The sequence below is a fragment of the Drosophila obscura genome, unplaced genomic scaffold (assembly GCF_018151105.1).
Source record: "Drosophila obscura isolate BZ-5 IFL unplaced genomic scaffold, ASM1815110v1 contig_179, whole genome shotgun sequence".
In the NCBI taxonomy this organism is placed as follows: Eukaryota; Metazoa; Arthropoda; class Insecta; order Diptera; family Drosophilidae; genus Drosophila; species Drosophila obscura.
The window spans coordinates 4962618-5244667 of NW_024542766.1; the positions used below are offsets into that span (position 1 = coordinate 4962618).

General features: G+C 42.9%; 21 protein-coding genes, 2 long non-coding RNA genes and 3 other non-coding genes across 42 annotated transcripts; 9 read left to right on the plus strand and 17 right to left on the minus strand.

Annotated features, from left to right (window-relative positions):
- The first annotated feature begins 6776 nt into the window (after positions 1–6776).
- LOC111064663 (zinc finger protein Xfin) lies at positions 6777–51908 on the plus strand. Of its 2 annotated transcripts, none has more exons than XM_022352413.2 (4): positions 6777–6965; positions 30250–32832; positions 47487–47684; positions 51451–51908. In XM_022352413.2, exons 2-4 carry the CDS (start codon positions 30257–30259, stop codon positions 51767–51769), a joined length of 3093 nt encoding a protein of 1030 aa, XP_022208105.2. In that variant the 5' UTR covers positions 6777–6965; positions 30250–30256; the 3' UTR covers positions 51770–51908. The 2 variants fall into 2 exon arrangements, with proteins under 2 accessions (XP_022208105.2, XP_022208104.2); XM_022352412.2 differs by lacking the exon at positions 6777–6965 and adding an exon at positions 28002–28246.
- Positions 17917–19866, plus strand: LOC111064667. The gene has a single exon (XM_022352416.2). It carries the CDS (start codon positions 17958–17960, stop codon positions 19848–19850), a length of 1893 nt encoding a protein of 630 aa, XP_022208108.2. The 5' UTR covers positions 17917–17957; the 3' UTR covers positions 19851–19866.
- Positions 39994–40465, minus strand: LOC111064673 (cytochrome c oxidase copper chaperone-like). The gene has a single exon (XM_041592460.1). It carries the CDS (start codon positions 40339–40341, stop codon positions 40078–40080), a length of 264 nt encoding a protein of 87 aa, XP_041448394.1. The 5' UTR covers positions 40342–40465; the 3' UTR covers positions 39994–40077.
- Positions 51909–53320: 1412 nt separating the features above from the next.
- Trnag-gcc lies at positions 53321–53391 on the minus strand. The gene has a single exon. It is a non-coding gene; the product is annotated as a tRNA-Gly (tRNA).
- Positions 53392–53653: 262 nt separating this feature from the next.
- Positions 53654–53724, minus strand: Trnag-gcc. The gene has a single exon. It is a non-coding gene; the product is annotated as a tRNA-Gly (tRNA).
- Positions 53725–54187: 463 nt separating this feature from the next.
- Positions 54188–54258, minus strand: Trnag-gcc. Its single transcript has one exon. It is a non-coding gene; the product is annotated as a tRNA-Gly (tRNA).
- Positions 54259–54377: 119 nt separating this feature from the next.
- Positions 54378–56398, minus strand: LOC111064676 (activator of 90 kDa heat shock protein ATPase homolog 1). Its single transcript, XM_022352426.2, has 4 exons — positions 56053–56398; positions 55296–55947; positions 55084–55219; positions 54378–55004 (listed from the first exon to the last, which is right to left on the minus strand). The coding sequence occupies exons 1-4, from the start codon at positions 56198–56200 to the stop codon at positions 54861–54863; spliced, it is 1080 nt and encodes a 359-aa protein (XP_022208118.1). The 5' UTR covers positions 56201–56398; the 3' UTR covers positions 54378–54860.
- A 328-nt stretch (positions 56399–56726) lies between these two features.
- LOC111064674 (cytohesin-1) lies at positions 56727–96243 on the plus strand. 2 transcript variants are annotated; one of them, XM_022352424.2, is made up of 9 exons: positions 56727–56972; positions 57608–57681; positions 89528–89660; positions 93616–93714; positions 93877–93976; positions 94048–94222; positions 95181–95386; positions 95452–95665; positions 95742–96243. In XM_022352424.2, the coding sequence occupies exons 1-9, from the start codon at positions 56894–56896 to the stop codon at positions 95892–95894; spliced, it is 1233 nt and encodes a 410-aa protein (XP_022208116.1). In that variant the 5' UTR covers positions 56727–56893; the 3' UTR covers positions 95895–96243. The 2 variants fall into 2 exon arrangements, with proteins under 2 accessions (XP_022208116.1, XP_041448436.1); XM_041592502.1 differs by lacking the exons at positions 56727–56972; positions 57608–57681 and adding an exon at positions 85522–86787.
- Positions 96244–101047: 4804 nt separating this feature from the next.
- LOC111082928 (protein madd-4) lies at positions 101048–178596 on the minus strand. Of its 5 annotated transcripts, none has more exons than XM_022379176.2 (19): positions 178543–178596; positions 153955–154046; positions 138352–138465; positions 137937–138274; positions 136417–136594; positions 133315–133459; positions 128410–128539; positions 126121–126223; positions 125828–125923; positions 123080–123301; positions 122681–122967; positions 118673–119841; positions 118469–118571; positions 114151–114295; positions 112476–112598; positions 102453–102875; positions 101525–101911; positions 101295–101445; positions 101048–101225 (listed from the first exon to the last, which is right to left on the minus strand). In XM_022379176.2, exons 2-19 carry the CDS (start codon positions 154021–154023, stop codon positions 101080–101082), a joined length of 4329 nt encoding a protein of 1442 aa, XP_022234868.2. In that variant the 5' UTR covers positions 154024–154046; positions 178543–178596; the 3' UTR covers positions 101048–101079. The 5 variants fall into 5 exon arrangements, with proteins under 5 accessions (XP_022234868.2, XP_022234869.2, XP_022234867.2 ...); XM_022379177.2 differs by lacking the exon at positions 178543–178596 and adding an exon at positions 165101–165290 and having other exon boundaries at positions 102453–102857; XM_022379175.2 differs by lacking the exon at positions 178543–178596 and adding an exon at positions 165101–165290.
- LOC111082930 (putative uncharacterized protein DDB_G0271606) lies at positions 157448–159223 on the plus strand. The gene is made up of 2 exons (XM_022379181.2): positions 157448–158137; positions 158210–159223. Exons 1-2 carry the CDS (start codon positions 157799–157801, stop codon positions 159152–159154), a joined length of 1284 nt encoding a protein of 427 aa, XP_022234873.2. The 5' UTR covers positions 157448–157798; the 3' UTR covers positions 159155–159223.
- On the minus strand, positions 168240–169234 carry LOC111082933 (C-type lectin 37Da-like). Its single transcript, XM_022379186.2, has 3 exons — positions 169113–169234; positions 168751–169054; positions 168240–168691 (listed from the first exon to the last, which is right to left on the minus strand). Exons 2-3 carry the CDS (start codon positions 168890–168892, stop codon positions 168240–168242), a joined length of 594 nt encoding a protein of 197 aa, XP_022234878.2. The 5' UTR covers positions 168893–169054; positions 169113–169234.
- A 9985-nt stretch (positions 178597–188581) lies between the features above and the next one.
- On the minus strand, positions 188582–190408 carry LOC111082929 (putative uncharacterized protein DDB_G0271606). 2 transcript variants are annotated; one of them, XR_002608750.2, is made up of 4 exons: positions 190215–190408; positions 188965–190141; positions 188739–188905; positions 188582–188676 (listed from the first exon to the last, which is right to left on the minus strand). XR_002608750.2 is itself a non-coding variant. In XM_022379180.2 (3 exons), the coding sequence occupies exons 1-2, from the start codon at positions 190279–190281 to the stop codon at positions 188970–188972; spliced, it is 1239 nt and encodes a 412-aa protein (XP_022234872.2). In that variant the 5' UTR covers positions 190282–190408; the 3' UTR covers positions 188582–188905; positions 188965–188969. The 2 variants fall into 2 exon arrangements, 1 of the variants encoding a protein (XP_022234872.2); XM_022379180.2 differs by having other exon boundaries at positions 188582–188905.
- A 4057-nt stretch (positions 190409–194465) lies between these two features.
- LOC111082936 lies at positions 194466–195242 on the minus strand. The gene is made up of 2 exons (XR_002608752.2): positions 195139–195242; positions 194466–195059 (listed from the first exon to the last, which is right to left on the minus strand). It is a non-coding gene; the product is annotated as an uncharacterized LOC111082936 (long non-coding RNA).
- A 211-nt stretch (positions 195243–195453) lies between these two features.
- Positions 195454–196407, minus strand: LOC111082935. Its single transcript, XR_002608751.2, has 4 exons — positions 196228–196407; positions 195809–196170; positions 195654–195739; positions 195454–195578 (listed from the first exon to the last, which is right to left on the minus strand). It is a non-coding gene; the product is annotated as an uncharacterized LOC111082935 (long non-coding RNA).
- A 674-nt stretch (positions 196408–197081) lies between these two features.
- On the plus strand, positions 197082–197536 carry LOC111082934 (male-specific sperm protein Mst87F). The gene is made up of 2 exons (XM_022379188.1): positions 197082–197192; positions 197259–197536. Exon 2 carries the CDS (start codon positions 197279–197281, stop codon positions 197435–197437), a length of 159 nt encoding a protein of 52 aa, XP_022234880.1. The 5' UTR covers positions 197082–197192; positions 197259–197278; the 3' UTR covers positions 197438–197536.
- A 12569-nt stretch (positions 197537–210105) lies between these two features.
- LOC111082914 (choline/ethanolamine kinase) lies at positions 210106–218110 on the minus strand. 2 transcript variants are annotated; one of them, XM_022379160.2, is made up of 8 exons: positions 217526–218110; positions 213141–213247; positions 212704–213055; positions 212463–212615; positions 212011–212396; positions 211874–211945; positions 211162–211591; positions 210106–210999 (listed from the first exon to the last, which is right to left on the minus strand). In XM_022379160.2, the coding sequence occupies exons 1-8, from the start codon at positions 217544–217546 to the stop codon at positions 210934–210936; spliced, it is 1587 nt and encodes a 528-aa protein (XP_022234852.2). In that variant the 5' UTR covers positions 217547–218110; the 3' UTR covers positions 210106–210933. The 2 variants fall into 2 exon arrangements, with proteins under 2 accessions (XP_022234852.2, XP_022234850.2); XM_022379158.2 differs by lacking the exon at positions 217526–218110 and adding an exon at positions 213980–214126.
- A 541-nt stretch (positions 218111–218651) lies between these two features.
- On the minus strand, positions 218652–220122 carry LOC111082912 (BTB/POZ domain-containing protein 9-like). Of its 4 annotated transcripts, none has more exons than XM_022379156.2 (3): positions 220049–220112; positions 219096–219985; positions 218654–219038 (listed from the first exon to the last, which is right to left on the minus strand). In XM_022379156.2, exons 2-3 carry the CDS (start codon positions 219967–219969, stop codon positions 218821–218823), a joined length of 1092 nt encoding a protein of 363 aa, XP_022234848.2. In that variant the 5' UTR covers positions 219970–219985; positions 220049–220112; the 3' UTR covers positions 218654–218820. The 4 variants fall into 4 exon arrangements, with proteins under 4 accessions (XP_041448297.1, XP_041448296.1, XP_022234848.2 ...); XM_041592364.1 differs by having other exon boundaries at positions 219018–219038; positions 219250–219985; XM_041592363.1 differs by having other exon boundaries at positions 218652–219977; positions 220049–220122.
- A 1283-nt stretch (positions 220123–221405) lies between these two features.
- Positions 221406–224775, minus strand: LOC111064692 (cytochrome c1). The gene is made up of 3 exons (XM_022352448.2): positions 224512–224775; positions 222453–222817; positions 221406–222375 (listed from the first exon to the last, which is right to left on the minus strand). Exons 1-3 carry the CDS (start codon positions 224535–224537, stop codon positions 222218–222220), a joined length of 549 nt encoding a protein of 182 aa, XP_022208140.2. The 5' UTR covers positions 224538–224775; the 3' UTR covers positions 221406–222217.
- Positions 224776–226897: 2122 nt separating this feature from the next.
- Positions 226898–236537, plus strand: LOC111064690 (adenylate cyclase type 3). 3 transcript variants are annotated; one of them, XM_022352445.2, is made up of 18 exons: positions 226900–227089; positions 229234–229788; positions 229866–230055; positions 230124–230433; positions 230499–230617; positions 231129–231240; positions 232203–232330; positions 232748–232906; positions 233216–233342; positions 233425–233684; positions 233752–234115; positions 234201–234510; positions 234572–234644; positions 234933–235008; positions 235079–235304; positions 235372–235454; positions 235524–235979; positions 236049–236537. In XM_022352445.2, the coding sequence occupies exons 2-18, from the start codon at positions 229443–229445 to the stop codon at positions 236286–236288; spliced, it is 3579 nt and encodes a 1192-aa protein (XP_022208137.1). In that variant the 5' UTR covers positions 226900–227089; positions 229234–229442; the 3' UTR covers positions 236289–236537. The 3 variants fall into 3 exon arrangements, with proteins under 3 accessions (XP_022208138.1, XP_022208137.1, XP_022208136.1); XM_022352444.2 differs by having other exon boundaries at positions 226901–227089; positions 233216–233354; XM_022352446.2 differs by lacking the exons at positions 231129–231240; positions 233216–233342; positions 233425–233684; ... (6 more) ...; positions 235524–235979; positions 236049–236537 and having other exon boundaries at positions 226898–227089; positions 232748–232834.
- A 1762-nt stretch (positions 236538–238299) lies between these two features.
- On the plus strand, positions 238300–242806 carry LOC111064691 (cullin-2). Its single transcript, XM_022352447.2, has 9 exons — positions 238300–238583; positions 238937–239108; positions 239274–239507; positions 239586–240663; positions 240993–241110; positions 241182–241288; positions 241443–241811; positions 241901–242014; positions 242084–242806. The coding sequence occupies exons 2-9, from the start codon at positions 238990–238992 to the stop codon at positions 242213–242215; spliced, it is 2271 nt and encodes a 756-aa protein (XP_022208139.2). The 5' UTR covers positions 238300–238583; positions 238937–238989; the 3' UTR covers positions 242216–242806.
- A 2513-nt stretch (positions 242807–245319) lies between these two features.
- On the minus strand, positions 245320–252898 carry LOC111082924. The gene is made up of 11 exons (XM_022379170.2): positions 252815–252898; positions 249965–250599; positions 249592–249774; positions 249019–249181; positions 248229–248885; positions 247594–248167; positions 246528–247524; positions 246334–246461; positions 245917–246231; positions 245764–245853; positions 245320–245706 (listed from the first exon to the last, which is right to left on the minus strand). Exons 2-11 carry the CDS (start codon positions 250204–250206, stop codon positions 245552–245554), a joined length of 3504 nt encoding a protein of 1167 aa, XP_022234862.2. The 5' UTR covers positions 250207–250599; positions 252815–252898; the 3' UTR covers positions 245320–245551.
- Positions 252899–254090: 1192 nt separating this feature from the next.
- Positions 254091–258727, minus strand: LOC111082923 (DNA repair protein complementing XP-G cells homolog). Its single transcript, XM_022379169.2, has 4 exons — positions 258591–258727; positions 258349–258524; positions 256025–258277; positions 254091–255967 (listed from the first exon to the last, which is right to left on the minus strand). The coding sequence occupies exons 1-4, from the start codon at positions 258676–258678 to the stop codon at positions 254657–254659; spliced, it is 3828 nt and encodes a 1275-aa protein (XP_022234861.2). The 5' UTR covers positions 258679–258727; the 3' UTR covers positions 254091–254656.
- A 162-nt stretch (positions 258728–258889) lies between these two features.
- Positions 258890–259496, minus strand: LOC111082927 (DNA polymerase epsilon subunit 3). The gene has a single exon (XM_022379174.2). It carries the CDS (start codon positions 259397–259399, stop codon positions 259016–259018), a length of 384 nt encoding a protein of 127 aa, XP_022234866.1. The 5' UTR covers positions 259400–259496; the 3' UTR covers positions 258890–259015.
- A 67-nt stretch (positions 259497–259563) lies between these two features.
- On the plus strand, positions 259564–262877 carry LOC111082925. Its single transcript, XM_022379171.2, has 2 exons — positions 259564–260686; positions 260748–262877. The coding sequence occupies exons 1-2, from the start codon at positions 259763–259765 to the stop codon at positions 262722–262724; spliced, it is 2901 nt and encodes a 966-aa protein (XP_022234863.2). The 5' UTR covers positions 259564–259762; the 3' UTR covers positions 262725–262877.
- Positions 262878–263200: 323 nt separating this feature from the next.
- Positions 263201–265105, plus strand: LOC111082926 (protein gurken). The gene is made up of 4 exons (XM_022379172.2): positions 263201–263386; positions 263516–263809; positions 263958–264620; positions 264681–265105. The coding sequence occupies exons 2-4, from the start codon at positions 263740–263742 to the stop codon at positions 264884–264886; spliced, it is 939 nt and encodes a 312-aa protein (XP_022234864.2). The 5' UTR covers positions 263201–263386; positions 263516–263739; the 3' UTR covers positions 264887–265105.
- Positions 265106–266375: 1270 nt separating this feature from the next.
- On the minus strand, positions 266376–280855 carry LOC111082889 (A-kinase anchor protein 200). 4 transcript variants are annotated; one of them, XM_041592310.1, is made up of 6 exons: positions 276065–276340; positions 269935–270162; positions 269420–269860; positions 268088–269346; positions 267623–268043; positions 266376–266519 (listed from the first exon to the last, which is right to left on the minus strand). In XM_041592310.1, the coding sequence occupies exons 2-6, from the start codon at positions 270121–270123 to the stop codon at positions 266442–266444; spliced, it is 2388 nt and encodes a 795-aa protein (XP_041448244.1). In that variant the 5' UTR covers positions 270124–270162; positions 276065–276340; the 3' UTR covers positions 266376–266441. The 4 variants fall into 4 exon arrangements, with proteins under 4 accessions (XP_041448244.1, XP_022234818.2, XP_041448243.1 ...); XM_022379126.2 differs by lacking the exons at positions 267623–268043; positions 276065–276340 and adding an exon at positions 280727–280853 and having other exon boundaries at positions 268789–269346; XM_041592309.1 differs by lacking the exons at positions 266376–266519; positions 276065–276340 and adding an exon at positions 280727–280855 and having other exon boundaries at positions 267894–268515; positions 268789–269346.
- Positions 280856–282050: the final 1195 nt, after the last annotated feature.

A 282050-nucleotide genomic window follows, 5' to 3' on the forward strand; every position in this document is an offset into this window, starting at 1 on the left:
GGCCTTTTCTCAACCACTGTTGCTTGGGTTTTTGCTGTGTGTGCAACGCACTCGAACCATTTTTATTCCGGGGCCAACACACGCAACACGATTGACGATTGGAACAATCCTGTCGCCTCTGCCACAGCACACCGAGTACCACACCACGCACCACACCACGCACCACACACATGTGGGTTTTAGGCCAGGGACCAGGGACCAGAATGAGGACCAGGACTATTCTGTACTGCTGTTGCCGTTGCAGGACTCCTAAATATCGGCAATCAATGACAGTCACTTGTCCAGCGAAATTAGATTTACTCCACGGAACATTTTACGGCGTTTTATGTGGCACAGAGAGAGAGAGGGAGTGGGGAGAGCGATAGAGTGGGGCAGGCACAGGAGGCAATCCCCAAATGGAGCCAGCGAACAGCAGCTGGAACCACTGCAGAAGGCACTGACCATAATTTCATCCTCCGTGCTCGTGCTCGTTCTCGTCCTCATCCTCATCCTCAGTGTAGTTGCAATATTTGCGAATTGAATTCGATTGGTTTGCAGCAATGGGAAGGGGAACACGGCGGCTGCTTCGAAGGAGTACAGCATGTGGAGGATCCTTTCTGCATTGGGGGAATCGAAATTGAATTTGAATTGAAAAACAGCCACAGAGCCAGTCCTATTTAATTTCGTCTTTTGTTAGCGTACTCGCATGATTTACTTTACTTTGCCTGTTTTGACATTTCAATAATTGACTCGAGAAAATTGCATAAATAGTTGGGAGCAGAAATGCGCTTTTCCGCGGGCACCACTTTGAGGTTGAGCTATCAAAGGGAAAAGGAAGTTATTTGTGGGCTGAGCCTTGGCTCCGAATTCGCTTTGGAGACTGCTTTATGTAAAAAAAAATCTTTTGCAAGGGAATTTCTTTTCATTTTTCATATTGGGTTTCATTTGGTTCAATGTTCAATGCAGATCCAGAGGCGCTTCTCCATCGCCCACCAGCGTACGCAAGAACAGTCGAGGGATTCCTTAGCTAAAAAGTTCCATTGGGATTCCTCGGCTACCTAGCCCGCAATCGAGCACTGGCTAAGCCTATCCCTCCTTTGATACAGAATTAGATGCGGACGCAGCCAAAAAGTGTACTTTCTGAAAGTCTACTTTCCAGGACCAGTCTTCAAAATGGTGATGATGATTTTAAAGATCCAAGACAGTAGCAAAATTGTTCCATACTCATGGACTATTGATTGGGTGGGTGTCTTCCTTACTGCAGCGGGTCCTGCGCTGACTGGTGCATGTCCGTGATTGTAGTGTTTTAGGAACCTCTGAAAATACTGTCCAAAATATATTCATAACAATTAGATAACGATTTACAGGCGGGCAGCTAAGGGTCTCAGCGACTGCAGATGCACTACAGATTTCGTATCTTACGTTTGATATTAAATGCTTCTTTGGGTTTCTCTTCCTAGTCTCATATTCTCCATATTTATCCTTCATTTTCCCCATTTGCTTTACATCTGATAACTCTAGTTCTTGGTTATATAACATACTTTCTGTATCAACTTTCGTTCTCATATGTAGATCCCTAAAGTAAACCTAACAAAATATTTTCCATCATACTTTTCTCCCCCCAAATTTTAGGCTGTTTCAGCTTCTTTTTTGTGCACTTTTTTTGCTGCTCCTTTGCTGTTTGCACTTCTATTCAATTAAACGTAAACGTAAACCCCCCCGCCATACAACAAACAATTTACGTTGCATTTTTTTATGTTTTGCTTTTTAAGCGAAAATCTTTTTTAATGGTTCCGTTGGTCGCCAGAGTTCAGAGTTGCTGCCTCCGCCTTCCTGCTATAGGTCCTCACTTCATCAACACTCAGCACACAAATTTTGAAGGCAGGCAGTGAGCAGAGGCCTGGGCCCTGGGCCTGGCTGGTGTTTGTGTGTGTGTTTCGGCCATGGCCCCCCATTTAAAATCACTTTGCAGCTTCGCCCTCGCCTCGTGTTATGCATAAATAAACGATGTACGATGGTTGGATGATTGGCTGGTAAGGGGTTTCTGGTGGGGTACCTTTGGGGGCCGCCTGCATTCACGTCATTTGCTTATCCTCTTGGACGACTGCTGTTGGCCGTCTGCTTGATTGATGGCAACTTTTGGTGCTGTTTTGGATAACTTTATTCTGGTGCCGGTGCTAAGTTATGACGTGTTAATAATGGCGCATAAACACACCGAAAATTGTGGGCGTCAACCACGGACTGAATTTCAATGACGGATGGATGCCTCGTTAAGCGATGAAAAAAGAGTGTGAGGTCATTAAGGCCACAGCCCCAAAGGCTATGCTACTGTACGGAAGATTGTGTGTGTGTGTTTGTTTGGAGGGGCAGCAGATTATGTGAATGATTGGTTGTCTGAAGATTGATTAAATGAATGAGAGAAAGATGGCTTGAAAGGTGAAGCTTGGGGGCTAAAGGAAGAATATTATTTTTTGGATTACTTTGTTGTAGGAAAGGATAACAGAAATAAATAAATAAAAAATAAAATAAATAATAAAAATATGAAATAAATAAAAAAGTAATGTAATAAATAAATAATAAATAAAATAAATAAATAATAACAAAATAAAATAAATAAAAAAAATAATGAAATAAATAAATAAAAAATAAATTGTTGATGCGTGTCCCCGCCCCCCACCATAAACAGTAACCTAACCAACAACAAAAATAAATAATACAGAAAATAAAATAATAATGAAATAAATAAATACAAAATAAATAAAATACTACAGAAAATAATTTAGAATTAGAGCAATGCACATGCGACTTTTCCAGGGATTATCAACTAAAGTAAATCGCCCATTCAAGAATGAAGATGGAAAGCTATTCAAAGAAGTTCCAGGACTCTCTCAGTCGCTTTTTGTTTGGCTTAAGAACTCGTCTAAAAAGCCTGATTAATATTTTACCGATAAAATACCTAAAAAATGTTTCCAAAATCATTTTCTCCCAGGAAAAACCCAACCTTAAAAGTAAGAAAATTCTTAAGATCTAGCTGCCATGACTATCTATTTTTTGCGACTGGCGGCTGTCCACACCTACAATTTCTTCTCCTCATTTTTTGCGATCACTGAAGATCTTTCGATCTCGATCTTTCGTGCTGGGGGGTTTTTTTTTTTTGGTGGGGAGGGGTGCAGGCTATCAAAATATTTTAATCGCGCGGAGATTGTGCATTGGGGGCTGCCACACGAAGTTGTGAAGATTTATGAACATAATAATTACAAATTTGCTAATTGATTTATTGTCGAATGTATAAACACCTTTTGCTTAATTTATGCCGCTGCCGTCTGAGCTGTTTGCTGGGGATCTGCTAGGGGATCTGACTGCTTGGTTCTTAAATACCTGTTTGGAGTCAAAGAATTTATGCATTGGCTGGAGGAGGAGGAAGAGAAAGAGCACAGAGCAACCTGTGAGCCAAAGCAATCAGACAGAGAGCATCGAACATCGAGCATTGGGCGCGCTTTTTGGGATGGGATGATGTACGACGAATGTCCTGCCAGCAGACACACATACATACACACACACGTACATAGCACACACCCTGGCATCCATCCATTCGAAGTTCGAACCGTTCATTATAAAGGAGTCAGAGTCAGCGTCCAGGAGTCCAGGAGTCGTCAGGTGAGCCCCGGTAGACCGACAACCGCAGGCAATCACAGGCAACAGGCAAATTAATTATTAATCAACGGAATGAACCTCGAGACGATCCACCAGCAGAAGAAGAAGAAGCAGCAGCAGCAGCAGAAATAAAGAGGTGGAGACTCGCCTTGACTCGCCTCGATCTCCGAAGCCGAGAGAGTGATTTATGCCCGGAGAGCCCCCGCCAAAAGCTAACGAATCCCCATCCCCGCCCTGCCCTCACCGCCGCCACAATCCAACAACTGACAATGTTCTCTCTGCTGCCAAGATGGACGATGCCGATGCCGATGACGACGACGACCAAGAAGTCGACGAACGGGCAATGGAGATGAAGACGAAGACGAAGCCGCCGTCCAACGGCCTCATGCAATGCAATCAAGCCCAGCACCAGGCCCAACACTCTCCCCAGTCGATCCCATGGATCGTATATAAGCTTTAGACACACAAAGAGAAATGTTAGTGGCAATACTGGCAATACACTAAAGGAATTTCATATTCCTCTACTTATTTCTTTTCCCATTTTCCTTTTTCCTATATTAATAGAAGAAAAAGTTTCTTAATTTATTTATTTATTTTTTTTTATTTTATTTATTATTTCTTTCAGTATTTCTAAAGTAAAGTACGTGCGTGCGAGGAATGTGGTAGTAGTTCCGGGGTATGTCTATTACTGGTCTGCTAATGGATACGCATTTCGGAGCTCACTCAGTTTCCAATATATTTTTAATTGAGAATCGATTGACTTAGGTGTACTTATTTTTCCAATCAAATGTTGCACTGTTTTTGACATAAATAAATATGAAATGTATGTAGCTTGATCAGCAGATCGTTGTCTCTGTATATACTCCTTCCAGCATTGCCATAACTGGTGCAAATACCTTAAAAAAATCACAAAGGACTATATGCCGATCCCTTTACTACAATACTCGCAGTAGATATATCAGCAAGTCTATGAAGTATAGAATTTCATGAAGAAAATGCACCTAATGAAGGATATTTAATATTTAACATTTAATGTCAGCTTCACTTTATGTTTCCAGTCACCTGTCCCACTCCGTGGGAATTAAATCATTTAACAATGAGAAACCAATCTTAAAAATATTTTCCTTTGCTTTTATATTTTTTAATAATTATTTCTCTTATTGCAAATATTGTTAATTTAATTTAAATTAATTTTAAATTTGTATTTTTTATTTTTTAATAATTATTTATCTCTTTGCTAATATTGTTAATTTGTTTTAAATAATTTTTAAATTAAGTTTTTTTATTTTTTATTAATTATTTCTCTTATTGCAAATATTGTTAATTAATTAAATATTTAAATTAATTTTTATTCCATTATATTTGAAATTATCATACATATGTATGTCTGAAATATGTTCATTATATTGCCACCAATTCTTGGTGTAACAACATTTTCCGTTGGCTCTACCACATGCTGCAGGCTTCCTTCCTTGCAACAGGCAACATGCGGCAATCGGGCTGCCTCTTTGGAGCCTCGTTTTTGGGTTCCACCCATATCAGTCAGCCCCCAAGTACGTCAGTCAGTCAGCGAATGCGAATGTCCGTCCGTCCGTCCGTTGCACATGCAATGGTTCCCTCCTCCCACTGCTCCACCTCCTCCATGGATAGGGAATGTGGAGAGCAGCAGCAGCATGCGATGGTTCGGCAGATACCTGAGAGTCGTCGTCGTCGAGAACAGCAGAGCGGGGGGAGGGTAGCAGCGGAGAGACTCCATCGGACTCCAGACACCACACCAAGTGCTGGAGTCCAGGGCGAATCAGAAATGCCAGAATTGAAATCGCATTTTAAATCATCTCTCCAGCTCTGTCTCTTTCTCTCTCTCTCTCTCTCTCTCTCTCTCTGTCTCTCTCTTTCGCTCGTGTGATGCCTTGTGCAGCACATGATTCACAGTCACAATCGCCTCAAATCTCGAATAACAAATCGCATAATTACGGGGCAGGCGGCTGTCCATTGCCTGCTCCCTCTCGGACCACTTGGACCAGGTACCATTTGGGGGCCTTCGAGCCAAATGCTCAGAGACGACTACTCACAGCGGAGTGGAGAGAGATGGCCGATGCACTGCAGATATGAAATATTTTAGCTAAATGGCAGCCAAAGAAATAAAAATGTGGGATTGAAGCGTATAAATCAAGGTGCACTGGCTGCTAGGGATTCGAGTTGGAGTTCTCTGTCTCTGCTGCTCCTCCTGCTCTGCTCCACGCTTGAGAATGAGAGGAGAGTCCATCAGTGGGTATAGCCCATTGGAGGCTTCATTAATATACGGCGGATGGGGGGATATGTGTGTGTGTTTGTGTGTTTGTCTGAGGCATAAAATCAACCTGAGGCGATAAATTGAAACGATTTTTGCACTGAACACGCAATTAGTTCTCCTCTAGTCCCCCCTCCGCCCAACAGATGCCCCCCATCTTTTTTAAGAGCTCTTCCATATGTCCAAAAAAAAAAAAAGATTGAAAGAAGTTTCTGAAATACAAATGATTCCAATGACATTTGAGAAATCGTTTTGATTTTGAGTTCCAACAAAATGAGAGGTTCTGTGCTCTTGCTGTCTCTTTTCCCCTGCTCTTGCTATCTCCCCTCTCGCTCCCTCTGTTGTGCTGTCTCTCTCCCACTAACAGCTGCTAAATGACACAGGAAATGTGTAGCATTTTTTGTATCAAGATTATGCCCCTGGTATCGTGTTTAAAGATAGTTAGTTGCATATGTAGATTGAAATTATGTCAGATTAATTTCTAGATAATTATGGAGTTTTGTACAACCTGTTTTGGATGCCATCCGTAAGATAGAATGGGAAAAAGTCACATTAATTGTCGTGTAAAACTTAAATGATTAATTATCATAATATTTTAAAAATTGTGCAAATGATAAAAGTACAAATTATTCCACTCAAAGCCAGAAACACTCAACTTTTCGAATTTCACTTGCTTTGCACTCAACATTACTCACACTCCCCACTCACTCGCCTAATCTTTGCACCTCTCTCACAGCGCGCTCATTCACTCACACGTTCTCTCTCTCTCTCGCGTTTTCGATTTCAACCCAAGTTCGAATTTCGAACTGCCAGCCAGCTGAAGCAACGCGTTGCCGTATGGTTGCTAGTGAAAAGTGCGCTGTGGCTTAAATTGGTGTTGTTTATTTGTTTTTATTGCTTAAATTAATTGAAATATAATACGGTAAAGTATTAAACATAAAGTCTGGAGCTTTAGTGAACGATTCATTGAATAAACTGTGAGATTGCACGGCTAAAGCTGCTGCTGGCGGAAATTGCGTCTTTCGGCAAGTCATTTTGCAAGGTAATTGATAAAAGCAGCAAAATAAACTGTAGCGCAGGGTTCAATGTTTCTTTTGCTGATTATATCACATATTTGTTTACATTAGACACTCCCTCTTGTTGCACAATTCGTTTTTTATTGCCTTTATTTGTTTATTGAAACCAAAGAACGCCGGCTGCAAACGAGAAAACAGCTGATTTATTTGTTGTTGCGTGTTTTCGAAAAACGGGAGAGCGTGAGCGAGAGAGTAGTTTGCTCTTGAGTGGTTTCGGCTCTCGCGAAACGTTTTGCGCTCGAGTTCGAAATTCGAACAGCATTCAAAACCGAAAATGTGTCCGTTAGAGATTTGAATATTGTTGTTTGGGGTTTATTTTAATTTATTTAAAAATGGGAATATATTAAATGGAGTGCAAAATTAATATTCGTTTATAAAATCGAAAACGTATTGCACACACAATTATTATTTATTTATTATTTATATTATTTTTATGTTTATTTCTGCCGTTCACTTAAAACAGCGAAAAGTCTAACAAAATACATTTAAAAAAACGCTTTTATTTATAGAAAAATCAACTTCAAACCAATAAAAAATAAGCACCACCATATCCACGTAATTTGTACTCATTACGTGATCAGATACTAGTTATTTATCTTCAAAAATTTATCCAAAAACCTGTTTTAGCATCGATATGAATGTAAGAGTCCCACACACACATACACACACCTGCGAATATATATTTGTACATTCATGTGAATGGTTCTCTGGGTTCTGCCGCCGCATGGTGGTTCCTCCTTTTGTGTCGTGTCGGGGCGGAGCAGCCGTACCTCCAGAACCGAAAGAGTCAGAGAGCACAGAGACACAATACAAGCTGGCTGCCCTGTACCATCTCGCTTGCTCTTTGGGTGCTCCATCCGCCTGTCAATCAATCACCTGTCAACGTGGCCACGCTCACTGGCCATGAGCTTACCCCCAGACACAGGCGGACAGACAGACAGACAGACAGACAGACAGACACGAGGCACTTGGCCAATACACACACAGATACAGCATACAGCAAACAGCATTCTTGGCAGCATCGGGGGGATACATTTATTTGTGTACTCAAAAGATACAAAACATGGCTGTGCCGGGGGGTTTGTTGCTGTTTGTTAGAAATGGTGGACTTTGATTGGATTGCCACATGGGATTCGCATTTTCTTTTTCCTTTTTACTGCGAAAGTAACAGGGGAACCGTTTTTAAGTGGATATGTTTTTGAGTTAGAAAACTGAGAACCTCTTTTGTCATGCTTAAGCGTTTCCATCTATAAATCAGTAGGGTTTGTTCAGGTATATTCTTTCATCAGTGATTCCCATGGCTAATTCCAATGAATAATCAAGAAATATATTTATGCCATTCCCAAATGGCTCCCTTCTATAAGGGATACACTCCCAATTAGTATTCCTATTACTATTATACCATCCTTATCCGTATACCTTTAATCCCCCAGCACTGTCATCACTATTTTTGCTCGCATATCCACCAAAGTGTAGGCTTTCATAACTCTACGGATTGCTCCCTGGCTGCCATTCTGGAACTGCCTGTAATTTTTGTCTTCTACTCCCAAGTTTTGCTCCACTTCTCATTATCATTAGCTTTCGCTTTCGCGTTTTTCTCTGCTCCAATCCATGACATTTTTCTTTCCCTTCTGCTTGCTTTTGTCTTAGAATTTTCCTTTAGGCTGCTTTTTCTTTTTCCCAAAAAAAATTTATCGAATCCGCAGGACAATGGCAAACGCCAAAGCAGAATGAAAGCAATGAAACAGAAGCGAAACACAAATAAATAAGGATAATAGCTGGGGACGAACAAAGAAGGAACGCAGAAGGAGAAGGAAAATAAATGCCTTGAAAGGGGTGGTGGTGGCGGTGGCGTTGTTGGATGAGGGTTAGAGGGTGGCTTCCAGTGGCAGGGCAATTAAAAAATATTTAAACTGCCAAGTGGCGTGGGCGGGCAGGGTGATCCAAGATCCTTGGAGCTGTACGGACTGACGGACTGCTTGGCGTGCGGACCTCTGATGGCCTTCCCGTGGAGTGGATTCCCTCGGATGCCGCTTCTTAGCATTGTAGCCCCTCTGCTGGCCCTTCATTGGACTGGACTCTGACGCCTTCGAGCCAAAGTTGTTGCCCCCAAAAGGGGATGTGGGCGAGGGTCTAAGGGAAATTTATGCATACTTTCTTCTGCATTGACTTTACGGCACAGCTTTTCTTTTCTTTTGTTTCTTTCGCTCCCTGTAAATGGGCAGGGGGGTGGTGGGGGAGGCAGGAGCCTGGGCTGACGTGTACCCCACCCCACACCCCCGGTAAGAAAATCAGTTTGAGTTGTGTGATTGTGTACGTGAGCATAACGGTTAAAATGGCCATAGACGGGGGGTGGGGGGCCACAGGACTCTGTCCTCGTCCACCCCGAAATGGCAGGCGTCCAACCCTCAGAGCGAACCTTGCCTTGCCCTGCCCTGCCCTGCCCTGCCACTGGGTTCCGTTGCTGCTGTCAGAATTGATTGATTGAATTGCCACTTTATGAAATTTGTGAGTCTTCAGAGATGTGCGTGGAAATTTCGTGTTCGCTCTCTCGTCTTCGTCTGCCTCGTCTCCTTAAGGGGGGTGTGGGGTGGGTGTTTTGGGGTGGTATTTCCAGGGTTCTGTCCTGGCCGAGGGTTGCTTTTGCTGCTGATTTGTGTGCTGTTTGTGTGTGTGCGGCGCTTTGGCTAACAATTTGCAGCATAAAATACATAAAATTATGTGCAGCGCTGAGGCGAGGCCGAGGCGGCCATTAAATGTGATAGATTTATGACAGACAGCCATCCAGCTAAAGCGCCATCCAAAAAACAAAGACCCAGAGACTGGGTGAGTGGGCGAGTGGGTGGGTTTCGGATGGCAGGACTCTTGGGGGCTACCCAAACCCCCATAAAGATGCAGCTGATTAAAATTGCAAAATTGTTCAAATGAGATTTGCTTGGTGCAGAGATCTCTGGCAGAAGAAGGTCTCCGCTTAGCAGACGTAAATTCTAGCAAATGTCAACGATTTATCTTGATGGAACGTAGCAAAAGTTTTGGGGGTTTTAGGGAATGAAATTTGGGAATTAAGTATAGAAAAAAACAAAAGTAAATTATGCTTAGAATATTTTATAATTTGTGTAGAGAAAAATGTTTTAAGTTTTTAAATTATTACGATAATTTCTTATAAGAAATTCATAGAATTAATAGCAGAATATTTATTATACCCGGAAATCCAATAAAGAAATAAACTCAGAAAAAGAAGAAAATTTGTGCAAATTTTAATTAAAAAAAAAAATATTTTTATCGCTTTAAATATCGTAGAACGTATTATGCATTTGGTTAATGGTTTATCTATAAAGGAATCTTCAAGAAAAAAATATATTTTAACCATTAAGAAAACTTTCCCATTCACCCGCTTCATAAGCATGCTGCTACCATTCATGAGACTGCTTAAACTCTCAACCAAAAATGATTTCAATAGCAAAATCTATGCACACACAAATCCCCGCTACAATCCACCAGGTAACCTGCTCCTGCCTCACCACACCCACACCCTGAAGTAAAACCTTAATGAAAAAGGAACCAATTTGAATGCAAAATAGATTCGAAATAGAAGGCTTATTAGAATAGATTGCAGAAATTAAGAGAACGAAGAACCAACTAACAAATGAAATGAATCCAGCTGCCCCAAATCGCCCAGCGCTCCTAGAGGCAACCAAATTGAATGAGGTAGCAGCAAGGCAAGCGTGCCCCCCCCACGCTTGAGGCAATTACAAAATGATTGAATGGTAATTTCAGGCGGCGAAAAGTTGGCTTCTGGCTTTTGTTGTTCTTTTCGTATTCGTAGTCGGATTCTCGGATTCTCTCGCTCGTTGTTGTTCGTGGCATAAATTCCCATTATTTATGGCGGGGGGATGGTGGAGGGGGGGGGGGGCTGTAACTGTTTGTGATATTTTATTTCGCGCAAGGATAGCGAAGGATAATTTGCGCACCCAAATACAAAAACAAAAACGGGAAAAACCCAAAAAACTTAACAAAGAAAAAGCGTCCCGAATGTTTGGAATTAATTGCCCAAGCCGCTACGCTCCTCTGCTCCTCTGCTCCTCTCCGGCCTGCCTTTCTGCCTTTCCTCCAATCACAAACAGAAGGAAAAAAAAAAAATGTTTTAATTAATAAAATTGAATGTGTGCGAAAATTGAAAGGATTTTTCCTGGCTCTGAGTACCCATTTTGCGCCACTGCCTTCTGGGTGTTGTTCTCGCATTCATCTTCGACGCTCACTCGCAGGCATCTCTGCTCTCGCATTGGCCTCTCATTTCGTATGCAAATGATTTATGCCAGAAAGTGTCCTGCCACCAAAGGAGAAGGAGGAGCAGCAGCAGCAGCAGCAGCAGGAGGAGTCGTGGGCTAAAAACTGGATTAGAGTGAGTCCCCCCGTCCGCCACCCCCTAAACTTTGCCTATGGCCCTCGCAAATGAGCGGACATTCGCTCTGGAACGAAGCGAATTTTTCCAGAGGTCGCCTACAATTTCTCAATTGCTGAAAGGGGGCAGGAGAGTGGAGGGAGGCTTTTTAAAATATTTACTTAACATCCTATTATCCTCACGCGGACGTGGCTGTGGATGTGAATGGTGAATGTGGACAAGGACGAGGACGCGGACGCGGACGAGCCACGACCCCGGGGTTGTTGTATCAACATTAAAAACGATAAACTTGCCGCACAGCCACGACGACGACGAGACCCAGAGAAAATGCAAAAAAGGACGAAGGACACGTCTTGTCTGTCACACCAAAATGTCACCGCGGGGTGAATTACTGGCAAACCGAGAGAGTGAAAAAATGCTGCAACAACAAAAAAAAAAAAACAATGCGGCAGCGCCACAAGAGCCAACCGAAGGGCGACGTTGGTAATGCTCTAACATTTTGAACTGAGGGCAGAGATTTTTAAAAAAATGTTTGCGTACATTTGGGCCAGGAGGAATATTGTCTGCGACTATTATAATAATAACATCAAAAAAATACTTTGAAAATTCGTAGATATGTATTAATTTTTCTTGCTAGAACTTTACTGATAAATTATCCAATTTCCTTTCTTTACTGCGAATATTTCCCGTTAAAGATTCTAAGAGGCAACATAATAAGTTACTATTATCACATGAAATAGGAATTTTTGCCCTCATAATCTATTTGAAACTTGCTAAATGGTTCAGAGAATTTTTATAGCTATTCTTTACTGAAGCTCATAGCAGCTAAAACAACTTAAAAACTAAACTAAAAAAAGTATAAAAAATATAGGTATTTATGGGATAAATTTTATTATTTATTTTTTTATTCTTTATTATTCTTAAAAAAAGAATAATTCATAGATGATATCACCCTCTCCAATCTCTTCTATTTAATATGAATTCTCATTCTACTCCCGAAAATTCCTCTTTAAAATCCCTTTTTATTCTATTTTTGAAGGGTATTCGCATTTGTGGTCATAACAAATAAACCAAAAAAAATAGGAGAGTGTATTCTGTGTGCGTGTGTGTGTTTGTTATGTGTGTGCGTGTGTGAGCAGGACAACATCAGAGCAGAGCAGAGCAGAGCAGGACACGCGCCCCAAAGACAAACAAAGCGCAACGAAACACACACAACAAACGACAAACGAGATAGATAGAGCAGGAGCCCAACTCGGCACAGAAAGAGACAGACTTATGCCGAGTGCGGGATGGTAATGGGCGTGTGGGTGGTGGGGGGCGGTGGAAATATGCCAAGCGTGTGAGTGATTTATGGGCCAACGAGTGACGAGGACGAACCAGAATTCTTCAGGATAATGCCGACATAACGAGATTGTTTTATGTACACATTTTCTCCTTGTTTGCGCCGTCGTCGTCGTTGTCGTTGTTGTTGTTTCGTTCGCAGTCGCAGTCGCAGTCGTTCCATGTTCGTGGTGTCGGATCCCGGACATCGTTCTTGCCCCTCTGACGAGGGGATGGAGGGGTTCCTGGCTGTAGGTGGATGTAGTCGTAGTCGGATCCTGGGGTATATGTACACATAATGACACTTTTCGCTGACTATTCCCGATGTTGCGCAGCCCACACACACAGTGCTTGCCATTTGTATCTGTATATATACTCGTACTCGCACCTCGTACCTTTACGTCTGTGTGTGTGTGTGTGTTATCTGTTTATATAACTGCCTCTGTGTGGGTGTGGGTGTCCCTGTCTGTCCTGTGTGTCTGTCTGTGTGTGTACTTATGCCCAGAGGACCTTCAATCAAATCCGTAATCCTTATTCAGTGCGTTAATGAGCTTCACATTAATTTGTCACCCACAAGGGCTCACCTGATATTTTGTTTATGCCCCTCCCCATCTCCCCCTCCCTCCCCTCCACAGATACAGTGACAGTGCGACAGTCGAATGTTGGAATGGCAGAATGGTGAATGGTCCTTGAAATTGTTCTGACTGAATGTGGCTCCTGAATCCGCTAGGATCTCGGTATTTGCCTAATTAAAGAGGAGTTTCTTGCGAGTTTGGGATTGATAAATATTTCTGTATTTTATGGGATTTATAAGAAGATGTAAAAATATATTTAAGTGGACGAATCTATTTTTTTTTCTGATCAAATTTAATTTATTGGATATCAAAAGAAACTAAATATTTCTATATATGTATCCTTTTAATTTCCTCTTCCTTTATGTAACATTTTTGGATGAAAAAATATTTGTTACTGGAAAGAAACCTTCTGAAACACATCCTAACCTCTCCGAACTTCAAGGAATCTAACATATGATTCAAAAACGAGTATTCTTTGGTACAATAATTGTTTTAATTTATTCTTTAGCTCATTATATAGTTTAATTGATTCCAATTGATTCCATTTCCCCAAAATATGAATTTCTTTTTGTTCCTAAAATTCTCAAAGAAAACCGTCAAACTATTGTACAAGAATACGATCCTAACTTAAGTAATTATGAACACACACAAAAAAAAAAATAAATATTCAGAAAAACAAAACACAAATAAACAAATTTCATTTCATTTGTTAAGTGCACAATTTACGACATTTTGTGGCAATTATACAAAGGCAATGGAACCCCGCCAAAGATGCATGATTCATTCGCCGTACAGAGAGAGAGAGAGAACAGAGTGAGAGAACCGCTTCTCGAGGGTTCCTCTCGCTGCCTGTTTCTTGTGTCTCGGGATACTGTGTGATATATTCTTCATAATTTCTAATTTCCGGCTAAAAATAATTCTAAACATTAAGTAGAAATTATTTGAGAAACTTTTCGGGAGCTTGTTCTGGAAATTTACAACTAAAAACAAAAGCCAGAGGAGGGAAAAGGAAAGGAAGTGCATGCCTGCCTGCCTTATGCCTGCCACCCTCCGGAGTCCGGACTAACGTCGATACAAACAAATTCTCATTAATGGCCAAGAGAACGGCTGAAACGGAGCAGCAGAGCCCAGAGCTAAGCGGCATCCAGAGATAGGGCAAGGGCGGAGACGGTAGCCGGCAGGCGGAGAGAGTAACCCAGAAATGGTACCCAAAGCGAAGCCAAAGCGAAAATTTCGAGCATGTAAATGAGTCCGGGACTGGGGCTTTCGGGTTGGGGGAGTTTTTGGGTTAGAGAAGTTCCTATGCTGTCGTGGGGGGTGGGTGTGGGTTGGTGGAATACTAAATATGATTTTGACAGAAAACAACAAAACAAAATCCATAATTCAGGATAAAACATAATTCCACACAGCAACAGGAGCGTAGGAGGGGAGGGTACAGCGTCAGAAGAGAGAGAGAGCAGAGAGCAGAGAGAGAGGAGAGGTATATCCCACACAGATGCACAAGAAAACGGGCAAGGAAGCTAGACTTTGGAGAGCGAAGGTTTAGATACCCTAGATAAATGGATGGAAGCCAGTCTATGGCTTAAAAGTAGCAGAATATGATCAAGTTTGGGATTCAAAATTAAATTAAATTAAATATGTTTAATGGGATTTTATTTGGTATTTCTATTGTTTTTCTATATGATATAGTCATCAGATTTTGATTCTTGTTTATTGGGCTATGGATCTTCATATAAAACTGCATTATCCAGTGGAACTTTTGGATTCTCGAACGATTTACCATGTGATATAGTATTCGAATTTTACCAGACCATATTTATATATTTTTTGGATCTTTAATATTCCTATTTAAAAGATTTTATAGCAAGTTTCAGTTTAAAAGTTATCAAAACAACACAAAAATCTTTTTTGAGGCACATTTGAATATCAGTAATAATGATTATTAAATATTTATAATAAGTACTTTTTATGGATAGAAACTGACGAATAAACAGGGCTATATCGGTTCTAAATATATACGCAAATGTACATATTTAACAGACAAGATTTACTGCCTTACTTCCCAGTTTTCCAAACCGGTATAATGGTTTAGAAAATCACCGAAAAGAAAGGGTAATTAAAAAAAAAAAAAGGAAAAGTCTGGATTGAAAAAACAACAGCATTATGAATTACGGTACAATGGCGGGGCAAAGGCAAATGAGCAAAAGAGATGCTAAGAAGAGAGTCGGAGAGGGTGGTGTTGTATGGTGCTGTGTGTGGGTGTGAGTGAGAAGCAGTTACAGTTATTTATTAAATCCCTTTACGCATTTTCATAATAATTTCACAAAAATATTTTAAATGCGATGGCGCGACGATGGTGAAGGAGAGGGTGTGGTGGGAGTGCTGGTGGGGATTTCTGTGTGCCCGACTGGGCGACTGGCGAGGCGGCGATGTCTGCCTGCCATCGGGTGATTCATGTCATTGCCCGGCCCGGGTGTTTGTATCATTAAACTTTTATGCAAGAAGGAGGCAAAGAGTCGCAGTCGCACACACACAAACAGGGAACAGCACTCATCATAAACAGGACAAACGAGCGTGAATTTAATCCCTTTTGGCACACAAAAAATCATCTTTTTTTTTTCGCTTGCGACTAGCAAAAATAGCAACAACAACAACAATAGCAGAAAACAAAGAATAAGCAAAAACACTCGAAACAAAAAGAAATGGGAATTGGTGATAGCGGAGAAGGGGATGGGGGTGGGACAAACAATTGAAATGCCACTTTGGGGTATCGGTTTTGGTGACTGCTACGGTACAGTGCAACAACAACGACAAAAGATAGATCAGGAAATGAGAAATGAGGTATAGATCGTGCAAGGATATATATATGGATTTAGGGTATGGAAACTCAAGGTTTAATTTTTTTTAATAAGAGAGTAATTTGATCAGAGTTATGTAAAATCAGATGTATCTTCATGGCGCATTCCTAACAAGAAGGAGGGAATTTTTATTGTAAATACTAAAAAAATGTCCACATTGTTTTTCAATCATTTTTATCATAATTTTACAATCTACGAGTATTTATCAACTGTTCGATCGTATATCAAACTATCAATAACCGCTTTTGTGTGGTTTCAACGAAGCTAATTAATTGCATCACATCACTATCACATTTTTTTCGTATTCCGATATTAATTTTATCATCGAATGGTGGCACAATTATAGCTCTTTTAGTTGTAATTTTATTTTTAGCGCCTAAAGACCAATCCATTCAAGAAAATCTAATAGATTTAGTATTAGTTTTTCAACCTATTTAAACCCATAGAAGATTTCCCAACTTAGCTATGTCACATAATATTTAAATGTATTTTTTTGGACTCGAATATCATAAAACTCTGCGCATTCTTCGTAGAATTTCCAAGAAGATCAACTTTGAACAGAATTGTAGGGCACTCGGAGACGAACAGCGCAGCAGAAGCAAATGAAAAGCGCAAAAGAAGGAGACGAAAAGCGCAGTAGAAGGTGGAGTGAAAATGAAAATGACAGCACGAAAAATAATTCTAATCTGCTCATGAATATTCCTTTTACATTTTCATTTTGCAAAGAGCGAGAGCAGAGCGAGAGCAGAGCAGAGCGTAAACCATCAACAAAAAAGGACAACAAACAGAGAAAGCAAAGACAATGCCAGAGTGGGAGCAGGAGAAAGAGTGAGAAACAGTGTGACAGTGGGGTGTGGGGTGTGTGGAGGGCAGAAAGGAGTTGTGTGTTGGGGCCGCAGCGCCGCCTGATGCGTAAGCTAAAGAAATACGATGGCGTCGCGGGTACAATGGCAGGGAATACGGAGATTACGGGGAGCTGGGAATATACACAAGCTGGCAGCCGTTTGTTATTTTATTTTATTCGAGGGGGTCTGGGATACCCCTCCCTGTCCCCTGTACGTACATATACCCGTATCCGTATCCGTGTCCGGCATTTCGCTGATGGGCAGTCGTCCGTCCTTCAAGTGCCTGCAGTCGCCAAGCTTCGTCCGAGTCGTTGTCGTCGTCGTCATTCTTGGGTCCTGCCATGGCTGGGGCATCGAAATTATAAACTTGGCTGCTAAAGAAGGTTAAGTGATAAATTAACGCCACTGGCCCTGCCCCTGGCCTTGTCCCTGGGCCCCTGCCCCCTTTCCACTTTGGAACGCGAATGCTTTATGCACGAGTGGACCTTTTAGTTTATTGTTATTTTACAGAAAAAAAAAGGAGCCACCCGGCTAAAAAGGACCTCTGTTTCAATCGAATAATTACGAAAAGTGGCCCAGAAATGGCATCAACCAAAAAAGGGAGTTGGAGGCCAAGAAATCTGTTCTTTTGGAGTGACTGGGGAGTACTGACTTTAAGCGTTGATTATTTGGATAGCTGAAGAAATAAATCAGGGTTTTTTTTTGGATGATTTTATGGGAGTTTTCCATATGCCATTCGAGGTATAATAATAAAAGAATTGGTTCAAGCTGGTCCAAGAAATCAATTAAAATTCAATCAAATTCTAAAGAACTTATGAGGATTACCTGGTCCATTGCTTTAAACCAGATCTATCAGAATTTAAACCTTATTTCCGCATTATTTTTATTACATTTTAATCATCTTAGAATCCCCAGAATTTCCCTTAATAACAAAACTAAAGAAATTCCCAAAAATGAAATGTGTTTCGTGTGTTGTTGCTGTTGTTTGCCTTTTGGATTGTTTTGTGCTGCCACCATCTACTTGCTGAAGGATCCCTTTCTCGATCAATTTGTATACGAAGAGCAGCCGATTATACAAAATTATTTTGTAAACACAAATGGCTGTAGAATATTGGCAACGTCCCCTTACTGCTCTGATGTGCTTGGGCATTGGTGGCAATTGCGAAATTACTCCTGTCCGAGTGCGGGATTTGTGGAGAGCATTCACAATGAGAGTGGCAAATATCTGAAGGCGCATTTTGGCAATAGAACGGATTTGAATTGCTCCTATTATGTGGTGGAACGAGAGACGGACTTTGAGAATCGCCTGCTGTATAGCCAGAAAGTAGAAATGGTGGCTGGAAGATACTTTGAGCTAGAAATCCATGGGGATATTGTGCGGTTAGCGTGTGCCTTCAATGGTTCGTATTTCTATAATGGAGTGCACTTCTTTCTGAAGAAACCTTCAGCAAAGAGAAGACGCCGTCAGGGATTGCCCAAACTTCAATCGGCAGCCTCGCCGGACAGCCTCTCCGTGTTGATCCTGGGCCTGGATTCGGTCTCCCATTTGCATTTTCTTCGTGCCATGGTGCATACGTACGCGTTCCTGCAGAACCTGCCTCATGTGGAGTTCAGGGGCTACAATCGTGTGGGCAGCAGCTCCCTTGACAGTGTGATGCCCCTGCTAACGGGTTGGAACAGCCAAGAGATCGAAGACTACTGTTTGGATGCCACGAGGGGCCTCGATAGGTGTCCTTTCCTTTGGCAAATGTTCCAAAGCGCTGGCTACGAAACGGCCTTTGGGGAGGATAATATAGACATGGGTCTGTTTACGCTGGACAAACCGGGCTTTGAGCATCAGCCCACGGATTACTATCTGCGTCCCGCGCTGCTGGAGATGTGGCAGAAGACCAGAACGGACATACGCCATGGGGCACACTGCAACGAGGAGGATACCTATGCCATTGTCTTGAGGAATTTCCTCTATAAGCAGCTGCCTCTGCAACAGCGGAACCGCTTCTTCTCCTTTCTCTGGTGGACCCAAGGCATACACGACAGATTCCAATATGGAAGGGTATTGGATGAGCCCTTCCTGCAAATGTTTCAGCAATTAATGGACAGTGGAATCCTCAACCATACCCTGCTGTTGATTGTCTCAAACTATGGCCTGAAGGATGGCGACGCCACCACCTTCTCGGCGAGCAATCAGGGCAGACTGGAGGCCAACCAACCATTGGCCATCATTGCGTACCCCGAATGGCTAGAGGAGCGGTATCCTCTGGCTGTAAAGCATCTCAAAACGAATGCCAGGCGACTGGTAACCGCTTACGATCTGCATGCCACACTCCTCGATATGCCACACATGACGGCACTGGAGGACAAGGAGATACGTTCGCGCAGCCAGCAACTGGAGAATCCTTTGATGGCTGAGCATATGCCTCGTGGTATAAGTCTCTTCCTGCCAATACCCGAGCAGCGGGACTGTTCGATGGCCCACATACCCGCCGAGTACTGCCTGTGTCACCGTCCCACGAATATCCAGCTGCAGCATAGCCAAGTGCAACGTGCCGCTCGTTATATCATACTGCAGATCAACGACTTGCTGGCATCCAACCATCCGCCATGTCAGCTGTTGGCTTTGGATCGAGTGCTGGCAGCAGAGCTGTGGCAGCGGTCCGCGGATCAGCAGCAGTTCGAGATCAAGCTGCAAGTGCAAACGTTGCCAGGTTTGGGCCAATTCGAGGGTGTGGTGCGTTTTACGGACTATACTTTCGCATTGAATGGACCCATAAAACGATTGAATGTGGATACCAATGAGAGTTCCTATTGTATACAACATATTTTAATAGAAAAATATTGCTTTTGTGGGTGAATTTTTATGCTTATAAATGTAGGAACCCTGATTAGTGTCTTCTCTACGATTTTCAGAGGTTTCTTCCATATTTTTTTTGTTACTTTTCATAGCTTACAAATCATAAGCTCACATATTTATATACTGGCTGAGTGCGGGTATAAAAGTAGAGTCGCGTACCCTGAAGCGACTCACACGTTCCTTCTCGCTATCCTTCGAATCTGTATTTCTTTTTGTCTTGCACATCTTTCTTTTCAGTGCAAATCTTCAGCTATTACTTGCCTTGAGTTCTAAGCCAATTTCTTGATGGATTTTCCTCTAAATTAGCCATAATTCAAGCACACATATCCCTTTTGCTTAGTCATATATCTTTGATGTGGCTGCTTTGAGGAGCTTAATTATCCGTATATCCATTAGACATGCTCCAACTTGTACCCCTGCCCGCCTCTATGACATCATTAGCCATGGGACAGAGCTGCCAATAGATTTAAAGGACACTTCCACACACACACACACACAGATATACACATACACATGTGTGTTTTCGCATATCTAAGGATACACATCATATGTTCTGTTCTCCTTTGGAGGAACGACGTAGTCTAATCTGATGATTTATAGAAAATTTAGGTCGCCATATAGTCGTCGCATTAATTACGCCTCATAATGAGTGATTTATGCGAGAGAGAGAGAAAGAGACGGAGAGGAGACAGCCTTCTGCCAGGGTTGCCAGGCTACGAGCTAGAGCCTGCATTATGGGTATTCCACTGCCTGTGCCCTGCTGCTGCTTCCTCCACACATCACACATCCTACTACATCCTGCTGCCATGATAAGAAATGTTGCTGTATGCCAAAACGCCCAACGCCCAGCCGGCCTGGCCCTGCCCTGCGGCGGTCGGCCAAGGGGAATCACATTAGCACAAAATGCCCCGTAATTATGCTTTTTATGATGGCAGACAGAGCTCCCCCCTTGATAATGTGTGTGCTTATCAGCCCTTGATGGTGTGTGCTCTGTGTGTTTGTGTTTGTGCTGACTCCATAAATGTGTTAAAATTTGATGTCCTTTTAATTCCATTTTTATGAGTGCAGCGCCAGCGTCTCTGCGTCAATCACACACAAATATTTATAGTTTCTTTATAATGCTGACTCTTTTTGCTGACTGATTTATGGACTACGGCGACGTCCTGGCCATGTGGTCCTGCTGCATTTGACGTTTGATTTATGCCCCCTGATGGACAACTGCACAACAGAAAGCGAATGAGACTGAGCAGAATTTTGTTGCACAGAGCAGGGTATGGGAAGTTCTTTGTGAAATGTGGTTTGGGTACCACAGCTGGATGGCTGTTTTTATAGGGGTTTTCTTTGGATATTTAGAGGTATGTTTTGATTGTTTTGTGCTTGTGGCTAAACGCGTTTTGGATTAAGGTTTCTTATTAAAAGGAAATTGTGTGAGATTATTGGGAAAAATTAATTTTAATTTAATAATAAATAAATAAATATTAATTTAATTTTAATTGTGGATTCCACAAAAGATTTTTAGTTATTGTTTTGTATATGCACAAATAATCTGATTTGGAAAATCGCTTATACGTTTGAAGACAGACAGATATTACAGAGATAGAAAGTCTTCTGCGCTAAAGATCTTTAACTGGAAATGTCAAAAAGTTTGGCCAGAATAAAACAAAAATTAAACGAAAATATGCCCATGTGACCGAAATATTTTTAAAGCCTCAATTTAACTTCAATTATAGAATAAGAAGAAATAAAAATAAAGGAAGTATTAAATTAAATATGTGAGAATCATAATATGATTATAGGCTTAGACCGAGTGGCACTGTCGCATGATGCGCAACACAGTTAACCGAAACGGTCGCTTACATGTAGTTAAAAGTATATTTTGTTTATAAGGAACACCTCCAGAATTTCTAGAGGTATTTTGATCGCCCAAATCTAGTTCTAAAATAACCAGAATATATTCTAGAAAAAACTTCTACTTCAAGTATTTATGGCTCTGCGAAGAAATTTTAGAAATGCTAACAAAAATGATTTCAATACGTTGCATAATTGCTCTATCCTTCAAGTATTATTTAATAATTTAATACCCAAAATACGCCTAAAATTTTTTATTGATTATAAACTATTATATCCCCCAATTATGTGCACATAAAATGAGATAAACCTCTCTCTCTATTCCGCCCCCAATAATGCACATTCTATGAGTGCCGCGTAATGTCCCTAAATCATTTTAATAAGCTTCGTCCATTGGCTGTCAGCTCGTAAAAGCGGAAACGATTCCCTATCCATCGTTAGAGTCCCTCGTAAATTCGGTAAACGCGCTTAAGTGATTTTCACACTAAAAACCAGCGGGTGGGTCACTTTGACTATTTCAAATGGTGCTCGTACACTCCCTCTCTCTCTCTCTCACTCTAGTACTCTCTGTGGCTCTCTGTAGCTCTCCGGGCAACACATAAAATTAAATTTTATGTACATCTAACGCGTACGCGAATGTGAACGTCAGCGGAGAACACAGTTCAACAATTAAATAACAATAAAAGTCTGCTTTTGATGAGGTTTTGTGGTCTTTGGTCGTTGGTCTTGTGAGCTTAAGAGAGCGACGGGGCTTTAATGGCCATCATCTTCTCATCAACGTAGCATTTCTGCTGTTTTTTTTTTTTGACAACTGACAAGCGGCGGGTGGGTTCAAACGTCAAAAAGGCGACAAATCTGTCACGCCCCAGGGCTATAGCACCTGGAAATGGAAACCCAAAAGCAGAGACTTTGCTCTACGTCTTGTGTTTACTCTTGTTTACTGTCAAATAATGGCAGAAGTCGTAAAATCTTTAATTTTATGAGCAACATCGTAAAATCTAAGACAAGGCCAAAGGAGAGAGACAGAGAGAGAGAGCGGGGAGCGGGAGAGAGGACCTGAACGGACAACCCGACTGTCTTTCTGTCTCTTCTTTTCTGTTTATTTAATTATAAATTTTCTTTTTGTATTTTGCCGCAAAAACAAAAACTTGAAATGTGTGTTTGTTGCCCTTTGGGTGTGAAGGAACATCTGTCCCCTGCCTCGCCCACTTGATGATGTGCTGCTGGTTACAAAATACTAATCAAAATTTATGGCATTCAACCAATTGAAAAGAGCATCTTTTGGAAACCAAAGCCAGCCGACAAGGTGCAACCAACAAATTGGAAAATTTATGATCGGAGAGGAAGTGTCGATCCCCAAACCCAACACCCCGCCGCACACGCGTTCAAACGGAAGCGCGCCTCAAAAAACCATTTTCCCCCAGTGTCCACCAGAGTCGAAGAAACATTAATGGGATGCACTTAACAGGGATTTATCACTGCCGCCCACACACCACCAGCCCAGCCCATACCATCCCATCCCATCCCATTCCGTGGTTATGGGATACACATAAAGATCACAAGATCAGAGACCAGAGAGCTGCAGGATCCATACGTTTGTGGTCAGCATTTTGAGTGGGATTTATAGATGTGATGTGATGTGATGTTCTTAGGGTTGGGTTCCGAAACTAAGGCGATATATTGATGGGTTTTTATAACCGCTTTATGATGTGCGATTGGTTTCTGAGTGTTTATAGAGTGTGCCCTGATAATAATATAGAATTATAATGGAAATATAGCTGTAATATTTCCCATATTTCCTTTAATATATCCTCCCAAACAACCATGGAAAACCAACCCAAACCACAACCCACTTAAGATAAGATATTTAAGACATTTTTCTTTAGCATTTCCTGCCTGCCTGCCTGTCCACTAAATATCTAGCTGAGTTGAGAAGAGAAGAGAAGATCCTCTCAGAGATTTAGCCAGTCTGTGAGATTAACTAAAAGAATAACAACAAATTCCATATCATATTTACGAGCAGGGGGAAGACGCAGAGATGGGGGGCAGGCGATCATCTGGCAGCCCGGCAAAGGCAATCAGAATACTAAATCTGATGTACGCCGCTAATTGCGCATAGATTACCAGATGCATGAGCGATATTAAGCGGCAGAGAGAGAGGGACCGCCGCTCGATCCTCTGGTTAGAGATGCGTGTGCATCGCGTTTGGCCAGGAAACAGTCCGGGCGACAGCTCAATGAGAAATTGCGACAGAGACAACTCTATTTGGCCAATCGACGAGGCTGAGACTCAGACTCAGACTTAGACTGTGGACTGTGGACTGAGGACTGGCCGACGAAGACCGTTGCCTTATTTATTTCGAATTGACCCATTTGGTAATATTCATAATTTAAGGTGCGCACACGAAAGCCGCCGCAACATCAGCCTGCTATCCTGCCTCCTTCCTCCTCCCTCCTCCCTCCTGCCCCACTGTTCGTTGTTGCTGCAAAAAGCTGCATAAATTCTCGCATTCGTTTCTTCATTGCCATTTGAGTTTATTTGCGATGGCCGCGCTGTCATAAGTTGCCGCCAAATTGTTGCATTGTACCTGCTGCGCGATGCAACATCGAAGCTGCAAGATGCAACGATCCTCCACCACCGGCAAGGGGGAAAATCAGAGTTAAAGATCCCACTCTCTCGGCCTCTTGAGTTGTAACTCAGAAATCATTAAAAAAAAGTGCGAGATACTTTATGAATTCGTCGTGGGCCGCAGATACTCGTAGAGAGGGGGGGTTGGACTGGCGTGAAATATGCCCATTAAAATGTACGATCATCCTCGCCTTAAATGCAAAACTAGTCTGAATCTGAATCGGAATCGGAATCTCTGGGTCTCTCGAGAGTCGTCTTCTTTCCGCTGGGGAACGAACGCAGCAGAACTGTTGAACGTACGAACTGTCCGCTGAATTATTGTTAACGATTTGCAGTTAATTTCGAGTCATACGTTTTCGTTTCGATTTCCATGGTTTGTCTGGTATTGACTTTATTTTGAATGCTAATGGCTCGATCAGTCGATCAAGGATGGGGCCTTGGCTTAGGACTGATATTCGATATGAATGGAGGAAGCTGTTGAGGCTGGAAGAAGACTTTTAGAGCGGGCAAAACGTTGGCCATAAATCTTTTATATTATAATTGTAATTTATAATTATTTTTTTTTTATTTCATTTAATATTTTTTCTTTTTATTTTATTATTTTTTATTTTTTTTTATTATTTTTTTTTTTCTTTTTATTTTAGCAAAAAATTTCATTAGAATATCGCATAATTATCCCTTACCCTAAACATATATAATTCTTATACTTTATTGATCCTCGAGAGATATTTAAAAATAAATATAAAAGAAACATAAAAGGTGCCCCCCGAAAGCCCTTGGGTACGGAACGGTACGGAAACAAAGAACTAATTATCATCATTATCGAATTAATGCAATCGATTAGCATATTCGCTTTTACGATTCGATGCGAATCGATTCCCCTCCCACCGATAATTTACAACATTTAATTTATTATTATTGGCATTTCTTGATTTCTCCTCGTCAGCTGCCATCCATTGAATTCTTCTTTTACGGTCCGCAGGAGAGATGTATCCAGCAGATGCCACTCTGCCATTGCCACTCGGGTATCCAGGCGATTGGGGATCGTACCTGTTGAGTGCTCTTGTGGCTGCTGGTCTGCTGCTGGTCTGCTGCTTCTGCTGGCTGACTCTCCTCCGGTCATCAGGTTTATGTGGCATATAATTTTTGTCTTTTTTTTTTTGCTCATTCATTTCGTTCATAAAAAGACGCCATCGTAAAATTTTTTGATGACGTTTGTCACCGTCTGTCTGCCTTCTGGCTTTCATGGCAATGAAATTGTTGCAGTTTTTTTTTTTTGCTGGTACCATTAAATCGATATATTTATGACACTCCACTTAAGCTCCATCAAATTGAGTATTTTTAAGGGGAAGGCCTGACCTGACCTGTTTTTGTGTGTGTTTAAATTAAGAACTTTGAAAGAGGAAGAGAGGGGTTTTATTTAATTTTTTAAGGCAGTTTTCTTATGAAAAACATTTTGGAAAAATTAAAAGAAATAAGTTGAAAAGAAAATGTAATTATAATTATTTTTTAAACATTTTCTGATATTTTTGTAAGCTTGAATTCAACGTTAAGAAAGCAGCTGAAACAGCTAGAATCAACGTACAATCCAAAACCTATACCTAAACCTATTCCTATGTCTACATTCTCCTGCACATTCCGTACATTCCACACATGTAGTGGGGGGGGCTCCATATTAATATGTTCATACCCTGGCATTGCTCTATTGAGGAATTAAATAATAAAAGCAGTTAAAAAGCTGCACAACACAATTGTGCCATTATTTGCATTTGTGACCAACGTACGAGGAGGATTGGCCATACCGAAATCCCACCAGCCCCTGCCCCAGTCCCAGTCCCACAATCCTATCCGAATGCCAATCCCAGAATCAGAATCAGAGCAGAATCAGTGGCAGTGGCAGTGGCAGAGAGGTCCATGCCACACAGTCATCGTCAGCCTCTGCGTCAGCGTCATCAACAACAATAAAAGCAATGGTGGCAATAGCAACAACAAATAACATGACAATGCTGGGTATACCCTTGGCAGAAAAAAGGGTATGACGACTTTTCATAGACATTTGTAAGGCAAGGGGGCAGTAGAAATGGCAGCAAAGGGAAGCTCTGTAAATATCTTAAATGTTTGCTCCAAAATCATCTTTTTTATCTTCCGAAAATCGAATAGGATCAACATATCATATAGCTTTTATAGGAGCAATTTTTGTAAATATAAATATTAAATATAATATAAAAATCTTTTTTTCTTTTATTATTTCTGAATGTCTTTATTTATTTAGCATGAATCTATAAGGAAAGGAAACTTCAGATGATTCAGATAATTCTACTGAATATGCAGATACTTCATTGATTAAATGATTCAATAATTCAGTCATTTATTTTATTTAAAACCATTCGAAGTAATTGAATGAACTGTAATCTCTTCGATTTTGGACACATATAAATTTCAAGCCAACCTAAAGTTCAATATTCTTCAATACATATTACTCTGTCAAAGTGCGTCTCTGTCACACCATTTAAATATCTTCCATTGAGTGCTCTTCAGTCTGCAATTGATCTTCTAGGGTAGCCACATCTTCGAGCTTTTATTTATCCCTTCTTTCTTTTGCTTTTGTTGTAATTTTTGAGGGCATCATCAGCAAACACAATAACACAGGGAGAGGGAGATAGTGGGTCGGGAACAAGTGCTTGGGTGGGGGAGTATACGAGAAATTCTCCTCGTGGTTGTTTGATTCGAAAATTGAGTTTTAGCGAGACAAATAAAAATAAAACTTAGAACAACAAAACAACAAAACAACAGCAGCAGCAACAACAACCAAAGTGAGAGCCAGGCCAAAAGCGTTGCAGCCATTAAAAAGGAGTTATCACCCAATTTAGTACCACAAGCGCGAAATAACGTACACATCTGGTTGTAGCAGGGCAGCAGGAATGGAGGGGCGCAGGAGGTTTTGACGGGGGTTCTGTCGACGTCAGTTGGCACAGAGTCGGTGGCGGAAGGTACGGGAATAGCACAGCACAGAACAGAACAGCAAATAGACATACTGTACAACATGGCATTTAATGTCAAACCCAAGCGGCGCTCCTCCCATATGAATGGGGGGTAGGTACCCCATCTTTGGAGTTGCAGGATGATACTACTACGATGACGAGGAATGCCAATAGGGATTACAACAAGAAGCGTGTTTAATATACATAGTTTTAGAAGCAAAAGGAATGCCTATACTTATTATTATGTGAGTAAATCTTTGCTTTATCATTTATAGAACAAAATTTCTTATTTTGTGGATTTATTTGGAAGGAAAAATGGATCTTACGCAAAAGATTTCAGCTAGTTTTGATAGTAAAGGAATGTTTTTGGAAGAGGATAAACTGTAGACTCACGAGGAACATATTTTTTTAGTTTGTGGCTTTTTTTGGAAAGGAAAACATTTTTACATAGAAATATTTACCAAATTATGAATTTAATTTCTAAAACGAAACAAAAAATGTATGGCAAATTATGACACAATTCCTTTACCCTTTTTTATACAAATAATAAAATGGGAATTATAATTATTATTATATTCTTATTATTAAATCTATTCTCTTTATAGATCATCATACAGATTGTTCATATAAGCGAGAATTTTCCAATTTGTACATGCAATTGGAGCGCATTTTAGTCCGTAAAAGATTTTAAACTGAAATTTGGAGTGATTATTATGAAATGATTTTATTCCATGTAGTCCATATAAAATGTTACTCAAGCTGATTTAAATCTAAAACGCGAAATCCTTCATGGTATTCCTATGCATAAACTACCATTTAGAACCATCTTTCACTCCCCAATATCTCTCTGCAAATCCCCCTGAAGACACAATCTCTGTTGGCGCATAAGAAAACCCTCACTCCATCTACCAAAATGTTGAGCAAATGTGCAATTAGAAGGTAATTACTTGGCTAAAGAGCTACATATACAGATATATCTATATATATATATATATTTGTACATGAAATCCTACAAACAGACATGCAAATTATATACGAGAGAGAATGTGTTGCACGAGTAATAAGCAATTATCGTGAATCAGAGACACACGACGAGGCGTCCTATGTTCTGGATTGAAAGCACCGCCCCCACGATTCGACTAATTAGCGATATAAAAATTGTAACGGCTGTAGGGAAGAGGGGACAACAGTCTAAAAAGGGCGAAGACTATAAATAAATGGCTGTTTGGTGTTGCATGTGCGGCTGCTGCTGCTGCTGCCAGCCACGTTAATTGTTAAACAAATGTACGTTTATCACTCAAAGGGGAGCTAGTAGATGGGAGTACATGTGTATGAAGCAGAAGGAGGAGGAGTCAGCCAATATTGTCCGTGTTAGACGAATGGAAGGCAGGACAGGCCAGGCGCAAGCAGGCAGGCAGAAATCCGCGTGGATGCCCCATAACCCACATTCCCCACACATGTGTGAGTGTGTGTGTGTGGGTGTGTGTGTATCCACGCGTATCCACGGGAATTGTTATGTTTTTCGTATTTAACCTCAGACATGGGCCTCGTTTGTATAAATTCCACGCGGAAAACAGGCAGTCAGGCAGCCAGCAGCAACAGCAGCAGCAGCAGTTGCCACTGGCAGTTGCCAGTGCCCATGGATTGGTGTTTGCTGTTGCTGCAATTGTACTATGAAATTATGAGAGGCAACAGCAACACCCAACAGTGGCGGGGCGGCAGTGGTGGCAGCGTCAACGTCGACGCATCGTTCATCGCGTGCTCACATATGGCGGAAATGACACTTTTACATTTAGCATTGGCGCGAGAGAGAGAGAGAGAAACGCAGAGAGGGTGGGGAGAGAGAGAGCGACATGTACGCCACACACAGACGCAATAAACTTCATTTGTGACAGGCCGCAACAGCACAGACACGAGCAACAAGGACTCTACGGATGCGGAAAGCACGAACGGGCAGGGGATACGGATACAGACACGACCATGTCAACGCTGTGGTGAATGGTGAATGCAGAATGGAGCTGGAGTTGGAGCTGGACCTGGACCTGGAGCTGGGGCTTCATTCCCGTGGATCGCTCGCACTCGCACTCTGCTGTGTGTGGAGTGTCTGCTAATGAATAAACTGGGCTTGAAATATGACCCGAAAGGAGCAAGCGCGCGCTCCAGCGGCAGTTCATTTCGTATGGCTCTCGCTCACTCCTTGAAAAGGGAGACCAGACTATGACTACATAAATCACCGAATAAAGAGCACAACAAACATAGAAACATAGATTTTTGCTGTTTTCGTTATATTAAAAAAAACCAGGGATCACAAATATAAATATTAAATAATAAAAAAACAAGGTCGAAAAAAGTGTCCTAGGTGTATAAAAAAAAAACAGCTACGCTATTTTAAGAAGAGCAAACTCGTAAGAAGATAAACTTTTATAACTTATATTTATAATACAAATTAAAAATTAGAACTATTTTTTTTTTAATAAACAAAGACTTATTTTTTAATGAATTAAATAATAAAGAAGAGGGAATCTTGATAAACTTTAAAAAAAAGACTTATATTATTTTTTATTATTTTATTTTATTAATCTCAAAATAAGTCATCTACCTGATTTTTATGATAAAAATAAAAATCATGAATTAATTAATTAAGAAGAAAAATCTCGTCACACGATAAACTTTCATTGCTAATTTAAAAAAAAATTAAATAATAAAAAAAATATAAATAATAAAAAAATAATACAAATTAAAAATAAGACTTATGTTTTATTAGTAAAAATATTTATTTTTTATTTTTATTCATCAAAAATAAGTGATCAACTGATTGTTATAATAAAAAAAAATATAAAAAGATAAATTAATTCTTATTTCATAACTTTTATTATAAAAATTATAATTCTTACGGTCCCCGATTAAAACTCAAACTATGCACTTTAATCTTTAATCCCCAGCTGCAACATGAACAGCGACGATCTGGAAGACACACATCTGTGCATTAAGTGCAATGCCACCATAGTGGGACTCGCCAAGTACATAGAGCACCGCAAAAGCAACTGCCTGGCCGCAACGAAAGCCCAAAGATCTGTGACTCCACCGGCAACGGGAGCAGAGGCCACGCCAACGGCCACTCCAGATGTTTCACCCACCGCGATACTCAGCAGCACACACTTGGATCACTCGTACGACGGCTTTCATTTTGCAGAGCCGGAGGCGCCCAGCAGCTATCTGAGAAAGACGACAGCCAGTCATGGGGGAAAGAGCTCCAAGTCGCTGACGGAAGCCTACGATCTGCCCTACGAACTGGGCGCCGATTTGTTCTTCTCGTCGCTGCAGTTGCAGAGCGTGTCAACGGGCGGAAAGACGGTGTCGAGGCCCAAGGAGGAGGCCTGGGATGGCGCCCATAGAGCGGCCAAAGAGGAGGCCTGGCCAGCGGCTAGGGATCCGGTACTCAAAGCAGTGCGAGAGGAGTCTGTCTTCAAGCCGCTCAACTTTGTGCACGACTCGCCAGAGCCCAGCGACGATGAGGACGAAGAAGATGATGATCCGGATGACTCGTTTGATGTGGAGGAAGATGAGGCCGAAGAGGAGTACGATGTGGTGCAGCATTCGCCGCCCGCAGTGCCTGCCACCCACACGGGTGGCAAGTGGAAGCCCGAGCATCGGCCGCAGCTGCGACACACGCACATGGAGAGGATCTCCCCCAGCTGGGATGAGCCCGTGGATGTGGTCTACGCGCATCCGCCCGAGGAGCACACGCGTGGCAAGTGGGTGCCCGGCAGCAAGCAGCTGGAATACCGCGAGAACATCGACCTGACGAAGCTGCAACAGCCGGGTGTCAGCTACTGGTGCAACATCTGTTGCAGACGCTTGAAGAGTCGCTGCAACTACGATCAGCATCTGCGTTCGGGCTACCATTTGAAGCGTGCGGAGGCCGAGTCTCAGCTGGAGCAGGCCACCCTTGGGGGTAAGCTTACGCTGAGCAAGGACTTTAGTCTGCCAGAGCGGGAGGAGCAGCAACAGCAACAGCAAGAGCAGCAGCAGGCAACGGAGGAGGAGGAGGAGTCTGCTGCCCCCAAAAGGAAACGCCGTGCGCATCAGCTGCGCTGCGATCTGTGCCGCCACACGATGGCCCGCCATCTGATGGGCAAGCATCTGATCTCGCATTACCACTACCGCCGCCTGCAGCAGCAGACGCCGCTGCGCAGGCAATCCTTCCTGCAGGACATACTCGACCACATGGCCAGCATTGTGCGACAGTCGCCGTTCCAGTGCCTGCCCTGCCGCTTCTATGCCAACACGGAGCACTCCTTTCTGCAGCACTGGCGATCCGAGGCGCACTTGAAGCAGGTCGAGGGGCCAGCAGGTCCAGGGGCTTCGGGTGGCAGCTTCTGGTGCAGCTACTGCCAGTTTGAGTGCGACTCCAGTGACGTTATGTGGCAGCACATGCTGCATCCGTGCCACAAGGATGTGGTGCAGGCACTCAATCGATCCGTGCCCATTTGCATTGCCCAGCGGCGTCGCCTGCAGTGCTCCGCGTGTGGCGAGAGCTTCCTGTACAACATGCAGCTGCGTCGCCACTTTGCCACAGAGCATGCGGGCGTGCCGCCCACCGCCACGGCCGCCGACGACTACCAGAGTCGCTTTCGCTGTGGCATCTGCGGAGCGCCGCAAATGTCCCGCCTGGCGCTGCAGCGGCACGAGAAGTTCAAGCATCAGCTGGAGCGCTACTACTGCGGCATCTGTCACCTGGAATTTGCCACGGCGCTGGAGGCGCGTCGCCATCGCAGTCTGCTGCAGCACAAGCTGCGCTCCACGCCCAAAGACAGGGCGGCGCCGCAATCGGATAGGGTGCTGGAGCGCATGCTACGCGAGGTGCTGGAGGATCAGCGCCCAAATCCGCCGGCCAAAAAGAAGCGACTGATCGCGGCCTGCAAACAGTGCGCCAGCTGCCAGAAGATCTTTGACTCGCCGCCAGCGCTGGCCCAGCATCGGGCGGCGGCGCATCCCACGGAAAATCATTGCTGCCTGAGTTGCGGCGAGAGCTTTCACTCACCTCAGGCACTGGGCAGGCACAACCGCAGCTGTCAGCCCACAGCGAGCACGTCCGCCAATGCCACCGCCACCGCCACTGCCACTGCCACGACAGACGGCAGCAAGTCCTGGTGCTGCGATCAGTGTCCGTTCAGCTGCGAATACGAATCGGATCTGCTGTATCATCGCTTCTTTCACACTCGAACGGGTGCGATTGGACGCAACGAGTTGCTGCAGTGTCCGCGCTGTCCCAAACGCTTCAAGATGTACTCCCTCAGGCCGCATCTGCGGACGCACACGAACGAGAAGATCTTCGAGTGTGCCGTCTGCCAGATGAAGTTTGGCAGGCGACACAATCTCAAGAATCACATTGCCACCATGCACGGCCCGAAGGGAACGAAGAAGCAAACGGAAACGGAACCCAAACGGAAAGCAAAGCATGTAACGGATGAAGACAAACCCAAATATCCGTGTGCAATATGCGGAAAAATGCTGGCAAATAGGTGAGTAGTCGCCCCATCCATCCATTCGGGCAAATCCCCCAACCACAAAGTCCCCTAATTAGAATCTCAAAAAGCGCCTCAGGCGTCGCTCTCTCTCTTTCTCACTCTCTCTCTCTGTGTGCAACGGAAATGTTCTCCATGCTCTTGTGGAAATTTGTCGCCCCAAAATAGTTTGCGAAACAATAAAAACGTGGCAAAAGGAATTCGCCTGCAAATGAAATCCCTGCAAGAGACATGCATGTGTGTTGCATTAATTAAAAATTCCAAGCTGCAAGCCCACACACAAAAAAACCCAAAAAACAAAACACAAAATATAACTCATTAAGTTCGGGGCATTCCACGGCGGGTCCTGGCATCCCTTTACTCCACTTCCACAACTGGGCACTGCAGCCACAAAGTATGCAATGCACTCGCAAATCAAGATGCCTCCGGGCTTATATGTATTCCAACCCACAAAAAAACTGCACTTCTACCCCCGAAATATCCCGGAGAAATATCTGTTTATATATTAACAAAAGATGCAGCCAGCAAAAGGACAACACTTAGGGGTGCTCCTTCCCGAACGGCACCGAAAATGGCATTATTACAATGGGTTATTTTTTGGGCAAGGCATTCTCATAAATGTTGCTGGCGGTTTGCGCATTTTAGAAAATATCCAATCCCAATGGCCAGTGGCTATTTTTTTTTTTTTTTGGCTGGGATTCTGCTGTGGCGAAAAGTGGGGAATGCTGTGGAGATGGGAATGGAACTGCATTTGCTTAACCAAAAAGAAAAGGGATTAAGTTCCAAATTGTAATGGTTCTTAAATGCTACGATATACGAGTACTGAGTACTGACTGATCCTATTCCAAAATTCGATGGCGATTTTTCTATATTTCTTGCAGAAATACCTTCTATTTTTGGGGTCCTCTGGGGTTTTTCTAAAATTCCAACGCTGCTGCCGTCAGTACTCCCAAGGGCCCCTACCCCTTCCCTACTGATCGTGCCATGGCCATGGCGCTGTTGGGTTTTTACGTTTTATATTTTCTTGGATTTGTTTTTCGGTGATATTTTTGTTGTGGCAATTTTTTATCGCGTACTTTTTCTGTTTTTATGCACATAAAAGTAGACTGGAGTTGTATTCTCAGTGTATGATTTGCTGCAGGCCGTGGCTATTCTATTGAGAAGGGAGAGGGAGAGAAGAGAATGGCTGCAATATAAATGAGAATCATATGCAGTAAAATTCGTAAATATTTTATTTAATACAATTTTGTAGATAGGAATGATAAATGAACAGGCAAGCTGAGGATATTTTCAGGCATTGCGATTGCCTAGAGCTGAAAGCTCTATTGCCTCTGGATCAGGCTGTGGTCGCACATTAACATGGGGCATTGAATATATTAGTTTGTGCCAGAAATTGGGGTCATCTCGGTTGAGATACGTGTTCATCACCATGTAAGTGCGCAGTTCGCTGTCGAGGTCATCGAAGTTCTCCACCTCGGGATAGAGGACCACAATGAGGCGCTTGCATCGATCCTGGGAGGTGGCATGCAGCGCGAGGCGGAACTCCAGTCGCCCCCAAGTCGACTTTAGGAAGTTGTTCGTCATCAGGATGATGATGCGCTTCGAGTCCTTCACAGATTGGCTGATGCACTCGGGAATGGACTCGCCCACCAGCCAGTCGCGCAGATAGAAGCAGAGCCGGAACTTGTTCGAGCCACTCTCCAGTCTCTCCACGAACTCCTCAATCAGCTCCTCGTCCTTGTGGGTGAATGATAGAAATGCATCGAACTTCTTTTGTTTGTCGCATTCCCTTCGGGCGGCGATGCTCAAGCATACATTGTGCTCGTATAACCAGATCAGTAGGGGCTGTTTGAAGTGTATCATAATGTTTATAGTTAGTATGATTAGCATGAACGAAATGGTGAGAGTCACAAAGTGCACGGTGCCTGAAGGGCATAAATCACTCTCATTCGTCTCGATCAGCCGCGTTGCAGTGCCACCGCAGTAGAGATCTATTAGATCTTCGATATCCGGCGATCGACTCTTCACAAAGTGAAGGAAATCTTTGTGCTCGCAAGTGCAAGTCCAGGGATTTCCAGACAGGAATAACTTCAGCTGGGTGGAGGCGGCTATTCTCTTGTCTAAGAAGTCTCGCAACTGCCGGTTCAGCGCCGAAATGCTATTGTTTCGTATGTCCAGAGTTGTTATATTCTCAGGCAATTGGTCGATTGCCGTCAGTCGATTGTTGGCCAGGTAAAGATGTCCTACATTTGCATATCCGCGCAGGGAACTGGAGGGCAAAGCCTCGAGATAATTCCCTTCAAAATGAAGAGTGGATTGTCCAGATATCGGTGTGGGTAATGGTGATATTTCTGTGAGTTCTTTGAATCTGCAATCGATAATAAACGAAGGCAACGTAGAATTATCTAGACAGCAAATGCAGGCCTCCGGACACAATCCTGAAGACACCATATTACAACGATCCAGGGCGGCGGTATATTCCAGCGGTTCCCTTTGCCTCAGGAATGAAAGGAAGGTCTTTGCCCTGCAGTCGCATGTCCAGGGATTTCCAGATAGTTGGACCTCACGATCTCTCAATAAATCGACCACCTGATCATCAAGAGCCTCCAACATGTTTTTTCGTAGATCCAAATGTGTGATGTTCTCGGGAATCAAGTGGAATGGCAAGTCCTTTATTTTGTTATCAAATAAATAAAGTTCTCTCAGGGAAGCATGACCCAATGAGTCTTTAATGCTGGTAATTTGATTCCCATCCAGCTGCAGTATGGCATTGTAGGGTATTGAATACGGAAGATAAGGATAGAAATGCTTATCTGCATGCCTACAGTCGATCATAAAGTGATCCGTGCTGCGGTTAAAGCAACAATGGCATCCAATTTGGACACGATGCGTTTAAATGATGAAAAAAAACAGGTTCGATCGTGTTAAAGGAAACATTATGCAGAAAATCCAGCATAAGTTTTTCATCACAATTGACGTTCCATCGGTTTCCCGCCTGCTCGAAACTAATCCACTTTTGATAGGTAGTCCATCACATCTTTATCGAGTCTTTTGATGCGATTATTTTTGATGTTCAATCTGCGCAGATTTTTTGGTAGCCGATCAATTGCAAGACTAGTTAATCTATTATTGGATACAGATAAAGTTTTTATGTCATTATATCCACTTAATGTATTCTTTGGCAGTTCTTCTATATCATTTGAATCCAGATACAGAGCCGTGTCGCCAGTACTCGCAATTGGCAATGGTGGAATTGCTGAAATTTTTATATGGGAACCAAATATTACTAAAATCTTAGAATACACATTATAATAACAAATGAAATTATCAGGGCACTTGTTCCTGCTAAAGTATCTGCAATGAAGAGGATGAATGGTGCAAACAGTCGCTGCTAGATTCGAATAGGGCTTGTATTTATCATTCACATAAATGTACTCTAGTTTGGTGTAATCTTTGAAATATTTCATATCCACCATTAGATTGACTTCCAGAGTAACAGTCACTAAGCTCTTATGAAGAGTCTCAGATCTAAAGAGAAAAAAAAAAAAATACAAAATTACTTTTTGAATAGAAAAAAAACGAGAAGGAACGTGCGAGTCGCTTCTGGGGACGCGACTCTACTTACACCCGTGCTCAGGCAGTATATAAATTTTTGAGATTATGGTTTTTTGGATTTTTATAATTTAAAAAAATTTTACATTTTACATTTTTTTGTTACATCTGTTATCTACATCTGCAATGTATATTCTACATCTAACATGTAGATTATACATGTACCATTTAGATTCTACATCTCCTCCGCTAGATGGCGCTCGCGTACATAACGAGGCAGAGGGTGCGAGCGAGAAGGTGGCTGGGGAAGCAACTGAAAATTAATTTCTTCATTCTGGCTATAATTATGATCCGATCTGATTCAGATTCGGCCATCTGGTAGATATGGTCATTCTATACGATACTGCGATTTTATCATATCTTTAAAATTGTGCCTGCCACAGATTTTAGTCCTTTGTGTGGGCGGAAGGGGGCGGGGCGAAATTTTGAAATACACTTGAAGCAGTGTGATATCATCATCTTATAGTCTCTGAGATCCAGGCGCTCATCAAGACGGACAGACAGACATGGCTATATCGACTCAGCTATTGATGCTGATCATGAATATATATACTTTATGGGGTCGGAAACGTTTCCTTATCTGCTTGGGCACATCCACTTTTACCGCAAATAGAATATACCCCTTAACTCTTTTTGAGTACGGGTATAACAAAACTTTGAATTGAATAGATAGAATTTCCTTATGGATAAATAGCCTGAAATCAGAAAAAGTAGGTTTTAATTCTTGATAACTATCAGTAGTCCGATCATATTAATACACGTATTTGAATTAATTTCTGAAACAAGATTTCAAAAGCTATTATGTTCAATTTTTATATATACTCGTATGTACATATTTACTTATTACGTATTTTGAATAATTTTCACAACTATCCCAATACGAACCTTAAGAACTGGAGATCCTCTACAACCACACAGCTGAATTGTAATGCGTTTAGATTCCGCATGCTGTTAAAAACTTTCGCGGTAAGATATCTAATATCTATGCTCGAAAAGCGAAGCAATTTTAGATTTGGTGTACCCACAAAAGTATCGTCGTTTATCCAGATTAAGGGATATGTCCCGTCAGGAGAAACAATTCCAATCTCTTCCACATGATTCAGGCTGCTTAGCTGAATATAATCAATCGATTTATCATTTAACATATCGGTAGAAATTTCTAGAGATTTTGAGCCATTTAAACAATTGAGATGTTTCTCATATATTTCAATGTCTGCGCCACTTAAATGGTATGTCTTTACTTCTTGTACACCAAGATGTGTGAGATAATATACTGCAGGTCGATGTATGGAGTCATAAACAACAGTTAAGAGTTCCAGTTTGACATTAGTTTCATTGGAAATTGGGAAGATATTCCACTCTTTGATGTCGCTGTTGGTCCAATTGAGTGTCAAAGTTCCATTTTTTAAATGCAATGTATAATCGTTTGAGATGACAGCTGATCCATTTTGGTGGCACGTTTTATCACTAATATTGGTATTGCATAAATCTTTACAGTATGTTTCACAGTAGTCCTCTCTGATATTTTGCAAAAACTTTTGAGCACTAAACGAATTTATTGCCAAGAACACAAAATATATCCAACAAATATTCCACGACATTTTTTCGATGCGAACTGTATGCGAGTTTTATTCGTACTAAACGGACCGGCAAACGGCAATAGTTTTCGGATGAAATCCCAAAATTAGTTCTCCATAGGGAATCTACACAAAAACAAAAAAAAACAATTAAAAATGTATTATATTGCTCCCAAAAGAACTAAAAGCTGCAGAGAAGAGAGAAAAATATGAAAATTTCAGTAGAATATCTTGATAAACAACGAGAGGGAACGTTGTGAGTCGCTGCAGTGGCCGCGACTCTTACATTTACTCTGCACTCAGTCAGTCCAATTTTAGAATATTTTTTATCTGTTCCCAATTTCTTTCAACATCTGTCATCTACATCTCTCTCTCTTTATCTCTCTTCACTCACCAGAGAACGCACACTGCACGAGCCTGAGTGTGTGAGCGAGAGAGAGAATGAGTAGCGCTGCAACGCTGGAAGGGCGTGGGTGAGCAGCTGAAAATTAATTTCTTTAATCTGTCTAAAATAATTATCCAATCTGAATCAGATTCGGCCATCTAGTAGATACTATCATTTCTCGTATCTTCTCAATTGGGGATGCCACAGATTTTCGTCTTTTGTGGAGTCGCAAGGTGGCGGTGCGAAATTTGAAAACACATTTGTAACAGGGTCTGAGTCTGAGAAACAAAATTTGTGATTATCGGGTATAACAAAAACCAACAAAATATTAGAAAATTAATCATCAAAATATCAGAGACGAACTTTTTTTAAATATTGTAAAAATACAAGAAGAATATTATGAAATACTACGAATATACCAGAAAATGCTAGAAAACTAGTACAAAATACTATAAAAATAAAAGAAAAATACGGATAAATAGAAACATGCCGGAAAAATACTAGAAATATTCAGAGAACAAATGAGTTAATCCTACAATATTGTATTGTTTCTTCCCTTTTTTTATTGGTGGTGCACCTAAGACCCAAAGTCTTCAACTACACCCAGGCCTCATTCTTCACAGATTTGATCTATCCAATGTAAAATTCCCGTACCATGTAACCCATCAACCAATCTATAAAAAGGAGAGCTGATTTACCCTGCTTTCATTTTATTTTCGACTACATCTACAACGATTGCCTTCTGCAGTCGCACACTCTCTGTCTGTCTCTCGCTCGCTCTGTCTCTTGTAGAGAGAAACCCATTAGCACTGACAGATCTAAATCTCCGTCGTGCATAACTACTCATAACTTGTGGAGCTTTTTTCTTTGCCATCGTCTTGCCAACTAATTCCTTGAGCAAACATTAAGTTGAATTGCAATCGGGACTCTGAGCTGTGGAGATGGAAAACGGGATGGAAACTAGAGGAGTCGCTTGGGTAGAGAATTTTCCACTTTTCAAGTGATTATTTGAAAAATTTATTAAAATGCTCATTTGAAGTTATTGTTGTGCCTCGGCTTGATGTAGATACTTTGCTTTTACGACTAACGAGACCAAGTGGCCAACAGTGGAGTGGAGTGAAGTGAAGTGAAGTGAAGATGAGCCCCAGACAAACTTTCAGTGTGGCTCAGTTCCAGTCGCAGTCCCAGGACGACAACGACAACGAAGACGACGACCAAGAAGACGACATCGTCGTCAGTCATGTCAACAGTGGATGCGCTACACACGCTTCCGGAATTCCAGACTTGAACTAACTCAACTTTTACGGTTGCTTCTTCCACTGCTTGGAGATGGTGGCTTCTGTTTGTTGGCTGTGAGTGCTAGAGATGGCACACGACTTAAACTATATTTTCCAAGCAGAAATTATAATTTATTTGCAACATAATGTACATTGTACACTCTTTGGAATTTATGTATTTAAACCTCCGATGTCGAGTAGTTTTGGATTAGCTTCTGGTTGGTGTATTGCAGTGCTAAAGTTGTGAGAGAAGAGAAAGATGTGATGCGAATGGAAGTATAGATGATCACAATATACTTACTGCATTTTATTTTTGCTTCTTATCTTTAATAGGGAATTTATTTATTTATCGCAAGCATTTGGAGAGGGGCGCCAGTTTGTGGTTTCTACTTTAGATATTGAAACCTGCCTCGAGCATGCACTTCTTGTATGCATCGATCACGCCCAGGCAGTGCTCTTCGCCGTGCTCCAGAAAGCACTGGTCCCGTGCCTGCTTGGTCTCCGGACAGGCACAGCAGGCACTGCACTTGGTTTTCTTGTCACCAGCGGCCGTTGCAGCGTTGCTCACGGACTCTGCTGCCACGGGCGCTGCTGCAATGGGCTCTGATGCAGCGGCTGGTGCCGTTTGGAATTGTTTGGATACGCGGTTGCCCATCGTTAAGCAAATTAGTAGCAGAACTTGTCCTCGAGTGGCACGATAAAATATTTTTATAGGCACAATTTGGATTTATTTTTGATATTTGCAATTTGACGTGAAACGAGTGGAACTACTTTCTGGATTTATTTATTTGTTGGTGCCCTTGATGCCCATCACTCTCACGCTGTCATCTCCAAATGGTGTCCTTTGCGTATACTTTCTGCCAGCGTTGAGAGCTGCTGGCGGGTCTCCTCCTACTTGGGCCTGTAGAAGTTTGAGGCGTCCGCTGACGACGTCGTCGCCACGCCATCGCCATCGCCAGCGTCGGGCAATTCACTTTTATTGAAATGGCGTGCAATGTTCTGTTGGCTGACTCGCTCTCAGAGTTGGATTCGGATTCGGTTTCATCTCTCCTGGTTTTTTCTTTTTCTTTTTCTTTTCTTTCGCTATCTTGCTCTGGCCACTGCCTTTTCCAATTCGTCTGCATTTTCCACTGTCCCCTGCTACAGCCACTGCCACTGCGACCTGCCCCTGCCACTGCCACTGCCCTGCTTTTTCTCTGTCTGCACTGTTGTTTTTCTTTCAGTTCTCCTCCAGAGTTTTTCCGCTCCTTTTTGGTCTATTTTATTTTGTATTTTAAGTCATTCCTTTGGTGCATCATTCGTTCGTTTCGTTTCGCCGGCAGTTGATTCTGTTGATGGCACAAAGTGCAGTGCAATTCATTTTAATGGTCGCCGTCGTCCTCCAGTGATCTCTCCCCAAACCCAAACCCAAACCCACAACCAGACACCCAGCCACCCATGCACCCATGCACCCTCTTGATTTTGCTCTCCGTTGGCGGGCGGGTGGGTTGGCTCCCATCACTTGAGAGTCAATTTCACAAAACTTGATTTCCCATTTCCAATGACGCCGGTTTGGGTTCGGTTTGGGTTCGGTTCGGTTTGGGTTCGGTTGGGTTTGGCTTGGTCTATCGGAGCAGGATTTAGGTCCCGTCTCGTCTCGTCTCTCGATTGCCTGCCACATTGCATTCATTCATTTTTATGAATCTGCGAAATTGAGTCGGACATTGTTCGGTTTGTGGTCTGTGGACGGGCATTGGGCATTGGGCGACGTGTTCTCTGTAAATCCTCCAGTCTTATGCTCCATACCGGATTCCTGCCTCTCCCTCTTGTTGATGGCTATTGGCAAGTGTTTTGTGTGTTGTTCCAGGATTTGCTTGGAGCTCTCCCACTCCCTCTAGCTCTCATGAGCGTACTGCCAGAATGCATAAATGTATATCAAGTGGCGGCAGTCGCAGCGGCAGCAAAAAAAAGCCAAGTCTAGTTGGGTAATAAGCATATGAATACTCGTATGCTTTTTCCTCTTCCCCCTTGTGTTCCATTGGCTTACCAAAATGTTGGGGGTTTGTTGGCAAATTGATGGGGATGGCTTGAAGGAGCGCAAATGTATGAGGGAGAAGCTTTAAAGTAGAAGCGAGCATCGGTGGGAAGAACAGTTCTATATCGAGCAGGGATATGGGCAAGAAATTATCACTAAGATGCCCGTTTAGGTCTAATCAAGGGCATACCAAAGCCTAATTAAAGTAAAAATATACAAAGAACTACACGCTTAGGTCATGCAAAAACTAGAGAACTAATAGAGCACTTTTTGGTGCCGAAAAGTGTCCTTAATTAGTCCCTAAACCAGTGGGTACATTTCTATCGTTCACATTATGATACCCGATTTTATATGCAATATTTCTATGCTTTCTTCAGTTCAATTATCTACTAAAGGAATATAACGATCAATATTAGAATAAAATTTATTCATTTTTTATTTATTTTTTTTTTTTTTTTATTTTTTATTAGATTGTAAAAATAATGGCAATTTTTGTATCGTATATTATCGTCTCAGTAACGACATCCTTTAACCCCACATAAACCATCGCAACAGCATGGTAAAAATCCCATCCTTTGGCCTGCCCCGTAATTATCAACTTCATTACAGCAGACACTTCCCACACACAAAAATGTATTTGCCATCCAGGAAGTCGCATTCGAAAAGCCATTGCCCGTTCCATCCATCCTATTGTCAGGGTATAATTATACGGCTAATCTGAATAGACGAGAAGACGTTGGAACATTAAAAACTTCAAGTTAAGACCCGCCCAGGCATTAATAACAATGCAACAAACACACACGCAGCACAGCGAGGAGGGTTAAGCATGGGAAGGCGGGGGTTAAACGTAACAGAGAGAATGGGTTAAGCTAGGGGGAGGAACGGAATGCAGGGGGATGGACAAGTGCACGGGGTGACATTTAACGGTAATTTCCTGCAACGATTTTTGTTTAGCTCAAGTTGCTGCCACATTGCTGCTGCTGCTGTGGCAGATAAGCCTGAAGAAAAAGGTATACGCCCCACCCCCCCCCAACAGTTTGCCTTGGCACTTCCCTAATTACACATGGTATATAAATGTGTTGTCACACGCCCACCCACTGGCGATGGGCTGGGTGGGGCTGGGGCTGGGGCTGGGGGATGGATGCAACACAACTAATTTCACATGCAGCACAAGGCGAGGCATCAAAATCCTGCTAATGTGCCGCTAGCAAAGAACAACTCTCAAAGTGAGGAAAGGACAAGACTGGAGGTCGGGGAAAAACAGGATGAGGAATATATTTATAACGAACTGTTGGATACTCTGGCACATCGAAAAGCAGTGTGGAAACATTTTTGTTTGTCTAATTTTTAGCTTTGACTTACAAAATAAAATTCTTCTGAACGATTCTACACATGATTTTGATGTGCTTTAGTTCTCCGTTAATTCCATTAGCCAGCTGTGCTGCTCTGCAGTTCTGCCGCGCGCTCCAAAATCCGTGGCAAACTTCTGCTAAAAATCATAAATACCCTGTGAAAAGTGTATGCCCAAGACTTACGTACCAATTAAATGAGAATGCAGCCTGAGCTCTGGAGCTGTGTAGCTGTTTAGTTGTGGATCTACAGCCTTGTGGATCCTTGTGTGTTGAGCAGTTAAGGAGCTGGGCACATACACACACAGGCACATCCTTGTGACTGACACCGGAAGCTGTCTGTCTGTCTGTTGACTAACGCCCCGCGGCATACACCGAGAAGTTTTGCGCCCAAAAGACAAGACAAGACAAGACAAGACAAGACACGGCACACAAGAAAGACGCTGTCATAAATATTTATGCGAGTTTTGGGAACAACAACGGGGCGAAGCTGCTCCAAAAACTACACATGCGATTGTCTAAGACAGCCACAGACAGGCAGGAGTCCAACACCCCCCCAACTGCTGCATCCTGCTGCTGCTGCTGCTGCTGCTGCTCCTGCTCCTCCTGCTGCTCCTTATGCAGCTGACAATGAGCAGCAGGATACATTTTGCACCTGCCACACACCGCGCAGCACCCGCGACATGTTTGCTCAGCATCTTTGTGAAGGAGACAGACCATAGAACCTCCTTCCAGCATAGCAGAGCGGAGCAGGGAGCAGCCCTCTAATGGATGGCGTGCAAAAGTTGACACAACACCCGGACCCGGACACGGACACGGACAGAGCCAACAGCTTCGTCCGGGCTTTGCAGCTGCTGCTGCTGCTGCACGGTTGATGCCTCCGCCACTGCAGCTCCCTTGCCTTATGGGGGGGCGGCGGCGTATTTGATGACAGCTAAACCTTGGGGGCCCCCGCTCTCCCACTGGCGCTGTAAAGGGCAAAGTTTTCCTCGCAAGGCGTTTCCAAACGTTTCGTTTTCGTCAACTAATCGGCTACGAAGCTGCCATGATGCCATCCAGCCATCCTGCCATCCTGCCATCATCCTGGCTCATCCTTCTGCTCGGTCGAAGGCGGAGCTCAATGTAAATTCTGTGCGCGTTTTGTATTTAAAATACTTGGGGAAATGAAGCCAAGCCCCCTGCTATGTGACTGTCTCAAGTGTAGGAGGTTTCAGAGCGGTTAATATCCGCATTCGGGACTATATCTGGGATTAAATTGGTTTGTTTTTTGGTGCAGAAGGAGCTCAGAGTGTGCAGCGTCCTGAATGCAAAAGAGTGCAGCTTAACTATGTGATTTTGTGATTTAATGAAGGCATTTTTTTCTGTGCTTATAATTTGCATTAATTAATCTCCAAGAGCTGTAGAGTCAGAGCTATTTTTGGCTGTGTTTTGTTCTTCATCGCAGGAGCTTTGATTTGGGCAACGATTCCTCTGATTCTTAGCTGCCTTTGCAACGTGAATTTTATTTTATATTTCTGAGGAACTTGTGTGGCTTTTCATTTGTACTTTTTCCCAGATTGAAAGGCTTCTCATTTTGCCAGAGCAAAATCTTCTTTCGTTCTGCGATTGCTACGAAAGTTAGTTTGTTCTGTACTTTTTATCTGTGTGCCTTCTACTCAGTTCTCTGCACTATTCTACCCGTTATTCTGCCCTCTGTTATTGCTGGTTCTGTTGCCACACGTATATGAGTTATAATTGGTTTATTTAGCGCCTCTGCCACCTGCCTCAAATTAGCTACAGATCTCCTACTCCGCCTTCTCCTACGGCTCTCCTACTGCTGCCTGCTCTCATTGCAATCCGTTCAATTTACAGGTAATGTTGCCTGGTCGTAGCCCATGAACATATTTCTCGCTCGCCTCGCTCACTCGCTCTCTCGCTCTCTCTCTTTCTCCAGAGCAGAGAGAAAGTGGAAACGTATTAGCGAGACGGACGATTATGGGCCAGAGAAAACTGGAGAACTTACGGAAAGACCTGAGTCTGGGAAATGCATTTGAGCAAATAAAAGTTAATGTTTGGACGAGAAAATACAACTGGGGGGGAAAAGCGCTCGGGAAAAAGAGAGAGAGAGAGAGATAATTCTGTTGTTGTTCCGCTGCTGCTGCTGTTGTTGCATCTAATTCGCTTTGCTTTCTTTCAGCATTATGTTACGGGGGTTCCTGGTGCCATTATCCTGCGGATCCTTCGCCAATAGCAGCAGCAGCACCACCAACAACAAGAGCAATTTACGGCAAACTCCTGCAGGTGAAATGGCATCCTTTTGTCAAGTCTTGCAATATCTGGGCGCAAGAAGGGAGCACTTTCTCCGACTCCTACTCCCCCCACTCCCCTCCCCACTCCCCACTCTTCCTTCATGTCATCCTGTTGTGTGTCTCGCGCTGTCTCGCGTTGTCTCGTTGTCGTCGTTCCTATTCAAACTCCATACAAAGTGACATTTCACATATCAACGACGACGAAGACGACAACGACGACGCCCACTTCTCTCACACTTCGGCCCTTCGCGCCCACACCCCTCCCCCTTTTGGCGATGGCATCATTAGAAATGCATGACAATGTTGTCGTACCTCCAGAACAGCAGCCACGCCCCATAGCCCTTAACTTCACGCCCCACCCACCCAGCGACCACCCAGCACCCACCCAGCTTCCACCCAATCTGTTGTCTGGATGGCGGCTGGGTGGCTGGTGGCCGCGTCGTAACAGGAATTTAGATTAAAGATTGAAACTTTGTTAATGTCGCGCATTATTAAGAAGAATCTTTTTCTTCGCTGAATCCCAAATGAGGCTAAGGAAATTAGTGTCCTCCAAGGATGAGCGCCCCTATTCTGCTGCTTGAGGGAGAAGATATTGGAAATATTTTCGCATTCAGGAAATTGATAAGAAAATGGAACTTACTTATGTGTCAGTACACCCCGTTACAAAAATCAAAGAAATTATGCCTAAATAATCATAAGAAAATTGAGAGAAAAGTTAGCCAAGTAGCACTCAGAATTAGAAAGGAAAATTTATCTAGATATGCCTTGGAAAACTAAAAGAAAATAGACAAAAATGTGCCAAGAAACTCTTGGAGAAAACTATGACAGAATTTCGGGCAAAATGACTAAGAGATGTGTCTCTAAAATTAGAAATAAAACTAAAGCCTAAAGAATATAGTTTATAGATTATAGATTACAGATTATAAAACACATAGCCCTGTTATGGCAAGGTGAACAATTATAAAACACATAGCCCCGTTATGCAAAGGGGAATAATTACGATGGAAACGAAAGGCAGATTTTTGAGAGCTCTTCATCCTGCCACAGTTTCGTTTGTATGAGAATTAAATTCAATCACACGAGCTGCAGCTGCATTAGGACCTTAGTCACAGCAAACTTTGATAGAATTATGGCAACAGTCAGTAAATATTAGAGGCCTCTATATCCACATTTCTAAGGGCTATTTATAAACTACTCCCAAGTAGATCTTTCCTGAGAAATCTTTACAATATCAAAGCTCTTCACCCAATTACTCACACAAAATCCCATCCAATTGACTAATCAACAAACTTTGCTTAATTTAAAGCTATTTTGGCAGTAAAATAAAGCAGAAAGTGCTGCCCCACAACCAAAACAAATTGGAAAATCAATTTTAAATCAAGTCCCATCACCTACTTGCCGCAGATACGTATACACATCCCACTTCAATTGACAACTAATGCCTGTCTTGCCTCATTTAAAGTCCAACGTTGCGCCATTGCCTCTGCTCCACCTACCAAAAACCAACAAAAAAAGACCAACAACTTCTCCATCAGCAACGCCAACGCCAACGCCAAGCGGCTGACTCCAAGCGAGTTCTGTGCTCAGCTGTTTCGATTAATTAGCATCCGTAATTGATGTGCAGAAAAGTTTTTAGCCTACGAGAGAGTTTGCATTTGCATTTGCATTTTGCGGGTCCTTTTGACTGGAACTAGATGGACACAAACGTGAGCATGGCCCCCAAAAACCCTGAGACTGGCACTGAGACTGAGACTGGAGTACAGGCCTGGTCCATGGTCCATGTCATGCCTGTTTCTGGTCAAATGCCTGGGCCTGAGCCTGAGTCTGGGCATGGGTCTGTTCCATGCCCTGTTCTGGTCCGCTGTCCAAGGTTTTTGCTGGATTTGAACGTGCCTCGTGTCGGAGTGAAACGTGACTTTGGTGCGAATTACTTTTGCTTTGATTTAATGTAATTAAAAAATTTCCCAATTCCAAAAGGAGAGAAGAAAAAAACCCGTACAAGGACAGTAGAGATCTACACAAAACGTAGGCCGTACACAGATCTCTTCAACACACAGAAAAGTGATGCAAATCTATGACAGACGACAGACATTCAAGAGACTTAAATTTTCATTTCCATTTTTAATGATTCGCTTTTTGTTTTTTGCAGGAGTTCCCAAAAGCATCACGAGCAGAGCCATGCCTTGAATGTGGAGCGTAGCTATCGCTGTCATGTCGCGGACTGTACATTTGCTGGTGCTACGCAGGTGAGCCTTCGCATCCATTTGGTCTCGCATTCCCAGGGCACATACAAGTGCGAAAGGGACCAATGCAAGTATGTGGGAAAGAGCGAATTGCATTTGAAAAGGTAAGTCAAATTTTTACGAAAATTTAACTTTAAATATAAGTTTAATTTTGGATTAATGTTGCTGGGAAAATATCCTAAGAATTTATGAAAATAACGACCTAAGACCAGAGAAAAAATTACACTTAAAACATACTGTATTTGTATCCAGAAAAGAAAGCTTTTTCACTCACATATTTTGACATTAATATGAAATTATTTTAAAATACAATAAATGAAAATCTTCATATTAACTATGAAATATATTTACATATTTAAAATATGTAAATAATTAATTTTAATTAATTAATATGTAAATATATTTCATATTTTAAATATGTACATATGTAAATATATTTAATAATTAATATAAAGATTTTCATTTATTTTAAAATGTTTTATATTTGGATTTAATATAGTTCATCTAAAAATACTTTCTTATACATTTTTTTTTTTATCAAAAACAATTCTATTTAATTTAAATATGGGCTTGTCTTGTTTACTCGTATACTGTTTTTATCTGAGTGTGCTGCAACCTTTTTTTCCACAAGAGCAGGCATCTGTTTTTGAAAGCTTTGACAATATCGTTTTTGATTTTTGAATTATCTATCTTCTACCATCCACCTAATACTCGCCCTTAAGAACCATTTTATGAAGAAAATTATCGTTAAAAAAAATAAATATTATTTAATATATATAATAATAAATAAATAAAAAATAAATAAAAATAAATAAAATAAACAAATAAAAACATAATAATATATAATATAAATATTATTATTATTTATTAATTTTATTTATATAAATTAAATTTTTAATAATAATATTTATATATTATTATTATTTTTATTTGTTTATTTTATTTATTTTTATTTATTTTTTGTTTATTTATATATTATATATATAATATTTATTTTTATTTAAATAAATATTAGTTTTAGGACTGAAACTCAAAGATATGACCTCCCAAAATAAGGCTCCAAATGGGGACTTACCAAGTTACTTATTGTTTGTTGTATTTTCTAGGGATTAAACTTTCAGTCTGTCATTGTCAGTTTTAATTACCTTAATCCAATGGAAATATGACCCCAAAAATAGTCCAAGTCCATGGGGGCTTGTCCAATACCCCTTGTAAGAAGGTATTATGGCACATTTTGCACCAAATGTATTTCCATTCAATTACTTGGCAATTCATTACACTCTCTAACACACACACACACACAATTCCGCTGAATTTCGTTTTGGCTTATGGGGCGGGGTCCAGCAGCTCCACTGACAATGTTGCAGCCCTATTACTAATCTACAAAATGCTAATCAGGACTTACAAAGAAAGAAAACGCAGACCCAAGGCAGCCAAAAGACAATTGCAGCTAACAAAATAAACGAGCGACATTTTCTACACGAATTTGAATTTCTTAAATAAAACAACAAAAAAAAAACAAGCAAAAAGAGAGAAAAAAGAGCAGCCAACAAGAGCAAAAATGTCATCCATAATTGCAGACTTTGAACGGCAATTGCATAAATTGATGAAAACAACAAGCGGCAGGCAGGCAGCAAGCAGGCAGCAGGCAGCCAGTCCGAGTCCCAGTCCGAGTCCCCATGCCCAGTTGCAGTCAGAGTCGCAATCGAAGAGTCCATGGGGCGGGCAGTCCACCAGCGACAGAGCTTGCCCCAATGGACGTGGCATGTAGTGGTAGTGGTAGGGAGTGGGAGCAGTCGTTCGAAGAGTCGTCCCCAAACAGAATCGTGACTTATCGATCGCCTTTGATATGCGCATTGAATTCTTGTAATATTTCCAATGCTGCTCTCCGAATCCCGACGATCAGTTCAGGGCCAAATTGCCGGCAATATGGGTAGTGCCACTGTGTGTTGGCTGCAGCAGCAAGCAGCCAGCAGCAGCCACTGTGCTGCAGCTGTCCGCCCCAAGAGAACAACAACCACAACCACAAAAAAAAGAAGCAAGAAGCAAAGAGTTGAATACACAGTTGTAAGTGGCATTGGGTCTGGCAGACTGGACGTGGAGGATCGTCGTAGTCGTCGTCGTCGTCGTCTTCCTCGTCGTTTGGTCGTTTCGATCGGCTTTGATGGGGACGACATTTGGCTTCTTTTGTACTCTGCCGTGCAGCAGACAGCAGATTTGAATGTTGGCTGGATATAATGGTTAATACCCTTGATCACCTTAACCTTTGGCTTGACGATTCAATGGCTGGATTAAACGTCAACATTTCATAGTTGAATGCAGAAACGGAATTGTCATAGAAAGATATTTGCATTCTGATTGATCTGCTCCCAAAGATTTCCTTGAATTTTGATTACGCTGCTGCCCGCCTATCTGCCCCGAAAAGTTAATGAATTCATTCAAAGAATACCCACAAAATGTGGTGCCTCATTAAAAATACGCAACAGCTTTTGACCTCAACCCAAAAAGCCAAAAACACAAAAAACCAAAAAACAGGGCTTGCATAAATCTTCTACAGATTCAGAGAGACACACAGAGAGAGAGAGAGAGAGAGACAGAGACAGAGAGAGAGAGAGAGAGAGTGCCTCTGTGTGATGCGCTTAACTGCCTTTGGAGATCTTCAATTAGCTATCAAAAGGTTGGCCCCGCTGCTGATCCAGGAATTTCAAAGCGCAGCCAAAAAGGCATCTCTCGGCCTCGTTTCGTTTCGTTTCGTTTCGGCGGCATTCAACACACAGAGTGAGAGAGAGAGTGGAGCCTACAGGGAAAAACTCCTACAACTTCTGGCTGGAGGCTGCGGCTGCTCCTCCTGGAAGCTCCATTACTTGCCGCTAATTAAGCCTACCGCGAGTCGCGCATGAGTCGCCTTCCCTACGCTCTGTTTCTCTTCAAGTTTTTGTCTGTTTATTCGAAGCTTGAGATTTCACACAGATTCCAATACCGAAAGCAACAAAACAAAAACAAAAACAAAACATTGGCAATTAATTGTGAGTCCTCGGTTTGGACAGTAGCTGATAAGTCGAGTGGACACACAACACACACACACACACACAACACAGGAGGAGCAACTGGAGGAGCCTACAACAGTCCTACAGTTGGCTTGGTGCAGCATTGGGGCATAATTGAAGGCGCGTAACTGAAGTCGTGTGAGTGAGGCTGTGCCTCCTGGGACTCTAAAATGGGGCATATTGGTTAAGGCACATGGCAGGGAGGAAGGCAAATTCAACAAAGAGGCACAGAGAAAGAATTCTAAAGCTTCAGAGACCCCTTCCAGAAGCTCCATCAAAGACAACATTTGAAGAGAACTTTCAAAATAAACACTGGAAAAATCGTGTACCATAGAAAAGTACTATGCGGCCGTTACTCTTGCCTGCAGACGTTTCCCTGTTCTTTCAACGTCTTCTTAGAAGCGCTGCACACGTGCGAAGAGAAATGCTACCGCGTAGCTCATCAGCACAGTCGTGTACGACCCATTCGCCCATTTCCCAATATTTGTTTCCCGCTCTTTTAACCGAAAAAAACAAAACAAAAAAAAACTGATCGCCATCTAAGCCCAGTCCGGATTGGCGGCTGCTGCTGCTGCTGTTGCTGCTGTTGCTTTAGCGGCTCCTGCCTGGCCGAAAGGCAATTGCCAATTGCCAACTTACTCGTATTTTGATTTCGAGCGTGCGATTCGAATGCGAAATTAGCAATTAGTTCTGACTGCGGTGGCGGTACAAGCCGCCACTGGAATTTACTGCCTAATCAAGCGTTGAGATTTTAAATATGGCTTTGCTTTTACATTCTCTCCTTCTCTCTCTCTCTCTCTCTCCTTCTTTCTCTCCGTTTTAGGCACCTCAAGTCGGTCCATGGCAAGGAGCAGATCAAGTGGTATCCCTGCGATCAGTGCGAGTTCAGGGGCCGCAACAAGGAAAAACTTCGACGGCACTCCATCAGTCACTCGGGCGAGAAGCGCCACAAGTGTCCCCACTGCAGTTTCCGTTGCAAAAACATCGACAATCTACGCAAACACGTGATGAAAACGCGCAAGCATCCAGGCAAATTCATGTACGAATGCAAAAAGTGCTCGGAACAGAAATCGAAGGAGATTTACAAGACCAACAGCTACCAGGAATATCAGAGACATTTGGCCACACATGAAAAGAAATAAGGTGCGTTTTCAATTCATAAATTTCGTATGTCAAAAAACAATTTGTACAGGAGAAAGTTTTTTTTAACTATTCAGCTTAGAATGAAAAAATCGTGGTAGGAATTTAAAAAAAAAAAACTACGATCTCTAGAGATTTAATTTTTCGGCTACTTTTTTCGAAGTTCATACGATACTTTCGCGCGCTATGTTTTTATGGGCTTAGACGCAACAAATGTACATACGATAATCGATAATAATGATAATATAATATTATATAATATAATAATATATAATATAATATTTATTGTACAAAATAGTTCTTTCACAGCCTCATTTATCAGCAGCTAGATCAATGAATTAATAAATTAATTAATTCATTAATAAAAAACCAACGACCAAAATTGAAAAAATAAAAACACACACAAGGGAGCCACAATAAATCTCTATAGATTTTTTTCCTCGAGAGATTTTGTCAAGTCAATCGAAAAACCCGCATCGGGATCTCTAGAGATTTAATTTGTCGGCTACTTTTTTCGAAGTTCACACGCAACAATGAGAAAAGTAGCACAGTTGCACATAAGTTGTGAGCAATTTCAAAACAAAACTTGATTTTATTTGACGGCTCAATTATAATGTTTAATAACAGCCCTGAAAAACATTTTTTTGTGCGATTGTCTGTAACTAGCAAACGTCAATTGTTTGCATTATAAATTGAAGAAATACAAGAATAAAGAGTTTAGCGAAGAATGCTTCGAATGACATCAGAACCGTTGGCCACTTCTGACTTCACTTTGGTTTTAGCTTTTACATTTAAACAAATGCTTGTAATGTAATTATCGTGTGGATAAGGAGATTTGTATGATGATTTTTAATTTGATTAACGGAGACATCCCAGTATTATCCATTTCACCAATCCTCCTGCAGTTGGCCACTGTGCTACATGTTGCATCCTTTCAATTCATTGGGACAAGAATTTGGCCCTTTCTAGACAATCCATGGGCAAATTAAGTGAGTAAAGTTTGTCCATTTGTTGGGCCAGTCATCACATAGCATTTCTAACCCGAATGCCCACTTCTATGAAAAGTAATATTTTTCATTTAGACAATAACACACTTGGCGCTGCACCTAATTTAAATAATTAGAGCGGCAGTATCTTCATTAATTACACACTTATTTTTCAACGGCTGGCAATTTAAATGATGTAAACTTAGTCTTTTTTCTCTTTAATTTAAAACCATTAAATGCAAAATTTCATTCGAATTTAGCACTCCAACAAAATTAAAATGGTGAGAAAAACTAGGTGGACAGAATTTTCTTTGGACGCTGATACCGGATGGAAACTCTACTTGAGATTTGACTAGACTAAAATGTAAAAAAGGGACCAAAACAAGTGAGCAGAAAAATAAAATAAAATTTAAAATTAGTTTTTATCGGAATTAAAGCGTTTTCATTAAAACAATATTTTGCAGGATGGTGCGACATAAGTTTTCTAACTAGGTCCTAAAATCTCAATTTCGTTAAAAAATGACATACGATACTTTCGTAGAAATATCAAATAAAAAAATATAATTATGCATCGGCCGGGAATCGAACCCGGGCCGCCCGCGTGGCAGGCGAGCATTCTACCACTGAACCACCGATGCTTCATATTTTATGGCGTCAGAATGCTCCTTGATTAAGTTAAGGTTTCATTATACATAATGCCAAAAATTAACCTATCGAGACTATATAAATCTTTGACTTTCTGATAGGTTCTTGTGTTTGATAAGATTATAATAAAGCTGGAAATATATGGTATTATTGATCTTTTTGGAATAAATAAAAAAAGAAGGGTTGCATCGGCCGGGAATCGAGCAGATTCCCACTAGATATTCCTAAAATATAGCAATCCAAAAAATGTAATGCTGCATCGGCCGGGAATCGAACCCGGGCCGCCCGCGTGGCAGGCGAGCATTCTACCACTGAACCACCGATGCTTCGGTGTCTTCCGCTTCATAACTTTCGATCTTGAACTTAATATTGAACTTAATATTTTTCTTATAGGTACTCTAAAGGCTCTCGAAATTTGTCTAATATTAGCATAATCAACTCTTACAGATAGTATATTCAGTGGCTATTATTGTCATCTTAAAGGCCTTTAAATATTATTAGCTGCCGTTTTCCCAATACTTTCCACATTCCACTTATGAACCAGTAATTCTTGGGTGTCCTTTGCTTTCAAATTCTAGAATCTAGATATTGAAGTTCTTTTTCCTATTCTGCTAAAAGCTTAGTCGAAGAATGGATCTCAAAATAAATAGCTCACAAATTTTAAGTTAAACTTCTATTTAATCTTAAAAAATTTAATATATATATATATATATTCTATGAAACCCTCAAAATTATAGCAGATCCTTACTTGATCTTCGTAGAATATAAATTCCAAAAAAAAATTATTGCTGCATCGGCCGGGAATCGAACCCGGGCCGCCCGCGTGGCAGGCGAGCATTCTACCACTGAACCACCGATGCTTGTTGTCAACTCTGAACCCCAAACTTTACATCTGTTGAGGTGGGGTAAGGGGTTCCATGTACTCTTCCCAGCAAAGATTTATTCACTCAAATCAATAATAACCATGGGGACTATTGTTCATTCGGTAATGTATTCTCTTTGAAACAGAATTCTGTTATATTAAAATTAAGCCGACATTCAGATTTAAGTATCAGGATTATAATTACAGTTTTCTTTATAGAATATCTAAGATTCTATCTAAATGAAATTATCAAATTCTATTTTCAGATTTCTCGTTTTATTCAACTCTGAATTTCTTCAATGTGTGTGTGTGTGTGTGAAATGTCATCAATGTCATCGGAGCGAAGCGTGAATTTTGTGTGTCTTGTAAGTGTTTAGTTTTCGTATGTAGTGTGGTTTTACTGTAGCTGCTGCTGCTGCAAACGAGCGGACGATCGTTAGTTGTCGAATTAAAGAATTGTTTGTGAAAGATTAACAGAAATTATAGCTAAGGAAATGAATGAATTTCGCGCAGCACAGAAACAGTAAATTGAATACAAAAAGCAGCCCCAAAATCCAATCCAGTGTAGGATCTAGCTCTAGCTCCTCTAGGCCTCTTTGCTTATAAAGAATCGGCAATGTTGGTGCCAAAGCCAAAGGTCTGCTTGATGCTATGCCAGTAGTATCGATGCCAATTGGTTTTCATGGCATCGTACTCGGAGGCGGGAATGCCGGTCTGCTTGAGCGTCATCACGGTGCTGGAAGACTGCAAATGGAAACGGGTAGGGAATAAATGTAAATAGTACACCGATATGAATGCTATAGCTGTTGTGTCTCGAACTTACAGTCTCCTCTAGCTCTATGAGCACGTTCGAGTAGTGACCAGAGGACCAGTTTTTCAGACGCCAGCTCTGCTGTATCTTCTTCTCCGGAATGAGCTCCTCGAATTTACCCAACACATTGCCGCCATAGAGAACAAATCTGCACAGAAAGGGAGCAAGGAAACCCATCAGGTAAGTACAGCAACAAACGCTTGAGTAGCATGAGAAAGACTCACTCTCCACCGCGCACTGGATCCACTTTGGCGGGTGCCCGTGTAAAGGCCGTTACCATATCGGGCTTGGTGAGGGCATTGTACAGATCATTGGCCTGGCAGTGGAACTCCTCGGACATCGTGAGCGTGCGCACATCCAGCTTGCAGCCCGGGCCCTTCGAGTCCGGGCCCTTGGCTGTGGTGGTCACGGCAGCGGCCGCTGCCGCAGCTGCTGCCTTTTGGGCCGCATTCTTGGCGTTGTTGGCATCCTTGAGGCTGGCACTGTTGTTGCCGTTGCCACCCTCCTCGCCCTTCTTTGGTAGTATCAAGTTCTTGGAGTACTCCTCCTTCAGCTCCTTGATGTAGACGCCCAGCTGCTTGCGAATGCTGTCGCGGCCGACATTGTACATGAATTGCTTGAGGGTCTCCGACTCGTCGTTGGACTCATCGATGGTCACCGTGATCTCCACATCCTCCAGATCGTTCTCCTCCGACAGATTCGGTATGGTGAGCTTGCCCTTGTGCGACAGTTTGCTGTTCTTTAGCAGCTGGCCGGACCACTTCAGAACCAGCTCCCACTCGTAGAAGAATATCAGCTTGCCCTTGCGATTGTTGACGGTCGCCTCGCCCTGGCACTTGTCCACTGCCTCGACCACGCACTCGGTGTCGCTTTGGTCTACAATCGAAACACAAAACACAACACACACACACAAAGCAGCCACACGGGCCAGAGGGTTTTAGGTTAGGAATTGTTGCAATGCGTAAAGACGGGATGACTTGCCTATTTTAAAGTCCTTGAACAGCTGATGCAATCTCTCCTTGGACCAGGGCGTTGCATTCTTTTCCGTCCAGTGCCAGTTGTTCACATTGGTGGCGTCGGGACGCTCCTCAACAATCCAACGAGGATCTCCTTCTCCCCATTTGGCCATCGTTGATGCTTCGGCGATTTGCTGCTGCTGGCTGCTGCTGTATGAAAGTGCAATGGAATTGGCCCGTCCCTGGATCCGGCAATGGTTTCGGTGGCTTCGCTAACGTTGTTTATTGGCGCTCGTTTCGGCTCGGCTCTGTGGCAAGTCGAAATTTCCAGAAATATTCTGTTCAAAAAAAAAGTACAAAATTATCGATGCACATATGTTGGCAAAGTTGCCACCTGGTGAAAGTTTCGTCGTCGGCCCGATAAAATAGTTAAATCAAAAATATATTTATCAATTTACGATTTGCCTGTAGTAAATGCTTATCATTTGAGCTGCTTTTCTCACAGAATTGTTTATTTCAACATTCAATTTGACATTATTCGACGACGCAAACTAGCTTTTGTCAGTCAGCAAATGCATATCGATAGGACGTTATAAAAAACATGTGTTGTGGAGCGCGCTGCCACGCAGTTGCTTTCTCTTCAGCCCTGCGATACATCGATGGCCGAGTGAGATATCGGTAGTATTCCATCCCTGAAAGAAAATGGCGATAGAATTTTTTGGTGTTGACTTTTTGTTTATTATCAACTCAGTGTGATTAATCAATGAAAATTATAGGAAACTCGAATAACTTTAGTCAAATTATGTTTAAATAGTGCGCTGCCGTGCTTCTCAGTGTGCGTGATTATTGTGGACCGGACCGCCACAATGATTAGTGCCATGGACAATTTCGACAACAGATCGTATGGGGCCGTTTCAAAGGGGCGCAGTGAATTCTCGATGCCAGGTAAACGAAAGCAAAACGAAAGCAAAGCAAAAGCAAAGCCAAGTGCCCAGAATCCCAGTCCCGTCCCCCCAGTGCGCGGATTATCCTTAATCCTCAGTATTCGCGTGAAATTGTGTGAAATAAGTGGGAAAAATGCCTTCACAGAATGCAATGAAAATGGAATGGGGCGAGTCCCGTACTAAAAATTTAATGAAGCAACAAGCAATCTACGTGTGCGTGTTTCTGTGTGTTTGTGTCTCCCTCTCTCTGCATGTGTATGCGTGTGTTCTCATTTACGCTGGCCTTCAATTGAATTAATAAATAAATAATCCCCCCGAATGCTAAATTATAGCTAATAAGTCAATTTACACAGTTAGTCGCCCACTGTGCGTGAATGAAGAGGAGCAACAAAAAAAAAGTTTATTGATTGAACGGAGCAGAGTTCTACGTCACTGGCCGCCCCATTCGCCATCTCGCTTCTGCGCAGGCAGGCATCAGATGCGTGCGTTCGTTCGTTTTTGTGTGTGTGTGTGTGTGGGTGCGTGCTGCTGGAATTTGTTTGTTGTTGTTGTTGCTGTTGCTGCTGCTGCTGCTGCTACGCTTCTGCTGCGTTCCAATTAACCAAAAAAGTGTCCCGTCTCTTTCTTTTGTTGCAGAACTAACGCCAGAGCAGCATAAGCTACTGATAGAGCTGCGCCGCAAGAAGCAGGAACTTTTATTGGAAATACAGGTGAGTGGACAAACAGTGGTGCCCAAAAATATTAGCTCGAAAGAAGCTAAAATGTGTAGCTAAGAAAATGGAATGCCCATATCCCATTATTTATGTGTGCCAGATAGCTCTGTGTCTTCTCTTTATGGTTTTATTACTTACAGCGCTGCATTTTCTAGCTTGTTTTCGGCTAGATTGTTACAGCTGACCGATCAGCACTGTCGGCCGGCCTATTCGTTTTCCTCTTTAGCCCCCTCTATGCTGATTGCTGATTCATTTGTGCAAAGCCTTCACCTCTCCATGCAAATGTCAAGCCTCTCTCATCTTCTCCGGGCACCTGCCGCCTCTCCATATTCTTCCTCTTCCAGTTGTTCTCTCTTTGCCCGATCCCGTTCTTCCGCACAAAGCTAATTAGTTTGTTCACATTTAGCTTTGTGCAATTTGCTTTGAATACACATTTTTTATTGTTGTAAATTTATTTGATAGTCTTTAATGGCTTTTAGCTCGTCTTCGTTTTTATGCCCGTCTTGACATTTCCTCATTGGCATTCTTCTGGTCACACAAAGCAGTAAAGGCAAAACAATGCAGTAAAAATACATAGTGCCGTTATCGGTGGAGTGTGCCGGCCCGTCGATGTCCGCTGTCGTCGCTGTCGCTGTCGCGAAGCTCATCTTTGAACTTTTTGGGTTGACATTTGTTTTATGGCTATTTTTGCCATTTGCGCTTTGTCTTTGTATTTGATTTGGCGCTCGCCAATAACAACGTGGGAGCCGTCGCCGCTCTCTGATTTCGAAGCCTGAGAAAAAGTAACTGTAAATGCAGAGACACACCGATGCTCAGGGGCGTAGTCGAGGGGGAATAGTTGGGCTCCCAATTGATGTATAAAAAGAACAAAAGCAGCAGGCCACTACATAAAACGGAACCGCCAAGATCGGATCGGTTTTTTAGTACCTTTACCACATCTGCAAGGGATTCCAAGAGTGCTTATCGCTGTCGTGCTCAACATCTTTTATAGTTTTATCCCTCCCATATGCAGCCGGCCCTGTCTCTCTCTCTGTCTGTCTGTCTGTCTGTTTACCTGCTCTTGAGTAAACTGCGCTCCTGTGCGTGAAACGCATGCAAAATGCAGTCGCGTCCCGTCCCACTCTCATAACTCATATCTCGCGACCCATTTTCTGCGCTTAGTCATCAATGACGTTTCGCGGGACGCTCGTCGATCGTCTGTCCGTAACAATCTCCATACAATCCAACCCACGCTGAGCGTTCAAGTTGGTGCCCCGTAACGACTGTAAAATTGTTATTATTTTTGTTTGCTAAATAATTATTATTTCCCAACGTGTATGTGTGTGTGTGTGTATGTCGTGTCTGTGAAAGAACGTGAGCAAAGACCCAAAAAGTGTTATTTTTTGTTCCTCCTATCCACCCATACGTTTGCTGTTGTTGTTTTTTTTTCCGCCGCTGCTGCTGCTGTGCCATGTACAAGTTTCTATACCGTAGGATTATAAACAAAAGCAAAATCAAGGTGAGTGAATAAGTGCGCTGCCAGGTGACTCAGTTAATGATAAGACTGTTTTTATGTGGGTTATCGCTAAAGATAGAGCAGTGAAAATGCCATTTTATGAATGAAATATAGCAAATAATTGTTGAGAAGGTTAAGAAAGCAGCTTGATTGGAATCTTATCAAACTGATAACGAACATCCGCAAAGCCCGCATGTGTGTGTTCCAATGGCTGATAGTGTGGAGTGCCTTTAATTAGGTCTAGGACTGTGATGTAGCGTATAAATATGCAGTTATTTTTGGATGAGTTTCGCTGTTAAAGTTTTAAGCAAATACCGCTAATCCTCCTCTATTGCCATGCCCTGGCCCTTTGCATATTTTCCACAAAATTTTAGACGATTCCGCAAAAATGTTCGCCACGGTTTATTACGCACAATTTGGGTTTTATTGCCGGGGGTCGGGGCCCAGTACGAGAGTATATTATTTCTACCTGGCGGAGCAATTGACACCTCATCTGGGCCTAGGCAACCTCTATAATTCCCTCCCTACCCAAATCTCTCTCTCTCTCTCTCTGTGTGCGCCCTTTACCACAATGCATAAATTACTGCCTGGCCTGCGTGCGCGCTCTCCTCTATTTGTTTTGCTCTCCTGGTTTCTGGTGTGGTGGTTTTTGTTTCAATTTTTCGGCAATTAGCTGAGTTCAGCTTTCGGGTTAAGTTGGGTCAAGTTTTTTGGGTTGGCTTTTGTTTGCAGCGGCCATAAATTAGAGACTGACAAGAGGAGGATAAAATACTAACCCCCAGGCATCGCATCCCTTGCTTGTGTTGCCAGAGTACTTTTCTGTCGATTTTCCTTTGATATTTCTAGCGAAAATTAATCTCAATTGATCAGGAAGATTCTTTTGATTACAAAATGGGAATTGTATGCCTAAATTGACAGATATATTCGACTTAAAACACGTATCATTTATTTAATTTATATATATTTATTTATATTTATTATATTTATATTTATTTAACTACAGCCAATAAATGGCAATTTGCTGTACTGCCCAAAAGTATGCTACACTCTTTGGCTCAGTCATAATTCATGTAAAATACATGTGTATCCGGGCCCGGACATGGAATTTTTCCCAATTGAACAAATTCAACAAAAAATAATTTTAATTAAGATTTAAATAGAAACAGTGGCGGGTAAGGAATACATATTGGCCCACCCATTGCAGAAAGTAGTCGAGAATTTATGTGCCCTTTATGGGAAATTCTTGTGCTTATTTATCAGCTGTACATACATATTTTTTCTTTCTATTGCAATTACAAAGAAAAATGATTTCAAGGCTCCTGGGGCTGGCATAAATAGATAACATTAATTCCTTTGCCACTATCTCTCCTATATGAAATTCCTAGAAATACCTTCAGATATGTCCATGCTACCATTTTTGTAGCTCAAGAATTATGTACATACCATCCGGCCTGTGCCACAAACGCACAAAGCCAATATCAAATATTTGTATTAAATTGAATGATTCATTGCTGACGTACAGACTTCGCGGCTATCATCGGAACTGCTTATGCTATGTGGAGACTTTTTTTGGGGGACCGACCCTTGTGCGGCGATTAGTTGCGCCGGCATAGAGAATTCTCTTGTATTTAGGCATTTATTGCGATTTCATTTCAATTCATCCATCCATCCATCCATCGCACATTTCTCTAGCCAATTCATTCGCTTTGCCGCACCACTGATAAGGCATCCATTCAGCGCGTGGTTTGGGGGTTCTCTTACTGTACGCTCTCTCCTCTTATCTGCTCTTCTTCTTTGGGGCCCACGAGTCACGCTCTCCCATGATGATGGGGACAGCTGTGAGGGTTTTTTTTTTTTTTTATTTCTGTTTGCTAAAATATACAACTTTTGGATAACAAACAAACACACAATCAAAAAAATGTTCCGTTGAACTTTCGCCATTTTTTTTGTTCTTAGCAGTTTCCTCTTTAGCGTTCTGCTTCTCCTCCCTCATTCTTTTTGATCGTTATTTGCTGCTGCTGCTGCTGCTGATGGCTGCTGCTGTTTATTGTTGTTTGCTTTTGTAAGATTGTGTCGACGGGTTTAGTCATCTGATCCGTTAATGTCACCCTCCTCTCTCTAGATCTCTCTCTCTCTCTCTCTCTCTCTCTCTGTGAACCTGTCTTGGAATCTCTTTTGCTCTTTATTGGAAACACTTTTCTTTCAATTTGCAAGTTTGCAAATAGAAAAGTTTTGTTTTTCATTAAGTTTTGTTTAATATGTATATTCCCATATCTCTCTCACTCCTCAGCTCTAGTTAAACTTTAAATTATGATTTATGAGTGCAAAAGCAGCAGAACTTTGCACAACAACAGAAACAGTAGGAAACTTATTGAAAGGCGCACTTGAAGTGCAAATTTGTTCTTTGATTTATGATGTCTGCTTTGAGGTTAGGAACAGAACGGAACAGGACGCTCGGACCGGTGGGGGGGAACAGGACGACTAGCAACAATGGCCATTGCACTGGCCATTAGCCTCCACCACTCCACTCCACTCCACTCCATGGCCACATGGCCGCTCTTGTTTATGCCATCACTCTACCTCTACACAGGGGCTGCCGGGCTCCCAACAATGGAAACTAATCGAAGAGACCCAACAAAACCCAAATGCAAAATGGAAACATAGTATGGTAGAGTGCAGAGGATCCGGGTGGGTACTGGGTACAGGGTACAGGGCACACCGAGGCTACTGCCAAGTGGTGAAAGGGACAACAGCCAACAACAATTGCAGTTTATGGCGTCTGCATGCAAATGGCTTCCACTTGGATCACGTGTTTCAATTTCATGTGTACAATATTCGCTTCGTATTTATGCAAACAGAAGCAAAGTAAATTGTAATGACTTCCTCCCATGACAGTTTGCCATTTGCGAACTGGTCTGGAGGCAGTCTTAATTCAACTATGGAAACCATTAGTAGAGGAGCATAAAATACATTTGTAATATCTTGTAATTGGATAGCACCCCCTAATGCCTGTACAAAAATATTTAATTGTAAAGATTGTAGAAATTACTCACACGACTAACTACTGCAAAGAACTAACATTTTTGCAGCTATGTGTAATGAGTGCTTTCTCTTGGCCATATTAATAGCTACGATGACTTTTTCTATTTAAACCTTTTTCCCTGAGGAAAAGAACCCCTAAACGATTATTAAGTGCAGTTTAAAACCCCCAAAGCCCCTTTACACAAGCAAAAAAAATAATAATAATAGCATAACGAAAGAAAAAACCCACCCAAGAGCGGCTCTCTTAAAAACACTTGTTGGCAGTCAGCTGTTCTCGGCAGCCCCGAAGAAAGAGAGAGACAGAGAGAGGCCACTGGCCAATGCTCACAACTCTCTTAAAAACACCCAGCAACATATGATTTCTAGCCACATGTGCCCCAGCAACATAAACGAACCTCACCCAACCTCTACCATACATTCAAGGCATGTTAGGCATTGGGGTGAATTTTACCTTGCATTCGTTTTATTTTTTAGACCGCTTCGCCTGTTGTCCCATACCTTTACTTCTGTCCTAGCAACACTCGTTGGTGGCCGAGCAACATTTTAAGGCCCCAGCAACATTTGCATGCGGGCGTATAAGATAGAAACGACCTTGCCGCCCAGCAAAACTGTAAACTATTTTTGATAAAAACGATATTAAATAGTAATATTCAGAGACAGGCACCCAACGCAGCTTTCTGCGACACCGAGAATTGATATCGGTACCGGAATATAGATCATAAAACATGTCGATCTGAGAACAAATCGTGCCAGCTAATCTTACGCTCTTTTGGCCCGAGTACGGTTTATTTTTTGGCCCAGTCTAAAATCGGACGCTGAACGTGGAGGAACGCGAGTTCGCTCTGAAATCAAACTAAATAAAAATTGTATTAAATTTTACGTTTTCGTTCTCGCTCTTCCCGCTTTTCGAGTGCCAAAAAAAAAAAAACAAATAAGAGAGAAAAAAAAGGAATTATACAAATATTCTGGTGCACAGTTTTGTTATATTTTTAGTGATAGAAAAACCTCGTCGAAAGGAAAATTGATAATATTTATAAATAAATAGGTTTCGTTTCTGTCTGTCGGTTCGGTTTGTGTGTGTGTGTCTGTGTGAGGATTCGCTTTGTTTACTCGCACGCTTGCGAAAAATCATCGAAAGAGTTGGAAAACGGCCAAAGAATTCCATTGATAAGGTGTCCGGGCTTATCAGACGCCAGGCGATAGTGCAAAAAAAAAATAAAAAAAATTAAAAACCAGAGAAAAAAAAAGATTGGAAAGAAAACTTCTTATAGAAGCTGTCTAGTGTCCCGTGTGTAAAGTGGGGACAAAGTGCAATCAATTTAATAGGAAAAATCAGCAGCCGAGCAGCCTCCCCATTTGAATCATCGGAATATTCCATGTAAATATAATCTATATGCTGATTGTACAATTCCTCGGCTCTATATATCTTGTTTGCAGGCAATTTACAAGTACAAAATGCGAAATGAGCGTCATTTCCCCCCTTTAGATATTCATGATAATAAATTAAAAATAGATATGCTGCCACAAAGGTGGACGGACACACCTTTCCCCTTCCGACATTCTGAATTGTGTGAAATACTACATGTTGCAATCGTCGTTTTGTGACGTCAGTAGGCAGTTAGTTACCTTTATCAATTATTGTCAGAGTTTGCTTAAATTATCAATATACAATATTTATTTGTATTTGTTCTGCCGTCGATTTCTCATATTTCTCGTGACGCTAGCCGGTTTTTCTGCCCCCCCCCCTCTCTCTCTCTCATCCCCTCTGGCTATGTGAAATTTTTTATTTGCTTAAATTCTCATACATACGAGTAATAAACATTTATGGGCACACTTTTGTTGTAGATTTTTGTTGCCAATTGGTCAGAGAACATTTTTTATTGGTTTTTTTTTTTTGAGAAAATAATTAATTAAATTTTGTGTGTTTGTGTTTTGTGTGGGAGGACACACCGCGTGATTTAGACTCTGCTTTTGATTGATATACCCAATACGGTAATTGATGGGTAAATATTGAAGGAATTAATTTTGATTTAAATATCATAATTATATGCGAAGGTTCGCTGAGATTTATGGATATTTCATTGAGTATGTAAACCAGTAGATGCAACCATTTTCATTGCTTAGGTACTAAGTAGGTACTCTTAAATTAAATGTCAATTCCAGAGTTATTCTCTTGAATATTCTCCCTCTTTTTTGTTCAATTTCATTCAGCTTTTTCCCCGCACTCCTCTCTCTGTTCAACTAATAATCGTTTAGCTTTGGAGAAACAATCAACTTTTTTTCGTCGTATAAATAAACTCAAACAGTAGATACATTTTATGGTCACAGCATTTTATTTGCCAAAAGTGAAAAAGGATGAAAAAATACAAAACAAATCACATTCTATGGGCAAAAAAGGAGAAACATATAAAAAAAGGTCAGACACAGCCCAATGAGCATGTCCCCACCGCCAGCAGAAGAAGAGAAGAGCCTAACCTTCAGACCGCATGTGGCACAAACACAGACCCCAAACACAAACCCAAACACAAACCCGAACCCAAACGCAAGAAAGTCAGTCGCAGACACTAAACAGTTTGTTGGGGCGGCACAGCACCCAGAAGCGACATTTGCAGTAGTAGTTGTCCCCAAAAAACTTTGTTCTAAAATAAATTTGAAGCGACTTTACAGCGCTGCGTCGAAATGCGGTGGCATCGGGGGCGGTGGCGGCAGCTACGAGGGGTAAAGGATAGCAAAAAGGATACGGAACGGGAGTGACGTTGGCACGCCATTGCAGTGGTACTTTTGACAACTGTGCTCCTGTTTCTGCTTTCAGTTCAGTTTCGCTTCCTTTTCCGCTCCATTTTTCGGGGGAAAATATATCGAGGAAAACCAATTGCTGCTGCGGGTGCTACGATGGGCCAGGCAGGCAGCATTTTATCAGGCGAACAATAAACACAACGGCCACAATCCGCAATTGCTGTACAAAGCAATTGAAAAATGGGTGTGTAGTAACTCACTTAACTTGCCTCCAATCCCCAACCCCCATCCACCATTCATACCGCGCCACACGCACAGCACAGCATAACATTTCCACCAGTCCATTCTGTTCTGCTCCATATTATTCCGCTGTGACCCCTCTCTCAGTATTCCACCTGCTGCGCTCTTTGGACACGACTTAAATACCCTTTTTTGCAAGTACGGCTCTATGATTTTCAGCAGATGTTTGCAAGGATTACGAGTATATTCCTTATCCTAACCCATTAGGAAAAATACAGTTCCCTAATGTTTCATTGCCATTTCATGCCCAAATGCTCCCACTTATTTTTTGGAAGTGTTTGAGGGGAGGAGACCTATCAGCAATCTATATTTGGAGGGTTGTTCCATAAAAACCTTCCCAAATTTGATTATGCCGATGATCTGTTAGAGTATGCCAATCTTCGGCTTGAGAACTGCACTTTTCTTGCGTTTTTCTGCATATTTTAAGCGCGTCTGCCAATGAAACATGCCAAAAACACACCGAAACTACAAGTCAAAAGGGAGCGGCAGCGGTACGACACGGCACCCATGGCAGGAATGGGCCAGAGAGTGTTGCCAACACTTTTTTATGCGAAAGTACTTGGTGGTACCTTCCTCCTCCTGCTCTGCTCTGCTCTGCTCCTCTTCCTCCTCCTAGTTTGCGTTGGCCCAAGAATGCAAATGGCGCGCGCTCTGCTCTGCTCTGCCTTCGCATTCGGCATTTGGTGGACTATACCTATAGCCCACTGTAGTGCTCGTTGGCCCCAAATGTCTCGACTGAGAATGTGAATGTTTGTGCATTGTGCGGAGCGGAGTATTTTTGAATTTCCCCCAACTAGCAGCCGAATAAAAAAGCAAATGAAAGAAGAAAAAAAATCAATACTTTTGCTGCCACTTGGGTTGACACTGGAATTATGCGTTTGCTCTTTTTCGTTTTGTTTTCCTTTCCTTTCCATCCTTATTTGTGGGATGACAACTCTGGCGATACAGCTTTTGTGGCTTTGGAGGAGTACTCGAAATGTTATTTGATTAAAAGTACAGAGTGCTGGATGGAGTAGGTTCTGGTAGGTTTCTTCCCATCAATGGAGGAGCGAACTTTAAGATTGTTCTGTGTGTGTTCTCTCGCAAGAGCTGCTCTGTTCCACCCGCACTCAGTGAAAGTTTTCAAGTCAAAGATACATTTCTGAGCAAACAATCTTATCTTTTCTTTTATTATACGAACATGAGAATGCGGTAAATGCTTTAGACAATAGATAATCTCTTTTATCTGCGGGCATCTAACGTACGTGACTTGCTAAATCAAAGAATTTCGATAAAAATTGAAGGAGATTCGCACAGAATAAAATTGAGAGTGGAAAAAAATATTACTTTAATATTATTATTGAATATTATAAAACTTTATAGAAAAATGTGAGAATGAAACAAAGTTTTCCATAGAAAAAACCAGATAGAAAATCCACTAAAATTAATGGAAAATTTCACAGAAACAATTAAGAATGAAACACAAAAACACTTAATATACCGTTTCATTGCCATTGTTTCTAATGTCTAATGCAGATTAGTCGCCAAGGCAAATCCCCAAGGCAAAAACCAACAATGACTGACGATTAACTCGAGGGAAAGTCCAAAGCGACTGTTGTGGATGTCTATAAGCAAATGATACAAGATATTGCATTGGGTTTTAGTGCAGACCCGAGACAAGAGAGCATAAAAAGAAGAGGACCAGCCAGTCAGCAATTGTGGTTAATCAGGGGATAATAACCTCTACGGACAGCAGCAGAAGGGTGGGGCAACAGGGGTAGGGAGGGAGTGACAGCAGAAGGGAGAAGAGTGGAGAAGAAGAAGAAGCCACTAAAACAACATCAAAGTGCCACCCGGACCTCAACCGCGACGGACGACACCCATAATCAAGTTGAATGAATGAAGCGACAGGAATAGAGTGAGAGAGAGAGAGAATGATGAGATGATGATGAAAAAAGAAGCAACATGCAACGGCAGCAGCAACAGCAGAAGAGTTCAGTAGAGTGCAATGCATGATTGGAATTTGTGCAGTAAATACCCTTTAAAGAGGAGGTTCAAATGCAGTAACTTCGATTGTAGAATGTACACAAAAAGGGGAAGAAAATAAGTGAAATTGGGGGAAATATCTCCCAGTAAGAGTATTCCCAGCTTCGATCTCCGGGAATCCCCCGCTGCTTCCTTTCTGTTGTATTTTCTCGTTTGGTGTGTGTGTGTGTGTGTGTGTGGCTGCAGTTTTGTGTCAACGTTGCAGCCATGCCCCAGCGGATGCATTCATTTAAGTCATGGCTGGCTTTGTTGCGGGGGTCAGCCAATGACTGGGGCTACTGGCTGCCGTGCAAGAATTTCCACCGCTTTTGTGTTGGTCAGTTTTTCGTAGTTGATTATCTCTTTGGTAGCCGCCGATCGGCGATGGCTATTGCTTGCCTTTGCAACTGCATTCACTTTTCGTTTGTGTGTTGTGTCCGAGTTATGCGGAAATTAATGCGAAAATTGGGTTCATACTTGTTTATGGGGTGTGGTTTTTGGTGTGCCACTGCATAGGCCCAGGCCCAGGCCATTTTTAGACGCAGACACTGCCACAGCAGGAGCCACGCAGAGAGACTGCCGCCGCCTGACACAAAAGACAAAAAGAGCAAGAAAAACTCGCATTAATTGTCAACGAACATGCGCAACGCGTGTGCCGACAAGTGCTTTAGTACTGTGTGTGGTGTGTCCCCCCCCTTGGGTCGTTGCATGTGCGAAAATAATTGCATTTTGCCATTAACATTTAATGCAAATGCAACGCCACAACCAGACCCAGACCCAGACCTGGCCCCAGAACCTGGCCTGTCCCTCTTCTGTGACGTGTCAAAAATGCATTTTCCAAAAAGGTCCATTAGCCTACGAAAAACTGCAGCAGGCAGCACTTCGGACACGTGTTCTCCATTCAAGTTAGTAGGCGACCGACCGACCGACCGACCAACCACAACGAACAGCGGCAGGGTCGGCGGCCATAATCAGCGGCAGGCAGGCAGGTGCAAAACAGTTAACGGATATTGCCACCGGTAAACGCGCGGTTTTTGGCCAGACTGCCATTCGATTTTCGGACACAGAAATTACATGCATTCTTGTTAACAAAATGTTGGGAGACTTTTAAGTATTTTTTCGGGCTTTAAATTTGAATATGAATTTGCCTCAAAATATAGAGAAAATCTGTTTAGATTTCTAGAGCTTCAAAAAGGCACTAACATTAATTAACAGAAATTCTACTTACTGTCAAAAAAAAATTTAGCCTTATTTAGGGTTTGCTTCAAGTGCAAATTTAATTCTGTAAAAAAAAACCTTCAATATTTTCAGCCTCTCCCAGAAACATGAACCCCTCCATTTAACTGGCTGTAAAAAGTGCCAAGGGCCCCTACCAAATGAGTCTAATTTTCGGCTCAACAACACATGAAAATGAAACCTTCCTCAATCTGAAACTCAATTGTAATTTAAATATGCGACGGCTGGCCCGGGAGACGCCTCAAAATGCACACAAACGCAGCAAAAACCTTGAGCGGGGGCAGGGGTAACCGGGGCAAACAAGTGTTCCATAAAAACGTTTCATAGACGGTTGGTTTTTGCACGCGCCAGCAATATTTTTGTTTTGGGTGTTGTATTCATTCAATGGAAATCCAATATTACACAAAACTAATGTCTGGGAAAAAGTCACGAATGTATCTGTGTATCTGGTGGTGGGACTCGTGCAAGGCATCGTCTCGTCTCGTCTCGTTTGGTTTATAGTTTCATTTTGTGTGGATGGGATGGGATCGGATCGGATCGTGTGTGTAATTTGAATGCTCGTTTCTAAAACATTTTCGGTAATATTAAAATATTTTTTGGGGGCCAAAACAAACAAAAATTTCCTTGGGTCACTTTTCGAACTTGTGTGGGCACTTCCTGTTGAACACACGAAATGGAGGCCTGTTGCGAAAACTGGCATCAAAACAACAAGCAATTTACATCGAGATGATGAGCGAATGAAAGGCGTTAAAAATGTAATGGATAGAGTGGCGGCAGTGCCAATGGCCAGTGCCACACGCAGACAGACAGACTGCGCATTTCGAAATCAATTAAAGCGATGCCAATGAGAGATCTCAATCAATGCACACACACACACGGCATCGAACCGAACCTCTCTAGGGTCTAGACAGAGTATTATATTTTCATGGCGTTATATTCCAACCAACCAACCATCCAAACAGATGAATTAACAAAATGCGAAAAATATCAGCAATAATTAGATTGCACGGAAAAATAATCATCTCTGAGGGCTACGTCTGGCACACCTTTGTGTGTGTGTGTGTGTGTATGAGTGTGATTTATGAATCTCTCCTCAAGCGTAAGAATATTTATGCAATTATAAAGGAAAATACTCGGACATAGTACATATATTTCCAGAGATAATCTCCAAGGCTAGTTTTATGGTCACTTCATGCGAAAAACAATTACAGATACGAGTAAAAACTATGCTGAAAAGCTGCGAGGAGAAGTACTTTCTGCTCATTTCATAAATCTATTAAATAGGAAAAGCCATTAAAGTCTTGGGCATAATTAATTTAATAGTGCCTCAACATGGCACGTACCTAGCGTTGGCTTTTGTTTAAAGGGCTCTTTCTCCCTCACAAAGAGATGGAGAGAGAGATATGTAAATGGTTTATAGATGGATAAGGTATCTGTGCAGTGCAGTGTGTGTGTGTGTGCATTTATTACGCCAGAGTGCGCCTTGACTTTGGAAGACAATAAAAACTTCACGTACTTCATGTAACCATATTCATTCTCTCCCTATTTTGAAGGGCAATGCAAAGTGAGTGGCGGCGGCGGGCCCCCTGAAGCAACCTCATGCCACGTTTTGGTGCATGGCATGGCAAGGCATGGCGTCAGACTCGAGCTAATTGCCTCAGACTGCTGCAGTCCAGGGTGCATTGTGTGAGGGGGAAAAAACCCTCCTGACGCGTGGGTGGATTGCACTATTGAACATGAGAACCAACTGCCAAACGTTAAATTTTCGAAAAATATCATGTAATAAATTGGGGGGGAAACCCAATCGATGTATAATTACAGGAATAGACGGTTAGGGGAAGATGTGGCAGTGCATGAGTCATGAAATAAATGCAGGGTATGCACTTTCCAAGGGCTAGATGGAATTTTAGAGGATTTTAAAGCTTAAATGGAACAAGGGAATGGCAGAGAAAGTTACTGCATTGAAAATGAAACGACAGAATGGAACAGAAAGTAAGGAAAAGCAAAGGAAAATACTATTCAGATTAACAGATACAAAACTCTGTATAATTTTACCGCAATTCCATTTACAAATCAATTTCCTAGATCTACCAACTGCCTTCAGAAGTTAAAGTAACTTCCATCCACGGGTCTAGCCATAATAACAAACCATTACAATAGATACAAGATACCAAATGGCAATTGTTGTTGGCTGTAAACTGCACCACCATATGGGATATGGGACTGTGGCTGTGGCTAAGGGTTTGGGTCTGGGTTCCGTTTGAAACCCTCACTCCTCACTCCCCACTGCCTCCTTCCCGTGCATTCAAACAGCTGCTGGCAGGCGTTGGTGGCGGCAGGCGGCAAATGCTAATTATACCTCAAAACCGATAGTAAAGGAAATTTTATTGCATTTCAAAGCAACTTCCTTTCGCGTGCCACACACTGCCAGAAGAGGACGAGGACTGAGAGGAGGGTTGGGTTATAGAGCCCTATGTTTGCCTGTGGAATAAATATATTTTGCATGTACAAACAAACACATATGGCGTTAGAGAGGAGCTGCCCTGCCCTTGCCTTGCCCTGCCCCTTTGAGGGGTTCGAATTTCAAATGCGCATATGAAAAAAAAGAAGCTGAAACTGTAGAATAAAAATAAAAACTGAAACTAATAAAAATGTTTATAGAGGACCAACAAGACCCCCAATCTTTTTCGATGGGAGAGTTATTCTAACCTTTTCGGGATGTCTTCGTTGGCGCAGTTTAAGCTTTGCCTTTGCCTTTGCCATGTCTTCTTTGCTTACAGTCTTTCCTTTGCTTACAGTCTTCTCCTTCTTCTTTTTGTTGTACAGCGTTTGTTGCTTCTTTACCCTTTCCTTTGGCTACTGCCTGGTTGTGTATCTGGGGGCGTGGCATTGTCTTTTGTGCACCCAAAACGGAGATCAATGACTGACCTCCGGCGTCTTCCCTTTCGTTTCGTCTAGGCTTTGGACTCCTCTCTGTTGTTCTATTGACTGCGACTCTGCCAATACCCATTGCCAGCCATTAAGGCACATTTGAACAGTTGCTTCGCACTGCTGTGGCGAGTGTTGACAAGTGAAGATACCCTTTTAGGAGGGTACTCTAACTTTACGATAATGTTTGTAAGGTACAAAAAGGGACTTAGGAGTGGGAGCTGCTTCTAAGTATGCTTTGAAGATATTCCCATGAAGAGGAAGCCAGCCTCAAGCTGTAGAAAGGAACATCCGACATACCTCTTACAAAGTTTAGATTTTGTATAAATTATAGATCTCCCAGCACCTAGAGTATCAAATGCTCCATTAGCCCTTATGTCTAGTCTTCCCTTTATTTTTTTGCTCATTTTTTTTTTGCTTCTCTTTTGCTTTGTGCTTGTTTCCCTTCTCCTCCCGCTCTGCGTCTCTATTTTCGTTGCCATTAAATTAATTTATTGCAATTTCTGTTTCTACTGTTTTTGCCCTCTCCACCCCTCTAGCTTGTATTTTTTGTTTGTCCAGCCACACAAACACACACAATCGGTGGATGAGGGGGTGAGGGTGTTGTGTGTTGTGGAGCTTAATTTTGTTTACTTGTTTATTCGTAGAGTGGCGGAACGGAAAGTGTTGTTGTTGTTGTTGTTGTTTTGTATTCGCATACAGAGATTGACAAAATTGAATAAAGCAATTAAGATTTTCGCCAATTGCAAAAACTAGCAACAGAGTTCAATGTGGGTTCAAGGGAGAGCCAATCCTCAGGGGAGTAGTTGGAATATCAAATTGGGGAATAGGTCTACCGATCAAGAGAGATCTCTATGGGAGTTGGTCTGTGAGCAGAGCAGACATCACTGTGTGAATAGATCTATTGATGATTGATCACTGTGTTCATGTTTGGATGTTTACCTAATGATTACTCAATTGAACAGCTGAATTTTACCTACATATGTATCCATAGGAATATTCAATGGAAGTTCTCTAAGTTTTAGCTCCTTCACTTCACTTTATATACATACATTCCTTCTCAGTGGAGATCCTTTCAGTGACAGACACTCTGATGGTAACCTTCCCTACATTTTGTTTGGGTAAACATGCCACATGAAAGCCCCCTGCAATATCGACAGCAATTTGATCGCAAGAAACGACACTCACTGTTCGTTCAAGCCCCCAGCTCTCTCTCTCTCTCTCCCTCTCTTGCTCTGTGGGGCACAGTGTCAACATCCGTTTTGTGTCGTAATCCACTTACGCGCTGTCCTGCCCTGCTCCCCCCCTGTCCAATCCAAATCCGGTGCCAGTGGCACTTTAAGAACTGCTAATATCTCTATCTTGGCAGTTGCACTTATCTCTGGTCGCTGCTCTCTGCTTTTGGGTGCTTGGAAGGGAGTGTGTGTCTACCACAAATATATTTGCAATTTTCTTTATCTACTTTCTGATTTATGCAATCCACAAGTCAAAAGGCGAGGCACAGGCACTGCCCTGCACTGCTCCTGTGCGTTCCAGTGACTGCTGCTGCTGGCTGCTGGCTGCTGCTGCTGCGTGTGTCATAAATATGGGGGCAAACAATTGTTGTAGTGGCATGGCATACATAGTTGTTGCATGAGTCACAGAGTAGCGATGTATCTTTTGGGGGACCCTGTCTCTCTACTAGGCCTGCAATCTAGGCAATTTCATCTAAACTGCAATGCGCCAGCAGGAGGAGGAGGAGGAGGAGGTGGATCAGGAACCGAATGCAGATGCAAATGCGGCCACACTCGAAGACTCCAGCTCCAGAGATGGGAAGAGGGAGAGGGAGACAATGACGAGGCACTCAAGACCAATGCGAGAATTGGGGAGTGACAGATGGAGACGGGGATAGCACACGCACACACAGCGGACAGAACACACACACACACTCGAATGAAAGAGAAGGAAAGATGAGAAATGTGTTTTATTCCCTGACATTCGCATGCAACAAGTTGCAACTGCAACTGCAACTGTGCTGTGGCAACTGTACTTTTGTGTTTATTTTTCATTTCATTTCATTTCATTTGATTTACTCATTTGCAGCTTTTGCCTGCGTCTTTGTTCTGCCTTCTTTCGCTTTCTTCCCCGCACCACTCCCTGCAGCATTCCCCAGCATTCGTTTAGCTTTTTCCTGGTCATTTGCATGCGGGAAATTATGCAAAAATTTGTATATTACAGATACTTGACACAACAATTTTTTCGACTCTCTCAGGCTGTAATTAGCTTTTGAAATAAAACTTGTTTCCCTGTTGGTCGCCCCGTTGCCCCCACGACGACGTATACTGTCAGTCGGCATTCTTCTCGATTCCATTGACCTCGTCTCTTGATTATGCAGCAGCAGTAACACCTCCAGCACTCTACCTCCCTCCCTCCCGCTCTCTCTCTCTCTCCCTCTGGATTGTTGTCCAATTATATAGATACTTTTTATGGACTGACTCTATGGCACACCTCGAACATTTAGTTACATTTTAATTCGATTTTTGAACTCTGGTACAGTGCGCACATAAATGTTGCGTCTCATTACGAGTCGAGTCCATGTGCATGAATCATTGAGTCCATTCATTGTTGATTCATGCGAAGCCTAATGTTTTTCGACGTTCGATACAAAATGCAAAGTACACACGAGAAAGCATTCGCTATAGAGCGAGAGAGAGAGAGAGAGTCGAGTAGGCCCCCCTTTTCGACTATTGTTGGTGGGCATTGATGACGAGGTGGAAAAACTGAAAAACTAGAGCAGTCGCAGGAGGCTTTTAGCCACCACCCCCAACGACCGACCGACCGACCGACGAGTGGATATGTGTGTCAAGGGTCTTTTCGAGTAGGATTTTCCTTTAGTTTCGCGCGCGCTAAACGTGCTGCGATGCTTTTCATTCCACAAAAGTGCTCGATTTTTAAGTATCGCCTGTGTAAATGGTTTTTGCTTGCCATTAAGGCAAAAGATGCTTTTGGGAAATGCATTGCTTTAGGGGGAGACAGGGAAAGGCGTGTAGGCCTGAGAGCAGAGTAAATTGTGTTGCCGAGTGCAGGAGGTAAAAGGATACTTTGGATCAAAAGAGAAAGGCAGCTAATCTTCGGTTCGGAATCTTTGTGTATGGTTTATTCTGAGAATTTATGGAATCCCTGGTAGAAGTGTATCTAAAGTTTACTTTTACTTAGAAATTATATCGTAGTCTTCAGAGAATTATAGTTGAACATTTTGTTTGGCCTGAAGGAAAATAGTTATCTGTAAGATAAATCATTTATATCTAGAAATAAATAAAGGTAATCATTGATAGACAGGAAATATGAAAAATAATTGAAGGAACGATAGTATGGAATTAAGGAACAAAATGATTTCCAGAGAGAAAAATTTAGAGACATCAAAAGGAATTAAATGCACAGTTTCTAAAATTGTTTTCCTTGGAATAAAATAGTTTTTTAAGTAAGAATCCTTCATAGAAAGTAATGAACCAAATAAACCAAACATAAACGAAAGGGGATAAAGCGGGGAACAAACTAAATTAAAGCCAAAAATTGCACCCCAAAAAAAACCTTTTAAATTCCCATTTTCTTTTAAATTAAGTCACCACAAAATACACCAATAAAATGTGTAAATTCAAGTTCCTTTTGTGGTTGAAAAAATTGCCCATTAAATAGTTTCCATGTTACTTATTTTTCCACATTTTCCACACCACATTCTGTGGCCAAGATTAGGATCTCTCTGTGGCCAAAAACGGGAAACCTAAACCCCAAACCCCATACCCAATTCCCATTTCGTTATGCAAATAATAACAAGAGAGTCGACTGTGAAGTGCAAAGTGCTTTTCTACCTGCTAAAATGCCAGAGAGCATACACTGGCACTGCTGCATGCAGCATGCCCCCTGCCACATAGATTCCAACTCAATTTCCAAACACAAATATGCATTAGAGAGGAAACGGAAAGGGAATCAAAACCAAATGAAGAGAAATAGTCGTAGGACACAGGGCCGGGCCCTTCCCAGACCCTCTTAGAACCCGGGCAAAAATCTCTTTTTAGATGCGAGTATTTACTCTTTCTTTTTGTTGTTATAACTGTATCTTAAAAATAGCGTAGAGTTGAGTCCAACCTCTGGGAAGGCGAATAAAATCTAATTTAAAATAATGGCTGAAGAGTTGGTGGGGTGGGGGGTTTTCTGCTGCTCTGATGCTGTGGCTGTGTCTCCTCTGGTTATTTATGTTGTGAATGGATCTAAAGTGGCACTAATCCAGTGGCTGCTTAAACAAACCGCAGCTAGCCATACATACGCACACACACACATAGATATAGATACAAATACATTCAGTTGTAAATGTACATAAATTAGCTGCCCCTCCAAAAAAGAAAAACGTGAGACATCCAAAACATTTTACGGCCTGTCCGTGAGTGAGAGAATCAAAAGGGGGGTTTGGGTTGGGGTGCCTGGCGGACCAACCCCCTTTTTGAAACCCCTTTTTAAAAGGGGGCAAGATCTGTCAGTGCGATCTCCGATCTGTGGGTGGAAAAATCATTTGAATGCACGTGGGAAAAAAAAACATATACAGAGTACGCAAATGACTTTGTGTGCCACTTTGTGGCGATATACCATAATATATTGTACGAGGTATACTCTGCCTTGTGGTTGACTCGCGCAATTCCCACACATTCATGCGGTTTCCAGTGGCTAGATACAGTATCTATAAACAGTAGCTGTCAGGCATATAAAAGAGGAGAAAGAAAAAGGAAGGTAAAAGCAAAATAGGAGGGGAAACCAAATGCTTTAATGCTGTATGAAAGATCTACGACTCGAAGCCTCCAAGAAAGCGAATGAGTATGCCATCTATTTAACACGCCTTGCCTTTATGAAACGCACTGTACAACCCCCTTTATATGTACTTCGTCACCATTGGAATGTTGATTCATTTGTGGGCGTACAAATTGAACAAATTAAAAACATATTTTAAGCCGCCAAAACAACATTCGAAATTTGAATGTTTTTGCAATTTATTTATGCGCGGGAGGCACATGGATTTGGTGGGGATGTTCGAACAAGCACCGCACGAGTCTTTTAGCCATAAAATAAATAAACATTAAAGAAAGGAAAACGAAACGAAACGAGCCAAATGGTTAGACAAAATGTTTGCCAAAAAAAAACACAAAAAAAAAAAAATCTCGTGTCAAAGAAACACACACAAAAATTAACAATATTTATGTTCATTAATGAACGTCCAAAATTGAAATTCATTTTTGCCCCCCAACTTGTGTCCTCGAAAATCAAACGAAATTAATAAAAGAAAAAAAACGAAACGAAACGAAAGAGTGCGCTTGGAAGGCTTAAAGAATATGCCAGAGGAGCTTTTGGGTCTAGCTGTATGTCTGTCTGTCTGTGTCTAAAGAATATTAATGTTAATTAACCGAAGCAGACAGAATGTTGAACAATGAAAGTCTGCGAGACATTGGAATTTCATTTCAAGAGTACAACAAAAAATGCCAAAAGTTGTGTTGTATTTTTCACTAAAAATATTCCACTAGAGAAATGGGAGAAAGTGTGCAGAAAGGTCTGCAGGGATAGTATATATCCCATATATTGGGAATATAATCGATAATGCTTGCCCAGAGATAAGATATGCACTCGAAAAGTGTTGCTATCTAATGCCAGAATTCCCACAGGAAAAACCATCAACGAGTGAGTAGCAGACTCACTCACACGACAGACAATTATATTCATTGACACACTAAATGAGTTTTTCCTCTCAATCCGTAACATATGTCAGCGTGGAAAATCTGTATAAAAATAGTCAAAATTCTGTAAAGGGAAAAACCTGAAAAGAAAATGAAATGCTTGCGGGTAACAAGCTGTCAGAAATGTGTGGCCCGTGTGCGATGCATGGGATGCATAAACAAAGATACAAATGCATTTCAGTTATTAACACCACAGCAAAGATACAAAGATACAGCTACAAAAAGAGAGAGAAGAGACAGAAAGAGAGAGAGGCGTTCGTGTCGACAGCTAAACCTATTCTCAAGGACCTCACGAATGCAAGCATGAATATATTGACTTTATTTGGGAAACGGAAAAGGCAAAGGGAAAAGCCAATGGACTTTCGGTTTTTGTTTTTATTTTTTTCCTTATGTTTTCTTTCTATCCATAAAATCTCCAATTTATAAACAAAAGTCGAGAAACGAGAATAAAAGTAAGCAAAAGATGCGCGTGCGAGCAGCAGCCGAAAAAGAAACATATTTAGGAAGCAGCCGAAAAGCAGACAAAAGAACCCCCCCAAAAAATATAAAAGAAAAGAAAAAGAAAAAGTGCCAACAGACAGACAAAGATATAGATATAGAGATAGAGAGAGAGAGAGAGAGAGAGAGAGATAGCGGTAGAGAGTGAAATGTATAGATATTTAGAGAGCGAGATAGAGAGAGAGCAACAGTGCGGATATATCTTTTGCGCGTTCAAATCACGTCGTTGTCCGCTCCGGCAGCAGCAGCAGCCACAGCCCACAGCCACAGCAGCATTCGCAGACAAGGCACGTCTTCCCCCTCCCTCCCTACTCCCCTCGCCAGAGCGGAAGAGTGTGGGGAAACGGATAGGAGTTCCCTTTCGTTGAGTAGAGGAGCGAGGAAGTGCAGTGCAGACTACGATTATGCGGTCCTTGCCGTGTGCCGTGTCTCTTTCTTTGTTTGCCTCAGTGTCTCTCTCTCTCTCTCTCTCTCTCTTTTTGGCATCTCACTTTCAAATGTAGAAAAATGGAAAGTGTTTTTTTTTGGCTAACAAAAAGTAAAAAAGAAGGAAAACCAACGCATGTCTCTCTGTTTGGGTAGCCAACATATTTGGGGGTAGAAATGGCTAAAGTAGGGAGGCACTTATATGGCTTTAAGGGTAGAATGATTGTGGAAGAAAGAGAAACATGAATGGAATCATAAATACTCCACAAAAATATGTTTCTTGAGCTCTAGATCTCTGTTTTTTAATGGGTTTACACATTAAATTAAGAGTGTAATTCTTATTGTATGATAATGTAGATATAGATACATACATCAAGATTCATACCCATTTTAAATGCCTTTTAAAGCCTGAAAAAATCATGTTAAATTCAGAAACAAGTTCAACTTAATGCTCAACAAAATAAATCTTTTGTAGCGTCATGTTTTATTATTCAGAGTAGCTTAAATAAAGTTCTCTGACTTGTTTTAATCGCATTTTATTTCCCCAAATCCCCATTTGGCGGTCGACTCCAGCGGGCATCCAGACGTTGATATCCGCGGCTGCGATAAAACCCAGAAGCAAACGGGTATACGGGTTGGGTGTACTGTACATCCGCTAGAATGCTGCAATGACTGGGGGTTTTATCAGGGTTTTTTAGTTGTACTTGGAGTAAAGAAAAGAAAAAACATTCAACATTTAATCGTACATGGACTTTGGTTTTCTGGCAATCAAATGCCTATTCCTCTCTCAAACTCATGTTTCTCCGAAAACAAATCTTTAATTTTCTCATTCTTTTTTTAAGCAGAAATATTAATAAGAAATGCTGTATCTTTCGGATACAGTAACCAGTTTGGCTGTGTGGGCTTAAAGTTCAGTTTTAGTATTCAAATAAATGAAATCTGAATGTATGTTTATATACAACATTCAACACCCTTTTTTTAACCAGTCAAAATGGACTGGAACCGGTTGATTGAATTATTCATAAATATCTATCACATCGTTTAGGCCTAATGAACTTCGTGTTTTGCTCTAGATATGGATGTATCTTTTTGTGTATGGGATTCTAATTTTTGTTTCTTTTTAGTTGAAATTCATTTGCTAATTAATTTGAAATCTAACGAAGAAGTTCTCCATGAAGTTTTCCTTGAATTCCGAAAAGTTTTTGCTCTCCCAAAAATGGAAGAAAATGCATAAAAAAATTTCAAAGTCCAATTTGATTTTTGAGTTGAAGTTTTCTCATAATTTCCACATGGCCTTTAAGGAATTTTCGCTTTGATGTTTTTGACTGGCTTGCTGTCAAACCATTGATATCAGTCGATCAATCAATCAATCAATCAACCATAGATTCAGGCAACAAAACAAATGGAAATTTCCAATGAGAACTCTTTTGCCTTGACCCGAAAACCGCGTGCCAAGTGCGAAAATGCTAGCCATAGAGAGGAAAAGCCAGACAATAGTTAGAACGTGTATCCACAAGATACACAACAATTAGCCCGCGGGGCACGCCGGCCCGCCGAAATTGGGGCCACAATTAGCAAATCGACAACAAAACACAGACAGACAGCGAGGCAGAGGCAGTGAGGCAGAGAGGCAGAGCCGCCCCTGCGAATCAATAAACATCGATAAACATTGGCTATGTGCACCTGTTGCTACATAACCTCACAGATACGCGTATCTTTGTATCTTTTTAGTATGCAAAATGCGTACAGCAAACATTTAAAGCGAATGACAAACGAAAGACATTCCAATCCATTCCATTCCTTTCCGAATATGTGACCAAAGTATTAATATCTTTATACGAAAAAAAACAAAAAAAACAATGCCACCCTCTAATTACATTGGAAAAAAAAACAAACTCCACGCTCGCATTCTAAGATACATTTCCCGCCCACCAGACGGCATTCTAATGAGTTGAGTTGAGGTCTCTGTGGGAAATGTGTCTGCCAAAAAAAAAAAAACGTTACACCAAAAAAGGGCCATCAGGCAGGTAGGAGTGAGACTGCGAGAGTATCTGTTAGATACATGTCATACCCGCACCTTCATTTCTATTTTGTATTCGACGACTTACCTTTTGTCTAGCGCCACGAACACGGCCAGACGGACGGGACGGACGGACGGACGTTCTTCTTCTGGATAGAAGAAACAAAAGGCATTTAATTAAAAACACATTTATTCTCGACATTCATTCTCTGCTGGCGGACGGACGGACGGACACTCTGCTGATGGCGGACACGGACACAGACACGAAGTGGGCCAACGAACTTGCGTTCTTAATGGTTCACTAAATAGAGAAATACTTATACATATTTATATTTGGCGGATGGAATCAGATTTATTGTATATAAATATATATAGAAGAGGAGGCTATATTTATTAAGCATCTTTTGTGGTCTTGAGATCAGGGATTTAGGTACTTAAATGAAGAATTTTTGTGTAAGGAGAACCTTTGAACCTTCATCTAGCATATGCCATTGATTCCAGATGTTGTCTCTTGGGTTGCAATAGATTTTAAGTGTCAAAAACTATCTTTCATGGTGTTTTGCACCACTTAAGGCTTTGGGTATATCAAGTTCTGTACTCTATGGCTAATTGATTTGGGTTGCTCATCTTCAAATACAATTTTATTAGGGTAGAAGACCCTTAGACCTTTATCTATAAATTCTTATACCCCACAGATGATGCTTCCTGATTTTCCATAGATGTTTCAGAGATGGAAAACTATCTTTTATAGTGGTTTTGGGCTATAAAAATATTCGCTTTAGAGTATAGATCTTATAATTGATTCAGAGATTGCTTTGTTTAATCTCCATTGCAATTATTTGCCATACAAATTCCAAAATTTCGCAGAACAAACCCCTAGGACCTACCTACAAGCACTTTCCTCCAACCCTCCTCTTCCATATGTTTTCTCTTACATTTCCATAGATTTTTCCTTTAAATATCCGTACATTTTTAAAAAGAAAACCAGATGAAAATCCAACATTGAAAGGAAATAAATCATGTCATCATTTTCGAAGCAAAAAGGGCAGACGAAATCTTTCATCATTTTGCGTTTGAAAAATAAAAAATGACCAAATGCCAAATAAAATAAATAAAATATTGAAATGAACAACAGATAAAAGGGGAGAGAAGCGTCCAGTTTAGACAGGCGCTGCTTGCCCCAAAAGGGAGGTCATACATTAATATTGTATATGTATCTGTAGTATCTGTGTATCTGTATCTGTTTGGATATTTTCTCATTACATTTATGGTATGCTACTGTGCCCCCCACCCACAAGGCAGACAACCGTTTGTTTGCTATAATATCTATTTGTTTTGCTTTTTATTTGTTGTTTTTTATTGTTGTTTTGTTTTTGTTTCGCTGCCTGCCATTTAGGCGTAAAAAACCTAAAAAAAAAAAACAGCAGCTCCAGCAGCCACATGCCACGGGCACAAATTTGCATCTTTCTCGATTTAGCCAAATGACGCAAGTAGCTCAAAAAAAATAAAACAAAAAACTATAAAAAAACCTACGAAAAAGTGGAATATATCCTACATATGGCGAGGTTATGCACAGAGCCACCAGACACTAGCCACCAGCATCGGACGATTATAAAATGCTTTATGTTTTTATATGGCAATTTTTTAGATTTCTTTTCCGTTTGGATCATTAGACAAATTAGGTTTTTTTTTTTGTTAGCTCTCGCAGCTAAATACTTGAGGGGTTTCTCCCCACTCGAAGGGGAAAGTGAAGTCAGTTTTTGCCTTGTTAAATATTATTCTAATTTCACTTTTTTCCCAATGAATGAGCAAAACAAAAGCTAAGAGTCTTAGTTTGTGGCGGAAAATCCGCTTAAATGCAGCAAATGTTCACACCCAAAGCGAGCATTGACCCAAAACTCAGACTCGCAGATACATACATTTTATGCTGAACGATACAAACAAAAGAAAGGAAAAGGGAAGCGATGCGAATGGGAATGGTAATCGGAAAAACTGTCGCAAAAGCACACAGAGAGCACAGCTTGCGTTTAATTGCATTTTGTTGAAGGAAAGTAAAAGTCACTTATGGGACAAACTCAAATCCCTCCACTCCGCCGCCTCACAGACAAATGTCTGGATGTGTGTCTGGGATTTTCACTGTATTATCTTTCCCTTTTGGAGGATGTGAGGGAGAACTGCGTAGGGGTCTTTGTTTATGTGTCTGATTTTCTAATTGGTTTTCCCACTGTGTGTTGTCTCCGCCGCCAATCCCTGGATGTGTTGCCAGACAAAAGGGTTAAAAAGAGCAGAAGTTTGTTTCAATTGTTTCCGTCTGTAAAAAGTGTGTGTAAAGTGTAGATTAAATTGTCAAGATAAATGTCGAAAGACACGCCTCTCTTTTTGTGGCGGCGGCTACTGTGTGGAGTAGTTTTCCTGTTTGGTGGGGAAAAACTTTACGAGTTTTCGGCTTAAATTTCACATTAGTTTCAAAGCGCATTTCCTGCCCACACCAACGCAGACACAGATACAGATACAGACACAGATACACTGTCTACAGGTAGCAATCACAGCTTTGATGGGGTCTTGGGTCTGGCCACCACTTGAGGTAGCTATCTTGGTATCTGTGGGATCTGTTTTTGTATCTTTATAGCCAGCCGCCTCTTGTGTGCCTCTGTCTGTGTGTGTGTGTGTCGGCTTCATTCAGTTTGATTGATAGATTGTTTACAAATTTAATTTCATTTTACTTGTTTTTCCTTCCTTCTTTAAGTTCTCTTTTTCTCCATCTTCTCCTCTCTTCTCTTCTCTTCTTTGTGGCATTCACCTGTGTGTTCTTCTTGCCACTCTGCCAGTGTCACTACCTATCCCTAGACATCGTCTTCTGTTTGTCTTTTTGCCTCTCAATGTTTTCCAACTTGGTCAACGACGCCCGGCAGGGCCTGTGCCTGTGCCTGGGACTGGGACTGGCCGCGCCTTTTATGTGGTCGCCGCCTCATTACACAGATACCCTGTGGGCAGAGGATATAATGAGAGGGTATTGTGATTTCAAGAGATTTGAAATTTGAGAGCAGATAGAAATATCTGTGAAGCCATGAAGAATATTTCAATTCCGTTTCTGTTGCAAAAAGAGGCGTATAATAAGCGATCTATTTCCATCGTTCCTATTTTGGGTTGTGCCTTTGGTTGTTCCACCTTTTCCATCGTTCCTTTCTTGCTTCTTCCAGGGTATCAAATGCTTTCTTCCTCCGTTGGCTAACCTTCCTCTCAGTAGCTTTTGTTTGCCTTCTTTTCTGGCCCTCTATTTGGCTATTTGATATATAAGGAATGTGTTTTCTATATGCACAAACCAAACAGTGAGAGAGAGAGAGAGAGAGGAACAAGAGAAAGAACCAAAGAAGGAAAGGGAAGAGACAGAGAGGAGACCCAAAGTTGGATGATGGCGAGCGAGAATCACATTAAATGCAATGCCATTTGAATGCCTCTCTGGCACTCTCGCACTTGTTAAATCCAATCACGTACTGCCGCACCGTGCTCCCTTCCTCCCTACCTACCTACCTACCTCCCTCCCTCCATCCCTCCGCTGTACGACGCCAAAAAGGATGCCCAAAACTCTTTCAAAAGACTTCATTTCGAACTTGACTAATGCGTGGGCGTGGCCACACAGCCCCAAAGGAAGAGCTGGCTAAGCTGGACGTGAGGGGGGACCTTGTCATTTGACTAGTGGGTGGGACTTATGCCACGTTTACAGGTTGGCAAAAAATACCCAAAGGAATTTCACATTTGATTAAAGTAAATATTTTTGTAGGAATTCAAGATAATATTTGTATTTAAAATCAAAAGGGAATTCCTGATTCATTTTGGAAAGCGGATGGAATCCTAATTAATATTGAAACGCACCATTTGGGCGGTCTGGAAATTGCCTTTTTCTTTTGAGGGTTTCCATTTATTTTATTTTATTTTGGGTCTTGTATTTTCTTTATTTTTCCAAAGGGAAACATCTTTTTAAATTGCCAGCAGCAACTTCTGACCTTATTTGCTGACAAATTGCATTACGTTTGATGTAAATTGACACAAATTTCCTTGGGCATTTCCTAAAAACAATCGATGGTCGCATTTTAGAGTATTTTTTATTTTTTGTGTACAGTTGGAGCCATTTTTGTTCCGTTTCTTGCTTGGTTCCTGTTGCTCTCACTGCTTATTCATTGTTACCTTTTTTTTTGTCCTTTCTGTTTCTGTCTTTCCATTTCCATAGTTCCTTTCTGCTGCTGTCTCTTCCTTTTCATTGTTCCTTTCTTTATATTTTGTTGTTGTTTATTTTTTCACTCCATTTCCACAGTTCCTATTTTGACTGCTGCTGCTGGTCCTGTTGCTCCTCTTCAATTGTGCCTTTCCCATCGTTTCTTTGGCAATCCTTTTGCCGAATTTTCTTGGGGAATCTTTTCTCTGCCGATTGACTTTCATATTTCCACCCCCCAAACAGATTAGTCAACAAATTCCCTGTGAAAAAAAAATGTCATAAATCGTCCCCCGAGGATTCTTTCGTCGTTTCGCTTAACTTTTGCATATTCGCTTGAGTGATTCTCTGCTCTGCTCTGCTCTGGTGTTTGCAGTCCCAATTAGAGAGTTTTTGTCGCCTGTTCGGGGGGGCGGCTCTACGAAGAAACAATTCCACAAGCTTTATCGTTCCGACTTCCTCTTCCTGTGTGCAAATGCACAAAGCAAACATTAGACGAGCGACGAGCGACGACGACACAGGGCAAAAGAAGCAACGAACTGAAATCTCAATAAATCACAAGACAAAGGAATGAACGCAGGACACCAGCTGGAGCAGCATGAGCAGCAGGAGGCAGGAGGTGGGTGAGGGTTTGTGGTGTGTGTGCTGATTCAATGCCCTAAGCCGCAGAGTCGACAAATCACACAAACACACACACGAAGGCACACGAAGGCACACGAAGACACACGGAAGTGGTGTCCTTGCCACAGCAGCAGCAGCGACAGCAACAGCAAAGTGTCCCGTCTGCCTGTGCTGGGATTAGTCTAAGGAACGAACGCCATCACCTTGTTAACCTGCCAGCCATTAGCGTAATTCGTTTTGTGTCGCCGTCTCGGCTGGAAACCCCCAAAAAAAATATTCCCCCCAGACGAAATTTAATTTTTGAGGTTCTAGAGCACTTTCCTGTATAGGGCTTCTTTCACACCGCAGCAGACACTTGATAATTAGTTAATTAATTTATGGGTCGCGTGGAGGGAGGGGAGGGGAGGGATACATTTCTCCAAAAAAAAAAAAGGAGAAGACTCCGCCTGCCGTGTCGCCGCTTTGTACTTGTAAATTGCCTGCAGCGAGGTGCCACAGAGGTTGCCCCCGAATCCTCAGAGACTAAGAAATATACAATTTTCAGTGCACCATCATCAGCCATCAGCCATCAGCCATGATGAAGGGTTCCACCTGATAGTGTGATCCAATCCAGAAGGAACCCGTTCTGCCACACGGAAGCCACGCGATGGCCTCCCTGCAGCAGAAGCGCCCCAGCATCAGCAACTGGTTCTCCTCGCTGCGGCGCCAACCAAAGGCCAAGAAGGGCACCACCAACCTGGGCAGCAGTGGCAGCTTTGGCAGCAAACAGCAGCTGCAGCTGCAGCGGAGCTGCTTCGATCTCTCCGCGACAGTCGTTGGGGGAGGGGGAGGCGGCGGCGGCGGCGGCATACCAGGATTCAATGTCGAAGGAGTGGGATTCAGTGTCGATCGGAATAGCCGCAGCAGCAGCACCTTCTACATCAATCCGCTGAAGGCCTCCAAGGAGGATCGACGACGTCTGGTGGAGACTGGCAGCAGCAGTGGCGGCAGCAGCAGTCGCAGCAGCAGCGTCTGTGTGCGCTGCTTCTGCAATCTGCTCTCCAAGAGCGAGGAGAAGACGCCCACGCCCACACCACTGCCACCCACGCCGCCACCGAAGCCACCGAAGCCACCAGCCAAGCCGCGCTCCCCCTCGCTGGCGCCCTTCACCAGTGTGGCGACGTACAACATCACGACCTTGACGCCCGACAGCCCCCCACCGGCCAGTCCGACGCTGAGCAGCGAGACGGTCAGCTGCAACGATGTCAGCCGCAAGGTGGAGCTGAAGCGGCTGCCCTGCGACGAGCCGCACACGGAGCTGTACAGCAAGCGATCGGAGTACACGAACACCACCACCACGACGACCACCAGGACGCTGATAGTGTCCCGACCCGTGGAACTGCTGCTCAACGACAAGGGGGAGATCATCTCGCGCAGATCGCCGCGCAAGACGCGCTCCAATTCGCTGGGATGCATGCTGGACGTGGAGGATCTGTCGGAGACGAACAATGGCGGCGGGGGAGGCATGGATAATCCCTGCCTGGAGCTCGATACGGAACTGCCGAGCTCCGTTCTGAGCTCTCCGCTGACACCCGATGCGGGCGATATGCGCTTCATCGATGACAGCTCCAATTCGCAGAGCGAATCCGAAAGGAATTCCGTCAGCCATCCCCACCACAACAACAACAACAACAACTCCAAGGAGCAGCAGAATAATAACAATAATTGCAGCACCAGAAGCAGCCAGGAGACGAATCTCTGCGAGAGTTGTCGCCATTTGATCGAGAGAAACCTCAGCAATGCGGAGAAGCAGATCAACAGCGATGTGGTGATACTCAGGCAACATCCGAAGGTAGGACAAGAGGGAGGAGAAAAGAGCAGAGTAGAGGAGGGGAAAAAGGATTCCATTCTGAGAGAATGGCATGAATAATCACGGCAGAGTTTCCTTCCACCTTGGATATTTCCCAGATCCCCTTTGATGAAAAGTTCCCCACCAAAAATGACTTCTGCTTAAAAAATATTGAATGGGGTTTTGTTCGCTTGTTTTTGTTTTGTGATTTTATTTATAACAAAAACGAATCTCAAATTGGATTCCCCCCTTTGGCTTTCTGTTGAAAGAATTTGCATTGTGGTGTCGCGTAAGAACAGGTTCTGCGGCCGCTGCCGCTGTGGGACTTCCTCGTGGCATGTTCTCACACTTCCACTCTCCATTCTCAGGCCCGTCGACAGAACTCTCCTGCCTGTTACCTGTCTTAAAGAGACTCGCATTAAGCGCCCGGCCCGCCCGATTCGAGTTTATTTTTAAGTTTGACGCTCATTAGCTTTGTCTCTCCGCCACCACCGACTGCCGTGCTTGCTCCTCTGGCTGCGTGTTGGTTTTGATATCACTAGACACTGGACGCTGGACACTGCCCTGACCACTGGTTGGTCTTTAATCAATGCTGGCGTTTAAGCAACGCGCCGCTGAATGTGGCCGCTCTCTGACATGCCGCAAAACTTGTTGCTACGATTGTCTGCGCACTCATAGACCCCTTTGTCAGAGGGAGCTCCCTCCACTCCCTCCATTCCCAGTCTCACAACCTGTGCTTCCCCCTCTATATTTTCCTTTGTTTTATGTTGATTTTTCTTCTCTTTTTGTGTTCATTTCCATTGATTTTTATGGGGCGTATCGTGGTAGCCCTTGCAGCAGGGTATGGGTTGATAGAGTTGTAAAGCTCCTCTGATCATTTTATTGATTGGAAAATTAAAAAAAAAAAAAATTAACATAATTCTGTTTTGGGGGAAATCTATTCCAAAAAAAGATAGTGAGGGAAACGATTAATGATAGGAACCCATAGTTTAATGGGCATTTAAGGGGCAAACGGATGTGGTGTGTGGCATGTAAATAATCAACATAAAAATATAAAAAAAAAGAGTTGCAAGCCTGGGAAAATGTTTGCGGGCAGTCATAAAATATTATGAAAATATTGAGACATAAAATCGTCGAGCCATAAATCATATAAAAGATAGATACACTCGTATATTTAGCTATAAAAAAGATACATGATATTTTTTGGTCAGATGTTTGTTCTATGACAGCAGCCGTAGCAGCAGCAGCAGCCACTCCGATGATCATCATTCGTTATAAATAAACATCTTACGGTGGTGGAGCTTTATTTAAACTTCTCCTCACTTCTATTTGCTTATGCGACACGCTCTGGGAATTAAAATTCCTCGAAATCATTGACGGAGAGTCAATGAATTCTAAATCTAAAACCTTGCAGCACACCGTTTGTATCTAGATACGTTTGACAAGTCACTGCTACCCTCGGGTAGGGGGGAGCAGTTACATTTTCTTGAGCACACAAATCCGCATTCAATGTGGAGAACTTCAATCGAATGGAATGCCCCAAACGAACAAACGAACGAACGAATCGAATGATCTCATCTTTTGAATCTCAACTGCAATTGTTCATTTGTTCATCTATCTGTTGTAGCTGTACGTTTAGCTATCTATCTGTATCTACATATCGTATGTGTATCTTTTATTACAGCCCATGGACAGCAATTTGTCAATTGTATATTTTATAGTGTTTAATTGACATTCCACTGTGCGCCTCCGTTCCGAGTCTCGACCGTCTCCCTTTTTGCATACGAACGACTCATCCGATGAGTCAGAAGGTCATTCACGGGGTGGCGTAGAGGCGGGAGGCGGGAGGCGGGCGGCCTATGTGTCTCTGGGGGCAATTGATATGTTCCGGTCTCGTGGCTCTCCCCATCATTCATGCGTCAAACTCACAGATACAAGATACATATTCGTACTTTCCGCTTCTTTGGACATTGCGCGACATTTCGATATTTTCTTTCGCTTTGGAATGGATTGGGAATTGGAACTGGAATTGGAACTGGAATTGGAATGGCATGGAATGACCCTTGCGATGGCACTGCCATGCCGCGATATCTCCTATTGGGTTCGCAGTGTCAGTCAGTTAGTTTTTATTCTTCTCGTTTTTTTTTTTTTTTCTAATTCAATTAAATCAAAATTTGCATTAAATTGGGTTTGTTTTTTTTCGTTCTTTCAATGTGCGCTCCATTTAGAACAAATTTGAAAACAGTTTTCAAGTGAGTTTTTTGTCGTCCGTCCGTGGGTTGTTTATTTGGCGCCAGTCGACAGGCGACACGGGCAGCAGGCAGCAGGCAACGGGCAAATGGCAAATGGCACTGAGGAAATGCAAATTACTCGACTTTCAACTGTCTCTCTATGTGCGCTACGAAGTGTCTCTTCCTCTGTATCTGTATCTGTATCTGCTGTATCTGCGAGTGTGTGTGGAATTTATGGGCTTTTTTTTTGAAGGCAGTCTGCTGTACGCAATTTAAATTTAAACAGCAGCCTAGTCGCTCGCTCGCTTGCTTGCTTGCCCGTTCTGTTCTGTTAACTGTGGATTCTAGAGTGTATCCAGATACATGTGCATCTACATATGTGTGTGTGTGTGTGTGTGCGCTTGTGGCTTGCTGTTTCCTCAATCTATATTTATTTATATGTTGATGATATCATAAATACCATTTTTGCACCTTATTAATTATATTCTCTCCCCCCTCTCTCTCGTTTACAGCAAATCAAAGATGAATTGTGCGAAGTTGTCTCGGAAATGGAGGCGCTCGATGTGCCCGAAGACTGCAAGCATTCCAACAAGGACAAACAAATGTCCATTGGTCGCAAAAAGTTCAATATGGATCCGAAGAAAGGTGAGTCTGGAAGCTGGCATGGTAAAAGATCTATACCCAGAGTATTTTGCACCAAGAAAAATATGGAGATATATTCGAAGCACTCCTGAGAACTGTTTAAGCAGAATGTTACCATTCAATTCATCATTTATTTCCAAGAGATAAATGATTATGCTGTGTGGATGCTCTGCAAATCCCAGTAATTTGCCTGAAACTTTGAGTGCATTTTCCTCGCTGGTTCCAGCCCCCCCAATGATTCACTCCGAATCGAATATGCAAATGCAATATTTGTTCAATTCAAGAGGGTTTCCCACCCTCCTCTACAATCATGGGGATCCCTGACAATTACTATGCATGGAGAGGGAAAGGGAGTGTCCCTCAAAAGTCGAGAAATGTAAACTTTGCTGATGATTTAAATGAAATCTCAATGACGACGACATGACACCAGACGACGACGACAACGACAACACGACAATGATGAAGTCAGATGAAATGCTTTATAATTGAGCTGATGAGTGAAGAGTAAAGAGAAGAGACATCGCTCTGCCATTGCAGATGTGGTGGAGATTGTGGTGCGGGTGCGGGTGCGGGTGCGCTGGTGACTCCATGAGAGAGCGTGTCTCGGCGCCAAAAGGCAAAATTACCATGCAAATTTCCACGCAAATGAAGAGAGGAGTGAGACGAGGAGCGGTGTGGGGTGGGGGTGGGGGAGTGTCACGTACGTCCAATAATAATTTCGACGTTAATTTAATAACGTAATGAGCCCGAAACGAAATGAAAATGCAGCACCAGCAACAGCACCAGTAACAGCAACAGAATGCAGCAGGCAGGCAGAGGCAGTCGGGTAGGAGCAAGGGAGATGCGGGTGTCAGTGGCTGGGGCTGGGTGGTGAGGGTGCAGAGCAGGGCGTTCCACTATCTTAAAAGTCTGACAAATTTGACAGTTCGTTGACATCTGAAGTACGTGTACGCGTACGCTTATGGCTTATGGCTTGTGTCGCTGTCCCTCCTCCAGTGTTTAATTTAATGGAAATGAAAATGAAAATGGAAATGTCAATGCCGCAATATCCAATAGCAAGAACTTGTCTCAGGGGAGGACCCCGACCCGACCCTCACACAAAGAAGAAGCAAAAGGGAAAGAAAGGGAAAGGCAGGGAGTACATTAGGGTGGAATGGAGAACACATCGTGATGTACGATGTATGATGTACGGTGTATGATGTATGGGTTAGTTGAAAGATGAAGGCTAAACACATTTATGGCAGGGTGAAGGGAGGTGTTAGCTGCTCATTAGAACAAGAAAGGGGGCTGGAAGATCTAATGCCAGCTAAATGGGAAATGTAATTATGTGTGACGTGTGACTGGGGTTTTGGTTTTCGGAGCAAGTGAAGACTGGAGATGGCACTTCGGCACTCCAGAAAGGTGTACGATCTCATGTCGAATGGGGGAGAGATGTATCCCATTTGGGTATACAAATATTGTAGATTGAACTTTGATCTCTGGAAAGGCAGAGTATTTATTTTAATTATATTTTTTATTTATTTTTTATATATTTATATAATTTATATATTAATATTTATTATATTTCCATTTATTTATATTAAATGAAGATTTTCCCACTTCGAAATTTAGGGACTCAAAAGTGGAACTTTTTCCTTTCCGAAGGGTAATGAAAAATGTATCGGAATTTTGAGATAAAAGAACTCTTCAGGGAAGGTCCCTCCGACCACTTTTTAGGGAATTTCCCAACTCCAGAGCACATGCCACGTCCCACCTTCAATTTTGATAACACTTTTCAATGTTTTTTATGTTTCTGAGGGTGAGGGGTGGTGACCCACATGTCAGCACATGTTTGCTTATGGAACACGTCTCCAAACAGCTCAATTTCTTTGCCCTTCCCGTACGCCACATCCTCCCCCCATAGCTCCCTGTGGCATACACATTTTTAAAAGCCAATCAAATATTTACGTCAACCTCTCTTGGCCATAAATTAACGTCGACAAGTCAAAATTAGGCCATGCAACATCTTCCCGCAGCACAAACACACAGACACACACGCAGCAGCAGCAGTGGAAAGGGGAGGAGCAGAGAGTAGGCATATCCTGTCCGGAATGCCAGATATCTAGATGCGAGTATATGTGTGTAAATATATGTGGCAGAGGGAGCACAATAAAAATGCTAATCCAAAGAGGGACAACTGATGGGTGGCGGAGGAGGAGGAGTCTATGGAGGAGTCAGCGACCCAATAACAAAAGCAGAAGCAGAAGCAAAAGCTAAATCGAATCCCAACCAGAGACGAGACATTTTGTCGTCGCTTATTAAAAAACTTCCACACGAGAATGTGGCTGGCGGCTGGCTACCACTGCCAACCAGGAGGCAGAACGCAGAACGCAGGGTGGCAGCTCTGAGTGGGTGGGTATTGGGTTGGATCGGTAGGTAGTTGGGTGACAGGAGTGGTGTCATCGTCATTTGTCGCTTTATCGGCCGATTATCAGCAATATACGGAAATACACGCACATATAGATACGCCATATAGATAGGCGCACACACAAAGGAAAGAGGGGGGCATACACACACACGGAGACAAACACACAGACACTTAAATTAATAGCACACAAATGTGCCATCCATAACGCACAAACGATGTCAGGGAATGGTGAATGGGGGGGGGCGAGAGAGAAGTTCATGGGGAGTACGAACCCAGAGCAGGGACTTCAACCAGGAATATGCCATAGAAAGGTGGAGAGACCATGCATGAGAGCTCGGGCATTATTTTCCATGCAAGAGCGAATCTAAGCATGGATTGGATGCCACAAAGAGAGCGAGCAGACAGCGAAAGAGAGTGGCAAAGTATCCCCCCGTTCCTGGTTCTACTACCCACATCTACCTTGCTTCCTGGTGGTGGGGGGGTGGGGGCGCCGTTAATCGCGCGTGATGCCTCCTCAAGTCACGCAAAACTTTTTGTTTACCAAAAAAGTCGAATCCTTGTGGTGGCCACAGGAGCAGCGGTTCCACTCTGCCCGCAGGGCCCCAAGCAGCCATTACGCCCCACCCCCTTTTGCCATTTGCAGATTTCTCATTATCGATGGCATTTGTGTGTGTGTTTGTGTGTGTGTGTGATTATTGTTGTCCTTGGCAGTTGTCATCGTCAATGTCATCATCGCAGAGCAGATTTCAATCTGCAAATCCAATTTCTACAATGCACGGCCCCCATGGCTGGCGCCACCTGGCGTCTGGAAGCCACAAAGCCAAAGCCATTGTTATTATTATTTATACCATAAGAATGTGGGTTTGGATAATCAAGGGGTATATTGTATTTATTTGTATTTATGTGACAGACAGAAAACAGCCTCAAGGAATGTTTATAGATTGATCCGAACCAGCAGCTGATTATTCCCATTAAAGGAGGGTATCTTCTAGTCGTAATACATATAATCTCAGATGGAATATCTTTTGTTTTGTTTACATTTAATAATTCCATTGAGACTCCATGGAAGAGACTCGCGTTCTCCGATAGCGTTGCTTCCGCCTCCGCTGCGCCGCGCTCTCTTTGATTGGCAAATAATGACATCGTTACCAGCCAGCCAGCCAACCGACCCACCGATCGAACGAGCGAGTACTATGGGGCGCTCCTTCTCTGCTCTCTTTTCTCCCCGTTCAATGTTTATGGGGATTGCGCTGTGGTTTATGTTGCGGTTCGCTGGCTCTCCAATGGGCCACAAATAGTCGTATATGGGGGTACATTATATGATTTGATTTGATTCTTGCTGCGTTCTTCGGCTTCCGGGTTGCTGGCGTGGGGCGGCGTTCTTATCGCTTAGCAGGAATACAGTGGAAACTTCTGTGGGGGGAAACCCTATTTGAGTTCCATACACTTTCTTGTCGCACTAGGAAAAATAAATAAGTAAATAAATAAATAAAAATAAAAAATAAATATATCTCATATGCTATTTTTTTGTTTCCTTCCTTCCATTTGCAGGCATTGAGTATCTCGTGGAGAACCGACTGCTGCGTCACGATCCCCAGGATGTGGCGCATTTCCTCTACAAGGGCGAGGGCCTCAATAAAACGGCCATAGGTGAGCGTGCGGGCGGAAAACCCCCAAACCAAAAGTCATAAATTCCAACTCCACCCCAGTGGGAGTTTTCTTTTAATGGCGAACACACACACAAAATTCAATTAAACGCATAACCAAACATTTATTTTAACTGCCTTTTCTTTGGTGCGTTTTCCTTTCCAGGCGATTACCTCGGCGAAAAGAACGATTTCAACGAGGATGTCCTCAAGGCCTTCGTGGCGCTACACGACTTTACCAATCTCATTCTAGTGCAAGCCCTAAGGTAGGTCCACCCTCTTATAATTACCAGCACTATCGCTAATGGCAAATTATTCTCTTCTCTCTTTTGAACAGACAATTTCTCTGGTCGTTTCGATTGCCCGGCGAGGCGCAGAAGATCGATCGAATGATGGAGTGCTTTGCACAGCGCTACTGCCAGCTAAATCTGGACATATTCACCAACACGGACACATGCTATGTGCTCAGTTTTGCCATTATAATGCTCAATACATCGCTGCACAATCCATCGGTGGGTACTACACAGTGGGTCGCAAGAAAAGTCGCCCAAAAAGTGGGACTAGGAAGTGGATTGGATAGATGCTAGCCTTAATGAACAGAACACACAAGAATTCCGTTTAAATTCCTCTCAAACAAGTCACTCATTAATGGCTATTATGTGTTATAATCACCCAAAAATAACCCTAGATCTGTTCTGTTCTGTTCCGTTCAATTTGTTTTTGGCCCTCTCCCCACTGTTCGTTCGTTCGGTTTGGTTGGGTTGGGTTGGGTTGCCTGCTCCCAACCGGATGTTCGTACTGTTGGCAGCAGTCAGGAAGTTGTTGCTTCTGCCAAAAAACCGAAAAGAAATCCGAGAAAAAGAAAAGCGAAAGAGAAATTCCTCAACAGAATCAAACTCGACGCGTGGCGGGGGCCATGGGCTGGCTGCCCTTCAACTGCGAAATTGAATTCCTATTTGCCGGCTGTCAGGCCACAATTATCGACGACGATGCGACGACGCAGCGATTCACTTCCGCATGCTGCGTGAGTGACAGGTCGTGCGTCCGACCCGTCCCGTTCTGTGTCGTGCGATCGTTAAAGCAATTACATACACCACTCGCATGGTCTGCCGCACTGCCGCATGGGCCGCCACTAATAGGTCAAGTGTAGAGGAGGAATCCACACACACACACACACAGACACAGTTCGTGTGGCATATTCTAAGGGCACTTCTGCGAACAGTATCCAGGGCAAAGGCAGATTGCTGGCTAATTAAGAGCCACTTGACACACACACCAATTAAAAGCCATGCCTAACCCTTGATTCTGTAACACATTTATTTTATATTCCTTGCTGCCAAGTGCCAAGTGAATACCCTCTTCATTTATCGATCCTCTCCTACATTACTATCGATACAAAGCTACGAGCGGATGCCCCACACTGCTATCGAAATGATTAATAATGGATGATTTTATTGCATCTTGCTTCAGGTCAAAGACAAGCCCACCGTTGAGCAATTCATCTCGATGAATCGTGGCATCAACAACGGCGGCGATTTGCCCCGCGGCCTGCTGGAGTCCCTTTACGAGTCCATACGCACGGAGCCATTTAAAATACCCCAAGACGACGGCAACGATCTGATGCACACCTTCTTCAATCCCGACAAGGAGGGCTGGCTGTGGAAGCAGGGCGGCAGGTGAGTGATTTGAATGCAATTCTCATTGGATATCCGTATGCTTATGCTTCGATTCCATTTGGCAGATACAAATCGTGGAAGCGACGCTGGTTCATATTGAACGACAATTGCCTCTACTACTTTGAGTACACCACGGACAAGGAGCCGCGTGGCATTATACCGCTGGAGAATATATCGGTGCGCGAGATACACGATCGCAGCAAACCGCATTGCTTCGAGCTGTTTGCCACTGGCGGTGCCGATATAATCAAGGCCTGCAAGACTGACTCCGAGGGCAAGGTGGGTATTTTTTGCTCGTACTATGTAGAATGTGCCAAAGGAATACTAATTATATTCTCTTTCTGTTTCGCATTAGGTGGTGGAGGGCAAGCATACCGTGTACCGCATGTCCGCCGCTACGGAGGAGGACCAGCAGGAGTGGATCAAGCGGCTGACGCAGTCCATCAGCCACAATCCGTTCTACGATATCCTAGTACAAAGAAAGAAAAAGGCGCTCAGCAAGAGTTAGTATTAAGACAGAGCTGCTTGGCCTAACAATTTGTCTTGGATCTCAGTGAAAACCTGCAACGCGTGTGCGGCAGTGGCGGTGGCAACGGCAACGGCGATGGCGATGGCGTTGGCGACTCTCCCCATAATTATACATCATCTACATATACTTACCTTTTATATATATATATATGTACCATTTATTGTTCATTATTGTGTGTGTCAATGTGTGCATGCGTGTAAGAAATTGCAATGATTAACCAATGCGAGAGTATCTGTCGTTTGTTCAGCCCTGTGGTTTGCCCCAATTTGTCATCTGTTTGATTCACACTCTGACGCCAACCCGCAATCGCCACCGCCCATGCCGCCGCCCCGCCCTGTCACACGCCAACGCACTCCGAACCGCAAAACTTTGTCTCTATTGTTGTGATATAATTTATTTAAGCATTAAGCAATACAATACGGAAGAAACAGAAACGGAGAACAGAGAACAGAGAACATGAAATTGCATTGTTAAGAAATACACAAAACATCTAAAACATCTTCAAATTAGTGCAAATTACCTTTAGTTTCATTGTACGCCTAAGCCCACGAATATATGTCTTTCAGATTAGAGCACTTACCACTTAAGTTGTCCCCACCCAGAGCCCCACTCCTAACACACCCCCTCTATGATAGATGGTTGGATGGATGGATGGATGGTAATTAGAGCTATGAAACATATCCCAGGCCCAGCAGCCGCCAAAATCCTATTTGATTACTTGTATGTTTGTTTGTTTGTTTGATGCAAATGAAAAAAAAAAAACGGCTCAATAACTTTTGCTTGGCAATTATTATATGTATTGTATTGTGTAGACAAAGACAAAGGCCTTTCCTTTTCTGAGAATTGTATTTGTATTGTTAATGTAACGGTGACCCTAAAAACAACGAATGAAAACTGAAAATTGTAAAAATGTGCACTCTAAAATTAACAGATCCAATACAGAAATGCATTTATATACATACATACATAGGGGAACAATTGTTGTATAGGCAATGCTAATCGTAATTGTAATCAACCAAAGATCTGATTTAATGTCTGCTTCCAAATCGAATGATTGTCGTATTTTGTAGATTTAATTGAATGTGAATGAATTTTTCATTTGTTGTGAATGTTTTGTAAATGCATTTTGTATTGCCTTTTGTTAGTTTTGCATAGTTAAGAGACGAACCAACCGCAAAGTGTTCCTGCCAAGGAGAACGTTTGGCACCACGGATCCACAAAAGAACTGCGATGCCAGCATAACTCTTATGATAGCTAGAATCGTAGATGCCAGATCCTGCGTGGTTTGTTCTGTTCTGCTTCGCGACTGAAGGATACCACACTTCGTCGCTTCGTCACATCACACTGCAATGAATGTCATTTACCCGACTTGCCTTCGTTTCTCATTGTTAATCGATAGCTAGCAAGCATATTGTTTGAATTTCACACTTGGGACTTTCTTGTCATATGAATTATTTGGAAACAACAGTCCCAAACATTTCTGCAATATTATACATAATTAATTTAGCTATCTTAACCTTGTACTACCCATCTTTATTAGCACATATGTATTCACTATATCATAGATTAATGTAATCATATGTACATAAAGACATATTGGATAGATATATGCTTAGAAAACTCTTCGATGGGGCTTCAGTGCTCCACGAAAGTTTAATACCCGCAAGGGCAGTAAATCGAATTGTATAGGTTGGGCGTACGACTATATAAACGTGCGTTTTAGCATTATTAATAAACGGAAATCAACATTTGTACATAATACGATGTTACTTGTATAAGTATGCCAGTTAGTAATACCATAGCATAGTGTTTTTGTATTGCTTTAGCAGTAACATGGACGGAATATTATATAAAGCTACATATATACATCAAATATATATTGTATAGTTTATTAAAAAAATCAAAAAATACAATTTATATGTGTGCTTTATTTGGAGTGGGCGGGAGGCCAAGAATATTCATGAAGCATCTAGGTTCTACAAGCCATGGAACGCACAGATCGGGCTGCACAATGAATAGACTTGAAAAGTCATTGAAAAGGAATCTAAGAAATAAGGGATATTTTCCCGATCACGGGTAGGCGTCGCACGCCCTGATCGGACGAGAAACAGCGAAGATATAGCGATTTAAAGGTAATATCCTTATTGTCCTTAAAGCGAAACGATAGGGGAAATCCTGCCGATTATGATGATATTTATCACATCTAGATCGGCTGAAAAATGACAGAAAAGTAAGTATTTAAGACTGGGGGAAATATCCTTGATCCTTGGTCCTTTAGAAGGACTCCACAAAATCGAGGATTTTCTTCCGATCACGAGGACACATACCAAGTCCTGATCGGTCGAGAAATAACAGAGTTAATGCGATTTAAATAACGCTGAAATTATTTACACAAAAACAGCATATTTGAATTTCGCGCCCTTAGTTCGTATCGGCCAGCTTCTGACATGATGTAAAAAAGAAAAACCAGCTACCTCTGCTGACTCTGTTCGCCTGGTACTCGGTCTGAAAATTTTCTGGTTTTCGGCCATTTGAGCCTAACAATTTCAAAAAGTTAGTTCCAGAATTGGGCGTCGTTGTAGTGGGGGCGCCAGTGTGCAAAACGTCGTTTGCACAGTAGCGCCCCCAATTGTGAACGTCGATTTCTGGAACTACCATACTTTAGTTCCAGCATTGGCCGTTGGTGATCATGGGGGCGCCACTGTGCAAATGAAAATTTTTTTATTTGCACAGTGGCGCCCCCATTATTTAACGGCTGTTTCTGGAACTACCATACTTTAGTTCCAGCATTGGCCGTCGCTGATAATGGGGCGCTACTGTGCAAACGACGTTTTTGCACACTGGCGCCCCCACTACAACGACGCCCAATTCTGGAACTAACTTTTTGAAATTGTTAGGCTCAAATGGCCGAAAACCAGAAAATTTTCAGACCGAGTACCAGGCGAACAGAAGTCAGCAGAAGGTAGCTGGTTTTTCTTTTTTACATCATGTCAGAAGCTGGCCGATACGAAACTAAGGGCGCGAAATTCAAATATGCTGTTTTTGTGTAAATAATTTCAGCGTTATTTAAATCGCATTAACTCTGTTATTTCTCGACCGATCAGGACTTGGTATGTGTCCTCGTGATCGGAAGAAAATCCTCGATTTTGTGGAGTCCTTATAAAGGACCAAGGATCAAGGACATTTCCCACAGTCTTAAATACTTACTTTTCTGTCATTTTTCAGCCGATCTAGATGTGATAAGTATCATCATAATCGGCAGGATTTCCCCTATCGTTTCGCTTTAGGGACAATAAGGACATTGCCTTTAAATCGCTATACCTCCGCTGTTTCTCGTCCGATCAGGGCGTGCGACGCCTATCAGTGATCGGGAGAAAGTCCCCCATCGCTGACGTCAAGGACAATAAGAAGGACTTCACTGCTCCAAGGATACGCCTTTTACACGCTATTTTGTAATATATTGCCCGAATAGACCAGCCTGAAGCCCTGAAGTGATAATAATGCAGCCATTGTGTTTTTCAATATTTAATATTTATTTCAGTTTTGTTTTAATTTTCTTACAATAATTAGCAGTTGCTTTCGCTGTATTTGCTTACATCGATCATAATACATATTATCCATATCCTTGCTGTATGATAGTATTGGTGTCTGTGTGTAAGTGTGCGGGTGTTGGGGTCTGTTTGGGTCTGTCTGTGTTCAACATTGGTTAGGGTTCGCATTGACTTTAATGTTTGTTTGTTTGTTTGTTCGTTTGTTAATTATCGTATCTATAACTTTTACTTAACAGCTTAAATATGCATGTACGCGTTCAACATTTACTGGATCTGATCTGCCGTCATGTTTTTTTGGGTTGTTAATTATGTATGTTAGTTATTAACTATAGTTAGCAGCTAACATGCTGCTTGCTTTATGTTATTATGTAAATTTATATTAGGGGGTTTATAAAACAATTTGCTCATAAAAAACTAATTACAAATACGCATACATATTTAGTTCTTTCGGTTCGTTTTGTTTCGTTTAAATTACATACATGCTAAGCCTTCAAATGAGTTGTCGAAATCGATTATTTACAATATTCATAGGTAAAAGGAAATTGATAAATGCAGAAACAGAAAGTAAGGGAAAAATTCAGTGACAAAAATTGACAATTGCATAGTCAAGGTGCAGCTCGATAAAGAAGCCTCTAAATATCTCTCGTTTGCTATAATATTTACATACATACTCGTACTATTCGTATTATTAGTTAATATTCGATTTTGGTTCACATTAGGTAACAGTGCGGATTTCGTTTTGTTTTCTTTGTCATGCTTCATTTAGTGATTTAGTGAATTTTGCTGATTAGTGTAGAGATATTTGCTAAACATTTGGACTACTTTTGAATCAGCAATTAGTCGAGTCATACGTACATCAACCTTTACATTCATTATTTGCTAAGTTGATTTATCCTAGACATTCCTTAACTGGGATGCATCCTTTAGACATGCACATTATTCCATATTCCATATATACTCGAATGCTCGAATGTATTTTGTAGCATAGTGAAAATGCATCCTAATTCTCATAGTTTGTCGCTTGCTGCTGATGCTGCTGCTGCTGCTGCATTTTATAGTATTTTTCCATGTCATTAATTTATAATGGTTTTAATTGCTTAAAGCAAAGCTGCTGCTGCTGCTGCCATCGACTGCGACTGTGCCACCGTGGCAAATATTGGCCCAAAACAAAAGGCTTTCTCCTCTCTTGTTTGCCAAAATTATTTGCCCGAGTGAATGAGTCCTGGGGCAGATCTAACAATATTTATCCTTACTTTACTCGTAATTGCAAATATTTGCTCATGTTACATGTTACATTTTTGTTTATGTGTTTGGGGGGAATTTCAATTAATTATTCCCCCCACTGTGTAACGAATTTCGAATCGAAAGAATAGGTACATATATCCAATGGCCTAATTTCAATACAATTTTAAACTGGATTTGGTGTCAGTGTCAGAGTGTTCGGGAGTGTCAGGAGTGTTGCTGGTAGTACATACATATGGATAAGTTTAACTTGAATTTCTTGCTATAGTTCTTTAGATTTACGGGGGGTACTTAGAGTAATTGCTTGCAGAATTGCAGAATTCGTAGAGTTGTCGTTGCCGCTGCCGTTGCCGTTGCCGTCCCGCCAGAAGCTAATGGAATATATATTGGTTGGGCTGCTGCTGGCATGAGCTGCAGCACTTCTCCTTGTAGCGATGCAGCCGACACAGACCCATCGACCGGGCGTTGCGGCAATAGCGCGACGAGTCCCGACAATGCTGGGCCGCCGATGGGGACACTGCGAAAGAAAATCAAGACGGTTAAAGGCATTTTCATGGTATATTGTTTGTGCACGATCAATACTTACACTTCGACTGGCAGGCAGGACTCTTGCAGACCTTCATGACCGCCGGACGAGGCTGGTGCTTGCACACGTTGCCCGCCGGCCTTCGACTCCCGTACCAGACGCATTGCAGTATGCGATATTTGATGCCCTGACGACCGCACGGCGCATTGCACTAAGAGGATGTAGCGGATTAATAATGGATACCTTTAATAAGCCGGCCGGGACTCAGGGACTCTCGGCTCGGGACTCACCTCGGACCAGGGCTCCACGCGCCACACCCCCTTGCAGCGCTCGTTGTAGCACTCCTGTCGTAGCAGCGGCTTCTCGTACTCATCGCAGGCACTGCCCACGGTGCCGTTCTCGTAGCGACAGGCCACCTCGCGGCGCTGCACGGCCGTATTCCGACCGTGGCACCTCGACTGCTGGCAAAGTGTCCACTCGCCCTTGGTCCAGTGCGGACAGGCCTCGTTGCCGCAGCTCTGGAACGTGTCGGGCATCTCCAGGCCGTGGGCGGTGCACTCTGAATTATCCACGACATCGTTTCCGTTGTCGTCGTTGCTGGTGGTGCGGCTGCTGCTGCTGCTGCTGCTGTTGCTGGCCTTTGCCTTTGCCTCTCTCTGGCAGCTCAACGTGCGTCGCTATGGGAATGTAATGGGAGAGGGTAAAAAGAATAAATTTCCACATAAAATAAGGAGCAGCATTACGTGGTACGAGGAGAGGGAACCGGCAACCGGGAACCTTTGACTGTTAAAATATTTAATCTTGTGCTTGATTTTATGAGGCTACTGGAGCTCAAGCTGAAGCTGAAACGGGTGCCTGCAGCCAGCAGGGAGTCCTGTGCACTTGCCTAATTATTGCATAAATGTCGTCGGTTGGCGGCTCTTTGCCTTCTTTTACGACATTCTGTTTGCACAGAGCCATTGAGAAATGAAGGCAGCTAGCTACTAAAAGTGCACATTCATTAATGATTGGGCTTTAAGGGGAGTTCATTGGAGGAGCTCAGCGCTCTTTGGCTCAGACTTAGGGGAAATCCAAGCCAAGCCATTTCCATTTCCATTTCCTAAAATTCTTCTCTGTCTCATACGAGTATACGAGTGCCATTTCCCTCATTGGAACTTCAATCTTACGCCCATTAATCAGGCAACAGGAACAGGAACTCGCTCTTCACTCTTCACTCACCTGCAAACCGCTGCCAGCTGCTCCACATTCCTGGGAACACTTGGACCAGTCACCCACTTGCCATTTGTAGACGTAGCCATCGCTCTCGAGACTCGGCACTGCCGTTGTGGTGCCGCCGCCTGTCGCACCAACAGCAGCACCAGCACCAGCAGCAGCAGCAGTTTCCCATCGACCATGTGGCATGTGAGGCGGTACATCCTCTGCATTCGACTCTGCCTCAGCCTCAGCCTCCACCTCAGCCTCTGCATCCTTTGTGTTCCTCTGCCCCTCTGACTTGGTGTGCAGCAGCTCTTTGGTCATCACACGCACTGGTTCGTCCTGCTCGAAGTGCAGGGGCTCCAAATCGACGCCATACTTGAGCGCCTCGCCATGCAGCAAATGCTGGCCACGTGAGTCCTTGAAGCGCTGCAGCGGCCACAAAAGCTGTTCGTTTATAAAGGGGTTCAGAGTGAGAAAGAGAGAGAGAGAGAGAGCGGGAGAAAGGTATGGGTGAGAAATGTTGGCTTAAATTCCATCTAAATCTCAGAGCCGGAGCCAGATGCCAGATGCCAGGAGCCAGAGACCAGTCGCTGTGGCAGTCGTTGTTTTTTTTTTCTCTGTTCGATATGCCAAGGCACCTTGCTTGCTTGGCAGCAGTGCTTCAACGGCCAGCGCATTTCCGTTTCCGCTTTCATAACGACCATCGATCTCTTGTCGTGAATGTGTTGGGCAGGATTATGTGTGGGGGCTGGGGGATGGGCAAGGGGACAGTAGTAGTAGTTGGTTGCCCATAGGCATTCGTATTTGCAGGTGGGAGATGTTTCATGCATGCAGCACACTTGAATTACCCTCATCAATTGCTTCACGTTGACTGACTACGAACTGCGAAATCCGATTAGCCGTTGACCCACCACCGACCCCATGAAAGGGATTGCCTTTCACAACCATCCGCAGTCGCAGTCGCAGCCACAACCCACCCATATCCCCAGGTCTCGCTCTCTCTCTCTCCCTCTTGCGCCTGCTAATTTCCCCCTTTCTGAAAACTGCCTCGCTAAAATTTGAATACCAAATGCTGCATTCGGTTTTTCGTTCCAAAAATTCTCCTTCTCTGTTTGTCAGGCGGCAGCCAAGTCGATTTGGTAGATTAGTGTGGGAATGGCAAAAAAACAGCATAGAGATGGCAACGTGTTTTGGGTGGGTAAAATATGTACGTGCAAGGAGTGCTTAGGATTGGGAGTACCATATCTTCCATTCAACATTTATCAAGGCTTAGAGTTAGCTCTCTTTAGTTTCCTAATTAAAACTCCGATATTCCACCTCTCTTTACCCGATAATCCTAAATCCCTACATTAAACTGGCGATATGTATCGTAGTACCACATAATGCCGTGCATCTGCAAGCTCTAGCCGCAAAAATTGTCCTCTGATCGAGCCCCTTGTGAACTTATTGTCAAACAGCATAGTCTACCCAGCGTCAGCGTCATTTCTCTGGTCTCGTTTTCATTTACAGCTGCCCCCCAGAGGTGGGGGTGGGGGTGTTTGTGGATGGACCGACCGGAATGGAGGCGTGTTCGGGGCGGTGGGTGTCTGGGCTCTGGGCTCTGGGCCAGGCTCTCTGGTTGGGCCGTGTTGCATCGAGCATCGGAGGGAGGCGGCACACACAAAGATGATTTCCCAAGTGGCACTTGAAACCGACAAATGCGCTTGCATAGTTCTCGTTTGCCTGACGCTCTGCTGCTGCTGCTGTTGCTGATGTTGCTGTTGTTGCTGCCAGCAACTGCTGCGCTTTTATGTGCAGTACAGGGACTGTGGCAGGCTCTATCTGCCACATCCTCTCCCCCTTTTGCCTCATTTGTTGGCCAACAACAGCGAAGAGCGACAATGACAATGACGCCTCCACAGACGACCCTTCCACCCCTCCCTTGCCACGCTCCCATCCCATTGCCTTTTATTGTTGTCACCGCAATCGGAATCGTTCTTTGTTGCCTGCTGCCTCTGCCTGCTGCTGCTGCTGCTCCTCTCTGCTGTTGGGCTTCTTGTCAATATTGCAGCAGCACTCTGACCCCCTTTCCCAGGGGGGGGGGGTGTGGGGGCACCACTAACTGGAATTTTCGGGGGCCCTGTTCGTCGTTGCTCTTACGACAACTGCCATGCGTTCCGTTCCGCCTGTGCAACTCTAATTAGTTCAAAGTTCCTGCCCTGCTTTTGGCCAATTTCTGAATGGCATGGAGACGGGAGCAGAGAGCAGTCAGCAGAGAGCAGGGAGCAGGCAGCAGGGAGCAGAGAGCAGGGACTGTGACTGGTACTGGGACTGTGGCTGGAGCTGGAGCTGCCTGCAAAACAGTTGCCAGATTATTGTTTCAAAATTTAATGGCTATTTTCCAGGGGTAGACCGGAAGTTTTTGCCTTACCCTCTCAAAAGGGCAGAAATGGAGTTCTCAGCCGTACTTTTGGAATCAGACAGACAGTGGTTTATGTGTGGCACAAGAGGCACAACCCAATGTAGGCCTTTCGTGGCAATTTCCCAGCTCGAAATGGATCGATAACGCAAGCTATGAGAATTATAAAATCTTTAATCTTTTTTTTTCTTGTTTTCCCCCGCTATGGAAATGATGAGCTTTTAGTGTCAGCAAAGCCTAAAAACTTTATTTCTAATATTTAATCCTCAGTAAAGCCTCAAACTTTATTTCTAATATTTAAGCTGATAAAAGAATCATTAATAATTAATTTGTATTATTTTTCTGCTCCTAATAAATCAAACAATGAAAACTACTTTCAATATGCCTCGACTAACAGTTTATTTCCAGCAAATATTCCCTGCATTTAATCGCATATCAACATATTACGATTATGCCTCACACTTTGTGCAATGTCTGACTGCCTGCCCCTGCCACCTGCACCCTGCACCATGCCATAAATTCCCATATTAATCTCTCGTTTCCTGCTCCCCCCCCCACAGCGTAACCAAATGCCAGGATCTACCACTTTGACTGTTAATTATGTGCTAAAGTTTCTACGACTATTTCTACTCCCCCCCGCCGCTCTGATGAAATATGATGATGCATTCAATACGACTGCGAATACGACTGCGAATACGAGTGTATTCACAGCACAGGACTCATTAGCAGCTGCAGCCCTTGCATGGGCATGGTGGAGGAGGCGACTCGTCTCGACTCGACTTGACACAAAGCTAACATTGGGTCCACGCACATCGTTAAATTCTCACGCCTGACAGAGACACAAACCCGAAGGCCCCAACCGAAACGAAACCCCAACGAAAAGCTGAACAGAAACAGAAACTCAGAACTGAACTGAACTCAACTCAACCAAAAGCCACAAACTCGAACAGCAAGCTGAAAATACAGAGAAATATGCAGAGAAATGTGTGTCATTTCATTTAATTTAAGTTTAAATGTAACGCGAAAATAAATAAAAATAATGCAAAATCAGGAGACAGAGAGCAGACAGAGAGAGAGAGAGAGAGAAATGAAAGAGGCAAAAGGGAAACAAATGCAGCACAAAATTGCAGCACAAATTGCATGGAGTTTAAGTGGAGCGCGGCTAAAAATATATGGCTCGGAGGCAGTGGCACCAGTGGCACCAGTGGCAGCCAGTGCCAGCCGGGATCCCTGCATCCGTGCATCCTACATCCTGCCATCCTTCCATCCTGCCAGCAGTAGGCAGCAGGCAGCCCATCCATCCTGCCTGCCTGCCTGCCTGCCTGCCATTAATAAATAGTTGCAATCAAAATTAAAAGCCAGCAAAATGCGCAAACATTTTGCTTGTTTTAAATCATTTTGCCTTTGCCCCGCACTCGCGCTCTCTCTCGTGACATGACGAATATGTGTGGCTTCCACATCCAGCATCCTTTTGCATCCTCCCATCCTGCCATCCCCCGTCGCCCGTCACCATCCTGTTTATGGAAATTTATTAACGCGCTTTGGCGCTTTGGCTAACCAAAGACCCAATTTGATGTTTGAGGCACAAAATAAAGGGCAGTAAAAGCGCGTAATATAATTAATAGGCCAAAATGCTGGCACATAAATTATGGACGGGCCGCGGCTCCTGGCCTCCTCCTGCAGTTACTTAGCTAATTAGGAATGGCCCCAGTCCGAGTCCAAGTCCGAGTCCGGGGCCATAAACTAAACAGAACTAAGGCCAAGACCAAGCCAGAGAGCCAGAGAGCCAGAAACTAAGCCCAGGAACGTTGAACGTTGTTCAATAATGATGATGACGATGATGAGAATGCATTAGCCTGTCGTGGCTATAATTTGTATTCCGAAAGCTAATCAATGGCATGATTCAGATATTCAGGTGGCCATGGCAAGCCATGAGGAGGTTGGGCAGCTCCTCTCATTAGCAGCATCTCAAAAGCCCAGAGGCAACAATGCAATTAAAAACGGAATTGCCAGGATTTGCATTTATACTCAGTGCTCAGTAGCTGGCGGAGGATGGAGCAGAGATGATGGATGGAGGATTGCTGCTGCTGCTGCGAATAAAACGGAAGTCCGCCTCATAAAAGACAGCAAAATTATTGAATGCGATTGAAGTTTATGGCCCAGATAAAGAGCCAAATGGTTGGAAATTGAAATGAATGACAGCAGCAGTTGGTTACCAGAAAGAGAGCGAGTGAGATGATGTCAATTGAGAGAGCGGTTTAATTAGGAGAAGTCTCTCCGCTTCTCCACTTCTCCGCTTCTCAGTTCTCCACTCTGCACACAAAGTGTTGCCTGCCTTCGGGGCGTGTTTAAAGCAAAGAGTAGCTCAAGAGAAGCAACTCAAACAGCAGCGGCAGCGGCAGCTCGCTCTCTGCTCTCCTCTCCTGCTTTGCATATCAAATCTCAATCCCAAGTATGAGTTCAGTTTCATTCATTTATGCATAAAGTTTTCATGCAGCAGCGTACCGTGGAGGCTCGTCTTTAAAAAGTTTCCATTGAAAAACTTACGGGGGTAGTGGAATGTGATTATGCGAGTTTAACACTTTAACAATACGACAAAAAATAAATAGTACTAAAATTCAACTAATAGAGAGAGAGAGAGAGAGAGAGAGAGAGAGTTCATTAGCTACTTGCGCTGCCATCAAGTGATTAGCTTATAAATATTTTAATTAGTTAGACAACAACTAAATATAATCGTATGGTATGTCTCTTTTTTGTGTTTATCCTTTCATAAAAACTCTCATTAAGTGGGAAAAAGCGGGCACCAAATGAAATGCAAATACCGAGTATATATTTTATTTTCCAGCAATTATGAAAAATTATTATTACGAGCGGTGGGGCAGGGAGGGTGTGATGGCCATGCCGCAAAGAGTTAATCAATGTGCCGCAAACTTTCCAGCCAAATGTTTTTACTGTCACCCACTCGCACACGCAGATACGCAGCACAGATACTGTGACAGCTAGCATATGTTTCAGGGGTGTGTGTGTGTGTGTGTGTATCTGTGTGGCATGACGACCGCTTAATACTTTTAGTGGTTCGCATTCGCATTCACATGTTTTTTCGGCTCTCCACGTTGAAATTTGCACAAAATTAGTTATAATCGCTCTCCTCTCTATTTGGTTGATTTTATCTGCAGTTTGCAGGACCCTAAATATATATACAGCTATAGCTGTGTCTGTGTGTGTGTGTGTGGGGCTTACAATTTTCCGGTAACTAGCTTTGATAAATGCCACTTGAAAGTGTCGCCCTGCTGTCCCATCCTTTTCGTTCGCTGCTGCCACAGCTTTACTGCACTCTGAATTTGGTTTTTTTTTTTTTTTGGGAGGTTCTGGGGATAGTCTGCTGGATGCTGCTGCTATTCGCCTGGCTGAGCATCATAAATTATTTTTGCCTAATCTGCATACAGCGTTGCGATGGGCGGCACGTCGCACTCCATCCAGTCGTCTCCCAGCCAGCAGTTTGGTCTCCCAGGTTCGGTTGTGGGTCGGTTTGTGTGGTCATATTTTTCCGGGAAGTACTCCACAGAGCCACGCCACGCCTTCGAGTGGAAGGACAAAATGTCTCTGTATGAAGAGTGTAGTACAGTGTAGTGCCAGTACTCGGACCAGTAATCGTATTCGTACAGCTTGTGGGATAAGTTGATTTACACTACGATTTAACAATTAAAAAGCTAAAAAATAACTTCCATAGTCATGGGTTTGAAAACTGTCCCTATATTCATGTCATATTCTACAGAAGAAATCTCTCAAAAATTGTAGAAATAAATATCTTTGATCTTAACAAACTACTGATAAAAACAGCTTATTCTATTTTTTATGTTCTCTTGGAAATTGTGAAATAATTCTGAATATTCCATAGATTTATTTAGGTTTTTTTTTTTAACATTAAACTTGAATTTTTCTACAATTTTCTATAAATATTTCGACAAATTCTACTCCCTTTTCTACTTTTCTTATATGTATTTCAGTAATAATTCTTGATATTCTACAGATTTCTTTATCTATCTTTAGAACGAGAAAGGGGCTCGCACACTCTTCTGTAACACTGTAGCCACAAATCAGCTGCTTGATGCCTGTCACTGTGTGTCGTTTCCCTGTTATGGATGAACTTGCGCCCGATATTTCATTGCCTTTCGGGCCTCTCTCGCCCACCAGAGGCTGAACTGCAGGCTGCAGGGTCTGTAAGGTGCAGTGTTTCTTTGGTTTAATTTATTTTCTGTTGCATTTTAAATTTTAGTGGTTGAGCAAAACCGCGATTTCATCTCCCACATACTCGAATACTCCCACAAAAACTGTCTACCAGGTAAAAAGGCAAGCACAACGTTGACTGAAAGCTAATTTTCTATGCCACAAAAAATGTTTTGTTGTTGTTCTGTAATACACATAACTTTTATGCGGCACAAAGTTGGGAGGAGCGCGAGCGAGAGGGCTGAGAGAACGCTCTCTCTCTCTGATAAGCCACGCGGCGGTAAAGAATAAACTTTTCAATTAATAAATTAAGCTTATAGTAAAAGTTGTTCGTAATTGTTTGTTGGTGGGTGCAAAAAATAGAAAAAAAAGGCAGAAAAAGAACACAGATGAGAACCATCATACGAGTAGTACGAGTATGTGTATGTGGATGCCATAAAAGTTGTTCCGGAATGCAGCGATGGGCGTTGTGGCACTTACCCGGCCAGGGCATATCGAACCATAATAAAAACCAACGACCAGCCAGGACCTTCCAGGCATGAATTGTATTAATAATTAGTTTCAAGTATAATTATTATATAGATATATAAGTATAGGATATAGGTCATTGATAATACAATTTAATTTACATATGAATGAATACGATTGTGTGCTTTAATTATCTCAGGTTTATGTTTCATGCAGAGTATAGAAAATAAAACAAAAGGAACACACACATATAGGTATTTATATTTATGTATTTATGAGCAGAGATTTCCCCTGAAATGTATTCGTATTGAAAATTTAAAAAGACAACAAATTATGGCTAAATTAGAATGCTCCAATTGTCAGACCACAAAAACCAAAGCCATGGGATTAGTTCTAGTATATATGTACATATTAATCATGATTCAAAATTAAATGATTGCATGGTACATCAAAGTCTGTGGTTAGATTTCCGCTTTCTCATTGGTTTATCATTTAAAGTGCAACCTGAGAGACGATTAAAGCGTTAAGTCTTTACTGAATTTAATTTCAACAAATTATTCCAACCAAAAACAGTTTTTAAAACAAATTAAGAAGATAAATACAGTTTTTACATGACCGAATTGATTGCCATGCATATTTTCACAAATCCACAAAATTGTTTTTTGTTTCCTATTTTCTATATTTATTTTAGTTTGATAAAAATATAATTCAATAAAATCGAAATGGAAATCGAGAAAGTGCAAATTTGATTCACAGTAATGTGAATTTAATTAAATGATTTATTTACATTTTTTTTTTCGGTTGGGTTTGTTGAAATGCTTTTTTTGTGGTATTATTTCCAGAGCATTTTTGCATATGTTTATTAATTGTTTTTTAAGTAGACAAATAATGGTAATTGGTGGATAGTTTTTAGATTTTAAATCTAATAAAAATGCAATAAATTTAGCAATAAATATTAAAGAGAAATGTGCTACGAAATAGCAGGCAAATTTAAATGCATAATTTTATTGCATATTGTACTATAATTCGAGGAGAGTATATTCGAGTGAAAATATCTCTTTGTGCGTACTCTGCCAATTTTCCAGCTCTTCACTGTGGCAGCATGCAACTTTTTTTTTGGGGGCGGGTGGGGTAATGGGTAATGGGTGGGTGTGGGCATATCTTTTTGCCCATTATGCCAATTGTTTGCTCATTTCACAATGCACGAAAATGCATACTATAAAAAAAAGTCAGCAGAAAATGTCTTTGATGGCGGCGATGGGGCGGCTCGGGCGCCCAGAAAGTTTTTCACCGAGCGAGCAAGCAGCAAAAGGAGGCCAATTTTAATGAAAATTCTGTTTAATTAAATATTATGCGCTATAATATTTTGATGGAAAAATGTATAAATGGAATCAGGCATAAATATTCTTTAGAAGGGTTTTACCTACGTTGCATTTACGTTTTGTTTTGTATTTGTATTTGTTTGGGCATAGATTTTTTGTTGTTTTTTTTTCAAAATTGGTTCCCATTTTGGTGGTATGTTTGTTGTTTGTGTTGTATTTTGTGGAGAGAGAAGATTGGTGGAGCCCCCGAATTCAAACCGAAGAGGAAAGAACAAAATATTTATATTCGGTAAGAATGTAAAAAGAATTGAAATCAACGTTAAAAGTGAGAGATACAGACATAGGCAGACATAGGTGCACTTTCTGAGACCTAAAATCGTGCAAATGATAGAAAATGCATGCAAGAATCTTTCAAAATGAGAAGAGAAACCATTAAAAAATCAGAAAAAACATAGGAAACACATGAAATTGTGGAGTTTAATTTATACTAAACAATTCATATCCCATAAGTAAGAGTTGATATAAAACCAAACTATCAGAATTGCATCTCAAGAATCTTGGTTGTCTGAATAGATTTGGGTATGATTTTCTTTGGGAAGGAACTTCTTTGAGAGGGAGCTTATTTTAGAAGAAACTTCCTTGGAAAGAATTTTTCACATCAAAATTAAAAGGCTTTAAATTAAAAGGCCAGCTTACAGTTTGTACAACTTTTGACCACGGAAATTTATCTTTAAATGTTTAAACTTCCGAAACTGTGAAGCAGAAATCAATCCGTGTAAGAGAGCAATCGATCTAAACTGAAGAACTCACACAGGCATGTCAAGTGCCAGACTAATTTAAATGCATTTATCCACAAAAAGAACAATGATAAAAAACAACAATGAAACACATGCAAAATAAACTAAATGGATAATATCATTTGGCAAAGAAGGAATTTGTTGTGTGGCAAGAGGGCAGGCAGATACCTGCTCAAATTTCAATTTCGTTTGCATTGTCATTTGACAAATTGCAACAATTTCTAGGCGGCAGAAAGAGAGAATCAGAGAGAGAGAGAGAGAAGGGTCCAATCAGAGACCGAAGACAAATATGCACACGTTGCAAAATTTATATGCCACACTTTGGGCAATTTGCATGGGCCTCCGCCTCCTCCTACGCCGCCCACTCTTTTTGGGGGCACTAATTACACGCATGCAACACCTCGCAGAGAGTCTACGAGATATACGTAGACGTAGTCGTGGGCAAGGATCTGCCTGCTGAATGGGGAAAATGCATGAAAATGTAAAACCAAAAACGAGAATGAAAATGTAAATGTAAAACCAGTAAAAACTCTTGGCAAGGCCACAGCGAACGAAAAGCAAATGAATTTAAATCATAACCAACAGAAAAAAAAAACCGATAGTATAGCAAACGAATGAATCTTTATAGACGATGGAACAACAACAACAACAAATGCAGCTGCAACTGCAACTGCAAAAGCAACAACAATGGCAACAAATAGCAAACGAATGAAACGCATAACGAATGAGAGCGAAAGAGAGCGTACAAAACAAACGAGAATGAGAACGTGAACGAAACGAAACGAAACGTTGAACCAAAGGATGCAATGGATGCATAAAGGATGCTTCTCACCTGGAGATTGCTGAGCAGCGCCTGAAAATATGGCATGGCGAGCAGTGTCTTGGTGCGACTGCTGCCGCTGCTGGCGCTCGCTGGCTGCGGTATACGGTCCTCCGATTGCACTAATTGCGAATGCTATATATAGTAGGAGTCACCCCCAAACAGTAGGACGGGCAGGCGTACAAGTGGGATATATAGCAGTGGCATGGGGCAGTGGGGGGTTGGGTTTACAGGTTTAAGGGAAGAAAGAATTGTGACAGAAAATAGTTATTAAGTGTGACGTTATTTATTAGCAATATTTTTATGGTTATTGACTCGTCAGTTATGGTTAGAAATGGTGATATATTATAGGTTTTGGGGCTGTGTAAGGGTTATGATTTGTGTATGTGTTAGTGGGCTTATATGGTAGGGAAAGCATTAAGAGTAGGAGAAACCCCATCTACCTATAGGTAATAAACCTAAATTCCATCTTTAAGTTACTTAAATAACTGCCAAGAAAATAATTAACTTTTTAGCCATTTTATTCTATATTTTTTTGGTAAGTATACACTCCTAAGTAGGTTTGATTTCTTAACACTCTCTTTGATTTTTTTATAGTTATTTTCTTTTACAAAAACTCTATTTTAGAACCTATCCTAATCCCTACCCTTTATCATGCATTTCCTTTTAATTCCCATCATTCTTTTCCAATAAATCTCCTTTGTTCGCATTGTCCTTTACTCCCTTGAAGCCCCACATCTTAACCGCAATTTCAATTTTCCATTTGCCACACAAAACTTGTTTTGCTCTTTCATCAAATTTCCAATTACACGAAAACCAAATCCACAACTACTACGACGATTCAATCAAGGAATTTACGCTAATTTCGGGTTTCTGGTCTGCTTATAGCCCGAGAAGCCTTCATCGGGGCAAACAGCAATTTAGGCAGGTTTCCACCTGGCCAAAACGAAGACCCAACGGCATCCATACATATCGTAGCCAATGCCTCCTCGGCCTCTGTTCGTTTCCATTGTAGTGGCTGAAATTTTCTATTGGTTTTTACTTTTCTGCTCTGCTCTGTTTTCAGGCTTAGACCAAGATCTGCTCTCCTTTCACCTACCCCCTCTGCCCACTCTGGCCACTCTGGCTAACGTTACGTATACGTAATTTCATTCTAAAGCACATTATATGTTTGGGCAGTCGAAAAAGATACGAGATACTCGCAGATAGAGACAGGAGAGAGTGCGGTGGGTGGGTGGGTGGGCGATACAAATCTAAACTGCCAACAGTTGGCACAGATATTTATTCTGTTGATATGTGAGGGAAACAAGCCCGAAAAAGGGAAAATAAGAAAAAGCCAAGTGGAAAAACTATCAAATTACGTTGAATGTTGACAGAGGGGGACGGACGAGAGTCTGGGCTGTGTGTGTGTCTGTGTGTGTGTGTAAAAAAGGAGCAACAGCAACCACAAATCCAATACACAACGAAAATTGTGTAAAATCTAAAGGGACAGAACGGAACGTTCTACCATTGATACGGGGCACGGGGCAGAGGAGACTGAGTAGTGTGTTCCCTCCCCCCCTTCCTTTGGTAGTCGTATTTAAAATTTAAGCCCCCCGACAATGATGTGGATAGAGTGGGGGAACAATCATAACCGAATTCCGTGTCGGATAGTGTCGTGTCGGAGGTGCTATATACTCGTACTCACATCATCCTCCATAATGCTGCTGTCCGCATGCTGTATTCCATCAGATTTTGGTCGCCGGTTGCGCTCCCTTCCGTTCTGCAAACGTTCCGATTGTTGTTGCCTGCGTCGGCCGTTGCCATTCTGTTGCTGGTTCTGCTGCGTGGACCTGTGAAAATACGAAAACAGGGAAAACATTAAAACCATACTCTTTTCTAAGAGGAGGGAGGAGCCTATCGACCTATGGACCTATGGACCTGAACCTGCACCTGACTGAACCTCTGGACCTGCGTCCGGATTCCGGAATTCTTGTTTTCAGTTTTCACTTCGGTGGAAAATGTCAAATGCAGATTCCTGATTCCCACACACACAAAGCTCTTTTGTCGAGTGGCATTTTGTGGCGGCACCCCCAACCCCTCCTTCCCTCCTGCCCACCGACACAAAGATTGGGGGTGGGGTTTTCTTGTGAGTGTTGCATTTCCTAGGGTCTGGGGCAGGGCTGGGGTTGTGGGTGTGAAGTGGTTGTAGGGCTTAGGGCTTTGAATTGACTGAAATATGAAATTGTGTTTGGAGCATGCTCATGCATATTGGAAGCCTCATTGCAGCAGCGACAAATGCCATTGGAAAAGCCAAAGAAAATGTATAGAAAATCCATTGAACAAGTCAGCGAACAAAGAAAGATCTTCAAAAGTTTAAAGAAATTTTCCCTTCTATTTAAAAGGCTGGAAATTCAAGGCAGAAATTTCTGTTGCTGTCGCAAATCTTTAACCAATCAAAAATTCTCAATTAAAATCTTTTGAATTAATTTTGAATAAATACATTTAAAAATCTCTTCATTCTTCCAACAGCTGTTGTTATTTATGTGACTTGACTTATAAATCAGTCAATGAACCTGCACTCCACTTATTAGAATTTGTATATGTATGTGTGGGGTCAAAGTTCATTGCAAACAATTTGCATTCCTCATATTTTCACATATTTTGAGGCTCCTATTTGCACTGCAATTCAGTTTCCGCTGCTCTCTTAAGGCAACATAAATAATAATTTAAGAGCCAAAAATATACACAGAAGCCATATATCACACACACACACACACACAATAACAAATAAAAAGTAAAAAAAAAGAACAGAAAACATCATTTAATGCCGGTCAAAAGACTAAGCTGCTCCCCGCACTGCTCTTTACTCCTCCTTCGCTTCTGGCGGATATTTGCATATTTTGCCAAGCGCCACACAGAAAATTGACAAAAATTGTTTCACTCCCGTGTCCCGTGTCCCGTGTCCCGTATGCCGTGTCCCGTGTGTGCGTCATGCATCCCGTGCATCCGTATTTTTGACCAACAACAAAAAGATACAGGATAACATTTTGGCAGCCGCAGAGATATATATTTTGAAATATTTAAATTGCGATCAAATATGAAAACCCCACCGCCCCCCTCTGGCTGGAAACCCCTTTGCACTTTGCATCCCCTCTTGATTGAGTCACAATTTTGTTTATTTTGGTATTATTTTTTTTTTTCTGGTGTGGAACAAACGCTGTTGCAGGTCCGTTGATGATGCATTTGAAAAGCCATAACTACACCGCCGCATCTATCTGTGTGTGCGCGAATGTGTGTGTGTGTGTGTACCCTCAATGCGTCTGTGTGTGTGTGTGTGTGTACCCTCAATGTGTGTGTGTGTGTTTGCCAGTGTTATGGGGCTTATCGTGAGCAGCGGGTGGAGTAGGGAGAGGGGAAAAACGCTTGTGGCTTGCCCAAAATGCATTTTGCTGTTGGCTGTTTGCTGTTTGCATTTAACCATTTACCTGAACGTTAAGCAGGTGCAAGCGTATGTTGGTGAGGGGCAGGGGATTGGGGCTTACGCGAATGCAAACATATGGAATTGTTCTCCTGCCAAACACTTTTCCATACACGTACAGATATATTTGGGTATATGTATGTATGCAGTCAGAAATATCTGTAATTTTTGGCATGTTTAAACTACGATCCTCCGCCCCCCAGCCACCTAACCCCACCAAACACGTAACCCAAAATAGCAAAATAAGCCGCACACACACGTATGCATGTATGCGTATGCGAGGGGAAATGTGGCAGAGGGTATGAGGGGCTAAATAGTGTGGCAGGTTCTGAAAGAGTGTGGCATTGCTCTGTGGCAAGCTGGTTTTGCATGTGAGTGGGTGGGGGGAGCTACTCAATAGACTTAAACGTTCAAGAGCTTTACAGTTTAGAGCTGCATCCATGGCCAGGAGAGCACAGCACAGCACAGCACAGCCCCCCCAAAAGCTAACCAAGCAGGCAACCTTCAAGGACTCTCAATACTCAAAACAAATACAGCAGGAACCCCCCACACATATGTTCCGACTGCCAGAGAGAGGCAAGGACTTGGGTATACCCTTAAATGGTGCAGAATTTGAATGTGAAATCATGACAGCATAAGGAATAGGCAGTGACTGCAGTAAAGGGTAGTTTAATGGGCAAATAACACTACCCGACAAAATTGAACTTTTGATTTAGGCTGTGAACCAAAATGACTTTTTCTGATAGATTTCGGGATTTAAAAATTTTTGTAGTACTTTATATTTTTTTTATGGTGTAATTTTTTTTTTTAAGAATTTTTAAAATCTGGTATTTTTTTCATGGTTTTTTTCAGAAGTTGTGCTTCTATTTTTCACATAACTTAAGAATCTATAATAATCTATATTTCGGGCCACAGCCTAATTCTAGTGTTGACTAGTGTAATTAAAGAAATGAAGCTAAAACTTATGAGTATGGGGATTGGATTTCTACATTACTTTTCCACCAACAACAATTAAGAAAAGACTTCAGAAAACCCCATATACCCTTTCCTTTAAGTACCAAACACTGTTCGCTGGCAGTGAGCATAAAATGTCATTGCAAACTTTTCTTAGTGGTTTCGCCCACAGCGAAATGGGGGGCTCTAAAAGTGGGCGTGAATGTGGCAAGGGGTAGGGACAGGGAATGCAAAAGCAAAAGGTGAAGCAACTAAGTAACCATGAAATTTACTTAGAGTTTGTTTTTGTTATGCTTTTGTTATGCTTTTGTTTCTTTCTTTTTTTTTTTTGTATTCCGCAGGCGCATAAAACTTTAATGCAAGACAAATACAAATACAGGCACAGGTACGGGTACAGCTAGGAGATACAAGTACAGGTAGAAGCGGTGCAAAAGGTGTGTCGGATATAACACTTAGATAGCGACACAAACGATGATAGCACGCATACGCAGTGTGGGCTAAAGCAAAGCAAAGAGGACTGACAGGAAGCAACTGTGGACCCGAACTGCAATGAGCAGTAAAGAAACAAGAAACGAAGGCTATAGCTTCCATAATCGAAGATTATGATACCCTTGATACGTCAGAACCATAGAAAACTCTCAAAAGTTTCCCCAGCATCGAATCTTCTATTGATTCCCAGCGAAAATGTACAATAAATAAATATGGGGCAGAGCTGTTCCTTCTCTGCCATTCCCCGCATTTACTTTGAATCGACATGCCCTCTCTTCTATGGGGTACCAACAGCACCCCCCTGACTCCCTGACTTGTAGATAAAAACACGAAGACAGGAAGAGGCAAAGGGACAGTGCACGGACACGAGTGCATAGCTGACCAGCAACACTAAGCGGCTGCCACTTAACGGCTGCACCCGCAAAGGAAAGGCGCGAATATTGTATACGACGTGGTGTACGCAAAAGCGGAAATGGCAACAGTCAGTGCTGGAGTTGCCACAGAAATACAAAAACAGACAAACAGATAGAGAAAGAGGGAGAGGGAGAGAGAGAGAGAGTACGAGAGAAGGTGGCAGAGATAAGGAGGTAATAACTGGACAGCAAAGGCGTTTTGCACACTAAACTGACGACGCCTTGCCCCCAGAACGTCAAGCAGAGTCGGACTCTGGAGTCGGAGATTACCGCGCTAAAGAGAAAAGATCCTCTTGAGCTGCTCTGCAGGGCAAAGCAACGAAGGCAAAAGTGGCCAAGAAAAACTGTCAAGTTGCTTTTATGATAACGGAATGCCAGGAATATGAAAATTTACTTTAAAAAGTGGCCAACTTAATCGAAAGACAGCAGAGCACTTAATCTAAAGTTAACTTTAAAGAGGTAAAGAGGTTTGCCAGGGCAACTTGTGATTAATTTCCCCTAAAATAATGCTCAATATTTAAGCAGTTAGCAGAGACGTGGGCTTATAAAGTTACTCAATCTCGCACATTATTATTTTGGCCCACAAAATATTCGTTCAACCCGTTACGAGTGGCTGCCGCACGCAACTCTTGGTCCAAAGTAAGAAGTTGAGCGGCGAAAACTTTTGCACAGAAGGTCACAGGACTTACCCATTAGCGGGGCCATCAGTTCCAGCGCCTGCCAGTCCACCCGCAGACGTCATGTCGGCGGATGTTAAAGCCTCCGTGCCGCTACGCTCACGCACCAAGCGATCTGTGGAGAGAGGGAGAGGGAAAAGGATACGGGTTAGGGACGCTCATTAGGGACGCACCACCAAAAAAAGAGTGAATGTCGTTTGTCGTTACACCACCCACCTGCCTCCTGGCGCTCGAGCTCCTCCGCCTGCTGGCCGGGCTTGGCCTTCACCTCAATGTGTATCTCCGCGGAGCTGAGGCCCGCATGGCACGAGTACACTCCGGCATCGCGGAATGTGATGTCCAGGATGCGCAGCGCCCCCTTTTTGGACACCTTGAACTTGCGCGAACGCTGCAGCGGCTTGTGGTCCTTGCTCCACTTGATCTTCGTGCGATTGTACCGCTTCACGGGGCACTTGATCTTCACCTGCGTCCCAAAGAACACAACGCCAGCGCCTCCCACTTTGAGGGTGATTTTGGTCTTCTTCGGATCGTGCTGGATGTGCGTCGAGTTGCTGATCTGAATGACGGGCTTCGGGTCCTCGGGCGGACACGGCTTCACGTTGCAGGGCTTCTTGTCCGGCGGCTTGACGCTGGGGCACATCGATTCGGGTCGTTCGATCTTGTGCTCCTGGGCCATGATCTGTTTGCACTCGACCTTTCGGTCCTTGAAGCCGTAGCCGCAGGTGTGCGAGCACTTGGCCCACTCGCCCACCTCCCAGCGCACGGGACAGTCCAACACGTTGCAGTATTGCCGATCCGCGGGCGGTGGCTGGGGGCACATGCTGTTCGGCACCACCATGGTGTTCTCCCCGCCGCGCGTCACCTCGTGGATGCACTGCACCTCGCGCGTTTTGATCCCGATGCCGCAGCTCTTCGAGCAGGGCGTGTAGTCCGAGTAGTTCCATCGCGGCGGACACGGACGATCGTTGCAGGTCCTCACCCTGGCCTCTGGCTTGGTCTCCGGCGAGCAGAGGAACGGGGAAACGACTCGGCCATTGTCCTCGCGCACACAGTTGATGATCAGCTCCTCCACGCCGCCCAAGCACGAGGCACTGCACGAGGTGTAGCCCTGCTCGCGCCACACATACGTCTTGCCCGGCTCCGACACGCCCACCTTGATCGAGTCCCTGGGAAACTGATCGTCAAAGCCGTGCGACGGCAGCATGCAGGGCTCCTCCACACAGCGCTCCACCTCGTCATGGGGTCGGGTGCCCTCGCACAGCGTATCGTTCACGGTGACCAAGGTGCGCGAGTACTCGAGGAATATTTTGCACTTGTGCACGCGACGTCGTATGCCCTCGCCACAGGTAACGCTGCAGGGCGACCAATCCGTGTCCTTGATGTAACTAGAGTATCAGCAAAGAGATAGCAGAGATAGCAGAGATAGAACGTGAGTTATGATTGGAATTAATGCTTAAAAGATTGCACATCCATAGCTAAAGAACCCATCAACGGAGGAGCTTCATCTGCTCTTCGGAGAATTTCCATTTCCATTTAGTTGGAAAAACATTTATCAAATTTTACGCCTGACAGCAGGACAGCAGCGTTCACTTGTCCCAGGCACGGCACTCTTCAAAGGACCAATAGACAGGCACCCGCCCGCCCGCCCGCACACAGCGACCGAACGAATCAACTAAACCTTCTGTCAACCTGTCGCCCCTTCTCCATGCTCTCCCTTTGCTGACCAAAGCCCAAAGCCAAACAAATTCCCCTGCAACAATGGAAGCGCGCGCGCGTGGCATGCTGCATTCGGCTCACATATTTATTGAGCCCACAACCGACCCGCAAAAAATGCTTCTCTTTGTGTTTGTTTTGGAGTGGAGCACAGTGGGGAGGGCCAGTGGCTGTGGCAGGAATGGTTGGTGGTTGCAATAGTCGCTCTATAGCGGTAGTTCGACTAGTATTAGTGGTGCTGTTGGGCGCATTGTTTTGTGGCCTGAAGTGGGTTTTATGACCGCGTTGACAGCACACATAGAAAAGGACCCAGACCCAGCCGTGGAGCTTGACAAAAGCTGATGGACAGCACATAGAAGCGCTCAACAGCCCCCCACCATGGCAGTGCCACCCCTATTGATTTGTAGTCAAATTGTAGAGCGGCGCCAAATGGCAACAAACAAACATCTTTGAATGTCCTCGGCGTGTGGAACATATCCCCTAAGTAGGTCGAATGACAGGGTGTTCTGTTCGGTTCGCCTGTCTGCTGATTTCATAACCAGCTCAGCCGCCCCATAGGCCAGGCTGGGCTGGGTTGGGTAACTCAGCCTCTACGTAGGCCAGACATTTCCCCGCATTCTTTGCGTAGCTTCTCCCTCCTCCTTGTTGGCCAGGAACAGGACGCGTGTTCCCATCTTTGTTTGACTTCTTTTTCCCCCCACTCCCTAAACTTTGTATCTTTTACTTCTGTGTGTGTGTGCTTTGTTCACTCTCTGTGTTTGTTTGTCTGGCGTTTTGCCATGGCCCATCCTCCAGCTCTCTCTCTCTCTCTCTGTCTCTCAATTGAGCTGCCTTCATGGCCTCTTATATTGTTGCGGCATCGGAGGCCAAGGTTTTTTTCGCCGGCGGCATCAAGACGCGACTTTATGGCGACGCCACACAGCCACACAGCCACCGAATAGTTTCAGTTTAGTGGCAAGCGAAGGAAGGCAAAATATTGAAGTTGAATGCCTTTTTTTGGCGAAATATAAAAAGCGGCAGTTTGTTGTTATTTGGTCAACGCTCCATTAAATCCATGAGATATCCATGAGAATTTTACAGATTGTTTTGGCTGGGCTTTTGGTTTAGAGCCTGTCTAGGGTCAGGAAATAGAAAGGGAGAATGTCAGCCAGGAAAATCTATAAAAAAAAATATCTTTAACTTAATTAAATTTTCTGCCATTTTGCTACTTTCTTTTCGATTATTTTTTCCAAGTAATTATTCCAGCAACTGAACAAACAACTTCCTGGCCTAAAGTACATCCCATACATATAATATAGGTCCCTCTTTCCACTCTTTCCGCTGAAAGTTTCATAGATCTTCCATTGGAAATGGTGCCCGAAAATTGGTCACCAAATGATTGCCATACATTAGACCTCCCAGCCCCACCGGCAACCAGTAATTTCCCTGCAGCCCCCCCCTCCCCACAAGTGACACAGGAGCTGGCGCTGCAGCTGGCGTTTGAGCCTGTGGGGAGCACCCAATCAGTGGCCTGTAATTTATTATCCTTGGCCAAAGTATTCCCCATGCACCAATTAACCGATAAAAGCACTTGGCCAACACTCCACGCGCTCCTTCCTGGCTCCCGGCTCCTGGCTCCTGGCTAACGATTTCATTTCAGATTCATTTCGTTTGTTGGCTAATTAAAGGCCACAATTGTGATATGTTTGACTTCGCTTATCCGTGGGCTATCCGTGGTGGGGGTGGGGTTGAGGGGCTGTACGTTCTTTATCGTTTTCCAATAGCCAATGTAGCTGGCGGAGGACATGTCAAAGCGCCACTTTAATTGTCATTAGGCGCACTTTACTGTACTTACAGTCTGCCCCCTTCCACCCACTTACAGTCGATACTTTGGGGCGTCCTCTAAAAACAGTACGACTAAGTAAGTAAGTGAGTGAATAGATGTGCATGTTTGTATCCTTAATTTTAGGTGTCGACACTGCTCAAGGACATTATGATGACTCATGCAGAGAAAGAGAGAGAGACAGAGAGAGAGAGAGAGAGGAGGGAAATGATGTGGAGTGTGTAAGCCAAGTGCTCGAGAGTCGAGAGTGCCACAGTGGAGGAGTGGAGGGGAGTGTGGAGTGTGGAGGCCCCCGAAGGAGCAGCTAAAGTTGAAATATGTCAAGTGTTTGGCTGCGAGGCGTCACACAAGGACACCCACCTACACCTAAACCTACTCCACTCCTTCTTGGAGATAGTTGGCTCAGAAGTTAGCCCAAGAGAGGCTAGAGGCTCCTGGCAAGCAGTGTGTCATGTCCCTTGGGCACAACGGCTATAGCCACGAAAGGCGTGACATCAATTAGCCAGCCAGCCACCGACTGAATAGTTATTGAAATCTACCAACACAAGATTCAACTTCGATTAGGCAGGCTTGGGGCCAGGGTAATGGTAATGGTAATGCCACCTCACCCCATTGATTGATTACCTGATTCAAGGGGTTCAAGCTACACGCTTTTAGGCCTTAAGCTACGGGTATACATATGTACGTACGTGGGATCCAATGAGGGTACATCTGTGCCCACATTGCCGCGATTGTAATTGTTGTTGGAATTTCCGCTCATCAAGCGCATGGCGCGCGGCTCATCGGCTGTGTCATGATGCAGGCGGCTCTGCGTGTGATGCGCATATCTGGGCGGTTGATCGGCATAGGACAGGCCCTCGCCATCATCGGTATCCTGACCCGATTCCATGTCATCGACATCCTCTGCCTCGTCCATCTCCTCATCGTCATCGTCCTCGTCCATTTCCGAATTGCTGTCCATGTGTCGCTCCGAGCGCTGTGGAATGGAACAGTGTAAAAGTTAGTCAAAAGGCCTCGCAGCAAGTGTCAGCCAGTCAGCCAGTTAGGGAGTCAGGGAGTCAGGCAGTCAGGGAGTCAGGCAGTCATACCTCATTCATCGAACGACTGCTGCCCACGATGATGGTTCCACCGCCTTTGTTCTGGCCTCCGCCGCCGCCGTTGCCGCCACCTCCATCGCAATGGATGCCCGTGGAGCATTGCTGCATGCTGGCGGGCTTTGTGAGTGGATCACATTTGGCACTCAGGCTGCCATCTGTCGATTTGCATTCAACGCCACGCATTTGTATTCCCTGTCCGCAGGACACCGAGCACTAGATGGGGTAGAAAGACAAGCAGACAGGGTATTATAAATTATTTCAATATGTTTCCTTTCTTCCAGCAGAAAAAGGCATTTGTTTGCACAAAAGATGAGCCCGAAACATGACAAAGTGGCGCTGCTGCTCTCCCTCTTCCGCACTTCCTGACTGCCAAAGTGTATTCCAAGCGAGGTAAGGCAGAAGCCAGAAGAGAGAGAGAGAGAGAGCTGGAGCTGGAGTCCCAAACCCTTGTGCCAAAACATTCTCTTAAATAATTTTAGCCTTTTATGGCCCCTAAACAGCCGCTAAGCCAGCGAGGGTTGAGCACATGCACGCGCTTACGCATACAAATGCAAATTATCATATTGTTGGCATTTTCAACGGCCACAAGGCGTATGCGTAATGTTCCGCCACCATTGTATTATTTGTATAAATCCCCAACACCTCTTGAGTGGCGCTTAATTTTGTTGCATATACACATACACACAAACACACATATATATACGTATATTTATATATGTATATAAATTATTAATGGACATAAACGTTAACGTGTTTTTTAATAGGCTTGCCTCTCACTTTTTCTCTGCTTCCTTCCACCCACCTTCCGGCCGTACATTATTCTGCATTTCATCTCATAAGCATTATGGGAATTCATTTAAAACAAAACAAAAAAACAACAAGTGCGTGGACGGAGGCCTCTGAAAGGTTCTCTGCGGTTCACACACACACAACAAAAAAAAGGAAAAAAGAAAAGAGAAAATAATGAAATGCAGAGGAGAGGAAGAACATTTGCAAAGTTTTATTATATTTGCAAAAGTTCATTAAGTTGTTAATAGGCTGACGTTAAGTAGTTTCCTCACTCATCCTCTCTCATCCTGCATCCCCTTTGCTCGCTTTTGTTTTTTGTGCGGAAACACACCAAAAAAAAAAGAAAAGTTAAAAGTGAAAAGTGAAAAGGCTTTGAGGCTGTTTTTGACGGTACTTTTTACTGTGCGCAAATTGCATCACACGGGGGATGTGCATTCCCGGTGCCCCGTGCTCCATCCCCGTGTGATGCTGATGAAATCAAGTAAATCGTCTAACAAAAAGTTTTTTATTAAAGGTGGAAAATAAAAAAAAGGAAGAAAAAAATTAAAAATATCCGTACGGGTAAATGGTTCATAATTTGATTTAAAAAAGAGTTAAAGAGAAATGGAAAAGTACTTAAAAGTTGCGGCAAGGCAGGGAAAATTCTTGCCAGTTTGGAATGATGGAATGACAATTCTTGCCCGTATAGGGGAAAATACCTTTCTTGCTGATTACAAAGTTATTTCAATGTGGAAACCCTTGACAGATATCTTGGGTTATGTTTCTCACGCTTTAGCCTCTCACTTTCCTTCAACTGAATTCTACACAGTACTCCTGCCTTACCCTCCTCCACGTTCTACTCCAACTTTAACCTTAATCTAACCCATTTAAAAAAAAAAAACACCAGCCAAAAAAAGAAGCAAAAGCAAAAAGACTATTTAAGCCAACCCCAAAAAACCTCGTAAGTAAGTTCCAGACAGACACAAAAATACTTAAGACAATTCAATTAAGCAACACATAAACTTGACACCCCTCGTGGCAGCAGGCGTCTTAAGTCCCCTCAGAGGGGGGAGGCGTGCATGCCTCATATAGTAGCAACTGAAGGAGACCATTAATAAAGTTGCAGTTTAAATGAACAGCCAACCAAAGTGGTAATATCAGTGTGAGGCAGAGTCGAGGGTCGAGGGGAAGAGTGCAGAGTGCAGAGTGGGTTAGAGGGTGGCAGGGTGGCAGTGGCATGAGAACTTGCGGCCAGACAAACTTAAGCAGCAACGCCGACACCGCTGCTGCTGCTGCTGCTGCTACTGCCACCAAGTTGATTAAGTTGTATGGCTATGACCAGGCACTGGCACTGGGACTGAGACTGGAACGGGGACTGGGACTGGAGAGTCAGAGAGTCTCCTCCGTCTAGCGGCTAGGCAGCAGCTTATTACGAGCCACCAAGCAAAGTAACTCTCTAAATGGAGTGGGAATAAAAACCAAGCAGACGAGTCGGAAACAACACTGGCAGACAAATACGAATGGTTAATGCTCTCACAAGAGAGACTCAAAGATTGGCGAGTGCCCAGAAATGTATTACGACTTTGACTCCTTTAATCTGAGTATAATTTTCCTGCAAGGAAGCGTCCCAACATCATGTGATAATAGCTATACCCTTGACCAGTGCCCCGAGGCATACAAACAGCGCGTGAGTGAGTGGTGGCAGAGTGGCAGCAGCAACCAGCAACCCAGACATTTAGTTAAGTATACACAATGGGCCCCAGACACAGACACAGACAGGCCCTCGTCAACGTGCAACGTGCAACGTGCAATGGGCCATGGGCCATGGGCCATGTCTGCGGCGTCTGAGCCTCTCTTCTGTGCTGCAGCACAGAAAGTGCATGATTATTACACGACTTGTTGGGCTGAAATGGTTGGAGGGTGGGGAGGGGTGTGGGGGAGGGGAAATGGTTAGTTAGTTAGTTTACTTACACCGGTCCAGTCCTCCACCTCCCAATGCGGACACTCCTCGATAATGCAGGTCTCTTGTGTTGGCGGTTTCGGTGTGCGGCACATGATATCTGCAACCTGTTCGAGGGGGGTTTTGGGGGGAACAGCGGCAAGTAGAAGTGTGAGAAAACATGGCAATAATGTGTTAGGTTCGCCCCCCTTTGCATTTCTTATGCAAAATTAGAAGCGTTTAAAGTGGAGGCGGGGCCACACGGCGCCCCTAACCGGTAAAATAGCCAGCCACTCGTTTTTTGTTTTCGGACTCGTGTACTTACCCTCGTTTTAATCCCGTTGGACTCCTCCGCACAGACAACCATCCGCTCCCGATAGCCGTGGCCGCAGAGGCGGCTGCAAGTGCTCCAATCGTCGGTTATCCAACTGTGAATTTTCAGAATTTTCGGAACGGTTTTTCGGTTTCGGTTAAACGCAATTGGCCAAGAAAGGAGAATAAATAAATACGAGCTCCGCTGCCCCCGAAAAAGCCAACGTTCGTTGAATGTGGGGTTTGCTTTCACTGGACCTGACCTGACCCCAAAGAAATTCACAGGGTTGGGTGGAGGGTCACGGGGAAAGCAAAGGCAAATTCACACGCTCTGAAATATGTTCAGCATTAAAGTGCATGCGGTATGCCACACAAAGAGAGTGAGAGAGGGTAGGAGAGTGAGCGCGGTGGAGTTGGCTCTATAGAGCGTTGGGTGCGTTGGGTCAGACAATGCCTCAAAGACTACTTACTACAAATGAATGTTACTGTTATTGGCTGTTAAACACTGGAGCAACGCAACCCGTAAATTGCTCTTCAGGTGCGAGCTGTGGGCGTGGGAGCTGCGCTGAAAGAAAGTGCTACGCTCTAAATTAATTGCAGGCAACGAAATGGGCGCTATCTTTAATCTATTTGTTCTGTGTGTATTTCTATCAATGAGAGCGGCACAAATTGCGTATTTATTTAAAGAAATTTATCCACAGAATATTCTAGGAATTTTTTGATACTTTTGTACGCGTAAATAGTTATTAACTTTAAATATTCCAAGTCATAATAAAGTGTGCTTATATTTTTAGTGTATAAAAACATTCACTTATGAACTGAATGAACTGAATGACGTGATAAAATGTATCTGTATTAAATATATTAAATTAAATATCTGTATTATGTATTAAATTTATCTAATTTCATACTAATTCAGTTTAAGTCATAAAATATAATTGGAGAAACTTGCAAACTACTAAAGTAGTTAATTAATTTCGAAAACGAATTCCTTGTTATCTCTGTGTTCTTTAAAACTTTCAAAAATCAAGAGAATTTTTTAAATTTTAATTATTAAAATTTCTTATTCTCGTAGAAACAATTTTAACTGGCGATCTTTGATGAATTCATTTTGACACGACATTCCCAAAATACTTCTGATGATATCTTTATTTTTAAATGCTTTTCTGGGCCAATTTTAGCTTTAAATAGATCCCCTTTCCTCTGTCAATCGAATTCTCAGGCAACAATCGATGACCCCATCTCTGGCCAATGTCATAACACTTCATCATTCCAATGCACAGTCCAATTCTCCGATTGTCAGTAGTTCAGGCCCCAGAGCTACTATTAGCAATGCTTCCCCCTCATTCCCAGAAAACACACACAAATTGCCAAAAACAAGGGACGGAAGGAAGTACAGCCGAGGGAGTGGGAGGCAGAGAGTGGGGGCTAGAGTGGGCGCTAGAGTGGGGTGGAGGCAATAGACAAACCTCAAGTCAGACGGAATCAAAAACATAATTGATGTCTACGCCCGAAGGCAAAGTCGCAAAGCCGCGAACAGCAATAAACAGTGCGAAAATGGTAGAAGGAGCAAGGGAGAGAAATGTAGGGCTGGCAGCAGGGCGAAACGGAAAACGGAGAACAGGAACAAACCCGCAGCAAACGGAGATTAGAATTCGAAGTCAGCGAAGGAGGAGCACCATGGAGGAGCAAGCACAATATGGGAGGCGGAGTGGAATGCCATGGAGACATTGGCCAAATTGGCGTAAAGTTTTCGGTTGCGGTTTTCGCTCTGGTTTGGTTCTCAAAATGTCACAAAACGATAAATAAGTGTGAGGGCGGGGAGCCCCCGCAGGAAGGAAGAACAGCAGGAGATGGGAGAACATGGAGGAGGTGGACATGTCAGAACAAGGCCCCCCCCGGCGACCAGAGACAGCGAGACAGCGTCCGCGTTTGGTTCAGTTTTTGGGGCGATAATAGTGTGCCTGGGATGGCAATCAAAACGTGCGCCCGATAACCGACGCCATTTAAATTGATAGCCGGGCAGGTGAGGCACGGCAACATAAGCTACACTGAGCGGAAAGTGAGTGCAGGAAGAAAACAGAGAGAAAATAAGAGCAAAAATTCGCACAATTACATTTCTCTCAGTGTATGTATCTGCGGTTGCTTAGGGGCCATTGGGGACTGCTTGTCAGGGACAGAGAGAGAGAGAAAGAGTGAGCGTAGGGCGCAGGCAGTCGGTGGCTTAGGCAACTCTGGTGGCTGTCAGCCAGGCCAGCGGAGCGCGGTGGGAGGTGGGGGGCGAGGAGCTTTCTGTACTTACCGCGGCGGACAGCTGTGTGTATTACATGGCACCACTGCCGGCTCCGGGCGATTAGCAACGCTGCAGAGCGTCTCATCGACATCGGCGTTGGTTAGACGATTCCTGCATATGGGACGCGACATTTTGTAACCTAAAGCGTGTAGAGAACAAATCAGTGAGCATGGAAAGAGAAGAAAAGAAACAGAGAAGAGAGGGGAAGAGAAGAGAAGAGGAAAAGAATGTTAGTAAAGGGCAGAATAGGAAATGGCATTCGACAGCCAGACGCTATAGGAAAATTGTCTTCGGTTTTTCGCTTCTGTCTTTGCTGCTGCTGCTGCCGCTACTGCACTTTAAAATCAATAAAAGTCAGGAGCTGCTGCTGCTGCTGCTGCAATGGAGTGGTGTGGTGTGGCAGAGGCATAAGTTTGGGGCAAGGAGGGCGTTTCTTGTGCAACTTTAATGTCACTTAAGGCACTTAAGACACTCCACTGGCAGCACAGAACGTTGAAAAAAAAAAAAGGAGAAAAACTTTTGCTCCAAGCTTAACCCATTGAGACTGCATATTGGCAGGCAAATGCTTGGCTTCGATGTGCACAAATAAACTCACAAACACTGACTGCCGAAAGACTTTTTACTGATCTGCATGGCGATAAGATTATATTTACATGCCCTTTGGCATGAGTGAGAGTAAAATTGAGCGAGAGACTGCAGCTGCTCTCAGCGCACAAATGTAGGGCAAGGCAATACTAACCGACTAAGGCAACGGTAACTGTTGAGGCGGGGTGTGCCATTGCCAGAGATCGCTCTCATGATTGCTGCTAATTTCGTTTTCGTTGGCAAGCAAAGAGAGCAAGCGGCTGAGAGAGTGCTCGGGAGAGCCTCACCTTAGCTGGGGAGAACTTGCTAAGGGAATGAAGTGCAGACCGATTAAAGCAACGGTAAATACCGGAAGCGTACGTGAGCAAGCAGTGGCCCAGGCTAGGGAGACTTTTGTATGCTCTAGGGTAGGGTATAAGTGTAGGGCACATGAATACTTAAATTAATCTCAATATAATTCTCCCCCCTTATGCACCGAGCACACCGAGCTATTAGTATAAAAGTATTTTCCATCTATACTCTCCTCCTTATTGCCTCTCTTCTTTATGCAGCCATTCCAGCTATTTATCAGATTCCTTAGCGTAATAAAATACCAGCACTCACTCTCTACACGCTAAGTGCTCCCCGTTGAAATCCTCGGAACACGCTCAATTCAATTTCTCAGATTTAAAGGGTTAAATGTCAGCTGCCAGCTGGGAATATCCGTAGCAGGAGGCAGGAGTAGGAGTAGGGCCAAATCTGCGAGTGGATAGAAATGGGCTAAAGGAGGAGGAGGGATGAGCTCCCCAAAAAGCACAGCCGGAAATTGGCAGATGGCAGAATGCAGCCAGCAGACGTCGCTGAGGGTTGCGTAGCAGCAGGAGCGGGACCAGGAGCAGGGCGGAGCAGGGGGGAGCACGTGGGTAAGGGAGTCACACAATGCATAACGTCATAACGATCTGTCAGTTTGAGAAATAGTTGGAAGAGGAGGGTTAGGAACCAGTTGGATCCGTGGGACACGGGTTACGGGTTACGGATACGTTTGCCTCCAACTCCCCGCTATAAATACTCCCCCTTCGGTGAGCAGCTGTGACGCTGATTTCGCAGCTATTGAATTTCGTTTATAAGCTCCATTCTGTCTGCCTGTGTGCGGTGTGTGTGTGTGTGTGTATTTGAGTCCCGTGGATTTTGCCGTTGTCATCCTCATCATCCTCGTCTTGGTATTCGTCCTTACAGTCGTTGTCATCTTGCTGCTGCTGCTGCTGCCTCGCTTCATTATCATCTCCCGCTGACTGCGTATTCATGACACAATTGGCTTAAGGCAATTGGTAATATCCTCTCATGGCATTTATGTCAATTGTTATAACGCCAAAGAGAAGTCAGTCTCCACAGACAGACCGCCCGCCCACCCACACCCCACCCTTCTCTCACTCCCTCTCTCTCTCTCTCGCTCGTGTGTTGCATTCTTGTGGGAGGATGGAGCTGCCGCCATGGGGTGGACCATGACCCAGTGGATTTATGTGGCTCAAAAGGAGCCCAGCAGGTTGCCACAGTATTAAGCTTCTGTAAACGGAGTATCTGCTCCAATCTCTCTCTCTCTCTCTGTCTCTCTCTGTCTCTTGCCCTTTCATCGTTTATATTGTTGGTAAATTATGGGGAAACCGGAGATGTTAATGGGCCTTGTACCAGCGGGTAATTTCTTTAATGCTTCATGTCCGTTCCTTGGATGAGTGACTTTTGATGGCAACACCTTTTAAGCATAACTAACGCAGGATTAACGTTATTTAATATAAGCTGAACCAGGCGGCGTCATGCAGCAGCACCCCTCGGTGGGTTTGTGTTTCATTCGGGTATCTGCGCGTAATAAGCTTCAGCTTGGTGTCCCTTTAAATAGCTTTGATTAGTCTGCTTCCTTCAAGATTTCTATTATAAAAGTTATTTGCTTAACTCGAACCTAAACCTGCCTTAACCCTACCTCTAATCTCTACTTGGCTGCTACTTGCTTTTCTCTTAAGCAACAATTCTTTTTCCATTTTCTTAGTTGTCACTTGCTCGTCGTTATCTTAAGCACTCTTCCGCGTAGACTAACTTTTGCTGCGCCACTTCGAATCTCTGGCAAATATCCCACTTACCCAGTTGCCACACAAGTATTCGAGTACTCGAGGATGTGGATGTGGATAAAAAAGTACGAAATAAATGACGATTAAGTGTTTTCAATTTGGGACAAGGTCCATTAGGAAGCACTGCCGCACAGCAGGCGGGCCAGCAAGGGGGCCAGCAAGGGGGCAGCAGTCTGACAGGACGGAGACCAAAGTGAAGCCATCAAACAAGTTGGAACTCCTGTCACGTGCATGAGTGCTGCTGCTGCTGCTGCAGTTGGAACTGCGAAAACTACTCAACTAAATATATATAATTGAACATAATTGATTTCGTGAAATGTGTGCAATTATATGCCGTGAAAGCATTCGTTTTGTGTGAAAGGGGTAGGTAAAATCAATTCCATGTCGAAGCCAACCAACCCCCACAGGTGTAGCATTAATGGAGGGGCTGGAGGAGACCCTGAACTGTGTGCACTGAGCAGAGCACTGCACTTGACATTTAAGTGACATCTAAAAACTAAAGACAGACAAACACCCATTGAAAATGTAATTACAAACAGGGGGGTTGGGTGGGGAGCAGTGAGCTAACATCGACAGCTAACAGGGGATGCCCCGCCCCTAAACGATATTGCAATTAAAACCCCAAGTAGAAGCCAGAAATTGATTTTGCCATTTGTCGCTGGAGCTAAGCAAACGTCTGCTCCTTCATGGCATTCCTATTCCTCTGCCTTCCATCCAACTGGCATTTAGCCAAGTGCCACCTGACAGGACAGGACAGGACAGGACAGGCTAATGGCCGAGAACCGAGAAAAGAAACGCCAAACACCGAACCAAATAATGATTAAAAATTTATAAGGCGAGGCGCCCTCCAAAAAGGCTGTCAGTATGGGAGTTTGTTTTGCTGGGCGGGCCAGGGGCCAGGCCAGGCAGGCACCGATAATATTTTTGTGCTCAGACATTTGCGTGTCTTGAATATTTCTCCACTTAAAATTTGTTTGGCATCGATTTTCACTGGCCCACCGAAGATTGATGGCTCGCTCATATTTCGCTGTGGCATTTGCTGCTGCTGCTGCTGCTTTGAGGTCAAATTCGGTTGAGAAGTCAAGTCGTTGGCAGTGTCTTCGATTCAATTAGGTTGCGGCAGAAAGAAAGCACAGGACAGGACAGGACTCATGTTTCAGTGGGCAAATGGGCAAATGGGCGCGGATATCCGATTATTTATGATGAATAAGTGGAACAAATGGCCCAGAATTTTGGCTTTACATATCAGTTAATTAAGACAATTTTTGGGTTTAATTTTAGGGGAGTGTTCCCCGCCCAAACCAAAAGAGGTTCCCCTTTAAGTTGGGGCATTCGCCTGTCACTTAAATTTTAATTAAATAACATTCAAGCTCGGCCCGAAAAATTCAATTCAAACTTTTGCCACCTACGTACGCACCTCTCTGATGAACTGCCATCGAAGTTTTTTCGGGGTACCCCTTCAAACTATGCCCACAGCTCCCCCCCTCCCTCGCACTCTGCATATGAGCACTTCAACGCCAAGTTTCATTAGCTCATGCTGCACAGGCAGGCGGCAGTGCAAAAACTTTCAACATCTTTAACCCACTAAACAGGGGGGAAAAAAGGTAGCAAAACTGGCAGCCCAATTTATGTCCCGAGCCCCCCTCCACAACGCACACGAAAGACCCCAAAACTAAGGCCCACCCCGACTGACTTTAGTCTAATCGACAAACTTTAGTTTTCAAATATATTATATCCTCGAGACTATTAATCATATACAGGTAAGGGGCTGCTACCCCAACAAATGGTAGAACACACAGTTTTCAGCACCCATTTTTCGGGGATTAGCGGGAGTGAGGGAATGGAAAGTAGTGGGGGGAAAGTGGGGGGAAAGTTTGGGGGAAATTGTAACCTGCTGCCACTCGATTACCATGCAAACATTCAATCGAAACAAATTCCAATTCAATGAAAATAAATGAGCACGACAAATAGCTGAATGCTACATACACTCAGGACTCCCAGGACACAGGTTGGGTTGCGGGGTAGAACAAAAAACAGATTACAAACGGCAGTCAGGCACGCCAAGAGCTCCTCAGGCTCGCCTTCCAGGGTTCCAGCAATGTTCTTGACATATTCCACTTGTTTATTTACACTAAGGATAGCAGTACAGCACAGCACAGCACAGACAGCAGGCACAGAAATGATACCACACGGAGGTTGCACACACACACACACACACACACAAACTTACCGCCGCCGCAGGTGACAGAGCATTGCGACATCGGTGCCATCTCCCAGTAATATAGCGGCTGGGAGCAGGAGTTGCCATCACCGCCGCACACACCGCAGCCGTCGATTTTCTTTGTTGAACCGATTTTCAGATCGCAGCCAACGCGCTGAAAAGAGATAGCAAGCATACAGTTAGAGCGAGACAGTTAGACTTGGGCTAAAGACTAAGACTAAGGGTAAATAAAAATTCCTACATAAATAAGTGTAAATCAACTGTTAGCGGTATCAATATCGTAACAGAACACACACACACAAAAAAAAAGAAAATAAACATAAAAAACATATAGACCCATAGACCATCGGTTTTGCCTCGTAATAAATAAAATATGGAAATCAATGAAAGAAAATCCATTGCATAAACTTAGACATACTACACGTAGGAGGGTAGGTGGGAGGGAACAGCGCCTCTTGGCATAAATATTTCACATTGTTCAGGGTTCCACCCATAAATATGTTTTGTATATTTAAGGAATTAGGCAGCAGATTGTTTTATTTGTTTGTTTGGCATCTGAAGGTTGCACAATTGTGAATTGTTGTGTTGCATGTAGTCCAAAAAAAAAGGTTGCCATGTGGTGGGTTGAGTGGCAGTGGCGCACAGTTTTGTGGCAAGTTCAGCTATGTTTCAAGTGTAATTAGCTGGTAAATATAGTTTTCTTCGGTACGCGTTATGCAGCAGTGCCACTCGGTCGTTTAGGCTGATTTTCTGCCTGGGATCTGTGCTAGAAAATCTTTGGTTTATTCCTGCTTTATCCCCCAGGGTTTTACCCCTTCTATATAATTTCCTATTATATTTTCCAAAGCGAGTCAAAACCCAGAGTGACTTTAAAATCAATCTCTTACCCCGTCTCAAACTATGCTTCATTTGGTTTAGGCCATTCAACAAAATTATAAGCTCAAAATGCTACCCATAATCCTTGCCTAACCAAACAAAATTCCTACGAAAAGCTATTTATAATTCATTCGTCGGAAAATCCGGTAAACAAGACTCCACCAATAATGCCAAACCGAAAGCGGCAAAACGAAACCTTATCCCATTGTAAGAAGGCGGGGGGGGCAAACCTATGTCAAGATCTTATGCAAGCCGCAACTTTTTTTGGAATGCGTTGCGGGGTTTACTTTTCTGTTTAAGGAAAGGGGGAGCTTGACAGGGGGGTTTGCTGTAAACCGCAAGACAAACAGGCAGCGGCGGCGAAAGTCAGCCCGGGGCTTGCATTAAAAGCCACCGTCGAACAGGCAGCCATGCTATTTGATTTATTTCTAACAGATATACATAATACCTATACATACATATATGCGAATGTATATATAGAATGCCTCTGGCAGCTGCTGCTGCTACTGCTGCTGCTACTGCTGCTGCTCCTACTGCTACTCCTCCTTTCCGACGGCTTCGTTCCCTGCTGTTTGGCGACAAATAAAACACAACGTAAACCGCATGACATATTGGCGTTTATTACAACAAATTGGGGTGACGATTTGGCGGTATTACAGCGCAGCCAGAAACTAGGCGAAACTTGGATAAGATGCCGCCACACACACACACACACACACACACACAGACACACATATCCATGCAACACCCATACGTACTCTACCCCTCCACACCACGTGAAAGCCAACTGAACAGGCAACTCAAACAACGCTTCGAGTGGGGGAAGCCCTGGGGGCACGACGGCCCTCCGCCTCCCCATGCCACCTCGTTCGTTGTTGCTTCTGTCGCCAACTTCGTTTGACATTATTGTAGTTGTAAGCCTGCCAACAAACCATGCCCAGGCAATGCCAGCACTCGAGGCTAACGAGGGTCGATTGGCAAGTTGGGGAGAAAGTTGATCATAAAATAATTAAAATCGGAGAAAAGGAGAGGAAGGCATTTTCTCATGAAAAGTTATGCAGGTTCGATGCATTTTCCGAAACAAGCTCATTTAATGAGTTTCAGTGTTGGAAAACATGATAAAACTAATTAGTAGTGCTGGCTAACCTTTCAAAGACTAGCCATATATTGAAAGCCCTATTCAATATGTATGGTTTTTAAAACTAGTTATTTCTTAGAATTTCAGTGTTGGAAAACAACATTACAACACTAATTAGTAGTATTGGTTAATCCTGTCTTAGAATGCCTACTTCTATAATTTTCAGTGTTGGACAACAATCTGACAACCCTAATTAGTAGTGTTGTGTCAAAAATTAATTCCATTTAAATCAAACCAAAATCCAATAAATAATTCACTTATCAAACATTGCAGTACTCACAAAATTCCCATAAAACACTATAAAAACTTTGCTTAACTGCTACGAAACTCCACAATCGGCCCTTGGCACCCATGTCAACATATCGTAGCATACTTTGCAGCGCATTGCATGGTGAGTTCTTCTTTGGCTGCTACTTCGCCATCGTTGCCCTGGAGCACGCTTTATTGGCATTTCAATAGTTGACTTTTGACGGCTGTGGCAGTGCCAGTGGAAGCAGAAGCAGCAGCAGCAGCCGCAGTGGCAGCGGCAACAACTGAGGTAGAAATAACAACAAACCTGCACATGCCCCACCCACCCACACTCTGGCTCTGACTCTGGCTCTGCCTCTGCCCTTTATGATTTATTTATGCGCCCGAGCATAATGATACAAAGGCGGCTTGTGTTATGCAATCTACATACATATACATATGCTTAACGCTCGCTGGAGCTCAGTCCACACAGCCACACCACCCACAAAGGCACACCGGCTGAAAAGAGGCTTTTTGTTTTTGCCAATTTGCGGAGGGGGCTTTTCGGCCAGGGCCTCACCACCCACCCACCCACAGGAACGAAGCTCCAGTTCCCCCTGCATCGCATCGCTGACAACATTGTCGACGTAATTTATCATTTTTCGCCTCGCGTCGATTGGGGAGCAGTTGAAGTGGAAGGAACAGTCCCCCAACGCACACAGACAGACGAGACAGCACAGGAAGGAAATGGGGGGAAGGAAGTAAGCCCACCTCTGCCCTGGGTTCCCGTTTCCCCCACTCAAAGTTTGACTAAATATTACGATTAAATAGTAGGGGTAGGGAGGAGGGAGGAGGAGGAATCCACTCACCTGGCATTTGCCTTGAATGCACATATCCAGACTGCCGGAACGACAACGGGTGCCATCCTTCACCCGCGCCGACAATTGCACAATGACGCTCTGCTCGTCATAGTGCTCCGCATCTTCGACAGTTCCCTGGGCCGTCTCACGGGACATCATGTCCTCGGCAAGATGTGCCGGATGGCCTCTGTAGATGGAGAGAGACAGAGGGGGAGAAATGGGTTGATATTTCACTAGAGTAATTCATAAATTTAATGGATAAGGAGAGGCTGCATTTGCCTACGGGCATACGCTTGATTTAATCGTTGATTAAGGTGAAGGCTGCCAAGCAGATGCCAAGCCTTTCAAAATGCTCTCTGCGGGCAAAATCCATTTATGGCTTCATTGTTATGGGCGAGTAATGGGAAAGCTTCAAGGGGAAAGAGTTGGGGGCAGTGTGGAGCGAGCTAGTGCCATAATTGGGGCGATATCTTTAGGCTAAGGGAAGCGTGGGGAATACTAGACTTTGATTTGGGATTTCATTTAATTTTAAATATATTTTTTATCATCATCTTATGGGTGAGAACTATTGCTTCTATTTCTATTTAACGTCTTTGGAATTGGCTTTCTTTCCATTAATTATTTTAATATGATGGGAAAATTCCCTCCTTCCCAGACACTCTCCCAATTCCATTAGGGTTCTGATATTCCAATATTTAATGGATCTAGTGTCCCTAGACAATTATCATTTAATATTTTGTTTTATTATTGATTTAAACAGAAATGCCCCAACCTCAAGCATGTGCCAAATGTAAGCTACTTTTTTTCATAAAACTATCCCCAATGAATCTTCACTCCTTAAGCCAATCCTCCTCTATCACTGCTCTGCCACACAAATTGCTTTCTTCTTTCTTCTATGCCAACGATTTCATTTGCAACTAAATTGCAGAAATTTAAAGCTTAGCAAATGATTTATTTTACCCGCATGCTACACCCATTTCCACTCCCATTTCCACTCCCATTCCCTGCACTCATGTCGTATGTGTTTTGCAAAGACAACAAATGGAATTACGTTGGAAGAAACAAACACAAAAAAAAAAAGAGCGCTAAAACCCATACCGGGGGGGGATTAACCGCAGAAGCTTCAAACCGCAGTATCCCAAAACCCAAACACGACTCTGCCACTAATTTGAACCGCAAAAGAGGGGGGAGAAAACGACTGTTAGATGAAAAAGAAAAAAAAAAGACAAAAGCGCAAACAGCTTTTTTATTGTCACAAATGAATGCAGGAGGAATGCAGAGGAGGAAGAGGGGCTGGCGGAACTGCTGCAGACCGCCGGATATAAAAGGGAACCACCACTTGAGGCAACAACGGAAACCCTGATGAATAATGAGTGCATATCCTGCCACACTGGACTCGGGGACTCGGGGACTCGGGAAGTCGGCGACTCTGTACGCTGGACTGCCTGTGTGGCGTAGCAGTGTAGCAGCTGTGCGCATTCCGATTAGGTGTGTGTGCAACAAGCCACCAGCAGCAGCATTTATGTTACCTGCAGGTGAGGGCGCAGGGCTCTACGTAATCGTAGTGAGGTGTCCATTTGTATAGGGTGCCGTCGTAGGGCACATCATTGTAGGCCGCACACTGATTCGAGCGGAAGTCCTGCTGGTCCGGACACGGCTGCATGTTGCAGATGCGATACCGGGCACTCTCCCCCCGACAACTGCCCGGATTGCTGCATCTACGCATTTGTTGCATAATGCCGCCATCGCAGGTGCGCGAGCAAGTGGACCAATCCGACCAGCCAGACCATTGCCCAGGTCCGCCACCAGCGGACGACGCCGCGGATGATCCACTCTGGCTGCTGCCAGATTTGGCCCGTTTCTGTTGCTGCAAACAGAACGGGAAGGGTGAGTTACAGTTCGATGTGAATATATGTACATATGTACTTGTTGTTGTCCACTTACTTCCAGTTCATTTTCCAGATCGGAGGCTGTGTTCCATGTGTCATCGAATGCCTGGCTGGCATTCAGTTTCTTGCCCCAAACGGCATGTGTTTCCAACAGGCAAAGTGTGCTGGTCTACGGGTAGAGAAAATACAAATTTAAAATTAGTTATTTGTTTTTCAACCCTCCCTCACAATAAACACAGCAAAACGCGGCCATGGATGAGCCATCGATGCAGCCCAAATACATGAAGACGATTCAATCTGCTTGCAAAGCTTCAGCGGTGGATCTGGATATGCTGCAGGACGAGCGTAAGGCGGCCATCGATGCGACTCGTCAGCAGCGCAAAGACTTTATGCCCCGGGCCAAGAAGGTTTCAGACTTCTTCAGGCTTCGCTAACGCAGCTGTTGTCGCGCTTGCAGCAGATTGCAAAAATTTCTAATCTAAAATGTTGAGTACTAAACACATGAAATTTCCGGCACAGATTCGGAGTCCCAAAAATATTCCACAAATATTCCAAGACATAATAAAATAAAACAATAAATGGCCTGCTCCCTGGCCTGCTGCGATTATTTAACCATTCAGCACTAAACCTACTTACTATAGATAGTTTCTCTAACTAGTTCATGCTGTAACGCGATGGCTTGGAAAAACTGTGTCACATATTTGACCTTTTTGGGGGGGGGGTTCGCTTTTGTGGTTCAAGTACGTTACGTTACGGTTCGTTGGTGTTGGTGTTGGGGCTACGACTCGTTCTACTCTACTGCCATATTCGAAATAAATTGTTTTCTCTCGCACGCGCCGTCAACGTTAGTCACGTTAACAATTTGCATTCGGGCTTCCTGGATTTCTCTCGCTTTTCATATCGAAGCCACATTAACCTTTAGGACACGCATCACGTATACGTATACGTATACGTACAGTCTGTAGTCTGTAGTCTGTGGGGGAGCGTAGAGCCCTGGAATTGAAAACAATCTCCACGTCACAGTGTCGTGTCAAGGGTTCAGGCGGGAGTGGAGTATCGCTCATACGACGCGTTGTCTGCCTGCTGCTGCTGCTTTATGGCGTGTCGCGGCATGTCCATGTCCGTGCTTCAATTTTCCAAATGTGAAAATATACTTGTATATTCGCTCGCTAACAACACACGTAATCATGGCTTGAACGGGGACTCTGGCTTAACGAGGCTACCTACAAGTGTTTCCAGCACAGAAACTGCTCGTAGTTATGGCTTGTGTCAGGGCTATCAGCGGATTGATGTATCAATCTGTGGCTATATATATATACTACCTCTGCTTCTTTCAGTTATTAAGGTAGAAAGATGTTACACATTGAGCACTCAGTTTCCTCTTAGCCATATTATTCTTTTATTTATTATTCTATTATTTTATTCTATTTATTATCCCCGTACTTATTTAATTCAGAATATCCTTTAGAAAAACACACACACTTAAACGTTGCTTTCTTAAACGTTTTCAGGGTCCTACAGCTCCCACAGCCTCCCACCCCACAGACCGCAGGTCAAGGAGAGTCCATTGTGTAAGCCAAAGTTATTATCGTTGTTCCACCCAATCGTTGGCCACACATCTGGCCATATATATATACATATTTACATATGTACATATCCTGTAGTCGACAGCAAATTACCAACTAGAATCGGCTTAACAGCTTTCTGTGTAAGCCAAGGTCTCAGGCGAATCACCGCCGAAACACCCGCAGAGCACCCCCTCATGAAACACTCTCAGAGCACACCCCCCTCCCCGCACCGCACGTAACACCTCTGAATAGAAAATCCGTTAAGAACAATAAACCGTAAACATTGAAATGGGCCCGTAGTTGGCAATCTTAAAGGCAAATCAGCGCCAAATGGACCAGAGAGCCATAGAGAATGGAGAATGAACCAATGCTAAAAACAAATCAACAGCCGCAAACAAATCCAAAGAAACACACACACCCACACACACACAACAAACATGGCTTAAAGGAGGAGCAGGAGGGAGAGGAGGGACTGGGGGCAGCGCAAACCATTCCGGAACGGATACTCATTCCATATACAGATTGTCTCCTGCATGAAACATGACCTAACCCAAAGAAAAACCTACTACAGCACTTCCCTCCCCCCCATACAAGCCATTTGATTGCAGTTTAGATGTTATCAAAAGGGGGGAAGGAGGAGGATGTAGGCTGGAGGATTGAGCTGGGCGGGCCATAGATGGTCTGAGAATTGGTGTGGGCTATGGGCTCAGAGGGAAGTCTGTGTAAAGATGAAATGTCCGATAAACCAAGTGTAGAGAGGCAATAAAAGTACGTAGACAACAACAAAAACACAAGGGAAAGAGGGAGAGAAAAACTCTTAACAAAATCGGCGTAAAATCTCATATGTCCATCCATGCGGTTAGTGAAAGCTACTAAATTACTGTTTAAGTATCTATTACAACGGGTTTCAAGTGTTTCCGCTCTCCCTCTCTTCCCCCTTCTCTCTCTCTGCCTGTTTTTGCGTGTGTTTTGTGCTCCCTTAATGGAAATGTTCGGAAGCCGAGGCGACCCTTGCAGGCGACCCTCTAGACCCTAGACTCGTAAGCATTAGAAAAACAAATAACGACTGAGCGAGCAGAGCCCCGGCCATGATGACGACAGGTGTACCATGCACAGCCCCCTACCCCCTCCTTACTACCCAGGACAGGAAGTTGAGCATTTTGTGCGGTTTGGGGTTACAGAGCAGACGGTTGCCGGGTTGCCGGGTTTAGTCCAGGGACTTTGGTTCAATGGGGAACAAACATTAGCAGGACACACACACACACACACAAATATACATTTTGTGCAGAAGCATTTTGCGATTCCCGGTAATTATTTATTTATGAGTTGAAACAGTTTCAATAACTCACTTTTCCATCCATCCATTCATCCATCCATCCTGCCACATGCCTCTCACTTGATTTCTATGCGCTCTCTTTCTCTCTCTCTCTCTGTTATACGTCAAATGTCCATCCCCTCTACCCCCATTCACCACTCTATACATATATATAAATTATATGTGAGTTCTGTCTCTCTCTCGCTCTTTCTTTGACTGCTTGTCGTCGTCATGGCAGGAAGTCATTGTAAAGGTAGTTAGTTAATGTGCACAGTGGTGCGAAAATGATGAATTTACGGGCTACATGTAATTATGTAATGGCTAAAGGAGAAAAGGCAGAATGGGCAGGCAGAATGGGCAGGGTAGGGCTTTTCTGCTAGCTTTTCCACGATTATAACTAGTTCAAGGGGTGTGTGGTTAGGGTGTTGATGGATTACCGGTATTTATAAGAAGTAATTGCAATCATTGCTGCTCGAATGTTGTGCAACTAATTCCCCCCAGTTGTTGAATATTTAAAGAATATTTACAGCACTTTTTACGAGCTATAAGATGATTTAAAAACGTGCTTCAGTGTGGTTATAAATCATCCATCATTGCTCTCATTTTTCTCTCACTTTTCAGCATTTAACCTGGATTTTTTTTTTTTTTTTGATTATTTTGTTTTTTTTTATCAAATATGGAATTCCAATTCAAATTCCATTACAAGTTTTAGGAAATAAATCTTTGACTCTTCTTCGGCTACATTCTTTGTACTTCTAAGCAACCTACTGCTATATTCAGTAAAGGAGCTTCTTGGGGAACTAATCATAAGTAAAACTCTATTCAAAGAGCCAGGAACCTACCCCACTTTTTTGACTTAACCTTTCTGAGTTCTTCCCTCTATCTACCCTTCTAAATTCGAATAACATTTACAGCCCATTTCCATGCCACTGTAACACACAACCCGAACGAACCGTTGTCAGGGAAATCTAACAGACAGTCGAGTCTATTTTCAAAGACAGAGTCAGGAGACAGAGTCAGGAGACAGTGTCAGACAGAGTACATCAGACAGCCTTCGAGGCAGTAGCATGCAAGGGAAGAAAGACATAAGACGGGGCGGGAAACAAAAGTGCTGCTGCTGCCAGGCTAGTGACAAAAGGGAGGGGCGAAGGGAGGCCGACAGCCAGAAGGCAAGCTTCAAGAGGCGGAGCGAGGGAAGCGGAGTGGAGCCTCAAGGCAGTGGCAGCAGCAGCAGCAGCAGCAGTACCAGCAGCAGACAATTTTTGCATAAATACTGGGGCATGGTTGGTTAGGTCAGGTACCCTCTGTAGCGCTCTGTATCTGCCGCCCGCCCCCCTACAGGATGCTGCCACTGAGTCCAACAGACGATTAGACTGTCAAAGATGAGCACTGCTACAGGGGGTGGGTGGGGGGTAATGGGAAATGGGAAATGGAAGGAGTCAGTGTCCAGGGGGTAGGGGTTTTGTTCAGGTAAACGGATGATACTCTGCTGCCAGTTGATTGTTGGATTGTTAGAGAAAAGATACACTCTACAGATACATATACATATCTACATATACACAGTTACAGATACATCTATATATATATTTGGATATATATATATATACGTAATATTCTGTTCTGGTTAATGTGTCTGTTGCGTCACGTCAGTTATTTATTCAAAGCGACAGCCGACAGGCGGCACACAAAACGTCAATGAGCTAACATTTCCGTATGCCGAGCATAGCGAGAAGGTTGCACAGGTTGCTGCCACAGCAGGAGGAGGGTTTTTTTTTGGCAGCCAGGATGCCAGGATGATGCCAGCTGGATGAGCTGGGAAACTGGAGTGTCGCTATAGAAACAGTCTACGAGGCTACGATGACATGACAAGGGATGGATGGATGGATGGATGGATGGACGGTTAGATGGTTGCCTGTCTAGTACTGGCTTTTTGGGTTTTTGATTCTTCGCTCTGATGGTAGATGGTAGAGCGGGAGGCTATGTGGCTATGATTCTAGCTCTGTTTCTGGTTTCTGGTTATGGCCCCTGGTCCATACGTTTCCGGGCATTGGGGACCTCTGTTCTGTTCTGTTCTGTTGTGTTGTGTTGTGTCTAACCTGTCGGATTGTCTGCTGCTGTCTATCCATTTGACTGACATTACTTTGTCATTAATTTTCGATGGCAAACACTTAACGCACACACTCGCATTCGCACTCATACACATGAGTGTGGGGCTCGGGGTGTGGGGGTAAAGGTAAAGGCAAAGGCAAAGGTCAAATGTCAGCATCACTCCAAAAATATAACCTGAAAAAGCCCAATGACGCAATTGGAAAAGAGACAAAGACAGAGAGAGTGAGAGAGAGAGAGAGAGAGAGAGCGAAAGAGGTGTGTGTGTACAGGGTAGCACTTTCTAGTGTCTGCTTCCAATGCTATTTAACTGCCTGTAAGTGGCCAAAGGGGCTTAGCCGTTTGTTAACTGTTTCCGGTTTTATATGCAACTCGAGAGTCGCGACACACGGCACACGGCACACGGCACACTCTCTGCTCTCCATATGGCTTCGTTGTGACCTCCAGAGCAGGCGAGTGGGTCGGCTATGGCAGGGCGGTTGGGTGTCTCTTATGGTTGGAGGGTCTTTGTGGGGTGGTTCAGGGCTTTTATGTGGCAAATCTGCCATAAAAAAGGCGTTTATTTGAAGTGAAACAAACCCTTTGTAGAGAAAAACTATTTGTAGGCCATAAAAAGCAGCGGCCGGGGAGCATTCAATGAGATTTGGCATGGGGAAAAAGGCGTTCAGGCTTAATAGATTTGACATTTAATTGGAGATATATGCTATAGATCTATGGCTCTACAAACTATATAGAAACTATCACAGAGTTAGGGGTTAAGGTAATCATTTATTGCGGGATTTTTCATAACGAAAGTTAAGTATTTTGTGCGCCTCTCGCCAGAGCCTGTTGTATTTGTGTTGCCCCAGCGTATTTTATAGCCTGTGATATAACCCATAAAAGTAGTATTTCCCAGGAATTATTGCATCCATTCCATCAATCAGTTTGCACACAACCCACATACGAAATGTCCTGCGATAATGGGCCAAACCAAAACTTAAACCATAAAGAATACAAAAAAAGGAAGAAAAAAGAATCAAAAAAACTCTTGGTAAAAAAAAAAAACATTTCAAATAAAAAAATAAAATAAATATCTAAACGTATAAAAAAAAGCGTAACAAAAATATTGATATGTGACAAAAACTTTGTCAATAAATAGCATCGATGGTTGGGTTATATGTGAGAAGGATATGGCAGCAATCACAGAGAGCAGCCTTAGCCATGCAATGCCAGAAGAAACTTTTGGTTTTTCGCTTGTGTTTCAGCAGGGGGTGGGGCTGGTGCTGGGGGGCTGCCGTTGGATACTTTGCATGTCCCGGAGTCATTAACTCAAAAATGGAATCGAAATGAAATTGAAATAAAATGCACGACATGCCGAATGTTCAGAGAGAGAGAGTTAAGAGGGGGATGGGATGGGGATGGCAGTGTCGGATTCGAATGGTAAGGGGGGGGGGATAAGAGTCAAAAGCAAACAGCCAGAGCGTCGAGTGTTTGTCGCCAGATAGCCAGAAAGCAGTTACAGTAACACAAACCAAAAGCGAGACACCAGAGAGCCACAGGCAGCGCCAGAGGGAGAACCAGAGGGATGCAGACGCAGACAGAGAGTGCAGGCTCGCAAACGTATTACAATGAGAGTGTTACAAATTTGTAAGCCTGTTCTACACGTACAAAACAGCGCGATAAAGCGGAGAACCCAGAGCTAGAACCCAACCCAACCAGGGAGAACCCAGAGCAGCCAAAGAGAGTTCTACCAAGGGGACAACAACGGCCAGGCAGTGCCATAAAGAAGTAAATAACGAGTGGAGCCCAAGAGAGAGAGAGAGAGTGCCCAGTGGAGTAATGGCTAGGGTAGAGAAAGAGTATCCCAGAATGGGAGTGCCATGGCAGTCCATCGTATAACTGTTGTTGTTAGCTGCTGGTTGGTACGTGATATTTGCACAAAAGACAGGCATTTCAAGTGGCAAATGGCAGGGACACTTCCCAGCTCCCCAACCCCGCGCCACCCATTAACCCATCCAAAAATGGAGTACTATAAGCGCAAGGGAGAGGGAGAGACCCAAAGAGGGAGAGCGGAGAAGCGAACATTAAATTGAGTTTTCATGCAGACCATTTCCCATTTATTAATTGCTCGCCAAAATGCCAACAGAAATGTGAAGTGGTGGTGGCGGTGGGGGTGGGGCGGTGTCTCGAAATGTCTCTTAATAAAGGAAATTATTTGGTGGCGAAAAAACTGTGTTACAATTGCTGAAGGGGGGCTGTCAGCTTTTAATGCGCTTTTTCCGATTGTTTTAAAGAAAAAATAATTAAGCTTTTGGGGTTCGTAAAATGCGTTTGTATTCCATTTAATTCTACTCCATTAAATATGATGATCTGCGACACAAAAACTAGCCAATGGAGGAAGGTATTATATGTACTATAAGGAATTATAAAAGTGATCATATTAGAAAAAATTAGGATATAATTAAATCGATTTATGCATAGATCTATGCATCAATCTCTGCTCTAATCTACTCCCTTTCCACAGCACTATTTACACTTTCCTATACCGTCTGCTTCTACTACCAAATCTTTAGATTTCTGCCACCATACTCCCTGCCCACCACTTTGATATTTTTTGGCCCGACTTATAAGAATTTCAATTTCCCAAATACCTGACTGACCGCAATTTCAACATCAGTCTAACTCCCCCCTACCCTAGCACTCACTGTTACCATTAATCATCTTCACAAATGGTACAGCAGAAAGGAGGAGAAGGAGGAGCTCTTGAGTGGAACTTCTTGAAGCACACTACGAAAACACTCACCGCAAAAACTTGTCAACTACGCCTGGGCCATTAACACGCCCTAACACAACAGTGAACAAACACAGAACACACAGATACACACGCAGACAGACAGACAGAGAGACAAAAACAAATATCGGGTCCGCCCCAACAGCCAGATACTCCTTCAGACAGACAGACAGAAAGACAGACAGAAAGACAGAAATAGTGTGGCAGAAGCAAGAGCTTGGTTGCACGCAAAATATCCCACAACAAAAAAAAAAAAACCTTGTGGGTCCCAAAGTCAAATTGCAAACGGGCAAAGAAAGAAAAAAAAAAAAATGAAAATGAACAGAAAAGCAGCTCCAAATAAAAGGAAAAACTAGATTGAGGCAGGCAAAAATATTTACTACACGTAACAATAAATCCACTCGAAAAGTGGGTGCCGGGCAAAGAACAAGCAAAGCCTGCACAAAGGCCTGCCTCAAGGACCTGTCCTAGGCATGTGGGAGGAGGTTTGCTTAGGGGGGGGGGCTACCGCTGTTCCCATTTACAACAAAGAACCCTTTTTTTTTTTTTTGTGTGTTTGCTGGTAGCCAAAGGAGCAGCACGCAAGGCGACTTGGCCGACAAATTGATACAAAGATTAAATCTTGACGGGAATGAATCGACACAAAGGCCGTGACGTGAACCAAAGTCACACTTTTCCTTCTTACACCTTTTGCACTTTCTTTTTCGGCTGGTAATTAAATTATGCATAAATTATTGATGGATTCACGGGCTTAAAGAGAAGAGAACGAGGGGGGGGTCACCAGGTGTTTCGGGTCACAGGCTCAGACCCAGGCCTGGCGACTAATTACAGGCGCAACATTTTGCGGCACAGGCGGCCATATCAAAATAATCCAGGACAATGTCCAAAAAGAGTTTTCCTGCTGGCTGTGGGCAATTTTCTAATTTCAATTGGTGGCTGTGGCTGTGGCTGCTGCGGCTGCTGTGACTGCGGCTTTCTCCATTTGTTGGTTTTTTTTTTTGTTTTCGCCCCATTTGTTGGGACCCGCTGCTGTTGGCTCCGCCATTGACGTTCTGCCACAAATGTGACGCCGAATGTCCATTGACATCGTTTTCTCCTCTCGAAATTGGCAACGTCGCCTCTGCTCCAGCATTAAAATTAATTACCACAAATGGACAACTCTCATTACTGGCATTTCTTTCTCCTCGCTGCTGCTTTCTCTGCTTTCTTTCTTTATACTCCATTTACTCTATATAATATATATATGTATGTATGTGTGTATATAGAAGTATATAGCAGCCATGACTATTGTTATTATGGCAACTAAAGGAACGCCGAAATGGAGCCTGGGATTTGCTGGATCAAATTGGTATGTGGGAGTGGGAAGGGGCAAACTATACAAGTCACAAAAATAAATCATTAACAACATCAACACATACCATGGGGTATATTCCCTTGGGCATAAGGTATGATTGGACCAGTGCAAATTTATAGAGACAGCAAAAGGTTAATATTGGAAGTGAGTGGCACATAATTTTGGTTTATTTTTCAATACCTCACAGCCGTAAAATAAAAGTTAACTGATTATGTAGAATATTATTTGGAATGTAGGAATATTCCTTGTGTACAATTTTAGGTAGAAAACATTCATCCAAGTTTTTATGTAGAATTTCATGCCGAGATCTTTGTAGGCTCAATCATATTAATAAAAAAAAAATGTTAAAAAGTTTTATTAAAATTCAGGAAATATTTAAAATTAAAATATAAATAAAATAAAATAAAGTTCTAAACTATAAGAAAAAAAATATATATTTATAAATGTTTTTAACAACTTAAATTTTGCCTGTATAATCTTCAATTGCATCTTAATTGCCTCAACAGCGCCTAATGGTCAATTGTAGTGTATTTTCTTACTAATTGTATCTGTATAAAAATACACTATATATAATATACAACAGTACATAGCCAGTACATAAGACTCCCTCTAATTCCTTCCCCTGGCAGACCCCTGCCTGAAACTTCCACCAAACTGAAAGTTCAACTTTTGGGTAGCACATTGAGCAAACCAATTCAATGCAATGCCCCTCTCCTCCACCAGCACAGCAGCACCCGCACACACCCCTCGCCTATTCCGTAGTGGCGCCCGTCAAACACATAACAATGCCGCAGAAGCAAAATCGCGCCACTTTGGCTTTTGTATGAGTGCATAGATGAGTGAGTGTATGAGTGAGTGTATGAGTGTTTGTATGAGTGTTTGTATGAGTATGTGTGTGTGTGTGTGTGTGTGTGTGAGAGTATAGAGAGAGAGAGCAACAAACAAAACTGAATTCAGCTGAAAACGAATGGACGACAGGCCAAACAGAAGGCGAGAAGGAGTGGCAGTGGGAGTGGCAGTGGGAGTTAGAGAACTAGTCTGAATGGCATGAAATGAATAAAAGAATGCAAGATTTCAGCTAAACCAAGAGGAAAAGTAAAGAAAACTAAGAAAAGAAACATGGAAAGGAAGGATAGCTATCCTATATGGGGTATTCGAAACTTAAGATACCCTAGGAGATACCATGAACTACGAACTACGATTTTGAGCGAACTTTCACTTGTTGCTGGAAACGTGGAATAAAGTAACAATTTTTAAGCTAAAAATAATACTCTCCAAGGACTTGTTCTACTAGCAATCATTCCTATGCCATAAATATGATAAAATATATATTTTCACTGTTATTTGGTTAAAAATTCAGGTGAAGGCTCGCCATTATTAAAGTTAATTAATGTAGAACCTTACTTGAAAACGAAACGCACAGATATAGGTATATGAATGCCGTTCGATATACCATATAGGATTGATCCTCTTTTCTGTGTTACAAACATATTTAAAAAAATCTGTATACCCTTTAGAAAGTGAATCAAAAAGAGAAGCGAAGCCAAGTCAGCGGAGGAGGGTGATGCTGCTGAAAAAAAAAAGTAGCTGCAAAATCATGAAATATTTCGTACATTAGCCATTTCTTTGCTCCAGGGAATGTACTACTATGTGGAGCTACCAAGGCTTCCACTGCCACATCCTCTCCCTCTCTTTCTCTCTCTCTCTCTTTCCGCTCCTCAAACTCTTTATCTTTTTGTCCACCCTTTCCCCCCTTAGCTTCCCTCTCTTAGCATGCCAATAATACTTGCATTTGACTTTGTTACAGTCCCAAGTCGAAAACTGAACGACTGGAGAGCGGAGCACGGCACATCCCGCGAGAAAGCAGCAGACTACAGGGGGGGGAAGGGGCAAGGGAAGTCAGCATCTTAGATATTCCATTATGACCGCTTCCCCATGTCCGTTTCTTGTGCTTGCGCTTGCTTTCCTCCAGATCCAGATCCCGTGGTACATTTTTTTGTCTTCCTTTTCTTTGCGTTTTTTTTTCTATTTTCTTTTGCTGCTTTCGAGCTCAATTACTCAAAGTTTTTTGTGTGCTCTGCTCTAACCAAATGAGTAGACAAAAAGAATTCAGTTATGCATTTCAATATCTTGGCTACAATTGCCATTGCCCCGCAAATTAATTTATAATTTTTCAAGTTGTTTTTTTTTTTGTTTTTGGTTCATGGCTGAGATTTTCTTTGGGGAATAATTGGAGTGGAAGTTACCAAAGTTCTGCCTCGAATGATTAAAGTATTATCTATTTATACTGCTCTCCTCCTCAAATAGATCATCATCAGTATTTGATTATGCAAACTTGAACGTTTTCTTTAAAACTTTCCCTTTATAGCCGCACGGCACTGACCTTCGTTTCAGGGACTTTCTCCTGCGGCCAAGAGGGGGAGAACTTCATCAATTTGCAACGTTGTGGCTTAAACGCCTGTGTGCAAACTGAAACGGTCACACAAAGTTGTGATTATAAAGTTTTTAACAGTTATTCACGCGTGCCCACTTAAATATGCAACAATTTCCGCATAATTTCAAACACACCTGAACGAGCGGCCATCCGCCACTCGCCATTCGCCGGGACAGGTGAGGTTGCGGGGGGGGGGGCTAATCACGTGACAGACTAACACGAAACTCCATGTGTGCGACTTTGTGTGAGTGCGTTTGTGTGGGTGTGTGTGTGTGTGTGGATATGCCGCTGAGGCCAAACAATTATTACGCCACAGCAGGCATACGCATGGACCCCACGCCTGCCCCCACACACACACACACACACACACACACATGGCTCTCTAACATACACGCTTCAACAAACAGACAGGACACACATTTGGCGGCGGCCTCTGTGTGTGGCTGACACGATTTGCGGCTTGTGCGGGCAGTCCAACGATGATTAATACCAAACAATTTTCTCCTCTCTCTCTCTCTCATACATACACACACATACGATGCATGTGTCAGTTGGTGTGTGTGTGTGTGTGTGTGCATCATGCGTGAAAATGTCATGCGATTTTGCACGCTATGCGACTTCCAACTGTTGAGCCGTAAAAAGATTAGTGTGTGTGGCCCACAAATTGCGGAGACTATCCCATAGGCGGTTGGATACCTGCAGCCAACAACAAAATAAATAAAAACGTTTTGGATAAGCCATCGACAAGCGTTTTTAAGTTGCAATTAGAGACATGTGTGGCATGGTAAAAGCTTGGTGACATAATAAAAGAGTTTAAGCATTTGCCATGGCAAAACATTTATTGCAAGAAGTTTTTATATTTAAAAGCATTTTTTATCCTTTAAAACTGCCCTCGATAATTATCGATATATTTATGGTGATGCAAACAACAATAAAACGCATTAAATCTGCACTAATTACGTCTAATAGCGAAATAATGAGTGCACAATTGTTCTGTCAAGTAATACCACCTAAATCGATCACTTATCTATCAATAAACAATTGATTCAATTAGCTTTCGATCAAATATCACTTTGACCCTCATACAATATTCACCCACAAACAGACTCCCACCCACATACATGGGACTCCCACACACACTCGTGCCGCAAAAAATGCTTTTGACTTTTTACAGCCGAATACCAAAATATTTGTTAAACCTTTGGCACTAAAGGCACAGCGGGAGCATAAATTATGTAGGACGTGTGCCAATAAAACAAATGAAGAAAGAAAAAAATAAAGCCAGAAATGAATTTCTCATCGATACCATGGGCACACGCAGGCATTTTAAAACAATTAAATAGAGTTGATGGTTGATGTCTCTGTGTCTCTGTGTTTCTGTGTCTCTGTGTGTGTGTGTGTGCACGAATAAAAAGCGCAATATTTATTTAAATGCCGGACAAACTGCATGTGTCCACAAAAAGTACGGGGTATTTTTCAAACAAACCCTAAATACATACGAGCATGTCCAATACATGAATAACAGCCACAATGAGCCTGCAAATACGTGTATGTACATACGAGTGCAAAGCGTTTAAATATTTAATAAACAGCCTACAAAAACAATTGAAAACGCTAACAGCCAGAGATCGATTCGATGCGTATTCATTGATATGCAATTTTCTATTAAAGAGAATTAGTCGATGAAAATGTTGGGGGAGGGATATGTGTGTGGGTATGGAATATATAGCTATGGATGAGGATTAGTATCTAAATTGTTAGCCATTTTCGCAGCTTAACTTCAAATTCAACATTTTTCATTCGTACACACACAAACACACACACACACACACAACACTCTCTGATAAAATAATTTATGTATGGGAAAATGGGCGCTCCCTAAATGGATAATAAAATTATGATTGGTTTATTGAATATACGCTTCAATGCAACAATCGATGGATTAAAAGGCTAGCCTCTCAGATTTTGCGTACATATTTATCGACAATTGTTGAAGTTGCATTAAGCTATGGGTTTATGGTTGTAAAAGGCAAAAAGGATAAGGATAACATAGCCTATGTATTTTTTGTTTTATCAATTTATTTGGATTTCATGTCGGTAATCTCATCAAAAGTAAGTTAAATGGGTGTAAGATAAATTGCCTAATGTAGGATTTAATATTTTTTAGCACCGATTAATTATTGCATATTTATCTAAAACTATCGATTATTTTTTCGGAGCCGCATCGATCAATTTAATGAATTAATTATTTTAATTTAATTTTTATATATTTTATGAGCATTTAACGACTATTAACTGATTGACTTCTATCTGATATGCAAAGAGCGTACATTTAATATTTATTACATTCAATTCTATATTTGCATTTATCTACTTATCGATAGCTGATCGAATAAATACCGAAGTTTTTTAATTTTCTATCGATTTGTTATAAAATCCACCCAACAAAAAAAAACTATCTGGATTTGCAATAAACTCAATAGCTGTCAGCATTTAATTGATTCCGACAGACACTGCACTGTCAGGTACTACTATTTCGCAAAAGGTTGTCCGCCCCTTATCAAACGACTATCCATATTAAGTGGCCATTAACCTCATCAAACACATCGGTCCAACAGTACATACAAATACATATGTAAATGCATACAAACCCTATCGTACCTGTCGTGTGTGTGTGTAAACCCATGTACCTGGTTGCTGTGCATTATTTACATATCAGAACCAACTCGAACTGTGGAAAGCGCCCGCATGGCAACAAATACAAATATACAGTGTGGGACTGGGACCGCCAAAAGGGAGGCACATGCCCAAACAATCGTAATTTACATAAGAGAATAAGAGACAGAGAACAAGAGAAGCGAAAGGAGGAAAGTATGCGAACAAAAGCTTAGCATAAAATATTTATAAATATTACGTATACGTAATCGAATTGATTGATTTTGCAATTTCACGCAACGCAAGAAACCAAATGCCAGGACGACCCAGGCAGAAGGAGCAGTACCAGGGACAAACAACTAAAGGTCGCACACACACACACACACACACAAGGGGAAGACAAAGGGGGTGGGTGGAAAGGGGATACTTTCCGGGATTATTGGGGCGGTTAAAGTACGAAGCTTCTTAAGTGATTTCTAACTGTTGCAACGGGAAGAGTAGATCCAGAGCAGATAAAACACATTATGGTAATGTGCACACAGTAACAAGTTAAGGACACGCCTCCACAACCCACATTAAGACTTAAGTTTTACCCACACACACACACACACCACACACACACACAGCGAAAGAGTAATCCTTTATGGCCAGAAAGGCAATGACTCTGCTTTTGACCATCGAATCGGTTGAATTACAAATCGGGTTTCTTTCGGTTTTCGCTCCATTGGATCCCCGATCCCCATTCTACCCTCTTCACTCCAACAAGCGGTTCGAAAAGTATCCGCAATCACACAGCGGCACGTGTTGCTGTCAAGGACAAGGAAACGTATCCATCCGCCCAATCTACCCACCCGCTCTTTATCGGACTTTCTCTCTCTCTCTGTCTGTCTGTGGGAGAAAAGGGTTTAATGTTTAGCAACGAGCAAGGAACAAAAAATGATTGGTAATTTGATTCTTTATTACATTTTCCGACAAGCCAAAAGCGTGGGAGCGTGGGGGACTTTCTGCTGCTTTAAAATTTATGAAATTTTGCCCCTCATTTGATGGGGTGTGAAATGATGCGGCAGGGGGTGGGGGGGTCAGGCTTTCGGCCACAGCCTGAGGTTTATAATTGTCACAAATTTTGTGGCCTAGTGGATTTTATGATTATGTCATGCATTAAAGAGTTCTTTTTTTTCTGATTTCCAAGACAACATTTTGCGAAATTCTGCGGCATTTTAACAGATTAAATATGTACTGTATATTTGGGATATTACTAAGCAATTTAAAGCCTATTTCTAAGAAGTATGAGGCCATCGAAAGTTGTAGAATTTATAGAAAGTTTTCAATTATTTGTATATTTAAGTTTCGAAATTTCAGAAATTTTAAATTTTATTCCCACAAGTGGTTTTTGATGAGAGCTACTCGAATTTGTCCTAAAGCCCGCCTAATACTTAGTTTTCTTTGATTTACTTACCACAAACAAAGCTGCCCAGAGACTTTGCGGAGACTTCCAATTGGTGTTCGTCGACATTTTTATCTGCATTTTCTCGTAATCATGATTTTATGCTGCAAGAGAGAAAGTAGACGCAAAATATATTAATTAACAATAAACAAATTAATCAGATTCATTGGAGAAACAGTCATGCAAATAAATTGAAATTAATGTACCATAATTATCAAGTAGCAAAAGCAAATAACTCACACCTCAGAGAGTGGGGAAAGGAAAGGAGGTGCTGCTGCCACAGCAACGGCACCCCTTTCTTTCACATAATTAAGCAAAAATACAACAGAGCGTTGAACGATTAATGAAGCAAAAAGCCAGCTGATGGCAGCAGCCCCAAGGATAAGGAGGGGGCGTGGTGGCACCAGAGAGATATATGAGCGGACAGGCTTTGGAGACAGGAGACCAGTAAAGAGATGCACCCTCGGAAGATACATATTTCCTCCTGCTGCTGAACGAAACGTAATAAATACGTTTATGGCATTGGAACATTTGTCATTCAAATTAAGTACAAACGACATTATTCATTTTCCAAAAAGCGACGCGAACGGGCGAACAGGCGAGCAGAAGCGAAGCTTTTCCTCCGAATACCCAGAAAAGGCAAAATTTACAAATTGTATTTACTTTTGGCAAAAGGAAAACACATTTATTCATTTTACTTGGTTTTTGTTGAAGGAAAAGCCATTTCTTTCTTCCTGGTTTTGCTTTGGAAAAAATATTGTTCTCTTTTCTTGGGTTTTCGTATGAAAAAAGTCTTCCCTTTTCATGGGTTTTTTTATGGTAAAAGTATTCGCTTTTTCCTGTTTTTTTTTTTTTGGCTACAAATTTAATTTAAATTTATGGACACTGATTTGCTGTATTTTTTTTTTTGCGGCATTTCTTAACATTAAAACGCATTAAAAAGTCTAAAAAGTCAAGAAATAAATGTTTAACAAGGTCTATTAGGGAAATGAATATTAATTTGTGGAAATAAAACTCCCTCAAGTCCCGGCACTGGTGTAAATTTGTCGCTTTTTTTTCAAATACTTCCCAAAATATGTTTTGTGTTTCCGCTCTAAAAATAAAACCCAAAAACCGATTTAATAATTGGTTTAAAGTTTTCCAGGTTCTATTCTCATTTAAAATCAATTTAAATACACGCTGGGGAGCACTCAGAACTTTGCCCTAGACAAACGTGGCACACAAAGGCCGCACCACAAATTGGGGAGCATATTATTCCAAGAAGAAAAAAGACTCCCTGTGCAAACTTGGGATATTATTCGAATATGAAGTGGGGTAGAGGCACATTCCCCTGGTAATTATAGATGGAATTTATCACTCGCCCTGTGAACCGATCGAACATGCAGCGCACCGCACCCCTTTCCCCACGCTCTCTCACTCTCTCTCTCTCTCTCTGTAGAGAGTTGTCAACAGCTTTCGGACCCTATGGACGATGATGTGATTTTCCCCAGAAATATTCCATCAAAAATCACAAGCACAGGTCATAAATTAAAATCGTGTCGTGCCCCCTTGTGGCACATACCCTTTCCCTTTCATTGTGCCCCCCCTCACATGTGGCACGTGGGCGTTCACGCAGGTGATTTTATGTGGTTTTTATGTGCGGTTTCAGTGCTCTGAGGTGGCTCTCCATTTCAGGACAGAGGGACACATTTTTCGGTTTGGTGCGTAATGTAATTAGATTTTCCAGTGAGAGGTGCCGGGGTTGTGGCATGTGTGTGTGTGTGCGTATTCATGGGGTGTGGTGTGGGTGAGTGTTTGCGGTTAATTTGAGATTTATTTGCTTGAAATATATATGAACAAGTGGGTGAAAGGAGATTTCTCTTGAATAAATATTAAATCAAGAAATGTAAAGAACATCTGCTGTTATTTTTGGGGTGTTTAAGAGCAAAAAAGGCATGCCAATGTGATAGTGATAGTTCTGAGGGGAATAAAAGGAATAGGAAGGGATTAATAATACCAGAAATTTAGTTACAATGGAAATCTGACATTTTCATATGCAGAACAAAATAAATATAAAAGATGGTCGTGGAAAATATACATACTACATTTTTATTAGTTTTCGTAGAAAATTAAGATAGAGATAGAAAATCAATCCAAAATTTCTTCTACTGAAGAGTCGCCAGATTCTTTTTGTGAGCCTATTTAACATGCAAAAGATCTATCATAAATCTTTAAGCCTTTAAACCAGAGTTCTTTCTTTCTACATTCAAAAATCTTTCCATTTGCCTATTTAGTGCCATTTTATTCCAACTTAAGCCATTTTTCCACTCTTTCTCGTGGTTGGTTTCCTTGGTTTCTTCTTTCAAACCGAATCCCATAATGGTTTTCTACCCAATTTCCGGTTGCCCAATGCCCAATTTGCATATTTCGTTGTGCAATTAATTAAAAAATTAAAAACTCGATTTGGTACACAATGAAATCCGAAGAGACACAGACACAGCGTCCACCCCACGACAACAACAGCAAAAATGGAAAGGGAAAGAAAAGGGAATACTTAAAAAAATAAATTAGCCATGCTCTTTTTTGTTGTACCCCCCACGAAACCCTTCCTCTACCCCCTCCAGCCACTTTACCTTTTTTTTTCTCCCTCCATTCATTCTCTAACGTTGTCATTGTCAATGCCCCTTGTAGTCGCTGTTGTTGTTCTTTGTTGGGAAAATGTTGCGCATTGAACTTTTAATTAGCAGACAGAGAGCAGGAAAAGAGGGGCACAGGCACAGGCACATATAGGCACAATGGGTGGCAGGTGTACCCCAATGTTTCCACCCCAAAAACGTGGCGACTGCACCACAAAGTGAAATTCATTTCAATGCACAGATTGTTTGCCTCCAGAGAAAAGAATGGGCGCGGTGGAATGGGATCATACACATGTGTTTGTTATGCCCTTGGGAAAGGGTATTACGATATTGAGCAGATGTTTGCATGGCAGTAAGGGAAAACAAAAAATGGACTGAAATTTTAATATTTACACTTAGGTTACACAATTAATACCAATGGATATTCTGCGAGCGTGGATATTGTAATATTGAGTTGTTTTCAGTTACATAAATATGAAAATATTTTATTTTAATATATTTAATACATAAAATAAATACATTTCATATTTAAAAACAATTTATATATTTTTTATTTAAAATTAAAATTTTCATACTTAGATTAAATATATTTCCTACAAATTGAATATATTTAATTTATTTTGAAGTAGTTTTATATTTAGATTTAATACGGGCAATCGATTTTTAAGTGTATTTAAATCTTCGTCTAGCAATGCATTTTTTTAAGCATAATTTCATCTTTCTACTGTTGATTGTTGCTATTCATCAAATAAAAACAATTAAAATCTTTCTCTGCCAATTCCATGAACAAAAATGTTTGCATATGTAGTACATAACATGTACTACATACGTATCTTGGGGGAGGGTCTGAAGGGTGTTCTCTCAAGGAAAAAAAAACACAACCTAGGCTGGCCTTTGGAAAACTGTACACTACTCGTATTTAACTGTAAAAAATCAAAAACAAAACCCTTTTCGGCAAACACTTTCAGTACACACACACTTTTCCCTTCCCACCTTCCCACCAAAATCAAAATCAACACCAAAATCCTATGTCTTTCCGTTGGCCCAAATATGCCGTTCAGGCGGTAAACAACGAAATAGCAAATGGAAATTCACCCACAGATCCAACGCAGGAAAATCATTTGCTCACTTTTATAATTTAACAGCAAAAAAAAAATACCATCAAAAATAAACCCAACAACAAGGTAAGAATAAGTCAAGAATAAGTTGAAGTTTTTCCTTGTTTCCAAACACCAATCAACATGGCTATCCGATTAAACGGCGATCGAGAGGCAATGGCTTCATGTCCTTTACCCACAAAGCCACTGCAGCAGCAGCAGCAGCAACAGCAGCAGCGAGCATCGCCCATGTCCTTTCCCGTCACGTATCCCTATATGGACGCACAGCAGTTGCAGCAATACTACATCGCCCAGATGCAACAGCCAGCGCCTCCAATGGGGCCCAATATGTACGTACATCCGTGGTACATCTGTCAGCCGCCACAGGGCCAGAGCTACGGCTACTGCTACGGGATGCAGATGCCACCAAATAGCATTCCGCCGCAGAACTTCAATCCCCCACCAAACACAGCGTCCATGCAGGTGCGTAGAGCATCCTTTTGCGATCGTTCAGTAAAGGATTAACCCTCCCTCCCTCCCATCGCCAATCTTTAGTCCACGGGAACGTTGCCGCACAGCACTCAACAGACACGAGCCAGACCCAAATTTCAAGTCCAAAAAATAGATAATGAAAGCCGAACCTCAGCCGGTGGCAGGACATACAAGCAGTGCAGTGTGCCGCTTCCGGAGACCGCCTGCGGCTGGTGTGGCAGCATCAACAGCTTCGAGGAGGACGGCAACGCACAGTTGGAGTATCAACGCTGTGGGGCACGCAGCACTCACCCCGCTTCTAGTCCCAAAATGAATGAAGAAAAAACAAGACAACAACAGCAGCAGCAGCCGCAGCAGCAGCAGCAGCAGCAGCAGCAGAAGCCGCAGCAACCACATTTGATCAAAGATTTGCTCAAGGATCCCCCTAGGGATCCCCGAAAGGATCCTCATAAAGAAGAACCACCGAACCAAACCAGGGAAGAGCAAAAGATCGGTACGGAAAATCGTTCGAGAAACGATTTAAAGGAGCAAAATAAAGATCTAGACAAGGACAAGGCTCAAAACCACTCTGCCAAGAAGCACCACAAAAAGGACATCGAACCGGAGAAGCTCAAAGAGGAAATCGACAGTGTTTTGGGCAGTGGCGCCAGCAGTTTTATCAAGCGCCTGGCCGATCTCATGCGCCACCGTTCCACAAAGCGAAAGCAGCCCAAGGCCAAGCCACAGGTGGAGGAGTCCACACCAGCAACCAGCACGCCAGGCTCCTCGATCGTCAGTTCGGAATCCTTGCTTCAGCCACCGCGCAAGCCGAGCTTCTTCAGGCGTCTCTTCGGTGAGGTGCGCGACAATGATGTGGCCTTCTACACGCAATCCAAGCAAAAGTCTAGCTATCCCACACTTCAGCAGTCGGACAGCGTGGAGCAGGCAGAGGCCTTCAACAAGCTGAGAAGAAAGCAGCTGATGGCAGCCAAGGGTCCTTATAAAAAATTATATCAGGAGCATCGATAGATTCCATAGATTTTTCACGTCTATAACAATTTTCAGGCAATAAAATTAACCAAGCGAAAAAGCCGAAGCTATGGAATTTGTGTCTTTAATTGGCGATCTGCCATATAATTTCTTGGAATTTCTGTAATTTTTTGAGTTTTGAAACCTTAACGAAGCAGTCTTCCGTCCGTTCGCTGTCTAGTCAGATTTTCTCACAGCTCATCAAATCTCACAGCTGAACCAGAGGGGCCACCTACCCAGCAAAAACAGACAGAAAACAGACTGATGGACAGACAGACAGACCGACAAATAGACAACTCGTTTACACATGAGAAGCGCAGCGGTTTTTCACATTGATGACGCAAAACCAATCGAACACACCACACACACACACACACACACAGGCGAAACGATGACGACGGCGGCTCATTAAACGACCATCAAGGCTTATTAATTTTGACATTTCAATAGCCATATATCATTATCAGTCAACAGGGGGGGCCATCAACAGCCATCAGAGAGCCATCATCAATCCGTCAGTCATTCGGTGGGTCGGTTACAGTTGGTTACAGCATCCACAGCACGGACGGTTGGACAGACAATAATAACCGCCAGATAAAACTGCCAACACGAGAAGAATGGATGGAAAATAGCGCACTTAACAGGCTAACAGGCTAACAGGCTAATCAGCCTCGTTACCAACATGGTAACACACGTGGAAAAAAAAACCCTCTCCCTTAAAAGCCCCATTGTACTTACGGGTAAAGCCTCCTAACGATTTGACTGTTTTCAGTAGCTGAACATTTTTTGGGGACCTATGAAATGTTTTGCGAGTGAGGTTTAAACAGTTTGACATTGGGATAGATGCAATATAAAAAATATTTGAATAGATTTCCACGAAAATAAAGCACAAAAGACAGAAAGGAACGGCTTTAGGGGGCAATATTTAACGGAAATAATTAAAAGAACCTGAGAACCCTATTAATTGGAGCTACATTAAAAATGATTTTACAATGAATCATTTTTGAAGCTTTTTCTGCATTTGCATTTCATTTTCCTTTTATTTCTTTTCAGATATTTCTCTAGTTCTTTTGCACCTTTTAACCCCAATTGCTGTTCATAATTTTTCACAAGTGCCAACTCCCCGAATTACTCACTCAACCCTCTCTATGGCTTGCTGTCTGTCTGTCTGCCCTGTCTGTTTCCTCATTAACATTTCAATACCTCGCGTACGCGCACTGTCATGAGGCAGAGGCCAAACGCCCTTTGTTTGGCTTTCTTGTCTGTCTTTTTTTTTTTTTTTTTGGTAGGCAATGCAATCGCAGTAGGGCGTGGCAATTATGTTTGCCCCATCATTAGTGACGGCTCACAGCAGAAGGTGCGACGACAACTTCAACTCCCATTCCGTTTCCGACTCTTACACCGATCTCCCTCTCTCTCGCTCTCTCTAGCTCTGTGTTTGTGGCCATCCATTGGGAGAGTGCAACGCTTGATTGAAGCCCACGCACAGGTAGCCCGTGCCACCACCATGCCCCATTCCCCATTCCGCTCCACCATTGAAATACATCTATTTATTATCAGAATTTCGAAATATTCAAATGGGCGAAGGGGAACAACAAATTGGTTTTGGGTGAAACTTGTTGCCCCCTGCAGCAGTCGCAATCGAATTTGCAGTCATCTAAACAGAAAAATACCCCCCATCCCAGGGGGGATCCCTACCCAACCATCTATCCCCGGTTCCTTTTTGGGCTCCTCCGTTCACCTTCTCGACTTGACGATGTTGCCGTTGACAGGCGAGCGAGCAATAAGTTTCAAATAGTGCCGACAGTTCCGTCGAACGTCTCGTCGCTCATGTCAAACGGAATCAAGATGAGAGCGGGGCAGAGAGTCAGCGCGAGGCACGGAATAAACATGAGAGGAGGGGCAACAAGAGAGGAGGGAGCAAGTGGCAGCATGATTGGGAAAGGGATTACGGGAGAGGTGAGAAAGGAAGCAGTAATCGAAGCATTGCCTGCCGGCTGACTGCCTGCTGCCTGCCTCCATCCTCCCCTTGAACTCTGATGCCGTTTCGATTTCAATGAATTTCATTCAAGTATTTTGGCATACTACACTGAGAGAAAATCTGTGCTTAAAGGTACGAAAAAAGATGAAAAAATATTTAAAAAACAAGCAAGAAATATTCAAAGAAAATAAGGAAAATCAAAGATATAAAAAAAAGGGAAAAAAATGTTAGAACAATTTAAGAACAAATTAAAAGAAAAAGTTTCAGAAATTGTAACCAAAATTTACTTAATTATTTTCCAAAAAAAAAAGTACTGAATTTTTCATAAATTTCTTCTATACCCAAATAGCCAGACAAAACAATTCCTTTTCGCGCCTAAACTTCCCGACAAATCAATTTGCCTCTAAAATAAAGAATTTATGCCCCCTAAAAATATTTAATCAGCGGCACATTCCGTCGCATCCCCACCAACATCTAGCAGCAGCAAAAAAAAAAATCCATTAAGAAATCTATGGGGCACTTAAAATTCGTTCTAGCCGCAGTGTCCGCACACACACAGAGAGAGTGAAAACCATTTCCTTGCATTTTGAGGAAAAGCAGAAAGAATTTCCTGCGCTCCGACCAATAAATTATTTACCATGTATAAATCAACGCAGAACAGGAGGAGACGAGCGAACGCGCACACGAAACTGAAACTTGAAAACATGTTAAAGCCATTCAAAGATTTATTTGTAGTCGGGCAAAGGAAGGGAAAGGGGTTCCAAGGAAAAAAGGGAGCTAGATGCAGAGGCACAAGTCCATTCAGGCCTCGTCCTGCAGGTGTGTGTGTGTGTGGAGGCCAAAAGTGAAATAAAATCTAAAAATGGTCAGAGACACAGACAGAGAGAGAGAGAGAGAGAGAGAGAGAGAGAGGGAGACAGAGTGCTAAAAAGTAAAGTTCCATTTGCAGGTGGAAGATGTTACCCACGACGTTCTTTATTTTATTTTTAATTTTCACCAAAGAATATGTGTGTCAGGGAATATGGAGGGAGGAATACGGGTATGGGTAACCGTATCCAGGTGCACCTCCCTTGCCCCCACTGCCACTTGGTGGTGCTACTCCAAACAACTTGCACAAAACTTCATCGTCGTCGTCGTTGTCGTCGTCATCGTTCCTCTGGGGCCGTGGGGCACTCGAAAGACGGTTCGCATGTCTGGCGGTCTACGAGAGTCTGCTCTTTGATTTCGTGGCAGATTTCAAGTGTTTAACTTCACGGATGAGGCAGAGGGGCAGGGCCAAGAGACTCCCTCCATGCAGTTTCATAATTTACTGCCTTGGCGGGAGTTGGAGTTTTCGGGATGGAAGTTTTTGCCATTAAGCAGTTGCATTAACCGCATCCGTCTTTTCATAGAGAGAAGAGAAGAGAAGGGAAACATCCTCCCTACCACCCTCTCCCTCTGGCTTTAAATTGGAATCCCCTAAAAAAAACCAACCCCAAACCAAACCAAACCATAAGACCCGACCCCGAAATTCTCAGCTAAAGCGCATTTAAAGCTTCGATAAATGCTGCTCTGCTTTTCAGATTGAAGAGACTTTTGCGGATATACTTTATAAGACGATAATTGGCTTATGATGGGGGGATGGCTTACGGGGAAGCGATTCACAGAGATTGTATTTCAAAAGATATATAATATGTATACAAAGAAGTTTTATTTTTAATACGATTTGGAAAGGGAATTATTGAGATTATATGTGGATGGGATTACGTAGAATAAATGGAGGAGTGTGTGCGCCAAAGGAGGAGCAGAATTTCTGTAGATAAATGATTTTAATGTACGTGGAGTAGATACCTACAGGCAGAAGAGTTCACTATATACGCCAAGAGATCTAAGATATCGCTTTAGAAGCAGGAGATCCCTGTGAGTCAAGTAATATATATGCACCTTTCCATAGGGTCTGGTTTTCCACCGGTAGCGCTCTCTAAATATTTTTCTTTTGTAGAGAACGTAGCCATTAGCTTTCTTTTAAGCAAAATCTCTAGATAAAACCTCTCATACTTTTAATATCACATTAAAACGGCTCTCTTAGACTCTGATTATGATACCAGTTTGAAGAGAAAATTTTACCTTTAGCAGAATTTATTTGAATATATTTTTTACCATCCAGTTCTTAGCAAATAATCCCCCATAAAACGCACACACTTTTGCTCAAAATCACCCACTAAAATCACTTATCTAAACGGAACACAAAAGCTACGAACATAAGTGCCTCCTAGAACTATTAAAATATAACTTTTCTCTACCCACAAATGGAACAATAAATCACGAAACCAATCCAAAGGAAACCTCTAAGAAGAACCCTCTAAATATGACACGCTCTAAAGATTGCTTTATGGTTTTACCTGTAACCATTTGGATGGTAAAGCGTAAAGCTGCAAAGGAGAATGCCCCCCAATCTGCTTCGCCCCAATAAAGTTGCCATAAAAATACTCGTACATATGGGGCAGATCAGATGTTTGAGTCCCAATTCAAATCCAAATCCAAATGCAGACTGCCGTCGGAAGGGAGAACCTAATAAGTGAAGCTAATCTAAAACGCACACAGACGCACGCAAATAGACACACACACACACACACACACACACACACTTAGATGCTGAGAAATGTCGAGAGCTCTTTTCATAAAGGCCTAAAAATGTTCCAGACACACAATGGGAATTATGCCAGGGGAGAGACAGGGTGAGAGAAGGAAGGGAGGGGCAAGACGGGTGTATTCCGCAGTCGGGTACTCTTTTAAGTAAATTATAAAGCATTGAAAAATGTGTGTTTTTGTTGAATGAATGAGAATGAGACTCAGAATCAGAATCAGAATAAAATGAAATAAAATAAAATAAAATAAAGCAAATAAAAGGCTAGAAAGTATGCAAAAAGTCAACGACAGTTGAAAAGAGTCCACCGAGACAGCCAGACAGACAGACACAGAGAGGGGTGGTGCGACACGAAAGGAAATGCAGACAATGTGGAGAATGTCGGGAATTGTCGCCTTCGCCTGTGTGGGTGCTGTGCTGTGCGGTGTGTGACGGTGTGTCTGTATATCTGTATGTCTCTTCTGCCTTCTTCAAGTCCTGATGATCCTTTTGCTACGTTTGGGCTCTGCATTTTCATTGTCCTTTCTGCTGTTCGCCCCCGCACCCCACGCAAAGAATGTGTGTAATGTAACATTTACCAGGCTTAAAGTTCAGAAAACTATTTACAGTTTCGTTTCAGTTCTGGCCCAAAAAAAGGGGTTCGTTCCAGACGTTCATAAAAGCTTGTCAGAGGCAGTGGGGTGTCGGCTAAAAGGTGTTTTTTGGTTGGGGTTTAAGGTGGTTTTTATGAGTCTTGGGGCTTAAAAGGTATTCCAGACAGAGAGCAGAATGAATATGAGTAGATAGATGAGGGAATATACGGACTATGGACCATCTGCTTCTTAGTTTGGTTTCATTTATGGCAGCAGCAATAGCAAATGTCGGGTTTTGATATCATTATTCTTGCTGTAAATAGTCCTGAATGTCATCCATTGGTAGAGGCTCGGTAGAAGTTCGCTAGAAGTTATAAATAGCCGCTCAAACCGAATTAAATATGGATAGAAAACGAAGATATCGGCTCAAAAATGTCCCTTTAAAATGATTGCTTTTTAACTGATTTTTAGCAATATTATATTTTTAATTTGTTTTCTTTTTTCCTCTCCTTTTATTTATTATTATTATTTTATTTTTGTATTATTATTGTTAATTAAATAAATAAATATTAATTGCCCTTTGCACCCTTTTCTTAATAAACTTTTTCGCGACGCGAAACTTGCAGAAAAAAGTTGTCTGTGTTCGAAAAGTTTTACTGGTGCCGGAGACACCTCCTTTAACATAAAATGAATTACAACTATGGATAGGGTACCCCTAACGAGTACCCCTAATGTCAAATGTAATGTAAGTGCATTAAGTGACATACCCCAGTCGGTAGATGAAAGATTTGATACCACGCTCTCGCACATGGGCATCCAAAGAGCTGTGGCGCGGGAGAGGAAGAAAGAACAGTTGCTGCTGCTGCTGCTGCTAATCCACTTTACCAGTTCTCGTGCACACACACACACACACACACACAGAGACTCTGTGGCACGAATGAACACGCGCGTGGCACGCACACACAGACACACACACAGGCAGGTGAGTCGGGCTTTCGTTGTTTTATTTCTTGCACTGATTGTTACACTAAAATCGAATTAAAGTTGCCCGCTGCTTCTGCTGCTGTTGCTGTTGCTGCTGCTGCACTTGCCGCACTTGCCACACGTTGCACAACAACTTTCGCCTGCAACTTTTACTTTGTTTGCCGCTCCGCGCACAGGATACGGGAGGACACGGAACACAAAAAACTTTCAAGACGTGCAGCAGAATTCCCTTCACTTCGTTTTTTTTCTTTCCTTTTTCTTTGTTGGATTTTTCTTGGTTTTTCTTCGCTTTTGTTTTGTTTTTCTTTTCTTTTTGTTGTTGTTGGATGCTGGAGCGCGTAAAAGGGATTTTCTAATAGGAAAAACGCGAAAACGCGACAAAAGTTATCCCGGCTGCTCCTTTGGATCCGGGGATCCTTTGAATGGTGGTGGGCGCCTTCTTTTTATGATGTATTTATTATAATTATATGTTTTTATTGTATCTCGTTTTCGTGCGAAGATCAAAGGGGAACGGAAGTTTGCGGCTTTCTTTTCCGGTACTTCAATTAATTTTTTTTTATGGTTCTAAATGTTTTACATCTTTTTGTGTTTAAATGTTTTAATTGGTGTTTAGCTAAAGTTAGGAATTGGGTTTGGGAATTAAATTATTAATATGTTGTATGTGATTTATGTTCGTTTTAGAAAATATTTGTACTAGAAAATCCACTCAAGTTTAATCGCAATTACTATCTATTTTATTTTGTTCTATGAAAATCGAATAATTCCAGAATTTTCGCAGCTTCTACAATCTAAAAATCCATTTCCATTGGAATTATTTATGATATACTCGATCCAGCAATCAATTCCCAGAAAATCCAGAGCCAAGGAATCCAAATTTCTGTTGCATTTCAAGGGATATCAAGAGTATTAAAAATAGCAAAAGGTTCTGAAGAATGCTTAAGTTTTTCTATCCATATCAAAAATATTGAAAATTTTGTTGGAAATGCAGAATATCATAGCGGAAAATCATAGCAGAATATCAACGAATGTTGAGATTTCTGTTTCAGTTTGGAACGCAAAGAAATTTATTTAAATTATATTTATATAATATTTGATTTTATATATCCTTTGAAATTCTCTAAATGATATTTTTGTATCCTAATGATCGAGCTTTGTTTTTTTATCATCAAATATTATCCCTTTTTTTGTATCAAGCTTTTTTGATCATTATATAATGTTCTTATATATTGTATTATTAAGTTTTTCCACTTTATCACGATTTTGGTTTTTGTAATTCTATTTATTTGATCTCCAACTTTTTGTTTCTTCTCTCTTTTTTTTTTTTAATAATTTCTATATATTTTTAGTATTGTTGGATTTTTTAAATATTTATTTTTCGTGTTTAATATTTTGTTGTTGCACTTTCACTGCAGTAACAATCATTGCAACACGCCGAAACTACACTCACACGCGAAATGTTACGAATGCGGCATGGAACAGCTTGCGGCATGCGGCATGAAGTTCTAAGCAAGGGCTCAGCGCAGTGTAGTTGGGGCCTCTGTTGGGTCTTGGGGCTTTCACTCTTACCGGTGGCACGAACCGTTCGCGTCGAAAGTCAAAACTTGAAAAGCGGAAATCCATCGGCTGAAAACAACGGCCTTCGTGTCTCACATGCGCGATTCAATGTTGCCAGCAACAAACTGTAAATGCTGCCAGCAGCCTTGCTGCTGAGTTTGAGTGAAATTTGATTTCCCCTCCAAGAGCTGAAATTGGAGTAAAATTATTAAATTTCTCCACAATGAGCTATGTTGCCAGCATTTGTTGCTTGGTGAGTCTCAACATTGAGGGGTAATGTTCCCAACAACGTTGAGTGTTTCTCAGCATGAATCCTACGAAGGGGTAAAGTTTCCTTGCATGTTGCCATCAACATCAAACCCATGTTGCTCTACATTTGTTGCTCAGCACAGGAAATTCAAAAGATGATTACCAAACAGATTTTTGGCTTTGTTTAGATGGCTTGTACCGTGAAGAATCCATCTTTCATACATTTTTCTTTATCTCTGATGTGAGTAATTAGGGTCTGGGCTGGCGGATTAGGCTGAAGAATGGCTATTCTGTTCTTTGTTTGAGGTCTTTTCTGAAAGCGTTTAGAATACTTCCAACAAATCAAGCAATTAGTGTGGGAATTGGTCTGAGTGCAGACAATATTTGTTGCTTGTCACTTAAGTTGCAACTCAATTTTCGTGTAATAAATTCAAAGGAACTTTTAGTTATTTCAGAATTTAAGCGGAGTTAATAACTTAGTTTTTTTTATATGGCTTAAGCCGTTTACCAAAATTTTTCTTTTTCTATGAATATAAGAGGAAATAATTTTCTAAAGAAGAACCAATTTATTCCAATAAATAAATTTAAAATAAAAAATATAAAAAATTAAATAGTGAATTTTGTACTATATATTCTGCTACATGGCAACTACACAGAGGTAAAAATCGCAAAGGCAACACCTGACGAGAAAATCGACTAATCTGTGGTGAATAGGCGCGCGACCACCTACAAAAAGCATCCGACAGAGGCCGTTTTAATATTATTTAATATTTAATGCATTTGAGTTTAACTTTTTCGATCTAATCTCGACTTTCAGTAATATTTATTAAAAAAAAAAAAAAAAAACCATGAACCAAGACTACGATAGGGCCAGCCTAGAAATATAAATAATATAATATAAATATAAAATCGTAATTGAAGCGCCTCTTGTATGGGTTCGATCTGCCATTCAATACATTGCGATTCTTGCTGATATGTTCTCATGATAAGTGCAAGTGAAATTGTTAGAGATGTGTACTCTGCTTTGTCCATATACCACCCACCCTCCTACCCGATATAAATACGTACATAGTACTGGATACTCGTTTGAATTAAGACACTCGTTTATGCAATTTATTTTTACCAAATAACGAAGGAGGCTGTCTTCGGGCGAGGAGCTTCACAAATATACCCATGACGCCTTCCGCACTCCGCATCGTCGATGCGGGGCAAAACAGCACCAGTTCTATTTAAAACATCGCATCTCTCGTTACCACCCTGATCATCTGGCTGAGCGTAACCCCAAACAGTGCTTGGCAAAGGTTCGCCACTCGTGAACCAGACATGCTCGCCCTTAACTGCCGCATCAGTTCCAGAAGTCCATAAGAAAGAAAAACCGTCAGCGGGTCCCATATACGCATCAATTGCGTCCAGCTCCTCACGGGTCTCGAAGCTGACTAGCTCGGCGCCCATTTCATGGCAAGCTAAATAAGCCTGAAACCAATTCGATGACTCTTTCTCAACAATGTAATAGTATCCATCGCCGATCTGCACAAATGGGGCTGTAGCTATGTTTAGGTCCTCAGGCACTCCTAATTCAACGATAATAAGTTAATAATAATAAAATTAGTAATAAGATAATAATTCTTACCATCAACCACATGTGATGTAATATTATATGCTCCAGCTAGGGAGAGCAGCCCCAAGGCGGCCAGACATAAAGTGAACCTTGCAAACATTTTGCCAATACTGCGTCGCTTAGCCCAGTAGCTAGTTCTTTTATGCCATGCCATTATCTTATCTTATGATTGCAAATTTATGGTTCTCTGGAACACCTAATCGTTCATGCCAGTTTAAACGAATTCATAATTAATCAGTGGGCAGAGCATTTATCAGATCATTTAACCAATACTTTTTGGAAGCACTTTGACTCAATTCATACTTATCGGGCATTCCTGTAGAATATTGCTCTCATTGCGTAGCAGTCTATTGTACATATGTACATATACATACATATAAATAAGTCTGTAAAGTTTACCATATAAAAGACACTTCCTTCGCAATGGAACTTCACAGATATATAGCTCAACCCTCTCGCACACCGCAGCGTTTATGGCAGTGCCGTTCTTTCCTTTATATACAAATATGTCGCATCTCTCGTTGCCACCGCTATCATTTGGCTCTCCGGGATACCAAACGTCGTCAGCAAGGGGCTCAGCATTTCAGAACCAGACATGCATGCCCTGTATTCCAGTATTGCTTCAACCTGTACCCAATAGGTATATACGCATCCATTGCGTCCAGCTCCTCACGGGTCTCGAAGCTGACTAGCTCGGCGCCCATTTTCCGACAAGCTAAATACGCCTGATACCAGTTCGCTCTATTATTATTCTCAATGTAATAGTACCCATTGCCGATCTTCACGAACGGGTAAAAATCTAATAAGAGTATGTTTAGGCAGTCAGAGAATCACTTGCAAATACTAATATTGTACATATGTACATATGTATATTACCATCTCCAATAATTGGTGTTACGTTATACGCCCCACATAGGGAAAGAAAGCCCAAGCAGGCAAAGACTCTGATAATTCTCCTCTAAGGTTTACCCTTTTATAGCCCAATAGACAAACGCATCTTATCAAATCTATTGGAAATTACGATCAAATACAGCACAGCTACAGTTCCAATATTGCAACACAAACATTGCAATCTGTTGCCAATATTTGATTGTTTTGATTAAAAATCAAAATATTTTTATTGAGGGAATTCCTGGTAATTGTACATTTACTCTGATATCAGTTGCCGCAAACAAAACATAATAAAGAAGCTTTCACTGAGCGATTGAAAAATATAGCGAATCTTTTATGTACATACGAGTATATGTTTAAGGAAGAATAATTAATTCTAAATATTAATGCTCGATTTATACATAAGTAATGCATCTCTTTAGAATTAATACCGGCATGAAGTTCTATGTCTCACATGCGCGATTCAATGTTGCCAGCAACATGTTCTAAGTGCTGCCAGCATCAGTGCTGCAGAGTTTGAGTGCCATTTGAGTTAGTTTTCCGATTTCCCCTCTAAAGGGGAAAGTGTGCATCAAGTTGTGGTGACTGTTGCTCAACATCTGTTGATAAGAAAGTATTTCTCAGCATGAATCTTACGAAGGGGTAATTTTTTTGCTACCTTACATGTTGCTAACAGCATCAGATAATTTTCTTTTCTTTTGAAAAAATGGTGAGAAATAAATTAAAAACTAGAAAAATTTTAAATGAATTCTTAAAGATTAAAAATTAAAAACCTAGTTTTGCTGCTTGAAGTTCTGCTACATGGCAAACACACAGATGTAAAATTGTAACGACGACATCTGGCGAGAATTTTGAGTAACGAAACATGCCAAATCATGTTGCAGACTCAAACTTACGATTTCCCCTCCATGAGAAAGTGTTGTTGCAGCTTGTTGCTGAAGATTTGTTGCAAAGCAAATGTTTCTCAGCACTGTATCAACATGCAGGGGTAATGTTGCAACATAATGTACGATAAGGGGAAATAATAGCGTCTCAATATGTTGCCAACAGAAGACATAGATGTTGCTCTACAATGCTGCTCAACTTTTGTTGAGCACAAAACCAAACAAAACCTTCGAAGAAACGTTTGAAGAGTTTTTCCGTTTTTCCGCTTTTCACATTGAGAATTGAAAATTCATTTTGGCTTTACTATATTCTCTAATATTCTCTAAGGTTGAGTTTCTTTCGGCTAGACTGCATTTTGGAGACTATGGCAGCTAGATATTTGAAATGCTGCCCCGCAGATCAGCTTTTCAGCAGAACCAAAACCTGAGTGGCGTGCTGGGGGCAGGGGAATATCTTACTGTTCGGACCCACTTTTCAATTTATTTCTAATGCGCTTAAGATTTGGTTGGTTGAAGAAATGCAAGCGATGCTGGGGGTCCGTTCCCAAGGTGCGAGAGAGTGAGGGATAAAAAGGGCGATAAAAAGTGGACTTTTGTCAACGCTTTCTATTCCAATCACAGCATCAAAATCAATCTCTTAACATATTTTTCGCATCCATTCGATTTATTTTATAAAAAGTAAGCCTATTAACGCCAACACGAACACAACCACACGAATGCGGGGGGGGCTATGGGAATTCTTTGGGCTTTTCTTTGTGCTGGTTTATGAGTTTATGAGTGCCACTACAATCGTAAAAAAATCTCAGACTTATTTAGCTGCAGCTTCAGTAGAGTGGGAAAATTTTAGACATGATGTGGAAATTGTGACATTATTTACAAATGAAATTTTGTAATTTAATTCAAATTTACAAATAAATAAACAAATAAAATATTTTCCCGTAGACTGCATGTGGCATCTACTGTTTATTCCCCTTCATTAACCTTCCCCTTAGTTGTTCAAATTCACACTTCCATTAACACTCGAAATCTGATTTTAGTCCTTGACACAGGCATATGAATAAAATATATATTGCACACAAATTATGCCAAAAATCAGTGGATATTGAAAATCAATTTCCAATGTGGCAAAAATTATGGAAATCGTTTGGCCCAGTTTGTGGTCATTATTGAACTGTCATTTAGACCTGCCCAACACAGTCACAGAAATATATATATATAGAGAGAGCCATACACAGATTGGGCATTCAGCAAATGGAAAACTGATTGTAACTCTCTTTTTCGACACGCTTAAATAATTATTATAATTATCCTTCAAATGTGAACAGTATCAGCAGCAGCAGCAGAATCGACTGTGTAAAAAACATTGCCTTCGAAGCCTTGTTTCTGTTTCTGTATTTTTTTTTTTTTAATCGGCTTACAAATGACACGCCTAATAGCTGGCTGGCTTTATGCCCCCTACAATGAATGAATGAACGGATGAATGGTTGCTTTTTTCATTTATTTATTTATACCGGTGGGGATACCCTACAAATAGCAAAAGGGGATTGAGGGGGGCTTAGGCTGGTAGATGGGTGCGGAAAGTTCAATCGGAAATTTTTGTACAAAAGGACAACAACAATTTATGGTGTTTTTTCTGCAGTGTAGCATTATGAAAAGTAACTTTAGATTTATAAATAATCGCTTTGCTCTAAGGCAGGGCATCCCTTCTTCTATTTAAAAATGTTTCTTTCCCTATTTGTGGCACAATTTTTCAGCATTTTTCAGGCTCATCATTTTTCTTTCGGTGGACTATGGACGATGGCAATTCAATTTCATGGCTCTGTGCGTAGGACAATTTACCCCACTGTGCAAGTGCTAAATAGTTGACTGAATGGCAGACACGCAGACACGCAGACACACACGCCGACACACTCCCACGCGCAATGCAGCAGGGGCATGCCACACCGATACACGCTCGTCGTACATTGGTGGTACGTACATTCTGCAAATAAATGAACTGAAGCGTTGATAGCCTCTCTCACTCACTCTCTCTCTCTCTCCGCTTCCATGGACATTGGGTACGTTCCCAGGCTTGCAAGGGATCCATCGCAGCAGCAGCAGCAGCAGTAGTAGCAGCAACGTGGCTACGTGGCATGGAGCATAATGAAAACTTTTCGATCGAATGCACTTTAGCCCCCGACTCCGACTACAGGCGGCTGCTGGACGTTGGCTGGACGTTCGAATGGCTGTTCTGTTGGCTGTTCTGTTGGCTGCTGCCAATGCAAACACATAATTGTTCATATGGTTGCAGGATGTGCAACAGCAACAACAACAACAACAACAACAACAACAACAACAACAACAACAACTACAAACAGCTACAAATGTGTGGCAATTGCCATTTTAAAGCTGTCGATAGAGTGAGGCTAGCATTTAGCTTGATTTCTCCATCAAAATTCGCTTGAATGCTCGCTACATGATTATATTTATTATAATTTAATATTGTGCATTTTCTGTAGTGAAATATTACATGAAAAAAATCAATCTAATCCCTCAAAACACAGCCACAATAAAAGCATATGGGAGAACTAATCAACATTTCCATTATTACATTATTTCCAAATCATTTAAAATCCTCTTAAAAATATCTTAATGGCACTCAGAAATCGTTGATCCCTCCCTAAATAAAGAAGTAATCCAGCTAACAATAAAACCCTGCACAGATCCCACCAGCAGAACAGAACAGAACCCTTTTCGTAATAATTATACCCACAAAAATAAACAAAACAAAGAAAGTAAAATAAAATAGAATAAAAAGAAGAAAGCACACCTCACCCCCCACCCCAAAAATGTTATGATGATGAGTAGCCAGAAATTATCACATAACTTTTCATTATGCTCATAGGAAACCAAATCGAATTTGAATTTGAATTCGAATGCTGACCCATGACCAAATAAAACCTTTTTCCTGACCTCAGCGATGCCTTTTGTGCTGCGTTACGGATATGCCACGCCAAGGGGCACAAACACTTCAGCAAAATCAACACACACAAAGAGGGGACCCCACAGACGCGCCGAACAGAACAGATGGAAACATATTGCTTTCATCACCTGTAGACACACTCTATTCGAAATGTTCTCTCAACAATTTGTAAGCAGTTATCCTTATCCCCCCGGACCCCCTAAAAAAGGGCTTCAAACAATTAAGATTTCGATACAGAACGCACGAGTTAGCCCCCAAAGGAGGGGCAATGCAGGAAAAGGTCAGGTCAGGGGCCGCGCTAAACCGGTCTTCGAGTTTGCCCCTGCCCCTTGCGCTTCCACTTCCACTGAATATTAAATAAAATCAACAAATAAAATAAAAACAAAAGGCCGGCCGCAACCAAGTCAACCCAATGAAATTTGACTAATTGCCTGAAGGTAGTGCCGCCTGCCGCCTGCTGCCTGCCGCCTGCCACACATTGCATGCATCTCTTGCGGCAAACCTCCCAGACAGTCGTCGGGGCAGGCATTCAAATGCAGGCAGGGCAGGCAGATAACAAGGAAACTGCATTAAGAATCATGCCACACAATACCACATCCACAGACAGAGCAGCAAAAATCCATGTAAAATGGAAATGCTGAAAGTTTTCAATGCGATGAAAAAAAAGTGGTGGTGAAGGGAAAAATGAATAACTTTTTAGTTGGGAAGGTGGGAAAAGGGTCAACTCAACCGAAAATCTCAGTGTATTTAAATTTATTATTATTGATTCCATAATTAATTGCAGTCTTGATGGAGAATCGTGTCTGTCTCTTAAGTATTTTTAATGTGACTAACTAGATGCTTAGGCTTGAGAAAGTTTTGGATTAAGAAGGCGATAATTTCAGTTGGAATTTAAGGGAAAATATTCTTAAGAATATCAACTAATTATACCCATGTTAAATCTGTTGAAATAATATTCCCTGGAAATGCCAAAAAACCCCAAAACTGGAAGACCCCAAAAATCACGAACCGCATAAAAACTGCGACAAAAGTTGTAGCTGCTGCCAAACTGGCGTCTTGAATGATTCATCAGATGGAGGGGCCTGGCCAAGTGTTGACTTTTGTATCTTTGGGAAACGGAGAACCCACAGCCATTGGGGGCATACACCCATTAATATCTGGCATTCTGCACCGCAGAGAGACTGCACTCCTCCACCGCCCCCACATTAGGCCAGAGCTAATCTTTTTCTACGACTTACAATAGCAAAAAGAGGCTGAGGAAGGGCGGTAAAGTCCTCCCCCAAGAAAAGAAAAACAGAGGGGGAGATAGAGAGAGAGGGAGAGAGAGTACTGGCAGGAGTATTGGCAAAGCCGATGCTCACATATTTATGATCACTCAATTATTGTGCGGGTGGGGGTGGGCGTTGGGGCGGAGCTTGAGCTTGAGTATGAGCATGAGGCACTTCCATTTCGCTTATGGGTTCGTATTATTTATTCCAGTGTGTGTGTGTGTGCCCACTGCCTGGTGGCATCGTAGTGGTGTCGAGTGGCAGAGGCTCCCCCTCCACTGTGTGTGTGTGTGTGTGTGTGTGTGTGTGTGTGACCCGTGCGGGGCATTAATGTTAATAATTTATATGGGAAATGTATGCCAATGTACTCGTAAATAGTTAAAAATTATATTTGATTACGTCCAGAGTTTCGCTAGGAAAATTGGAATTGATTTTCCTTTTGTTTTTGTTGTGTTTGTCAAGCATTGAGATAAATTGTTTAGTAGGCAATTTGTATAAGTGTTGAGAGCGGCAGGGAGCAGAGTCCATCCGGCTCTTGTCCTGCGTGGCAGTTAAAAGTGTTTCTTATGGTGTGCGTAAGCAAATCCACAGAGACAGGGAGAGAGGAGAAGAGACAAAGACAGGGAGTGAGGACGGAGAGACGGAGATTCGTGTTGTGTGTGTTTTTTTGATGGCACGTGAAATGTTACGAGCATTTTATATGGCACTTACTTTACTTGACCATCCCTCCCCCCACCCACACGGCCAGAGCCTAATGCTGCGGCGGCCTGTTAATGCATTTGTTGGACCACATTTGTGATGATTAGATATACTCCAATAGCTGAAGGAATGGCAGGAGCTCCCGCCCTGTGTGTCTGCTAGAGAATTCATATTCATTGCAATCATCCCCATTTTGATTGAAAGAAAAACTCAAAAGCTTATGCGTACGATCTGCTAATTATTCATTTGCCTGAATGGAATATCCCACTACTAGTGTCTCGAAAGCCACAAAAGCCAACTTTTCATCGTCAAGGAGGAGGGCGAGCCTGGGCCTGCAATCGCGGCTCAAACTCATTTCCTAATCAATTAAATATTCCGATTTCAATGGCCCAAAGCCAACGAACAGGCGAATGAATGCCTGTGGTGGGTAGGGGAGGGGAGGGGAGACGTGGCATTGAACAAAGGGAATGCGCCTGGACCAGGTCTGGACCCTGGACCCTGGACTCTGTGGAACTGTGTGGATTCTCTCCCTGGATCCTTTTGTGATTACGTAATTACGTTTAATGAATTCAGGAAAATGAAAAATGAAATTGAAAGACCATTCCGTTTGCGAAACGCATTCGATGAAAAAAACTCTTCTTTTTGCCGGCAGAGAGGTGAGAGGTAAGAGTCTTTCGTCTATCCTTTTTTTGTTATCCTTTTCCTTATCCTTATTTTCACTGTGAACTGCAATTTAGGCTTTTGTCCTTGTCGTTTTTCATTTTCAAGTCCTCACAAAAATGGGATGAAAGTGCGGGAGGTGCGGGGGGTGGTGAAGGGTATGCAAATTTAAGTTTTGGAAAATTTTACTGGACGGTAAATCCAAGTATTTTTATGTGTGGGTCACACAAAGCCAATTAAACACTTTTGGGGGGCGGGGGCGCCCATCGATTTTGCCATTGTTTCCCATCCTTTAGCTGCTGTCATGAGCTGCTGCTCTGGATGGGCACTCCTTGAGTGCCATTTTACCTACCTTATGGGGGCCCTGGTCCCAGACCCGGAGGTGTGCGTGGCAAGTGTTTTAAGCACATTTTGGGTAATTGACATTTTGACATCAATTACCGCACTTTCAGGGCGAACGACACAAAAACTTGTACTTGTACTCAAGGACCCCACTCCAGGATGTTGTTTGTTGAAACAACAGGAGCCACAAAGTCCTTCAACAACAACTTCTTGGTTGGGTGTTCAACAAAACACTTCTAGAAACTAAAAACTTAAGGCTTGGGTTGGGTCGTGTCTTCAAATTTTGTTTGGAATTCAATGGGGTTTACGAGTGAAATGATTGCAGTTCGTGGTCTGCGCGAAATATTAAGTACATTTTATTCTAAATGGAGTTCCTCAGCAATATTATTTTGCATGGAAAAATTATAGAAATTACTAGAAAATACCAGAATATATTAAATCAAAATACTAAGTGGCGCAGTGGCATTCTCAGGAGATAAGTTCAGAGAGAAAGTTCCTTGGAAATTACACATAAATTTTTGTTTAGTCTTTTCACACATCGAAATCTGAAGCCGATCCCCTCCAGGCGTAGAAGTTGAAACTGTTTAAAATAATTATTTACCTTCTCCTATGGATAAATAATATATTCCAATAGGGAAATTTATTTTTTACTTCCCCTATATCAAGGTATTACATATAAAACGAACTGAATGGTGTTTTGGTATATTTTGGGATTAGCTTCTTCTTTGCAATCTCGAATCTTTCCCTGGCTCTCTTTCAGAATTCCCCACTTCACGCCGCGCTCCAGGGCAATATTCACTGCTTGGAGCAGATGTGCCACATTGCTGCAGCAGGGATTCTTCAATTTGGACATCTCCAGGATGATTTCGTCCTTGGTGGCCTTGCCCACCCTTTCAATATATGCGACAACATCTTCGGGCATATTATTGCAAATACGAATAATACTTGTAGCGTTTGCCAGACTCATTTTGAACAAATTTACAATAATTTGGTTTGTACAGAAAGTCCCCGAAAACTAGATAAATAAAATGAGCATATAACAGCACTGAAATCGAGTGTCAAAATCTACCACAGTTGCCATTCGAAAAGGTCCTTAAACTACTCCCAAAGAAGAGGGCCAAATTCATCTCATCAGGCTTTCAGATAAAACATCTTCTTGGCCTCCATTTGGCGTCCAACTGGCGCCTCTTTTGAGGCTGCTGCTGCTGCTGCTGCAGCTCCCTTGGAGCCATCCGAACTGTCAGTGCAGACTCAATGCCCCAGACTGTCAGGCTGCCAAAAAATATTCTGTATGTACGAGTACTACTATTCTGTAGTAGTATAAAAACGACGGGGCCAAGCAGCTAAACATATATTGAAATCGCAGCAGAGTCAGCAGCGTCTCCTCTGCTCTCCAACAAATTCGCTACAAAGGAAATGTCATTGAATTTTTACACCAAATGCAGAGGCCAGAAGGCAGACGGCACAGACAGCATACAGCATACAGCAGTAGCAACGAGAAAATAATAAAATAAAGACAAGAATTCAATGCTCTTTCCCTTGTGTTTCACTTCGCTGCTGCTGCAGCAGCAAAAACATTTTCAAGTCATTTTAGTAATGGAATGACTTTTGAATATTTGAAGAGCTCTTTCCGCTTGCGCATGGATGGTAACTTTCCCAGAAACTATTCGTACTCGTGCTTCCCCGTCCCTTAGCAACCAACTCTCTCCATCAGCATTCTATGCACATGCTACAGATTCCGCTGCTATATGGACAGAATCTTCAAGGGAGTTTTTGCTGGGAGGAGAACTCTCGCTCTCAGCGCTGTCTATCGTCGCTTTGAAATTTTCATGAACATTGGTGCTGTCGACATTTGCTTGTTTCCTTTCCTTTTTTCCGTTTAATTTATTAAACATTTCGTTTTTTCCAGCTGCCTGATTTTTCAGAGTTTTACATCTGGCCAATCAGACTTTTTTTTTTGTAGTCTGAATAAAGTGCCTGGACAGCAAAAGTCAACTGTTGGGAGCTTCTATTGCCATCGGTTAGTGGGTTAGTTACATGGGGGAATCTTCTATCGTTTTACGAGCAAGTTCTTAAATATTTTAATAGTTACACTTACCATTTTGATAAAACCAAGTTACATTTTACATGCGAGTGTTCTTGCGGCACTGACCTAAAAATAACCAAGGAAATAGATTAATTAAAACACTAGATTATTTAAAATAAGCATAATCTTGAACAATGGGTGTGGCAGTATTTTAACGATACTAGAAGATATACCAGAAATTAAATTTTAAAATGAAAAATAATAAATAAAATATTCAGAAAAATTCTGGAAAAAGTCCCGAAAAAGTCCGGAAAACTACAAGAAACAATGCAAAAAAAACTACTATAACATAATCCGAAATAATACAAAACATGATAGAATCATAGATAACAGGCAAAAAATATTTTCAAGGATTTTAGAAAAAATTAAGAAAAAATCCTTTAAAAAAAATATAAACTTTGCCATTTCGCAAGAAAGATGTACGCTCGAAATACTTGTTTGTTTCTCCACAAATTAAGGAGCATCCCATTAAGTTTTCTCTAATTTTCGGCTCAATATTAAATTGCAGCAAACATTTTGTCACCCGCACTCGAGACTCTGCAATAAAATCCCCTCGCACAATCAACAAAGCAGAAACCAAAATGCTAGAAAAAAGAGAGCAAACGAAACATTGTAATATTATATAAATAAAATTCTCATCATATTTTTATAACCACGTAGACATAAAGATTCCTATCACCAGGGAGGAGGCGGAGTACGGGACAAGGTCCGAAACGAATTTTTGGCTTCCGCTTTCCTCTCTACTCCTCCCCCAGTCCCCTGTGTGGCTCTCTTTTCCACTCATCTGTGTGTGTGTGTTTCTCTGTTGGTTGTAATCTTTTGTTATGTGACCAATAAAGTAGGCGGCGGGCTGGCTGTTGGCCCTCAAGCGATGGCTGGACCAGATAGGGGGGCGTGGCTTGGGCCACAAGGCGTACGAAATTGGTACGTAAACCCCCGGCATAAGCCAAATGTGCAATAAAAGGATTTGTGTGAGAAATTGCATGAGCACGCATTTTAAATCCACATTAAGTATGGATGGACCTTAACAGGGGAGGGTCAGTTCAGTACTCTATGGGAGTAGTGCCGGACGGGTGGGGGCAAAAAGCCAACGGAAAATAAATAAACATGAAAATAAATATGTAATGAAAGGCAGCCCAAAGGCAGCGGGGAGGGGCGAATGCGTGTCCGCGCGTTGCAAATTGTTGGAGGAGAGAGCTCACTGACAACGTGATTGAGAAATGATTTGTGTGTGTGGCTCAGAGCGGCGGAAGGGCAGGGGGGGGGGCTTCTCCTTGGCGTGAAGGTTCGCCCCTATCATAGTGAGATATTATAAATAAACACAGGTTTTTTTCTAGGGTAAGAAAGCCATTGACCGCAGGGAGAACTTCTGTCAAAGAATTAATTTCAAAGATTGGAATACATTTGTTAAAAACTCAGATTTATGCTCTGACTAGTACTCGGCTATAGATGATTTATGATTTAGAAGATATCTCTACCTCTCTACACACACCTGTCTGTCTGTCCGTCTGTCTGTCTGCTGTCTGTCACACAACTCATTTCTGCAACTCGGTTCGTGCCCCCAAGCCATTCATTAGAGGCCATTTCAATAAGCAAAACGCAGTCCAGTCCGTCCCAGCTGCAAACAAAGGCCTAGACCCGTCTGCAAGTCAAAGTTCGAGCAGAGCCTCAGCAATTATGGAGCTCTCTTTGGCCAGCGGCTATCATTACAAAAGGTTGGCCCAAACTCCCAGCTCCAGTGGCTGGCTTCGTGTGTGTCTCGGCCTGGCCGATAAATCACGTCTTGTTTCGACTTTAACTTCGATCTGCAGTGTCTCCCGCTGTTGTCTGCGTGGGCTGAGGGCGTGGCCTTGTTGTTTTCTTGTTGTTGTTGAGAGATCGTTTTAATGCAAACAAATTGATTGGGGGTCAATGGGTCAGGGGTTGGCCCAATATTTAAAGGTTTGTCTTGTGAGAAGCAAAATTAAATGTAATAAAGATCAGCACAAAATTTCAATTGAAATGGAATGGAATGGAAAATGAAATAAACTAAGACAACAATTATTACAAATGTCAGCAGCAATTGAAAGAAAAATAGCTCTTGGAATAGAACAGCCATTGAAAAGCAGTAAAAGATGAACTGAACAAAGTGTGGAATACCCTCTGAAAAAAATCAACGAAAAATGAGCTGCAACTGGAACAGACAAGCAGGAATACTCCTTGGCATACAGGGTATCGTTGCAAACTTTTCTCACAACTAGAAAACTTTTTTTTTGCAAGGCAAAACAGCAACAGAAAATAAAATAAAACAACATTCACACATGGCTGGGCTGGGTTGCACTGCAGCAGCTGAGGGAGTCCCCATGGAGAGCGAGTCCCGTCCCCAGTCTCCAAGGCAGGGGACTACCCCACTTACAGCACAAACAATAGAATGGGAATTCCAATGGGGGATTGGGGAATAGCAGGCACTGTAAACAGCAAAGTTTCAAGTGGTTCTTGTTGCGGGAATTGAGAAATCCACTCAAGAACTCAAGAAAATGTACCTCGACATTCTTTTATAAATTTTATAATAATTATTTCTCAAGAAGAATCCCATCAAAAGTTACTTACTTATTGCAAGTAATTTTTAAGATATATTTTACTTTATTTACCTTTTCTATTAATTTAATATTTTTTATTATTTTTATGTACCACTAGACCCTTCACTTTTTCTGATAGATTCTGACATAAAATGAAGTGCCCGCCGCACAATTCAATTGCAGTTAATTCTCCCAACCAAAGGCAACGACGAATCTTCCCAATCGAAGGCTCGATTTATGGGCTAAAAGTGTCAGGTGCATAAATTCAAAGCAAGAACTTCTTGGCAAAAGGCCCAGCCAAGCGGCCAACTTCCCAGCAGCATTTCGGGCAATCATTCATTGCGTCAATCAAGGTGCCAGGCAGAAGGCAGCCTCAAACGTTTCGCTTCAACTGCAACTGCAACTCGCATTTCAATTTAAATTAAAAACTTTAAGCAAACTTTAAATACAGCTTACAGATGCCCCACCCCACCCCACACTCGCTCTCTGCCACTCTGCCACTCTGCCACCGTGTGTGTGTGCACTCCAGAACTCGGCTAAAAATCCAACGCCTCGTTGGACACCGAAGAAGGCGTAAGTAAGTAAGTACCAAAGTGAGCAATGAGCAATGAGCACGGAGCTACAGGGCTACAGGGCTACAAGTAAGTTGTAACTCGACAAAAAAAACAAAAAAAAACTTGTGCGGAAATACGGGTACGGTACGAGTTGAGGATTGGAAACTGCAGTTAATGCCCGATAAACTTTATGCACTTTTCCTCCATACAAATCACACCACACACACACATCCTCTCCTCTCCTCTGCTCTCATTCCCTTATCCAGGCTCCAGTTCCGGCTTCAAACTCGATTGCCGCATTCATCCGTTCATTCACTCGCTTTGATTTCATTAACAACACACACAAAATAGAGTTAAATTCCAAACACGTACCAGTGTCGACCACAACACAAACCACACACACACACACACACACACACACACAGCACAGCACAGAAAAATTCTAAATTGCCAAATTGAGACTGGGTTTTGGCCATTCAGCTGTGTTCATTATTCTAGCTTTTCACCATTTCGGAGGGTCATTCTTCTACCTTTTACAGGGGGTGATTCTTCTACCTTTTACTCATTCTGGGTGTCATTCTTCTATTATTTTGTCCTCTTTTCAGCGGATTTGTTCATGTTAAAGAGGCAAACAAAGAAGAAAACAATAAAAGCCTTTGGCTTTTATATGCGCTTAAACCGAGGACCTAAAGCTATAAAAATACATTTAAATTAGAGCCCAGTCGCATACAATCAGAGATTAATCATGGATAGAAAAACGGCTATATTTTAATTAAATAATGGGTTTTTAAATGCAAACGTATTGAAGATAAATACAATACGCTTTGCATTAAAAATATATAATATATAAGTAAATAATATTAATACTGCCCATATTCGATTTAAATATAAAACACTTTAAAATAATGTGGAAAATATATTTAATTTAAATATGAATTTAATCAAAATATGAAACTATTTAATTTAAATATGAAATATATTTATTTTATGCGTGAAATGTATTTATTTTGCATTCTGGCATGGGCTAAGCTGTGATTTCAACATTAAGTACTCAAATGCAGTAAGCTAATTATGACTGCTCGTAAAATGGTGCTGCTAAAAATATAATCTGTTTTATTTATTCAATGAAATCTATATTAAACAAAAAAAGATGCACTCAAACCGTTCGAAAGAGTAAAATGAATCCGCAATCTGTTGATTCGCTTATGTGATAATTCGTCACACATATTCGATTTCCGTTAAAAGCGGGCGTTGTTGCAACTGCAGCATTTGTGTTACGCGTACGAGTGTATGCCCGCACTCCTCCTGCCACCTGCCACCTACCACCTGCCTGCCTCCTACTCCTTTGAACGTAACGAACTTTTGCTGGAATGTCACGTGTTTCATGCGTTCATTCATGCCACTGCTGGGATGCGATGCTGCTGCCACCGTTACACAAACACACACGCACACAAGAGAGGGATTTTCCCTTGCTGTCGTGCCTCAGTTTTGCACACAGAGTTGCTCCATTCCCATTGCGTTGGTCATTTTTGTCATTTTTCGCACACTCCACTCAAAAAGCAGAATTAATTACGCTAATTGAAGAGCCAAGAGCGACACAGAGATACAGAGTGTGTATGATAGAGATACGAGTCCAAAAAAGAAAAAAAAAAAACAGAAGTGCAGAGATAGATACTGCAAGTGAATGCATTGACTCGTAGTCGTAGTTTGCTTTCCGGCGCATTCCCATTCCCCCCCCATGCATTCATTCTGTCCAAAGTTTTTTATTAAATTAAACCATTTATCTCACACACGCTTTCTCTCCGTGTCTGTCTGGACACCGTTTTCATGTAAATGGAATGGAATTTCCTCCATGTGATATAATATGTCGCGAATTGGATTGGATGACTTCTGATTTTGATTGTTTTTGATAGAAATTCCACTAATGGAAAAGGTTGGAAAGCACAAAAATTTCCTTTTAAGCATTTCCTTTAGTCAAAATCTCAATTAATGCACAAACTTTTTTTTGGGTCTTCATACCCGCCCCGGCCCCGGTCCCCCCCCCGCGAACCGGGCAACCAGCGTTAACTTCAAAGCAAGAGTGAAAAAACAACGCTGAAAAACTTTTCACCCCCCCGAGTTTGTTCCTTAGGAAATGTGTGCATGTTATCATTCGCAGGATAAATTCAAATTCAAATACATGTCCCCCTTTAATTTAAATTCTAATTTAATTATGCAAACTAATGAACAGCACACAGCTCCATTGACTGCAACTGACACTCCAAAAAAGGGGCAGGGGAAGTGCAACAAAATTTTCGAACTTTGGCAAACTGTCGGCGGAAAACTTTTGTTGACTGTAAAACTCAGCCGGAAAGCCAGGAAAACCATCGACCATTGAGTGCAAAATGTAAATTGTGCATAAAATGTAAGCGTGGTGGCATAGGAAAATGCATTCTCCATTGGAAAAATTTAACAAAAGTATTTGGGATACGTACGTATACGGGAATATTTATGTGGCTAATTCCCAACGAACGCTAAAAGAAACAGTAGCTAAAGTTGGGGCGGGGGGCGGTTGGGAGATTGTTTTAAAATGCAAAAATCTTTTTAAAAGTACGGAAGTTGACACTTAAGTTTATAAACCCAATAAAAATCACATTAGCCCCGCAGCTGTGCGGCGACGGAAGCCAAACAGCGGACTCTGATAGTACTCCAGGAAAAGTGGAACTTAAAGCGGGCGAAGAAAAGTCCAAGGAGTCAACTTGCCACTGCCCCTGAGCCACTGTGCTCCCCGCGGCATAAGCAATGCTAATGATCGCCCACACAAAAGTGTTTAAACGGAAGCTGGCACAAAAGAATACGACAAAAGGCTTTTAAATATATTTCGAATAAAAGCGGGAGGTACGTGACACTAATGGCACGTGAAAGCCAGCGAATATTTGAATAGATTTTTATTTAGTTTTATTGATTGAATATTTATCGGGAAGAAAGATACCTAAAATGTTAGAATTCTTCTTAGATTTCCCCAAAAAAATAAAGAATATATATAATATCATTTTTATAATAAAAGTTATCAAATAAGAATTTTGTTATGATTTTAATAATAATAATAAAATAATAATAAAATTATAAAAATAAAAAATAAGTAAAAAATATTAATAAGAATAAAAAATAATATAATAATAAAAATAAAAAATAATATAATAATAAAAATAAAAAATAATATAATAATATAAATAAAAAATAAGTTTTATTTTTATTTTGTAGATATTCTAAAAATTGGTAATAAAAGTTTATCTTGTTACGAGATTCCTCTTCTTCAAAAATAGCTTAGCTGTATTTTTTTTCATACACCTAGGACACTTTTTTCGACTGATTTTTTAAAACTCATAAGTCTTATTTGTGTTCCCTGATATATATATGTTTGTATATATATACATATATATTCCCCAATATTTCTAGTAAAGTTCAGGGAGATGGGGGGTATGGGGCATTTTCTTCCATATTTTCTGCTTGTGTGATTATTTGTGCATTTAAATTTATACATAAGCAATTACGAGAAGTAAAAGTACAAGAGAGCACTGCCACAAAATGGGGCACTTGTCTAGGCGTGAAAGGCGCCACCGATGGATGCCTGATGTCTGCCACTTGAGCGCAAAAGCATCTGTGTGTGTGTGTGTGTGTGTGTGCTGGTGCGACGCCAAAGACCAATTATGCGCACATTTCATGCATAAGAAAATTCAATTCCACGTTCATTTGCACATGCAAATCAAATTTATTTGCGGCAAACACACTCTCCTTCGGCTGCAGGACGGACATGCCACCAAAGTAGGAGACGCCACCGCACCGCACCGCGCACTGCATTTGCAAGTAGTTGGTGGAGAGCCTGCTGTCTCTTCTCTCCTGTCTCCTGTCTTCTGCCCTGCAAAATGTTTCTCAAATTCAGCCACCGCGAACTTTGACAGCATCTTCCACCATCCTTTTACCCATTTCCCATTTGCACTCCCTTTCTACCCCTTTTCCTTGCCATTTCCTACCAATTTCAATATGCCTTTTCCACGCACTTTCACAGCTTTTCAATTTTCCATTTAGTGGAGTGACAGACTGGCAGAATGGGAGCCTGCGTTCTATGTTAATTCTAATGGCATTTCGGGGAGAGCCTTTTCAAAAGCCTTCATCACATGTGAATGTTCTTTTGTATCTTTTGAATGGGTGGGTTCATCTCATAATTAACATTGGGTTTTATAGCGAATTTCCATAGAAATTTCACTAATTCAGATGCAGGCTCTCTCTCTCTCTCAAGCAGGTGAAAAGATTAAGCAGGCCTGTCATGAAAATATTCTTAAGTTATTTAACAATTTATCCATTTAACAATGGCAAAACCCAGACTCTCTCTCCTTTGGCTCTCTGTCTGCTTCGCTCTGTGGATCAAGTGGCTTTCCATGTGTTTGACATTTGTCATCCGTGTCCACTTCATTGCTGGACCCTAGAGAGGACACTACATTATACTCATTCTCATCCGCTCATTGTAGTTGGCCCCCAAACAGGGGCTCGCTCCACTCCAAAACTTGAATAATTAAAAATACAATATTGAAGTGCAAACATCTGGCAGAAAGAACGAAACAGAACCAAACTGAGCAGAGAGAGAGAAAAAAAGTATGTAGAGAGATATGTATGTTCGCCTCCCCTCTGCACTTAGTCAAAGATATCCACTTGCAAGGACAACGAAGGCAGATCCTTGGCATGACACTGGGACATGCTGGGGAAATGCTGACAAGCTGCGCAAACAATCGAAGCAAAAGGCATGACATGACAACAAAAGAGTGAAGAAAAATGCAGTCCGGTTGGCTCTGTGATTTTGCTCCAGGGCTGGCATGAAGGCTGCACAGAATGTGTGTGTGTGGGGGGCTGTGTGTGTGTGTGTGGGGTGGAGTGGAGTGCTTATGGGTCAACGCCAGAAACAAACTATGAGAATGTGCCACGCTCGTGCCAGCGTACTGCTCCAGGGGTGATGAATGTTGGCAACCAAAACGTGAGGGATCTGTGGACTATTGGGAGATGCTAACGTGACTGGGAATTCCTTCTAGAATTAGTGTGGGGGGATAAGAATTTATGAAGAATTTTTGTGGAATTTAAAAATATTATTGACTGGTACATCCACCAAAATGTTACCCTAGATATTTTGTCCATTAAATTTTTGTTCCTTTGCAAATCGAATCTACTCGAATTAATCCATTACCATTAGAAGGACATCTGAAGTTGCATTTTCTGCATATATTCCATGTGCAATCCCATTGTGCCATATATTGTGCCAGTATGTCCCTCAATCAATGGCTCATCTCTAGCCAAAGAATTGTCAACATTGTTGTGGGGGGTTTTTTTTGGCCGCGTGCCTTTGCTTAGCTCTCTCTTGGCCTGGTCATCCGCTGTGTTTGCTACTTCTACTGCTTCAGCTTCAGCTCCTGTTACTGTTTTATTTATTGTTTGCGCTCATTTGAGTCAATTACGACAAACGGAGATTGTTAATTGTTTTGCTGCTGCTGCTGCTGTTGCTGCCACATCTTGCGCTGCCTCTGCTCTGGCTCGGCCAGAGTGCGGTGGCTGGCCGGTTGAAGTCCAAGACAAACAAGCGGCATCCTGGACCTGGGGAAAGCCAACCCCCCCCCCATTTCATCCTCATCTCTTCAGTTTGTTTCATATTATTTATTCGCCCTGAAACTGAGGTTCTTTGTTTTTGCTGTCTGTCTGTCTGTCGTTTTTGGCATTTGCTACGCTCGCTCTTTCTCTCCCTCTCTCTGTCTCACTGTCTCTGTGTGTGTTGGCCTTTGTGTTTGCTTTTGGCCAATAAACGAGCCAACTCTGGCGGTAGCCCTCTTGGGATCGCGTTTAATGGTGCGTTTAACATTTCATTCGGTCTCTAGGAAGAGTGTCCCGTGTCCCCACACTCTCTGGGATCCTTCTGGGCTGGCAGTGTGGCGCGGGGGAGGGTGGCGCGGGCATGTTGCTGCTGTTGACTTGTTGTCCTGTCTCCTGTGTGTCCTGTCTCTTGCGTAAACTTTAATTGACTGTCAGTTCATTTGAGGTAAGTTTTAATTAATTTTTGCTAGCGTTTGCTTGGGATGGCACTTGTGTCTGCGACAAGGACTGATATCGCAGCGAAGGATACAACAGGATAAGTGGTGCATGACACTCAAATGTCCTGCTAATTGTTTAGCCAACATTTTTTGCGGTTCCTTGAGGCTTGCGCTCTGATGCCCTGATGCCCTGCTGCCCTGCCCCCATCCTATTTTATGAGCAAAGTGTGGCATAAAACTCGTAAATTCTGCAACTTTTGCATCAGCGAACAGTAAAATTATTAATGGCTCTCAAAAAGGCAGAAAATCAAACAGCTGCAGGAGTGTATTTTTCCAAGGACTTAAACAGGATATTAATATGCAATTTCATGTGCCAATTTTATGGCTGCTTTTTGGGTATGTTTAAGGCCATGTTCTCTTGAAGGTAACTTTAAGTTTAGGCCTAAAAAATGAATAGATTCTCTTCATTCATACCAAGAGAAAAAAGCGCTGAACTTTAAATATTTAAACTTAGTTTTAAAAATCTATAAAAATATTTAAGTACTACCTTTGACAATCGTATGATCTATTTGATTTGATTTTTATATCATATTTAAAATAATAATATTAATAAATATAGAAATTCAAAAAACCCGCAACTTGGTGACGATATACAAAATAAATTTGTTAAAAAGAAATTTGTATGATTATTCAAGGGATTATTTATTCGTGTCCACACAATTTCTGTTTCTGAAGATGAAGTTGAATTTTTATGCCATTTTTACTTATTCTTCAGTTTTGACATTTTTTTTTGTATTATTTTACAGTTATATTTATTGGCATTAGTTCCCAACAATAAAAACTTCTATCAACCCCCTTAATGGGTGAATGAAAACTCAATTAAATTATTCAACATTCAAAGCGTTTATTAAACGCGAAACTTTACTACATCTGAAACTAAAAGATAGCGTTTAAAAATCTCCCCAAGGACAGAGCACCTCGAGCCTGTAATTGTTGGTTATATTTGCAACAAAATAGAGGTTTCGAGGTTCAAGAATGAACCTTACCTCCGGTTCCTTCTTCTGCTGATCAATAAGGAAAAGTCCTGCCTTCTGAAGATCCTACAAATACCATGAGGCGGGCGTACAGTCTGTTAAGGAGCGTGAAATGCTAGTCTAGCATGCTCCTCATCCTCTGCGGGGAAACCTTTTCGACTTGGTCTCAGACTTTGAGCCTGGGGAGCATGTAAATTACATTAAACCTTTTTGCACTTCGCACATACAAATCTCTTACCAATTTTATTCATTTTCTTGGGCTTTATGTTTATATTTATGCTCTTCATTTCGCTGAGAGTACGATGTGATGGAATATATTCGTAATCTGACGGTTTTCCTTGAGGTTTTGGCACCTTTTTGTCTTTTCAGTTGCAGTTGCAGTGGCTGTTGCGGCTGCTGCGGCTGCTGCTGCTGCTTTTCTGTGACTTTTCGTTGAGCCTTTTGTTCAGGCAATGGCTGCTGCTGCTTTTCTGTGACTTTTCGTTCGGCCATCTGCCTCGTACGTTTCTGTTGCTGTCGCATCTTGGGTATCGACGTTAGGTTGGCAAACGTGAGTTTCACATCACTTTGGCTTTTCCTCAAGTCCCAGTGATAGCCATGGCGATATGTCTGGGGCTTGAAATCGATTGGTATATGGGCGTTATGCTCCACGTTTCGTATGCATCGCATAATGCGATCATTTCTTAGAATTTTATTGTCTATGCCGGATATTTCTCTGTAGTTTGCCTGTTGCTCCTCCAAACGCAGCTGCTGCTTGGGAGTCTGCTGATCCTTGTGACGCTGCTGCTCCTTGATACTCTGCTGATCCCGTATCCATCCGGATTCCGGCAGTGTGGTATATTCCAGCGGTGGCTTTCTGTTCCAAACGTACTCCTGGCGGTAGGCCATCTGATTCTGCTCCTCAACTGAGGGGCACACATTCCTTACTCTTCGCTGGGCTTTACTGTGGGCGGGGTAATCATCGTAATGGCTCTCCACGAACCGGGCATACTTGCTGGCCAGATTTAGGTCATCGTAGCTCAGCAACGGTGTCTCCGTCTGCGTGATGTTGGTCTTCATTAGATCCACGAGTCTTTGCCTCATGCCGCCCTCGGCTTCCATGGGCCTGGCGGCGGCGTACGGTCTCATCCGTCTTCGCTGCTCGCTTTGCCTCTCCTGCAAATGCATCTGCAGCACTTGATCGCGGTTTTGCTGCAGCACTTGATCGCTGTTTTTCGGCCGCACATCACCCTTTGACCATTCGAATCGCTTCTTCTCCATTAGTCTCAGTGATTCGGAGACATTCCGCAGAACCGTACTCAGTGGTCCGTTTTTCGACCAGCCCGCACCGCCTTGTGACTGCTGCATTGGCTCTCGATTTATATTCAAACTATTCAGGGCGAATTTATTCCAGGCTCGACTCCAACAACTAAATGCTACAAGAGATACACACATACATAGTGTTTTTGCACTGATGGCTGGACGGATGTATCTGATTGGATCACTTACCATTTTTGCGCACATTAAAACACCTACAGACATTCGCTAAAAGACTAAAAGTTTTTGTTTCGGCCATATTCAACTCACACACAAACTAACTAAAAACAATAATAAAACTAAAAAACTAAAAATTTCGACAAGTAGAAAATTTGGAATATTTGGGTTGTGTAACCTCTCTGAATGTCGTGAACTGAATCAGAAATTTTTTGAATTTGGATAACGAAAACTAGACAACTAACCAATTCCGGGCTGCTAGGATGCATTTTCTAGACATCAAATTTTTGGGGTATATTCTGTTGTTTATCATTGGAGGAATTGTCATGCTGGAAATTCATTTCATGAATTCAACATAAAAAGGAAATTTTTGAGTATTATTTCGGAATTTCATGAAGCGGCGAGTTGCATTCAAAAGCAAAGGCTCCATCGAGTTATCTTGATTGTCATAGATTAAAACAGAACTGCAGAGTAATTCAGAATTTGTGGGAGCGCCAACTAGCGGAGTAATACAAAACTTAATGGAGCCCCCACTAATATAATTAATTCATCACTGATGAAGCTGCCAGGACTCAGCACAAGCGAGTAGCCCCACAATTTATGTTGCTCCTACCCACAGTTTTGTGGGTTTTTGGTAAAAATAAAAATAAACCTTAGAGTCATAAATAATCAAATCAAAGCCCCTGTAATGCCACTTGATGCCCGGCTTTCAGGCAGAGCATTGGGATGCGCTTCATTAAGCGCTTCAATTAGGTAACAACTTTCAAATGAACCAAAAAGGTCTCTAAGAATGCTGCTCAATATTTAACAACTGGCGACCCTTGCCGGAAAACACCTTGAACATGACTTGAGCAACCATCATCATCATCATCTTCATCAGCTTTATCATCGTACTCTGTCCGTACTCGTTGAAGAGGAGCCTCGCCTCGCCTCGTTTCGTTTCGTTTCGTCCCAGACGTGCTTCTCCTTGAGTACTATGTTATTTCTCGTTTAGAAAAATTGCTCACGCACCGGTTCGTCCTTTAATAGGGATGGAGCGGGGGCATAGCAGCAGGGGAGTAGTGTGCAGGAGAGCAGTGCAGGAGGAGCGGTCGGTCGGTAGTAGATTTTAAGTGCTTGGACCGTTGCTTCGTTCTCTGTGGGTTTTCTTTGGTTTTGATTTTGATTTTGTTTACCGCTTACCATTCACCATCCATCCGTTTACCGTTCCACCATTCACTGTTCGTGTATCGCTCGTCGCCTAAGCGCATTAAAAGTTTTTTTTTTTCTACCTTACTTTTTTTGCTCTCTAAAGAGAGTTATACTCTTATGGAAGAAGGTATGATGGTTTTTGTGCTGCGGGTATGTCTCAGGGTTTTCATTACTTTACTCCACTCTCCAATTCATATTTATTAATATTAATTTCTTAATATTAATATTCATAATATTAATTTATTAATATTAATATTCATAATATTAATTTATTAATTTATATAATAAAAATTAATATAAAAATTAATAAATTAATATTAATTTATTAATATTAATATTCATAATATTAATTATTAATATTAATTTATTAATATTAATATTCAAATAATAATATTACTAATTTAAATTAACAATACAAAAAAAATACTTCCTCATTACTACGATAAAAAAAAAAAAGTAAGGAAAATATTAAATACCAAAATCCACAGTATTTCCAGAGTACTTCCAACTTCAGTTTCATTTTCATTCATTCTCTGGCTTACATTTTGTATTCTTTATATTTTGCTGTGCACTTTATCGAAAGCACATCACGTCTTGCACCTGATTTGCTGACAATCCTCGGACAGAACAGGACAGGCCAGGCCAGGCCAGAAAAGGACATTCTAAACAGAATAGAACCCATCAAAGGCACTGGCTTAAATACATCCCCCAAAAACAGTGGGAGAACTTTTGCCAGGCGACTTGCATACGAAATTCTATGATAATAATTAAGATTAATTGCTCCTTGTGGAATGGCCCCGATGGATGGCCTTTTGATAAGTCATTTCAACGAAAGTATCAGGCTTACGTCTTACGGGAGGCTCTAACTAGCAAAGGTGCTGGCCAAATGAGACCTGAATTGAGACCCTAATTGACAGAAGCAGAAATTTTTGGGAGGGTGCAGGGTGCTACACGATGCCTTGGATATCTATAATATGTATCAGGTGAAAGAGATATCTGGCAGATGCCAGGGGGCCATATGCAAAATAGTATTATCTTTAGAGTGTCCTTTGGCTCTGCAGCCAAATGCCTTTTGTTTGTCTTAATTGTCTTTGCCTTGTGCTTATGGTAATTCCAGTGGGTCGTTGTTGTTGTTGTGGCCAGACATGGGACATTGCTTTCCATTGCGAAGCTAAACATTTGACAAGAATACAACAATATTTTAAGTATAGAAGAAACCCAAAAACACAGATTATTTTTGATATGAACTATTAGAATTCTCACGGCAAATAGTAGCCCCCCAGAGCGAAAGGGAAGCAGGGATATGCATATGGGAAAGCTGTCCAAACATTAATCTCAAAAGTAGACTACTAGATTCTGCCATCAAAGTAAGTTCTGCAATCCATGGCTCTTGGCATTGGCTTTCACTCTCTCGACGCTTTCCCTAATTGCCATCTTGTGGACAGGGGCACACATCATTCCCCAAAAGGAAAGTACACAAAAATCCAACAGAAAATTGGACCATGTCCATGTCACATGTCCATGTCTGAAGCTGTAGGCCTCGAATGGAACACAAGCAAAGTTCCATGCAAATGCCAGCTGCATCTGCATTTGGATCTCTTCTGCTCGCTCACATATTTTGGTAATTAGATTGCAATTGTAATGGCCCTGGCGATGGCGATGGCGTTGGCTAACGTGGCGTATGCGCAATGCCCCTCAATGGCCTGAGAGTCCTGTCTGCATGGGTTCATGGTTCCTGGTTCCTGGTTTCCTTTTCTCTGCTATTGACATAAATTGCTGATTATGCATAAAAGTGCAATCCAAAAATGCAGTTGAAAATCCATTCAAGTCTTGGGCAAACATCTTTTCGGTCAATTGAGCTGGTTACCAGCCACAAATGGTTTTAACCCATTGAAACCACACCAGAAAACAAATACCAATGAGATGTAAAATTAGTTTCATTTTGGATTGGCGTTTGGTATATCAAAAATCGAAAAAGATTATTTTCTATTTTGTTGCTCCCCAAACGAATATTTCCTCAATAGATATCTATGCCATAAAATCTCTAAAATGCACTTCTTCAATGCAATTTTTCACCCATAAGCCAAGGGTTAAATTGCATGCGGATACAGTTTGGTAGGGGGGGACGCCCCTTCAATTGGCCATTGGCCTGCACTCTGCCACAGATACGAATACGAGTACGAATCGTGTGCATGTTGGGGATTTATTAACTGTTGAATTGGAAAAAAAAAAATGCAGACAGAACAGACACTGGACTAGGGGGGGAGAGGCGGTGGCTGATCGGGAGTGGGTTCTTGGCCATGCACCATTAGTCTCTTGGGCCAACAAAATGCAAACAAAAATCTCTCTAGTTCCCCGACCCCCCAAAGCCCAAAGTCCGAGTCCGAGTCGGAGTTGAAGTCTAAGGTTCAAAGGAAAAGGGTGGAAAAGGGGGGAAAAATGGTCTATGGGGTTCGCGTGGAAAGCACTGCGCTGACTAAGCATACGAAGGGAAATTGAAAAGGCAAGTCGCGTATCTTTGGTGAGCAGCGTTTTGTGTGCATAAAATTGATGAAGAATACGAGAGAGCAGAAGAGTACAGCAGGCAGCATATAGACAAATTTGTATGCGTTATTTCCTCTCACTCCCTCTCTCTATCTCTATGTTAGGGGTTTATAAATCAATTGGAAATGCAAACAGCTTACTCTCTTAGCTGGCAAATAGCAAAAGGATTTCTTCCTTCGTTGTTAAAAAAAAAAAGGAAAACACTATGTGTATGAGCTTATAGTAGGGCAACAGATTGGAAAAGATGTGGAAGTATAAGTGGAGCTACTTTTATACTAGATGGATAAGCTGAGAATTATGTACAAGGATGCCATTAAAAGAGGGCAAGAATAGAGAATAGAGGAGGAAGTGGAATTAATTCATAAGAATAAAGTAGTACAGGACTCTGAACAAACTGGACGCAGGAATAAAGGATCCATAATGATATCTTAACCCTCCAGTCTTCGAAATAGCCTCACTTTCTGTAATATTATTCGTAAACTATTTAGAAAATCAATCTAAGAATAACCCTAATCGAATACATTTTACATATTGTATTTATAATTTTTTTTGTGTTTCTTTTTTTTTTCTTTGGCTTGTTATTGTTTGTATTCTAAGACTAAGACTTAATTTCTCGTTTTTTTTTTGCGCATTTTACATTTGGGTTATTGTTTTTTTTCTATTGCAATTCCGTTTCCATGTCTAATTTTGGATGAATCCAGATCCAGCACCTAGATTTCTTTCTAAAGAAGTGGCCGGTGGACCATACATCAACAGCAGCCACCGCAGCACCCACCACAGAGGGCTCCACAAGGATAACAACATGGGTAGCAGCAGGGTGAGCAGCAGGGGGAGCAGCAGGATCCACAACAGGGTCCACAACAGGGTCCACAGCAGGGTCCACAGCAGGGTCCACAGCAGGGCGAACAGCAGGGTCCACAGCAAGGACCACAACAGGGTCCACAGCAGGGCGAACAGCAGGGACTGCAGCAGGGGCTACAGCAGGGACCGCAGCAAGAATTACAGCAGCCTCCACACATCCTGTCGCCGTTTGGCCGCAAACTTCTTCACGGAAATAGGTGCCGTTTCTGGATTTTTGAACTTCTTTCTTTTGACTTCCCCGGCAGGACCAACTACAAGGGGCACCTACGGTTTTTTTTTTTTTTTTTGGTTATTTTCCAACAACAATTATCACAATTTTAGGTCATTTTTATTTTACACTTACATTGAACAAAAAACGAAACAAAAATGTGTAGATGTTAACGAGAACAGGAATGGAAACAGACTGAGGAAAATCGCATTTCGAAATATGTTTTCGACATTAGAGAACAGAACTACTAAGTTTTAAAAAACAAACAAACAAAGACAAGCAGGGAGAGCCCATATACCTTAGCACAAATAATGTACCTAGGGGTCCAGCTTGGCCATGAAATATCTGTCAAATGGCAGCTAGAAATGTCAGCAGAATTTTTTTAAGTAGCAAAATCTACCCAAAATAAAGCCACCCCCCTAATATATCAACATAAAAAACAAACAATAATTCAGTCTTAATAAAAATCACAATCAGTATCTTTTTTTTATTTAATTTTTTTTTTGAACAAGAAACTTATGTTGGCTAATTCCAGCTATTCCCTTACTAAGCGTTTTAGTTTGTATGAACTTAACCTAAGCAAAAGGAAATTTGTAATTAGTTATTAATTGATAAGAGAAGAGAAGAAGAATCTCAGTTGAAACACTTACAACAACCATTTTGTAGATGTGTAGCAGCCGTAGCTTTCATTCAAATGTGTAACCCGTATCTATAAAAATCATTATTGCTTTTCATTCTGCAAATGGAAATGGAAATGGAAATGGCAATGTAGAGCATAAGCATACAAATTCAAGAGTGAACTTACATCAAGTAGTCACCAGCAAACCAAGAACTGTGCGGTGTTACGTACATTTTGATATGGTTTTCACCCTAATTCCAAACCCTATGGCTAAACACGTATCCTCTCTTCGTGCCTCCAATCACGATTATTTTGTGGATAGTTGTGGATAGAGTTTCGTGCAGATTACGCATTGGGAATTGGAATAATCTAGTCTATTAGTAGTCATCCAATCCAGTGCGTCCAGTTCGATTTAAGTGTGTAGATTAGCGTATAAGAAGTATTTGTATATGTATATGCTTAACGAATGTGTTTGTTAGTTGTTGGTTACGAGTGCGGCTGTTCAACAATTTTGTAGCGTATAGTTTTTGTGTGTGTGTGTCGGGATACTGTGGAATGGATTCAATTATGTTAATATGCCAAAAGAAATTTCATTTATCGCTCACCTTTTAGCCATCATTGGAATTAGGATTTACGTGGAATAATTTTTACACAAAACACACAATTTTTATTCGCGCAAACATTTTTCGCACACAAAAATTTTAACTCAAATAAATCATTTTCAAAATATTTTGTTTTCCGAAAATATAATTTTAGTTGTTGCCCGAACGATTGCCGGAGATCGAATGAGAAGTTTTTCGGATTACAAGCGGTGCCTGAATATTCCAAAGGCTACAGCCTACTGAGTTGCATATTTGACAGCGAAAATTTCGATTTGAGTGAAAACTAAGCCTAAGTACAATGGGCCTAATTCATACGAAAACGGTGGGTCATGTAGGGCAGGCACAGCTACAAATGTTTTGTGTCTGTGTGATGAAATATCCTAGATGTGGCCTTGGTGGATCCCACCAAAGGCGATCCGCCTTTCAGCATTCGATTTAAGTATTTACAAAAATTCTGCAAGTCGATACCACTTCCCGTATGTGCATATCAGAGCGAAATAGACAGATTTGTCTGCTCCTGCTGTTGAATTTTTGTTGTATTTTTCCTCCGAGTGCAGTGCAGTCGCAATTGTCTTATCTCATGATTCTTATTTTATCTTAGGCTAAGTAGGTTAATCATACCGACTCACACCCAAACAAAGAATAATAATTTTACTTTAACGGATTTGTTTTGTGACAAGTGTATTCATTTATAAGAAACTTTCTTGTCGCACTAGGAAATAAGTAAATAAATAAATCTGCTTACGCGAGCTTTGCTTGGCTCATCCTTCCATTACTAAACTTTTGCTAAATATTTTTCCACATAAAGTATGCCAAGATTCTAGCTGCCACATGAATTATGCTTTGTAGGTGGCTTGTATAGCACATTTATTTCATTCAATCTTTGGAGCTCTAACCCTTCGGACTGTTTTGTGAAAACACACAAAATAAAACCGAAATTCACAATTTTCCAACTTCTTCCAAGCAAAGTAAGTAAATTTGAAAATCGAATAAAATCAAATACAAAATTGAATTTTTAAATTATTTTGTGGCAGGACAAAAGCAAATTCCAACGATGTGCAGCTGGCCTTGTTATCCCTCTGCCGCCCTCTGCCCCTGCGGTGGGTGTGGTCCCAGTGGCTACTACGATCCCTGCTTTGGACCCTACAATGGTCCATTCAACTCCTGGTGCGGTGCAAGTGGTCCAGGCTTTTGGGGCGGACGCTGTTGCTAGTCGGCGCCTGGACAGTATAGATCGGCGGTAGTCTTCACATGCAACAGTCGGGAGGGTTTGAACATTCAAAAATGCAATAAAATTCTATGTATAAATATATTTATAGATGATTTTAATGGCAGGGTAATTAAAAGGGGGTTGGGGAAGAGCAATCCCTAACCACGATGTGGAATACAAATAAATATATTTGGCACAAATATGAAACAAATATATCTAATATAAAATCGAGCGAATTTCCAAGGCCAACTATGAGTATTTTAATTAAAGATAGAATTTCCCACTGAACCATATTTATTTTATATGTGTTGTTATCGTCAGGCATAATCAAATACGAGCAACTTTTGCACACATTTCACCTGCTGTGGCGGGGTGTTTTGGCCCTGCTTTATGATTGTGGCTTGTTCTTGGTTCTCTGGTCCTGTTTTATGTTCTGTGTCATGTAATTTACATGATGTGTGGCACATAAATTGTGGATGCGTTGATTACATGTTATGATATCACTTTGTGTTTGCTAGGGACAACAGCCGCCAGCAAAGGATGCATGATTTCTGCTGGTAATGCAAGTGAATCCAATGCGGGGGGACTACAGATGCTGCTGAGCTGCTGCTGCTGCTGCTGCTCTGATGTGATGTGTGTGTGGCTAGAGTTCTGTCAAAGTAAAAGCCAAATCTTGCGGTGCTGCTCTGTGTGTGTCACATTCCATAACACAAAAAATAGAAAGGATTTTAGTGGCTTCTTTCACTCCATAGAGACCAACAGTAACCGCCCTTTTGCAAACCTTTTCAACTCTTCCAGTGCATCTGCTAACTCCCACAGCTGATGTTTAAATCAGCGTAGTGCCTTCTGCAATTGAAAAATGTTCAATTGTCGTATGGAAAATATAAAACAATAAACTGAATGTACAGAAAAACAAGTACGAATATTGCTGCTGTCAATTGATATTAAAACAATGAACATTAACGCCTGTCCCTGTACTTGGGTATCGTAGTGGATTGGAGTGGAGTGGAGGGACATATGTAAGTGGAATGCAATAGTCTGAATGGATTTTGTCATGGTTGAATATGACACTGAAAACACTCATTCACTCATTTTTCACTCATTCACACTTTCCAATAAAAAAATAACCATGTTTAAGTGCTTCGATTGGGTATCCCCACCCATGAGAAATCAATTAGCCTGTGGTTTACCCAGAGCGAGCGAGAGAGAGTGAGGTGATATATAATGATATTTTAATTGTACGTATGGATAGGAGTTCTGTTCACCCGAAACAGTTCCTGCTCTTCTGCCACACACACTCACACACATTGCTCATACGCACAAAAACACGCCACGGGTGTGTGCGGCATGCAACATTTCATTTGGTTCAACCTGCCTGAAGGATGCCGCTGCCTCTGCCTCTGCGAAGCCTTTCAATTGCTAATTAATTCATATGTGTGGTGTCAAAAAGTTTATGTTGTGCTGTAATTAAAAGTGTGTGCGTGTAGGAGAGTGTAGGAGTACAATGTACACCACAAAATCTAATTTGCACATTTTCGCACTTAATTCTTGGGGCCTGACAAACGGGGGTGGGGCGGGAGTGGGGTGGAGACGAAGCAAGTTGAGTAGCTGACGACAGCATTGACAAGTCACTGTCGCTGTCACAGGCGAAAAACCCCGTACCAAAATGTGCGGCTAATATCCTTTCATTTATTCAGTTGTCTAGTGTGTGTGTGTGTTTGTGTGTGTGTGTCTCTCCATGTGGAAAATGGATGCATACGCATTAATTTCCGCTTTGTCTTTCACACATTTCACTTAACCCTTGCCGCCAGCAGGCGGTTCTTAACTTAATTATTGACTTTAATGAGGAAACTTGAGGCTTAAAAATGTTTAAAGAAAAAAGCGTGAAATTTAATTAAAAGTAACTGCAAGTAAGAGCATAAATCAAGAGCAAATACATACTCCAAATATCTACATATGTACTCTTCAAGGCTGTTCTGTTGTTCTGCTGTTGCTTGGCTTGTGGCTCCCAATGTGGCTTTAGTTCTGGTTAGTTCGAGTTAATGCCAAACAATTTGTCAACGATATATCGGGGTATTATCAGAGATTGCTGATTGAAATTTTTCCACGCTGCAAGATTGCTGGAAGATTGATTTGCAACAGGCAACAATGTGGCACACTGGGAGCGAGAGAGAGAGACGGACAGACGGACATATCCAAACAATGTTTGAGCACGAGAGCAGAGCACAATGTGCAGTTGAAGATGAAAATGATTGATTTGCCATAATGCCTAGAAGCAGAGAGCGCAAAATGGTGAAGAGCTCCCCTTTCCAGTGTTTTGTGTTTTGTTGTTGTTTCAAAAGTGTATCAGGCAGCAGCAGAGCAGCAGGGTAGGGGGGTATAGCGGTGTAGCGGGGCAATTGCTAATCATCAATCAATCATATTGCCACGGGGAATTGCTCTATGCCCATGCATAAAACAAAAGGCAGCAATGTTCCTCGTTTCGCTCTCTCAGAGTTTTGATCTGTAAAGCGTTGTAATGCTATGGAATTTTCTTTAGATTTGTCGCTGCTTGTCTTTTCTTTTCTTGTCTTTCCTCGCTGGCCGGGCCGGGCCGGACTGGGCTGGGCTGGCGAATTTAATTTCATCTGTCAATCAGCATTTGTTGCTGCTTTAGAGCCAGACTTTAAAACGGCCAAGGGAATGGTAACAAAAGGTCAGACCCCTTTATATATGTATGTATATATATAGAAGTGGAGGGGCGTGGGGACAATGGAAATGCGCTGTATAGTAGACTACGAAAAACTTGCGCAAATTGATTGTAATTGACATTTATTGGACAGCAGACAGGGCTGGCACACAATTTGAACCAGTTTTCTGCTTTTCTTTTTCTACCTTAGATTTTTGCATTGGCAAAGGTAAAGGCCAGTGCCAGACCAGTGCAGTTAACTTTTCTCTTAGGAGAGCGGGAAAAACTATAATTTTAAATCTATAAATTTCCATCCATACAACAAAATACAATTAAACATAAACAATTTTTGGAGCTGTAAATCTAACAGAAAAAAGGTCTCCATTTGCTTGGTTTTTTTTTCTGCTGACTTGTGTTATTTTTAAGCTTTACATTTATACGGAAATATTTTCATTTATTTGTTATATTTTATGTAAATAAAAACAAAAAAAAAAACGAAATGTTAGCCTGCACCTGTAGCCCCGCTAATTGATCGCACTCCATCAATCGCGCACATTTGCCCTAACCCTAACCCCCCAACACCGAAGCCATAAATAATTACAAAACACTTTGGCAACAATTCATCAATTCGTCAGTTAAACGATTTTCGTGGCTTTTAGCGCGCTCTAAAAATCAGTGCAACAAATTTATTTTATTTTTTAATTTTATTTTATTTGCACATAAATTTAATTGAAAAAGTTTTGTGCAGAAAATGCCATGCAACTAAAGGATGGGGACATTGACATTGTCGTTGGCTGTCGATTGTGTGGCCATTGAAGGAATTTCCACACAAAGGCTTCCTTACTCCACACACATGTGATAGACAGAGAGAGAGAGATAAAGATGTATAGAGGGGAAGATAGATAGACATAGAGAGAGAGAGACCAACTAAGTTTTTGGCTAAAATTTACTTTAGAACAAATTAAAAGTTCAAGTTTTCTGCCTCCTCGACTCGAGATGGCGGGCAGAAGCGTGTGAAGTTTTACTAGAGGATAGGATATGCCCGAAAGCTTTTCCCCCTTTCTCTCTCTCTCTCTCTGTCTTGCTATTCTTTTCACTCTTTGGTATGGGATGTGTGTGTGTGTGTGGGGGGGCGTGACTGTACTCAATGTTGTACTTTGGCTTGTACTTTATGCGCCACCGCACAATCATTAAAGTTCAAATGGAATCGGGGACTACTAGCAATCCCTCAAGTTCCCGCAAAACTTTTCCAAATGTTTGTCATTCATTCATTCATTGCACCCGCACACTTCCGGCCACCCCTAGCCACATCCGGTTTCCATGTGTTTGAGGTTCGGTAAAGTCAGCGTCAGACAATTACCCAACGAATCGCCAGATGCTAGATGAAAAGGCATTTCCCAGATAGCATTTACCTATACAACATTGAAGCATTTATCTCTTTAATGCATTTATCTCTATAAAGATATACAAAAAAACAAATATATTATCTAATTCTATATCCTTCTATAGATAGATAACATTTTTATTTCTTGTTTAATTTTTAATTATTATCATTATGATAATATTGAGCATCGAATCGATTTGCTACACGTAGCGTGCCCAGCAGAAGTCTGCGCATGTGTGAAACATTCGAAGGACGCAATATATGATGTCCGAAATAAATATTTCGCTGGGAAAGCACTCGCCCAACTCCATGTTCGAACTCGATGTTGCTTCTGGCCACTACCTCAGCAGCCTGCAATTCTGCTGGCAGATTTAGCTGTCGCTGCCAATTGCCTGGTGGAAAGCCATGCAGTACACTGTGAACCCCTGTGCGACGCATTAGACGGGGCATCCAGCGAGTGTTTGTTCGGCGGTTTGCAGCAGGTTGGATGGGCTCTGATTCCTCGTACGTTGGCAGCATGGCATTTAGCCTGTTCTCAATCTCGTTGCGTTCATCAATCTCACGAGGATCGATGGTGGATGATGCATTCGAGTCGGACATGTCTGTACTTTTGGTGTTTTTGTTTTATTTTTTAGATGTCCCTACAATTGTTTGTTATGTGTTGTGTTTAATGGAATTATACGTTGTGAGAGATCTAAAGCGAAAATATAACTAGATTTATATACAAATTGAAATCCTATTTATTACGGAAAAATCAAGAAAGAGTTTTCCTAAATGGTTTTCAATGAAAATCTATGGCAATTTGAAGATATTTTTTTTTACAGAAATCCTCTCCGATAAACGATATCTTTTTTTTTCTCAATTGCCGATTAGCCGTAATCCCAAAGTTCGTTTTGAAAGCGAACATACCAAGAACCAAAATGATTGTAAAGTTTTTGTCGTTTTTCTAACCGAAATATGCAAATTCGCTGCATTCGTATCAAAGACCGAGATTAGTGCGGGGGTGCAAACTTATTTTTGGGTCAGCCCCAAGAGCATTTCAGGGGTCGCAGGTCACAAAGTCCGATACGTCATCAGGCGGCGGCAGGGCAGGGCAGGGGGCATCATCATAATCATAAATGATAAATTGTCAATTCCCGTTGGCCATGTCCTTTTTTTCTTTCTTTCTTTCTTTGCGCTCTTTCTCAAAGTTGTTCTTCCATAAAAGGAAAAGCAGCAGCAAGTTTTCCCCCCCCATCCCATTTGGTGGAACAGAGAGGCGGCGGTTCGGGGTGCCAAAGTAATAAAGGAAAACACAACAATCATATTTTTATGGGGGGAAATGCAAATGCAAAATGGCAGACAGCAGGACAACAAGCCACAGCACAAGCACACCTACACCCACACGCAGGCCCATCCCCACTCCACACCGATTTCAACTCATTCGCGGTGTCCTTGCTGGTGGCCAAAAGGAATCCATGGAAAAAGCTGGACAAAAAATAAACTCAATTTATGGCACTTCAGCGAGGGGCATACTCTTGTCCTTATCCCAGCATTAGTATTAGTATGAGTTATAGTTGTTCTTTGCTGTACTAAAAATATACCCAAATCCTTTAATAAACTATGCTTTGATTTCGAAACTCAGATTCAGATTTATTCCCATCGAACTATTGAGTTAAATCTTAAAGAGAGGCAAGGCAGACCGCGAGCTCTCTCAATTTTGCTGGCTCTTGTCAATACAATCTAAAAACAATCTCTGGTGAACAAAACTCAGCAAAAAAAAAAAAAAGGAATTCTTAGACTTCTGTTCATACCAGTATACCCCTAGGTAGAGAGAGAACTCTTACCGGTAGGTAGGAAAAAACCCGCAATCGAATCAAGTTTGTGTAGGTGGCAATGATGCTCCTGCCGCCTGCCGCCTGCTGCCTGCTGCTCCTGCTCTTGTGGCCGATAAAATGATTTGCGTACAAATTGGTTCAGGGCGAAATTCGATTGAGCTGTGGGAATATGCAGGCGTCCCTTTGTTAACCGGGTTAACGCGTAAAGGGCTGCCAAAAGGGGGGCCACAAAAGGAAAAGCGGAAAAAAATAGAAGGCAAAAATATGGCAAAAGAGCAGCGGCAGCAGACCACAACGCGCGATGGGGGCGGGGGCGGGGCGATAAAAAGAATTGTGTGGCAGCCGCCAGAAACGAACTTCGTAAAGAGCTAAAACCGATTTGAGAGAAAAGAAAAAACTTTTTTTTTTGTGGCCAAAAAAGAAGTTTCGGAGGAGAAAAAAAAACTCCAAAAAGCTTTTGTGGTTATTGCATTCTCTTCCTCGCCGTTGCCCCGCCGTTCCATATTCTTTTTCTTTTGCCTCTTCTCATTTCTTTTTCTTTTGCCTCTTCTCATTCTTTTGCCTTTCCTTATTCTTTCTATTTCTTGGAATGCCGGGGCGTAACAATCTCTGATGCTGCTGCCAAATATGCCGGAAATTTTTAATGATTTCCGTTTGCAGAGGAGTCGTGTCTCCTGCAAAGGAGTCTCTTCTCCGATTCTCAAATGAAAACAAATCGCCATCGCGCTGCAGTCAGCTAAAGTCATCGCAGCAGCCAAAGAAAAGCATTCATTACATTTTTCATACACTTTTCTCTCTCCCTCTCTCTCTCTCTCATTTCTTTGTGTCCAAACAATTTGTGGAGATTCGTAGGATAAATCAATCGATATGTCATCATTAGTTCTAGGACGAGTGCCGAGTGCCCACTGAAGTGAGGGGGGGGACAAGTCATTCATGCAACATTGAGCCATGAGGGGGGAATGGAGACCATGACAAATAAGTTGAATGCACACTGCTCTGTGGTGTGCCTTAACTGAAATTTAAGAACCTATATTTATTTTTTTTTTTTATATATTAATTTATTAGTTGTATAATTTTTAATTTGATTTCTATTTGTTGTTATTTTAAAACCAAATGCCATTTTTCTCTCTATATTTTCCGGTTAATAGTTTGCATCTTCCATCATTTGATTACTCGATTGAGTGTGGGTGGGGAAGGGAAATTTAAACCCATTACGAATCGGCAAAGCAATGTGAAATAAACAAAATTAAGTCAGCAAACACACTCACTCACACACACACATATTGTCAGCGCTCTTTTGAAACGCTCTCTTAAGCCTTAGGTGTTTGGCACTGGAGTGCTGGCGCCTAAAGCGTAAAAGCCAGAAACATGTTGATTACATTTAGCAGATTAAAGCAGACATAATCAATCTCGGCGATTGCCTCACTGACTGACTGACTGACTGACGGACAGACAGACTGATGGACTGAATGAGTGTGTAGCCCCCCAAGGCGTAGAAGGAGCAGGAGAAGCGAAGAGCAATAGACACCTGGGCAGAGAGTGCTACCTGGGAAAATCGTGCTGACACAAAGAGCGACGTTTGATTAAGCGAAGCAGCGCCTTTGGCAGCAGCAGGCACTGGGACATGACACCCTACCCCCAGCCGCCCATCCTCTAGAAGACACCAACCCCCTCATTCTCTTTGTGACGCTGCCAAATGCAATCAGATTACACTTCGTTTGCCGTTCCGAGCGGGATCCCCTTTTACATTTTTTTCGCTCCTTCTAAATTGTCAGCGATAACACGAAGAAGCAAAAGCAAACGGGAAAACTGGAGAGAGCGGTGGGGATATAGTGGAGAAAATATTATGCAGGGTTTTCGCTATTAAATATCAAGTATATGCCATGGTCACCCACACCCATAGAGAGAGAGAGAGATGCAGAGAGAGTGTGTGTTGTTCTATCGCCTTCTATTGCCCTGCCTGCAGCTATGGTCGGGAATGTATTTTATATCTTGCCCTTGCATTCATATTGTAATTTGTTTCACCTCCGGCCATGTTATTTAGTTACGCACTTACATCGTAAAAATGTCAGAAACTATGGTGTTGATCCCCCCAGGACCTAGTGCCTGCCTCCCTCCTCTCATACGACTATGAGTATATGTTTATCATTATTTCTCCTCACTTTCCAGACCCTTTGCATTTTGTGAAGTGCCACCCCGAAGCAATGTCTAGGCGATGGCGGAGTGGGATTCCTTTTCTTAAAGAACAAGTATAAATTTCTCTAGAAAGAAAATATTTGAAATGAAAGTCAAATATTAAAAAAACAATCCTAAAGTTGAATGCATTTTGTTTGTAAATATTATGCATTTTTGTGGAATACTGTATATATTTTATTACTTTCCACGGTATCGTTTAATTTTTTACTTGATTTTTTAGGTATTTTTTCAGAATTAAATTTCCGAATTCCGAATCACATTTTCAATGATATTTCAATATTTTCAATAATATTTCAGGATAAAGCTGCTGAGCTCTATTTATTCTGTCCATAAGCTTTTATTGTTCTTTGTTTTTTTTTTTACTTTAGAGTTCATTAGTTAGCAGAAGATTTCACTCACCTTGATTACATTCATTTTGCCTCCTCTTCTTTGTCATTCACATATGTAAGTTTAATTGTTACTATGGCAAAACAAGAGAACAAACGCAACGCTCTTAGTTATATTGCCTTCTCCTCCTGATCTTGTACAGTTCTTTTCACTCGCACAGGCGAGACGATTTCTAGGTTACGATGAACGAAAAGACGAGAACGCGAGATTTCGGGAACGTACGACGATTTCAAAAGGTACGGAACAACACAAACACTGCACTGCACTTTAACACACTTTACAACTTTTTTCATGCGATCTCCTTCCTCAGCGCCCCCTTTTCCTTTTCAGCTTTATTCCCGTTTTTGCGCACACGCAAAAGAGAGACAGAGAGAGAGAGCGACATCATCTCCCCTCACATAGATGGAGACATCGTCGAAGTCACGTAGGCCATTTTGATCATCTTCTCTCCACCCACTACATGAAAGAGTTAGAAAGGGAGCGCAATATATTTGTAGACTTTCTGCAATTGACACACACATGCAGCGCAAGACCTCGTGGCCGAACGAAAAAATTGTGGGCGACACCACGGACATAACGGAACCTAAGTAGGGTGCTTCTCTGTAATTTCTGCTACTTTTGGCACAAGAAAAAGTTTATAAATGAATGAAATAATGTTTAACACACTTGTTGCATGGTACTTTCACTTTTTTCACTACACTTTCCCAAATTTGCCATTTGATCTGCCATTTTATGCCGCTGCTTCGCCTTTTTCCTCCTTTTGCCATTTGAACTGCCATTTTATGCCGCTGCTTCGCCTTTTCGTAGATTTAACACTTTATTGCCAGGATTGTTGATAATTTTTAATTCACTAAACTAACGCACACACGCGACAACATTTTCCAATTGATTTTCACAATTTTCCCGCTTTTTCCGACGCGAAACCGGCAAAAGAACGCGGAGCTGACTATGAACGCGTGCAAACCGAACCGGGAATTGGAAGCTTCTAGAACTGGAAGAGAGCAAAATGGAAGCTGGAACTGAAAGAGAGCGACATAGCTGCGTGAGCGGCTTAATACGCGCTGTCAATGAGACAGTTACATTCGTTTGTGTTCTGTTTTGTTTTGTTTTTTTAATTGGGAGTAAGTAAGCTCATGTAGAATGTAATGTAGCATGTAACTGAGGATGTTAATCAATGTAGAATGCGTTGAAATTTGAATATTTTTTAATCTAAAACCAAAACTAATAAAAAATCATAGCATGAAAAGTTGTTAATGCATGCCTTGGCTAAGAGCAACTTACTTTGCACCATATTATGGTAAATACAACCAATTTTGTCTAGGACATCACAAGGACGACAAGATGAGATTCGCATTTGATGGCATTTGACTAATGATTCGAAATGTCAGAGAATATGAAATCTTGTCGTCGCTAAAATTAGTTTGTCAAAATTTGAGAAGGGTTCAGGTACTGTGTATATCCTGGACTGCCAAGCATGGCGCTGAGCATCATTTATATGCAGCCAAATATGTAAATTTGTCACTTTTTAAACGAGAAATGCGTGGCGTGCGCCCCCCTCGGGTCCCCTGACAGAGCTCCCGGAACCTATAAAGAATGTTCTATGGTATCCCCTTTGACGCCTATTCTTTCATTCAATCCCCATATATTGATAATTTCCCTTTCTATTTCGAATGGTATTTTTTTTATTTTTCTAAGAACTTTTTCAATATTTATTTTCAGTTTCAAATGGTTATCATTTTGAGCAGAAGCAGTCGCATCCTTCCTGCCTGGCTTCCTGCTTCCGGGTACATCTCCCACAAATGGTTATTGTTTGTTTGCTGTTGCTCCTACTATTATTTATATCAACATCTTTATCTATATGTACATATGTATGTTTGGATCTGTGGTCAAAACTTTGCTGCCACTTGCCTGGTATATAAACTGCTTCTAAATTGCTTTGACCAAGTTGATTCCTGCCTGCGCCCACCCGCAGACAAGATTTGCACTTCCGCATAAGAAAAACTCTGGCCCAAGCAACCAACAACTTTCCGTTCCATTGTTTTCTTCCGCAACTTTCGATTCGGTTTGAGTCCATCCTTCCCCTCTGTCTGCTCTTCCAACTGTGGGATTCTCCCACTTTCTGCACCTACTGCCTGGCTGCTCCGCCTTGGCGTTTCAGCTCCTTCAACGTTTCCTCCCAAGTGCACGCAAAAGTTGATTTATTGTTTGGATTTTTACAACTTTTGACTGCAGTTTCCACAGTTTTTGTATTCTTATTGTTTTTCCTCTCGCTTGTCTTTTGCTGCATTCCATTCCCCGCTGTTTCCATCTATTATTAAAATATCTTTGACTATGACTTGGCGGATTTGTGTTGCTTCTTGTTACTCGTTTAATAATATATCATTCGTATGCCTCACCCCCAGCCCAAACCACTTGTCTATTGTCAATCACAAATACTCAATCACCGGAAGGAGATACTGTTAATTAATTTCGTTAGAGGCAAACTCCAGTGCTGATTTGGGGGGTTTTTCACAAGACAGGGGACACATCTGCACAACAATTCATCATCATCATCATCATCATCATCATCATCAGCCCAGCCACGTAGCCTTGTGGCTCTGGCTGGACATCGAAGGACTGGACATGTGGGGGCAGGGCAGTGCAATCGAAAAACCATTTTCTATTTTGTATTCCCCTGTGTGTCAACACAGTGTTTGTGCATCGTATTTAAACAATAGTCGTCCCTCGCAGTACAGGACAGGACGGGACCTACAGCCTTCTTGGGCGCCCGCAGACAATTGCTTGGCATTGCATTTGCCCATCGAGGCGTACATTACATTGCATAAAGGACCTAGGCAAGGCGAAGCAAAGCAACGGCTCCTCCGAACGGTTTCAAGTGCATTGCAAGAGACCGACCACAAGACAAGACACGGACATGCCCGGAACAGACAGACCATCAGATGGCAGTGGCGGGGACAGGACAGTGGGTATGGAATGTCTGTCAAGCGTTTAAATGGTCCTTCTGGTAGGTCCTTCGTCCTGCTGCTCTTGCATTAATTAAAGATGCGTGGCATTGTTGGTCACTGCCCCATTTGCCCCACTCCAGCCCACCCCACCCTCATTGTGTTTTGAATTAATGTCAAAGGATTCAAGTAATTGGGCAGTGTCTCCCTGCCTCTCCTCTCTCTGCACTCTGAAAATTAGCCAGGCTGACAGTCGACCTCCTGGCAGATGATTTGTTCCATATGCAGCAGGATAGCAGCAGCAGCAGTTCTGTCAGAAATCTTCAATTAATCAGATATAAAGGTAATGCTCGGCTGGGCCAAACCAAATCCCTGGGATATTGCATATCGACGAGGGAGAGACTGTGTATTTGTGGAAGGTATTCTACGCTCAGGACTTAGGAAACTGTTAGATATACCAACTAATTTTCTCAATTGTAAGTATTCTAAAGTAAACAAAAAAACCCAAATAAGAAACTAGAATTGGATGATCTTTAGAAAGCAAAGGGTTTTTCGTACAAAACACTTATTTTTTCAACAATTATTCCTATGGCAGACATAAAATAAAGTGTTCCGATTTTTAGAAAATCTTTGTGAATTATGTAGAAGCATATAATGACACAAATCCTTACGTTTCGTTTATGTAACTTAAAAAATAGACAAGTTAGTCTCATTACTTTATGGCAGCTATATTAATATATATCATTAAGTAAAGCAAAATAACTAATTTTATATCCCTACTCGCAGCTGGATATAGTGATCATAGTGCACAATTGCATTTGCATATAATGCGCATGATGGTGGAAAGGGATTGTACGGACACTAATCAAATATCATTTCAAGAAATGGCCGAAATAATTGTCACCATAAAGGTGTATAATACCCGAGTTCCGGGGACTTTCCAAAGACGATGGAAAGTCTGCAAAATGGTGAACCAAAATATGTAAATACATACAGTATATGTTCTCTATTTATGCTGCACTTCAACAAGTGATTAAAACTAGATATTGATATTCATCTTAGGCTTGCTTCTGAAGAAAATCCAAAATTGTATTCACTATCCACAGAATTTGTGCCTACAAAATTTAGAGCAATTCTTATAATTGGAATACAATAATTGCATAGAAAATGCAATCTCGAAATGTTAAGAGCTCTTTGTTAATCTAATACTTATGATCTGCCCTTAGTTAATGCTACAAAATACAATTTTAAGTTTCTAAAATATATATATATTTATTTATTTAAAAATAGACGCAAAAAATATGAAAAAACTTTAAAAATATTATGACTAAATTGTATTAAGGAATATGTGGGGTATAGTAGGTAGAGGTACATAAAAACACATGTTTGTTGCCTGTCTATGCTGGGGTCTGCTGAAAGGGGATAACCAGGCAGGCTCTCGTGCGAACAGAAGCCAAACGAATTAAGTAGAATGCAAAATAATACTTAGATTCGAAAGTACAATTCTAATTCGAATAAATAATAAATTCGAAAGTTTTTTTGTAGAACCTGTGGGGTGGGGTGGGGTGGGGAAATCTTCATCCTAGGGTACTAGAACTAAACCTGTGTGTGGTGGCGGGTGGGGGGTGCTGCCTGTAATACTTTCTATCGAATCTGGTTTTTGTGAGGCCTTTTTTTTCTGTCAGCCTTCAAAAGTATTGCTAGTAAAATTGTTGTTGTATCATATCATAGTTGATCTGTCATCTGTCTCATGCAATAATCACAGCTTTAATTGGTATCTTTTGACTCATTTTTTTCCATCTCCTCTCAGCACTAATCGATTCTAAGTCTCGCTAATTTTTCTATACAAAAATAAGTTATTCAATTCAATTCAATCCATTCAAGAGCGGCGCCGGCAACTCAATGTCTCTCTGCTCGAATTCATTCCTTAGGCCAGGGGTAAGGAGTACTGGTACTGGGACTGGAACTGGGACTGGTATTGGGTTCTTCTAATTCTTTAAGGTCACTTAAGTACGTTTCTTGATTCGATACAAGTGAATATTGAAGATTAATGATGATGTTGCATTAGATCCTTGATCAGAGTGCCCTTGGTATGCAAACGCTTATCATTTGGCGGCCAAATAGGCGGCCTTTAGCCTTTGATATTCCAGAATTCGAGCAATGCCGTACTCCTAAAAAAAGAAAAGAATAACAAATCAAATTAGATATTTCTTATTTATTTACAGAGTATTTTTAAGTAAAGGAACCATTGCAAAGCGATTGACTTTCACTCGTTCCTTTGGAGCGAGTGAAGGCTTCTCGTTTGCATTGAATGCCTAACCTCAAAAACTCACCCAATAACCAAACTCGATGGCTGATGTCACATTAATGACCGACCAGAGGCTCCAAAACAGATGCGACATCATCGTAAAGAACTGTATCTCTGCATCCACATTCTCCAGCTCTTGCACAGTGGGATTATAGTTCTCATCATCGTGATATTTCTTTAGATAATTCACTATGAAATCTCGTCGCTGTTGAGCGGTGGCATAATTGCTTGCATTATGATGAAAGTATGGGAACTGCGGATTGGTATAGTCAAAGGTCCATTCGATGAAATGATTGGCCAGATCGTAGCCACGATAGTTATAGGCACAGTACTCAAAGTCAATGATAATGAGATCCGGCTCATTATCGTTGGTAAAGCTGGTATCCAATGCGGAATCATCGGTGGTGTCCAGCAGTTCGGGACACGACAAGGACGACGACGAATTGTGCGATTTGCTAGACGAACGTGAGGAGTTTTTTTTTGGGGTAAAGTTTAGTTGGTATTTAAATGTGAATGTCATGTGGGATAACCTGTATTTGTGTGTTTGCTTTTGGCCAGCACATAAAAATTTTTATAACAGCAAAAATTGTCTCCATCTAGAATTGTAGGGTAGTTTTATATGGGCATAGAGCATGTACGGAATGGGCCAATATATTGCAAAAGGGCTTAGTTACTGGTTAGAGCGGCCAACAACAAAATACACGGGTTAGCAAGCTCAATAAATTCCGTCTACTTACTTGGCCTCTGGCTCCGAAAGATTACTATTATTGCCATCCAAACTGTCGCCCAATGTCTCATCGAAATTGGATCTATTGAATATATTAAATTTATTAACACTAAAACTCACCGGTAAATCAATCAAATAATATCGTACCTCAAACTGCTGATGGATTCCCGGGGCGTACGTTCGGGTGGCGTTGCCTGGCGCAGCAGTATATTTCCCTCCTGCAGATCGTTGTGGCAAAATACGACCGGATAATCGCCGCTTTCAATCACCGATCGCAGCCATGCTATCTCCTGCACATAGTCAATGGTACGCATCAATTCGCGTTGCTTCTGGAGCACGGCCGAGTCCGGTTTCGATTGGATTTTGCCCTTGACAATGCTCTCAAAGCTGGTCACCCAACGCTGCATGCAATTCCAGATCCAGTCCGGCTCCTTGGACATGGGTATATTGAGGCTATGGATTTCACCCATTTTCTCTGCCACTTTCAGGAGTATACGCTGCTCGGCCAGCTCGGCTGTGGCCAAGGCGCGTGCCTGTAACAAATTAAGGTTTGATTTTAATAATTGAACCGATTTCTCCACTATAATTACTTGGCATACCGGTAAGTATTGCTCGATGCGTCCGCCGGGAAAGATGCCATGCAGTTTGGGTCCGAAATTACGCTCACTGAGCAGGGCAAACACAACCGATTCGGTAATCATGCTCTCCAGCGCATGATCCCCATGGGTTTGTCCATAGATACGCAACAGGACCTGCAAAAGAATATAGCTCGTTATTAAGTATTGTACAGGGGGAGGGGTGTGTCGTGTGTCGTTTGTCTCATTGTGGAGATGGACCTACCTCACGCGGTTCCTGCTTGGGGGCATGCAATCGTTTCAATGAACTCGAATCGCCGCTATCGCTATCGAAACGCTGACGTTTGTGCGCCTGCTTGGCGCTAGTCGCTGCGTCGTCATCGTCCGCCATCACACCCACGGACTGGGAGTCGGCCTCCTCCACCTCCACCTCCACATCATTGCGTGCAAAGTCGGGGCTATTTTTGGATACAACATTTGTGGCGCCACAAGCAACTATGACGTTGTCTTTGCCATTTGCTTGCTGTTGCTGTTCCAATAATCTCTGCTCCTCTGCATCTTCTTCGTCATCCAAATCCGGCAGACTTACGTAATATAAAAAGTTTGAAAGACCGCCACTAAAAAACAAAACAAAAAGGAAACAAATTTTAAAGATTAAGATTCATACAAAAGATTTAATTATTTGATTTATGGCACACACACCTGATGCGTTTCACCACCAAAGATTCTGGGGTTACGACCTTCCAGCGACCGGTTAGATAGTCCCGACAGATTCGTGCTGCCGCATGGCGAATCTCCTCAAGGGTTGCCTGTTGTTGAAAGAGAAAGAGAGCGAGAACATTACAATTACTATACTAAAAGAGAACCCAAATTGAGAGAACAGAGAGCGAGATTTTCGTGCAAAATCGACAAAACAATTTTTTGTTTTTTTTGGCCCTGGTGGGGCTTAGGGGCTGTACTAAAAATACCAAAAATCCATTGTGCTAAAATGCAAATGCAATTAGTGGCTCGCGCCCCACCAAACGACAGGGCATGACAAAATATATTGATTTAAAAATAACCAAGGTAACCGAAATAAAATTGCATTTTAATCATTATTGATTCGAGTGGGATGTGAGTGCAAGTTAATTTTCAAACTAAAGGCATTATTCAAGTACTAAAGAAAGTGCAAAAAGTTCTTCGTACTAGAATGCTGCATGAATAATGGTTCGAAAAATGTACCTAAACTGACTTAGTAACTAGTTTTAAACTAAAAACAATATTCTAGTGCTATGAATAGGTCACAATTAGTTATTGCAAGGTCTGTTAGTTCCAGTTCGAGTATTTAAATGGAATATACTAGACTTTTAGGTACTAGAACTGCTTTACAAATTCTTAGAACATATTTCAAAAGTATTTTCATGCATCAAATATTCTTTAAAAAATACTTAAAGTGTTCTAAAAGTGATATATTAAGTGACAATATGTACTAATACCATTTATTCATATGATATTAATACTCTGCCAAAAATAAACTACAAAATGTATTATTAAACGCTTACATTTCGCTTAAAATGTTGCCAAATATTATCATATTTACAGCGTTTACTTAGACAACAGTTTTCAACAATTTCCTGCTGCTGCTCTTGGCGACGTTTTAATGTTTTATTATTGCCACAAATTCGCTGTCTCATGCTACGCGTATTTTTTTTATAGTTTACACAGATATGAATAATATATAATATATATAAATTGTATTATATAAATCTGATAAAATAGTTTGCAAAAGGCAGGCACACACAACAGGAATATATATTTAGTTATAGTATAAAACGGCAAAAACAGAGAGTCTTTTTCAGTTGGATTTTCAGCAGTGATTTGCTCTGTACAGCTGGGCGGACAAAAACAAACTGAGTCATCGCCATCGGCCCATACATACATACATAATACGAATACGAATATGTACGCTCTTTCGCTCTGGCTCTCTCTCTCTCTCTTTCTCTCTCTCTCTGTGTGAACTTTCTTTAGTGGTTGTTGCTGTTGCACCACCATTCACATACAACCACTACAGGCCGGGCCGGGCCGTGCCGGCTGCCACCCTCTCTGACGTGGTTGCCATAGTAAACATATGCTTCCTTATAGACCAGAGGTCCTTCCTCTACACTCAGAAATTTATATTATTAGCAAAAAAGTATTCTTCTATATTTATATAACTGAATGAAATATACAAAAAAAAAACACTCCTATAATTTGTTTTTCTTTCAATTTTAGACTCAATTTTTTGAATAGAATTTTCAAGGTGTAGGTAGGCAGGACAACAGCATCTGAGATTTTTAACAGATGTTCATCGTTCGTTTGGCACCGAAAAATACCCTTGACGTCAGGTAGAAAATAGTTTGAAACGTGTCTGGTGTCGGTGTCTGGGGGTTTAGGCCATAATTGCTTGTAATTCTTTGTCATTGGCATTTGACAGATAAGATTAATATTTAACCACACACACACACGCACACACACACCTGTCGGTTGGTAATCTGTGGCCATATAGTAGGTATAAATATAAAATATATATAAGGACTTGTGGCAGACTTGAGGGTGGGGAGTTTACATGGTCAAGTACACTCGATTATTGCATCTTTTAACAGGAAACCAATTGTTTAATATTTGCACAGAACATTCAATAACGTTCGTTGAACCCACCAACCATCCATGTGTTCCCTTGCTCTTTTTTTAGATACGAATTTCAGAAATTGAATGTAATAAAACAAGAGAGATTGGGATATGTCTGGACAAGTAAATGATTCACGAATGTTGTAAAAAAATATAATATAGAAGCTACACAAACAGATGCAATATATATGTATGTATAAGTGTTTACGGGTTTTCGATTAACTAAAAAGAGCCCCTTAACAGCACAAAAATCCTTCTAAAATCCTCTCCTTTTGTAGCTATAAAAACTGATATCAATTTTTATGGATATCCGGTTGAAATCATCAACTATTTGTATCCGAAAGCAAGAGTAACATTTATCTCATATGATCCAGTTCCAGAGGCAGCTGCAACTCTCGACTAATCCATGGAATTTTCCACGCAACATGAAAATCTTCCATTGGACTTCTATTTACAATATTTAACGCATTGTGGAGGCGCCGCTGCTGAACCCAACCAAACCTCTTATCAAGTTTTGATTGCCGTTTCAGGCCGTTGGTTTTTGTGTTGAAGAAACTCTGTGGATGGGGCCCATTACAATATATATTATCACGAGTGCGAAGCAACTAAGCAAATAAAATCTATTAATAACTAAGCAAATCCATGACTATGGGAAAAATCCAAGTGGGAGAAATATTTTAATAGTAGACATTTCCATAATCATCAAATGTCACATTTTGGGGGTTTGTTTGCAAATGAAATTTGGCCAAAAATTAGGCTTCAATTGGCTGTGCCGGGGCCTTATCATACGAATACATAGTTGCGAAGTTATCAGCAAACTATAACAATATACTGCCAGAGCGATAAATACTTAAATCATTTAACACTAGGCGCTGCAATAAATTAATTATTTGCGAGAATTTATAGGCCCCCCCCCCCCCTTAAATGCTAAATCATACAGCATTTGAATTACAGATTAAATTCCTTTCAGCGCAATTCTTTGGAATTTCGCAATGTACATAAATATATGTATGTATGTGTGTACATACATGTATGTATGTATTTTCTTGTCACTTTTAACTCCAACTAAGCAACTAGGTATTATATAGGTCACTTTTTGTTGCTGATAACCCGAATAGCCAAAAAGCATACGCATTGAATTTGATTAGATTTCGCATTCTAGCTACTTCCTTCCTTGAAATACTTTCCTTGCAGTTATATAAACATTTTGTGATGGCAATAAATCATTAATTTGTCGTTTAATCTGTATACCGTCCAACTATTACGTCAGTTTTAGCGTGAAAGCTTACGTTAAGAAATATAGACCATGTGATGTGATGTGTAGGGCAGGCAAAAAGAATGAGTTGTGCACTTTATTGCTGTATGAGTCACATGATAGTTATGATAAGTATTAATATGACACTCTTTTATATAAAACAAATAACTTCAAGCAAAAAAAAAACCATTTAAAATACACAAAATAAGCCCATAATTTCGGAATAATTGGATTTAAGCTATTTTCCAATTCTCCATTAAACTTTAACGAGGCACGGGCGATTATAAACCCATTTGCAAATACTGGAAAGGTCTCGTGCAAATCGAAATTACCAAATGAGTTCCAGTAAACCCCCATTTGGGAAGTACCCCGGGCTGTGCCAGTTGTTATTGTAACGCTTTCAAAGCAAACTGGCTGCGAAACGATCGTGTGTGAGATATATAGTATGTATGTATATATTAACCATATATGAAAACCCATTGTTAGCCTGAAAAACAATTATGAACTGCGCAACAGTGCGATTATAACCGCAACACGTGAGACGATGACTCTCTGTCTAACCGCAACAATGTAGTCGAAATCTCTTCTACTTCTCGTAGATCTACAATCTACTCGTAGTCTGTGCTGAACACCCACTTTTGATCACAGAGAAATTCACGTAGTAAAAATTAAAGAAACAGCGAGAGCTTATTACTGATAAGCCCCAAGAAACTCGTCCAGTTTTTTTTTGTTTTTTTTTTTGTTTAAAGGAGGGTGGTCTGGCGTCAATGTACGAATAAGCAGTCGGGCCAATGGCGATAAGGAATGTTTCTGAACGATTGCGGATCTCCAGAGGGAACGCGCAAAATCCACAACGTGTTCTCATTCTTTACAAATGAAAGGAAACTTGAGAGGCTACACATTAATCACTCTTAGTATATGGTGGCAGGGGTTAAGGTGGTTTAGGGTATCCAAATTTCGCAACATTCCAATCGAAAATCAATCCGAATCTGCATACGCAAAAGCTCTATATGCCACAACAACACCCGGTCAAGGTACGAAAAGTGTGGGAAAACGGGGGCAAACCAGACACACAGCCTCAGACAGAGAGAGAATCGACGCCTTTGACTTTTGCCGCCCGCTTACGAATTTTTGTTCATTTCGCAAGCTTTGCTTATTTCTCACTCTTTACTCTTTTGTTGCTTACCGTTTGCAAGTTGCTGGACATCTTCTGCTGCCACCTCTTGTCCTCTCTGCTTTGAAATGTTTATCTTAACACACATACACACACTCAGTCTGTCGATAGGTAACACGCGCCAGGCCAGCAAAACCACTCCAAGTGTTCGTTCTCTTTGACGTCACACTTGGTATTAAATATGTATAGTACACGAGTAATAATAAAGTAATAATAAGTACGTTTATATGCGCGTAGTCAGTTTCAGTTTTCAGTTAACGGTTTCGTTTCACAGGGGGCTTTCGGCTTTTCCACGTCCACTCACGAGTACAATTTTATTCCGACTGTGACTTGTTGATCGCTGCTGCTTACCAACACAAGGCAAAGCTTTTAAAAGCTTCTGAGTAAATCAATCGCCTCTCTCTCTCTCTCTTTTAACGATTTTTGCTATCTTATCAGGGTTTTTACTTTTTTCTTCTTTTTGCAATGCGAATTGTTTGTGCCCGGGAGACGGCTCAAGGCTGATTGCTGTGCCACTCGTTTCGTATTTATAAAGATTTTATTGGACCTGTAAAATACCAAAATTGTTTGTACTGATTTTACCGTTTCAAAATGTTTTGGAATTTAAAATTTAGAATTTCGATTGTCTAATATGAACTGCCAAATGAAAATTACATCCCATTCATAAAACAGCTTCAGTTCTTTATTCATATTTATTTTAAATTGCGTTGTATTATTGACTCGGAACCAGTTTATTGTTTGTTTTTATCTTTTTCAGTGTGTTTTCAAATATTTGTTTTGGCCCTTTTCTAGGTTAAAGACGTTTAATTGCGTTTCGTCTGCGCGAGGTTTCTTCTAGAACACATTCGTGAGAAACGGCACGAACGCACAACCACAGCACACACTTAGTAGATGTATCACTTTATACAAGTATATTCTACGTACCGATAGAATATGTTCTGGATGCTCAGTTTTTAGGTGTAATTTTATTGAAAGTAGTTAAGTAGAACAATAAAATAATAAACACTTTCAAATAAGCGCAGATAATAAATAATATCGATATACATATCGATGCGATTAACATGGCTAGAAACAGCGATGCGCGTAACAGACACAACACGAACTCTGTTGTGTTTAACAGCGCTACGCTTCTTCGTAATTACAGGCCCAACAACAACGTTATAACAAGTCTTTTATTTAGTTATATGAATTAAATTCATAGAAGAAATTAATTAAAGTAATCAGAAGTAAAAATAATCCATTCAAAGGATAAAGAAAAGGAACAAGTCTTCAGGTTGCTTTTGTCACACAGTATCCCAAGTCATCATCTAAGTATCGGTGCTTAGAAGTGCGCTAATGGTTATATCTTTAAAGTAATTCTTGCGGCTAAGCTGCTTGATCCGAATGAAACGAACAGGCCTGCGCGCGAAGGTGACAAACATTTTCGTGGGGATTGAAAATGTGAAACTTCCCAAGTTGACCCAGTGGGTCATGTCGCAAGAGATTTCCACGATGCAATCGAGTATATATGTTGAATTTCTTAAACCTGCGATATTTATATAATTGATCATATGCCAGAAGCTCAGCTCTATTAAGATCTCACTCTTGGTGACAATCGAACGAGTTACCCATAAGGCCACATCTACGCCCGGAGACTGTCTGGCACGATAGGGCAGATTCTCCGGCTTGGTTGCTTTATCGATGACGTCAAATATGTTGTTTGGGTCGACGATTCCAGAGCGACGAACCGTACTCACCAGGTCCTCGACCTTAATGAGAGGGAGACGTACAAGCGAGACAACCGACTTGATGTCCACGTCCGGGTTGTGCAGACTCCATTTGTGTACCGCTTGAAAGATCTTCAGTTCTTCGGCAATAAAAGTATCGCGCCGAAGGACTTCTTCAAGTGATTCCTTGGACAGCATTAGAAAGAAATCGTCTTCCATCACCTGGGCCCCATTGGTATCGATGAAATTTAATGATTTCATGTTCAGGTCTTCCATGCTGTATTGGCGCGCTGTATCCAGGATTGCGCACACGTTGCAAACTTCCAGATTTTCCAGCAGAGTTTCGGTTAGGACCGACTCGAGTTCCGGCAAGCCATACAGATTGGCCAGGCTGAGCACCTGCAAGATGGCATCCACGTCTAGTGTGGATATGGACATAGTGCCCGAGTATAGATAGCCGAGGATTACCTTGAATGCCTCCAGCGGCACTTCGGGCAGTCGGATTTGTCGTTCCTCCGTAAAACCTCCGAAGAGCATGGCGCGAAAGTATTCACAGCGCGTGGCCAAAATCGCGCAATGCCCCGATATGCGCTGATCCTCCACAAAGAACGACACGTCCGAATAGAGATCGTTCATGCACAGACGGGCAATGTCAGCCAAGACGCCCTCTCCAAATTTGTGCACCCGCTGAGGCTGGGCCATTCGGCGTCTCTTAGCGGCAAGGGAGTGCAACGATTCGTGGCTGTTCATTTTCGCTTCTGAAGTTCTATGTGTGTGGGCGGGTAGGGTGTTTGTTTATATTTGTATTCCGTATAATCTATTAACTTACATTCTCTCGTTTTCTTCAGCAAATTTCTTATTTGTATGCACTGCACACTTGTCACTTGTTAACTGAAGTTGGCTGTGGCTAAAAACTATCGATAGATGGTATCGATACATTGAATATACTACAATATGTGGATACTAAAGTAATTTAATTATTTTAATACCTTACTATTCTGTGCATAAAATCCGTAAGAATTGCAAGAATTTTTACTGCTTTTATGTTACATTACATATGCATACAAGTAGTACCAAGATCGATCAAATATTCTCCATAAAAAATGCCCATCCCTATGGGTTGTAATAGCGCATTTATTTCAAATTAAAACGAGCTGAAACGTTGTGAGCCGCGACAAGGTTCTTCTTCCCTCCGCCAGTGGAAGGAGAGAAATTGGTCGGAAGTTGTTGAAGTTGTAACAGTGTGCTATCCCATCAGTCTGGAAACCAAATTTGGTTGCTCTAGCGCTTATGGACTCTAAGATCTAGGCGCGGACAGACGTAGAGACAGACATGGCCTATGTCGACTCAACCTGCCTGGTTGATAAAGCTTTGCACGAGTGTGTGATTCATACTCTCCAGATTCACAATTCAATTCGATCATATCATTGCTATTTTGGTAGAATAAATAAAGCTCTTTCGAGAACATTTCTCATGCTTGAGTCACGATATACTTTTAAGTTCTTGGTGTGCCATGCCTAATATTTAATGCGCGACTGTCGCCGGGCTCTACTCTGCTTAAAGGTACAGTTTCGCACATCTACGACTGCATTTTCCAGCCATGCTTTTCCTGGAAAATGCTACCCCCAATCCGTACAATAAAAGTTTTCTTGGTGTTTGAATGTTTTTCTTCCATTTATTTTTGAATGTTGTCGAATGTTTTTGTTTGTCTGAGTCTGATGCTGTTCTCAGCCCTATTCTTAACTGATTTGCTTGTGGAAATTGTTTTTCATTTAGCAATTTTACATTTTACTTCATGGTTTTCCTCTTTTCTCACATTTTAATTTACTTTTGATTTCAATTCGTGTTTGCCTCAGTGTTTTTTGTCTATGGTTTGGTCTGGTGGTTCGCTTGAAACCAGCGACAGTTACTCGAAATTGGACAAATTAGTAGGTCTGCTTTAAAGTACACGCCCCAGAAAAAACACATTTTTCTGAGCGCAAATACAAATGAAAAAAAATTAAAGTACCATTAGAAGACTTGGACTGGCCATAGGTCTAGTAATTATGTATAAAAAAGAACTTTATATAGTTACGGCAACATTTCCTTTTTTTTTTCATTCTTATTTTCTTTGTTGGAACATGATTCCCTTCTGTATATAAAATGGGGGTTGTGTTTCAACTGTTTTGATTGCTACTATATAAAAATTTGATTTCTTATCCGGTTTTATTGTTTCTATATGTACGAATTTCATCAAGTTCTTTTTTTTTCTTTTGCCAGCGCGCGGGTTTGTTGTGTGCGGGGGGCGTGGCAGTTTGCTGTTTTCGCAATTATTTTGATCTTGTATATATATATATATAAATATTCATAAACATTATAGGATCGTACAGTAAAATTAGGAAAAGAAAAAAAATTTGCCTTTGCTTTTCGTTTGTCACATGTTCTTATATAATGGGGGGTAGGTATTTTCCTTTGCAAATTGTTTCTTTTGCTTCGTATTTATTACAATTATTAAATGACGCTTTTCGTTTACAACTTTATCTTAAAACATAGAGGGTTTTCCGTCTCGTCGCCATCTTACTTTTGCTTGTTCTTTCCTTCTTAATCGTTTGCTTTATATATATATATACTTTTTCTTTAAAGTTAAGTTAAGTAAGGTTTTTAAATGATAATGGATTTTCTTCTTTTTAATTTTTGTTGGTTGTTTTTGTTGGGTTTGTTTGTTAGTAGAGAGACAGAATCGATTCGCTTTAGGACTACGCTCCCATTGCAGGATTGTTAAAGAGAATTGCGCGCCCAAACCCCCCCGCCCGCACAACCACACTCGAGCACCCATCAAACATGTATCAAACGCAATCAAGCTTGCCGGGTGCCCACAGAGGTGTGCGTGTGGGGAGAGCGGGCGTTCATTTGTGTGTTTTTGCGTGTGAGTTCTTTTGTTTTTAGTGTTAGTAAGTAATTTATATGTACGAGTAATGTGTGTGTACGGCGGCTGCTGCAGACCTAGACGCTGCACCATTTAGGCAGCCACCTCGCTGGCCTCGGCACCGTTTTGAACCTCATCCTTTGTGCTGGCCTCGTCCAGCTTCGCCTTCTTCTCGGGGGTGGCAACGGCCTCATCGGCCTTGGCGGAGGCCTCATCCACCTTCCGCTTCACTGCCTCGACGACGGGCGCGTCTGCAAAGAAAAAGAGAAAACCAAAAGTTAGCATTCGCTAATGAGCTAGAGTTGGCGGGGGGGAGGGATTTACACACCTGTTGAGTCACCGTTGGCTGCCTCCTCGGCTCCGTTCTCAACAGCAGCGGGAGCTGCCTCGCTGCTCTCCTTGGCCTCATCGCCAGCGACTGCCGCCTCCTCGTCCTTCTTCTTCTCCTCAGTAGCTTCGGCGGCAGGAGTCTCGGCGGCCTTCTCCCCATCGACGGCATCGGCGACGACCTTGTCGGCCTTATCGGCAGCGGGGGCAGCAGCTCCATTCTCCTTGGCACTGCCCTCCTCATCGGCGGCACCGTTCTCTGTGGTGGTTGGCTTCTCGACGGCTGCTTCGTCGGCAGCGACGACAGCATCCTTCTTCACGGCATCCACTTCCTCAGCGGGCACCTTCTCGACAACAGGGGTCTCACTGTGGAAAACAAAAAAAGAGCAGAATAATAAATAAGTGATTTTCCCCAAAACATAATTTCCAACATTTCATACAACAACCAAAACCAGAAAATTTTCCATTTCAACAAAAGCGGCCGGCAAACTGTTATTTTTCTCCCTTCTCTTTTTTTTCAAAGCGCTTCCGCGTCTTTCAACCCACCCCAGGACGCGACCGCACACAACACACATCATTGTAACATCTGCCGGCGACGACGCCAGCGCCGACAGCGCTGCCTTAAAATGATAAATGGGAGCAACAACTCGTGCAAACTGCGACGCAAAAAGAAACGAGAAAAAGGTGAGCAGCGTGCTTTTTCATATATAAAACAAATATATATACATACGTACAATATGCATATATATACTCGTATATATTCGGAATTTTTATAAAATCAGGATCATCACGTACACTCGCATGTACATATTATCAAATTTTTCGATCGGGTTGCGAATAGAGCATTCTTTCAGGAAAAACCTACGTTTTGTACCTCTAAATAGATCACCCTGTTACATGCATAGAGTGGGGAAACATAAAAGAGATGCTTGCAAAAAATAAAAAGCGCGACTTGTTTGAAATAAAACGTACGAAAAAAAAACTGGTTTTTATGCGGCGCACAAGCCATACGGCCGTCTCGCTTGCACGCACTTATCAACAGTTCAAATGTGCGCGCGTCACGTAGTTGAAAGAGCGGCAGAAAGGGAAACAAGCAACATAGCAGGAGTGAGAGGGAGGGAAGGGAAGCGCAGCCAACATGAAGAGTGCAAGAACGAGAAAGCATGATGTAAAATGTGCAAGGCAAAGGAAGAGACAAAAATAACGGTCAAAAGCATACACATACCGGCATAAGACACCCACTATGCTTTTGCCTCCCCCCCTTTCACCAACACAACCTAAGACAACAGACAAAAGATATAACGGGGTTTTTCTGCTCTCTTTCTCACCCTCATACACTCTGATGAGACGCAAAAGTTTGAGAAAACGCACAAAGCGGCCGGCGTGCCGTGTGAGATTATTTTAGGCAATGACAAAATACCTGGAAACAACAAAAACTCGAACCGAGCGAACAACAGAGAGCAGCAACAACAAGTTAATACCAAGCTTTGAGCTTTAAACGAACCAAAAATTAATGGACAGGCAAAGGCCGAAGCGAAGAACCAAGAGTCAAAAGCAAACAGACAAGTCAGACAAAAAGACAGACGGACGAAACGGCACGAAAAAAGAGCGGCAACTCGAATACTACACGTACATACATACATCTCTATACATTTTGCGCACTCCGCTTTGAACGAATTCGCTGCCTACACCACCACCACTCACAAAACAGAGAGCAAGCAAAGTCTCGTTGTCGTTGGTTTGCCGGCCGGGCCGGAGAGTGAGCGAGAAGGCACTATGACGCCGCGCCAAATTCAACGGCGTCGTTTTTTGCGCGCACATTTAGTCGGCATTGGCGAAAGCGAGACAACTGTATTGGTGCGGCAAAGCGTATATAGACACAGAAATTCAAAAGAAAATTTTTCCAAACCGTTGCGAGAGAACATGGAAAAAGATGTACACCACTGGCGAAATTCGAACAGATCCAGGCAATTGTTTAAACAAAATGCACAGATGTACAGGCCACAGCACAAACAACGAGATAAAACACACACAGAACCCTCTAATCAAATATTACTCACTTTTTTTGCTCAGCCACATCAGCCATTTTGATTTACTGTTGGTTTATGTTTCGAAAGCGAAGCGCGAAAAACACGTTTAAATTATTGGGTTTCGGAATACGCAAAAACACGACTCGCCGAAATGCAAAAACAACACTTGGTCTCAAACAAAATCAGCAAATTTTATAAATTTGTTGCAATTGCTTTTCTCTGGTAGCTTGGCTAGTTGACTGCTGGAGATTTTTGCCGCACACAGTTAGAACGTCCACAGAAAAAACGCCGAATGAGAGAGCGGTGAGCGTCGCCGGGACTTATATAGGGATGTAGATGTGTATCGATAAGTCGATATGTGTATTTTTGTAGGATATATTTGTAGTTGAGTCGATAGTTTCTTGGACTGGCGACATATTCATCTAAAATGGATATTTTTGTTGGATATATCAGTATATATGTATAGTTTTGTGAATTCTGAGCCAATCTACACTATATTTTTGCTGTTTCACGTCGTTAAATCAGATATTGCGACATTTGATTGTGCAACGTTCATGCTTATCGATATATCGATACATGGGTTATTTAAATATCATAATTTTATTTTGGGGAATATTACAATTGATGTATATTTGGTTCTCATTTTTGATGATTCATTTAATTATTCAAAGAGTTCTTTGTGCTTTGTTGGTATGATTAATCAAAAAGCTGAAGAACTATTCATTAGATTGCTCGCTCTTAACAACGCAACTGAGAGCGTCAAAAAGAGCGTGAGAGCGAGAGATAAAAAGAGAGCGCGCTCTCTCGACTGAGATGCGAAAAATTAGCATGACTCCAAAATACATTTAAAGTAATTGATCACGAATTCGACCAAATATACAAAGTAGAAGATATAAATGTGTTACTTAATTGGATATTCAGTAAGAAATAAAGTATTTGATGCATCTTAAATCAAAGACTAGCCCAACTCAGGCGGATTCATTTATAATTAAAGTAACATCAATCGTGATCATTTAACAAAATCATTTGCTCATCTCTGTTGCGCGAATTTCATCTGTGGGGCTGCAGATGTGTTGGTAAAACAATAAATATGCAAAACTAAAATGTTCTTTCATCGAATTCTATTCATTTTTACCTGAACAACGAGCTCTCCTAAAGGATATTACAACTTCCCTTTAACCGCTCTGGCAGGCAGTTGCACCAAAAGACCGAAACCGATGGATTAGGCTGCAGCATCACGTGCCATTGTGCCCGCGCTGGGATTATGTTTCTCAAGGAAAGAAACAGGGGATAAAAGACAGATGTTTCAAGATCTTTTACAAGATGTCCTGTCTGAATAATGCCCTGCTGCATTGTCATTTGATTCACTTTTCCATAGAGTAGAAATTGCCAAATATTGTACATAATTCAGATATGTAACTCCATTTTCGTATTCCGTAGGTGTAACTAAATGAAATCAACCGGTTTTTGGGGGCTATTACCATTGCAATCAATCAAAAACTTTTCTACCACTGATCCGGCAAACGGAAATTACAATTTTCCAGGTAGTCAGGTAGTGGCCTTCAGAGCGTTCCGGATCAATTTTGTGTTAGAGAGGGGAGAAGACGAGCAGGCAGCTGCTCGGTGCTCGGTGCTGGGTGCTGGGTTGTTTTTGTTTTATTGCCTCGCTGTGAATTTGGTGCACATGTCTTTTATTTTAGGCACTCGACAATAATTTACAGCTGCTCTTCTAAACATTGAAATTGGTAAATATTTTGTAGGTAATACATTCAAGATAATATCACTGATTAAAGTAGAATGAGTGGGAACTACGATCGTGGACCGGTTCCAATGCGGGGCTTTCGAATGCGTAATTTGATCAAAATATAATACTACCACCATGGGGGCACACGATTATCACCCCCATCTTGAAGAAACAAAACATCTTCCGCTTTTTAATGCGTTTTCTTTACATCTGCACTCAAATATGTACATACATACATACACATCCGCACGTACCCTGTACAGCTGTACATTTTTCAATGCCAGCCAAGGACAGTGGCAGCTGCAGCCGCCCGCCACTCCATCCGTCTAGCCGTACGTTCCGTTCCCGTTGATTGGCATTTAGTGAGAGGCATTAAAGTTGCTTTCTAATTAATTTTATGCGCTTGCGGCCATTTGAGGGATTATGCTTGCACACACTTGCAGAGATGAACTATAAATGCACAGTTTTGTTATCAAGCTGCACCACAGCTGTACCGTTATCAGTTGCATGCTGAGACACTCTCTCTCTCTCTCTCCTCTCCCACACATGCGCCGCGAAGGAGGAGCTTTCGGCGGCAAAGCTCGCTCTTGGAGAGAGCGCACGCTGCTGAAAGGTCCTTGCTGCCTGACTGCTGCCGCTGCTGCTGTATTGTCAAAAATTTTCACTTAACAATCAGTCAAGTTTATCGTGGCGCCTTAGTTTAGTTGAAAGAAAATTCGCGCTGCGCAACGCGTCCGGACATCGCTGGGGCAGCCCCAGCAGCAGCAGCAGGAGCAGCATAGCAGTAGAAGCAGCAGAAAAAAAAGTGAACACAACGAACCAGCAATTGGAAAAGGAATAATTAGTGATAATCAAAAAAGAAAAGTATGGCCAAGTGAAAATTTGTGTGTGTTGTGTGTGTTCAAATCTGGGAATGCTAAACGAGAACAACTGTACATGCCTGGTTAACCGTTATCGCAGCCTCCCAAAAAAAGAAAAAACCGTGGTGGAGAGAAAGAGAGGGAGCATATTAGGCCGTACGTATCGCTGTACATCTGCCTATCCCTTTTGTAAGGAGGTGTCACTTATTTGGATTAAAATTAAAATCGAAATTTGTGTGCAGTACACACAGGCGAATAGCCACGGACAGAGGCAACTATACAAACAAAATCAGAACGCATTAAAACGAACCTTGAGCAAATCAACCTTACAGTAACCCACACAGAAGCAAACAAAAAGCAGCACATGTACGGGGGGGACGTAAAGGATTTTCTTTTTTTGTGTGCCCAAGAAGAAGAGAAACAAGAAAAGAAGGCTAGCTTCGAGGGCCGCAGACTTTGATACCCTTCAGGGCTCGGCTCGGGTACAATTATTATAATTAATGCAGCTGTGCATATCCAAGATCTTCGGGGTTTCCACTTACATATGTACTTATGTATGTATGTACTGCATGCAGCAATAAGAGAAGAGTCTGTAAAATGTTGTTGTAATCTGTATGTATGTAGCACTATAAAAGAGCAGATGGAAAGACAAAATACTGCTTAATCGACTTTATAATCAAGATTATAAATACCCATCTGCTTTACAAACATCTAGTGAAAACATAACACTCTCCGAAAGGGTATTATAATAAGAAGCTCCGTTTTGTTACACAGTCAGTCCCGTCCGTCAGTCGTCGTCGAATTCGGCAATAGGGATACGACAGTTGAATATGAAGAGGAAGCAGAAGCAGAACAGAGCTCCACAGCGGACAGAGTGAGAGAACACACAGAAAAAGACAGAGAGAGTGAGAGAGAAACAAAAACATGGCCTACAAGAGAGGAAGTGGGAAGCGAGTGCACCGTGGTCTACGCGGGTGTTGAATGCGGTCGAAAATATTCATAATTTATTCAAAAATTTCGTAATAGATAAAGGGGTTGGGTATTGGGTGTTGGGTGTTGGGGTGTGGTGGTAGGAGAGACATCAAATTGGAATTGGAATTGGCTCTGGGGCAGGTGCAGCCTGCCAATCTCAATTTGGTCCTAAAATAGAAAACTCAATTTTCTCTAATTAACTTCCAGCGGAAATTGGTACTCTACATTCAAAGGGCGGACAAGTAGGAAATGGAATGCTGAATATTGACGTTCTGTTGGGGGTGGTCGGGACTATTCGATGCATTGGGCTGGCATCAAAAGTTAATTTCCGACAGCTTGGCACAGCTTTCAAATATGTTCAAACATTTCTAACTATATTTTAATCGACGAGGAATGTGGGACTATCACTATGCTAGGTCGCGTTCAAAAGTGTCTACAATGTGTCAATATTTATTCATTTACTGAACGCGCCAAGTGATAAGAGACCCCAGTCCGGTCTTATCTTAATTTATTTTCGGGGGCACATCCAGTGACCAGCGATGTGATTAAAATATGCGATTTGCACGCGCCCTTATCAAATTGAAATAATTCAATAGATTACCTGAGAAGTTCTATATTAAAAAATAGTTAGTGTAAGCCACCAGCTAGGACATATCTTTCGTTTGCATTTGGTCAATCGCCACCCACTGTGAAAAGCTTTTTGCTTACAGCTCGCACACAAGGACGCTTCCGCCTTAGCTCTCCCACCTCCCTCTTCCACTCACGAGGACGAGACGCCACGAGGCAGCGTTAAGTCTTAAATTTACCGTTAAAATTTGTGTTGTGTGAGAGTTTTTATACCCGAGTACCTCGTAGGTATCGGCTCGGGGGGTATACCGTGTTCGTGTGAGTTAAAAAGGAAGTGCTTTCCAATTCCATAAGCTTCGGATAGAATAAACACAATAATGGGACAATTCCACTCATTGCATGACTGTAGTTTAAATGGTTCCAAGTGTATGAAGGAAAAGACACACAACTAAATCTGTTTAACAGGTATGCCCATGGTCGGAATATCGACTATGGCCCTTCCACATTCGTCTCCTTGTGATTCAGGTGTTTGAGTTTGTGCTTTGCATTGCTTCTATTTACCCACGCGTCTTGTCGTCTCGTCTCGTCTTGTTTCGTTTCGTCTCCCAGTTTCCAGACTCCCCACCCATCATAAATAAATAACGATAACGCGGGCAAACGGAAATGGATGTGCTTCATTCATAAACCAGAGCCTGGACAGGTCGGGTCGGGTCGCATGATCAACGAATTGTAAAACAAAAGCCCACAAGCAACTGCAAAGAACCTCGCAAAATAGAAAAAACTAAAAACAAAAAAAAAAAAAAACAGCGTACACAGCCATGCCGGAGGAGAAGGAAATGTCCGGAAATAATCTGGAAAACGGACAGGCCACGGCTACGGCCAACTCAACGCCCAGCAAGTCCAAGCAGCAGCATCAGCATCAGCAGCACCAGCGTCAAAAGACGCCCACAAGGCGGCGTCCTCATGATAGTGATGTGGTCGCTGGAGGGGTTGGCATCACCGGTGGCGGCGTGGTCATCCTGCCGCAGCATGTGCTCAACGAACTCTATCACAACTACTCGATTAAGCAGCGACGCAGCGGCCTCAAGTGGTTTCTGTTTGCAGCCGTGCTCTTCAATGTGTGGACCATTTGCATACCCTGGGACCAGGCCATACCCACAAGAGGTGAGTGCATGCTGCGATCTAGTCTAGCCATAGATTTGGCAGGGTATTTTTGGTTAATATTTTATGCTCATTTTTAGTGGTCAACTGTTGCATGCTGGTGGCCTATTTGGCCTTAACGGCCTTGTTGCATATTGGACGACGCTCGGAGCAGCCGGCACTGAGACGTTTCCATCTGACGTTCCTGACAATTGTGCCGCGGGCTCTTTGGTTCCTGTCCATGATCCACTTTGCCGCCTATGTGATGCTGCAACCCAGTTTCTCTCCAAGGTAAAGGGCTCAGTTCATCAAAAAGCAATGACAAATATCTGGAAGTGTAATATATCCATCCGTTTTAGGGATGTACTTGGCTGGGCCATCTTGCTAAACTTCCTGATCTATGTGACGCTGCCGCTGCCACTGATTTTCCTTGGTCTGGTGATTGGCTTCTGCACGTACTTCAATTGCCTGAGCCTGCCCGTTGGCTTCTCGCGCCCCGATCCGCTCATCTCAGATCAGGCGGCAGCCAATGCAGTGCTGATCGCCACCGCCGCCTTGATCGGTCTGCTGTATTATTTTATGGGCGAGGCCAAGCAGAAGCGTGCATTTTTGGAGGCCAAAAAGAGTCTGGAGGTGAAAATGGTCATCGAGGAACAGTCGGCCGAACAGGTGAGGATTTCACTTGATACTGTTTGATAAGGATTAATGTCTATGATTGTTTGGTTCATGATTAGGAACGTTTGCTGTTGTCTGTGCTGCCTAAGCATGTGGCTATCAAGATGCGCGAGGATTTGGGCTCATCCAGTTCGGAGGCATTCAAAAAGATCTACATGAGTCGACACGAGAATGTGAGGTAGGTTGGGTTCGGTTCTAAAGAGCTTCTTAGTTCCATAAGAAATGGTAATAGATAGATCCTTAGATCTCAATTCGTTTCTGAAGAATACAACGAGTAACGAGTTTATTATTCGTTCCTTCTCCTAGTCGAGTTTCGAACCATGAGTTTATTTACTCGTTGGTCTTATTTATAGCATCATTTGCAAACTCAATTCAATGGTGAAACCTCTGAATGAATTCCACTCTACTTTATGGCTACTTCTAACGAAAGTACTCTCCAAATAGCTCAGATCCTTCACTCGTTCTTTGGATTCCCTTGCTTTCGTGTCATAATCAACTCTGTTGATTGTTCCCAGCGGAAACATTTTCCATAGTAATTGGAGCCCCCGTTTCCATATCCTGTTCCTTCCACTGAGTGCTGCATATTTGTAGGTGTTAATATTTAAATTAAATTCTATTGCATTGCCCACTGGTTTAACCATTACATTACACTTTCTCTCTCCCACTGCTTTCTTTTTTGTACAAATAAGCATACTATATGCGGATATTGTGGGCTTTACCGCCATCTCCTCGACATATAGTGCACAAGATTTGGTTAAAATGCTTAACGAGCTCTTCGCACGCTTCGATAGGCTCGCCGAGGTAACAATTTCTATGGTTGCTTTTTTTTTTTTTGTATTCTCTCCTTCTACTCGTCGTACATTTCTTTGTTGGTTTTTCTATGTTTTTGTTTCTCTTTACGCTATTCTGTTATGTTTTCAGCTGTTCATTCACCTGTTCTTTGGGGGGGTGGGCAGGCATTACATTAGAAGAAACTCCTCTAATGATAATTATGATGTTTAAGATAAGAAACATCTAGAGGAATTTTTCATTTCCCCTTTTGTATTTTTTTTCATTTTCCCCTTTTTGGGTGTGTTTACGCGTGTGTTTCCCCCCCACTTTAATTTGATTTTCTTGCTACGTTTTCTCTTGTTTTGTCTTTATATTTTGGATTTAGTGTGGACACCTTTTTTCGGGGATGTTTCCGTGGGCTGGGTGGGGGTGTGTGTGTGTGTGTGTGTGTGTGTGTGTCAGTGCCCCTAACCCAACTGAACTGACCAACAAAAGTTATGTCCAGTCAGGCGTATCAAATTTTTCGAGTTGATTTTTTCTCTCATGCGAATTATTTTTTATTTGAGTTATTTTAAGAGCTCCCCGAGCGGTATTTTGTTATCCTGGTTATGTGTCGCTATTATTTTTAGCTTGAGTTAATTTGACTGCAATTTCGGTTTGGGGGTATGTGTGTGTGTGGGTTTTCACATTCACTGATTTGTGCGGGTTGGCGTTTTATTTTTTTTATTTTTTTTTCAGTTCACTTGTTGTCTATTGCAAAAGGTCAAAGGGGGAAAAATAATGATGTTCATGCTTTGAAGATGTCTTTAATGGCTAACAGTTGTTACAGATAAAATATATTTTGTTGTAAGGAATATATTTTGGTTTATATTTTGTTTATAATTTTTAAAATTAACTAGAATTATTTTTTTGCCCCGAAAAACCCAACTTTAAATCGCTTAAAAACTCGTAAAATCACTTGACTCTAAATCCCACTTGGATTACCCCCTTAGAAATATCAACAATTGCGCATTAAGATTCTGGGCGATTGCTATTATTGCATTAGCGGGGCCCCCGACGAGCGACCGGATCATGCGGTTATGTGTGTGCACATGGGACTCTCTATGGTGAAGGCCATCAAGTGAGTATATTCTAGCTGAATGAGAAACTCCCCGCCCAAAGGGACCAAAAGGGCTGACATGCGACATGCGGCATGCCACAGCCACAGCCACAGCCGGGCCAGCAGTGTCCCCGGTGCCATCGTCGACAGGCGACAGCGCGACAGGCCGACAAGCCGACAGGCCAAATCAACGTTTGTTCAATTAATAATAATTGCACTTAACCACGCGCGCGTCCACGAGCTGCGCTGTTGCCTGTCACTGCGAGTCCTGTAGCCCAGAGCCCCGAGTCCGGAGCCCATGTCCGACCCGGTCCGCGTGTCTCTGTAGTCCGTAGACCGTTTTGCTAAGCGCCAACTAACCTGCCGCATGAATGATGTGGCGTGGTGTGCCTCTACTCTACTTTATTCTATTCTATGCTATGCTCCTATTTTGTGCAGATATGTGCAGCAGAAGGCCAACTCACCTGTTGATATGCGTGTTGGCATACACACGGGAGCTGTGCTGGCGGGCATACTCGGCCAGCGGCAGTGGCAGTTTGATGTCTACTCCAAGGACGTTGAGCTGGCTAATAAAATGGAATCCAGCGGCAAGGCGGGGTATGTTTTAACTCACTCCCATCACTCTTACTCACTTTGCAACACTTGCCAAACCCCACTACCCACTCGCCACTCGCCACTCCCCACTGTTGCATAATTGATAACGAGTGTGTGTGTGTGTGTGTGGGGGGAGCCCAAGCCACACTTGTGGCAAGTGTGCTTATTATGATTTGACTTTCGTCACTTCGGTATGCAAATTTATGGGTTCTGTTTGTGCACCACTGCCCCCACCTCCGCTGGGGTGCATGGATAAGTGCTCATGGAAATTGTTTTCTTTTGCTCTGCCCCCCCTTACCCTTATACGCTCAGGCGCGTTCACATTTCGGACAAAACTTTGGCCTTCCTCAATGGGGAGTTTGAGGTGGAGCCCGCCTTTGGCGAGAAGCGGGAGGAGCTGCTGCGCATAGCTGGATTGAAGACCTACTTTATAACCAAGGTGGTAAAGCCGGTAAATGAACTGCAGCATATTTGTCTCCAAAATAATATTCTACATACAAAATGTTGTACTTGTCTAACAGTTTGCCTCGCCATGTGCCAAGAAAATCAACGAAACACAAGCAGAAAACTCACAGCTCAGCCCCAATGGATCCACCACGGATGTTGTCTCCGGCGGCGGTGAGGACAACGATGCCACATTGGACGATGAGGAGCTGCTGGCCCAGAGTGCCACCACGAATGGCCATCAAACGGCCGAGGCAGAGGATGAGGAGGAGCAGGTCAAGCTGGAGAACTTTAAGCAGCGCTTGAAAGACGAACTGGTCACACGAGATGGACACGAGTAAGTCTACGCTATGGTATATACCAGCCCTAGGAACAACAATTGACACTGCCTCTTTGCTGGCTAGGAACCTCACCAAGGACACCAACATATTCCTGCGCTTCAAGAATCCCCAACTGGAGCAGTCCTATGCCGTGTACCGGGAGCCCTACAGTTCGCTGCCATTGCTGGCGGCACTCCTGGTGCAGTGCATCGATGTGCTGTACTCGTACTTGGTGCTGCCACGCTCTACGCTGCATTTCATCAACATAGCGGCGCCGCTGGTGCCGATTGCCATGCTGGTGGTGATCAGCATTGCCGAGAGCTTCAGCGGCATGCTGCCCAAGTTCTTTGTGGATGTGAGCAAGCGTTTCAATGACATTACCTTCGTGCGGGAGCTGGCGGCCATAATTATCGCCCTCACCATTGGCCTGAGCAATGTCATCGACATGGTTCGTTTCTGAGACTGAGCTCTGAGCTCTGAGGCGTGCTCAAGTCCTTTACTTTATACTCGTTGCATTGATTTTCCCCTGACAGTTCTTCTTCGTCACCTTCGTGCGCACCGAGCACATTGTGAGCGAAAGCGAATTCAATGCCACGGCTGGTCTGGGTCTGGGTCTGGGTCTGGAGGCCGATGTGGATGTGGATGTGGCCGGTGCAGAGGCGGTCACCGCTGAGCACCTGCTGCCCGAATCGTTTGTCGAACAAATGCGCGATGCAGTACCCACAGAACGTGTCCTATATCCGTCCTATTTGAGCAATTTTGGTGTCCTAATATTGATTGCGATTGCCGTGATTGCTCAGCTCACGCATCTGACTAAAATACTGCTGCTACTGTCCATTGCGGGTGGGTCTATCCATTTAGCCTTGACATTTGTAATTTTAATATTTGATTCGATTTCGAACAGCTCTGCATTGCTACTTCAACATATTCATCATGCAGGACCTGTATGCCCTGGAGGATGATCTGGCACACCAGCCGTAAGTGGAGACTATATATAAATAGGGGACTGTCCAGTGGAATTGAGGAAAAGTTACTATGCAAAGGCATTAAAGAGCACTGCTCGAGCCTGATAAATGAATTAAATCAAGTCCTTAGACTGGCTTTGAGTGTTGCCTTTAATCTATCGCAGAATCAAAGAAGGAAATACCATTATAGCAACGCTTAATCAAAAGAATAAGCTTCTTTCTATGCATAAACTAGTTCCCTTTCCAATGCAATCTGCTTTATTCCTAAATATTTATAATTTAAATTGTAATATTTTGCAGCATCATATCATCACGCTACTGCGCCTCTGGTCTGCTGCTGGTGGCAGCTCTGGCCCTAAGCACCTTGGCCAGACATGTAAGTATATGCCCCAGCATAATTCGCCACCAAATTCGAATGGTTTCCTTGTGGTTGGTTCTTTTGCCAGATGGATCACGAGGATCGTGTTATCTTCAAGTGGAAAACCGAGGTGGCGGAACAGAAGGAGACCGCCAACGATATGCGGCAGCGTAACGAGGCTTTGGTGTACAATGTGTTGCCCGTTCATGTGGCGGAGCATTTCATGAAGAATACCAAACGATCACACGATGATCTCTACTCTCAGAGTTATTCGGAGGTGGGAGTACTGTTCGCCAGCATGCCAAACTTTTCAGGTAAGCTAAAGGAAACAGGGAACAACCTACTATTTGTATACGCAATTAAAATGCTTAAATATAACAGATTTCTATTCGGAGGAAACTGTGAATAATCAGGGTCTGGAGTGTCTACGTTTTCTAAATGAAGTTATCTCGGATTTCGATGCGGTATGCCCTGAAAAACTTGAATTTTAGTCAAGTTTTCCCAATCATATCCACAACGTGTTTCTGTTTCAGTTATTGGAGCTGCCACAGTTCCAGGATATCATAAAAATCAAGACAATTGGCTCTACTTACATGGCTGCCAGTGGCATTAATCTTCAGCGGAATCTGCGCTCGGATGCCTCCGTCACCGAACGCTGGGCACAGCTGGCTGTGCTTGTGGAATTTGCTCTGGAACTCACGCACACTCTGCAGGGCATCAATGAGCAGTCCTTCAATCATTTTGTGCTCAAGATGGGCATCAATCATGGCCCCATAACGGCGGGTGTGATCGGTGCCAGGAAGCCGCACTACGATATCTGGGGCAATACGGTGAATGTGGCATCGCGCATGGAGAGCACTGGCAAGGCGGGTGCCATACAGGTCACCGAGGAGACCTGCAATATTCTTCAGCAGTTTGGCTACACATTTCAGCAGCGTGGCCTGGTGTCGGTCAAGGGAAAGGGCCAATTGATGACTTACTATTTGCAGGTGTGTTACCCCACCAGAACAACTCTATGGGGTGATCTCTTAATTGCATGTGATATTTGTCTTTCCCAGGGCAAGTCTCAGCCGTGTGCAGAGCCAGCTGCAGCAGCACCGGCAGCCATTGAGTTGCACGAGACGACTTCATCGTCAGCTCTGGAGTCCACCACGGAGCTGGATATCTCGGACATCAAGACGCCCCTGCTCAAACTGAAGGGCCCGGAGGCGGCGCCAGCGGCGGAGAGTGGGCCTGCGTCCAGTCTGGGCAATGGCAGTGCTGGCCAAGTGGGAGAATCTCAATCCTTGTTGGAATAATTTGCGACATTTGTTTTTTGGTTTGCATATTTTCATTTGCAATTTCCATTCAGTCTGTGTGTGTGTGTGTGCGCCTGTGTGTGTGTCTCGTCTGTGTGCGTGTGGCTGTGTTAATTAAACTGTTATAAAACTGTTGCTATACATTTGGTTTTGCCTCCGTGTGATATTCTATAAAACAAAAAACAAACAAACAAACAAACAAACAACAACCAAGATTCTAATTTTAGTTAAAAAATTATAAATTATAAACTGTGTACCTAAGAAAACAAAAACCAAAAAACCAAACAAAAAACAAACGATGATTCGATGATAACTTTTAAATATTTATATTTAACTATGGCTAAGTACTTTTAATTACTTGTGAATTATTTATTGTTTCAAACAACAAATTGTTATCTCATTTTCAAGGAACTGTAATATAAGTGAACCCAACCTCACTCCCCCCTCCCACTTGGCTTTACAACAAAAACAACAAACTTATCGATGTGTAGTTGAAGTAGGACAAAAAAACAAATGAAAAACATTCCATTTTGCATCTGAATGTGTAAAATAAACGAGTATCTACGAGTAAATTATGTATGCGCATAAACTAAAACTAAACCATAGTAATTATATACATAAAATATACAATATACAAACAATACAATATGTATGCTAAGTCCTAGAATCCGTATCCCACCACAAACAAACTGCAACCCACAAAACGAGCAAGTCCAAGAAAAATAGTCAAACGAAAATTTAATTATTCTAAATTAAAACTTAGTTAATTGAGATGTTAGTGAGAATCGAATCAATAGATGGCATAGAAATCCTAGGCATATATATGCTGCGTACCATTAACTACGTTAACATATATACATACATATATATAAACACGCATACATAACATACATATAGTATATATATATAGGCCATTATATATAGTTATATACAAACTTATATATAGCATCGCATGCTTATTAGAACATTTCAACGAATTAGCAAATGAAGCAAACAAACGAAACGAACTTACATAGCGAACAAATCGAATAGAAAAGCAAAACTAATATTAACAAATTGTAAAACATTTTCAAATTGATCTACAACAACAAAATGGATATATCTAAGTATGTATTTGTCCGTGTCCATGTCCATGTATCGCCTCCCCACACCTCACCCATTACTTTCCATTTTGTTTAATGGCTAAAAGCAGGACAATCAATTAAGGAAAACAGCATCGATGATTGGGATTATAGCTTTTCCAAACAAATTTCAACACAATTTCTCTCCACTGGTTAACTAAAACACAAAATGATACAATTTGTAAAACTATTATGATTTCCTTAGAGAAATGCTTTCAAACCATTAAAACATTTGCTATTTTCTATCATTTTCAAAACAAAACTAAAATGAACTAAAAAATTAAAAACAAAAAAATCATACCAAACAATTAGAACATTATAGTAAAAAAATAAATAAATAACAACTTAAAAAGAAAACTTTTTCTTTCAATGGGTTTCTAATGGGAAAAATCAAACTTTCACACAGAGACTTACATACATGCAATGTCCCTCGTGGCGGTGTTGCCCCAGTCAGCATTCGTCTCACTGTAGTGCAGAAAAGATGAACCAAGTTAGAAAATATAAATCACTACTCGAAGGAGGAGCCTTTCGAACTTACCGACTATGGACTGATGTCCCACCTGCAGCAGGATTTTATTTTCTCTGGGTCCCATGTCAGCTGTGGACTTGTTGGCTTTTGTTTGGTCTGCTGGCCACTAGCCACTGCTATTGCTATTGCTGTGCGAGCGCGGAAACATTGCGAGCCGTGTGCTTAACAACAATAGAAAACTGCAGAAACGAAACACACAATCTTATTCAAACCAAAAACTCGCAGCCCCCAATAAAATAATTTGTAGGGCTGCCGAAAACAAAACAAAACAAACGCGCTTTACAGCACTACACCAAGTATCGTATCGGCAATGGAGTAAACTATCGAACGGAACGGGGCCAAAATTTGTAGTGTCAGATAAAAATCACAAATTAATTATATTAAACCCACGTAAATTTGAAAAATATTGATCAATTTATGTGCTCAAATACAAATAAACAATAAAAACGAGCATAAACAGCTGTAAGAAACCAGTGTAAACGGATGACTTTACCCAACAAATTGGCCAGCCCTCGTCGGACACTGCATGTCTTCGCAGCCCTATTTGCCGTCCCCGTCTGACGACCCGATTTTCAATAGCAAAAAGGTGCAAAAAAACTAAATTTTCGGCGTAATTAATTAGTAAATAAATTAATTGAGTAGTAGGTGAGTGCTGTCATTGATATTGCTGCTGTCAATGGCAACGGTGGCCCTCCAACTGTGAAATTATGCACCAATTAAGTGCAGTGCAAGGCGAAACGAAACGCGCTGGTGGCCCCCGTCGCGACGTTAGACTCGCCTGGCTCTGATTATGCTGCAAGCAGCGCTGCCCACGTACAAATGAGGGTCGCCGTTGCCGTTGCCGTTGCTGCTGCTCCTCTTGTTGTGTTGTAGTTGTTTGATTGAAATGAAAATGAATATTGCGTTTACTTGGATTTACATTTCTTTCGCCCCGTCTCGCCTCGCCCCCGCTGCTGCAAATGAAAACAAAAAAAAAAACAAAAAAAAACCCCAACAAGTCCACCATCCAAAAACCCCAGACGGACCCAACACACCCACGCACACGCACGAGATGTCTCTGAAGCCAAAAATAGTGGAATTTGTTGATGTTTGGCCGCGCTTGCGCTGCATAGCAGAATCGGTGATAACATTGAGCAAAGTGGAACGGGCCGTATGGAATACGAGTTTTAGGTATGTAAGTGTGCACGGCTGACGACGCTGCGGCATGAGTTGCCAAAAACTGAAATTGCTAAAAATTGCCCCATCTTATATATGTACACACATAAATACACAAACACACAAACACACGAACACACACTAACGATTCGAATCGAAACATACCACACACAAATATAGCGATGTATATACGTTATGCGTGGCGCAGCCGGAACCGATGGCCGATCGCCTGTACACCGAGACAAAGCATTTCCTCGAGAAGCATGTACAGGAGATGCTCGCCCAGAAGGTGCTCTCCGAGTTGGATGCAGCCAATGCGAATAAATCCCTCAGCAAGCCGGATTTGCTGCAACGCTACTACACCACCTGGATGGAGTATAGCCAGGGCATCAAGTATCTGCATCAGTTGTACATGTAAGCGACCAGCGCAAAAAGTCTGCAACTCACCCGAGACACGGCCCTCCTCATTTGTGTGCTTCTTTCTATTTGCAGCTATCTGAACCAGCAGCACATCAAGAAACAAAAGATCACCGACACGGAATCGTTTTACGGCAATGTGTCGGGCGATGCAGCAGAACAGATGGAAATTGGCGAGCTTGGTCTGGACATATGGCGACTGTATATGGTCGAGTATCTGGCCACGGAGCTGGTGCGACACGTCCTCGAAGGCATTGCGGCGGATCGGGCCAGCAATGGGACCCTCGACCATCATCGTGTGCAGATCATCAACGGTGTCATCCACAGTTTTGTCGAGGTGCAGGACTATAAGAAGAGCGGCTCTCTGAAGCTCTACCAGGATCTATTCGAGGGCCCCATGCTGGAGGCCAGCGGCGCCTACTACACAGACGAGGCCAACAAGCTGCTGCAACGATGCACCGTCTCCCAGTACATGCAGGAGGTCATCCGGATACTGGAGTACGAAAGCAGAAGGGCGCAAAAATTCCTGCATGTCAGCTCGCTGGCCAAGCTGCGAAAACAGTGCGAGGAGAAGTTTATCAACGATCGGCTGGGCTTCATTTACTCGGAGTGTCGCGAGATGGTGTCCGAGGAGCGGCGACAGGATCTGCGGAATATGTATATCGTGCTGAAGCCCATACCCGACCACCTAAAGTCCGAGCTCATACAAACCTTCCTCGAGCACATCAAGAACGAGGGCCTGGAGACGGTGTCGGCGCTGAAGGGCGAGAATATTCACATCTCATTCGTTGAGAATATGCTGAAGGTGCATCAGAAGTATCAAGAGCTCATCGGCGATGTCTTTGAGAACGATTCACTGTTCCTGAGCGCCCTGGACAAGGCGTGCGCCAGTGTAATCAATCGTCGGCCCAGCGAGCGTGTGCCATGTCGCAGTGCCGAGTATGTGGCCCGGTATTGTGATACACTGCTAAAGAAATCGAAAACCTGCGAGGCGGAAATCGACCAGAAGCTCACCAACAACATCACCATATTCAAGTACATCGAGGACAAGGATGTCTATCAAAAGTTCTACAGTCGATTGCTAGCCAAGCGACTGATACACGAGCAAAGTCAGAGTATGGATGCGGAGGAGGGCATGATCAACCGATTAAAGGTATGCCTACAATTTTTTTTTGTCTAGTCATTTATATAGCGCTCGGGTGCGTTCCTCAGCACATTTATACGACGTGACGACGCAATAAATGTTGTTTTTTTCGTTTCGTTTGGGTAAACCGTAATCAACAGTCGCAGTCCCGGCTTGATAACGAAAGACCTGACCTTTCGTAATGCACACAATTTAACCATTCGTATCGATAAGTCAATTAAAACGATAAAGCTTGAAGAGATCTTTTGTGATAACCACGCAAATGCGAAACAGTTTGATTAGTTTTATGGCAGGTGCAATCATTGTTTACCCCTGCTAATCCATGATTATCTTTATAGCAAGCCTGCGGCTATGAATTCACCAATAAGCTGCATCGCATGTTTACGGATATTTCGGTGTCCACAGATCTGAACAACAAATTCAACACTCACCTAAAGGATACCAATGTCGAGCTGGGCAAGTCGTTGATCGTTCTTTGATGGTTTCAATTGCTTATTAAATGTGTTTCCTACCTCTTGCCCGTACAGGCATCAATCTGTCGATTAAGGTGCTGCAGGCTGGCGCTTGGCCATTGGGCTCGACGCAGGTAATACCATTTGCCGTGCCACAGGAGTTTGAAAAATCAATTAAAATGGTACGTATTTTGGCGTGTATGGAGAGGGAAGGTGTGTGTGCAGCATCGTAGCATCATCATTCCTGGAAATCAAATTGAAAGATGCATCAGGCAGGGAAATCGATTTTTCTCATTTGTTTTTGGCTGAACCAAATCCTTTCGTTATCTGTTACAGTTCGAGGACTATTATCATAAATTATTTAGTGGCCGTAAGCTGACGTGGCTGCATCACATGTGCCATGGCGAGCTGAAGCTGAGTCATTTAAAGAAATCCTATATTGTAACAATGCAAACGTATCAAATGGCGATAATATTACTGTTCGAGACATGCGACAGCCTGAGTTGTCGGGAGATACAGAACACGCTGCAGCTGAATGATGAGACGTTTCAGAAGCATATGCAGCCAATGATTGAGTCAAAGCTGTTGAATGCCAGCTCAGAGAATCTCGCCGGGGAGACACGTATCGACTTGAATATGGAGTATACAAATAAGCGTACGAAATTTAAGATAAGCTCGGCTCTACAAAAGGAAACGCCCCAAGAGGTGAGCCACAGACAGATGGATGACCGACCTCTTGTGCATTGATATCAAATTTATTTTTAAACACAAAATTTGTATTATTTTGAAATTAGGTGGAGCATACGATTAACTCGGTGGATGAGGATCGCAAGCTCTTTCTGCAGGCGGCTATTGTGAGAATTATGAAGGCACGCAAAGTGCTGAAGCATAATGCGTTAATACAAGAGGTATTTTCTGATCTATATATATAGTAATAATTGGAACCATAAGCTAGCATTATTTATATTCTAATATAGGTCCTGTCATTATCGAAAGTCAGCTTTACGCCCAATATTGCAATGATCAAAAAGTGTGTGGAATCGTTAATTGATAAACAATATATTGAGAGAACTGCCAATTCGGGCGATGAATATAGTTACATGGCCTAGAGAACAGTGTGGATTGGAGGAGCAAGCCCAACTCTTTGGCGTTTAATCTGGAGATTATTTACTCGTCAAACAAAAATCTAATAAAATCCCGAAACTCCAACACACACACACACACACACACACACAACCAACAAAAACCACACAGAGGATGTAAACCCAAACGTTATATTTTGTCTAATCCAAGCTCAAAAAATGGTCAAGAATGTCAGCTAAATATATATGCCGATTATTTTGTCTGATAAAAATATATTCCTAAAAGTGTGTGTTAACACGAAAACGAACCACGAATGGAAAGGAATGGAATGGAATGCTTTAGGTGATGCAATTTAATCATTTTTGTTTTATGATCTAAGCTTATCGGAATGAAGGAAATGTGTGGCAGCTGCGATCAATCGATGATGTTACTGATTACTTTTAATTTAGCTTAGTTAGTTGCCTCGTTTTGATTTAATGCGTGTGTTTTATATTATTGTAGATATATCCCCCATTTTGTGTATTGTATATTTATCTGGTTTTATGCGCACACGCACAAAGCAGAACAAAAAAATTGAAAAATTGTATAATAAACAACCGAAAACAGATTTGCGAAAAAATATATATATATGTATGTGCGAAATATCTCTTCCTTACACACACACACACACAAATATGAATTTCGATTCCATAGTGTTCCATTTTCTAGGCAGGCAGGCAGGACACCCTACAAAATACACACACACACAGAGTGGAAATGGAAGAGAACAAGTACACACATTAAAAATATCTAACAACTAAGGAATATATATATATATTTGTAAATGAATTAAAATGTTATTTACTCTCATACTCAACTGAACGTTAGATGATACTTCGAATAGTACCTATGCCTATACTTGTTCGGGTCTACTAATATTTCGATTAAAACACATGTTATTTATTTATTTTCTGTTCACTGCTATTCTCTTTATTTTCATTTTCATTAACCCTCATAATTATTGGTATGTTAAAAATTCATCATTTTCATTGTTAAAAAATTATATAATTTTTACTCTTTTTTTCTGTTTGCTATCTGGCTGTATGGCTGTATGTGTTTTGTCTGGTGTGTGTGTTTTGGTTTTTGTGAGATTTTATTGTAATTTGTCATTTGAAATGATGTCGGAATTTTATCCCACATTAAATTATTAATTATGTGTTTTTTTTCTGAAGGCTTAGGTCAAAAGTTATTTCTTTTTCTTTTTTTTTTTGTTTGTTAGAAGAATGCGTGAGTTTAGTTTAATTTCTTTTTTAGTTCATAGAAGAATGAAAAAATAGATTTTTAATTGAGTGAATATTATTGTTTTATTTGCATTTCCTGTTCGTGGAATATAATTTACTTGCCGTTGTTTTTTTAGGATTTTAATTTTCGTATTTTCGTTTTCCCGTAAACTTTTGTTTGTTTCATTTTGGTTTTCAAATCTTTTTTTTTTTTATTCATTTTCATGCTACTTGTCTAAAAAATATATATTCAATAATATTAATTCAAATAATTGTACATATATTATAATAATAATAATAATAAATACCAACTTTCTATAGCATATAATATAATTCGTTAATAATACTTTCAACTTGCTCTGTGGGCGGGGGGGGGGGGGGGATAGGGGCCACCACCTCCTCCTACTGCTCGTAAAATGCTGCCTAACTTCAATCTCATCTCCAGCGTTGGCTTATCAGTGAAGTGAGTTGAGTGTTAATAAAAAATATGTTATCTCCCATATAATATATAATATATCATTCTCGGTTTTTTGTATGTTTTGTTTTTGTTTTTTTTTAAATTATATTAATGACTAGTAAACGTTTACAGTTTTTTGTTTAATCTTTTTGTTTGTTGTTATTGCAGTTTACTCTCCCAAACTTTCCATCTATATTAGCGCTCAAAAATTGAGAAATGCTCTCTGGTAAAATCGTGTTGAGCATTTTATGAATTGATTTTCCATCCATATTCATTTTGCGAATTTTCTTTCGTTTTTCTTTCTTATTTATTTTTTTTTTTGGTATTTTTTATTATCAAACATTCTTTGAAATGTGGAGGGCGTAACTTCATTCTTTTATAATTTTTTTCATTTCGAAATTAAATATGTATTAAATCTTTACTTGATTTTGGCTGTGGATCTCTTCAGCTTGACTTGTTGGATAGGGATTCGCGGTTTGTTGGACTGCTGATACGGAACGTAGAACTGCTATATAATTGCACTTTGCCCATCTATTTCCCCCTGTATATCCTGGCCAACAAGACCAACAAGATCATTTAATAAACCACCGACCCCATATATCAAAGCGAACCCTAAAAACTTATTTCTCAGCTACACAAAAAGTGCTTGAAGTATATCAAACATCATCATCATATAAAGTAAGTAATGCTGCCTGGAACCCTAAACGGTTCCGAGTTTTTTTTTTTTTTTTTTTTTAGTTCAAACTATATGTAATATATAGCGCTCATACTCGCACATATAGATACGTATATATATATATGTATGTATATAAATTCAGTGCTTGTATAAGTTGTGTAAATCTCTGTCTGCATTTGCTTACCCCATCCATCGTTGCGTGTGCTTCTGCGTTTTACGGCCAAGGAATAATTGCAATTAATTTTTGTGTGGGTTTTTGGTTTTTGGCAAGTTCAAGGTCTGTGTAGGGGGGTGGTTAGGAGTATTGAAAGACACACACACACACACACATGTACATATCATGGCATTGTGATCCATCTATAACTGTGCAGCTGTCTGGTGTGTGAGCTATAGTGCAGGATATCATTTTCATATGTTTTTTTTTTTTCATTACATTTTTTTTTTCATTGTGTGTTCCATAACATTTTTTCGTTTTCGTTTTGGTTTTTGTTTTACAATTTTCTTTTGTTTTACTCGTTTTTTTTTTCACTTGTTTTCAGTCTTTACGATTCACGGCTTTTGTGCATTTGAATTATTCAGTTTTTACTCAATACTATATGACCGATATATACGATGCGATGTGTATACGAAATTGCTTCAATTCAATGTTCAAGGTGAACGAACAGGCGAACACGTGAGAGCGTGAGAAAGATATTTGTTTTTGTTTGGTTTTGTTTCTGATCTGATCGGATGAGCGAGCCGCAGCGGAGAGTACATAGATACGACCCCACTCGACTCGACTCTCGGGCCTCTCCACTCCCATAATACATATGTGAAAGTGCAGGGTGTTATTATCATCTTCTTCGATTCTATATGGTGGTATGGTATGCGTGTATATAAGACATATCCAAAGGGTTTGCTGGCGTGGCAGAGTGGGGCAGTGCTTGGGAACTCTCTATATAAAATGGCTTTTCCTTCCTTCCATTCCTCTCTATTGATCCAGCGAGGCTGTTTTCGTACGCTTCCAGAGCGTTTTGAAGAGACCTTTCTTCTTGGGCTTGGGGGGATTGGCGGTCGCCGCCGTCACACCACCCGCAGCGCCATTATCTTTGCGACTGCTGGTGCTGTCCTTTTTCTTATTTGAAGCTAAATGCGAGACATTATTATTAATGATTATGGTATATAATACCGCTGGCTGCTTACCGATCGTCTCAAATTCATAGGCATGCTTGCTGTTGCTGTCGTCCAAGGGCTGATCGCAATAGGCCTTGTGCTTCCGGTCCTTGTTATGTTCTGGCCAAGATTAAAGACAAATTTATATAGAGATTCGGTTTGAACTGCTGCCGTTAAACCCACTTTTCTTGGTTATCAGCAAGCTGGTCACACGCCTGAGTGCCTCGCGCGGTGATTTGTTCAAAAAGGAAGGCGTCAGATTCGGTGGCAATGTGAGTGGTTTACGTGATTGTCCTGTACCGGACATGCCCGCCGGATTGTCCCACACACGCACCGAGGCCAGCCGATCGATATTCTCCGTTGATGCTGGTCGCATGCCACGCTGCTTGGGATACCAGCCGCGTGCCGGTGCGCCAGTCATGCGCAGCATCTCATTGGAGGCCAGGGCATGATTGATCGAACGCTGGCGACATATTTGGGCAGTGCCGTAATTGCCACCTAAATGGCATTTGCAATTGATACATAGATACATAGATAGATAGATAGATAGATAGCTGCATATGCATGGATATAGATAGATTGTCTAATGGCTGCACTCACCTCCAATGCCCAATATGGATGTGCCCATATTGATGCTGTTCGATGTGCTTGATCTGGGTGCTGTGCGACAGCCACTCGCTGGCAGTGGCTCATTTTGGCGACGATATGGCGTACGTGGTATGTCACAGCTGCATTGGGGGGGGCATTGGGTAGGGAAATTGGCATTCAATCATCATTAAATCTTGTGTGCTTACCCTCTAGCAAAGATTGGCGTTTCAGGAAGACTACATGAGGTTTGCAGGCGATGCTCCTCGCGCGGCGACTGCTTCAGGCTGCGCTTGGTGCCATAATTGATGTACCTGCGTTGATACGAACCCGATCCCCCATCGCCGCACGAACTCATGGTACCCATGACCGGCGGTGGGGGTAGCGGTGGCATCTGGCCGAGGCCAGTGGGTGTGGTTATGCCGCTGCCACTGCTATAGTGGCCAAAGAGCTTGGGCGAACGCTTGCGATACTGCGAGTCAATGCTCCAGGACTTCATTGTGTTGGCCGAGTGGCCACCGCCTCCACCGCCGCCACCGGCACGATGCGGTGGCACCATCGGTGGTCCGGGCAGACCCTCAATAAAGCTGGTCGACTGATGGGCTGGCGCCGGCGGCGGTGGCAGCTCGTCATTGAAATGACGCACTGCAGCAACGTTGTCACGACTGCGTCGCGTATGGCTGTTGCTGCTGTGCACAGCCGTGCCCGAGGCTGTGGCATGCACCTCCACCACAGTGGTGCCGCGATTCGGTGGCGTGGCATTCAAGGCCGTTGGCAGTTCCAGCTGCTTGCGCGGCTCCACCGGAGACGGCGGCAGCGGTGCATCGTAGTCGAACAGATCCGGATTGGAGCTGGGCGGCGACGGTGGCAGCGGACCAAATGCCGGTATCTGCGACAACAGCATCTCCTTGGCACTCTCCGACTTGTGCACGCCGGGACGAAATTCGAGTATTCGCTTGGCATGCAGCTCTGCGGCAGCGGCAGCGGCAGCCGAGGCCGCAGCAGCAGCAGCAGCGGCAGCAGCTGCCCCACCAGCAGGTGGCTGGCCCACAATGGGTATTATATCGCCACGGAGCAGTGCGCTAATGTTGTGCTCGATCTGCTTGAGTGGGGCACAGCCGTAGCTAAAGTCCGACAACTCTTCGTCCTCCTCCAGAGTGGGGGCCAGGTCTGTGTGTGGTGTGGTGGCATTCGAAACCCGTGGATCTGGCAGAGAATTCCGTTCAGGTTATTCAGTTTCATTGTCTAAAGGTTTTACGGTCTACGGACACTTACCATTTCCGTTGTAGGCAAACATCTCGTAGCTGGGATTCCCATTCAGACGCGCCTCATCGAACTCCTCACTGCTGGAGGTATTGTCCGGCATGGACTCTGCACTCAGGCGCTTCTCTGTCAGCATCGCTGTCTTGCTCTTCACCGGCTTGATGTGCACCAGCTGCTCCTGGGCCTCGGCAATGTCCAGCGATAGGGCCGCTCGATGGGCGGCTGCCATCTCCAGACCACGACGTGTGTGCGCCGCATTCGCCTCGCACTCCTTGTAGATGAAGTTCATCTCGGCCGATGTGGGGGGCGGTGGCAGCGGTGCCGATTCGCTTTGCTCGCTGTCGCTGGTATAGAACTCGTTGCTAATGGCACCAGCTCCACCACCCCCACCGCCACCGCCACTGCTACCGCTACCCCCTCCGAGTGAGGTGCGCGGTGGCTTCGGTATGCTAAACACCTCCGAGGCACGGGGTGGCTTCTTGGCCGTGGCTCGGCGTATGACGAAGGTCCCCTTGCCCAGCATGCTATGCTCGTTGTACACAAAGCTGTTGTTGAAGTCGTCCAAGTTCTCGGTTCGCTGTTGTTGCTGCAAAAGGAAACGGGCATATGCTTATTTGTGGCTTCCATGCGTAGCTTTGGGCTCAAACCTTTTTGGATGTAGCACCACTGCTGCTGCTGCTGCCGCTGGTCTTCTTTGAACCGCTAGACTTCTTCTTATTGCTCTTGAAGTGTATCTCCCAGGCCACGCCGTTCTGCTTGACGGGCGTCAGATCCGTGGAGATGGTGGACTCTTCCAGCGAGTCCTCCGAATAGTCGTCCTCCTTGACCGCCTTCGAGCAGGCCACATTCAGATGGGAAGCCAGTGGCGAGGCCTCGCCGCTCGATGTATGCTGTGAGCCCGACGAGGAGGTGGAACTGTTGGAATGTGGATTGAGCATGTGACACATCTCCTTGTGCTTCTCCACCGAACTGAGCAGACGCTTGTTACGTGCCCCCTCGCCGGCTGCTGCCTTGGCCGATGGGCCCGGGTAAATGGTGACCGGATGTTCATTTACGATTGGCTCCGGCAGTTTGGCCAGGTTGCCCCGCAGCACGGCATTGTGCACGGCACTGATGTCAATGCCCAGTGCATTGCGCTCCCCGTTGCAGCTGCTGCCCGGACGAACGGAGGCCAAGCCACTTGAGGAATCGGCTACGGAAACGCCTCCCAAATTTGAGGCTGCCGAGGTTTTGGCACCACAGCACGGCAGACTCGAGTAGTTTGAGTTTGTGGCCGGCGTCGAATTTGCACTGCGAGCCTTGGGCTGGGGAGATTTGAAAATTGAAATGGATGTGTGTGTGTGCGGTGTATTAATTGGTTTTCCATTAGCCAGAATGCTGGATGGTTGGATGGATGGATGGATGGATGGGCATCCTGTACTCCTCTCTTCTACTCACCAACGTTGTCTGTATGAGTGGCGTTTGCGTTTCCTGGCCATGCTCTGCCTCAGATAATTTGGTTAGATTCTCAGCTGTGCCATCGACTTCATTGAAACTGCCCTCGGGCACGGTGTCTGTGCTGGGTGTCTGTGGCACATCTTCCGAATCCTTTTTGGACATGCTATTGAAGTGAAAATTGATTATCTGTATTATCATGTTGTAAGGCTTATCGCTGATCTTCTGCTTGAGGTGTTTGATTTGTGTGTGTGTGTGTTAATTAGTTGTGTCTGGTGTCTGTTTAATTTTGTGGAAAATCTGCGCTTCAATAATTTTCTAACAGTTTAAAATTTGGATATTTTTTTGTTTTTTTGGCACGGCTCTAAATAGAATTAAGCTGCATATGCCTACCTTTCTTGACTGTTTTAAATTGAAACCAATACAGCAAATGGCAGAGAGAGACTCTTGAAAGCAGCTACGAAAGCTACTACTCCAAACTATTAATATTCTACATACATATACTGCCAGAGAAACCTTTGAGTCGAATCCTTGTGCCCTGGCAATTCCATTTCCATTAACCCAAATTGTACTTACTTTTTGCGACTCAAACTCATATAGCCATCATCCTCGGATTGATTCTCGCCACTGTTGCAGTGCAAGGCCACTGGCTTTGTTGCTGCTTCCTCGAACTCCGATATGATGTCGTCGAGGACTCTGATGGGCTCAGGTATGTCATCCAATGAGATGGGCTCCAGGGATTGCAACTGAAGTTGTTCGCTGCAAGAAATCAAATGAAAATGTAATTGACTGTGCGCTGGCCATGTTGGATGGCCCCCCTCCGCTCCTCTTGCTCTTTGCAACATTTCCCAATACCCCCACACAACCTCTGCAGCACGAGCAGAAGGAAGGGCAGGGAGTATTGGTTCAACAATTTGATTTTAATTCAGTTAAAAAAATTGCGACATACTTTTGCTTTTGTTGGTCGCTGCTGGGCATAGCTGCTGCTGCTTCTGCTGTTGCTTGCTCCAATGCGGGTTCGGTGTCTGCTGGACCATCAGCGACAACAGCATCCGCCCGGGCATCACCAGTCGCTGCTGCTTCTGCTTCTGCCTCTGCCTCCACCTCCAGTTGCAACGCCTCCTCGGATTCAGTTTCAGCCTCAGTTTCGTTTGAATCGCGTGCTCCACACGATTCAGGTGATGCTGCCATTATGCGATTTTCATTGGGGACCTCTCCTCCTCTCCTGCTCCTGCTCTTTCTCTTTCTTTTTCTATAGTTGCTTCTTCTTTTTCTCTTTCTGTGCGCCTCCTCCGCCGCTACGTTGATTATGAAAATGTAATCAATGCGCGCCCACAGATTTCAACGTTGCTGCTGCTGTTGCTGTTGCTGCCTCTGCCACTGTCAACGTCGCTGCTGCTGACGTTGCTTTGTTGTCGGCTCTTTCAATTTTCATCTATGCAACGTGAGAAAGTGATTGCTCTCTCTGTCTCTCTCTGTCCCTCTCTCTCGCGGACTGGCTGTCCTCTGCTTCTCTCAATGTTTTCAGGTCATTAAATTCGTCATCGAAATGTTATAGATGGCGATGCTGTCTGTTTGCTGCCTCTGTGGGGGTGGAGAAACAAGAGGTTATGAGATTTACAGTTTGTTTTTGGTATTATTGACTTTGGCTCGCGCTCCAAAGCTCCGGCTTCAGGCTCCGGTTTGAAGGGACGGGCATATTCGCCATTTACTGCCGCCGGAGCTATTAATAAATAATTAATATTGATTTCGTAGCGTGATATCCAATTATGGAGCTATTAGCTTTGCGTGCCCATTTTCAAGCTCCACCCAAAACAGGGAAAGTCGTCCCTCCAAAGGATATGGATATTTTCCGCTTAGTTGTCTGAGGAAATTGACATTGATTGGGGGCCTAATGGCAGGGATAAGATTGCTCTTTGGATTATTTGCCGTCAAAATTGACCTTGATTTGTCTCCATGATGTTTATGCAGTGTGGATTACATTTGTTTGCCCTGAAATATGTCCGTTAACTGCCAGACTATTCAATATCTATATTATACGAGTATTATCTTTGGGAGCAGCTACGATTTATTGCTGCAAGATGTGCTTTGTTGTCTCGACATTAACTTAATCGCTCATTAACTTTGCATTGATGGTGAAACCCTCCAACTGCTTCTCTGTTGTTCTTTAATTTAAGGGGATTTCCGTATATATTTAGTTCACTCACTCATCCTCTCTCACTCTTTGTTCCCAATTGAAAAAATTCGTTTACATTATTTTTGTATATTCATAAAATTTAAACATATTCGCACGCACGCACACACACACACACGCACACACACCACACACCTCCAGGCCAATTGTAAAAAAAATGTTTAATCAAAAAATGTTGTGCATTGATTTTTCAGTTTGAGTTGTTACCGTTAGGTCGGTCCTCTTGACTGAAAGAGACTGGAGAAGAGACTGAGCAAAGAGGTGCGAAGAAACAACAACAGCCACAAGATGATGGAAAAAGGAGAATGAGAACAAGAACAGCAACAACGTGAGGCTGGCTGGCTGGCTGGACTGGCTGCCGAGAGTGTGAGAGAAACACTATTCGCGCACTCCCTCTACTCCTTCCCACCTAAGCTTCCTTCATTCATATTTTCTATACACCGTGGGGGCCTGCCTGCCTGCTGGGAGAGCGAGGAGTTTGGGTCAGGCGCATTCACACACAATTTTCACATGCCCCCCCATCCCGTCTCTCTCTCTCACTCACTCTCCCTACATTCGCAAGCTATATATAAACATGGTTTTTAGTTGAACAGAAAAATGTAGAAAACTTTTTGCAATTGCATTCTAGTTTGGCCTAAAAAAAGTTTGATTTGATTGCAACGGATGCGATGCACTGACGATAATAATAAAAGTTTTCAATATTTAAGCTTCTAATACGGAACAATTCCATTTCCGGTGTAAACGGCCACTGTCTACACGAGTTCGAACTGCTACAGCCCACCCACTCCACTCCACACCACAGCACACCACACACCGACTCCCACACAGGGCAGGCAACTTTGTCTAACTGTAAAATTTACTGCGGCTACGTCGACGACGTCGTTGCTGCTTATTCCCGATTCCCGTCTTTGCCGTTGCTTTCCTGAATGAAGTTTCTGCTTGGCAGGGAGTCTGGCATCGATTTTTTTTTCCTATGCAGACACACACTCACACATACACAAAACACCCACGCACGGTGAGTCGCTGAAGAACAACGAACTGACTTTTTCGGCTTTGGATAATAATTACAGTTAACAGTTAAAAAGCTTTTTCTCACTGACAAAAGGTCAAATCCGAAATCTTCCAGTTGGAAATGTTGCTAAAAATAGCATAATTCAGCAGTGGCTGAACGGGGGAGGGAGGTACACGAGAGAGAGACACGACAATTGTCGTAGGGGGTGGTGTGGTGGATGGTAGGCCAATTGTAATGACAGACGCCGCGGCGGCGACGACGGCGGCGGCAATAACAACCAAACGGTAACGGAAACGGGAACGGGAACGAGAACGAGAGACGATGAACAAATCAGAATTTTGTTCGCAATTTGCTTATGAATTGCACGAAAACACACACACACACGGACAAACATATATACCTTCTAACTTGCTACAGAGTGGGTTTTAATGAAATTTTGGTTGTTTTTATTCGTTGGGCAGTTCACACATACACTTCACTTTTCTTCATCCACAGTGCCATTCAAAAGGCTATACCATTGCATTATTATACATTATTTTTAATATTTCCGGATTTTTCTTTTGTCGTTGCTTTCGTATTTAAATTTTGTTTACCTGCGGCTTAAAAACGCAACGTTATAAGGGGGAAAGAGTCAGATCAAACATGAATTCGGATCTAGAACTTCGCCTGCGTGAGGGCATGTGAACGCAGGGTATAACCACATTAGGTAGGGTTCAAAAGAGTGCACAACTTGACGTCGGTTAGTTAAATATAATTAAACTAATAACTAATCATTGTTTCAGAACTTACAAACGACTAGTAATAATGTGCAATGTAAGTGCCTCAGAAATAAAGCGAATTTAACATTATGTGTATCTTGCATCTATGGATTACTTCATCTGCTTCAAGAGAACTATCAGGTCTACCAAACTGCAGTACATTGATAACAGTAGGTGGCTGGCTTTTCGTCCAGGGCAAGGTTCATGTTTTAAAGAAGGTATTTTCTCTTTAATCGAAGTGGGTAGACAGGGTTAGAACCCTTGTTGGCTGTTCAGCTTCCGCAGACGCGCCCACTCCCGCCTCTTTGTTACTGTCGTTTCCCACTTTCCCCTTAATATAATTTGAAAGGGTATGCGGGCGTAATTTTGTACAGTTCTTCCACATTTTTATACCCGCCAGTTAGAACCCTATGCAATGAACATCATTCAGCAGATTTTCTAATTTAAGAACTCCATTTTATTGTATTGTTTATAAACGAAAGGATATTTCCACCGCGTTGTTTTGTCTTGTGTGGGAGGGAGGTTGTGTCTCTGTTAAAAGTCTGTTAAACCAGCTGACGATGACATTTTTAAAGTTTGGTGCTGCTGCTGTCGGCGGGAAATTTGAATTCTGTTAATTTTGTAGCTGAGCTGGCTTCAGACGAAAGGAAACTTTGTGATTTGGTTCATGCAATACCAATACAACATTAATCTATATATTCGGCATATACACCCTTAGCCTGCGACAGATCGCACTGACTACAGCTACATTTCCCTGACCAGTTATCCGCGTCTGAGCACTCTCCACTCTGCTCGGCCTGTACCTGCATCTCGGCTAGCTCATCGGCAATTGATTCCATAGCTTTTCGCATGCGGTGCGTTTGTCGAGGTGCTCTGTAGAGAGCACTGAGAGATCTTCTGGGAGGAAACTTCCCACGGGCTGGCTTCCTCCTGGACTGTTCAATGGCCTTCTTTACTGGCTCGGTCTTTTGCTTTTGTTTTCTCAGCTCCTCCAAATGCAGTTCCACAGGGGTCTTCTTCTGCAGGGCAAAGAAATTGCTCCACTTTGCACGCTGCTTTGCCACATATTCGTTGTCCACATCGGACTGTATTTTGTGTTTGTATTTGCTTTCAGCCGATTCGTACCAATCGATGGGCTTAAAGTCCATTTTTGTAATTTGCAGTTTGTCTTTATTCATCCTGGACGAATCATGAACGGCAGGTCTTTTGTGCTTTTCCAAACCATTCAAGAAATCCTTTGAAATCGATCCCCATCCTTGCTCCTTTATGAATTCCGTAAATGACATATTGTTAGTCTCGTTGTCTCCATCTAATTTGCACTTGATCTCGCTTACATATTGGAGATCTCTCTGCTTCGCTTCCAAATGAGTTTCTGGCAGTATCTCGAGTTCGTGTTTCTCTGTGGTAGCTTCCTCTTGGTGGCGTTTAAATATAACTTTAGCTTCTGGCATGCACTTCTCTTTGCGCTCTGGTATATTGACTTTACTGTGGCTCTTTAGAAGCTTTCTTAAGCGATCCTTGTTGGTGTTCAGCTCCTTCGAGTGTCCATACATGATTATAACTTATGTCCGTATTATGTCCTTATTTTAAACGTGAAATTTTATGCTCTATATATATGATAGAAACTAACCTTGTGGGTGATGTTTATTTCAATGAAAGATGAACCCAATCTGGAGTTTAGTTTTTGTTGTCTTTGGCTGCTGCCTTTTTCAGCACTTCCGCTGCCCTGGCCTTGTTCAGACGCATCTGCTCGAGGTCTCTTTCCCTTTGTGGTATGATCTCTGTCGTGTCTGGTATCCTCGGACATTTGCCCGGCTTTGGCACCGCCTGCGATGTGGATGGCTGCTCTTCGGGTGTTTCAGCTGTCGAAGCCTTTCGTTTGCCACGCTTGGGACGTGCGGGCTTGGCTTCGGCTTCGGCTTCGACCACATCCGCTGGCTCATCCGTCGCTGCAGCTTTCTTGGCCCGCCTGGTGCGAACGACCTTTTTTGGTTTCTCCGGCGTCTCTGCATCGATCTTGCCCGACATCTTGTCAATGGCCAACTGAACGCGCTTGCTGACCTGCGGCTGCTGCACTCTCAGGGCACTCTTGGCCGTGAAATAGTTGAGAATGGAGCCTTGAATCTTTTTCTCGTTGATTTTCTTAATCACCGGCTGGAGGATGTCGTCGGTCTTGGACGTGGTCCAGCCAAACGACTTGCGTGCAAATTCTCGTATCGACTCCACATCCGGTGCGCCCCAGCTGAAGGCATCGCGATTGTCGTCCACCTTGGGATCCAGATACGCCTCCACCACGGCCATGTTGGGGAAACCCTCGTGCAGTTCAATATTCTTCAGCTTTTTTCGCAGCGCCAGGCGTGCGGAGCTGCCTGGCGGTAGGTTGCTGCTCTTGTGCGCCTGCCACCAGTCCCGAAACCTAACCAAAGTGGCTAAAACCGATTGGTTGCCGCTGGCGACGGTGCTGGCCGCATCCAGTGTCGAGTTACTGGCACTCGAGAAGGAGGCGAGAATTTCCAGCGCCGTCACAGCGCCAATGCCATGAATGCCCGTGGTATAGTCGCTGCCCACCAGGCAGGCCAACTGTATCAGCTTGCCCCGATTGCAGTTGAATGTCTGTTCGATCTGCTCGGCCCGGAACTCCAGCACATTCTTGTTCTGGGCAAAGAAATTCTTGTAGACAGTGCGGCCGCCAAAGAGCCAGATGTCGCTGTCATCCGTGATGGTGCCGTGCGTCAGTTCGGTGGCATTCAGGAAGGCACATTGCGCCTCCGCCTCCATGGGCGCCACAATGTATGGGATGCCGAAGAGACGCAGCAGCTCCTGGCAATCTGTGCTCATGCGTTGGCTGATGGACATGCCCATGCGGTCCTGCCGATTGCGTTCCATTTCCAGCTCCCTGCGTTCCTGTGACAAATTATCGGCCATCTGCTGCAGCTCCTCGGAGGTCTTTTGCGCCTTTAACGTCTCTGCTGCATCTCTGATGAGCTCCTGCAAAGGCAAAGTGATGGATTAGCTAGGAATTTTGGTTGCTTACCTATTGCTTACCTCGGCATCCACAGTCTTGGCCGGCTCTGGCTCTGGCTCAGGCTCGTTTGCCTCAAAAAGCGACTTGGAAGCCTTGCTGGACCTTTTGGTGGGCGAAACGCCCTCATCACTGTCCTCTGCCCCATCAGCAGCCCGTTTGCGATCCGATTTGGGTGTTCGCTTTCTGTAGAATGGTTGCGGCACCTTTGGTGTGCCCGGCGGCGTGCCATTATCAGCCACTGGCGACTTGTCCGGTGTCCGTTTCACCACATAACTGGTCTCGAAGAAATCCCTTATGGATTTGTTCTTGCTGGGTGTTTTATTGGGTGAGATGCGCTGCTTGTGATTGTCATCGCTGTCGCACAGCTCAATCACTTCTTCGTTAGCGTTGACTGTGGGGACTGCTTCTTCGGTCTTGGCGTTGACCTTGGAGACTGCCTCATCGTCGGAGGACAGCTCAATGATTGTGCTATTGTTCAGCTTGATCTGCTCCAATTTTATATTCTTCACGGCGGCGATTTCTTTCTGCAGCTCATCCAGAATGGAGCTTAGAACTGGCTTGGCTTTTGGCTCGAGATTGGAGCTTGGAACTGGCGTTGGTTTGGGCTCGAGACTGGAGCTTGGAACTGGCTTGGCTTTGGGCTCGTCCACTGCTAGTTTGATATCCTTGATTGACTCGGTTTCCTTTTTTAAATCGTTCAATATGGAGTCCAAATCTGGTTTGGTCTTGGGCTGTGCTGTCTCCTTGTCTTCCTGCAGTTCGGTTAGAATTTCTTCCTGGCTTTCTTTTACCTCGATTGGTTCATCTTCAGTGATCTTCAATTCCTCACGCTCTGGCACTTCTATGAAATCTTCATCATCTTCGCTTTCCTCGGGCGCTTTTTCCTTGCCCGATTCCACTTGGAATATATCCGCAAACAGATCGTTGCTGGGCATTAGCTGCTCCGTGATGTCCACACATATTTCTAGACCAGCCGCTGGCTTGGGGTCTACCACTTCCTCCAAGTCAGAGTCCGTATCCGTGTCTATAATCTGCACTTTATCCTCTGTGGGCGTCTTTTTGCTCTCCTCCATGAGACTCCTTTTGCTCTCCTCTATGAGACTCTTTTTGCTCTCCTCAATGGCCCTTGAGAGTTGCTCGTCCTCCTGCCGGGAATCGTTTGGCATATCAGCAGACTGGACTGCAGTTGTGGCCAGTAAGTGCTCCAGGCTTTGCGTATCGTTCAGCTGAGTGGACTCCATTATGTTGCCCACCTCCTCATCGTTCATGCCGCCATATTCAATCATGTATGCTCGGGCCGGACCCTTGGCAGCGTGTCGCAGTTGTTTGCTTTGAGCGCGATTCAGGCGCAACTCCTGATCCGAGTCATAGTCGTAGTCCTTCTCGTCATACACCTTCTGGGTCTCCTCCAGTGAGAGGGCCAAGGCCTGTGCCAAGTCCGCGTCGTATTCGGTGCCCATATCAATGGACTCCGCCTTGCTGGATGTCGTGGGCTTCTCTTCATCCACCGGCGGCTTTGTCTCTGGCAGCTCCTCAATTGTCTCCATCTTCGCCTCGATTTTGGTGCTCTCCAGCGCCTTCTTCTTGAGATCCCTGACCAGCAGGAATCGCGTATGCTCATCCGAGCTGATTTGTCGCGTGCTCTGCTCAATGGCCGTGGGCGTTACAATGCCCTCCTCGCTGAAAAAGTCACACAGCTCGGAATAGGTAAGCGTGTGTCCGCCCATTTCCTGTACCGCCTGCTCCAGGCTCTCCTGGACGGCGCGTCGCTTCAGCAGCCGCTTCATCTGGAAGGAGCAGAAGTCATCGCTGCGGGCGGGCAACTCATGCAGGCGTCCCCAGGACGACTGCTTGCGCGTCTCCTTGATGTCGGTGAGTATCTCGTGACGAACGTCGGCGGGCAGGTTCTTGAAATTCTGACTCTTGACATCGATGGCCTGCAGACTGGAATTGTACGCATGCCGAGCGGTTGACTCATCAAACGAGCTATCCGATGTGGCACTGGCACTGGTGTAGTCCAAATCCTGATCGCTTTCCTCTGGGTTATCCTGCCCCGCGGCCGAGGCCGGCAATTCTGGCAGCTTAAATAGATCGTCCTCATCGTTTTTGGATCTGCTGGGCGGCGCGCGTTTCACTGGTGATTTAAGCAAAAGCTCCGCATTCTTGCCCAGCGCCTGCTGCACAACCTTCTCCCTGGCCAGGGACTGCAGCAGCAGAGCCTGTATGCGATCTGCTTCGTTGCTAAGTTTATTGCGCTGCTGCTGGCGCCGTGCCTGGAAAGAACGCAGCAACAATGGTCAGTGTGACAACTGCAAGACAAAGCTGCGACAAAAGTGTAACCCACAATCGTATCCCTTTTCAGCTGAGGCGTGCATCCATCGAATATGAAGACGGGACGCACCCGGTAGTAGAGCAGCTTGCACAGGCGATGAAACAAGCCCAAGAGGTGGGCATTGTTCAGAGCGGAGCCCTTGTTGTCCTGGAAACCCTTCACAACCTGATGCAGCCAAATGGATATGTCTGCAGGGCCGTGGTTTCAATTGCAATCAAAAAGAATTTCACAAAGCCAAGCAATCGCAGACTCACCCACGGCCAGTATTTTGCCCTCCAAAGTATCGACCGGCACAGGCTTGCCGCATGGCTCGATTAGCTTCCACAAGCCCGTGACTCCCATGCTTCATGCAAAAGTGCAATTCCAATATAAAACATGCAAACTATAAATAATAAAAATCAAGCACACCGGTTTTTGAGTGTTGTAAGCTGCAACGAATAGTGTTGTGAGGCGCACGTGAGTACAGTAGACATTGGAAATGCGCGATTCATTGTTTTGTTTACAGGGGAATAGAAAGAGGGAAAGGATAACCGATTGCAGTTTTCTTTGTTAATGTAGATTGATTTATAATGGATACCATCGAATATGATTTACACACATGTTGGTGAATTAATGAACATATTAAACATTACTTAAGCTTAAGTTTACAGTTACATCTGCTTTGTGATTCGACGTGGGGTTAGTTTGCCTCTTCGGTTGCCCCACTGCCACTAGCTGTGGCGTCTGCGGCACCACTCGCATCCTTCTTGCTGGCCTTGCTGTCCTTTTTGTCCTTCACCACTTTTCGGTACACTTCCAGATCCTGCGACAGCGACGGCACGAAACTCTCAAAGTCCAGTTCTGTGAGTGTCTGCATGATATCCTTGGCCGTAATGGTCTTGTGGTTCTGCTTGTGAGCCAGCGCCGTCGATGAGGATGTCACAAAAATGGCAAAGACGGAGGCCGCTCGGGCAATGGCCGCACGCGCCTCCTTGCTCACGTTCGCTCCATCGGGCAGAGCCTCCTTGATTAGTCGCGCAATCACGGCATTGGGCAGATTCAAATCCTCAATACGTTCAACCATCTTGGCAGCAATTCCTTGTCGTTTTTACGTCTATTCTATAATGTTGAATGTCGGCTGCGAGATCTGTGGCGTCCGTCTCTTCTCTCTTCCCGCGCAAACAAAAACAGCTGACTGTGTTGGGTAACAGCAACGCGCATGCACATGAAATGCAGCGATCTGGTAGCACTAATTCTGTCCACATTTGTTTGCGCTTTATTTTCGCATTCAATTGTTTATATATTTTTGGTAAATTATTACCAAAAAGTAATACATTACCATAAATGTGCAACCAGCTTCGGCGTGACTTTAAATATATTTTCTGCGAACACAGGTGATAGGAGCCTTGTGCGTGAGCCAACGATTTAGCAGCGCCGCGCACAGCACATGGAGCAGAGCGCGCCAGCGACGCCAAAGAAGCGCAAACACAGCGAGTACCACGATCCCGACTATCTTCCAACCGGCCCAGCCAGCGAGGACAATGAGGATGCAGCCACCAGCCAGCAAAAGCGCGCCAAAGTGGAGCCGGAATCGGCGGCCGAGGAGGATACATCATCACCATCACAGCCACAGACGCCCGTGCCAGATGCAACGGCACGGTTGGGACGCATCTGTGAGATTGTGCGCGTCGAGTTTCAGAGAGAAATTTCGGTGAAGGATGAGCAGCTGGCCGAGATAGATAGACGACTGCTGCAGGCGCGTCAACTGCTGGACAAGCTGCGCTTTGAAGTGGTCAGCGAGTACTATCGGAAGCAACAGGTTCCCCTCACGGCCGGCGACGTGGCCAAAGTGCGTGGTGGCGAAACACTGTTTGGCGATGAGAGCGCTGGTCCGCAGCTGCCGCTGCATCCGGCCATTAAGAAGATTGTCGGCAAACGGCCCATGCCCATACAGAACCACCTGCCGGAGCGCACGGCTGCCACTCTGGCCAAGCAAACGATTAGGCAGCGCAATCCGGCTCACCGTCGGGCCGAGCGTCGCCGACAGCAAAAGATTCGCGAGCAGGGCATTGTGATCGATCATTCAAAAGATCGGCAGCAGCAACCAGCAATCAATATCAAGGTGGAGGATGAGCAGCCATGCACCAGTCGTCAGGCATACGAACGGCAGCAGCAGCAGCAGCAACAGCTGGAGCTGAATGCCTCGCGCTTGAACAACAAGAATAAGTTCCACTTTGTGGTGGGCAACACGTCCAAATACATTGGCGGGGATCAGCGGCAGGAGAACAGTGGCCAGGCGCTTGTCTACAAATGGCTGGTCTATGTCCAGGGCAAAGGTCTGCCGAAACCGCTGGAGACATACATCAAGAAGGTGAGTCTACCCCTGGCAGCCATGCAGTGCGATGTTTAAACCGATTCCATCTTCGTTTCAGGTGCGCTTTCAGCTGCATCACTCATACCGGCCCAACGATATTGTGGATGTACATGCGCCGCCTTTTCAGTTGAATCGTCGTGGCTGGGGCGAGTTCCCCATGCGGATACAGCTGTTCTTCCAGGAGCACCTGCGCCAGAAGCCTGTGCAGCTCATGCACACCGTCGTGCTGGATAAGACAATGTGTGGCCTGCATACAATGGGCGCGGAGACTACTGTCGAGATTTGGCTGAGAGCGGAACAAGCCAAGGTCAAGCAGGAACCAATTGAGCCTCCTGCGAGGCCGCTTCCAACGCCTGTGACTCCTTCACCTCCTCCTCCTCCTGCTCCTGCTGTTGCTCCCGCGGCGCTCTTCACACTGCCCCTTGAGGGTCTAAAGCCCCGAACGATATCCATCACTCAAAACAAGGAGGAACTGGATGACAACCTCTTTGCTGGCATCAACAAGATCGAAATGAGCGACGACATTGAGCAGATTGAGCCCACGGTTTTGGTCACGGAGCCCCTGAAGCTCAGCTATAGTCCCAAAATGCAGCCGCCGCCCACGGGAACGATGCCGTCAAGACCCCCCCTGCGGCTGAATGCAGCTCCCCTGAGCGCCTCGCGTCCATCCGTCGTCTACCTGCCCGTCGTCAATGGCAAAAGTCCGAGCCCCATCAAGAGCGAGAAATCGGTGCAGCTGAAATCGCCGATGCAGCAGCCCCAGAACGGACATCGCGCCAAGCAGAACGTAGTCTTCCAGAAGGAGGGAAAGCTGTACATTATCGATCCGCAGCAGAGCAAGCTGAAGCAGGCGACACAGCAGCGATCGCTGCTGAAGCCGCAATTGAGTCTGTTGAAGTCGCCGCCGGTCAATCGTCGTCAGCAGCTGCTGTGCATCCAGCACGATCATGGCTATGCAGACATGACCAGCGTTTACATGAAGGAGGAGCTGCAGGAACTAATCAACGCGCTGCCGAAACGCTGGACAACATCTCTGGTAGCGGCTGCACCGATTAGACCCCGCAAACTGGATCAGATCTTTGGCAGCGTTCAGTTCAAGAGCATGCGCAGCGCTGTCGAGTTCCTGCTGCGTCGTTTGCCGCTGACAGGCAGTCAGAAAGTGGATGAGGAGCCCCCCTTTGTGCGTCCAGCCAATCTGTTGGCCTTCCAGGAGCAGCCTGCCCTGCGGCAGCGTTGCTACGAGTACCTGCGGGCACGGCACTTGCGTCGCTGTATGCTGCAGCATCTGGAGTTGCAGCAGTTGCACAACAGTGGCAAGGAGCCCTACTGGAGTCTGCGTGAGATCGTGAGCTTTGCCCGTCTGTATGGGTACACGCCGCCGCTGAAGACGCTGACACCCATTGAGAAGCGGTCAGCGAAGCTGGGCAGCGAGGAGCAGTTGGCACAGCGTGTCCAGGAGCAGCTCAAGGAGGATCCACAGCCGCATATATCGGCCTATTGCAGTGTCAGCTCCGCCAATCGTCTCGACGGCTGGATAGCACAGCAAACGGGTCGCCTTCGGGGGCATGAACAGGAAATACGGGATCAAGAGTTCATCGATGTCCTGGGTGTGGACTCGTCCAATCCGCGACTCATCAGCCAGCGGCTGCCACGCTGCGTGCCTGTGGCAAACAATCGCCAGCTGTTGTACCTGCCGCCACCGGAGCACCTCGAGACGGCAACGCAGCTGGTCCAGGACATGTGCAAGGACATCAACATCAGTCTCGAGGCAGAAGAGTGTATGCCGGGTGTCACACAGTCGCTCTCGCTTACGCTGCTGGGCCGTGTGCTGAGCATGTTCGTGGAGCGTCTGGTGCGCCGCTCGGTGGCTGCCAAGCTGCAGCAGGATACCATGGAACAGCTGCCACCACCGGCCGCCAATGTGCCGCTCTGCCTGCAGCCCTACGACATTGGTCGGGCGATTGCGCAGTGTCCGGAGCTGGATTTCCTGGGGAATGGCCACCTGGGGGTGACTCCCATGGAGCCGCAGACGTAGAGCTGTGGGAATTTATTTGCTTCTAGCACCACGCGCAATTCACAGTTCAAATTCTCCTGGGATATTAGTCGATATCTACGTGTAATTATTTTATTGAATTTTAAGCCTAAAATAAGGAATTAAATTAACTAATTTAACACCGACAGGGTATTTGATGGTGCGACTTTTATGTGTGTGCTCAGAAGTATGCTGCAAAATATTTCACATTTCTGCTTTGCCATCGATTTCCGCTAATTACCGAAATTCTCAATAGTACGAAAAAACGGGAGCAAAAGAGATCACATCACTCCATGTTGTGTGCATCCTCTTCGTATTGCATTTCTCTTTTGGGCGCCCATTCTCTCTCTCTTTATGGCACACGCGCTACTCTCTACTATTTTCATTCATACGGTGGGAGCGCGCATGCTGCTGCTTCTGCTGGCTGGCTGATCCATCTGTTGATCCGTTTCTGTCCTCTGTTTTTCTAAATTTCTTTTAGTCTCTTTTCCAACGTTCGCGCAACAACTTCTGGGTAAAACAGAGAAGGAGCTCGCTTCCCGCGCTGTGCCGCGGCATATATTAAATTTAGTCATTTTCAAAATATTCTACTCCGTACACAAATAATGATTCATGGCTAATTTATAGTTGTAAAGGCTTTTTCAATGCGACATTGCGGTTCTCCAGTACGTGGTTCTATAATAAGCTTCCCCCCTCCCTCACCCACACCATGCGTGTGTGTGTCTCTGTGTGTGTCTTTGTGATCGTGTGACAGAAAATGTGAGGCGCTATAAAGTTCTATTTTTATTTTGCAGTAAAAGCCCCAAGTGTCTGCTTGAGATGCAAATGTGTAGTACGAATATGTTTCGGATTCTGTTGCGACGACGCCAATTTGTATTCGCGGCCCACACGCCGCCGCTCGATCCTTAGATCTCTTTCTGGACAAGTCCACAAAAACCCCTTCCCATCACCACTTACCCCGTCGGAGCAGCAACAGCTTCACACACAGACTTTCGAAACGCCCTTGGGGCGTCTTCCAATGATGCGAATCCCGTTGATTCAAATAATCAAAGTAATTTTCGTGCTCTCAACAATTGTCGCCGTCACAGGTAAGCTAAGCTAAGCGCGCGCCACAGCCCACAGTCCACCAAGAAAAGCCGCCGAAACTGTGCAGGTGCTGCCGTATCGGTGCAATTTCAACCGGGAGGCTGCCAGACTGTCCTTTCTCCTACCTGTACTCCCACTCTCTCCTGGCAGATTGTTGTTCGAGCCGAATTCTACTACTCCGCGAGCACACGCTGAAAATTGTGCAGCATCAGCACAATTTTCACAATCACATGCACGAGCATGCCCACGAGCTGCAGCAGCAGATAGAGGAGCATGTGGTCCAGCTGGTCAACCAGATGGAACTGCAGCAGCAGCAACAGGAGGAGCAGCAGCAGCAGCAGCAGTTGCAGCCAACGGTCCGGGAAGTGCCACCGGAGCCGGATGAAGACGGAGAACTCCTGCCCAATACGGTTGAGGAAGCCTCCGTGGAACCCATGCTAGAAGAACAGCTACTGGGCGAGCCGTCGGCCAGCAGTACAGAATCTTGGCTAGCCGGCGAGAGCACCACAAAAACCGATGCTACCACGGAGACGACGACGACCACACTCACTACAGTCACTCACACCGGCGAACCGCCACCCGATGACAGCTCGCCCAGTAGTGCGGGGGCCACGTTTTCGACTGCCATCCCAATGGACAAGGTCAAGGATACGGCCGACATCATCATGCTGCCCTGCAGCGACTCCTTCAAGACGAACTTCTGCCTGAATGGCGGCAACTGCTTCCGCTATCCGCTCGGCAACAATAGCCTTTACTGGTGCCGTTGCGCCGACGGCTATGACGGACTACGATGCGAGTTCAAGAACTGGAATGGTGAGACCCAGCGGCACACTTCTCTCTATTCGAGTTGACAATTCTACCTACGTTTTGCAGGCGACTATGTGAAGGCACCGCCAGCACTGGAGGCACACCCAAAGATCCGGATGGCACGCATCGTCTTCTCCTTTCCCATGCTCATTCTCCTATCGACGATCTATGTGCTGTTTGCGGCCGTATTCATGCTCCGCAATGCGCCCGAATATCGGCGGAAGCAGCAGCAACTAAACTTGCACAAGCAACGGTTTTTTGTCAGATGTTGAGCCAGGCCCCCAAGCGTGGGGCTGCCAACTTATTGCGTTTGGCGTTTTTGTATTATTAATTTTTGCCCAGTTGGGGCAACTCTGCAGCTTTTGTATATGCAGCTAATTTTGTTGATTTGATTTGATTTGGAAACGAATTTTGGTTTCACAATACTCGGAATTTTTTTTGGTAGATTTTTAGGACTCTCTCTATGACTTCTATATCTTTACGTTGCGCAACGCAAAGTTAACGCTTTAATTTATTGAATACATTTAGTATACTTAGTAGGATTTTCTATTTAGTTGCAAAAGACGCACACATTAGTAATTCTCATATTTTCTCATATTTGTTCGCTTTTGAAGCTTTCGTTGGAGCTTTTGTAGTAGTTTTTTGTTTTTGTGGTAACATTTTGTTACGTTAAACGCTACGCTACGCTACGTACGTTAAATTAACCATAACGAAATATTTAGAAATGTACTTAGAACATAATCTTAGCGCCTACTCCTCCAGTTACCGCACAACTGCACATATTTCCGTAACACTCTGTTACATCGACATCCAATCGTATTGTATGGAGAAAACGTATATATTTTTTTTTGCTTTCGTTTGTAGTAGTGCATTAATTAAAGAGAAATGGGACTCGAACAACGGGACAACCAACCAAACAAAACTTTCTCAGCTGTGTGTGTGCCTTTTATTTTTCTTTGTTTCAGCCGGGATTTTGGTTTGCTTTACCCTGTGTGTGTGTGTGTGTGGATTGGTCTGGTAGTGAAGCACGCTGGTTGGGTGTTTTATATTTTATAATATATATTTTATCCAATATTTCGTCCAAAAATTCTTTACAAATTTCTTCGAACTTACAGTTAAATGTATAGTAGAAATTATTCAAAAAATTCTCCTCACATTCATCATCATCATTATCATCGTTTCGCGTATGGATTGGATTGTATGGTGGTGGTGTTGTTTCCTCTTCTATCAAGATCTTCAATATGAGAATGGTATGTATGCGCGTGGTGTGTGTGTGTGTGTGTGTGAGGGGAGTACGAGTATACGTGTGTATGCGTTTAGGTGTATGGGGGGGGGAGGGGAGGTGTATGCGAATGAGGCGAATTTATTCCCATTAACTGGGGGAATGGAATCCAGTCCCCCCCTTATATGGAATTCAGATGCACCAACACGGAACAGTGGCTGCCGCGTCTATTGGTGGGTGTGGGGGTGTGTGTGTGCAGTGTGGGTGGTAGGTGTGGTGGTGGTGTGGTGTGTGTGTGTGTGTGTGTGTCAAGTGCAACTCTGACTTTTATCTTGGATTAGGGATATGAAGTTCGTACAAAAATTATTAAAATATGTAAATGTTAAAAAATGTATTTTTACTTTTGTTTTTTTGTTTGTTTTGTTTTGTTTTTTGTTTGTTCTCTCTCTCGTTTATCTTGTAATTGTTTTTTACGTTGCGTTCTTTTGTTTCTTGTATCGTTTTGTTGTTGCTTTCTTATTTGTTTTTGTTTTGTTTTGTTTTTTTTTTTGTTGGTTTTCTGTTTTAATAATATGTAATATTATATATAATAATTATGAGTAGGATTATTCGCATGTAACGGGCAGTTCCTGTGTTGTCTGGTCTGCCGCGGCGTTCTTCTCCTTCAGATCCTTAGCGATATCCTGGCAAATATATATAGAAATATCTGAATTAGTAATATTCATATACAAATGGGACGTACTTTTCGTGTGTATGTGTATGTTTTTTTATGCAAACAGAGTAGGGAAAAAACTTAAAGCACAACAACAACAATAATTAAGGTGATAGAGTAGGGAAGACGAGGCAAAGAGGATTGCCCCCCTTCGCCTACAGCCAACGCAACAACAAAACAAAATGTTACCAAAAAAAAAATGAATCATTATTAATTAATGTAAGCGATTTTTTTTGGGGGTGTACAACAATTATAGATGTGTAGGTACAGTTTGTGTGTGTGTGTGTGTATGGTCTGGTGTGTGTTTAGTGTGAGTGAGAGACAGAGACAGAGAGAGCGCAGGAGTAACGCGGCAGCCAAACAGATGAGGGTGTGGTGTTGTGTGTGGGGGGGGGTATTAGAACAGAGAGTTATTGTATATGGGGGAGTGGGGGGGAATTGTCACTGGTGTGTGTTTGTGTAGGTGTTTGCTTGTAACAGGATTAGGATGTATGTATGCAGTTTTCATATGTGCTTGGATGGGATTTCTTTTTTTTATTTGTTAATGCCAAAATGCAGCAGTCCCCCACCCAAATACACTTAACACTCTGTTTTGGTTATCCCCCCCCGATTTAGTAGTACATCATTCCGTAGGGGGTGTTACATCACCAAAGATTCATGCAATATGGATTGTTAACCATCATCAAAATCAATGTCAACACTAAATGAACTACATATTTAACTACGGCAACAAGCGCGCGCGCAATATAAACTGTGGTATTCCTCTGCAAATGTTGCTGAATTGCTTGCAATCAAATTTTGAAAAAACAAAACCATAATGATATCACGTTAGATTTATATATTTAATTTATGCTGAACATTATGCTTGTCAAATCAGCAACATTTACTCGAATACCACTCACAACAACAAACAACTGATTTATGTAGGAATGCAAATGGGATTAGGACACACAGAAGAGAGAGACAGAAAGCAAAAGGGGGAGAACGTGGAGAGAGCGCGCGACTGAGTGAGAGTGGCTGAGTGGCTCCAACCATAGAGATGCAAATGGCTCACGATGGACGATTGCTATTCACCTTGTTGTTGCTCTCTTCCTCTGCTTCGTTCACTCGGACATCCACCTGTGGCAGTTCCCCAATTTTAGTGATGAGCGTATCAGCCTGTTCGCTGATGATGTTATCGACAGTGCTGTCGTTATCGCTTTGCGATTCTACGATTTGCTCCTGTTCTGGCGCTCTTAGCTCTTTATCATCCCCATCCAAATCCTCATCATCAACATCCGCTGGTGTTGGCTTAGCTGGCTCTTCATCAAGATCCGTAGACGTGGAAGATACGACTTCATTAGTTTCTCCGACGACCAGCACGGGCTCCAGCTCCTCCACTATGTCGAGAAGCACTTTGCGGTCTTCGGTCACAATCTCGGCTGCATGTTCGGTTATTTCATCCACAATGCTGATGGCCTGCTTCTCAATTTCCGAGCGTTCTGTCTCAGTTGTTGGTGAGGGGCAAGTGCCTGTTCCTGTTCCTGTGTCTGCTCTGGCTCTGGCTCTTCACTCGCATCCTCGGCTAGGATGAAGGCAGAGACACGGGAGGGTGGCGGCGACTTGGGCAACGGTGGTGGACTGCTGTTCCTTGCCTCAACAACTACAACGGCATCGGCATCGACAGGATCAGAGCTGGGCTCTGAAACGGACTCTGTATCGACTGGAATTTCGGTCTGTTCGCCTTTGGACACAGGAGAAACAACGGGTACAACAGCTTCACTGGGGGACTCATCAAGTGCGGATGCGGATTCGGTTTCAGGTTCAGTTTTGGGTTCAGTTTCGGTTTCGGGATCAACAACAACGAATCCCTCGGAATCGGCATCGGCATCGGCCTCCACCTCGCTACTAACCGCTTGAATGATTGCCTCAACGACTTGAGCTTCTTCATCTGCTGCTGCTGCTTCTGCTTCTGCTGCTGCTGCTGCCTGGAGGATCGTGTTGGTAGTGTTTTTGGTGGTTAGGATTGTTTGGGTCTGAACTAACTCTGCGGCTGCTACAACAGTCTCGGTCTCAGTGGTTGTTTCTGTTGTGGTTGTTGTTTTGGTGGGGTTCTCTGTGGTTTCGGTTTCGTTATCGTTTTCGGTTGTTGTTGTTGTTATTGTTGTACTTGTATTTACAGTGTTGTTGTTGTTGTTGTGTTGTGCGTTGGAGGAGTTGAAAGTGGTGGTGTCTGTGTTGGTGGTGGTGGTGGGGTTTACCTCGATTTGCGACTTGTTCTTGATCTGTTCGGCCTCAGAGGACTCGGCGGCGGTGACGGCAACGGGTGTGGGCGGTGGCGTGGCACTGCCGGAAGAGACACCGTTTGTGCCATTCTGGTGTGGCTCCTCATCAACGCTGCTTGGAATGATCTCGGCTGCTGCTTCTGCAACTGCCTCAACTACGGGTGATGATTCGGACAGGCCATTGCTATCGCCATTGGTCAGCGCCTCGCCGGCAGCTGCTGCACCATGACCATTGGTCACAACCTCAACGGGCTCTGGCAGGCTCTCTTTGACGGCTTCTTCGGTGGTAGTGGCGGCAGCGACAACAACATTCGTCTCGGTGGTGGTGGTGGTGGCGGCAATGACAGTGGCAGTAGTGATTGGTTCTTCGGCGGTCTTGGGCTTTTCCGCTTCTACGACTGTTGCTGCTGGGGCTGGCGACGCCTTCTCCTCCTCTCCGTTGACCTGTTTCTCCTGCTCGCTCGCCGAACCGTTCTCAGCGGGCTTTACTTCAGCCTTGGACGTGGACTCAGTGGCAGGCGCACCGCTAGCATTCTAATAATCATAATACAAAAGAGGATTAGACACATCCCCCACATCCAACTGAATTATTATTCCGGTCACTTACCTCTGCTTCTGCTGCTGCTGCTGCGGGCTGCTCGGTTTCGCCGTTTGTTGTGGCCGCTGGCTCAGCGGCGGCGGCAGGAGAAGCTGCCTCAGCCGTGGTCGGTGATGTTGTGGCCGATGTCGGGGAGACGGGCTCCTCGGACTTGGCTGGCTTTTGTTTGTCCTTCTTGCCAAACGAGATGCTTCGGAAGGACCACTTCTTTTTGACCTTATCCTTCTTGGACTTGGACTTGATGCTCTCGTCGGCCAGTGGTGAGATATCCTCTCCAGCGGCTCCCTCCTTGGGGGACGAGCCCTCTGGGGAGGCAGCATCGCTTTTCGGCGTTTCGGCTGCTGCTGCTGCTCCCACTTCTCCAGAGGCGCCCTCACCTGCTGCTGCGGCTGTATTCTTCTCGGTGGTCAGATCTTTATCGTTCTCCGAGTGCTCCTCAGTCTCCTTTTTCTGGATATATATATATAAAGGAATTAGTTTAGTGACTGGCATTGGGATGCATCATCATCATTTCATTCACTTACATCGCCGCCAGCTGCCTCCTCGCCAGCTGCCTCCTTGGGCGTGGCCGCATCACCATTCACTGCCGGCGCTGCCGCCTTCTGGTCGGGATCCTCGATCTTCTCTACCTTCCCGGCCACCGCATCCCCCTCGCCGACCTTCTTGGGATCGGTGGTAATGTCGATCGAACGCTTGCTCTGAGCTTTACCCATATTCCTGCTGTTCCGCTTTTATCTGTTCGTTCCTGTAAACTGTAGAGGCGAAAAGTTTAGTTTATAATACATACGCGTGTATTCATTATTTATTTTTAAATTTGCTTCTGTTCTTATTTATTTATACATCTGACATTTACACATTGTAGTCGAACCACAGCTAACCAATCGATCGGTCGATCGATTGATCGTTTCTTTTCTTTTTGCGCACCCAATTCGATGACCTCATTAACAGGACCGGTCAGGGTGGAGCTATTCGGGCTTATCTGGGATCCGGTCAAGCCCATTCAATAATGCAATTACGGAAAAGCAAAGCAGCAACTAACTGGACTGGCGTAATCGTAAACGATTCGCAGACGTCCGTCCCATGAATCATCCGACGCGACCCACTTGAACGTTGTGTTTTTTTTTTTGTTATCCGTATACTGACAAATTTAAATGAAACAACGGCACCCGACCCGACTACGGGCCCTGAGGAGGGGATGGCATGCAATGCGTCACTTTTGAAGAAAATCGAATTACACACAAAATATTAGCGCTCAAGTTGTGGCAACGAATGTAATATACCCTTGTTTTTCAGCGAGCCAGCTCTATTTCCATAATAATATGTAATTACCCTGTCGAAGGGTATTTTAAGTTAACCAAAAGGGAATGAAACCGAAACCGTAGCAAAAAAAGAAATTTTAAAGTCAGTTCAGTGCAGTACAGGAACTGCGAGGGAGAGAAGAGAGTGCTGTGCTGGGGGAACAGTAGAGACACACAAAAAGTTTGCATTTTTTAGGGGTTGTAAGGTAAAACACGATAATAAGGGAAAAGGGCAGGCGGGCGGGAGGTAGGGCTGGTCGTTCCGTTAGTCAACAAAAATGGCGGCAATTTCGCCACACACCTACACCTACACCCAACCCAACCACACACGCACACATTGAGCGGGAGAGAGAGTGAGGAAGGGAGAGTGAAAATTGAGTTAGTGCTCACAGCACAGACAAAAGCAGATGTTGCCCCCGACCATCGCCGCCTCTTGCCCATCAACAGCAGCTTCCTCTGTACATTCCGTATATCCGCAAGAGCACGTGCGACGGGCGCCATATGCAAATAAAGAATCTCTGAGAACTAATAAATGACTCACACTCACTCATCATTAAACTACAGCTAGTGGAAATGAGTCAAAAGCATAGACCAAAAACCAATGCAGTACTCGTCATACACAAACACACACACAAACACATACTTGTGTAAATTAAAATACGTAACAAGACATCAAGTTTCATGGGAGAAGGGGGAGGAGGAGGTTCAGTGAACCCAACAACAGCAATTCAGTTACGTATTTCGATGACAGCGATAGTAACAGAACAGAAACAGAACAGTAGACAGTTAAAATTTGATGCTCGGCGTCGAAAGAGAGCGGGAGAAAGAGGAACAATTAATTCCTTGCCTATTCAAACAACAGCAACAACGTTGATGAGTAATTGCCAAAATATGCCGGGAAACTACCAGACACAGGCACAGGCATAAAACGTAATACAACCCCTCTCTGCCGCCAGCCAGGTACTATACCTATACTCGTACATATGTATGTGTGTTCCATGTGTAAGGTAATAGCATAAAAGCGTAAGTAAACTTGAGCGCATGACGCATCAAGGCAAAAAAGGACATCGAACAGAGCAGAGCAGAGGGCAGAAACAGCAGCTGCGACAGAGGGTTGTGGCCATTGTTGGTTTTCCTGCAAGCAGCGCAAGCTTTAAGGGAACGTAACGTAACGGGGATCGGGTCTGCTGGTCATTGCACGTTGCCATGGCAACGCTTTTAGTTGCCGCTCTCTGCCGCTGCTTTCGTTTCTCTGCCGCTGCGAAAAAGCGTCCGACAAATGCGGGGGCGTGTGAAAATAATTGAGTGGGGTCCAAAATATGTTGGGATGCGGATAGAAGCGTTGCCAGAACGGGGAAAGTTATGCATTAACCCTAGGCTGTTCATCCTTTGTCGTAAAGCTACCATGAGAGAGGGTATCAAATAAACTGTGAGCTCGTCGCTTGCGATGCTTCTCTTTTAAGGGGCCGCCGCCCTGCTCTCCCTTGAAGCATTGCTAAAGGGGCCGCCCTGCTCTCCCTTGAAGCATTGTGCCTTGTTTCTTTTTTTTATTTTATTAGTTTAATTCAATTTAGACATGACTTTTGACATGCCGCACTCACTCTTACACCAATACAGAGACACAACATGCTTTCACACGCATTCAGCTCAGCTTGTAAGCCTCCACCGCCACACCTCTGACAAAGAAGAACGAAGAGAGCTGAAGAAGCAGAAGCAGCCGCCAGTCTATAAATAAAAGCGCATTTATCAACAATGAAGCAGCAGCAGCAACAGCAACAGCAGCAGCTACACAAAGCGCCGCTGCTTGCATGAATGTGAGTTGTGAGTTGTAAGTGTGAGTGCGAGTCTGGGTTTCAATTCTCTGCGCTGCCCATCAATTTTGACACTTCAAGCTGTTGTGTATCACTCACTCCTACTCTTACTCTTGCACTCCCTCTCTCGCTCTCTCTCTCTCTTGCACTCTCCCTCGTTGTACAGTTAGAGAGATGCGCCGTAAATTAAATTGATTGTACTGGAATGTGCCGGCTGAGTGACTGTGTATCTCTGGACTGGCTGTCTAGCCGGCCGGCCGATGGGCCTGCCTCCCATCCTCTTAACTGGTCAAACATTAATTTCACGTCTCTCTGTCTGCCTTCTGGGGCTGCATGGCTGCATGTCAAAGCGCAGGCGCGCGAGCATTCCATTTGCAAGATCAGTGGCAGGCAGGGCACAGGCGGCTCTGCCACATTGTTGTACAATTAAAATTGAAAAGTGCCCCCCCATTTAAGTGCATGCGCACTCTGGGCCGCACAATTGAACTTTTATAAACTAATCAAAAAAGATCGTTAATAGCTCACAGTCTCTGCCTCTGCCTCTGCCACGGCCTCTCTTCAATTGAGTGGAAAGTTTTCTTCAATCAGTCGTCTCCGGACAGAGGCTCAAGTACGAATATGTAGGAGAGGCACACACACATCTACAACAATAGCAGCAACAATAACAACAATCAGAATAAGAAAGAAAGCTGCTGATAAGCCACGCCTAAGCTACAATCATGCAAGCAGCAGCTGCTGCTGGCTGCAACTGCAGTCGAATGATCTGTATATACTACATTTCATACAGAATTATATGTGTGTGTGTGTCGGTGTGTTTGTGTGTGCAGTCGCAGTCCACTTTAATTGTCATCAAGAGACAGCCACCCACGCAACTCATTCTCCCACAAATTGCACATAGCGGAAGACACCGAAATCCATGCGAAAAATACAAAAAAAAAGAGCAGAGAATGAAGCCTCAGAGAATAAGAGAGAGCATTGAGTGAGGAGCCTCAACAATGTCTCAAGTAATCCACCGGATATAATTGTTGTTGCTGTTGCATGTGTGTGTGTGCTGTACTGAAGGAGGAATTGAGCGGCGTTGTGGCAAAATGAAAATGATACGTAAAATGAATGCATTCCATAATTAGTAACAAGTACAATACACATCACTCATACGTACACACACACCCACCAAGTTGTCACAAGAGAACCCAGAAGAAAAGAGAAAATATTTTTTTCAATTATCATTTCCGGTCAATTTTGAATGTTCTGACGGTACTAAAACTCTACACTCCACAACCTCACTCCCTTTTTTGGGTATGATATGATATGATACATTCCACATGGCTAAAAATAAATAACGGTAAAGTATTCCCCGAAAGAACTTGATTTGCTGCTGCTGCTGCTACTCGGATATCTATCTGCAGTAAGCACCGCACCGCACCGCACAGCACAGCACAGCAAGTGATAGTAATAGAGAGGAAGTAGAAGCAGAGGGGGCAAGAAACGACGAAAACGGTGGGTTGTACAGGAACAACACGATTACTAAATTGATAAATCGAATGGGAAGAGGAAGAGTGAGGGTCGGGCGCACATAAGAAACAAAGAAAGACCCATATCAGCCATGCACAAGTGATTCAGAATAGTCTCCCGGAACAGCAAAAAAATACAAAAAGGGATTTCGACTTAAGAGTGGGTGCTACGTGATCTAGGCTGGGTGCACCACACTTGTCTCCGGTCTTGACTTGTACCCAACCCATGTTTTATTTTAGTACATGCATGCGTATTAAAGATACATAGTAGTATATCTTTCGTGCAGACAACAACACACAGCTACTACTCGGCAGAGTGAAGCAAACATTACCTTTCCCCACATTGTAGACGTGCTCTAGTCAAGTTTTCACTGCCTGACAGCTAGATACCGGGCTTATCTAGCCGGTTTTTATCGTCCCATCTTCAAGATATTCTTGTGTATGTACGTACTTCACTCTACCGCCAGGCACTCTGCATACACACGCACATGTTGTATCCATTGGGACGGGGAAAGGCAATACATGGCAGAATGGGAGCGGGGGGGGCATCCATCCATCGATCGTAAAATTAGACGCACTTGAAAATATCTTCTTTCCCTAGGGCCATGCCATTCAAAAACTATCAAAACAGACAATCGCACAGATACAGATACAGATACAACAGCAACAGCAGCAGATACAAACTATAATGAGAGACCCAAAACGCATAAAATCATCAGCAAGAACCATCAAATTTTATGAGCTCGTTGCGAACGTCTCTCATATTGCACGCGTGTATTTGTGTAAGCCAACAACTTCTACTTTTTTTTTTTTTTCGCAAACGGCATACGAATTGTTGCCTATTTGTTGACGCTGTATTGGAGCGCGAGCGAGCGGCGCACTCATCAAATTCTTGAAAATATTTCAACAATGTGTAATGCCCGTCAGGCCCCCTTATAAGAACAACAAGGAAATACCAAATATCAAGTGGGAATGCTATAGCCCAGTATTTCGACTGCACGATACCCATATACCCCCGCCCGCCCGACCGCTTATGGCGTGCTTTTCGTAGACTTTTACAATATGGAAATTGAATGATTTACATTTGAAAAGGCAACAAACCATCACTTTTGAAGTGAGAGGTAAACTAGGAATACAAATATCTCTCGAATTGTGAATATTACTGGGAACCAATATACCCTACGCACCAAATGGGTGTAGGGTGTAGGGTATATAAAAAAAAAGCGCGCACTTCACTCCACACTCAACTACTGTGGGCCGGCCGATGAAAATAATTACAATAAATATTTGAATATTCAAAGCTATGTCTATGTACGCTGCTTCCTTTTCAAATAAGAGAACCATGAAGATGGCAGAGTGGGAAAGAGAGCGGGATGGACAGAGAGTAAGTGCCAATAAATTTGTCGCCCTGCCCACGCTTATTCGAACCCCACTGTAGACGAAAGGATAAACGAACATAAAGTAAATCAGAAATCAGCAGCAACAACAACAACAACAGAAAAACAAGAAGGTGTGCTGCTGCTCTGCCTGCAAGTCCAGCAAACCGGTTCGGGGGCTCTCCTCTCTACTTGTTTCTCTCTCTCTTGAAACTCTTTTTTTTTTACTTCTTTTGCTAGATTCCCGTTCTCTCTCTCTCTCTCCGTCTCGTTGCGGTTAATTAAAACTCCAAAGCGTGCGACAATTGTAAGTTGTGTATTAAAAAGTAGTAACAACAAGAAAGGCAGCAAGTCAGCAGCAGCAACAGCAGAACGGGCCAATTAGTCGCCTCGTCGGTCTTAGAATTAGCATTCCGAAACAAAATGAGTAGAGGAGTATGGGGTAGGAGGATTTTGAGTATTGAGTGAGTTGTCCCAAGTGGCGCGCGCGCGCCCGCACTTTTCTGATTAGAAATTCACAAGGGGCAACTCTGCGAGTCCGTCTTTGTCTGTTGTAAACGTCTTTTTAATGCATAATTCATAGTTTAGCGGTAACTGCTATGCCCCTGCCCATGCCGCTGTCCCTACCTATGCTTCTTCGTCAGCTTCCGGTACTTACTCAGCCAGCCGCGGGTGGTCTCCTAGTGAAAGGCTATCTAGCTTCTGTGTCTGCACTTATCTAGTGAGAGTGCTTTCTTAATTAAACCGTTTAGCTGTCGCACTTCAATCTTTCGTTTATTCTTTTTGCTTTTTAATCAACTGGAACTTCTTGAGAGCACAATTTTAATGGCGGCTGAAGTGAAGCACAGAGTTTTTTTTTTTCTTTTTATTCCGGGAGAGCGCGTTACAAGCAAATGCGAACCGTTAAGTCGAGCGACAAACGACGACTGGCTCGATCAATGGGGAGCAACTTCTGTTGCACTCAACCAAAACTCGACAGCGAAGTCAACAGAAGCAGACAAAGAGCAGAAGCAGAGGCAGCAGCAGCGGCAGCAGCAGCAGCAGTGGCTGGCCGCAGGCAGAGGCGACGCTTGCCGGAAGCGCTGGCAGAGCAGTCACCGTCATCGACATCGACAGAGCGTCAGAAAGTAGCAGTAGCTAAAATGCGGGCGGGCAAAGACATTTTACACATGCATTGACCATCATATCATCATAATCATCATCAGTAACCGATAAAGGCAAGAAGAGGGAGGTCGGTCTTCTCTCCTTCTTGCTACCCCGCGACCCAGCCTTAGTCAATAACAAACTAATGAGCCTTGGCGGCGTCAATGCGTATGCTTTATTGCTTTATTTTGCTGTTGCTGCTGCTTCTGCTGCTGCCATTCATGCCTGCGCTCTTCTCATACACAATGACCCCACATGCCAGCTCATGCAGCTCAGTCCACTCCAGACGCAGGCCGCTGTGGCAGAATAACAGCAGCAGCAGCCACCAAGCGGGCATAAACCATATGCATACACTTTCATACATACATACAGACACACAGATGCATGCTTGGATGCATGCGCTATTGTTGTTGGCACAATGAAAGGGAGTATGGGGAGGCAGGCGTGAAGAATCACCGAAATTCTGTGCCACTACCCCTCCTCCTGATGTTGCTGCTGCTGCTGCTGGTTTTTATGGTGTAACATTGAACGGATTTCTGGTATTGTTATTTAATTATCGCTTCGGATGGGATAGTAATTGTGTGTTATACATAAAGATTCCAGCAACAATTGTGGGGGCACACTAATTGAGGATATCACTGGCTATTTCTTGGGCATTGCCCGCAATGAGTGAGAGAGTGGGAGGTGGAAGTACACACTTCCATGCATGTGTGATGGATGTCTTCCAGAAAGAACAACAGTTACATGTTCCATATTGCAGATAAATGGTATATCAAAACGATCTACAGCCGAAGTGTTAGTGATATTTATCATATCAGCAAGACGATCAATTCAAGTTTTCTTCAAAAGGAAGTAGAAGTATTCAAAGACCGACACTCCACAACTCACATATGCAAATTTACATCAGATGGGAGAGCGAGAGCAAGCAGCACAAAGTCCGAAGCTCAATTGTGCTGAGAGAGAGAGGAGAAGTAAGCCAAAGTGTTGAAAAGTCTCTTGTCACCGACATACGACGACCACAGAGTTCTTCTGTATGGTATGGGAGGGGGGGAACCAGAAGAAGAACCACACACAGGGGTACAACATTTCTCTCGTTTAAATATATGCAAACATCTGTGTGAAAGATGTTGCGGAGGCCATCGCCGGCCTGTAGCCTGTAGGCGGCACTGGATGGATTTTCATTCTCCATTCCGTTTTTCTTTATTTGAAAATTGGATCCTCTTCTATACACCACTTGAGGCGGCCCAACTACTTACTCGTAATTCCCCAGGAATGTGCCCATACCCCTCATACGAAAAAAAAATAAAAGCAAAACATACATAATTGCCGTTCTGCATATTTTTTTATGAGGCATTTGGCGTGGCCGCGAATGAGAAGCTAAAACTTAAATCTGAATTGTTTTAATGCCAAATCAACAGAAATAGAAAAATATTTGTAATCCAAACGAAAATCAATCGCAAAAGCAGCAGAAAACCAGCAACAAGAATAAACAAAAGCGATGGAGGAGCAGATAAGCGGCCCTGGGATCCGATGCGATCCGATTTGCCGCTGCTACTGCTGCTGCTGGCTGCTGCTCTCTTCCCCCCTTACACTCTCCATTCCCCATTCGGTACCCCATTTAAATTTAAGCTTTTGGCGTAGAATTTCATTTTTGTGGTTTTCTGTTTTGTTTCGTTTCAATTTCAATTTCTGTTTACGCCTTGCTGTTCTGCTGCTGCTGTTGTCTGTCACTGCTCCCGTCGCTGCTGCAGCGCAGCACTGCTGTTGCTTATCAATGCCGCCCGCAATTTTCACACCCCGCACTCGTGCTGTACAAAGGGTATATTCATCAGAGAAAGGCGTTTTTAAACTCTAGCAATTCTGACTCAGTGTTAGGGCCTACTAAATAGTAGCGGAAACATATATTGGGGACAACGCAGATCAATTATGTAATATTTTAGGTAATATTATCTACTTAAAGTACTTGCTACTTGGGTATCTTTAAGTCGTTATTCGAATTCTTAATTGCTGTTTATGTCTTCCTATCTATGATACATGCGTGGGGCGTTTGTTAAGCTTTTGTAGCCAGAAGGAACCTGCACTGAGAGATTAGACGGCCAGGCCAATTCTGCGTTCGGTCTACTTTAACCACAATTCGCACTTGATGACGACCCACAATTCACGGAACGGTTTATTTGCTGCCACTCCCCTATCCCCTATCTGCCATTTCCCCCTACCGCACTGCTGCTCTGAATGTTTATTCGAGTTTGAGCAAACGTTAACAAATTCACCAACAATTCAATCATTCTCCCAGTTGTTAGAGGGGCAAGCAAATATGTAATTTAAAACGACTTCAACGAAACCGCACGACGCGTCGCATTGGATCCCCTCCACAGACAAAACCTAGACCGATTCGAATGAAGAATGTTACCTGAAACTCTGAAACTTTATCCAAAATAAATACATTTCATATTACGTACGAGTAGGATCTATAATAGAGCACTTGAGAACGTTCCGATGAAAGTTTTACGAGTTTAGACTATGATTACAAAGAAAGGTTGGATTCAGGTGCACTTGTAGATCCGTGCGATCAGATCCTGGTGTTTATAACGCGCATTTAAATTTATTGAAAACTGAATATCGGCTTAATTTATACTCGTACTATAAAGGGTCTTCAGTCCTCTCTGGCATGCCAAACTCCTGTGCTGTGCCTAATTATAATGAGCCTCCTCTGCCAGGGTATAAAAATACATCCCAACAACTGCAATGACAATCAAGGCTCTTCTTCGTCTTCTTCGATACACCCACTCCCTCTGTGGACAACGACGACGACGACGACGACAGTGAAGGACCGACACGCACACACAATTGCACTCTCACCAACAAAAGTGCATTTGAGCGGTGGGGCGGGGTGGAGCATACCCATACGCGTGCAGGGCATGTAGGCGACGACGCCAGGGCGGTGGCTGGCAGCCGTCTGATGAGTGACGACTGCTGGCGCTGCAAAAATGCGACGCAATTTTTTCGTAACAAAACTGTAGAATAAATAAAAAGACGATCCTCAAGTCGGCGACGCCAGCGACGACGATTGGGGCGGCGGCGGCGGTGGCGGTGTATCGATAATCTCGGAGCGTGTAAAACTAAACCGAGACGCAACGAGGGTCGGGGGGGCAGGAGCTGCTGTGCAGGGGAAGATCGACTTCCGTCAAATAACAGTCAACACTGGACAACAAATTTCAGTCGACTGCACCTTGCACAAGGATGTGGCGGCAGCCGTGTCCGAAAAACATGTTAGCAAGTGTAATCAGGCGTGCAGTGCAAACAAAGAACACGATTCCCCCTTCCCCCACACACACAACAACTTCGGGCAAGGCAAGACAACGACAATGAAAAAGAAGTCAAGTCAAGGCAACAGGGAGATACATACATACATACACATGCACGTACAGCACAAAGGAAAAATGAAGCACGCAAAGGAAGAATGTTGATAAGCGGCATAGAGCGCAAAAACAGGCAACAGAGAGCGAGTGGAGTCAGGAAAGAGAGAGTGAGAGAGAGCGAGCTAGCGAGAGAAAGAGAGAGAGCAAAAACGGATACAAGCCCCACCGGCATGTTGGCCTGTTGTCTGCTAGAGACGCCGACGTGGTGGCAACGCCGACGCTTCGAAGGCGGCACACCCAAAAAATTGTGAAAAACGCTGCTCAAAAGTGGCGAAATTTAAAGGGCGTCCAGGGTGGGGTAGGTGTCATAGTAACAAAGGAAGACCGGCTTTTGTCTGTTTGTGGAGCTAAATTTAAACAAATTTACGGCAAAATATCTCTAATTTAATGCATTTCTTGAGCCCACTCGCGCATGGCGTCCTTTTTTCCTGGCTTTGTGTGTATGGGTGTGCGTCGGCGTCTGCGGCGTCGCCACTGTCTGTGTGTGTCTCGAGACGGGACGACACTTGTGCCAATATTGCGAGAAACATGAATTAAATCGCACTTGGCACTTAACATTTAATATAATTTAAACATTTATTTATGTGGACACACAACTTTGTCCTGTACACAGACGCGGAGCACAAAAGCGGGTATAGAGAATTTTAAAAGTACCACTTACACACGCACACACATACACATACAGGCAGACTGCATGGCTTGGCTTTTTAAAAATTGTTTGCTTGTTTAATGAAATGATTACTGAAATTGAAATTTACCTGGCTCAATAGTCTAGCTAACACACGCACTTTGTTCTTTCGTTGCTCTGCGAATAATGTAAACTCTTTACTTTCTTCCCGTTTCGGTTTCTCGTTCTTTTCTTGTTGCGCGCTCCACAAATAAAAAATGTCCGCTTACAGGCAGTGTGACCGCGCCGATAACGATAAAAATACCATCCGGCCAAAAAATAAATACCATTAAATACCATTTCAGTTTCGAGAAATACCATTTAAATACCAAAAATGTTTTAACATTAATTTCGATTTCCATAATTTTGATATTCAGTTCAATATTACTAGCTAGTTGGCCCTCTCAGCCCTAAGCAAATAATTTTATCCAATTCCTCAATAAATTTTGTTCAGGATTCGCCAGTTTTCAGAACTCTCTTTCATTGGATTGTTTACATAAAAAGGTTCAAACAAAAACGGCCAAATCATAAAACGTAAGTGTGTACGAAATGTGACGTCATTGTTGCTGGTCAACCAGTTTATTCTATGCGTATGGTTTTTTGTATACCATATTTCTATTAATTGATGTTGTTCCAAGCTGCTTTGAAACATTAAAATTGCATTTTCCTTAGATTTAGATGTTTTTTTTACCTATTAATGCATATGCTTTGTGTTTTATATATACATTTCATCCCGGTTCTGATACCTATTACTGGTACCCGTAAGCTGCAAAATCTCGTTAATATCTTTAGAACAGACACTGAGTAGTTTTTGCATTAATTGGAGCCTGAAAATTCAAACAATATCTCAAGTCCATAAACATACGGGAAATTTTGAGAACTCTCCACGAATTGAGAGCGAAAAATGTCAGTATTTTTCGTGCGCTAAATTGAGTTTGGCGGTCAATTTGAAATTTGTCTTAATATTTGGAAAAATAAATATTTCACTTAATTTGTTTTTTCGAGTGACCTCAGAAACCTCAGAAACCGAGAAAAAAATAGGTACTGGTACCCGTAAGCTGCAAAATCTCGTTAATATCTTTAAAAAAAAAATACAAAAAATAAATAATAAAATAATTTTAAGGATGCTCTTTTGTTAGATTTTTTTTTTTAAATAAGCTTTAAATAAAAAGGTCAGTAAATATGTAAAATTTTACATTGTAACTACACGGTAACGCCACATTTGCTACAATCAACAACATATTTATTTCCTTGAATTATTATTAAAGTTCTGTTTTCAAAGCTGATCTGAAACCCAATTAGTACTTAATTATTTATTACAAACAAAAGCATAGAACGAGCATTAATGGAAATACATATATCTTTACATATTTTACAGAGTACCGCTACTGAGAGGGTGTTTCTTGCTCGCGTTA

Excerpts from the sequence above, each read along its gene's own strand:
- LOC111082923 (XM_022379169.2), bottom strand. The coding sequence starts at position 258,678 with ATGGGAGTCACGGGCTTGTGGAAGCTAATCGAGCCATGCGGCAAGCCT. Across the intron at positions 258,525-258,590 it reads GGGCAAAATACTGGCCGTGG|ACATATCCATTTGGCTGCAT; the intron begins GTGAGTCTGCGA and ends ACGGCCCTGCAG. Across the intron at positions 258,278-258,348 it reads AGCTGAAAAGGGATACGATT|GCACGGCGCCAGCAGCAGCG; the intron begins GTGGGTTACACT and ends CGTTCTTTCCAG.
- LOC111064690 (XM_022352444.2), top strand. The coding sequence starts at position 229,443 with ATGCCGGAGGAGAAGGAAATGTCCGGAAATAATCTGGAAAACGGACAG. Across the intron at positions 235,009-235,078 it reads TAAGCACCTTGGCCAGACAT|ATGGATCACGAGGATCGTGT; the intron begins GTAAGTATATGC and ends TTCTTTTGCCAG. Across the intron at positions 235,980-236,048 it reads TGATGACTTACTATTTGCAG|GGCAAGTCTCAGCCGTGTGC; the intron begins GTGTGTTACCCC and ends TGTCTTTCCCAG.
- LOC111082914 (XM_022379158.2), bottom strand. The coding sequence starts at position 214,111 with ATGAGACAGCGAATTTGTGGCAATAATAAAACATTAAAACGTCGCCAA. Across the intron at positions 213,056-213,140 it reads TTGGTGGTGAAACGCATCAG|TGGCGGTCTTTCAAACTTTT; the intron begins GTGTGTGTGCCA and ends TTTGTTTTTTAG. Across the intron at positions 211,592-211,873 it reads CTTTCGGAGCCAGAGGCCAA|CAAATCGCACAATTCGTCGT; the intron begins GTAAGTAGACGG and ends ACGTTCGTCTAG.
- LOC111082927 (XM_022379174.2), bottom strand. The coding sequence starts at position 259,399 with ATGGTTGAACGTATTGAGGATTTGAATCTGCCCAATGCCGTGATTGCG.
- LOC111064673 (XM_041592460.1), bottom strand. The coding sequence starts at position 40,341 with ATGGGCAACCGCGTATCCAAACAATTCCAAACGGCACCAGCCGCTGCA.
- LOC111064676 (XM_022352426.2), bottom strand. The coding sequence starts at position 56,200 with ATGGCCAAATGGGGAGAAGGAGATCCTCGTTGGATTGTTGAGGAGCGT. Across the intron at positions 55,220-55,295 it reads GATCCAGTGCGCGGTGGAGA|ATTTGTTCTCTATGGCGGCA; the intron begins GTGAGTCTTTCT and ends CTTTCTGTGCAG. Across the intron at positions 55,005-55,083 it reads TCATAGAGCTAGAGGAGACT|TCTTCCAGCACCGTGATGAC; the intron begins GTAAGTTCGAGA and ends TTCCATTTGCAG.
- LOC111064691 (XM_022352447.2), top strand. The coding sequence starts at position 238,990 with ATGTCTCTGAAGCCAAAAATAGTGGAATTTGTTGATGTTTGGCCGCGC. Across the intron at positions 239,109-239,273 it reads GTATGGAATACGAGTTTTAG|CGATGTATATACGTTATGCG; the intron begins GTATGTAAGTGT and ends ACACAAATATAG. Across the intron at positions 240,664-240,992 it reads GCATGATCAACCGATTAAAG|CAAGCCTGCGGCTATGAATT; the intron begins GTATGCCTACAA and ends TTATCTTTATAG.
- LOC111082924 (XM_022379170.2), bottom strand. The coding sequence starts at position 250,206 with ATGGCAGCATCACCTGAATCGTGTGGAGCACGCGATTCAAACGAAACT. Across the intron at positions 249,775-249,964 it reads AGCGACCAACAAAAGCAAAA|CGAACAACTTCAGTTGCAAT; the intron begins GTATGTCGCAAT and ends GATTTCTTGCAG. Across the intron at positions 248,168-248,228 it reads GTGGTGCTACATCCAAAAAG|CAACAACAGCGAACCGAGAA; the intron begins GTTTGAGCCCAA and ends TTCCTTTTGCAG.
- LOC111082933 (XM_022379186.2), bottom strand. The coding sequence starts at position 168,892 with ATGGCATGGCATAAAAGAACTAGCTACTGGGCTAAGCGACGCAGTATT. Across the intron at positions 168,692-168,750 it reads TACATCACATGTGGTTGATG|GAGTGCCTGAGGACCTAAAC; the intron begins GTAAGAATTATT and ends TCGTTGAATTAG.
- LOC111082912 (XM_041592363.1), bottom strand. The coding sequence starts at position 219,969 with ATGAACAGCCACGAATCGTTGCACTCCCTTGCCGCTAAGAGACGCCGA.
- LOC111082889 (XM_041592310.1), bottom strand. The coding sequence starts at position 270,123 with ATGGGTAAAGCTCAGAGCAAGCGTTCGATCGACATTACCACCGATCCC. Across the intron at positions 269,347-269,419 it reads CAGCAGCAGCAGAAGCAGAG|AATGCTAGCGGTGCGCCTGC; the intron begins GTAAGTGACCGG and ends TATGATTATTAG. Across the intron at positions 268,044-268,087 it reads GATGCGAGTGAAGAGCCAGA|AACAACTGAGACAGAACGCT; the intron begins GCCAGAGCAGAC and ends TTGCCCCTCACC.
- LOC111064663 (XM_022352412.2), top strand. The coding sequence starts at position 28,221 with ATGTTGAGCAAATGTGCAATTAGAAG. Across the intron at positions 28,247-30,249 it reads AGCAAATGTGCAATTAGAAG|CTGCAACATGAACAGCGACG; the intron begins GTAATTACTTGG and ends TTTAATCCCCAG. Across the intron at positions 32,833-47,486 it reads GGAAAAATGCTGGCAAATAG|GAGTTCCCAAAAGCATCACG; the intron begins GTGAGTAGTCGC and ends TGTTTTTTGCAG.
- LOC111064692 (XM_022352448.2), bottom strand. The coding sequence starts at position 224,537 with ATGGCTGATGTGGCTGAGCAAAAAAA. Across the intron at positions 222,818-224,511 it reads GATGTGGCTGAGCAAAAAAA|TGAGACCCCTGTTGTCGAGA; the intron begins GTGAGTAATATT and ends TGTTTTCCACAG. Across the intron at positions 222,376-222,452 it reads AGCCAACGGTGACTCAACAG|ACGCGCCCGTCGTCGAGGCA; the intron begins GTGTGTAAATCC and ends TTTTCTTTGCAG.
- LOC111082928 (XM_022379176.2), bottom strand. The coding sequence starts at position 154,023 with ATGCAGATAAAAATGTCGACGAACACCAATTGGAAGTCTCCGCAAAGT. Across the intron at positions 138,275-138,351 it reads ATCTGGAAAATGAACTGGAA|CAACAGAAACGGGCCAAATC; the intron begins GTAAGTGGACAA and ends TTCTGTTTGCAG. Across the intron at positions 128,540-133,314 it reads CTCTGTCACCTGCGGCGGCG|GTTACAAAATGTCGCGTCCC; the intron begins GTAAGTTTGTGT and ends TACACGCTTTAG.
- LOC111082925 (XM_022379171.2), top strand. The coding sequence starts at position 259,763 with ATGGAGCAGAGCGCGCCAGCGACGCCAAAGAAGCGCAAACACAGCGAG. Across the intron at positions 260,687-260,747 it reads TGGAGACATACATCAAGAAG|GTGCGCTTTCAGCTGCATCA; the intron begins GTGAGTCTACCC and ends TCTTCGTTTCAG.
- LOC111082926 (XM_022379172.2), top strand. The coding sequence starts at position 263,740 with ATGATGCGAATCCCGTTGATTCAAATAATCAAAGTAATTTTCGTGCTC. Across the intron at positions 263,810-263,957 it reads AACAATTGTCGCCGTCACAG|ATTGTTGTTCGAGCCGAATT; the intron begins GTAAGCTAAGCT and ends CTCTCCTGGCAG. Across the intron at positions 264,621-264,680 it reads CGAGTTCAAGAACTGGAATG|GCGACTATGTGAAGGCACCG; the intron begins GTGAGACCCAGC and ends TACGTTTTGCAG.
- LOC111082930 (XM_022379181.2), top strand. The coding sequence starts at position 157,799 with ATGGCTATCCGATTAAACGGCGATCGAGAGGCAATGGCTTCATGTCCT. Across the intron at positions 158,138-158,209 it reads CAAACACAGCGTCCATGCAG|TCCACGGGAACGTTGCCGCA; the intron begins GTGCGTAGAGCA and ends GCCAATCTTTAG.
- LOC111082929 (XM_022379180.2), bottom strand. The coding sequence starts at position 190,281 with ATGGCCGAAACAAAAACTTTTAGTCTTTTAGCGAATGTCTGTAGGTGT. Across the intron at positions 190,142-190,214 it reads TTTTAATGTGCGCAAAAATG|CATTTAGTTGTTGGAGTCGA; the intron begins GTAAGTGATCCA and ends TATCTCTTGTAG.
- LOC111064674 (XM_041592502.1), top strand. The coding sequence starts at position 85,603 with ATGGCCTCCCTGCAGCAGAAGCGCCCCAGCATCAGCAACTGGTTCTCC. Across the intron at positions 94,223-95,180 it reads CATCGCTGCACAATCCATCG|GTCAAAGACAAGCCCACCGT; the intron begins GTGGGTACTACA and ends ATCTTGCTTCAG. Across the intron at positions 95,387-95,451 it reads CTGTGGAAGCAGGGCGGCAG|ATACAAATCGTGGAAGCGAC; the intron begins GTGAGTGATTTG and ends TCCATTTGGCAG.
- LOC111082934 (XM_022379188.1), top strand. The coding sequence starts at position 197,279 with ATGTGCAGCTGGCCTTGTTATCCCTCTGCCGCCCTCTGCCCCTGCGGT.
- LOC111064667 (XM_022352416.2), top strand. The coding sequence starts at position 17,958 with ATGTGTTTCGTGTGTTGTTGCTGTTGTTTGCCTTTTGGATTGTTTTGT.